Source organism: Stegostoma tigrinum, chromosome 1 (assembly GCF_030684315.1).
Source record: "Stegostoma tigrinum isolate sSteTig4 chromosome 1, sSteTig4.hap1, whole genome shotgun sequence".
Taxonomy (NCBI): Eukaryota; Metazoa; Chordata; class Chondrichthyes; order Orectolobiformes; family Stegostomatidae; genus Stegostoma; species Stegostoma tigrinum.
The window spans coordinates 12439918-12728275 of record NC_081354.1 but is presented as its reverse complement, the minus strand read 5'-3'; the positions used below and the strand labels follow the sequence as shown (position 1 = coordinate 12728275).

The following is a 288358-nucleotide window of genomic DNA, read 5'->3' as shown; positions in this document are numbered from 1 at the left end:
CCACAAGTCCCATCTCTTCAATGAGAGGATGAACACTGAACAACCTTCCCTAAGGAGAACAAAAAGCGAGATTTTCTACTTGCTGAAGTTTACAACTGTTGCTGTTTCATTTTCTCTATCTCTGTCTGGAACTTTCTCTCTCTTTCTGATAAGGGTCTTTCGGTCAATTAAGCCTGGCAGCTGAAGGACCATTTATCTAATGTTAAAAAATTTGAATGGGGGCTGATTAGTGTTCCTGTCCACACAGTAACCAGATCACATGGCCTTATTGCACAGCAGGACTAGCAGCAGGGCACATGTCCCTCTTCATTAGCCCATTTGACCTTGAGTTAAAGGACAGAATTTAAAATATAACCAACTGATAAAACCTCACATCTTTAAAAATGGATAGTGAGACACTGGAGAGGGTACGAAGAAGATTTACAAACATAATACCAAAAATATGTGCATATTCATGTCAGGAAAGGATTGGCAGGCTGGATCTCTTCCATCTTCCAAAGTATACCTTCCAATAGCAGGGCAAATCAAATTGAAAATGCTTAAGAGATCGGATTTGGAGAAGTGCAGAGATTCATGAAGGTTATAGGGACTGGATATGATTAGAAAAGTAGGGAGAGGCGAGACCAATGGAGTAAGTTGAAAATGAGAGTGAAAATTTTAAAATCAAGATGTTGCTAAACCATGAACGAAGATAGGTTAATGAAGACAGTGGTGATGGGTAAATGGGACTTTGTGTTATTTTGTGTAACTGTCTGCTGCTTTGGAGTAAGACTCTCAGAAGCCTCACAGTCTCTTCCTGATGTTTATCAGTCTCCATTTCATTTTCCTGTTCCAATGAGGAGATGATGGACTTGAGCTATAAATGCTGGGCTATTAATACAGCGACCCTGCTAACATTCTGGGGACCTGTGTTCAAATCCTGCCATGGCAGTTAGTAGAGTTTAAATTCAGTTAAAAATGTGGATTTAAGAGTCCATTGATTACCATGAATTGATAGTCTGAAAAACTCTTGTACCCTTTAGGGAAGGATACTACCATCCTGTGAATGAATTTAAAAGAAATCTGCTTCTTCCAATGTGCTAACTTTGGACTGAGCTTTATTGTGACAATAAAGTCTAATTTGTGATTTATCTTCAATAATTCCTTCCATCTCTCTATGTGTACTTGCCAGGGCATGGTGGATGTTGTATTGTAATATCACAGGAGTGAATATGTTCATTCTGATGACATAGCTGTCAAAACAAATGTCACAGTATTAACATTCTAAGAGGAGAAGATGGGAACAGTACTAGAAAGTTGTAACCAGTATTACGTGTAAATAAAGAGTTTGCAGGAACAACTAAGAGTGAGACAATAGTGATTGTTAGATAAGGGCAGAGATGCAACAGAGGAGGTACAGTCTCAGCAGTAGACACAAATGCTCATAATCCAGTCCTCATGGAAGGTGAAATCCATGAGATCAGAACAATCTTGGCTTGAATCCATGGCAAAAATACAGTCCATGAAGACGGGAGGCTGGGGCAGGTGGGGGAAGAGGGGAGAATATTGACTTTCCAATGCCTCCCCCACAAACGCTAACCCAACCGGCCAAAGCTGTACAAACTGTGTGACCTCTGCCCCATCCCACTTGCGAACTTTGACAGGGTGCATGTGCCAAGCTCTTTGTGATACCTGCACAGAGATGCCCACTCCGTGCATGTGTTCTTACTGAAGCCCTCATTTGATAAAATGAGCCCGTTCAGAGTTGGCCAAATACCAACTGTGATAGATTCGGCTTTGAGCAGGACGGGGTGGGTTGGTGGTGTCACTTATTGATTCCACATTGTTTAATAAGAAACCAACAGCAACTGTCATTGACTGACAGCTCAGCCACCAAAAACAAGGGGATAAATCACAACAAAGTCACCAAACTGAAGACAACGCGTCCCGAGCAGACAACTTTACACACATCATTATGCAGACAATACAGAGAATACTGAAACCGGCTTCTCATGATTAATGACATCCAGATAATACAAAGGTTGTACTGCTAACAAATCTTGTACCATTACTCGGAGAACAGCTGTTATTTCTTCTCTGTTGCCACTGTAATAGCAACACAGGCTGCTTAACCCTCTGTGTACTTTCTGCAGTTCTAAATACCTGCAAGCCTGTGTCAGGAGAGGAGTGATACATTCTCCAGTTCTAGAGTCTTGTAACCTGGAATTACATAAACAGGGTATTGTCTGACAATAAAATGTAAGGCTGGATGAACACAGCAGGCCCAGCAGCATCTCAGGAGCACAAAAGCTGACATTTCGGGCCTAGAGCCTTCATCAGAAGAAGTTACCCTCCTCCCTCCGGACCAACCTCAGGGAATCTCTCTCCCATTGCAACTCTCTTGTAATCTCTTCGGCCTTGAAAGCGCTCGACCATGTCCTGAAGCTCCACCTATCTTCTTTTCTCTCCATCTTCGGTCCGCCTCCCCCTCTCTCCCTATTTATTCCAGAACCCTCACCCCATCCCCCTCTCTGATGAAGGGTCTAGGCCCGAAATGTCAGCTTTTGTGCTCCTGAGATGCTGCTGGGCCTACTGTGTTCATCCAGCCTCACATTTTATTATCTTGGATTCTCCAGCATCTGCAGTTCCCATTATCACTATTGTCTGACAATATCATTATTTTATCCTTCTCCCTTTTTGCAAAGTGTCCCTGTATCCAAGGAAAACTCCTTGTTGTAAACACCAGTTCAAGTGATTTGGCAACACAGTAAATGACTCCAAAAGTTTCCAAATTACATTTAGAATCCACCAGTACATTAATACACTTCAGAAAATGAGAGTCAGGTAATGTTGCCTGAGCTGGTCAACGGACAACTCCATCCACACTCTTAATCCCTCTAAGTGAGCAAACTGGGTATGTGTGCTTTCTCCAAGTGGTGGAACTGCATCTGTGCGTCACTGTCTCAGCACTAATTCACAGCATAACTCATGTTCAAATGGTGTTTGGTCACATCGTCTTTTGACTTTTGACAATACAAACCCCAAATCTTACAAACATCAAGGTACTGCCTTACACAGAGATGAGAAATAATGACTTTGTTCAAGCTCCTTCTCTAGATCATGTCATGGCATAACAGCTGGACACTGTATGAATATTTATACGATACCTAATGCACAGAAATATTGGTCATTTTGTCCAGCAGATCCAAGCTTGAGCACTGAGGCCAGTAAACAACTTGACACTAAACCCATGTGCGTTATTAACTGCGTCGCTTCTAAAGGTAACACTGTTGCACTTTGAATCAAAATTGTGATTTTAATCCCAACTTCAGAGGGCTGAGCACTTAAACAAGGCTGTTGCTTAATAGATCAGAATCGATGGGGTGCTGTACTGAAGGGATGCTACACTGAGGGGGATGATGCACAGAGGGGCAGTTACACTGAGGGGGTGCTGCACTGACAGAGTGCAGCAGTGTTTGAGGTGCCATCTTGTCGATGAGATTTTAAAAAGACACTCTTCCTGCCTTCCTGGTGGCTGTAAACTATCCCATGGCCGTATTTCATACACGGTAGTGCACAGATGTTCTCCAAGGATCCAAATCAACATTTGTCCCTCAATCAATATCTGTGCCAGATAATCTCAATATTTGCTTCATTTTTTAAAATCCTGATGGTGTTTCCTTCATTGCAATAGTGACAATGCAATAAAAAATTGTGAAATATCTTGGTCTTGTGCACTATAAATACAAGTTACTCCTGTGCTTTGAGACTGGTTGAATTAAACAGGAGAACTGTTTCTGCTTTCACCTTGTGGATCAAGCACAACAGTGAGGAGGAGGTGCCAGTAAATCCCCAAATCATTGCAATCCTTATAACAACATAGCAAGCCTGACTGCACATTTTCTGCTCCAATCATTCGGGAGTTCTCCAGACTGCCTGAGAAATCACCACTGACAATGCTTGCACCAGTATTAATTTACTCATTTGCTCAGTGGGCAGCAGAATCTAAATGGAAATTCCAAACTTGTTCACCTTACACAAAATGTATATACGAAGGTAATTATGAAACCTATGGGGTGGCACGTGGCTCAGTGGTTAGCACTGCTGCCTCATAGCTCCAGGGACCTTGGTTTCATTCCAGCCTCAGGTGACTGTCCATATAGAGTTTGCACATTCTCCCCATGTGAGTGTGGATTTCTTCCTGGTACTTTGGTTCCCTTCCACTGTCCAAAGGTGTTTAGCGATGCTAAATTGCCCATGGTATCCAAGGATGCATAGGTTAGCGATGGGAAATGCTAGGTTACAGGGATAGGGCGAGGGGTGGCATGGGGGTGGTTGGAACCTTCTTCATAAGGTCAGTGCAGACTCGATGGGCTGAATGGCCTGCTTCTACACTGCAGGGACTCTGTGTGAAGCGGTGTTTCAGGAATCTAGAAAAGTCTGTACTCACTCAGAGCACACATGGAACGGCTCAGTGCACTAAGACTGCAGAAATTCAGTAAAGATCCTCAGACAGCACCTTCCAACCCCACAGCAACTTCTGTCTAGAAGGACAAGGGCAGCAGGTACATAGGAACACCACTACCTGCAAGATCCCCTCCAAGGCACTCACCATCCTAACTTGGAAATACTTCGCCACTCGTTCACTGTTACTTGGTCAAAATCCTGGAATTCCCTCCCCAACAACATTATGGGTGCAGCTACAGTATATGGACTGCAGTGGTTCAGTGGGGAAGCTCACTGCCACCTTCTCAAGGGTAAGTAGGGACTGGCAATAAATGCTGTCTTAGCTGCTGATGCCCATATCCCATGAGTAATAAAAAAGGCATCTGATATCCCATTAAGAAACATTGGCTTTACCAATGGCTAAATGAATGGGTGAAAACTATGGGCTACTAATTGATGACTCTGCAAGCAACTCAATCAATCACACCCCTCCAAGCCCATCATCCCATTGACTCATGGAAAACCCACCCAAGTCTCCAACACAGCATAGTAGCACAAAACCACAGGTCTATGCAAGTAAACATATCACAGTTTTCCGCTATTCTTTGAGGGTGAATTACTGCAAGGGCTCTGGAATTCATCCATGAATAGTTCTACAAATAGTGGAAAACATATGTAAATGGTTTACCAAATTTTTCAAGGAAGTTCAGTCCAAACTTGATGGGCCAAAGGACCCCTTCTCTACTGTATGCTTCTATGATTGTAATGTTTGTGCCAACAGCCAAAGTTACAATGGTCAAGCAGAATAACATCACAGCAAGGCTAATCAGTCACTGAAGCATGTTACACCATCCATCCTTATACACTTCAACAAATCCCCCAGCCCTCATCAGGCAAGAATCTGCCCAGCTCGGTCTTAAAATATTCAGTGATCCATGCACTGCTATCTGAGGGAAGGGAATTCCATAGATTACTGACTAACAAGATTTTTAGCAAAATGTTAATGAATTAAACAGAAATGTATCACTTATCTATTTATTCAAACTTTTCTCTCTGATAGGTGCACCATTTCAGAGGTTTTATAGAGAAAAGATAGAGGATAATGGAATTCTTGGAATCACTATATTATTCACATTAGCAACCGACTGTAAATCTGAGCTCAACTGAGAGCAATGATCAGTCATTTTTCTACTTCTAGGGAATCTGGGCATTGACAGCTGAGCCAGTATATACTTCCAATCTCGAGTCATCCTTCTTGAATCACTGCAGTCCATTTGGTGACCCCCAATACCATTAGGGAGGGAGTTCCAGGATTTTGATACAGCAACAATGAAAAAACAGCGATATATTTTCAAATCAGGATGGTGAATGGCTTGGAGAGGAACTTGTGAGTAGTGGTGCTCCCAAGCATATTCTGCCTTTGTCCTTCTCAATAATAGTGCTCATGGATTTGGAAGATATTGTCTAAAGAGCCTGGGTGAATTTGTGCAGTGCCTCTTTTAAATGGTGATCCTTTAGATGGCATCTCTCCATGGTGAAGCCACTGAATGGTTATAAATGTGGTAGCAATCAAATGGGCTGCTTTGTCCTGGATGGTGACAGGCTTCTTGAGTGTTGCTGGACCTGCACTCATCCAGGCAAGTGGGCAGCATTGCATCACACTCCTGACTTGTGCCTTGTAGATGGTGGACAGGCTTTGAGAAGTCTGGAGGCAAGTTACTCCACATTTGAACCAAGACTATAATGAAATCAGGAGCTGAGTGGCCCTGATGAAACCCCCTCTGAGTATCAGTGAGCAGGTCAATGCTAAAGAAGTGTTGATTGATAGTACTATTGATGACCCTTTCCATCATTTTGCTGACGATCAAGAAATTGGATGGTAATTGGCTGTATTGTATTTGTCCCGCTTTTTGTCTACAGGACAATCCTGAAGAATTTTCCACATTGTCGGAAAGAAGGCAAGGTTGAAGCCGAATCGGAACAGCTGTGCTAGGGGAGCGGTGAGTTCTGGAGCATGTGTCTTCAGTGCTATTGCTGGAACCTTGTCAGAGTTCACAGTCTTTGCAATAGGTGCCACTGATGCCAGCCATTTAATACAGATCCTCAAATAATGATCTCTTATAGATCTTCAACCAGGAATAACCAGGTAAACTTATGAATGAGGGCTCCATACAGAATGCAGTGCAGCTGTACAACCGTAACAATTGTTGAACAATATTTCAGTGGTCTGCCTGAAATAAATAGATTGGTTCCATGGATTGGTGAGATGGGAACAAGAGGATACAGGTATGAAGAATGACAGAAAGAATTTCCAAGAGGCCCTAAAAATGTTCCTTTGCAAAGTGGTTGATTCTAGTGTAATGGGGAGCAAGTCAGAGAATGAGCTACATTTAGGTGTGTTGTGGAATATTATGGAATATGGAGACCAAGTGGGAGAATTGGATTTGACTTGACAGAATATTACAGGAAATGTATGAGCGCGAAGGTAAGATTAAATTGGAAATAGAGAAAAGGAAAGGTATGCATTTACATTGCAGCTTTCACAGCAAATGAACATCTGGATAGCAAATGATATACATTTGAAACATAAACGTTGTAATGTAGGAAACCTAGAAGCCAGTTTGCACACAGGAAGGTCCTGACAACAGCAACATGACAATGACCAGATAATTTGTGTGGGTGATGTTGATCGAGGGATAACTGTTGACCAGGGCACCATGGCTGGATCCAGGGCTCTCCTTCAAAATAGTGCCATGGATCTTACACATTCACCTGTTGGGTGGATGTGTTTAACACATAATCTGATAAAATTGGATGAGGTACAGGGAGTGAGTGGAAGAGCAGGGTTAGATTAGGTTGGAAACCCCATACTATTGGGCATATCATTTGTATGGGGCCAGCAAGTGAACTGGGCAATTCATTGGCACTGACTTGGCAAGTGTACCAGTCAGTCAAAGTAGTTGGTAGGTACCACTGGGAGAAAGGGAAATTTGGAAGGAGATATCCTTCAACTGCTCTGTAACCTCCCAAGAGACCAGATAGAATGGCTCAATGCAGAATCTCAGCTGCCAGACCTTTCCTAGGCTCAATGCTACAGATAATGCTGAGTGTGAGATGCCAAGAAAAAAGGCAAAAGAGAGATTTTTTTAAGAATACTTGAAAAAAATCTCTCACCTTTATCAAAGATAGAAACTGTCAACCCAAGGACACAGGCCCATGAGCTCTGAGTGAAGCCTTCAGGTTTAGATCTGAAAATATTTTAATTTGTGGATGTTATTGAGATTTGCCTCACTTTGGAATGTATTTGATTAACCCCAGGGCACATTTTCACATTTCAACATTGACAATGAATTTGAATTTAAGTCATTTTCTATTCAAAACGGAACGTGTCATTCTGCTAATAAAGCACCGCAGCCCATCCAAAATGATCTTGGGTTACTGATGAAGCTCCAGTTTCCACAGACTTGCTTTACACACCTATCAGAGATTAAATGACCAGCATCTGGTTCTGTTGTTAATATCCTGAAATATTTGCTTTCGCTGTGGCTTGCTGCCCATTGCATTTGCAGGATATTGCATGTAGTGACTCATACCAGGGCTTAGGTTTTCTCCCAGTGAATATTTCATTACTGATTGAGGAGACGAGCTGTCAGACCCCACCGCTGCCACCATCCTTGGAGATGTGGTCGCTGTCAGGTTGTCGTCTGCCAGTCTGAATGTCTAGTCTGGCCCAAGTAAAATGTGTGCTAAATGTTGGATGTTTCCCACAGACTGCTACTGGGGAGATATGCATTCTCAATACGTGTCTTCCAACAAAAGGTAAAGTTGCCACAGTCCCAGAGAACCGCAGGGCTGCCTTTTCATTGGAGAGATGGACATTTGGTGGTGAGTTTTAATTAAAGGTCACCACACTTCAGGCAAGGGGTGAGATTGAGAAGGTGGGATCTTCATGATGACCTCAGACAGTTCAGGTGTAGTAATGGAGGATGGTCTCAGGTTACAGTCTGATATTTATCAGCTGGTAAATTGGGCAGAGCAGTGGCAGGTAGAACTTATTTTGATAAGCTCAAGGTGATACATTTTGGGAGGTCTAAGAAGGGAAGGATTTACACCATGAGTGGTAGGTCTCTATGGAGTACTGAGGAGCAAAGGGACCTTGGTGTATAAGTTCTTCGATCCCCCAAAGCAGAGGTAGGGTGGTGAAGAAAGTTAAGGAAAGCTTGCCTTCATTAGCCAGGACATAGAATATAGGAGGAGGGAAGTCTCATTCCCCAGGATTAGGTCTAGCATTGCCCCCTCTGTAGCAGGACTATATACGTGCTGGCACAAAAACTTTCCTGGGTGCACTTTAAAAATTTCACTCCATTTAATCCTTTCACACTAAGGTGATCCCAGTGACTGTTAGCAGAGTTGAAATCCCCTACAACAATAACCCTGCATCTCTCATACCTCCCTGTGATTTTCCTACATGTTGGCTTCTCCATTTCCCTCTGACTGTTAGGAGGCCCGCTGTATAATTCCAGCAAAGTAACTGCTCCTTGTTTATTTCTAAGCCCTACCCAAAAGGCCTCATTGAAGACCCTTCTACGATGTCTTCCCTCCTTGTTGCCGTGATGCCTCCAATTATTAATAATGCAGACTCCTATCTCACTTACATCGCCCCCCCCCACCCCAATCCTGTCCGAAACTTCTAAACCCTGGAATGTTAAACTGCCAGTCCAGCCCTTCCTTCAACCATGTCTCAGTGATTGCAACCATATCATACTCCCAAGTGCTGATCAATACTCTCTGCTTTAGCAGTCAGGCTCCTTGCACTAAACTAAAGCTTCACTTTCCAAACCTCCCATGAGCCTTATCTTACCGATGTCTTTTCAACCTACTGTATATCCTGGCACTCCTTCTACATCAGTTTGGACCTTACTCCCAATTTTACATCTACTCTGTGCCCTCTGCCAAATCAATTGAAAACCTCCCGAGGGCTTGAGCAAACCTCCCAGCAAGGATATTGGAATCCATTCTGGTTCAGGCATAACCCATCCAGCTGGTACAGAGCCCACCTACCCCGGAAGTTGTCCCAATGATCGAAACATCTAAAGCCCTCCTTCCTACACCATCCCTTTCATCGCACATTCATCTGATCTATCCCTCTACACTCTGTAGTACATGGCATGGGATGTCATCCTGAGACTACAAACCTTAGTAGTCTTGCTGTTTAAAATATGACTGAAGTCCTTAAGCTCTCACTACAGGACCACATTTCTCTTTCTATCCATACCATTGGTACCAGCATGCACTGCAACTGCTGGCTGTTCACCTCCCCCATCTCCAGAAAACCCTGTAGTCACACAGAGACATTTGTGACCCTGGCCCCAGGGAGGCAACATTCCATGCGAGAGTTTTGTTTACAGCTGTAGAACCTCCTGCAGGCCCCTTTACAATCAAGTTCCCTGCCGCTGCAACTTTCCCCCGTCTTTTTCCTCCCCTGATGTGCAGCAGAGGAACCATGATGTTAAAAACTTGGCTGTTCCAAGGGCTGCAATAAACGCCTGTAAAATCTTTCAATATTAAGTTACTCGTGTGCAGTTCATCAATATAGGAAATAACATAAGTACTGCCACACCAGTTACTAATACCCTGCTGAAGGCAGAAGTCCAACACAAAATATAATGGCAGAATACTTACTAGACCAGAGATGGGCTGACTGAGGCTAACTGGGATATTCATATTCAGTGGAAATCACCACTTTGAATGGGTTCCAAATTCTCAACCATCTATTGAAGAAAAGGGGCAGACACCAATTTGGAACAATTTTCAGACTGGAAACATACCTGCAATCTTCAGATTTGGTTTCTCAACAGCATTACTGTGGGAAGTGACACAATCAATATCATAAGTCCCACATCTAAACTTAAAGAAATTACAGACAAATTAGATCAAACATTTTACACAACATCTGGCTGTGAGAGGAACCAAACACCTGTTTGTTTGGAGTAACCACGTAGACTTACAAAGTAAGGCTCACCGCAGAATGCAGTTCAACAGTATAAATCTCACAATTGTTCAATAACATGTTAAACATCTCAGTGGCCTGCCTGAAATGAATTCCTGTACCCCTGACATGAGTTTCACTTTTGACATAGATTAGGCAGTTGTTTTGTTGAACACTCTTGTTGAAGATTTGACCCTGACCTTCCTGTGGTTGATCAATTCAATACAACCTTCAAATATACATTTGTATTACTAGGCAGTGCTTTAACTATCTGAGTTTTTCCACAGATTTCATTTCAAAATGTCCTTTCCTGGCTGGTCCAGCAGACCCAAATCATGCCTCAATTACATACACATTTGCAATTCACGACTACTTCTTACGTGGTGCATATTGCAATGGCCCTTTGATGTGGGTAAAGTTGATTCAACCTTCAACCATCCTCCTGCAAGTTAGAGTGAGCAGATTTCGCTTGTCCTCCTTTTCCTGAGGTCTCCAGAGCTTTCTGCAATTAAGTCACGCCAAAGTTTGAACTCGACAGCACCATATATGGATGTGATCAAATTCAAAAGGTTAAAAGCAGAATCTGCTTTTTCAAAGACAGAATTGAACCTTCTATCTCCATTTATGCTCTGCTTTTTTTTGAATCGGTGTTTTATATTTTAACCCATCCAGATTTTAACCCATTCCTACCTAGTTTCCTGCCTGTTTTACTGATGCGATGAAAGATGTGAGGAAAACAATAGAAACAAGTTGCTGGTCAAAAGGCATAATGGATGGAACTTTTTTTTTAAATTGGCAAAAGGTGATCATTTCAAGACAACAAACAAAACTCATTGGGCAACACGTTGGCTCAAGGGCTAGCACTGCTGCCTCACAGCACCAGAGATCTGGGCTCAATTCCAGCCTCAGGCGATTGTGCACGGTCTGTAGTCTGTGTGGGTTTCCACTGGCTGCTCTGGCTTCCTCCCACAGTCAAAGATGTGCAGTTCAGGTGGATTGGCTGTGCTATTGTGTCCAGGGATGTGTAGGCTAGGTGGTAAATGTAGAGCTACAGGGATAGGGTGGGGTGCTTTTCAGAGTGTTGGAGCAGACTTGATAGGCCAAATGGCCTCTACTTGCACTGTAGGGATCCTATAATTCATTCAAGGTGTAGAATTGTATTAGAAAAGGAAAGGTTGGTATTGAGTTTTGTTGCAGCAAAGTTAGGAATGAGAGGAGGTATTGAGATGGGACCGTATCTGGGTGATTAGGTCAAAATCCAGACGGACTGCAACAGTTCAAGAAAGCAGCTCGCTACCACCTTCTTAAAAACAATTAGGGATGAACAACAAAGACTGGACTGACTGGCGAAGTCCTCATGTTATGAAAGAGTAAAACAAAAAAACAACTGACAGACAGATTGGGAATGTTTGGCAAATCAGTAAATCCGAGCCTTATCTCCCCACTACAGACAATAGTGTAGAAAGAAGCAAATGAGGTATAATAGAATGGATGCAAATCACTGGTGTGGAAAACATGTTCAGGATCGCAGGTAGTGCGAAGGAAGAAATAAATGGACAAGTGTGGCATCTGCTACGGTTGCATGAGGAAGTGACTCAGGAGAAACATCTTATTTTAATTTTTTTTTGTCTTTTGTCAAAATTAATGCAGAGGATGTTGTAATCCCTGAAGAATTCAAACGTGTCTTCTAAACTACCTGAAGGAGGATCTGGGACCACCCAGGGGCTGGTCCTACCCAGCTGATTTCTCCCACTTTTTAGAAATGAACTCACATCGACCTTACATCCTGCCTTGAGTTTTCTTGATCCAGCTCACGAGGCTTTGAAGATGCTTTGAAACTCAAGTACTCTTCAGTTTTTAAATCATCTGACTCTATGTGCGATTCAGGATGACGGGGCCTTCATCTTCCTTTAATATTACAGAAGTAATTTTATGATGTTCCATCCACTCTGTACATTCTAAGGATGAATTGTCACACAGGTCCTTCCTTATTTGCCTTCCATATTTTATCAGAGAAGCCACATCAAGAAAAGTTCAACTGTACTCCAAAGTTACTTGTCCATTGGCTTCATGTAAAAACCCCACATTTGGTTTAACTTCTTTGTTTTTCATTGTTAACCATTTCTTCTATTCCAAAAAGCAACACACTTTTAATTAGTTATCAGCCTGAGACAGGTTAGAGTAGCATTTTCTGCATTGATTGCTCTTTACCTTTAAGGCTGGGGACATTTAGACTTTGTCCAGCAACTTTGCACGATTTTCTGCACACTCTTTTCCAGCAACCCTGGTTAAGACCAAGGCTTGTGTAACTTTATTTAAATTCTCCAACCTTTCAAAGCACTGAAAGGTCAGACTTTGCATCATTTCGGAAGCATCAGAGCGAAACCCAGTGCAAAATGTTGAGCCTTTACATTTCTTCCAATGCACTGAACTCCAAGTACATCTCTGCTGTAACCAGAGGTGTGTACTCAGCTACCTCCTCTCACTATTTATATACCCTCTGACTTTGTGCAACGTAAGCTGATGGTCCTCAATTCAACCTCTAAATGTCTTCTCCATTAAACAGAGATTGTTTCCATCTTCCCCAATGAGCTGTTCTGTGCTGACTTAGATGAAATGAAACTTCTTGCAACCGAGTGTTGGTAAATAACCTCTTCAGCTCTCACTAGCACTTCCTTATCACGGTTGAGACTAAGCCCTGAGTTTAGAGCTAACATCAGCCTCATTATATGTACCATCCAGTGCCTAAACTCATCCTCGTTCCCTCAGCAGCTAAACCTTTGCCTCCCATCCTTAGCCATGCCTCATTACTATTCAGTTGTGTTCTTACCAACTCCAGAGCCACGTCCAGCTATTCCCTGTAAACTATAGTCCAAAATCTTTCAACTTGGATCCTTTCCCCTCAGCAAGATACTACTCACCTACTTTCTTCACCATTCTCCAATGATGTGACCCTTATTCCAAGCTTTCAAATCTCTTCACAACATCAGTGACCTCCTCAAACTGCACGACCCTGTACCATAAATATCGCATTAACAAAGTGCAGATAACAACATGTCCTACATTCTTTTGATCTTCTGTAGCATTGTGCTACTTTAGCTAATCATAATCCAACACTTTTGATACTTTTGATTTCTCCTTAGTTTCATTCCACTATCAAAACTTATTAAGCTTAATTCTTCAATTTAATTTTTATTTCAGCCCTGTGGAATTTTTATTTGTTCTAAGATTCTTTTAGCTTCTAAAATTGAATTAAATTGCAGTCCCCATACGGATACATAGACTTAGGCTGGTTAAAAAATTAAATTTCAAATTCAATGCCAGCAAAACCTTTTAATAAATTTTTAACCTTTTGATAACTTTATCCCCCTACCATCACCATGCTTCCATTTAATAACGTTCACCAGTCTGAGATAAAAAGGTGAACTCTATCATTAATATTGTGGTTGGCACTTGTTGATGCACACAGGTTAAAATTATTTGTTCTGAAAAGCAGCCAGAATTCTCTCTCTCTTGTGCATGCTTCAAGCCCAATCTCTGATTATTCCAATTTAATATTTCTCCTGTCAAGAACATCTGTTAGCTGGAAAATTCTCAACAGCTGCCTTTAGCAAATTTTCATTGTGACAGAGAGAGAGGAAGAGAGACATGTTCTCTTTTGTAAGCAGGTGCAGACTTCAAAGTCAACTCAGTAATTCAAACTTCAGTGACCATCGTTGCAATATCAAGAGTACAGTCCACCCATAGCACAGTTATGCCACATGGTTGAACTATGTTATAGGAAGACTTGGATAATAGGATTCACTCGTGTATTATTTCCCCTGTTGCCACCTGCTATCAGCTTGGTGGCAGGATTTGAGGGTTGGTAATAAAATCATCTGGCTATGTAATGAACCTAATTTCCAGAGCAGCCAAATCCTGGAATAGAGGCAGGGACACTGCCCACTATCCACAGGACCTCCCTTACCTCACACTAGCCTGAGGGAGAAATGAAAGCACACTATTCCTCTTATTGTGCTTCCTCCAGCTGAAGGCTATTTTGTCACAGTATTGAACGCCTGGTAATGTAATATACCATCCATTCTTCCAAATACTTCACATTGCTTTGTTCGTAGGATGTCAAAATATTTCTGTTGTGATTAAACAAAGTAACATTAGAGGATTTGAGTTGTAAGCGCTGCAGTCCTAAATGTATTAACTGTTCACTTTTTCAGGACTGAGAGGTTTTCTGTGCAGGAAGTGAAGATGTTAACCATCTATACCATAACCGTCCATTCGCATAACCCTTTCAGTAATGGCTCAACTTGCATTGAGAAATATGTGTCCTCTTATTAACATAATTAATGCTAATTAGTAATTGTTCACTGATGAACATTTACTTGTCAATTGTTTTCTGATTAACCATATAACTCTCAGTACCATTTCAGCAGCCAATAATCTTTTATTGATGAAATCGAATGTCAATAATCTCATGTATTTTCAGTAATCCAATCATGTCAGGATTCAGTAATTACTTGTTCACTCATTTAATATTCACTAATCAATTTTAATCAACAAAATCTTGTACATTTCAGCAACTGAAAATTTTGTGTTCACGTTTTGTCAATCAATAATCTGTGGTTGACTCACTCCATTCCAATTACTTGAGCTTAACATTTAAGCTTTACAATAATTTACTACAACTGTTGAATAAAACTGAAAGGGAAAATATATTTCAGTAACAGAACGGCCTGGTGCAATCGGTGCTCACCAATAATGGATGCGTTCTATAGGCAGTCTGGAGGTATTCCCACCAGCTTCCCTTGATAAATCCGAAACTGGATTTAGTTGCATGAATCAAGGTCTCTTTTCATCCCATCAATTGAAAAGAAACTTATTTTCTCACTTAACAAAGTGTGAAGCTGGATGAACACAGCAGGCCAAACAGCATCTCAGGAGCACAAAAGCTGACATTTCGGGCCTAGACCCTTCTTCAGGGAGGTTTTCTAACTTCTCCTCTCATTGCCTCAAACATATTTTACCGAGAGAGCATGAAGCAAAGGGTCCCATTCCCTCGGCAGTGCATCTGTGGAACAAAGTTGGTGACTCTCCAGGCATCATCACCCTCCCATGAGGTGATCCCTGGCATTTAATTCACACAGCGTCACAGATTTGATTAGGGGAAACATACCAGGCAGTGAACTGCCAATGTAAACACTGTCCCTTCACCATGCGTAATAACAGTCCCCTTCCATTTCAGGAGACCAGCAAAAGTTCAGAGCTGAACAGGAGTTAAAGGGCATTTGTGCAGGTAATTTAAATCTGGAGGCTTTCAACATGTGTTAGTCACATTGGAGCTACTTCCAAACAGCTGGGCTTTCTGCTCCATAACTGGCAGCAAAGTAGTGTCTAAATATTTGCACTGATTAGCCCTTCAATAGACTTTAGAAAAAGTCCACAAACTCCAATTTATGAGATACTGCTGCAGCAAGCAATGCATTTTCTGAAGCGATGAGCTGGATCTGGATAAAGAGATGTACTGTAACATGAATGATTCTGTTTCTCTCACCACTCAGGATATGTTGATGAGGACCAGTTTGTCGACTGGATGCAGAGGCTGCCTCAAGATACGGTGAGGTAAATTCTACACCTCTTGATTACACCACGGGAAGTTACGGCAGCAAGTAAACACCAAGCTTCTAATTCACCTGTAAGTCCAAATTCCTCCAACTGCACAACATTCAACAGCAATAACCACACGCTAGCCAATTATGTACAGTATGTCAAATCAGAATTCCTTAAAATAATCCTATATCTCTCGGCTGTATCTTATTAGTGTTTCATAGGAGTGACAGTTAAGTTGAGAGCCATACGTTCCATCCAGAAGTCCCAGCTGCGTGTGAATATGCCAGAGCGGATCTCAAGGAAAGTGACATTTTAGTGAGGTTTGTCTAATCAGAGGTGTCATCTTCTGCATGAGGTATGAAATCAAACGTGCATTGTCCCTCTCTGATGGACATAAAAGGTCCCATTGCATCAGTGTATTTGAAGAAGTGACGAGGAGTTATTCCTAATGTTTGCAACTGTATTCAAACCCACAACAAGCCTCACCACAAAACTGACTTTTCTGAGTTGGCTGAAGACTGGTATCTGTGATGCTTGGGGCCTTTGGTGGAGGACAATATGCATCATCCACTTGGCATTTCTGGCTGAAGATTGTTATAAATGTTTCAACCTTATATCTTACACTGATGTATTGGGACCCCCAGTCATTCAGGATAAGGATATTTGGGAAGCCTCCTCCTCCAGTGAGTCATAGAGCTGTACAGCATGGAAACAGACCCTTCAATCCAACTTGTCCATGCTGACCAGACATCCTAAATTAATCCAGTCCCATTTGCCAGCATTTTCCTTTATTCATTAACAGGATGAAGGCATCACTGGCCAGGCAGCATTTATTTCCCATCCCTAACTGCCCAGAGAGCAGTTCAGAATCAACCACATTGCTGTGGGTCTGGAGTTACATGGAGGTGAGGATAGCAGTTTCCTTCCCTAAAGGACATTAGTGAACCAGATGGGTTTTTCCAAGAATTGACAATGGATTCGTGGTCATCATTAGATTCTTAATTCCAGATATTTCTATTAATTTCGAATTTCATCATCTGCTATGGATTCAAACACAGGTCCCCAGAACGTTACCAGTGCCTCTGGATTAACAGTCCAGTGATAACACCGCTCGGCTATCGCCTCCCTCCATTTAGCCCATGTCCCTCTAAACTCTTCCTATTCATATACCCATCCAGATGCCTTTTAAATGTTGTAATTGTATCAGCCTCCAGCACTTCCTCTGGCAGCTTGTTCCATAAACGCACCACCCTCAGTGTGGAAAAGTGGCCACTAGGTCCCTTTTAGATCTTTCCCCTCTCACCTTAAACCTATGCCCTCTTGGACTGCCCCACCCTGGGGAAAAGACTCCGACTCTCCAGGGAAAATAGCTCCAGCTTGTTCAGCTTCTCCCTGTAGCTCAAACCCTCCAACCCTGGCAACATCTTTGTAAATCTTTTCTGAACCCTTTCGAGTTTCGCAAAACCTTCCTATAGCAGGGAGATGTGAATTCCAAACAGTATTCTGATAGTGGCCTCACCAATGTCCTGTACGTGACCTCCCAACTCCGATACTCAATGCCCTGAACAATAAAGGTAAGCATACCAAATGCCTTCTTCACTGCCCTGTCTACCTCCGACTCCACTTTCAAGGAACAATGAACCGGCACTCCAAGGTCTCTTTGTTCAGCAACACTCCCCAGGACCTTTCCATTAAGTGTGTAAGTCCTGCCCTGATTTGCCTTTCCAAAATGAAGCGCCTCACATTTATCTAAATTACAGTCCATCTGCCACTCATCGGCCCATTGGCCCATTTGATCAAGGTCCCGCTATGCTCTGAGGTAACCCTCTTTGCTGTCCACTACACCTCCAATTTTAGTGTCATCTGCAAACTTATTAATCATACTTCCTATGTTCACATCCAAACCGTTTATACAAATGAAACAAGCCAGTGGACCCAGCATCGCTCCTTGTGGCACACCGCTGGTCACAGGCCTCCAGTCTGTAAAGCAACCCTCCACCACCAGCATCTGTCTTCTACCTTTGAGCCAGTTCAATAAACAACTAGTCTTCTTTGTATTCCACGTAACGTAACCTTGCTAACCAGGCTAACAAAGTTGTTTAATTTTCCATCATCATGGCAGGAATGTAGTACAACAGCAGAGCTTAGCTCTGATCTATTGACTGTAAAACATTTGCTGTATTTGCTGTTTGACGTGCAAGTAGTCCTGTGTTGTAACTTCACTAGGTTGACACCCATTAGCTGAATCTCCCACTATCAACAACTTGGGTGATTATTATCGGCCAGAAACTGACCTGGGCCAGCTATTAATTACCGTAGTTACAAAAGTATGCTCAGAGGCTAGGAATTCTGCAGTGAGTAACTCACCTCCTGACTTCGCAAAGCCTTTTTGCTATCTACAAGGCACAATTCAGGAGAGTGACGTACCCATCCACCTTCCTGGATGGATGCAGCTCCAATTACACTCAAGTGACACCACCCAGGATAAAGCTGCCCACTTGATTAGCAACACATTCACAAGCATTCGCTCCTCCAACACCAACACCAAGAGCAACATTGTGTACCATCTATAAAACACACTGGAGAAATTCAACAAAGCTCCTTTGGCTACACCTTCTGAACGCTTGACCATTAACATTGGAAGGACAAGGGAAGCAGATCCATTCAAACACCATGAATAGCAAGTTACCCGCCAAATCACTCGCCATCCTGACTTATAAATCAATTGCATTTCCTTCAATGTTGCTGGTTCAAAATCCTAGAACTCTCTCCCCAGCAGCACTGTGGGTCTACCTACATCGAATCATCTGCAGCGGCTCAAGAAGGAAGCTCACCAGCCTCTTCTGAAAGACGGCTAGGGATGGGCAATAAATGCAAAGGCTACATTCCCTGAATACTTTTAAATTTAAAGACAATTTATTGGATCTACAGTGCATTGGAAGATCATGTGACAGGGAAAAGTGCTCAATAAATGTAAATCCCTTCTTTAGCACACTGTAGGCTTAGAATTGCGCTCAGAAACAAAAATAGAAATTGCTGGAAAATCTCAGCAGGTTAGAATTATGTTGCTTAGTTTGTTATTTATCAAGATCAAGATGGCGGCAGAGTTGTGCTCGTGTGCCAGAGCTTTTCTTTTCTTTTTTTCCTCATTTCTTGTTTTCTTTTTCTTTCTTTACTTTTTTTACTTACTTGATAAACTTACCTCTTGTCCTGAACTCAGATGGCATTGTCAGCGGCAATGAATTCCAGCTCAGACCCAAGTGGGCCCAGTGGAGACCTCATGACTGAGCACAGCACAGCACCCAGTAATGGCTGCTACATTGACAGAGGCAACGTTGGCAAGGTAGGCCCGGCAACAAAAGATGGCACCTGAGTATCATCGACTTCATCGTAGCTTGGGCCTGGTGCTGGCAGCGGCAAAGGGGTGGCAAAAGGGCATCTCAGCAACATCGACAAAGTGGGCCCAGCGGCCAGAGATGGTGCCTCAAGATCGTCATCCGTTGGGTCCGACGCCAATGGCTATTGAAGGGCATCACAGTATCATGGATGAGGTGGGCCGAGCGGAGAGAGCTGCGACTCTGAGGTTGATGGGTCCGGAGCAGGTGATGGTGGAGCAGAGCAGACTTGGTCCAGCGATTAAAGATAGCGCCGGTAGATTGGCCACTTCGCCACTGGTTGTGTTTGGTGTGGACAGCAGTGAGGCAGCGGAGGAAGGATGGAGGCACAAGCATCATTGATGATGATGAGCTGGCTCAGGACTGATGGACTCTCTTCAAGCCATATCTTTCTACTATATGCTGTTATTCTTAAACAACTCAAAATGGCACTGGATTGTGGCAATAGTGGTAAAACTTTTCACTGTATTTTACTGTTTTTCTCACTGTAAAATACACATGACAATACAAAACAAAATTCATTCATTGATTTGCTAGGAAAATGTTGAGAGGGGAATAAAATTTCGTTGCATCTCTCTAGAAAAAAATGTCTGTGTTAGGTGATGAAATGTGAGGCTCCTGAGATGCTGCTGGGCCTGCTGTGTTCATCCAGCCTCACATTTCATTATCTTGGATTCTCCAGCATCTGCAGTTCCAATTATCACTGATACAATTTTAACCTCACTGCGAAGCCTCTTCCAGGGATGCCTAACCTGAAGAAGTTATCCTCCTCCGTCCAGACCAACCTTAGGGAATCTCTCTCCCACTGCAACTCTTTTGTAATCTCTTCAGCCTCCGCCTCCCCCTCTCTCCCTATTTATTCCAGAACCCTCACGCCATCCCCCTCTCTGTTGAAGAGTCTAGGCCCGAAACGTCAGCTTTTGTGCTCCTGAGATGCTGCTGGGCCTGCTGTGTTCATCCAGCCTCACATTTCATTATCTGTGATAGCTTTGTTCAATATACCATTCTGACTCAGTGGTATAAATTCAGACAGACAAAACCATGTATTGCACAGCATTCTTGCTGGATGTGATTTAATTGAAGATCATTTGCTGGATTGTAACTTCAGTGGAGAACCCACTCTGAATTTATTGGGAGTGAGACATTTGGAAATGAAGACTGACAGCAGAACAACACAAAAGGAACAGGAATGAACACCTGTGTGAATAACAATACGGTCTCACCCAAGTGGCATTGTGTTACAAGAATTATCTCACAAGTTCAGACAACTCACAAACCTTGGTTGACATGATTGGCATTATTTTCAGAGTAAAGGACTCCTTGGAACAATACAATGCTCCACAGAGTGTTCATTAAAACGTGTTTTGGAATGCAATGGGTAATGCAGTCCAGTAAATGATGACTAGATGTGTACTACACATCACAGTCACTTCTATTAAAGCTGCCTTCCAGGGCAAGAGAATATTACCACTAAAATCCACTGAAAATGTGATTTCATTATGTGATCCCAGTGTGTCAGATGGGACTCAGTTGGTCGCATTCACATCTCAGAATTCGATGAAAGGGTTCAAATCCCACTAACCCTGACTTGAGCACAGAAATAAAAGCTGATATACCAGTGTAGTACTGAGTGGATACTCCTGACCAGGTCATATGTTTAAATCAGTGCCCAATTTGTTCTCTCAGGTCAGTGTAAATGTCCCTGTAGCTCTATTATAATGATGGTTAAAAGATTTGTCTCCAGTATCACTCCCAATCAACCTCACAAAAACAGACTATCTGAGTCAAAATCCTGGAATTGTGTCCCTAATGACATTGCAGCATTGTACAGCGCATTGTACTGCAGCAGTTCGATACAGGTCACCACCACATTCTCAAAGGGCAGCTAGGGATAGGCAATAAATGCCCACATCCCACATATAAATAAAATAAAAATTGCAGAACATCGGTTTCAGATTCAGAGGCTTGTAGTTTCAAGCCTCACCTCAGAGATTTCAGGTAGTAATTAGGAATGAGGTGATAAATTTAACCTTCAAAATACTGCGATGCTGGAAATTTGAAACAAACATGGAGAATGCTGGAGAAACTCAGCAAGTCTGGAAGCATCTGTGGGGGTGGGAGGAAGAGAGAGAAAGAAAGAGAAAGTTAATGCTTCCAGTCTGATATAAGTCCATAACAGAAGATAATTCAGCTCCTCAAGCCTACTCCATCATTCAATATGATCATAGTTGATACAACACTCCTCACTTCCACTTTCCTGCCCTTTCCCCATTACCCTTGATTATCTGTCACAATGCTGTGACTTTAAAGGGTTATTTTGTTCTGGTTTTTTTTTATGAGTGTTTATAAGGCAGAGACGCCAAGCAGTTTAACGAAGCCACTGGAGTAAACAGCTTGCGAGGCTTTGGGTTTTATTTCTAAAGTTGGAACAATAGAAGCAGCCTGAATGGGTGGGGTCAAACTCCCACAGAACCGGGATCTTTAGTTTAGCTTTCAGCAGTTGCTGTTGGGATCTTGAAGAGGTGGAAAGTGTTTTTTGTCCTTCTCTCAGTTACAGCCAAAAGCTGGGGGCTCTCTGCCTGTCACAGGAGCTACATGTGAGACAATCAGTTTTCTGAACTTGTCTTTTGTCAAGGATGTGTTAATGGATTGTGATAATACTGGAACAGTTACAGCTTAGCAGTAAGATGATCTATTGTTCTGTTAAGCTTTCCTATAGAGTTAAGTCATTCAAATTTTCTCTCTCTTTTGCTGTACTTTAACTATAGCATTTGAATAAATTCATTTCGCTTAACATCAAGTAATTTGACCAACTGAATTGGATTTGGAACACAGCTGCTTACATTTACCTTTAAAATAAGAAAATTTTAGGGTCTAGGCTATCTTCTTAATATAATTTGAGAGGGTCTGGTTTGGTCCGTAACATCTCCCATTGATGAATAAGCAATCTATCTCAGCCTTAAATACTCAAAGGAGTCTGCCTCTACTTCTTTCCGAGGCAAGGGCTTGCCAAAGACTATCAACCATCTGAGAGGTAAAAATCCTCCTCATCTCCGTCTAAATCAGTTCCTCTTTATTCTGACACTATGCCCACTGGTCTTAGACCGTCCCATGAGGGGAAACATCTCTCAGCATTTATCCCATCAAGCTCCTTAAAAATCCCATTTGCTTCAATGAGATCACCTTTAATTCTTCTAATCGCCAGTGAGTAGAGTACTGACCTGTTTAGCCTTTACCCATAAGACAATCCCTCCACACCAGGGATCATCCCCATGAACCTTTTCTGAACTGCCTCCAATGAAATTATGCCTTTTATTAAACGGGGTGGGGGGGGGGGATTAAAACCACTCCAGATGTGGTCTCACCAGCACCTTGTACAGTTGTGTAAGACATTCCTACTCTTATACTCCAACCCACTTGAAATAAAGCCCAACATTCCTTTTGCCTTCCTGACTACCTGCTGCACGTGTGTGCTAGCTTTGCGTGTTTCATCCATGAGTAACCCCAATTCCCATTGCGTTACAGCTTTCTGCAGTTTTTCTCTATTTTTAAGTAGTACTGCTCTCTTGTTCTCCCTTCCAAATTGATACTTCATATTTTCCCACATTATACTCCATTTTCCAACTTTTTGCTAACTCACATAGCCTGTCAATGTCTAGCTGTAAACTGTTTACATCCTAACTTGTAACCTGCTTTTCCACCTATTTTAGTGTTGTCTGCAAATGTGGCTACAGTAAGTGCCCTTCCATCCCCCAAGTCATTCATATTTATACTGTGAAAAGTTGTGGTCCCAACACTGACTTCTGTGGGATCCCATTGGTCGTGGGTTGCCAACCTGAAAAATAACCCCTCAACCCCATTCACAGTTTCCTGCCCATGAGCCAAGTCTGTATCCGCGCCAATCATAGAATCCCTATGGTGTGGAAACAGGCCATTCAGCCCATCAAATCCACACCAGCCTTCTGAAGAGGCATCCCACCCAGATCCACTCCTATAAGACTCCCGTTTCCCATGGCTAGCCCACCTAGCCTGCACATCTTTGGGCTGTAGGAGGAAACCGGAGTACCCGGAGGAAACCTGAACAGACAGGGAGAACGTGCAGACTCCCCGCAGACAGTCACCTGAGGCTGGGATTGAACCCAGGCCCCGGCGCCGTGAGGCAGCAGTTCTAACCGCTGAGCCACTCTCCCACCTCAAACACTGTGGGCTCTGAGCTTATGACTTGACGTTTGTGGAGGTACCTTGTCGAACATATGGCTGTTCTTCAGAAAGTTATTTGTTCAGATTGCTCAGTTGAATTGGCTGAAATGTTTGATAATATTGGATTATATTTTTAATGTGGGTTATGAAATCCTTAAGGATATTCTGTGGTTATGCAAGTTTATGTTTTGTTTTAAGAGGCTGTACATACAAATTTTTTACTTGACCTGCATTCGGGCAGAGTTGGGGCTTTCACACTGCAAAGCGACAAGTGAAATTTGAAATTGGGGGTAAAGTATGAACACATACTTTGTTCATTTCGCAGAATGGTGAACCCCCCGGGGGGCCTTGGTAGTGACACAGGAACAGCTTCTGAGGGTTGCCACTCAGACATCAGCTCAAAATACAGACTGGAAGCTTCTGGCTTCAATAACTTGGGCTTCATTGATATCCAGAGGCCAATCAGCAGGTAACAAAAGGGAACACTTCAGTTTGAGTAATTTTTCTTCCCCCAACCAACAATTTGAATAATCATGCTCCCACATGCATCCAGTTATTAGCCCTTATAACAAAGTGTGCAGCTGGATGAACACAGCAGGCCAAGCAGCATCTTAGGAGGTAGGCCTCCTACCCTCCCTCGACCTCTTCATCTCCAACTGCCGTCGAGACATTAACCGCTTCAACCTCTCCACCCCTCTCACCCACCCCAACCTCTCCCCCGCAGAACGGGCATCCCTCCACTCCCTCCGCTCCAACCCCCACCTCACCATCAAACCCGCAGACAAGGGTGGCGCAGTGGTAGTATGGCGCACTGATCTCTACATCGCCGAGGCCAAACGCCAACTCTCCGACACCTCCTCCTACCGCCCCCTTGATCATGACCCCACACTCGAGCACCAAACCATCATCTCCAACACCATCCATGACCTCATCACCTCAGGGGACCCCCCACCCACAGCCTCTAACCTCATTGTTCCCCAACCCCGCACGGCCCGTTTCTATCTCCTTCCCAAAATCCACAAACCTGCCTGCCCTGGTTGGCCCGTTGTCTCAGCCTGTTCCTGCCCCACCGAACACATCTCCAAATATCTGGACTCCATTTTCTCCCCTTTGGTCCAGGAACTCCCTACCTACATCCGTGACACCACCCACGCCCTCCACCTCCTCCAGGACTTCCAATTCCCTGGCCCCCAACACCTCATTTTCACCATGGACGTCCAGTCCCTATACACCTGCATTCCGCATGCAGATGGTCTCAAGGCCCTCCGCTTCTTCCTGTCCCGCAGGCCCAACCAGTCACCGTCCACCGACACCCTCAACTGCCTAGCCGAACTCGTCCTCACCCTCAACAACCTCTCTTTCGATTCCTCCCACTTCCTACAGACTAAGGGGGTGGCCATGGGCAACCGCATGGGCCCCAGCTATGCCTGCCTCTTTGTAGGTTATGTGGAACAGTCCCTCCTCCGCACCTACACAGGCCCCAAACCCTACCTCTTCCTCCGGTACATTGATGACTGTATCGGCGCCGCCTCTTGCTCCCCAGAGGAGCTCGAACAGTTCATCCACTTCACCAACACCTTCCACCCCAACCTTCAGTTCACCTGGGCCATCTCCAGCACATCCCTCACCTTCCTGGACCTCTCAGTCTCCGTCTCAGGCAACCAGCTTGTAACTGATGTCCATTTCAAGCCCACCGACTCCCACAGCTACCTAGAATACACCTCCTCCCACCCACTCTCCTGCAAAAATTCCATCCCCTGTTCCCAATTCCTCCGACTCCACCGCATCTGCTCCCACGATGAGGCATTCCACTCCCGCACATCCCAGATGTCCAAGTTCTTCAGGGACCGCAACTTTCCCCCCACAGTGGTCGACAACGCCCTTGACCGTGTCTCTCGCATTTCCCGCAACACATCCCTCACACCCCGCCCCCGCTACAACCGCCCAAAGAGGATCCCCCTCGTGCTCACAAACCACCCCATCAACCTCCAGATACAACGCATCTTCCTCCGACACTTCCGCCATCTACAATCCGACCCCACCACCCAAGACATTTTTCCATCCCCACCCTTGTCTGCTTTCCGGAGAGACCACTCTCTCCGTGACTCCCTTGTTCACTCCACACTCCCCTCCAGCCCCACCACACCCGGCACCTTCCCCTGCAACCGCAGGCAATGCTACACTTGCCCCCACACCTCCTCCCTCACCCCCATCACAGGCCCCAAGAAGACTTTCCACATCAAGCAGATGTTCACCTGCACATCTGCCAATGTGGTATACTGTATCCATTGTACCTGGTGTAGCTTCCCCTACATTGGGGAAACCAAGCGGAGGCTTGGGGACTGCTTTGCAGAACACCTCCGCTCGGTTCGCAATAAACAACTGCACCTCTCAGTTGCGAACCATTTCCACTCCCCCTCCCATTCTTTAGATTACATGTCCATCATGGGCCTCCTGCAGTGCCACAATGATGCCACCCGAAGGTTTCAGTAACAGCAACTCATATTCCACCTGGGAACCCTGCAGCCTAATGGTATCAATGTGGACTTCACCAGTTTCAAAATCCCCCCTTCCCCCACCGCATCCCTAAACCAGCCCAGTTCGTCCCCTCCCCCCACTGCATCACACAACCAGCCCAGCTCTTTCCCTCCACCCACTGCGTCCCAAAACCAGCCCAGCCTGTCTCTGCCTCCCTAACCTGTTCTTCCTCTCACCCATCCCTTCCTCCCACCCCAAGCTGCACCTCCATTTCCTACCTACTAACCTCATCACACCTCCTTGACCTGTCCGTCTTCCCTGGACTGACCTATCCCCTCCCTACCTCCCCACCTATACTCTCCTCTCCACCTATCTTCTTTTCTCTCCATCTTCAGTCCGCCTCCCCCTCTCTCCCTATTTATTCCAGAACACTCACCCCATCCCCCTCTCTGATGAAGGGTCTAGGCCCAAAACGTCAGCTTTTGTGCTCCTGAGATGCTGCTTGGCCTGCTCTGTTCATCCAGCTTCACACTTTATTATTTCGGAGCACAAAAGCTGACATTTCAAGCCTAGACCCTTCATTAGAAAAAAATCTAGGCCCGAAACATCAGCTTTTGTGCTCCGAAGATGCTGCTTGGCCTGTTGTGTTCATCCCGCTCTGCACTTTGTTATCTCGGATTCTCCAGCATCTGCAGTTCCCATAATCTCTAGTTATTAGCCCTTTATTGGTCCCTTCACATATTGCTAAATATTTATTTAGAGTCAGGGTCATACAGTACGGAAACAGATCCTTCAATCCAAACAGTCCATGCCAACAATAATCGCAAACCAACCTAGTCCCACCTGCCTGCTCTTGGCCCAGATCCGTCAAACATTTCCTATTCATGTACTTATCCAGATGCTTTTAATTGTTGTCACTGATAAAGCATAGCTTTATCAAGATTTACCCGCCACAAGTTGCTTTCTTTGCTGTCAGCTTGCGATGGTCAGTCCATTTGTCTGATGTTAGCTTGCCAGGGAAATGCCTCCCTGCTGCCGAGTATATCTCCCCATTAGTTTACACTAAGACTTTTGCACAACCTCCTGTTTTCAGCAGCGATGCAAACTGACTGTGGCCTTTTGCTTCTCTCCACTGACCAGCTGCCTTCCCCTCCCTGGCTTTAGTTACACGCTTTCTCAAGCTTGTGATAAACCTGATGCCCAAAAACAACAAAGCGGGTTGAAGGGTGAGGCAGAATCATGGGTCTCTAGGAGTGAAAGCAGAATTCCGCACAACTCCGTTCAAAATGAGGCCGATTTCCCCGTTTTCAGACCTCGGCAATGTTGCAGACGTGGTGGAGAAATGCTGGATCACCAGCGGAAATTTCCACTCTGCAGTCAGCGTTACAGGTTGGTGGGAACACAGACATAAGCAATGTGGTCTTTCAGCTCAGCTTCTGAAAACTCTGTTGACCTAGCGTCAACAGACAAAATCTGATAATCAACATGCCAACAGAAACTGAGAGACACATTGTGTCATTCAGCAGATCAGATGTCACTGACACATCCTGAAGGATTGCACACAGCTTTTGTACAATCTTGGCTTTTGGGACAATTTGAAGCCTTTGAAGCAAAAGCTTCATTATAGGTTTTAAACAGTAATTCAACAGATAAAGGCAAAGTCTGCATTTTCTTTTGACATCCTTATTTTGTTTCAAACATTACTTGCTATGGAGGAAAACTGGAAATTTCTACATTTTCAAGAAAAGCATTGCGACTGCTTTAAACAATCAAAATAGGCGTGGGAGTAGGCCATCTGGCCTTCATGCCTGATCATTCAACATGATCATGGCTGATCATCCGACTTAGTGTCCTGTCCCCACCTTCCATCCCGACTGTTTGAATTATATCAAACTCCACAGTTAAATCAGACAATGTTTTGGCCTCAACCACTTTCTGTGGCAGAGACTTCCACAGGCTCACTGCTCTCTAGGTGAAGAAATTCTTTCCTCATCGCAGTCCTAAAAGGCCTATCCCTTATCCTTTGACTATGACGTGGGACTCCCTGGCCATTGGGAATATCCTTGCTGCATTAACCCTCTCTAGCCCAGTTAGAATTTTATACGTTTCGTGAGATCCGTCCCCTTCATTCATCTGAGTGAAGAAATGGTAGTATTATCCCCTGCCTACCCACCAGCCCCTCATTTCAAACGTTTAATTGGCTATGGGGGTCATTGAAAGGATTCATTCAATGATGCGACATGGGAAATAAGTTTGCAAAACGCTTTTTTCAGAATTTTGTTACCATTTTTATCTTTATGTGGTCTCCTCAGTCTCCACAATTTGGGACTTTGGAAAGGTGAGAATGTCGGTCTCATACTCAAAGATTTTGAGGTGCTGCTCTGTGCATAAGAGAGGAGAGAGGAAGGAATCGGACAGTGCGATGATGGCAAGGGAAGGAGGTAGCGAGGAGATGGGGGAAGGACAGAGAACTGACGGAGATGAGTGCTAAGGAGCAATGCTAATGGATGACAACAGAAAAAGGAGAGAAACAGGTGCAGTGGTGATATCACTGAGCAAAGGTCTCAGGCTAATGCTGAGAACATAGACCTAAATCCCACCAGCTGGTAGAACTTAAATCAAAATAATTGATGTATCCGAAATATAAAGTTGGTTAACATCAAAGCCCATCTGGCTCACTGATCCCCATTTGAAGGAAATCTGCTATCCTTGTAAATCCAGGTCCACAGCAGGTAGCTGAATGTTAACTGCTCCTGAAATGGCCTAACATGTCATTCAGTTTACAGGAGATCAGGGATGGGAAATAAATCACTGAAGCCCACTAAACACGCAGGAGGAAAAGATACACAAGTGAGGGATGATCCCAGGACACCTGAAGTGGGATCTGTCCAAAGGTGAGAGATGCTGGAGGGAGAGGAAAGAATAGCAATTTCCTAGTGAGGCATGGTTGGAAAGGAGATGGGCGGGCTTCGTGACAGGAAGGAGTGAGTGTTCATTATCAAAGGCAGTATAAAAACTGCTAAGGGTAGGCATTTGAGGTGGAAATCAAACGGACGGCTTGGCGGGGAAGGACAGTTGCTTGGGATACAGATTAAATGCTCATTTCTAATGCAAAATTAATCTGAATTTAAGTGAAAGATTTTGTAGGCTTTCAACCTAAGCACAATTCCCTGCTTGAAACTTAGTGACTGAACATGAACAGGTTCCAACTTTTGAAGAGCCAGGGCACTTACAATAAAAAGGGTGTCCATATAGTGAAAGCCCTTGTTACACTTAAACTTCAAGTGCAATTAAATAGCAGGCCTTTGCATTGGTCATGGGGTCCCAAGTTTGGGTAACCCGATTCCCTGAATTCAAACACAAGGCCCAAAGGGAAGAAACATCTCGGGTAGACATCATGTTACCAAGCAGGAATACTGGCCACACAAGGTGTGTAGGCTGAAAAAAAAGTGAGTGTGAAGCCAAAGGAAGAAGGACAAAAATATGAGAGTTGGCAAAGAAACTGGGTAGAAAATTGAGGAAGCCATGTAGCAACTGGGGAGGTGCATTAGTGCCCCTGTGGTGGGAGTCCTAGAAAGACTCATGCCAGACCAATTAGAAATTTGCATATTTAGCATTTATATAACTGGTTTCCATTATAATTTTATTATGAATGTTTACATCATGGTTCATGTGGTTTGTTTTTTTTAGTTTTAGGAATTACCATTTAACTGTAGAAAATGGGAGAATATTTAAAAAGTTGGAACCACGGTGTCTTAAGATGATAACAACTAGGAAGGTAAGATCAGAAAATAGCATGTGGGCTTACTTAGGTGTAATATCTACACTCTTTGCAATAATGGCATTGAAGAGTGATGCTTTTTTAAGGGAGTTTGAGCTAAATTAGTCTAAAATGATTCAATAAACCCTGAAAAGTTGTAAAATTGATTTATTTGGTCAAACCAAAGAAGAAATGGTAAATGAGAGATAATTCATCTGGAGGTCAGTTTTAGGATAGCCTTGAAAATGTTATATCTATGTGAAGACGGGTAGAATTCCCTCAAATTTTCCTTCCAGCTACTTAGGGCTCTGAGCTCCATGCATAGCAGTGACTTCCGGAGCAATGCTGCGATTAGTATGACAATGATGATGATGCCAGACACCATGTGTGGACTTAGGAGCAGCTGCCTACACACAGCCCAAAGCATCGTGTGAACGTTGAAAATGGAGTGAATTTAGGAAGACTCTCTGGTTTCAAATTATCCTGGCATTTGCTGAGACAGGTTTTCGATTGCATTTAAACCTTGCGTCAATTTTACAATCAATACTGTAAAATCAGAAATCCATTGCCTGGACATGTTCGATTGTCACTGAGCCAAGATATTTTCAATCAACTATGACTTAAATAGTATCAAAGAAATTTCAGAAAAGTGATAAGTGAAACAGCCACACGTGGCTAATGATACAATTCAAAATGTAGCAAATTTGACCAGTCACATGGCCACAACTTGTAATATGAATACAAATTACGTATAATTATAATCCAAATTGAACAATTTTAATCAGCAAAATTTAGTAATAAAATTGCAAAGTACATTGATGCAAGTGTTACAGCATTAGAATAATTTTATGATTGATGAAATTTCTTTCTGTGCAAATGTGAGCTTTTAGCAAGACCCTAATACTCAAGCTCTGTCTGGAAAATCCTTCATCACGATTGCTTCAAATAAAGTTCAAAAATGCATCCTTCTTTTACAAGCATTGTGAGGCTCCTAAATTGCCTGAGGGTGTACACAATAATAAGAAACTTTAAAACATTTGATGGCCAAAATTGTTCTTTTTTACAGCTCCTGTCACCAAGCCAATCACAGGCTAAAGTGAGGGGACACAAGAATGTGCAGACAGATATTGATATGCACCCTCCCTAAGCATAGTCTCCTACTGATTTGCAGGTGGATTACAGTGTGGCCATTTGCAAGGCAAGAAGTAACGAGTCAATGCTGTCAAGTTAAGAACATACAAACATGCGAAAGAGGAAAAGAGCAGGCCACTCAACCCTTTCACACCTGCTCTACCATTCGTTAAGATTGTCGCTGATCTGATTTTAATTCAGCTCTACATTTCTGCATATCTCCGATAATCTTTCATTCCTTTAATAATCAATAATCTATCTACCTCTCAAAAATATTTAAGATTCTGCATCCTCTGCCTTTTGAGGAAGAGAATTCTAAAGATTCATAACGATCTGAGTGCAAAACATGTTTCCTACCTCTGTCTTAAATGGACTTCTTATTTTTAAAACCACGACCCCTAGTTCTGTTTTCTTCCACAAGAACCATCCTTTTGACAACAACCTGGTCAAGTTCCTTCAGGATCTTATATGATTCAGTTAAGCCACCTCTGATTCTTCTAACTCATGAGTGTACAGGCATAGGCTATCTAGCCTTTCCTCATAAGGCAATCTGCTCATTCCAGTCATTAATCTACCAAACCTTCACTGAACTGCTTCCAGTGCATGAACATCCTTCTGTAAATACAGTAGTCAGTACTATATACAGGACTCCAGATGTGGCCTCATCAACAATCTGCATAATTGAAGCATAGCCTCCCTTTACTTGCATTCAATTCCCCTCACAATAAAACATTATATTATATTAGCTTTTCTGATTATTTGGTACTCTGCAACAACCATCCATTCCATTGAAGACAAAAATCAAAGCCCTGGTAGCGTTTGCCAATTATTTAATGGCGAAGGCAAAATAAAGCTCCTTTTACAACCTCGAGACATTTCATAATGCTTTACAGCAAGTAAAGTTCTCTTGAAGTAAGAACAGAACACTCTGAAAGTAACTGGTAGGTTAGGCAGCAACTGTGGAAAGTTTCAGATCTGTGATCTCTTGCCAAAAATGGAATGGATCAGCGATTTAACATGTTTTAAGGATGGACATAGTGAAGGGAAGATGGGAGATAACTCAGATCAAAAGTCTGTGATAAGGAAGATTGACTCAGCAGCCAAAGGAAATAAATGATAATGATGGAAAGTGGATGTGGCACCAGTAAAGAGATAAAAGATTGATCTAATTGATTTGTAAATGGCAACAGCAGAATTATTACCACAATGTGCTGTTTGAAATAGTGAGATCAGTAGCAATGATTTGAATATTATTGAAATCAATATTGAGTCCAGAAGGTTGTAAAGTATCTCATCAAAGAATGAGCTTCTGTTGAGCAAGTTTGAAAGATTGCTATTGATGTGGTCTAGGAAATATGACCACAACAACAAATTGATGATGACCTGGCAATCTGACTGGGTGGTGTTCATTGTGGAATAAATATTGACCAAGATTTTAGGGAGAGCATCCCTGCTGTTCCTGGGATCATCACGTGAAGGTAGATAGGCCTTCGAATAACCACCTCAACCAAAATAGAGCAGTTCAGCACTCCCTCAGTAATGTGTTGGAGTTCAGCTTTCAACCACAATCTACTGAGTCACAGGCAGGAAGGCTATCCATTGAATTATACCTAGCACACTGCCAATACTCCAATGCAGTACTGAGAAAGGCACATAATGATGGTAATGCTGTTTACTTTGGATGAGCTACTAAACCAGGGCCCACTTTGTTCTCTTAGGGATAGGAAGGAGCTCCCATGGCAATTATTCAAAGGACAGTATGTCATTATAAAAACAGAAATAACTCGCAAAATTCAGCAGGTCAGGCAGCATCTGTGGCAAAAAAGCAACTTTTGAAGAAGAGCCAGTGGGCCTGAATTGTTAACTCTGCTTTCTTTCCACAGATGCTGCCAGACCTGGTGAGTTTCACCAGCAATTTCTGTTTTTGTTTCACATCTCCAGCATCCACAGCTCTTTGCTTATTTCTGGATCTGTTAATCTCCGGGTAACATGACCAATATATATATTCCTCAACCAGCACTTCCAGCTAGACTATCTGGTTATTATCCCGTTGTTATTTACAGGACTTTGCTGCAAGTAAATCGTTTGATGCATTTCCTGCAACACAATAGTGAACAGATTTCAAAAGTACTGCATTAGCTGTGAAGCCATACCATTGCACAAGGTACTGTGGAAACTCAAGTCTTTCTTTCATGTCCGATAATGCACGTCAATGGAGTTCTCTACCAAAGAGAGTTTAGGGCTGAGTGATGTTTATTTGGCCTTAGCGTAAATAGCCTGGAGAGGGCTATAACATGACTCACTTTGCTTTTCAGTGACAGGTGATGTAAGGCGGAAGATTTGGAGTCCTCATGGATCAACAGTGTAATCAAAGAAAAAGAAAAAATGCAACAATATATTGTGGAACATTGCATCAGTTGAAAGACTTTGTTCAGAATACAAGGCTTGGAAATGACAGTAGAGACTTTTGGAACAAATTACACCAGCATAAAATAACAGTTACACTGTTGAACAAATGATAAAGGAAAAGTTTTAATCAAAGCATTGTTGGTAAAAAGGAGAATTGAATTGAGTGGCATGCTGAGCCCAAAAGCAACTGATTCACCATCCAAGAGATGAGCCAAAATTTGCATTAATGAGAAGGAAAAATAATTGATGTAATGACCAAGCTCAGGTCAAATGGTCAATATCAGAAAGTTTTACAAAAGCAACCAGAAACCACAAAGCCTTCAAATTCTAAATAAGCTGTTGCAGAATTTATACACTATTTCTCTTTTCTTCCATCCCTCTTATTCCCACCTTTTCTTTTCCCCTCTCTCTCCTTCTCTGCATTTCTCCATCCTTTCCCCTCCCCATTCCCTCCTGTGTAACCCTTTCCCCACCTTTTCAATATCTCTCTGCCTCCTTTATTTTCACTGCCTCCTCATCCCTTTTATTGCCCATCCATCTCCCATATCACTCTCAATTCTTCCCATTCCTTCATCCTCCCTCCTTGTTTCTCATTACCCCTCCCATCTCTCTCCGTCTGCCACTTTACTTCACCCTTCATTCTTCACAATCCTTCTTCCCTGCAAGGCTATTACCTGTAGATCATTCTCAATTAATGAACACTCATTTTGATCTCCATATTAAAATGCAATAGAGATGCTAGCTTGACAAACTGCTCTTGTTTGAGAAGTAAATCACACTGAAGGAATAGTTCATTTATGTGCTGGGAGTCTCCTGCAGAAGTGCATCATTTAAAACATTCACATCAATCAAATTTAAGTAGAGCACTAAACTTGTTACAAGTATAACGTGAGTGCCAAAAAAGTCTGCTCGTATTGGAACTTCGCCATACCATCAATTTTTTCCCCTTCTTTTCATTCTTCATTACTTTGTTTTACAGATGATGCACAATATAAATCAATGGAATAAACAGTGAGAGAAGCTTGTAATAATCCTAATTTTAACAAGTGAAAACAATTAGAAATAGGTTCTCAAAAAATTTGTGGTTTCTTAGAGTCAATGTGTGCCACGTTTTTGGCTACTTTTCTAATTGCTCGCATGTTTTGCGGCGGTCAGTAAATTGTCTTCATTACAAACCTTGTTGCCTTGCAGAAGTACACACTGTATTCATGGCTTGAACTAACCTTTGACCTTGGTGGGTCGGTTCAGTTGGGGACTTGTGTTTAGGCTTACTGTTCCCAGTACAGTGCTAAGTTGTTCTGTATTTGATTACCTGAGTCTGTTACCATTTACATTCATAATGCTTGACTGGTCAAGCCTGGATGTTGATTTAAGACAAAATAAATAGGTTTGGGGGAGGTTTGGCAACTTAAGCTGCAATACAGAGTGAGCATGTTAAAGCTTTGCAAATAAAATTCTGTTACACATCTCGAAACCAGTGTCATCTCCACATGACTCTAATTGTACAATCTACAATATGCTCACAATCTACTTCAGTTTTTCTTCTGTCCAGTTTGTGATGTCTGAATTACAATGGGAAAGAATAAATAATACAACTCCCTTTCTCCACCCTTCACCATCTCCTCAATCAGAAATACAACACGCAGAATATTAGTGCTTCCCTCCATTATTAAATATGAGACTGAGAAGCAATTAACTCCAGTAACTGCCAACACCAATTGGCTTTCTTGAGCATTGCGCTTATTTTCAGAGAAAAGTGGTGTTGCCCCAGAATTAGTGATAAGATTACTGCTCTTTTTACTTTGTTATGGACCAGACTAGACCTCTCGAAGTATTATAAGAAAGTAACGCCATCTCTTTCTCATTTTACAGGTAGATGTGAAGGGTCATGTTCCAGATGCAATGCGACTGTTCAAACTAGTCAATGTTAAGCAAAGCACAATTTATTTGAACACTATAGTTAAGATACTAACAAAAGAAATAGGAATTCTAATAACTTAACTATTGGAAAACTTCACCAAATAATAGATACAGTACCCATTACTAACTAACTGTTCCAATATAGTTACATGTCATAAACACACCCCTTGGTAAAAAGGCAAATTCAGACACAGATTCTTACATGCAGTTCTCCAATCCAGAAGGAAATAAAAGAGGAAATTCAGAAGGTGTAGCAGCCAGGAAGCAGTTACTGAAGTTTCCATCTCTTTTGAGACCCCAAGAGCTTCTGATGTTACTGGAAAAACAAACCTAGATCTGTGAGAGCTGGCCACACCCTTTCAAGCTATGTGAAAAAAGACCCAAGGCCTCACAAGTTGTTTACACAAGTCGTCCTCGGTAGTCAGTTATTTACCTCTGCATAACAACCTGTCTTCAAAAAATACACCAGGAATAAATTGTATCAGAGATAATGGGAACTACAGATGCTAGAGAATCTGCTGGGCCGGCTGTGTTCATCCAGCTCCACACTTTGTTAACCAGGAAAAAATAACCTTTTAAAGTGACAGCATCGTCACAAATGACAGGGTTGGCTATGCAGGGAATCAATTCAAAAATTGCAGATTGGGAAAAGTGCAGAAACATAATAAAAAATGAAGGAAATTCATGCACTACAAAAGACATAGACTAGTTTAATAGACATGGCAGATCAACCTGAACGCAGTGCAGTTTGAAGTGACATATTTTCATAGAAGAATAAGGAAGTGCAATTTTTTTCTATTTGCTCATTGAATGTCACTGGCTATCCAGCACTTATTATTGCCCATCCCTAGTTGCTCCTGAGAAAGTGGTGGTGAGCTTCTTTCTTGAACTGCTGCACTCCACCTGCTGTTAGTTGACTTACAATGTGCTTAGAGAGGGCAACATGAGCTGCTTTTAAATGCGGTATTTAATGGGGAGCCCGGGGGGGGTGTAAATGCACAGATCTTTGAAATGCACAAACAAGCTATGGTGGCTCAGTGGTTAGCACCAGGGATCCAGGTATGATTCCAGCTTTGGGTGTCTGTGTGGAATTTACACATTCTCCCTGTGTCTGTGTGGGTTTCCTCTGGGTGCTTTGGTTTCCTCCCACAGTACAAAGATGTGGAGGGTAGGTGGATTGGCCATGCTAAATTGCCCATAGTGTCCAGGGATTCTATTCTAAGTTAAGGAGGCTGTTTAAAGAACACATGTGATTCTCAACTTAATTAATAGAAGAATTGAGAACAAACACAAGAAGGTTGTGTTACACTTCTAAGATACTGGATGACTTCTGCTGGAGGCTTGTGTTCACCTGACTTTGCTATCATGACTCCATCTCTCTTCACTCACTTCCCGCTCCACCCAACCCTCAGCCAAGACCAGCTCTCCTGTCCCTGCTGTGAGACCCCAGATTTAATTGATGCTGCAGGCTCTGGCACTCAGACAGATGGTGTTACTCAAACTGGACACCAGTCCCAATGGTTACTGCTGGGACAACAGACTTGTCAGCTCTGATGAAGGGTCTAGGCCCGAAACGTCAGCTTTTGTGCTCCTGAGATGCTGCTTGGCCTGCTGTGTTCATCCAGCCTCACATTCTATTATCTTGTCAGCCAATCTGAGTGAGTTAGCAGCTCTCAAATGTGGAACCATCCCCTAAGTGAGGGCCAGAACTCCCATCTCAAGCCAATTAACAATCCCGTTATGACAACGGTAATGGACAGAATGTTTCATAGAGTTCATTGAATCCCTACAGTGTGGAAACAGGTCCTTCAGCCCAACAAGTCCATACCAACCCTCAGAACATCCCCAGACCCATCCCCCTATAACTCATCTAATTTACACATGCCTGAAAACTACGGGTAATTTAGCATGGCCAATCCACCTAATATGCACATCTTTGGGCTGTGTGAGGAAACTGGAGCACTCGGAGGAAACCCACGCAGAGTCAAGGAGAGAATGTGTAAACTCCACACAGACAGTCACCCGAGGGTGGAATCGAACACAGGTTCCTGGAGCTGTGAGACAGCAGAGGTAACCTCTGAGCTATGTTCCTGTTGTTTTTCACAGCCTTGCAGGGATAGAAACAATGCTGCCCTAGGGGACTGCAGTTTACGGTAGTTGTCATAAGAACCTGAGACAACATGAATAAAATATAAGATAGACAGCCACTTGTTACAATCTGAGAGCATTATCTGAAAGGATACTGGATGCAACTTTGAAGGAACAATAAGATAAATACTTGAAAAGTAAGAAAATACATACAGGACTCTGAAGAAAATACTAGGGCAGTATAAATGAATTGAATAGCGCGACAGAGAGCCAATCCAGACACAATGGACCAAATAGCTTCCATTTGTGCTATGTCATCCTATAAGACCTGAAACTTTGTAATCCAAAGAATATGAGCAAACATCCAGCAGGAGATTAATAACCACGGAACTAATTTATGAAGGTGCTAATGAAAGTCTGATACTAATGGAATTTATAAATACATTCACACATTCTTCTCTTCAGCAAAAGCCACTTTTGAATGGGTCCTGAAAATTTTAAACAAACTCAAATCACAAAGCCTAGATACCAGAAATACTGCTTACCTTTTACCCACACTAAAAATTCCTGGGACTGGCTCGGACATTGCGTGTGAAAATGCATACCAGTAGGAATCAAACTTCAACTCTATGATTTCAGAACCGATGACAAGGCAGCTTATGACCTTCCTGACTTCATGCAGATGTCTCTAAATACCTACATGACCAGAGTGGATTTTCTACATTACCTCTGCCCTCTTGTCTCAAGAGATGTTCCGTCAGTTTCCTTCAAATGTAAGGTCTCTTCTTTAACATGTATCTTGGGGATGTAATTACTCTTCAGTTGCAAGAGGACCATCCTTTTTTGCCAACTCGAAATAATCTGTTTCAGAGTTTATAGGAAGCAATTTTACAGTTGGATTTGCAGCTACAAACTATTATGTAATAAGTAGATGTTCCAGTGTGCAGGCATTCTCGATTATTCATATTATTTGTGTTCAGTTTCTTTCTTTTGTTGGCCTCTTTGGCTAGTAGCTATTCTAATTGCTCCCAATCCAGCACAACTGATCGCAAGATTTGACCACACCTACTGCCTGCCATAAGCATTTTGGAAATACTTTATAGGCTGATGGCCAAGGTGTTAGGCCTCATTATAAAGACGTGACCATTACATCCTGGGGTGGGATTTGAATCCGGAGATTTTGGCTCAGAGGCCAGGACACTTCCTACTGTACCACAAGACTTCCCCCCATATACTTATATCATAGTATACCTTATAATGTACTCTCTACAGCTCAATTAATATTGAGTATTGAATAGCCCCTATATTTGTTTATATTTCAGAGACTGTTGATAGCATAAACAACAATAATAATTTCAACAACAACAATAACAATGACAAGCTGAATTTGAAATGCAATAACTGGTTCACACTGGGCGTTTAAACATAACAAAATATCGCAAGAGTGCTTCTCATAAGTGTTCTCAAACAAAATTTGGCACCAAGCCCCATATTAGGCAGTTGATCAGAAGCATCGTTAAACAAGTAGGTTTTAAGAAGCGCCACTTAAAGAAGGAAAGCAGAGTACTGAATCCAAAGGGTTTAGTGAAAGATAATTCCCAAGCCTAGGGACCCGGAAGATGAAATCCAAGTTGGCAAAGGCTGGAATGACAAAAATAAGGAATGTCCAAGAGACTAGAATAGAGTCCAGAGTCCTGAGAGTTGCAGGAATGAGAGTAGTAGGAATGAGGGTTGTAGGAATGAGGGTTGTAGGTGACAGGAAAGGAGGAACCCATCGAGGAACCAGTAAACTAGGGTGAAGGTTTTAAAATTAAGGTGTTGTTTGAGTGGGGTGGGGGTGAAAATATAAGCCTGCAGTGGGAACTGGTGGTTGAATGAGACTTGCTACAAGTAAGGGCATCACATTCAAAGCCTCGGATGAGATTTCAATTGTTCCTTTACAAGTTCAGTGAGAGAAGTTAGGAAACCATAGGCCTGTTAGCCTGAGATCAGGAAATTACTAGGTCTGTAATTACAAACATGAATGAGCAGCTTGAAAAGTTTCAACTGAGCAGAAAGGGGAAGAATGGGCTTATAAAGGATGGATCATGTCCGATAAACTTAAGTTTCTTTTAAAGATATGACATAGTCAACAGGTAACTTACAGAAGGCAGTTGATAATATCTCTTGTAGAAACTGTTAGTTCAAGTTGAAGCAAATTGGAAGGAATTGAAGGCAAATTACTGACACGTTCGGAAATTGATTGGACATCAGAGAAACAGAGGGATATTGGTAAAGCACCCTATTTCCTGGGATATTATTAGTCGTGTCCTCATGGACCTTCTCTTGGGATCTTAATAATTCACCACATCTATTAACTGTTTAGATGATGCAATGGAAGGCTATGTTTGCCAATGACATAAAAATAGGCAGCTATGGAATCAGTACAGATGGAAACATAAAATTGCAAATATTAATTTCGGTAGATGAGTCATATCAGACCCACATAGTTAACTCTGTTTCTCTCTCCACTGATTCTGTAAATAGACTTCAGTATAGGTAAAGGTAAGATTCTCCAGTTTCAATTTAGAAGGAGGATGGAACAGAATAAAATTGAGTAACAATAGGGGACCAAAGAGGTACTTAGATCATTTTTTTATTGTTATTCATGGGATATGGACCTCACTGGCTGGGTCGGCATTTCTTGTCCATCCCTAATAGCCCACTGGGAGGTTAAGAGTGAACCACATTGCTGGAATCATATGTAAGCCATGTATAGATTGCCTTCACTAAAGGACATTAATAAACAGATGAGCTTTTCCAACAATTAAAAAGCAGTTGCATAGTTACCATTAGGATATCTTTCTATTGAATTCATTACCTGAAAATATAGGACTTGAAGCCATCTCCCAGAAGGGAAGGTGATGGCCAAGTGGTATTTTCACTGGACTATTAAACCAGAAACGCAGTTATGTTCTGGGTACCAGGGTTCCATCACAGCAGATGGTAGAACTTGCACTCCAGAATAAAAGAAAATCTGTAATTAAGAAACCATTGAATTAACCTTGAATTTAGAACCATGAAGCCATTGTTGATTGTCAGGAAAAGCCCATCTTACTCACTAATGTCCTTCATGGAAGGAAATCTGTTGCCTTCACCTGGCCTGACCTACATGTGACTTAGGAGCGACAGCAAAGTGGTTGAATCTTGACAGCTCTCTCTAAGCTACTCAGTTCAAAGCTGGGCAATAAATACTGGCCAATTCGTGAATTGGAAAGAAAGAACACTTAGCCTGGGTTTGTTGGATAACTAGCCCAGTGACATTAACACTACACCATCACCTCAGCCCTCCTGTTAAGGTATAAAATGTCAAAGGTAAGTTTTTTTTAACTCCAAAGGAGCAATCAGGAGGAGGTAGAATTCATGCTTGAGCTATACAAAGCGCTGGTTAAACCATAGCTGAAGTACTGTGAGCAATTCTGGGAACCACAACGTGGGAGCCATTCACATATTCTGAGAGAGCGCCCTCTAGATTTACCACAATGCAAGGTTTCAGTTGCAATGAGAGATTGTACTAGTCAGGGTAATCTTTCCTGAAATTAAAAAGGTAAAGGGTGACTTATTAAAATTCTCAGAAGCTTGGGAACAGATAGGGTCAATAGTGAGAAATTATTTCTGCTGGCTAGGAAGTCTAGGAGTAGGTGGCCTGAATTAAAACTTCTGGAGTGAACTTAGGAAACGCCAAGTTTAAAAGCAAAAATGGAATGATTCAAGCCTTCAGCAGCAGATGAGCTGAGGTAGGGGGTAGAGTCAGACAATGTTAGAACAGCCAAATCAAGTGATGTTTGTAGTGGTGCAGATATGTGGTCAGAAACTAATCCTGCAGTCAAATAAAGACACTAAACTTCCAAACAGCCTGCTTCGGCCTTAGATAATTGCCAGACAGAGGGATGAAGCTAGTTAAGGATTAGAGTTGATTCAGTTGGGAGAAATTTCTATTTATACAATACAGGATAACAGACAACCAGTCTGGCTTAGAGTCAGTATTACAGTATGGAACGAGACCCTTCGGCCCACCTTGCCTACGCCAGTCATCAAGCACCTACCTACTCTAGTCCCATTTTCTAGCATCCAGCTAAAGCCTTGTTTGTTCTGACAATTTGGAGATGGCAAAGGGATCAAGAGTGATGGTGCTGAAGTACAGTCATTTGCACATTGATAGAACATGACACAGTATTAAATAATTAACAAATTGGTCACAGCAACAGATTCGATAAGACGGAAGCATGTGTTGCCCTTTATGTTGCTATGGTAGCTTTGTGAAATGTGACACTAGCTAGACAAGTAATCTAAAGGTCAGGGGTTTACATCCTGCCATAGATGGTTATGCAAATAAATTAATTAATTTCAGCAATTTGTTGGACAGAATTACAAAGTAATAACTGTTACAGCTATTTATTGTCAACAAAAGAAATAACTTCACAGAGGTATATTCTGACACACAATATGTGCTTGACTCTTAATACCCTCTGAAAATAGGAACTGCAGTGAAGAAAGGACAGGAGATTTATAATCAGCACGGTCTTGCCAGGATCACAAAAACTAGTCATGATCAATTCTTTCCTTTCTAACATTGATAGCTTGCTCAGTATTTACTCACCTTTGCTTTACGTATATGACATCAAATTGCATTCCTTTGTCTACCTTTTTAGCCCAGGTATGAACAGTGTATTACCTTACAGGGTTACTGCCTCCGTTAAGGTAACACATGGAGCAGTGTTGCATGTTGTTTCGTTGTTAATATTGACAGCAGCATCTTCTAGGCCTCAAAGTACAGAAAGACCAGACCTCTGTACTGACAGGACCAGAGTTGGTAATGGAACAGTTCATAGCAGCCAAAAACAAACATGAGCGACAAATGCAACGTGTATAAAATGTAATGCTATTGCATTGTGGTGTAGCACAAGATAATCACCAACGCAAAATACTTGAATATTATGAAAAGCTGTCATATTTAACTTAAGCTATTCGAGAAGCTAAACCTGAACTTCTTCCTTGCTCTGGCCTATCTGCAACACCAGGAATGCTATATTATGGGGGACTTATAAGGCCCTTGCAAACATTGAGATGCCACCAAAAGTACGACCAAAGGAATGGTAATAAATGTGGGTGGCCAAGCCAGTGACACTTACAGGCCAAGAGCAAGTATGCTGCTTCTGTAAGAGACATATTTTCTAATCAGATGGTTGATAGATGGTATTACACACATAACGAGATTTTGGGACCTGAAACTTGGTCTCCCAGTACAGAGGTAGGGATATTATCACTGCACCACAAGAGTTCCTTAATAATGTGCCACACTAACCCTGGCATAAATGAGCTTTTGTTTTAATCAATCTGTTCAGAGATGCTATGACACATCCCCAAAGCAAGTAGGGACTAGAACCCACGTCCCCTGACTCAGAGGAAAGGGCAGTACCACTGTACTACAGAAACCCTGCAGTAAAGGACTGGGCTTTAACATTACTCTAAGAATGCATTGGGAGAGTATGGCAGCCATCAAATATGGCAGAAGGGTAAGGAGTAGGGTCATGTCACCATCTCATCATTATACTGTCTCATCAGGAAGACAGAACTTTGCATACAGCTTCCCTGTCCAGTACAGAAAGGACCCAACCAAGTGGCCAATTCAGGGCCTCACCCCACTGCCACTAACCCCTCACCAGTTGGTTGAGTGCTCAGTTTAGCAGCTGTACAATGGGCTTGGGGTTAGGGCATGTTTTGGCTCATTGGGAGAGCCTTCCTTGCTGGTATGGGTGGCCTGCCCAGGTCCTCCACTTTTCCTCAGTCTGATGGCAATATCCATTCATGGATCTCTCTATTCCAGTATGGACCGACCAGTAACCTCTGCTTCCCCCTGGAGGTAGGGACTCTCTCATTGGCCAGTAGCTCTTGGAGCAAACAGAACCTCAATCTGGGCAGCTGCCCCTGAGAAATCAGCTACTGTTGACCAGGTAACAGGCTGGATCCCACAGATCTCCAAAAGTGGATCATCCTCATTTGGCACTGCCAGAGAATCTCCACATTGATGACTGAGTCAAGCCCATTGTCTGGTAGCTGTGTGCCCAGTAGAGTTGAGTATTGCTATTTGGTATTTATCATATTTGGAAATTTCTCAATACTTTTGTATTTGATTTGTCATTGTGCTCTTTCGGTCTCTTCCCATTTTCAAATTAGTTTAAACCATTAGTGTTTATGGTTCTCAATATATCTCCAAGTATCAGGAGATGCAAATACCTCCTATCCAGTGTGACTCTAAAGATGGGTAGAATGAGGGTAGTGCGCCCCTTAGTGTCAGTCCTGAGGCAGTGCAGCAGTGGAACGAGTAGTTTTGGCCTGCATGCTTGACAAAGTGTGGGGCAGCTGGCAAAGTTCTAACAGGCGACACGCTGTACCAAGAGTTAGAGAAAGAGCTGACAGATGGAAGAACTTGAAGTTCTATAGCACCTTTCACATCATCAGGACATTCCAAAGTTCTTTGCAGCCAATGATGTCATAGAATCACTGAGATCTATCGCACAGGAAAAAGCCCTTCAGCCCATCGAGTTGTGTCAAAAACAAGCCCCTAACTATTCTAACTCCACTTGTTGTCACTGCTGTCGAAGAAGCCAATGCAGTACACAAACTGTGCAGAGCATGATCCTATAAACAGTGAAAAAATAACAATAACATTATTCTATTTGATGAGAGCAAATGAACGGATGGATGCCCTGTTCTTTTGCATATAAAGGTCACCCCTCAGCCTCCGATGCTCTGGGGAAAATAGTCCCAGCCTATTCAGCCTCTCCCTATAGCTCAAACACTCTAAACCTGGCAACATTCTTGTAAATCTTTTATGAATTCTTTCAAGTTTAACAACATCTTTCCTATAGCAGGGGGACCAGAATTGAATGCAGCGCTCCAAAAGTGACCTAATGTCCTGTACAGCCACAACATGATGTCCCAACTCCTGTACTCAATGCACTGAACAATGTCCACCCTGTCTACCTGCAACTCCACTTTCAATGAACTATGAACCTGCGCTCCTAGGTCTCTTTGTTGGACAACACTCCCCAGGGCCCTACCATTAACTGTATAAGTCCTGGCCTGGTTTACCTTACCAAAATACAACACCTCACATTTATCGAAATTAGACTCCCGTTTGTCACCCCATGGATAGTGTGAATAGCCAATGTCGTTTTCCCAGTGTAGAGCAGTCCAAAATTCGGTTTAAGGAGCGAGGCAAAAAATTTAAAAGGGTCCTGAGGAACAACATTTCCATGCTGAGTATTGTGCGTGTATGCAATGAGCTGCCAGAGGACGTGGTGGAGGCTGGCACAATTACAGTTAAAAGGCTTCTGGAAGGGTATACGAATAGAAAGGTTTTAGTTGGATTTGGGCCAAATGCTGGCAAATGGGACTAGACTAATTTAGGATATCTGGTCGGCATGGATGAGTTGGACCAAAGGGTCTGTATAACTCTACAACTCTATGATTCTATGTAGCATCAAAGAATCTTTTACACCTCCCAGAACAAGCAGACTAAGATTCAGTCAAGTGGCCTCTGATACTGCAGCATCACTCAGGACAAAAAAAATTCAGCCCGATCAACAGACAAAATAGAAAACAAATGACCTTCTGTCGCAGAGAAAGGAATGATATCACTAACACTCCATAACACTGTTTTCTGCAAGCTTTAAATCAAGCACAGACCATGTAAGTTGATACAATATGACAAACTTAATGTTATTTATAACATACAAGATAATGGAACATCTTACGAGACAAGAATTTTAATTGTATTTAACTGTACATACATTATGAGGACCATATTTCACATGGTACAGAAAGGAGGATTCACATTTACATCGCACCTGCCACATCCTCAGGACAGTCCAAAGAGCTTCACAGCCAGTTGCTTTGGAACAGCCATCCATATTGCAACGTGGGCAAACCCAGCCACCGATTTGTTCACAGAAAACTCCGACGGTGTCGCATATGAGACAAGTGGCCAATAATTTGTTCTTGTCTGTAGGTTCAATATTGGTCACAATACATGGTACAACTCTCCTGCTCTGAATGTTCGTGCAGATCTTTTACATTCATCAGAACTAACAAGCAGGTTCTCAGTTTAACTTCTCCTCAGAAAAACGAGGTCTTCAGTTATTGGCCCTATCAGAACTTAAGAGGTATAAAAAGCAGCTGAATTTTTCTTCAATGTAATCCAAATGGATTACACGTAAGAACAAAAAGTTCTCTGTCGAATAAATAGTAAGAGCCATTATATCTCTACATGTGGCCATATAATTGGTCATTCTAATGGATTTATGTTACAAAACTATTTTATAAATTATCTGATGCGTTACTGAAGCAACAGCAGCACCTAGTGGCCGAAGGAAATCCACAATTCTGAGCTTGCTAAACGATAGAAAGAATATAACGATAAGTAAAATACTTAGGTCTGGTACAATGTAGAACTTTATATTCATCCATGCTCAAGGAGTAAACGTGCTGAGGAGTAAAGAGGAATGAAACATTGGGCAGGCTCCAGCTATGAGAAGCGGGGTATTAAGCAGAACTTCCTTCTAAGGCTGCACATCCACAAGCTAAATTGTTCACCGTCACAGAATGTAGCAGGTCAGCTGGAGCCCCATTTACTGGCTATTAGATAAATTGCTCTCTGAGTCAGTTCTGTCATGTCAGCCTATCTATCCAAAGTTAGGAGAGGTCTTCCAATGTGATGGATAGTGTCCCTGCCTTTGAAGCTCCATCTAATATAAAGGAGCAGAAGTAAGCCATTCAGTCCATTGAGTTAGCTCCAACTTTCAATGAGACCATGACTGATCTGAAAATCCTCCACTCCACTTTTCTAGCTTTTCCCATAACCCCAATACCCTTAATGATTAAAAATCTCTCTGTCTCAACCTCAAATGTACTTCATTACCCAACATCTACAATGCTCTGTTGTAAAGAATTCCAGAGATTCATTAACCTTTAAGAGAAGAAATTCCTCCCTATTTCCATCTTAAATAGGTGGCTCTTTACTCTAAGATTATTCCCTCCTTACCAATTTTTCTGCATCTACCTTGTCAAGCCTCCTAAGAGTCTAATATGCTTTAACATTCTTCGAAACTGCAATAACTACAGGCCCAACCTACACAATCTGCCCTCATAAGAAAATCTTTCCATGCTAAGACTAACCTAATGAATCTTCTCTGGACAGCCTCCAATTCCAATACATTTTTCCTTAGACAAGTGAAGAAAAACTATTCACAGTATTCTGGGTTTGATCTAACTAGTGCCTTGTATAATTTTAGCAAGACTTCCCTATTTTTATACTCCATTCCCTTTGAAATAAAAGGCAACCACCCATTTGCCTTCCCTATTATCTACCGAACTTGGATACAAACATTTTGTGATTTATGCATAATGACCGCTAAATCCTCTGTGCTACAGCTTTCTGCAGATTTTCTCCACTTAAATAATATTAAGCTCCTCTACTCTTCCTGCTTAAATACTTCTCTTCACAATATCACACATTACATTCCATCAACCAAGATTATGTCCATTCACTTAACCTACCTGTATCCCTCTATATCATCCTCACTATCTGCCAGTCCAGTTTTTTTGTGTCTTAATGCATTATTGCCAAGTTTGCATACTTCCATCATCCAAGTTATTAAGCTATATTGTAATTAATTATGGCCCTAGCACTGAATTCTATGGTACTCCATTAGTTACAGGTTAAAACACTGAAAATGCTATTAGTACCTTCTATTATTCAATTTATCTACTTGGTTCCCCATTAATAGTTCCCCACCCTCATGGTCTGAGAGATCAATGTCTAATTTGGCATCTTTTCCTTTTAAAGAAATTCTTTAAGTTACTGTTTTAAGTTACTTGCCAGTTTGCCATCAAAGTTTATTTTCTCTCTTGTTTTTGCGTTGTTTTTTCATGATGTTGGTGGAACAATAAACATGGCCAGACTATTGGGGAAAACACCCCTGTTCTTCTTTGAATTGAGAAACTGGATCTTTTACATTCACCGATGAGAGGACAGACTGCTTTAACATTTCGTTTGAACAATGACACCTCTTTCAAGCCAGCACTTCCACAGTAAGAGGCAAAAAGAAACAAATAATACCTCCCGAAATGGAAGCAAGTGAAATGAGATGATGCTGGATATGATAACAGGACGCAATGTGGAAAATTGTAAGTGCAATGAGTAACAAGGCTCGTGACCATGACATTTACTTTACTTAGAAAAGTCAACAATAGGAGTTGCTTCAGAGTCAGATGCAAGCTTTCACTTGTGAAAACAAAGTCATTTTCCATTCTTGACCACATTTATTACTTTACATACCACATGCAGTGCTCAACACACATTGTAAAACTTTTGAACTGTCCAAACATGTTTCTAAGGTGTCAGCTTTGTCTCAGCGGTGACTCTGAGTCAGAGGGCCAAGTGAACAAGTGCCACTCTGAAGATTTCAGCTGATAAATGGGCTGACAATTCAGTGCAGAAGGGAGCATGTCTTCTTTTGGGAATGTTGTCAACGTGAGGGCTTGTCTGCTTTTTCTAAACATCCCATGGCACTATTTTGAGGTAAGTAAGTGAACTCTGCCACTGGACTCGCCAACTTTTATCCCTCAACCAGTCTCAGGGCATTCAAGAGTGACGTCAGGCAGAACGTACTGCTCAAAGGCCTGGGAGATCTAAAGCCCGCACCTAGAACAGCCCAAGAATGCTAGACCAGCTGAAAATTTTAAAGCAGGGCTCGAATAGATTTTGCGAAATGGGGCTGTGGAGCAACGGATATGGATTACGAATGGTTATGATCCAATAAAATGATGAAATAGATTGTAGAGAAGGAACATATTTTTTTCTTTATTCATTGACAGGGTAAGGGCATCATTGGCCAGGCCAGCATTTATTGCCCATCTTTAATCACCCAGAGGGCAGGGTTAATAATCAACCACATTACTGTGGGTCTGGAGTAACATGTGGGCCAGAACAGGTAAGGATGGCAGTTTCGTTCCCTAAAGGACATTAGTGAACCAGATGGGTTTTTCCAACAATTGACAATGGATTCATGGTCATCATTAGACTCACAGTTCCAGATATTTATTGAATTCAAATTCAACCATCTGCCATAGCAGGATTCAAACCCAGGTCCCTACAATGTTGTCTATGACTCTGGATTAACAGTCCAACAATAATACTACTCGGCCATCGCCTCACCCCATAGGAACAGAAATAGGCCACTCAGCCCATCAAGCCTGCTCCACAATTCAAAACTACCATGCATGATTGTATACTTCAATCGCTTTTACTCACTCTACCCCCATAACCCTGTCTGCCACTGATAATCAGAAATCTCTCAATCCCAATTTAAAACATACTCAAAAGATTATGCTTCCCCACAGCCCTCTGTGGTAGAGAATTCCAAATGTTCACAAATCTCAGTATGAAAAATATTCCTCATCTTCAGGCCAAAGTGGCATCCTATTAATTTTTAAATTGTTACCACTGACACTTTCCCCAAGAGGGATAAGAAATCTTATCTACATTTACCCTGACTATCCCTCTAGGTATTTTGTAGGTTTCAGTGGGATCACCTCTCATTCTTTAAAACCCTAGAGAATTCAGGCCCAATTTGCTCAATATCTTTTTATAGGACAGTCCTATCATTCTGGAAACAAGTCTAGTGAACCTTCATTCCACCCCTTCTTGATAGTATCGTTCCTGAAACAAGAAGACCAAAACTGCACACAGTATTTCATGCACGGTTTAACCATCCTCCCATATAAAACGTAAGACTTCACCCCCCCTTGTACTCAAATCCATTTGCAATAAAGGCTGTGGCACGGTTATGATTGAAGGCTGCCATTCTTTTCACCTTCCAAATAACTTGCTGGAAAGGGGAGTAAAGGGTTTAACGTAAATCAGACATCGATATAATTGTTGAGGTGTAATTGCCTGAAAGCAAGAGAGAACACTCAGAGACAGAATCTGAGATAGGGATTGGTGTGGAAGCAGCAGTCTGTATTCGAATGGAGCAGTTTATATGGTGTTAATAAAGAGTAGGAATCGCCTTCCTAAGACTACATTCCAGATTAGCACAGCAGGTAAGAACAACCAACCAGGTCAACACTATAAGTGATAGGAACAAAGTAAAGCTTAGAATATAGATAGCCTGGCCCATGGTGTAGAACTTTTCTCCATGGGTCAGCCCATGCCAAACCAAACAGGAGTGATGCTTGAAGATTCAGTTTCTGCACAAATGTTCCTGGGTGCCGTCTTGAAATGTAATCTCGGCGTGCAAATGTCCTGTTGCATTTATCTGCACGCCAACTGGGACTGCACTTTCTCATAGAGTCACAGAGCACGGAAACAGACCCTTCCATCCAAACAGTCTGTGCTGAACATGATCCCAAATTAAACTATTCCCACCTGCCTGCTCAGTATGAAAGATGGCATAGAAATATAAGGTTTTTCTTCTGAGTCAAGGAAATGGGGCGAAGTTTACGATGTATCCAAGACCAGATATGAAGTTGTTAAGGGTAATGAGGTTATGGAGGGCTCTCATTCCATTTACTTACACTAACAAAAGCCATTCTATAAAACCGGCCTTCCACCTCGGCTATTTACTTTAAACGTGCAACCTTTGCTTTCAGAATCTTTCACTGCTTTTTGATAAAAAAGCAAAACTTAAGAATTCTTTCTGAATGGCTACTGGCATTTGCACAGTCCTCCTAATTTCAAAATCCTGGCTTGTAGCCCTCAGCGTTGCATTGCTCAAAGATAAACTTGTTTTTTGTTCCATCTGATGACACATTCAGGAAGAATCCCTTGTTCAACTCTGCACAGTGCCTAATAGTATTCCATGCATACAGAATAGGTTTTAACATGCACAGGAATTCTTGACACATGTTCTCATGGGAAGGGCCAGGCAAGTCCCACAGAGGACATGTGCATTATCCCACACTGGAATGTAAACCCCACAAAAGCACCATTGGTGGGAAGCTGAGTCATGGCTGCACCCTGAAGGTGTGTGTAGGAGGTCAGCAGGTCCGTACAGAGGTACCCCATCACAAAACCAATCAAAAGGAATTTAATTAGCTTACCATGAATGAATCAATGTGCAGTTAATAATGAACAATCTGTGGATGGAGTGTGTGGCTATGACTTAACTGAATGAGTTATCGAGAAAGTGAATGAAATGAGCTGTGATGGCATTCAGTTACTTGCTGAGCCTGGATTTGATAATTTTAAGCAGTTGAACTTTCAAGGTATCTGCAACACTTACTATTAGCTTTCAAAGAGTGTGTTAAACATGCAGTTCTGTTTTTATTTTATTTTGTATTATTTTGAAATTGGTGCTTCCATTCTCTCACACAGTCCTTTGGGATTGGGGTTGACCTATTTCCCCTCCAGTTTAATGGGTTCTGAAATGGCTGACAAGTCCAAGTCCTGGTTTGCAGATGCTGCCATGTGCGGAACTGATTGGCTCAATGAGTTGTTTGGAGGTTTGTGTGCTCAGTCCAGTCCTTCGACTTCACCTCTGCAGTTTGCCAGCAAAGTCTCTCAATGAGTTTGGTGCCTTAGCAGACGAACCCTCTCTGTTCTGGTCAGCCACAATGTTTGACCTCTTCAGGAGTGTTTCAATCGTGCCTCTAAGTCATTTATGTGCTACCTCCTGGGTGTCTATGGCTGTGACTGACTTCCAAGCACAGAGGTTGCTCCAAGAGTCTGGCAGCAAGGAAATACACCACATGACCCAGGCAACAAAAGCTTATTTCAAGAGGTTAGCATCATGGTGCTGGGTGAGTTAACTTGGGACAGGAAATCGTTGCATTTCTTGCTTCCAATTGGAAGAGCAAAAGTCTCTTTAGCAACTGACCATGTGGCATTTACGTTCAATTCCTCTGTTTTTAAATCTACATATGCAGATGTACTTTTTCAACTGTCTAATCGATTTGCCATGACACCTTTAAAGATTTATATATATGGACATCTAGATCTCTCTAGTCATCTACATTTTAACACTGTGCCACTTATAACATCCATAATTAGTCCTCCCAAAGTGCCTCTTTTCGCATTTCTCCACATTAAATACTGTCTGCCATACTCCTGCTCAGTTTATCATTTATGTCTATGTCATCAAGAAACCCTATAGCTGTCCTCATCTCTGCCTACTACTTTGTCAATGCTTCTACCGTCTGCACACTCTGTGCCGTTGCTCCCTATACCTGAGTCCAGGTTATTTGTAAAATGAAAAGGCCAATGGAGTGAAAACCTATCCACAAGGAACACCATTACAAACAACTTCCCAGTCTGAAAAGCATTCAGCAACCCACCATGACCCTTCATTCTGTCTCTGAGCCAATGTTGGATCTACCTATTCCACCAATTTCATTCTGGTAAATTTTCTTGGTGCTCTTCCAAAAGTCTGTATTTGCTGCACCACCTTGATTTGCTTCTCTGTAACCTTGTCAAATTCTTCAGTCAGGTTAGTTGGACTCAGTTTGACTTTTAGTAAGACACGTTGGCTCTTGTCAGTTCCCACTTCCACTTCAAAATGGGAGTCATTGTTAAATGGACAATATCCTGCCCACCAACAGAGCTGGGCTGATTAATCTGTAATGTTCTGTTTTATCCCTCACCCTTTTTTTAAATAGTGGTAGACCATTAGCAAATCTTTGGTCTTCTGACACTACTTCTGGCACTAGTGAAAGATTGTGGCCAATACCTCTGCTAAATCCACTTTTATTTCTTGCAATAATCCAGAAAATAATCCATCTGAGCCAGCTGATTTCCCAACATTCCGTTACGCCATCTTTTTTTGCTAGATTTGCTCTATCCATTTCTTTTCCATCCATAATTCCCTCTCCAAAAATTAATAATGAGTTTTCACCATGTCAGATTTCACATATCCATAGTATATTGTACTAAGCTCTGTAGCTCAGGCCATTGTGTCATCCATCAGTTCTTTGGTACAGCAATCAGAAATTAGTTACCTTGCCTCAGTGATAATGGGAACTGCAGATGTTGGAGAATCCAAGATAACAAAGTGTGGAGCTGGATGAACACAGCAGGCCAAGCAGCATCTCAGGAGCACAAAAGCTGATGTTTCGGGCCTAGACCCTTCATCAGAGAGGTCTCAAAGCTCTCTGATGAAGGGTCTAGGCCCGAAACATCAGCTTTTGTGCTCCTGAGATGCTGCTTGGCCTGCTGTGTTCATCCAGCTCCACACTTCGTTATCTTAGTTACCTCGCCTCACTCTCTACCCAGAGCCCTATACCCTCCTGGGCTTCAATTATTTATCTGCTGAAGACATGCAATGCTCTCTGCTTCAACCATTCACTATGGAAAGCCATTCTATGCTCCAGTGACTCACCGCACAAAGAAATTATTTTTCAACCACACTCCACACTCTCTCAGCGATCATTTTAAGTGAAATATATTCATGCCGCACAAGCCACTAATGCATAAACAAAGGCATGACACAATTCAAAGTAGCTACAGACTATTTAGCAACACCGGCCTAAATATATTGCTGAGCATTATATTGTTGACAGAAGAGTTCTTTTTAATAAGCAGCGGTAAAAAGCACACCCTTAAGGTGCAGAAAAATTGCAGTTCTTTAGCCTGTGACTCAACGACGTAAAATGACAAGTGAGAAACAGTTCCTGATGTAATTTAACACTTTGGTATGCAAACGTCTCCAGTTTTGTTACCTGTCTCATTTGGGGTTAGTTTGGTTTTGTCATCTGATTCTCACTGCCAAGAAAATGAATTCCTCCCATATCTTCAACAAAGCAACAACTTAATATCAAAGAAACCCTATAAGTGTTACTTCAGGGTAATTATTTTGTGCAGAATGGTAAAAATAGTTCATTATGAATGCAGAGATAATGAGGTGTAGAGTTGGATGCTGCTATCTCTCATTATGAATGCAGATTGTCTTTCATCCACCATATGTATTTTGATAAAACTGCAGAGTTCCATTTGACATACAAGAAAGAATTTAACATGGATTTTTCAACATGTCTTTTTATGGGGACGGTAACACAAAATTACTTCAGGTTTCCAACGTGGACTGTCAGAACTACAATCAGAGCCTGTCTGAAAATGGCAGGTTCCCACTGGTTCCAACATTTCCAGTTAGGCTTGGACAGGGGAGAAATCTTTATCCCATTCATATAAGATCAGTAACACTGGAAGGAGAGATGGCTTTGGAATGGAGTTGCAGTGATTAATGGGGATTACTGTTGAACTGTCTAAATACATGTTGCCATAGACCTGCTCTCTCCTTAGAGAGAGTCAACTGCTGGTGGTTTAACATGTGGGTCATCACACCTCAGCTACGTTTGAGAAGGAAAGACCTTCATGGTAACTTTAGCTGGTACAGGAATTGAACCCAAGCTACTGACATCACTCTATACTACAAAGCAGCCATCCAGCCTACTGAGCTAACCAAACACTGTGTTGTCCAACTCCTTTATGGTTGAAGTGGTACAAAATGAAACAGGGCTTAACATGGAGATCAGCTGGCTCTAGAATCTGCACCCCATTACAACAGCTGACCCCGGAAGGCTAATTGGGCAGAGATCATGACTTTTCAGGCTTGAGGTTAAGGTAGAGCCTATTTTATCTGTGATAAGATCAGTAAGAAGATTTATAGTCAATCTGTACCACGGGGGTAGAACTCCAAAGAACTGAAACCACTGGTTTCCTCATCGATTTTGTTTCTGCCTTTACAGCCCAATGTATCAACAAAAGACTTAATCAATGCAACTGTCCCTACTTATATCAAACAGTTGACTGGCAATGTCCAACATGGGCAGCACTGCCACCTCCTTTCTAACTGAGTACCAACAGCAGCGTAATACATTCCCCAAAGTCAAGTCATTATTAATGTCAGCCTTGTGACCCTCCTGCAGATTATTCGACATGCTAGTTATTGACAGTGCATCGCAGACAGTCTGCATGATGTGACGTTGATTTGTGTGAAGTCCTTTGAAGATGCAGTTCTCCCGATAGTGTTAATTGTGAGCTGCTGTTCGAGTATTGACTCTGCTCCAGCGTAATAAGCAACCAGCATCCATATGGTTAAGTGAGGGCTTAACTTTGGCTGGAATCAAATATGAAACAAGTTGAGGAAGAACACTTTGTGTACATTGACAGTGACTGCCTGACAAATAGCACTACCAGGTGATTTTTACCTCAGTAGGTTCTTTCAGTTGAGAAATCTTCTGAAGACTTAATCAATGTAGCAGTCCCTATTTGTATCAAACAAATGACTGGCAACGCCCAACATGGGCAGCACTACCATCCCCTTTCTAACTGGATACTAACGGCAGCATAATACATTCCTCAAAGTCAAGTGGTTATTAATGGCAGCCTTATGGCTTGCCTGCAGATTATCATAGTGTGTGCAGCGTTGACTCTGGCTGCCATCTGCTGTCAGCCATGTCACCATGCTGGTTCCTTGCATTCAGCTAGCCATTTCTTTTGTATTCCTGTTTTAAATTGTCAGGCTGAAAAATGGGTAGTTATTGGAAATCCTAAATGTACACTTCAGATGTCCTTGTCCCGTTAGACTCTGGACCAGGTGAAGGCCCCTGTGCTGGTCAGCTGCTAACAGCCTCGGAGAGATACTGTGATATTTTGTCCTTTTATGTTTATTTCTTGCTTTTCTGACCTATGGTCATACTGTGTAGAGCTATAATGTAACTTTTTTCTCTTCATTTCTCTATTCTGTAACGAAGGGTTATACCGAGGTACCTTTGTACTTAAGGTGACACTGTATGTGGTGACTTATAAACTTTTCACTGTACTCATTTGAGCAATCGTGACAATAAAGCTAATCCAATTCAATTCAATATAGCCGTTAACAGGACTGAGGGTCATTGCTGCTTTCCCTACCACTACGAGCAGGAAATTCGCTTTGAACTGAGAATAAGGACCAACCTCAGGCTATCCAACCAACTGCAGGCCGCTGGGATAACAGCGCAGAATGTTGAAAGCGCATCCTTGATTTTCTTCTTTTTCAGTAGAAGCATATGCAGCAATCAATTAGAGGTTAATTGTTGCCAGTTGGAAAAATTGATTGGTGAAAATCAGATTTTGCTTTAAAATGCTAATTGCCCAGTGAATGGTTCTTACCTAAGATGACAAAGTGTGGGGTTGGATGAACACAGCAGGCAAAGCAGCATCTTAGGAGCACAAAAGCTGACGTTTCGGGCCTAGATCCTTCATCAGAAAAGGGGGATGGGAAGAGGATTCTGAAATCAATAGGGAGAGAGGGGGAGGCAGACCAAAGATGGAGAGAAAAGAAGATAGGTGGAGAGGAGAGTATAGCTGGGGAGGAAGGGAGGGGATAGGTCAGTCCGGGGAGGACGGACAGGTCAAGGGGGTGAGGTCGATGTGAGTTCAGGTCCCATGACGTATAAAGTTTGGGTAGGTGAGACGTTGCTGAACAAGCAGATGGACCACATGAAAGCTGCAAGCTCGCAAACAGGGCAGGAGCAAAACATACAGGCCCCTCTGAACATCCACAATTATCCACTCCCCCCACCACTGACACTCAGTAGCAGTGTGTGCCATCAACAAGATAAACTACAGAAATTCATCAAAGATACTTCTTGAGACAGCACTTTCCATCCCATAGCCACTTCCATCCAGAAGGAGGTTAGGTTTGAGATGATTTTGGGTTTGATTCACTCGTGGGATATGAACATCGCTGGCTGGCTGGCCAGTATTTATTACCTGCGCCTGGTTGCCTCTTGAGAAAGTGGGGGGCTGCCTTCTTGAACTGCTGCAATCCATGAGTTGTAGGTAGACCCCACAATACTATTAGAGTGGGAATTTCAGGATTTTGACCCAGTGACGCTGAATGATTATATATTTCCAAGTCAGGCTGGTGAGGGGCTCAGAGGGGAACTTGCAAATGATGGCAATCTCATGTATCTGTTTCACTTGCCCTTCTGGATGGAAGTGGCTATGGGATGGAAAGTGCTGTCTCAGGAAGTATCTTTGATGAATTTCTGTAGTTTATCTTGTTGATAGCACACACTGCTACTGAGTGTCAGTGGTGGGGGGAGTGGATAATTCTGGATGTTCAGAGGGGCCTGTATGTTTTGCTCCTGCCCTGTTTGCGATTTTGCAGCTTTCATCTGGTCCATCTGCTTGTTCAGCAACGTCTCACCTACCCAAACTTTATACGTCATGGGACCTGACCTCACATCGACCTCACCTGTTACACATTCGGGGCCATTACCTGGATTCAACACCAGACCTTGCCCCCTTAAGTAAATTCTTTCGTGCTTCAAGGAGTCTCTTGTCCAGCATTGGAGTTCCTGACACCATTTCACCCTCTCCCCATCAAGGTCTGGGAAGACCAGGTTTAACCTGGTGCAGACTCTTCTCCCCATTAGCAACTCTGCTGGACATGGCCCTGTAACTGCAAGAGGGTTGGTCCTGTGAGTAAAGTTTGGTGTCCAGGGATGCTGTAGGCTGCCTTCAAAGTTTGGACTACTCTCTCTATCACTGGACGATGGACGAAATGGGGCTGTCCTTGCATGCCATCTTTAGGAAATACTCAAATTCCCCGCTGGTAAATGATGGTGCATCGTCTGTGACTAAAATCCCCGGGAGTCCGTGTACTGCAAAAGATGCTCACAGCTTTTCAATCGTTGTCCCCATATTTAATGAATGAATGTTATGCTTATCCAACCACTTTGAATGGGCATCTGCAAAGACTAAGAACAGAGATTATGAAAGGACCAGCATAGTTGATGTGTAACCAAGCCGAGCGTTTTCCCAGCCACTCCCATCAATAGGGGGATCTGATGGTAATTTTTGTCCTGGTTGACACTTTGGCCACAAAAGCAGTCATGTCAGCATCCAGCCCTGACCACCAGACATACTCTCACCATACCTTCTCATTTTGGAAACCTGCAGATGACCCTGGTTGAGTACAGCCAGTATCTGGCTGCAACCTTCGTTCAGGATAATTACTCTTGCTTCCCATAATAAAATGCCATCCTCTATGTTCCTGTCCAGGTCCAAAACGGTTTAAGTTCTGGTGGTAACAAAAAACCATAAGTTGTTGGAAAAGTTCAGGAGGCCTGGCAGCATCGGTGAAGATAAAGAAATCAGAGTTAATATTTCAGATCCAGTGACCCTTCCTCGGAACCCTTTTGCTGCCCCCCATCACCACTAGCTGTTTTCATTCCACCAGGACCAGATCTTTTTGTGTCTGCAGTCTGATATTGTCAGCTGCGATGGGAAGGGTGTCCAGAAAGTTTAAAACCAGAACAGACTCTTCCAATGGCAGCGCCACCTGGTGATGTACCCGCCAGTGCGAGGTGGCGCAGTGCACTTGCCACTTGGTCACCCGGACGGTGCTCCAATTTGTAATTGTACACACTCGAAATAAGAGCCCACTGCTGAATACAAGCTGAAGCTATGGATAGCATGGCCTTGTCCTCTTTAAGTAGCCTTAGGAGGGGCTTGTGGTCCATTACTATTATAAATTTACGAACGTAAAGTATTGGCGGAACAAATAACGACCATTAAACCTTCCTTCTCTATCTGGGCGTATTTGCATTTGGTTTCAGCCAAAGTTCAGGAAGCATAAACTATTAGGTGTTTCTCTCCACTGGGCCAACTGTGAGCCAACACTACCTGTACAGGGAGGCATTTGTATGTCAGCACCAGGTCTCACTAGGGATCATAGTGCATCAATGCCTTAGACAATGATAGCTTCTCAAAAGGCCACTTCCTTAGCTATGAGACCATTTCCAAGGCTGAACCTTTTTCAATAACAAAGATGTATGGTTGCCAGGATGGAGGCTATGTTACGTATGAAATTTCTGTGATAATTCACCAATCCAAGGAAAGACCTAAGCTCCAGTACAGACGTGGGGGCCGGACACCTTTGATCGCTGTCAATTCATGTTCCAACGGTTGAAATCTAGTCTTGTCAACTCTGCAGCCCAAGTAGATCACTTGGGTAACCTGGAACACACACATTTTCCCTCCTAAGGCAGACACGTGCCTTGGAGAAACATTTGGGCACCATGTGCAAGCTCTCTGAATGCTCTTTATTGGTCTTCCCGGTTATTAATACGTCATCCAGATAAACGGTGAGTGCAGGTAGATCTTGTAAAATGTTTTCCTTTGTCCACTGGAAAATGGCACAGGCTCACTATACCCCAAATGGCAGTCTTGTATATTTGGTACAAACCCCTGTGGATATTAATTTTAGCATACTTCTGGGAATCCTCACCTAATGATAATGCATGACTCATGTCCAGCTTTGGGAATGACAGCTTTCTCCCACTGGTTTTGCGCAGCAGTCCTCTGTGCAGGCAATGGGCATTTATCCATTGGCAAAAACTGATTTACCTTGTGTTTGAAATCCCCACAAAGGCGAGCTGAACCATCAGGTTTCATAATCAATACAACCGGTGCTGCCCATTCCCCAAACTGTGCTGGGTTGATGGCTCCTTCACTTTCCAGCCTCCCGATATCTGCCCCTACATCTGTCTTTAGGATTGGCACTGGGCAGGCCTTGTAGAATCATGGGATTACTTCTTGGTCAACACACAAGGTGTCATTCCATAGAATCCCTACAGTCTGGAAACAGGCCCTTTGGCCCAATAAGTCCACACCAACCCATCCCCCTCTAACCCACCTAAGCTCCACGTTCCTGAACACTAGGAGCAATTTATCATGGCCAATCCACCTAGCCTGCACATCTTTGGACTGTGGGAGGAAACCAGAGTGCCCAGAGGAAACCCACGCAGACACGGGGAGAATGTGCAAACTCCTCACAGACAGTTGCCCGAGGATGGAACTGAACCTGGGTCCCTGGTGTTGTGAGGCAGCAGAGCTGACCACTGAGCCACTGTGCCGCCTTGACACCTTTGATAGTCCCTAGACATTCCTGAAAATCCTCTGAGTATTTAATTAGAACTTCACTCAAGCTGCCATTTTTGAATCAAAAATGTTGAGCCAAACAAGTTGAATCTTTATCAACCAATTTCACTCCATTAAGCCTGGGTCTGAGCCTTTTACTACAATCAGTGGTAACTGAACCAACTGCTTCTCATAGGAGATCAGAATCAATGTTCATAGATTTCCTACAGTGCAGGCACAGGCCATTCGGCCCAACAGAATCACACTGCTCCTCCGAAGACCATCCCACCCAGACGCATTCCCCTAACACTGCATTACCCATATCTAACACACCTAACCTAAATATCCCTCGGCACTACGGGATTTTTAGCATGGCCAATCCACCCACCCTGCACATCTTTGGACTGTGGGAGGGAAACCGGAGCACCCGGAGGAAACCCATTCCGGCATCAGGGAGAATGCACAAACACCATGCAGATAATCACCCGAGGCTGGAATCGAACCCGGGTCCCTGGCGCTGTGAAGCAGCAGTGCTAACCACTGAGCCACCGTGACATTAACGTACCATTAATCTGTAAAGGCTCTTGCTAAGGCCAAGGTCTCACGCAAACTTAAGGGTTGGAGTCTAGAGCAAATTTTGGCAAAAACTGTGTCCATAATCACTCAAACAACTGGGCTGGTAGCAACCTCCATTAGAGCTGGGTGACCATTTAACCAGATATTTATTTGGTTTGGTTCGGATTTGATTGTTACTAAGCAATTGAACTGTTCCAAACCAGCTGTAGTTCAGCTTTCCAGGATGTGCACTCTCCTGGGTACCGGCCTACGAGTTCTATTACTCAGGTCAGGCAGGTCAAGCCTACTCGGACTCTTTTGCTGCTTCAAGTCTGCAAACTGGCAGCAACTACAATGGCTGCTGGCCCAATCCTTGAGAAAATTTTAAACCATTTTCTCAAGGTATGGCTTTGTTTTGGGGTTTTGTTGAGGGCTGACCTAGGGTCCCTTTGTTCAGGGTATGTCCTGAGTGATATTATGCAATTGCCTTCACTCAAATGGTGCTCCACAAGTTCACTCGGCCTGGTGAGAGGGAGTGTCCACTTCCATTGGAATGCCCTGTTACTCATAAGCTCTATCTGCTGCATTTTCTAAATGACAAGACCAGTTGTGGCCTGTTTAAGGACCAATTGGGCTTCAGCTAGTAGGTGCTTTTGTGCAGTCACATCATTAATCCCACATGCCAAACATTCGCTCAGCAGCTCACTTTGAGTTAAACCAAAATCATGTACCTCTGCTAATCTTCTTAACTTCCTCAAAAATCCCGATACAGATTCCCCTGGTTCTCGAATTGCCAAGTAAAACTGACAGCGTCTCAGAATTAGAAGAGACTTGAAGTCATAATATTTCTTAACTAAATCAGTCAATGCTTGAAAGGTTTTAGCAGCTGGCATGTCCAAGAAGGTTAAGCTCCTGATAACTGGAAAAGCTATGGGTCCACATGCAGTCAGGAAAATTACTCTCTGCTTTTTGTCTGGCTCAATGTCATTGACTCAAAAAATTAAAATAATGCATTCTTTTCACACACTGGGCCCAGTCTTCAACAGCAGGGTTGAATGAGTCAAGCTTCCCAAATAACAGCATGATGCCAGAAATGCTTGCCCCAACTCTAGGATGACATTGTGAACAAATTGCTTCAGGAGCATTTTAACTCTCTCGTCACCACAGAAATAACTCCACAAAGGCCAGTATCCCCTCACAAAGTCACACTCCATGAGAGCAAGCTGGCCGACCTAGTTCCAATCACTAAAGCTTCGAGTGTTGTTGGAGCTGTAACCATTCTGGCAAATGGAGAGTATTCTATCACATTTCTGAACTGTGCCAAATAGATGGTGGGCCGAGTGGAGGGAGTCAGGAGGTGAGTTACTTGCTGCAGTATTCCTAGCCTCTGACCTGCTCTTGTCACCAGTCTGTTTATGTGATGAGTCCAGTTGAGTTGCAGCTCAATGGTAAACCCAAGAATGTTGATAGTGGAGGTTTCAGTGATGGTAATAGTGATGAATGTCAAGGGCTGGTGGTTAGAATATCGCTAAGCGGAGGTGTTCATAGCCTGGCATTTGTGTGGCACAACTATCAGTTGTCAATTGTCAGTACAAGGCTGGACATTGTCCAGATCTTTTTGTGCTTGAACCTGGTGAATGGCGAAGGATCAGAGATAACGGGAACTGCAGATGCTGGAGAATCCGAGCCAACAAAGTGTGGACCTGGATGAACACAGCAGGCAAAGCAGCATCTTAGGAGCACAAAAGCTGACGTTTCGGGCCTAGACCCTTCATCAGAAAAGGGGGATGGGGAGACGATTCTGAAATAAATAGGGAGAGAGGGGGAGGCGGACCGAAGATGGATAGAGGAGAAGATAGGTGGAGAGGAGAGTATGGGTGGGGAGGTAGGGAGGGGATGTCAGTCCAGGGAGGATGGACTGGTCAAGGGGGCAGGATGAGGTTAGGAGGTAGGAAATGGAGGTGGGGCTTGAGGTGGGAGCAGGGGATAGGTGAGAGGGAGAACGGGTTAGCGAGGCAGGGACGAGCTGGGCTGGTTTTGGGATACAGTGGGGGAAGGGGAGATTTTGAAGCTGGTGAAATCCACATGAATACCATTGGGCTGCAGGGTTCCCAAGCAGAATATGAGTTGCTGTTTCTGCAACGTATGGGTGGCATCGTTGTGGCACTGCAGGAGGCCCAGGATAGACATGTCGTCTAAGGAATGGGAAGGGGAATTGAAATGGTTTGCGACTGGGAGGTGCAGTTGTTTACTGCGAACCGAGCGGAGGTGTTCTGCAAAGTGGTCCCCAAGCCTCCGCTTGGTTTCCCCAATGTAGAGGTAGCCACACCATGTACAGCAGATGCAGTATACCACATTGGTGGACGTACAGGTGGACATCTGCTTGATGTGGAAAGTCATCTTGTGGCCTGGGATGGAGGTGAGAGAGGAGGCATGGGGGCAAATGTAGCTCTTCCTACGGTTGCAGGGGAAGGTGCCGGGTGTGGTGGGGTTGGAGGTGAATGTGGAGCAGACAAGGGAGTCGCGGAGAGAGTGGTCTCTCCGGAAGGCAGACAAGGGTAGAGTTGGAAAATACGTTTAGTGGTGGGGTCGGATTATAGATGGCGGAAGATGATGTGTTGTATCCGGAGGTTGGTGGGGTAGTATGTGAGGACGAGGGGAATTCTCTTTTGGTGGTTATTGCGGGGGTGGGTTGTGAGGGATGAGCTGCAGGAAATGTGGGAGAAACGGTCAAGGGCATTCTCGACCACTGCAGGGGGGATGTTGAGGTCCCTGAAGAACGAGGACATCTGGGATGTATGGGAGTGGAATACTTCATCCTGGGAGCTGATGTGGCAGATGCGAAGGAATTGGGAATAGAGGATGGAATTTTTGCAGGAAGGTGGGTGGGAGGTGGTGTATTCCAGGTAGCTGTGGGAGTTGGTGGGCTTGCAATGGATATCATGACCCCACCCCCAAGCACCAAACCATCATCTCCCAAACCATTCACAAACTCATCACCTCAGGGGACCTCCCATTCACAGCCTCCAACCTCTTTGTTTCCCAACCCCGCACGGCCTGCTTCTATCTCTTTCCCAAAATCCACAAACCCACCTGCCTTGGTTGACCTATTGTCTCAGTCTGCTCCTGCCCCACCGAACTCATCTCCACCTATCTGGACTTCATTTTCTCCCCCTTGGTCCAGGAACTCCCTATCTACATCACTGACACCACCCACACCCTCCACCTCCTCCAGAACTTCCAATTCCCCAGTCCCCAATACTTCATTTTCACCCTGGGTATCCAGTCCCTATACACCTGCATTCCCCATGCAGATGGCCTAAAGGCCCTCCATTCTTCCTGTCCCGCAGACCTAACCAGTCCCCCTCCACCAACATCCTCATCCACCTAGCCGAACTTGTCCTCACCCTCAACTTCTCTTTTGATTCCTCACAATTCCTACACACAAAAGGGGTGGCCACGGGTAGCCGCATGGGCCCAAGCTATGCCTGCCTCTTTGTAGCTTACATGAAACAGTCCCTCTTTCGCACCTACACTGGTCCTAAACACCACCTCTTACTCCATTACATTGATGACTGTATCGGCGCCACCTCGTTCTTCCAAGAGGAGCTCGAACAGTTCACCCACATCACCACCACCTTCCACCCCAACCTCAAGTTCACCTGGACCATCTCCAACACATCCCTCACCTTCCTGGACCTCTCTGTCTCCATCTCAGGCAACCAGCTGGAAACCGATGTCCATTTCAAGCCTACCAACTCCCACAGCTACCTAGAATACACCTCCTCCCACCCACCCTCCTGCAAAAATTCCATCCCCTATTCCCAATTCCTCCGCCTCCGCCACATCTGCTCCCAGGCTGAGGCATTCCACTCCCATACATCCCAGATGTCCTCGTTCTTCAGGGACTGCAACTTCCCTCCCCCCCGACCCCCGCAGTGGTCAAGAACGGTCTCGACCATGTCTCCCGCATTTCCTGCAACTCATCCCTCACACCCCACTCCCGCAATAACCGCCAAAAGAGAATTCCCCTCATCCTCACATACTACCCCATCAACCTCCGGATACAACGCACCATCCTCTGACACTTCCACCATCTATAATCCGACCCCACCACTAAAGATATTTTTCCAAACCCACCCTTGTCTGCTTACCGGAGAGACCACTCTCTCCGTGACTCCCTTGTCCGCACCACACCCGCCTTCAGCCCCACCACACCCGGCACTTTCCCCTGCAACCGCAGGAAGTGCTACACCTGCCCCCACACCTCCTCCCTCACCACTATCCCAGGCCACAAGATGACTTTCCACATCAAACAGATGTCCACCTGTACATCCACCAATGTGGTATACTGCATCCACTGTACATGGTGTGGCTTCCTCTACATTGGGGAAACCAAGTGGAGGCTTGGGGACCACTTTGCAGAACACCTCCGCTCGGTTCGCAATAAACAACTGCACCTCCCAGTCGCAAACCATTTCCACTCCCCCTCCCATTCTTTAGATGACATGTCCATCCTGGGCCTCCTGCAGTGCCACAATGATGCCACCCGAAGGTTGCAGGAACAGCAACTCATATTCCGCTTGGGAACCCTGCAGCCCAATGGTATCAATGTGGACTTCACCAGCTTCAAAATCTCCCCTTCCCCCACCGCATCCCAAAACCAGCCCAGTTCGTCCCCACCTCCCTAACTGTTCTTCCTCTCACCTATCCCCTCCTTCCACCTCAAGCTGCACCTCCATTTCCTACCTACTAACCTCATCCCGCCTCCTTGACCTGTCTTTCCTCCCTGGACTGACCTATCCCCTCTATACCTCCCCACCCATACTCTGCACTCCACCTATCTTCTCCTCTATCCATCTTCGGTCCGCCTCGCCCTCTCTCCCTATTTATTTCAGAATCGTCTCCCCATCCCCCTTTTCTGATGAACAGTCAAGGCCCGAAACGTCAGCTTTTGTGCACCTAAGATGCTGCTTGGCCTGCTGTGTTCGTCCAGCTCCACACTTTGTTATCTCGAATGGTGAAGGATGGGTAATTAAGTAGTATCCTTAAAATACATCAAATTGCACTCACATGTATATTGTAGCCTCTTCATGTTACATTTTCTCAGTTGATAGCTCATGTTTAATACTTGTTCCCATTGAATTTCTATGACATCTGTACAAAACATTGCTGATACAGGTTATTCCATTCCACTCAAAGCTGCTTTTCATGGCTATTATGAGCCCACACACAAAGGATAAAAGTAAAAAGAATTACAGCTGGACTCTTGATCGAAGTCGCCTGTACTGAGGCTGCTGTTGGATTATCATTAGCCACACTAAGGTCACAGAATACACGTAAAATGCACATTTTTTTTCAATTGGGAAATCATTGATTGAGATGTGGATTTGAAATGGAAGAGTCTTGATCCTCCTCCTCTCTAACATTTTTGAGATTTACAGCACATCCATTTATCATGAATCTACCGTGGCTTTACCTCCATTTTCTTGTACATCTTCCTCCCTTTACCCTCAGAGATAATGGGAACTGCAGATGCTGGAGAATCCAAGACAACAAAGTGTGGAGCTGGATGAACACAGCAGGCCAAGCAGCATCTCAGGAGCACAGATGCTGCTTGGCCTGCTGTGTTCACCCAGCTTCACACTTTGTTATCTTCCTCCCTTCACCCTGTCTGTTCTTGCATCAACATCCTGGAGATTACCATTGATCAGAATCTGAACTGGACCAGCCATATAAATACTATGGCTACAACAGCGGATAAAATCAGAATTATCTAGAAAGAAGCTCACCCCCTGACTCACCAAAGCCTATTCTCATCTATAAACTAGAAGTCAGGATTTACGCCCCACTTGCCTGGATGGGTGCAGCTCCAATAACACACAAGAAGCTTTACACCATCCGGGACAAAGCACAAAACTCTACTTCCTCCACCCTCGATGCTCAGTAGCTGCAGTGTGTACTATCTACAAGATGCACTGCAGAAATTCAGCAAAAATCCTTAGACTGCACCTTCCAAACCCAGGACCACCATCATCCAGAAGGACAAGAGCAGCAGACACATGGGGACACCACCACCAGAATGCTCCCCTCCAAACCCACTCATTATCCTGATTTGAAAATAAATCTCTCTTCCTTCAGTGTCGCTGGCTCAAACAGCCATGGAGATGTATATCACTCCAACAAGTCTGTGCCAATCAGATTTATTAGAGAAATCTAGTCCCATTTGCCAGCATTTGGCCCATTTCCCTGTAACCCCTTCCTATTCATATACCCATCCAGATGCCTTTTAAATGTTGTAATTGTATCAGCCTCCACTACTTCCTCTGGCAGCTCATTCCATACAGACACCACCCTCTGCATTAAAAAAAATCGCCCCTTCAGTCCCTTTTAAATCTTTCCCCTCTCGCTTTAAACCTATGCTCTCTAGTTTTTGACTCCCCCACTCCAGGGAATAGGCATTGTGGATTTACCTTGTCCATGCCCCTCACAATTTTAGGTCTGTAAGGTCACCTCTCAGCCTTCAAAGTTCCAGGGAAAGTAACCCCAGTCTATTCAGCCTCCCCCTATAGCTCAAACTATCAACCCTGGCAACATGCTTGTAAATCTTTTCTGAACCCTTTCAAGTTTCACAAAATCCTTCCTGTAGTAGTGAGAGCAGAATTGAATGCAGTATTCCAATAGTGACCTAACCAATGTCCTCTACAGCTGCAACATGACCTCCCAACTCCTATACTCAATGCGATGACTAATAAAAGCAAGTATACCAAACACCTTCTTCACTATCCTGTCTACCTGCAACTCTACTTTCAAGGAACTATGAACCTGCACTCCAAGGTCTCTTGGTTCAATAACACTCCCCAGGACCTTACCATTAAGTGTATAAGTCCAGCCCTGATTTGTGTTTCCAAAGTGCTGCACCTCGTATTTATTTAAACTGAACTCCATCTGTCACTCCTTGGCTCATTGGCCTATTCAATCAAGATCCTGTTGTGTTCTGAGGTAACCGCTGTCGCTGTCCACTACACCTCCAATTTTGGTGTCATCTGCAAACTTACTAACCATACCTCCCATGTTCACATCCAAATCATTTATACAAATTTCAAAAACCAGGGACCCAGCACCAGCCCCTGTGACACATTGCTGGTCACAGATCTCCAGGCTGAAAAGCAACCCTCCACCACCACCTTTGAGCCAGTTCTGTATCAAAATGGCAAGTTCTCCCTGTATTCCGTGGGATTTAACCTCGCTAACCCAGGCTACCTTGAGGAACCTTGTCGAACGCCTGACGGAAGTCCGTATAGATCATGTCCACCACTTTTCCCTCATCAATCCTCTTTGTTACTTCTTCAAAAAAACTCAATCAAGTCAGTGAGACACAATTTCCCAAGCTCAAGGCCACATTGAGTATCCCCAATCAAACCTTGCCTTTCCAAATACATGTAAATCCTGTCCCTCAGGATTCCCAGCAACAACTTGCCCACCACAGATGTTAGGCTCACCAATCTATAGTTCCCCGGCTTTTCCTTATGGCCTTTCTTAAATAGTGGCACCATGTTAACCAACATCCAATCCTCTGGTACCTCATCTGCAGCTATCGATGATACAAATATGTCATCAAGGGGCCCAGCAATCACTTCCCCAGCTTCCCACAAAGTTGTAGGGTACACCTGATCAGGTCCCCAGGATTTATCCACCTTAATGCGTTTTAAGATGTCCAGCACCTCCTTATTTTTCAAGATGTCGCGATTAATTTTCCCATGTTCTCTATCTTCTATATCCTTCTCCACAGTAAACAGTGAAATGAAACACTCATTCAATATCACCACCATGTCCTGCAGTTCCACAGATACGTAGCTCTGCTGATCTTTAAGGGGACCTATTGTCTCCCTAGCTACCCTTTTGTCCCTAATGTATTTATAAAATCCCTTTGGCTTCTCGTTAACCTTATTGGCCAAGGTTATCTTATGTTCCTTTTTTACCCTCTTGAGTTCCCTCTTAAGTATACTTTTAGAAGATCTGTACACTTCTAAGGATTCACCCGACCTCTGCTGTATATACCTGACCTATGTTTCCTTCTTTTTCTTAACCAAAACGTCAATTTGTCCAGTCATCCAGCATTCCTTACACCTGGTCTTGGAACTCCCTCCATAAAGGCGCTGTGGTTCTATTTACATCAAATAGACCGTAGTAGTTCAAAAAGACAGCCCACAATTATCTTCTCAAGTGCATCTCTGGATTAGCAATAAATGCTGACCCAGCCAGTGTCATTCACAAGCCATTAATGAATATTAAAAACTAAAAAAAGGCATCAATTACATAGATCCCATTATCTGTAGTTCCCTAGCTCCCTCTTCAGACTCCTTCTAAAATATTACCAACTTGGCCAGGTTTTTGATCATCCTTAATTTAAAATATAAAAAAAAACTACAGCAATATGAAATTGAAACAAAAGTTACCCAGATCAGGCAATTTCAAAGAAAATAAGTTGGAAATGCTACTAAAGTGCAAAAGTCAGCAAGATAAGGAACTTGGCCCCAAAAAACTCTATTCCTATCAACGCTCTTAAGATCTGTTGTAGATATTAGTAAAGTGCATATCTCTGTGAGATAAGCAGATTTGAACAGCAAAATCACCACTTCCAGAAAACTTCTCCAAAGTGCAGACGTGTTCTTAAAATCTGTTGTAAATGTTACTAAAATGCATAACTCAGTGAAATAAGCAACTTGAACAGAGAAACAGTTAACAATAACATTTTGGTCAATAACATTTTATCAAATGTTTATTGGCCTGAAAAGTTAACTTTTTGCCTCATTCCACAGATGCTTGCCTGACTTTCTAACACTTTGTTTTTATTTTGATTGTCTCTCAATGTCTGATCTTGGCTGTTTGTTTTTCATGAGACTGAAGAACTTTGAGGTGTTTTTGCATTGATTAGATTAGATTACCTACAGTGTGGAAACAGGCTTTTCGGCCCAACAAGTCCACACCGTCCTTTGCAGCAAGCCACCCAGACCCATCCCCTGAACACCCACACACCCCTGAGCACTACAGGCAATTTAGCATGGCCAATCCACCTAGCCTGCACATCTTTGGACTATGGGAGGAAACCTCCGCAGACACAGGGAGAACGTGCAAACTCTGCACAAGCAGTTGCCCAAGGCTGGAATCGAATCTGGGTCCCTGGCACTGTGATGCTGCAGTGCTAACCACTGAGCCACCGTGCTGCCCACTATTGCAGACACCATGTACATTTTGAAATATCACTGTAATAAAGTATCATGCTGCTTCTGCTTTACTTGTGTTTGCACCAACACTTCCATATTCCACCAGTTTTATTTGGCTAATCCTAGCAAAAACAGGCATGACTGACTGAGATAACCATCCTGTTGTTTGTAAATGGAAGTAGTCAAATGATGGTTTCTGCAGAGCATAAGTGACTGGGCTGTGAGTAATCTCGTTTGAAGTTTGTCCCATTGTTTGATTGTCATTGGGAAGAAAGATTATTTATATGCAGTCTTGGAAACAAATTGTCTTGTAGTTCTCATGGATGTCTACCTTGTGTTTTGCCACTGGCAGGGATCAACAGATACTGGTTTCTGACAATTCCCACCAGTTCATCTAAAATTTTAAGAGGACGTGGTCAGAGTATTTTCCTCCTTTCCTTTGTTGTGGTGATTCTTATTCCAAATCTGTATTTTAAGCATCTGACACTGATGTGTCTCCCATACTGGATAAATCAGTATGACACAGCATGTCTTTTTTGTCTTCCATTCAGCAGAACAGACACAAGGATACCAAATTTCGAAAGGAACACCAATTTATACTGCTTGAGGACAGGATGTGTGCTGGTTGGCAAGTGAACTGATTGCATTCTGTGTGTCACTGGCTTGATGTAAGAACAGCTGTTTAAATCCAAAAGCAGCGTCAAGTCTTTCTAGTCAAGGCATCAGCATGGGGAATGCATGTGGAAACAGTCGCTCCCCCTACTTTTGCTTAATTGCAAAAGATGCAATGTTGGTGCATTATAAAGATATTAGATTGGGAAAAGAGCACTCAAATGTAGAGATTGCAATCCTTCTAAAAATGTACTTTTTCCTGCTATGGGCAGTCCCTGGGTTGCAAATAGGTTCTGTTCTTGAGTCCATTCACAAGTTGATTTGTTGGTAAGTTGAAATGCAATGCAAGACAATATAAAGGAACTGTTCATAACGACAGAAAATGTTCATAGGTTGGATCTTTAAAATTACACTTCTGTATAGAATCGCATTCATACGGTGGATGTTTGTAAATTGGAGACCGCCAGTAACTTTAATCTATAGGTCTTGTAAACAAAAATTGAATATGCATGAGATGTATTTCCAGCACTACTGTTTCTTTTATTACTTACAAAACTTTGTCAGAATATGATGAAGACTTCAGATGTATTATTATTTGGATTCTACAGTAAGCTAAAATATGCTTGAATTTGTATATTTCTATGTTATGACTTAAAATGTCATCACTTGGAGTTTGGATTTTAAAAGAGGCAATGGAATTAGGTTAGATCTGTGAAGGCTTTTGTTTAAATGTCATGGTTATTTGCAAGTTACTAAAACACACTATTTCCAAGAAGGCATATGATTTCAGGATACTTATGGTGTAATGTGTGTAACATTTATACTCCTGAATTTATGACAGATCAGGGTCCATTAGCTTAGCTTTTGAAGTCAGTAGGAAGGACTATTTCTTCTTACTACAGAGATCAAGTTGTCAGTTCGGGCGAACCAGCCACCGAGCAGAAGTGAAGCATCGGGCTTATGAGAATGTAAAGAAGTGTTCTAGCTATCCGAACTGCAAAGAGGTTGTGACTGTCAAAATTGAAAATGATTCATGCAAACAGTGTTTGAAATAAGTGACAAAGCTGTCTTAGCAGTACAATGGGAAGAACTCAAAAAGAAAGATCAATTATGTCTGAAAATAAACTGAGACCAGAGTGATACTTCTCTGGGAAGAAGTCTCTGTAAAAGGGTAATGTTGGGAAATAAATTGAAACAGTGCTTTGGTAATTATATTTAGGTCACTCTAAGCTGTTTTGTATATGGGAGAGTTTTTTAAAAATATTTATAATTAATGTTATTTTGTTGAAGAACATGTGCAGCCATGTGTGAATGTTTCAGTAAGTAACCATCACGTTAACTGCAAAACTTAAACATATAACCTGTCAAGTCAGATATCCTCCTGGATCTGAGTTTTCCAACATTATCATCAGCTGAGTTTACAATATTGAGAGAGTTAAGAAGGGAAACATGTAGCTTCATATTTGAGTTCTAAGAGTGGTCAAGATAGCCTGGAAAAATACTTACACACATTTAAGAACATTTGAGGCAAATATTTCAGGACTTCAGTAAAAACAATGGTAGAAGCAGGAAAAAGTTGGGTATTGCCAAACAAGCTGTCACAGAGCCACAGAATCACACAACATGTAAACAGACCCTTCAAAACATGCCGACCATGTTCCCAAACTAAACTAGTCCCACCTGTCTGCCTTTGGCCCATATCCCTCCACATCCCACCGCCCCCCCCCCAAAACCTTTCCTATTCATGCACTTATCCAAATGCCTTTTAGTCAGCACAACATTGTGGGCTGAAGGGCCTGTTCTGTGCTGTACTGTTCTATGTAAGTGTTCTAACTGTACCTCCATCTACCACTTCCTCTGTCAGTCCATTCCATATGCGAACCACTGTGTAAAAAAACGTTGTCCCTATTAAATCATTCTCCTCTCACCTTAAAATTATGCCCCCTAATTTTGAACACCCCACCTTAGGGGGGAAAAAAAGTTTATTATTCACTTTATCTATGCCCCTCATGATTTTATAAACCTCTATAAAGGTCACACTTCAACAGTCTACGCTCCAATGAAACGGATTCCCAGCCAATCTATCCTCTCCTTATATCTCAAACCTATCACTCCTGGCAAATCTCTTCTGAACCCTCTCCAGATTAATTATATCCTTCCATATCAGGATGCCAGAGCTGGACACGGTAATTCAGAAGAGGGTTCACCAGCATCTTGTACAACCTCAACATAAATGTCCTAACTCCTATACTCAAAGGTCTGAGCAATGAAAACAACATGCTTAACCTCTTAACCACACTGTCTACTTGTGAGGCAAATTTCAAAGAATTATGTATCTGAACCCTAGGGCCCTACCATTAACTGTACAGTCCTGTATTTGTTTGTTTTACAAAATTTATCCACATTTATCCAAATTAAACTCAATCTGCTACTCTTCAGTCTATTGACTCAATTGATCAAGATCTCCTTGTAATCTTCGATGACCATCTTCACTGTACACTATACCTCCAATTGTGGTGTCATCTGTAAACTTACTAACCAAGCCTTCCATATTCTCATCTAAATCATTTATACAAAACAAAAGTGGACCCAGCACCGATCCGTGGAACACCACTGGTTACAAGGTCTCTAGTCGAAAAACAACACTCGACCACCAATTTGTCTCCTGCCATTAAATTAATTTTGTATCCAATTGGCAAAATCATCCCGAATCTTGTGATCAAGTTTACTAAATAGTTTTGTAAAGCCTTTGACAAGGTTCTGCATGATAAAGTCCAAGTAAACAATGTCTACCACTCTGCCCTCATCAATAAGCTGATATACTCAGCAGTCTTCGTAAATATGTTCAGTAAATGACCAACACAGTAATCAAATTGCAAAAAGGCCTGGGTTCAAATCCATCTGAGGGAAGGTAAGTCATAGCATGTCTGAACAGGCTAAATGAATAATAGTTAGATAGACATACCTGACCTGTGTCTTTCTGCAGTGTATTATTCTTTGGTTTTAATAAGCTCAAAAAACTAAATAGTCTTCTCCAGTTCCTTATAACATTATCATTACTATGTATTACTGCTCCCCCACTAATAATTTTAAATAAATGAAATAAGGGGCCGGGGAAATTAGGAAAGAAGATAACTTTATTTCTGGTTGATTAGATGTGATGTTCATCTAATATTTGTTTTAGAAGAGGACAGGAGCGATGCAAAATTGCAAGCTACCATCTGCTTCCCAGTATCCTAAAATAACTCAAATGACAAAGAATTGAGGAAGCGATGCTACAGTTACAAGGAGCCTTGGGCTGCAGCATCACATTGTTTTCAACGGGAAAGATGTTTAGTTTTTGGAGACTGCAGCTCTCAGATTCAAGGCACCAAAGGTGTTAAACAGCAAACAAAAGGTTCTAGAAGTTTAAAGAATTCACTTGAGTAGAGGAGAACAGGGCCAGTCTAATTGAGATGCTGACAATGATGAAGGAATTCAGCAGGACTGATACCGAAACAGACTTTCCTCTAATGGGGTAGTTTTAGATCAACTATCAGAATTATAAACATTAGAAACAAAAACAGTCAAACTGTAAAAACCGGCAACGTGGTTCAGTGCCTGAAGGTGAGTGCAGCTCCAACAGAATCGCTGCAATTCCAGACCCTCGTGTGGTCATGCATCAGAACTTCCAAGACTGATTCAGCCCTTTATAAGCAAGAATCAAACCATACAGCACCAGTGAAAGGTAGAAATATATTTATTGTCAATTAATTTTATTCTGTCAGGACACTGAATTTCACATCGCAAACACTGCATCACATCATAGACAGTCTGCTGTCATTCAGACCTATAAGTGCAGACATTTATGTCATGTTGGGTTTTAATGATCCTCCTGATAAAAAAAAAGTCAAAATGTTGATTTACCGATAAGCATTTAGTCCCACTTTAATAAAGGCTGTAAAACACAGCATAAATCCCCTTGGAGTTAATTGCTTTAATTGTTTTAGAAGAGTCTAACCACAATCTGTCCCAAAAAAGCTACGTAGAAGCTGTACCCATCTATACATCGCGTTAAAAAATCAAAATTATAGACTTTTTTTTCACCTATTTCCAAGTAACATCTTTCTGGTCCGCGTTATGACAGTGTCTCTCTGTCAATGCCTGTTGAGAACATCCAAATACTTGAACTCAAAAAAGTGACACTAGTTTTCAGATGCCTGAAAATGCAGCTGAAACCCTCTCTCAGCAACTGAAGGTCGCCATATCCAGGTTTGCACCTCACATGAGGTGCAGGTTGAACAACTCACGGTCCTCGAACACATGACCAAAGCTGGAAAATTCTCCTCCACACTGGAAAGCAAAAAAGGTGCGATCCCATACACTCTAACCCGTTGTGGTGCACTGGGTCTCCTGTCATGTCAGCACACTGCGGAAACTGAATAAAAATAATTGGACCAAAAAATTATTTTGCTTGAAATTATTAAGCAATTGCAGCACCAGTTAATGTGTAGCATTCCTTCTCAATGCAATTAGAATGAGCACAGCCAGCCTCAATGTAGGTTGTGCAACAGTGCAGTTCCTTTGGACTTTCTACCAGAGAGAATCCATTCCAGATCACAAAGTGAAAATGGTTATTGATAGCACTATGATGTGTTATCAAAACCTTTGTAATAGTACAGTACCTTACTGTATAATACAAGTACCGACTTTCAAAACAAATGGAAAATAGCCCAACATCAAAATATCTTACTTGTTGTTCAGGAATCCCAATCACATTGCATTTTCAAAACAATAGAGAACAGACCTCTGTTGCAAAATTTTACAGCATATATTAATGGACATAATAATAGGAGATAACCATTACGAGAATAGTTTCACAATGCATTAAGAAAATCATTAAAACCAAATTAACATTGAGTTCCAAGACATTCAAGATTTTGTATTAAAGAATGTAAGGAATTTAGCAAACAAAAACATCATCTTGACATCTTCTGCTGCTTTCCTCCTGTCTAGCCGAGTGCTCTGAACCAAGTCGTCACTAGGTGAACAAAGCTGCCTGCAAAACACTCAACATAGTGAGCCTGTTCCCAAACAGCTGGCTTCCTCGCCTATCACAAATTCTATGGTGTTGAGGGGTTTATCAGAAAACCAATGGTTGTGAAGTAGGTTCAACTGAAAAGTCCTTTTCCTTTCTTCACTTTCTTCTTGGTAGTACAGGAGATTTTCTGAGGATTTGATGAGCCAAACCAATCTGGGAGTTTCCTTTTTGTTGACTGACTGCAGCTCTGGAAGTCAAGAGAAATATGTAGTTAGCAGGTAGCCTTAAATGTCAATGGCACGTATGTGATAGGATCCAAGTTGAATTAAAAGTCAAACCTGAATTATGGTCATCAGGATAATCACTTGCACATAGCAACCAAAAATATTTTGGCCCAAGCACAGTTCAGTTCAATCAGATTATTGTTGATATACACCATTGAATGATATAATATCTATTAGGCATTTAATCTAGTTATTAGATTTATTTTAACCATTCCATCCACATGTTCAATCAACCCACAAAAGCTATTCAGGAATGCTAGTTCAAGTCTGGGTTGTTAATGTCCTCACTTTAGCAGATGACAATTAGGAATTGTCAAAATTAGTGAGAGAAGTTACAATAGTATTTGTTATCAGTCAATGAGCTGACTTGTGTGATGGTGACTGGATGTATATCTTGTTACATGCTTCTGTGCACAGGATTGACACTGACAAATTAATATAGCAAAGAATAATGTATTTCAAATTTGCACTGTGATTCACACCACTTATTCACCCTGCTGGAAGGCACTTCTACAGAGTCCCTTAGAATAAACTGGCTGCTCTGTTCAGAGATGATGATACAGGCATTTATATATTAAACATGAGTCTTACTGTAAAAGGTAAGGTTTAAGAATTACACACAAACCCTCACTAATTGAAACAATCACCCTACATTTCCACTCCATGTTTGAGTTTGCAGGTTAAGGCAGCAGTAACAGATATAGCACATTGAGATGTACAGGTTCATGAGCAAAAAAGGAGGGCCTACAAATTCAACAGTGGAGAGTTAGTACCTTAAACATTCTTTGGTACATTTTTATCTTGAAGGTGAGATGATCTAATAAACTCAACAAAGAAGCTCACTACAGCAAGGAAAGGATGTGCCTCATCAGCCAGCACATCAAGAAGGATCACACCCTTTTCAAAGAGATGTCCTCAGGTGAGTGACTCATTCACAGCAGTCTGGGATTTTCTTCTCAGTTTTCAATACACTTTCACTCTTATGCTTTGTTTCGGAGCTGAAAGGATTAACAATAGAGCATCAAGCTTTGGGTCATAGCATTTGCTTTAGTTAGGTGACTGTAACTTATTTGTCCTGACTGGTCAGAGGTATGGTTGGTTCAAGCTAACAATGCCATCATGTGAATAAATTCTATTCAAATTATCTTTTACTTATGAAGGTTAAAGGAGGGTCTGGAAAGGAATTTTTCATGATTTGTCACTCCTAATTGGTCATGGGTATTTATTAAATGGAATTTCTCATCTCTCCCATAAGATTACAGTGATGGCAGGGAAAGATTGAATTGTGTTGCAGAGGCATAAAAACAATGGCACGAGCTTGTTGAACTTTTATGGCGGCTCAGCAGTTGTCACAGTCAAAAGCTTGTGGGGTTCAAGACCAGTTCTATTAGCTGAGCTTTTTAGTTCAGGTCCTACACGGCCAGAAGGGCCAAACATTACAGGAGAGAATAAGTCAGGTTTATTTGTACTCGTCTACTCCTACCAGCTCCATTTTTCAGGAGATCTATAACAACTTCTCCTTCAGTCTCTGCACGCGCACACTGTGATGGCGGGAGGTTCTATCTTTAGCCTTTTTCTACACCACGTCTTTCAGTGAAGTCACGTGGGATCAGCTGCCACACATATGACAATATCCAAGTCCTTGACTAGACCAATGTAAAACAGTGTTGTCTGGCTTGTCATTACACCTTAACAGGCAAGATCCTTCTCCAACTTAGCAGCAAGACGCTGTAACTCCAACCACCACCACTAATTTAACATGCTGGACTGTTCTCCACAAATTTCCCCACCAAATATGTCTGATGTCTCTGACCTTCTAAACAGTGGAGGGTGCATCTTGAAAAGTGCTCCTAAAGAAGTCAATAGTGACTAGCTGTGACTCACCTTGTACGTGGTAAACAGCCACAGTGAACCCAACGGGGGATGATGTGGACATTGAAACTAATAGACAGGTGTTGATAAAGCAGATTTCCACATCCTGGGTGATGTCCAGCTGATTAAATGCTATTGGCCACAATAAAATCTCTAAGCCACATCCTTGTGTGAATAGCAATGCAGCAATTGGCATGGGCCACTTGCAAGCTGTTGGCACATGTAAGAAACTACACTGAAAATTTCAAAGATGCCACACCTTAAATGAAGAGGCTGGGCAGAAGAAAGAAATTTCAGACGTATCATTTGCTTGCTACACTGTTCCCAAACTGTGAGCATCAAGGAGTTTTAAAATTATCCCAATAAAACTTCCTTGGCCACAAACTAAGCAAAAGTAATCCATCTGGAATGGACAGCATTGCTGTGTGTGGCCTTGATGCATTAGAGATTGGATGAACAGCAACTGACCCGCAAGTTAATCTTAAATTTCTCCATGTTTAGGCATTCTGTCCAAAATTTGAAGCCATACATTAGCACTGCAGCATTAATTCAAGACAATTTCCCAATCCTTGCTGCTAAAACAAGCCAAAAATACTGCAATGAAGATTCTGGCGAAATTTATGCAACGAATTTAGAATTAAAAGGAAGAGAGGTTACTTCACAAAGTTGCATTATAGACACTATTAATGGCATTAGACACTCAAGAGGAACGTAAAACAGGCCTTCAGGAGAATATAGGATAATAAAATGTGAGGCTGGATGAACACAGCAGGCCCAGCAGCATCTCAAGAGCACAAAAGCTGACGTTTCGGGCCTAGACCCTTCATCAGAGAGGGGGATGGGGGGAGGGAACTGGAATAAATAGGGAGAGAGGGGGAGGCGGACCGAAGATGGAGAGTAAAGAAGATAGGTGGAGAGAGTATAGGTGGGGAGGTAGGGAGGGGATAGGTCAGTCCAGGGAAGACGGACAGGTCAAGGAGGTGGGATGAGGTTAGTAGTTAGGAGATGGAAGTGCGGCTTGGGGTGGGAGGAAGGGATGGGTGAGAGGAAGAACAGGTTAGGGAGGCAGAGACAGGTTGGACTGGTTTTGGGATGCAGTGGGTGGAGGGGAAGAGCTGGACAGGTTTAGGGATGCGGTGGGGGAAGGGGAGATTTTGAAGCTGGTGAAGTCCACATTGATACCATTGGGCTGCAGGGTTCCCAAGCGGAATATGAGTTGCTGTTCCTACAACCTTCGGGTGGCATCATTGTGGACTGCAGGAGGCCCATGATGGGCATGTCATCTGAAGAATGGGAGGGGGAGTGGAAATGGTTTGCGACTGGGAGGTGCAGTTGTTTATTGCGAACCGAGCGGAGGTGTTCTGCAAAGCGGTCGCCAAGCCTCCGCTTGGTTTCCCCAATGTAGAGGAAGCCACACCGGGTACAGTGGATGCAGTATACCACATTGGCAGATGTGCAGGTGAACCTCTGCTTAATATGGAAAGTCATCTTGGGGCCTGGGATAGGGGTGAGGGAGGTGGTGTGGGGGCAAGTGTAGCATTTCCTGCGGTTGCAGGGGAAGGTGCCGGGTGTGGTGGGGTTGGAGGGCAGTGTGGAGCGAACAAGGGAGTCATGGAGAGAGTGGTCTCTCCGGAAAGCAGACAAGGGTGGGGATGGAAAAATGTCTTGGGTGGTGGGGTCGGATTATAGATGGCGGAAGTGTCGGAGGATGATGCGTTGTATCCGGAGGTTGATGGGGTGGTGTGTGAGAACGAGGGGGATCCTCTTTGGGCAGTTGTGGCAGGGGCGGGGTGTGAGGGATATGTTTCGGGAAATGCGGGAGACACGGTCAAGGGCGTTGTCGACCAATGTGGGGAGATAAAGTTGCGGTCCTTGAAGAACTTGGACATCTGGGATGTGCGGGAGTGGAATGCCTCATCGTGGGAGCAGATGCGGCAGAGGCAGAGGAATTGGGAATAGGGGATAGAATTTTTGCAGGAGGGTGGGTGGGAGGAGGTGTATTCTAGGTAGTTGTGGGACTCGGTGGGCTTGAAATGGACATCAGTTACAAGCGGGTTGCCTGAGAGGTCCAGGAAGGTGAGGGATGTGCTGGAGATGGCCCAGGTGAACTGAAGGTTGGGGTGGAAGGTGTTGAAGTGGATGAACTGTTCGAGCACCTCTGGGGAGCAAGAGGCGGCGCCGATACAGTCAATGTGACGGAGGAAGAGGTGGGGTTTGGGGCCTGTGTAGGTGCGGAGGAGGGACTGTTCCACGTAACCTACAAAGAGGCAGGCATAGCTGGGGCCCATGGCCACCCCCTTAGTCTGTAGGAAGTGGGAGGAATCGAAAGAGAAGTTGTTGAGGGCGAGGACGAGTTCGGCTAGGCGGATGAGGGTGTCAGCGGAGGGGGACTGGTCGGGCCTGCGGGACAGGAAGAAGCGGAGGGCCTTGAGGCCATCTGCATGTGGAATACAGGTATATAGGGACTGGACATCCATGGTGAAAATGAGGTGTTGGGGAATTGGAAGTCCTGGAAGAGGTGGAGGGCGTGGGTGGTGTCACGGACGTAGGTAGGGAGTTCCTGGACCAAAGGGGAGAAAATGGAGTCCAGATAGGTGGAGATGAGTTCGGTGGGGCAGGAACAGGCTGAGACAATGGGTCGACCAGGGCAGGCAGGTTTGTGGATTTTGGGAAGGAGATAGAAACGGGCCTTGCGGGGCTGGGGAACAATGAGGTTGGAGGCTGTGGGTGGGAGGTCCCCTGAGGTGATGAGGTCATGAATGGTGCTGGAGATGATGGTTTGGTGCTCAGGAGTGGGGACATGATCGAGGGGGCGGTAGGAAGTGGTGTCGGAGAGTTGGCGTTTGGCCTCGGCGATGTAGAGATCAGTGCGCCATACTACCACTGCGCCTCCCTTGTCTGCGGGTTTGATGGTGAGGTTGGGGTTGGAGCGGAGGGCCGCCCGTTCTGCAGGGGAGAGGTTGGAGTGGGTGAGAGGGGTGGAGAGGTTGAGGCGGTTAATGTCTCGGCGGCAGTTAGAGATGAAGAGGTCGAGGGAAGGTAGGAGGCCTGGGGAGGTGGTGTCCAGGAGGAGGACTTGTGTTGGAAGTGGGTGATGTGGTATACTGCATCCACTGTACCCAGTGTGGCTTCCTCTACATTGGGGAAACCAAGCGGAGGCTTGGCGACCGCTGTGCGGAACACCTCCGCTCGGTTCGCAATAAACAACTGCACCTCCCAGTCGCAAACCATTTCCACTCCCCCTCCCATTCTTTAGATGACATGCCCATCATGGGCCTCCTGCAGTGCCACAATGATGCCACCCGAAGGTTGCAGGAACAGCAACTCATATTCCGCTTGGGAACCCTGCAGCCCAATGGTATCAATGTGGACTTCACCAGCTTCAAAATCTCCCCTTCCCCAACTGCATCCCTAAACCAGCCCAGTTCGTCCTCTCCCCCCACTGCACCACACAACCAGCCCAGCTCTTCCCCCTCCACCCACTGCATCCCAAAACCAGTCCAACCTGTCTCTGCCTCCCTAACCTGTTCTTCCTCTCACCCATCCCTTCCTCCCACCCCAAGCCGCACCTCCATCTCCTACCTACTAACCTCATCCCACCTCCTTGACCTGTCCGTCTTCCCTGGACTGACCTATCCCCTCCCTACCTCCCCACCTATACTCTCCTCTCCACCTATCTTCTTTTCTCTCCATCTTCGGTCCGCCTCCCCCTCTCTCCCTATTTATTTCAGAACCCTCACCCCATCCCCCTCTCTGATGAAGGGTCTAGGCCCGAAATGTCAGCTTTTGTGCTCCTGAGATGCTGCTGGGCCTGCTGTGTTCATCCAGCCTCACATTTTATTATCTTGGATTCTCCAGCATCTGCAGTTCCCATTATCACTTCAGGAGAATATATTTGCTAATCGTTACGTTAGCGAAGATCTTGTTTGCAACTGAAATAAACTTACAAACTCGACAAACAACATACACAGCAGTACATATCTGGTTGTGGTATTTACTGCCTCAAACTAGATCCTGACCAAAATGAAACTGAGACCACCTTGTGAAAAAAAATGATGATTTCAAACACCTTTACACCAAAAGATGTTGCGCTGCAGCCTGTATCCAATAAGCCGAGAGAGCTGAGATTATGCTAAATATCCAAGTTTCTGATTTGGGAGATATAGATCATTCATCAGCATATTCAAGACCACACAACAATCTCAGTTAACAACCAGAGGATGAACCAACATGGATGCAATAGCCCAAGAGATCATTGGATGCAAGACTCAACCATCAGATTTTATGGCTAGCCTGCAGATTCTCAATTAGAATAAACTTTAGATCCAATTAATGTGAAAACTGCAGACATTGTTGCATATAATGATCCTGGCATGCATGAGGAAGATAAACTGAACCATACACCATTACATAAATTCTATCACTTGACGATGTAACCTGTTGAATGGAAGTTTTACTTAATTTTTCAGGCAGCACCAATACACGGATATAGCAATCAGAGGCATTCCACAAAAATTCCATCAGCTTAAAGCATTTGAGCTCTGGATATAAAATCTGATTCCTGTTTAGTGACAGCAAGTCTCAGATGAATGCTGGCCTGGCTTACAGCTAACAGAGTCTAATTGGGCCAGCATGGGATGATCAACACCACCTAGTCCACCTGGACCTTCTGCAGCAAACTCTGTAGCAGCAGGATGAGAGAAAACATGTTCAGTAACTGCAGCAGTCAAGTTCCTGTGTTCCACCTGAGTCATCCGTAACAGGAGTAGCTTATGCTGTCTATGAGCCATGAACTCACATTTAAAAAGACATTAAATGCCCCAGCAGTAGCAAAAATAAATCACTGTTAGCTCTGTGGGGTTTTGTTTTCCTCTCTCATGATAACTCTTATTCAGCTGCATCCTCCTTCAAAACCACAGAGAATTACTCAAAACAAAACACAGTAGTTGCAATATGGAGAACATGGCCAATGGATGGTGGCCCAGAGAATGGCAGAACACCATTTATTTTTATGGACAATTTTATCTGTGAATTTTGAATCACCCATAGCACCTTTGGACATTTTCAAGTTAGTTGAATCATACAATATTTGGTACGGGAAAAGAAAGATCATCAGAAAAACTCAAACAGTGCTTTCTGCAGCTTTCTCTATCTATATCAAGCAGAAAGAAGACAATCTTCACACACTAATAACTTTTCCCCAGAAAATGCCATCACTTTCTACATATTCATTCAATCGACTAAATCAAGATTAGAATTAAATAATATTATGAATGTACAATAATGAGCAATCATATAAACTGTCTCTTCATACTTTTCAATTTCACAACTGATTCCACGAGCAGAGGTCCCCTGACAAATACTCATGATCATTGCAACGCCATTAAACTCTGAGAACAAATGATGTCATTCATTGCTGATGTGTCTTGACAACAGTACAAAAATCACATGGCACCAAGTTATAGTCCAATAGGTTTATCTGAAAGCTCACATTTTCAAATAAACCTGCTGGACGATAACGTGGAGCAGTGTGATTTTTGACCTCGTCTGCCTCGGTCCAATACCGGCATCTCCACACTTTGATAAAAGTGGGCTCTGCGGTAATAACAGTTAATAGTGGAATTCAACGTAATTTCATACTGAAAATATTACGATACAAATGATCTGATGAGGCTATAAACTGTTTTAAAGGACTCCTCTTAACTGCCAAATCCATTTATACATTGTAACTCAATTTCAGTTGTCAGCCCATACAATTTGTTCCAAATATATAGCAAAATTTAAACAGAAATACTTGCCTGCTACAAAATGCAAAGAATCTGTATGGATGGATGAATTTCATAAGGCTTCAGTTGTTCTGCTATATGCACTAACCTTGGGCTGACTTCTCAGGAGCTGGCCCTTTTGTCAAAGTGACTGACTGTTCTGCGCTTCTTCCAATCACTCAGTGTCACAGCTGATGGCTTTTTCTGGTGACTGAATGTTGATTAATGTTACCAAATCCATTGTCGCTGTCACTCAGCCTGCTCAATGTTTTGAGATTCTTGAAATAGCAAAGTGATGAGCATTGTGTGGAAGATGCAGTGATAAATTATTCTGCAAAATCACTAAACTTGGTTTTCTCCACCCCTTACATGAATTCAATGCAAATATTGACAATAGGCTACATAATTCCCTTACACTAATCTTCAAAAATTCACACTAAATGCTCTGACATTTTGGATTAATTACTAATGAAAATTGAGGGTGCTAATATTCATTTTGTTTTTCCTTCAATCTTTTAATCATTTCTATTCATTAGTAGAAGCAATATTATCTATGGTGTTGCCATTAGTACAAATGAGTGTTCAGAGTAGTGACAGCTAATGCAATGATAGAACATAGAACAGAGAACATTACAGCACAGTACAGGCCCTTCGGCCCTCGATGTTGTGCCGACCTGTCATACCGATCTCAAGCCCATCTAACCTACACTATTCCATGTACGTCCATATGCTTATCCAATGATGACTTAAATGTACCTAAAGTTGGCGAATCTACTACTGTTGCAGGCAAAGCGTTCCATTCCCTTACCACTCTCTGACTAAAGAAACTACCTCTGACATCTGTCCTATATCTTTCACACCTCAATTTAAAGCTATGCCCCCTCGTGCTCGCTGTCACCATTCTGGGAAAAAGGCTCTCCCTATCTAACCCTCTGATTATTTTATATGTTTCAATTAAGTCACCTCTCAACCTTCTTCTCTCTAATGAAAACAGCCTCAAGTTCCTCAGCCTTTCCTCACAAGACCTTCCCTCCATACCAGGCAACATCCTAGTAAATCTCCTTTGCACCCTTTCCAAAGTTTCCACATCCTTCTTATAACGCGGTGACCAGACTGTACACAATACTCCAAGTGTGGCCGCACCAGAGTTTTGTACAGCTTCACCATAACCTCTTGGTTCCGAAACTCGATTCCTCTATTAACAAAAGCTAAAACACTGTATGCCTTCTTAACAGCCCTGTCAACCTGGGTGGCAACTTTTAAGGATCTGTGTACATGGACACCAAAATCTCTCTGCTCATCTACATTACCAAGAATCTTACCATTAGCCCTGTACTTTGCCTTCCGGTTACTCCTACCAAAGTGCATCACCTCACACTTGTCTGCATTAAACTCCATTTGCCACCTCTCAGCCCAGCTCTGCAGCTTATCTATGTCTCTCTGCAACCTACAGCATCCTTCGTCACTATCCACAACTCCACCGACCTTAGTGTCGTCTGCAAATTTACTAACCCATCCTTCTACGCCCTCATCCAGGTCATTTATAAGAATGACAAACAACAGTGGACCCAACACCGACCCTTGCGGTACACCACTAGTAACTGGTCTCCAGGATGAACATTTCCCATCAACTACCACCCTCTGTCTTCTTTCAGCAAGCCAATTTCCGATCCAAACTGTTATATCTCCCACAATTCCATTCCTCCGCATTTTGTACAATAGCCTACTGTGGGGAACCTTATCTAACGCCTTGCTGAAATCCATATACAACACATCGACCGGTTTACTCTCATCTACCTGTTTGGTCATCTTCTCAAAGAACTCAATAAGGTTTGTGAGGCACGACCTTCCCTTCACAAAACCGTGCTGACTATCCCTTATCAATTTATTCTTTTTTAGATGATTATAGATCCTATCCCTTATAACTTTTTCCAACACTTTACCAACAACTGAGGTAAGGCTCACTGGTCTATAATTACCAGGGTTGTCTCTACTCGCCTTCTTGAACAGGAGAACCACATTTGCTATCCTCCAGTCATCTGGCACTATTCCTGTAGACAATGACGAGTTAAAGATCAATGCCAAAGGCTCGGCAATCTCCTCCCTGGCTTCCCAGAGGATCCAAGGATAACTCCCATCCGGCCCAGGGGACTTATCTATCTTCACCCTCTGAAGGATTTCTAATACCTCTTCCTTGTGAGCCTCAATCCCACCTAGTCTATTAGCCTGTATCTCAGTATTCTCCTCAACAACATTGTCGTTTTCTGGAGTGAATACTGTTGAAAAATATTCATTTAGCGCTTCCCCTACCTCATCTGACTCCACACACAATTTACCACTACTATCCTTGATTGGGCCTAATCTTACTTTCGTCATTCTTTTATTTCTTAAATACTTATAGAAAGCCTTAGGGTTTACCCTGATCCTATCCGCCAACAACTTCTCATGTCTCCTCCTGGCTCTTCTGAGCTCTCTCTTTAGGTAAACCCAATATTCCAGACTATTCATGGTACTGATCAGAAACCCAAAAGATCATGAGTTTACATAAATCTGTGACAAGTTGAGAATTTTAAACTCATTAAATTGGAACATTTATGCACTATCACCAAAAAGAATGATCATGAAAACTGGACTGTGGCTCAAAGACCAATTGGGTAAGGAAAGGAACTTCCCCAGCCAAGCTCACATATGACTCCAATCTAAAGTGTTTCACAACTCTTTCTCTCAGGATATCAAACAATTAAATGACAACAGCTTATATTTATATGGTGCCTTTAACATAGTTAAATGTGCAAGCAGCATTACAAAGCAAAGGATCCAAAACACCGAGCTATGCAAGATGTGAAATCACATGACCAAAAGCTTGGTCAAAAGAGGCAGCTTTTAAGAAATGCCTTAAAAAAGGACAAAAGCAAGTATGAGGACAGAATTCCACACTGGGGCCTGGGAACTGAAGGCACAGAAACCAACGGTGGAGGAATAATGACTGGGAATGCACAGTAGGCCAGAATACAGGGGCACAGGTATCTCAGAAGAGTTGTGAGGCTACAGGAATATTAAATGGATATGGTTGCACAAGGCTGTGGAGAGATTTGAAACAAAGGTGAGCATTTTATAATCAAGAGATTGCTTGACCGTAACCAAAATATTTCTATTTTCTAACGGTTATGAAGGTAATTTTATTGTCACTTCCCTTGGGTATTCTGGATTTTAGACACAATTTTACTGTCTGCATTATAATGAAATGTGGTCACACTCGGGGGTAAAAATAATTATAAATGCATGAAGGAACTACACAGGCCTGAATCATTCAGCCCAGGTTAACAGACCATGGTGTCTCACGTAAACAGTCATCAGTTAAACTGGCCACTTTGCCTCACCTCATTCTGTGAATCATCAAACAAATCACCAACAGAGGCATCAATCAATGGCTGGCTCCACGATGCTAAGCTAAGAGAGGATACATTTCTTGGGACATTCTGACTGCTGTCGGTAGCCTGGATAAAAGATGTCACTGTAGGTTTTTCTGCATCTGCATGCTTCCCCTGCAGAGAGCAAAACGCAAATTTTAAGTTGGAGAAGTGGTTTAAATCAGGAGCAAGCGTGCTAGATCATTACTGCGACTTCCACGTACACTGCACCTTTTATAGAGGAAACAAATTCCCAGAGTGTTTCACAGAGGCATGAACATCAATTTAAAAAAATGACAAAACAAAAGAGGTGTGATCAGAGTGGTCAATAAAACTTGTTTAGAAGTGAGCTTTAAGGTGGATTTTAAGAAGAAAAAGAGGTGCACAATCTTCATAGCACAAATTTCAGATTGCAAGTCTTAAGTGGTTGAAGGCACAGTTGCTAATGGTAGAAGAATATCTACCTAAGACTTTCTTTCAATTTTAAAGACTACAACAAAACAAAAAAAAATTATTTCAGATTCTAAAATGTACTTTGTATTTCAAGTTGAATGACCAAAACATGTCTTCCCACAGTTCACAGCAGTGCAATGGAGGTGGTGATGGTCAAGTGGTATCATAGCTAGACTATTAATCCAGGTAATATTGTGGAGATCCAGGTTTGAATCTCACCACAGCAAATGGTGGGATTTGAACTCAATTAAAATCTGGAATTAAGCATATAATGATGACCTTGAAATCATTGTCAATTGTGAGGAAAATAAACAAGTTCACCAAATGTCCTTTCGGAAGGAAATCTGCTGCCTTTATGCAGAAGGGTCCACAAGTTACTCCAGATACAGCAATGTAATTGACTATTAACTGCTGTCTCGGCAATTAGGGATGGGCAATGCTGGCCCAGCCAGTGACACCTACATCCTGTGAATAATTTTTTAAAAAAGAGAAACAGGTTACTTAGTATAAAATATAGTGACAATTGAGGTTTTTAGCAATGACACAGAAATATCTGTCACTTTAACATCACAGTGTATGCTTCAATTATATAAGCAGAGTCTATGATATATCTTAGATGAGAGTCAAGGACAGTCAGGCCAATTTATCAATTACCATTAAAAGTAAATGGTGATCTACAGGCACGAAGCCAGTTGCTCCAGTATACTGTATCACAAATGTTAAGATGCAGATTCCTGTCAATGATTCCTTCATAGCACAGCATACCAATCTTGGCCAGGCTGTCAGAGCAACTTGCTCCATTCCATGAAGACTCAACGTCAAAGAATGGGTCAACTCAAGAGCTGCCCTTAGAAATCTCTGGATGGCTGGTCACACCTAAGTATCAAAGATCACTTGTGACTTGAGGATTGGTGCATACCTGAAGCAACAGGAAATGTAAGTTTGAATGCAGCGAGTAGAAAATATGTGGAACATTGTATAATGCACTAATTTTAATAGAGAGGGAGGGAGGGAGGGAGGGAGGGAGGGAGAGAGAGAGAGAGAGAGAGAGAGAGAGAGAGAGAGAGAGAGAGAGAGAGAGAGAGAGAGAGAGAGAGAGAGAGAGAGAGAGAGAGAGAGAGAGAGAGAGAGAGAGAGAGAGAGAGAGAGAGAGAGCGCGAGATATACTAAACAGAAAGAAAGAACCAATAAAACCAAAAAAAGGATAGAGAAGAGGAGGAGGAGAAGAGGAGGAGGAGGAGGAGGAGGAGGAGGAGGAGGAGGAGGAGGAGGAGGAGAACATAGAACGTTACAGCACAGTACAGGCCCTTCGGCCCTCGATGTTGTGCCGACCTGTCATACCAATCTGAAGCCCATCTAATCTACACAATTCCATCTATGTCCATACGCTTGTCCAATGACGACTTAAAATGTACTTAAAGTTGGCAAATCTACTGCCACTGCAAGCAAAGCGTTCCATACTTTTACTACTCTGAGTGGAGAAAGAGAAAGAGAAAAAGAAAAAGAGAATAGAGATGGGGGAGAGGTTATAACTTGGTGGCATGTGACTTCTGACTTTGTCCACCCAAGTTCAACACCAGCACCTCTACATCAAAATAGCAGTATAGATAGTAGTGAGCAAAAGTCGGAGGCAGGGAATTCCAGAGCATGCAGCATAGGGAGATGAAGAGAAAGTTTCAGTGGGCCAAATAGAGGTAGAATGTACAAGAAGCCAGAATCAGGGGTAAAGAAAGTCTGGGAGGACTGGGGTCAGGAGGATTGTAGTGTTGCATGAAATTAAAAAAAAAGGACAGGCAAGTGGATTTGAACTTTCAACTGGAGAGCTCAAGGGACAGAAAGTTTAAATATTATCTGTGAGGAATGGGATGAATCTTGACCAAAAACAGATAGAGAATATGATACAGACAGCACAATGTGAAATGAGCACAAGCTGCTGAAGGTCAGACAATAGGTGGTCAGTCAAGAGAGTATTAAAATGGTCTGATCATGTTGACAGCACAGATGATGGTTTCAGCAGCAGATGAGCTGAGGCAGGGACAGAGATGGGAGACAGTCCAAAAGGTAGAGATCTTTGTGACAAACGCAATAATCGAGTCCAAAGCTCAACTTGGGTTGAATAGGATGCCTGAGCTGTGAAGAATTCGAATTCATCCTGAGCCAACCTCCAAGAAGTGAGACAGAATCAGTGACAAGGAGGCAGAGACTGGCTTCAGCCCTGCAACTGTTTAACTGAAGGAAGCCAAGTCTTCCAAGATTCATGTTCAACCAACAGCAAAAGGGCAGAGAGAGGAGTCACAGAACCAGGCCTGATACCAACTGATCCAATTGTCCAACTGATTCAATCTGGAGTCCCTGTGAATTTACTCCAAAGCAGCATGTATCATTTAAGTTGATAAAAAGAACATGTATGTGGTTTAGGGAGTTACAATGGCCAGAGCAATTCACTAAAAGGCACAGAAATTCCCCAATCATGTCCACATTGTTTTGGATACAAAATTGGCTTGAAGGTAGGAGACATGGGCTGGTGATGCCGGAATGGAGGCCTACGATCAGCAGTGTGCCACAAGGATTGGAGCCAAGTCCACTGTTCTTTTGTGATTTGTATAAATGTGAATACAGTATGGAAGCAATAGTAAGTTTGCAGATGACACCAAAATTGGTAATGTAGTAGACAGTGAAGGTTATCCCAAAGTACAGCAGGAACTTGATCAGATGGGCTGATGGGCCAAGAAGCTGCAGATGGAATTTAGTTCAAATAAATGTAAGGTATAGGTATACAAATAGAAAGGGTTTAGAGGGGTGAGCTAAATGCCGACACCTGGGACTAGATCAATTTAGGATATCTGGTTGGCGTGGATAAGTTCGACTGTTTTTGTGCTGTACAGTTCTATGACTCTAACTCTCAAAAATCTTCCCTTACCCAATTTAAGCAAAGGCTGATTTCAGTAACAGAAAATATTCATTTTTATTGCAGTGTTCTTATATAAATTATTACACATGACACTTTAAAAAGCATGCTAGTATGTAGTTGCCTTTGAAAAGTTGTAAACGTTAAAGAACTGTATCATAGAATCCCTACAGTGAGAAAATCACAAGAGTGAATCAATTCACATAATGTAACTTCTTGCATAAAACATCATTAGTGGCATCAGTAGAACTGACTCACATCTGTGGGCTGATCATCAAACAAATCATGTGTGCTGGTGTCTGGTTGGTTCCATGATGCCAAAGAAAGAGAGGACACGCTGGATTGTATCTTTTGACTGGTGCTGGTGTGCTTTCCCTGAAGGGAGAGACATGATCATTTGCAGTCGGAACATATTAGTGAATCATAGCGAGATGCTTCATATAAAAGAGGAAATTTTCACTAACAAGGCATTTAAGGTAGTTTATATTCAGTGTCTTTCATACCCTCAGGACACCCCTAAATGTACAATGGCCAATGAATTACTTCCACGTGTAGCTACCGTTGTTATGTAGGCAATGTGGCAACTAACTTATGCATAGTAACGTCACGCAAGCATCAGTGGACACTCAGTTAATCCAATTGTGGCGATAGTCAATGGAGAGCTTCTTTTCTACATTACAAGTCAAAGATTAATTAGAACATTTACGTGAAACTCCAGACCATTGCTGATATACCTTCAATAATGTATAAATGTACTTTTTTTTTTGAAAGTATATACTTCAGAATTTTATTTGTTAGAAGCCAGGTAATACCTCCGGTCAATGAGATATATACAATTTTCTCTAAAATACATTAATTCAGAATATAATTCTGGGTGTTACCTTGCATTTGTGTTAATGTTTATATCTTGGTTATTTTGAGATGAACGCTGGATGTTATTTCTCAAAAACACTTACATCATTATTACTCCTTAAATATCTTTGTTTTTTAGATGCTTGGGTGAAAAAAAAAAATCAACAGAACTTGGCTCAAACCAACAGAGCAAATATGCTTTCCCCCTACTGATTGACTCACTCTGACGCATTGAAGTAATCAATCCACTCATTGCCTCATGAATTTAAGCACACAATGCAGGTCTGTGCAAAACAGAAATCAAGCATTGCTGAGAAAAGGAGTGTACTGTCAAAAGCTTTTTAACCTGCATTGATCAGGACAGAATCACAAGAATGCCAAATCTCAAAGGGAACAACAAATTATATTGCATGGGAATAGCATATTGGCAGGTTTGCAAGTTAAGACCATAGGACATGGGAGTAGAAATTAGGCCATTCAGACCATCAAGTTCTGTTCTGACATTCAATCCTGGCTGATAAATTTCTCAACTCCATTGTCCTGCTTTCTCCCCGAAATCCTTGATCCCCTTGACAATCAGGAACCTATTTATCTCCGTCTTAAATATACTCAATGACCTGGCCTCCACAGCCTTCTATGGCAGTTACTTAAATAGATTCACCACTGTCTGGCGAAATAAATTTCTTCTTATCTCCAATCTAAAAGGTCTTCCCTTTACTCTAAGGCTGTGCCCTCGGGTCCTGGTCTTTCCTACCAATGGAAATATCTTCCCAATATCCAATCTGTCCAGGCCATTCACTATTCTGTAAGTTTCAATTAGATCTCCCCTTATCCTGCTAAACTCCAAGTATAGACCTCGAGTCCTCAAATGTTCCTCATATGTTAAGCCTTTCATTCCTGGGATCGTTCTTGTGAACATCCTCTGAACCTGGTCCAGGGCTGGTACATCCTTTCTCAGATATGGGATCCCAAAACAGCTCTCAATACTCCAAATGTGGCCTGAGCAGAGCCTTAGAGAGTCTCAGAAGTTGCTGCATTTATATTCAAGTCCTCACAAAATAATTGCCAAAGTTGCATTTGACTTCCTAACTACTGGCTCAACCTGCAAGTTTACCTTGAGAATCCTGGGCCAGAATTCCCATGTCTCTCTGTACTTCAGACTTCTGAATTTTCTCCCTATTCAGAAAATAGTCCACGCTTGTATTCTTCTTACCAAAGTGCATGACTTCACACTTTCCCATGTTGTACTCCATCTGCCACTTCTTTGCCCACTCTCCTAACCTGTCCAAATACTTCTGCAGCCTTCCCACCTCCTCAATATTGCCTGTCCCTCTTCCTATAGTTGTATTGTCTGCAAACATAGCGAGAATGCTCTCAATTCTTTGATCTAGATCATTAAGTACAAAATGAAAAGTTCTGGTCCCAACACTAACCCTTGTGGAACACCACTTGTCACTGGCTGCCATCTTGAGAAAGACTGTTTTATCCCCACTCTCTGCTTTCTACTGAACAGTCCATCTTCTACCCAGTCTAGTAACTTGCCTTTCACAACATGGGCCCTTATCTTCCTCAGCAGCCTTCTTTGTAGCACCTTGTCAAAGACTTTCTTGAAGTCCAGGTACAAAACATCCACTGGCTCTCCTTGCTCTAACCTGCTTGTTACTTCCTCACAAGAATTCTAACATATTTGTCAGGTATGACCTCCCCTCGATAAAGCCATGCTGACTTTGCCTTATTTTACCATGCACTTCCAAGTATCCGTAAATCTCATCCTTCACAATGGATTCTAAAAGCTTACCCACGACCGAGGTTTGGCTAGTCAGCCTGTAATTTTCAATCTTTTGCCTTACTCCCTTTTTAAACAGGGGCACCACATTAGCGATTTTCTCAGCCCTCTGGGTCTTCCCTGACTCTAGCGATTCTCGAAAGATCACCACTAACGCCTCTTCTATCTCTTCTAATGTCTACCTCCTTAAAGAACTCTAGGGTGTAGTCCATCTGGTCCTGGTTTATTTATCCACCTTCAAGCCATTCAGTTTTTCTAGCACCTTCTCCTTGGCAGTGGTCACCATATTCAGCTCTGACTCTCGAATTTTTGGAATATTACTTGTGTCTTCCACAATAAAGACTGACACAAAGTAATTATTCAGTTCCTCAGCCATTTCCTTGCTCCCCTCTACTACCTCATTTTCCAGCTGTCCAATGTCCACTTTTGCCTCTCTTTTGCCCTTTACACATCTTATCTTACAGCTCTCCTTTATATTACTGGTTAGCTTACCGTCATATTTAATCTTCTCCCTCCTTTTTTTTGTTGCCCTTTATAAGCTTCCCAATCCTCTGGTTTCCCACTGCCCTTTGCGACATTATATGCTTTCTCTTTTGCTATCCCTGACTTCCCCAGTCAGCCATGGTTGCCTCATTGTGAGGAAAAAGAAGCATAGTACAGGAACAAAAAATTTTTGCTGTGTCTCCTGAATTACTTCTAGAAACTGCTGCCATTGCTGTTCCACTGTCTTTCCTGCCAGGCCTCTCTCCCAGTCAATTCTACACAGCTCCTCCATCATGCCTCTGTAGTTGCCTTTATTCAGCATAATACCATTACCTCAGATTCCATCTTCTCCCTCTCAAATTACGAATAAATTCAATCATATTGCAATCACTGCCTCCTAGGGATTCCTTCACCTTACGCTCCCTTATTAAGTCTGCCATATTGCACAACACTAAATCCAGAAATGCCTGCTCCCTGGCGAGTTCAAACAATTGCTGCTTCCAAAAGCCATCTCGTCTGTATGCCACAAATTCCTTTTCTTGCAATCCACTACCAATCTGATTTTCCCAGTCCACCTGCATATCAAAATCCCCCATGATCACTGTAACTCTGCCTTTCTTGCGCACCTTCTCTCTCTCCGGGTGTATCTTCCGTCCCAGCTCCAGACTACTGTTTAGAGGCCTGCACATAACTCCAACTATGTTTTTTTTTGAAAACCTCTGCGGTTCCGCAACTGTACCCATACAGATTCTACATTTGACCCTAGTTCACTTCTTACTATTGATTTAATTTTATTTCTTACTAATAAGGCAACCCCATCTGCCTACCTACCTATCTTTTCAATAAACTGTATATCCTTGGACATTCTGCTCCCAATCCTGATCCCCTTGCGGTCATGTCTCCCTGATGCCCACTACATTGTATCTGCTAATTTCAATCTGTGCCACAAGCTCACATATCTTATTCCTTATACTTCCTGCATTCACATAAAACACCTTCGGTCCTGTATTAACTGACCCTCTTTTCACTGTCACTCATTTTACCAGTGTGCTTGAAGTTTGATTCCTAACCTGCTCCAAACTTTGTCCTATTTGTGTCTGTGCTGCAAACTTTCCAGAGTTCTCCTTTCCTGTCTTTTTTTTTTCCCCTATTTTTCCAGCAGTTAACCTGTTGCTTTGTTCCCCACTGGCAGAAGTTGTCTCCTTCCGCTTACCTCTCCTACTTTCTAGTTTAAAGTCCTGTTGGCCAGCCTATTTACTCTTTTTGCAACAGCGTTGGTCCCAGCTCAGTTCAGATGGAGACTGTCCCAGTGCTACAGATCCCTCCCTGTTCCGATACTGATGCCAGTGCCTCAAGAAAAGGAACCCCTCTTTCCCACACCACTCTTTTAGCCATTTGTTTATTTCCCTTATTCTCGCGTCCCTATGCCAATTTGCATGTGACTCAGGCAGTAATTTGGAGATTATAAGCTTTGGAGGACCTGCTCTTTAATTTCATTCCCAGCTCCTGATAATCCCTGAACAGGTCCTCTTTCCTAGTCTTGCTTATGTTGTTTGTTCCAGCGAGGACTGTAACAACTGGATCCTCCTCCTCCCTCCCTCCCTCCCTCCCTCTCCAATATCCTTTCAAGCTTCTCCGAGATATGGCACCAGGCAGGTAACACACCATGTGGGATTCTCGATTCTGCTTACAAAGGATACTATCTATTCCCGATTACAGAATCCCCTACAACTACCACATGTCTTTTTGCTCCTCCCTCTTGAATGGCCTCTTGTGCCATGGTGCAGTGGTCAGTTGGCTCATCCTCCCTGCAGCCCTTTTCCTCATCCACATAGGGAGCAAGTACCTCATACCTACTGGATAAGATCAAGAGTCGAGGCTCCCCCTGTTCCTCAATGCAGGATCCCTCTACTCACCTCACCCCCTGCCGTCCCTGGCCACTGGCCAAATGTGAAGCACTTAATCTACTAGGTGTGATTGCCTCCTGAAACACAGGAGGTATGCCAAGTACTCCTCTCCCTCCCGGTTGCGCCAGTGTTTGAAGGTCAGATTCCAGCTCAGCAACTCTGAGCTGAAGTTGCTTGAGCAACTAACGCTCGTTGCAGATGTGGTCATTGCCATGTGCAATGGGATCAGCCAGGTCCCACATCATACAGCTACAATACATCACCTGTCTAGCCATCTTTACTTAGTTAGTTACTTTATTGAGTTAATTAAATTGGCTCTGATCAGTAAAAGGTATCAGCATGGAGAATCTACGAGGGAACAGTTAACCACCAAAGATGGCACAAGTGCAATGTGAGGAAAAGAAACACGAACAGCACAAGTCTGCTGTGTTTGGAGACTGGATAGGAAACACGGTGTTGGGACACAGTCAGAGGAACTGGCAGAGAGCAGGTTCCCACACTTCATATGGTCTGTAACTGCCTACTACTAACACAAGGCACTTCAACTGAAAAAGAAAGCCATTTCCCTCCACTGAAATTTCTCACCGAGAACAAGTACATGAACAAATCTGAAAAAGGGTCACCGAACCTGAAATGTTAATTCTGCTTTTTCCTTTACAGATGCTGCCAGACCTGCTGAGCTCCTCCAGCAACTTCTGTTTTATTTTCTTAAAAGTACTAACCTGGAATGAGAAACTGACCTACAAACCTCTGCATGCTTTAGAATGTGTGTAAGTCAGAGTCAGATTTACAGGGCAAAAAAGTTACAGCAAAATCAAAAATAGGAATTGCTGGTCTGGCAGCATCTGTGGCAAGAAATCAGATTTAATGTTTTGGGTCAAGTAACGCTTCCTCAAAACTAAGTTACAACAAGTGCTTGTTTCTCCTCTCCCTAATTATAGAAAGCTATTCTTGCCTCTTTATTCGTGTATTAAAATCTGAAAATACGAATAACTTTAGTTATTCATGGCTCATAGCAACTTTGAAAAATAAACAAAAAATAGAAGATTGAATGGCAAGGTAAAATGAACTCTGGAATTCTACTGCCACCTACAGGCACATCTTATGAACATTCAAAACACCAACAAACACTCGACACAAGGATCTCAAACAGAAAAGCCTAACAGGGAATCATGTCATGAACAACAAAAGAACCACATTGCATTTCACACTTCTACGAAGCAATCATTTCATATCAGTTGTTTGCCTTATCATTGCGACTGAAGTTGGATGGGTTTCTCTGGTTATTAAGATGTTGATCAATGTCCCTTCTTCTGGCAATTACAGAAGTACATGGCATGTACAATTACCCAAACTGTAGAGACCTAGTATAATTTGTTCATCTGTGTTCATAACACAATGTGACACTCAAAAATCAGAGCTCTATTTGCACTTATATTGGTAAGTTGAGAATCTTCAGCTTATTTAAATTCAATGCATTCTTTGTCTTTAAAACCATAAATCAATGATCACAGCAATATGATAGTTTTCATTCATGTTTGAAAGAGAAGTTAGATTCATAACTTTAATACTCACAGCTGTTTCAATCCATGTTAGTTCTTCCTCTTGAGCACCAAGTGGCAGCAATTTTGTTTCAACGCAAGAACTTTGTAGCTGCTCAATACATTCACCATCGTGCTGCCTCTCAACAGACTGCAAACTGCTGAGGTCTATAAATGCAAGAGGGTTTAGGGCTCATTTGCAAGTAGACAGTGATACAGAAACAACAATGCCAAAACAAAGCTGCACCTCGGCCCAGTCAGTTTTATTTCTCCCTTTCTCAAAATCTTTCTCCGTCCCAGAGGATGGATAGTTATGGATGTGAGTTTGCTCGCTGAGCTGGAAGGTTAGTTTTCAGACGTTTTGTCACCATTCTAGGTAACATCATCAGTGAGCCTCCGACGAAGCGCTGCTGTTATGTCCCGCTTTCTATTTATCTGGTTAGGTTTCCTTGGGTTGGTGATGTCATTTCCTGTTCTTTTTCTGAGAGGATAGTAGATGGGCTCCAAATCAATGTGTTTGTTGATGATGGAGTTCCGGTTGGAATGCCATGCTTCTAGGAATTCTCGTGCATGTCTCTGTTTGGCTTGTCCTAGGATGGATGTGTTGTCCCAATGAAAGTGGTGTCCTTCCTCATCTGTATGTAAGGATACGAGTGATAGTGGGTCATGTCGTTTTGTGGCTAGTTGATGTTCATGTATCCTGGTGGCTAGCTTTCTGCCAGTTTGTCCAATGTAGTGTTTGTCACAGTTCTTGCAAGGTATTTTGTAGATGACGTTCGTTTTATTTGTTGTCTGTGTAGGGTCTTTTAAGTTCACTAGCTGCTGTTTTAGTGTGTTGGTGGGTTTGTGGGCTACCCTGATGCCAAGGGGTCCGAGTAGTCTGGCAGCCATTTCGGAAATGTCTTTGATGGAGGGGAGAATGTTATGGTTTCTGAGCCCGTTTTGTCTGTTTGTTTGGGTTTGTTGCTGAGAAATCGGCGGACTGTGTTCATAGAGTACCCATTCTTTTTGAATACGCTGTATAGGTGATTTTCCTCTGCTCTGCGTAGTTCATTGGTGCTGCAGTGTGTGGTGGCTCGTTGGAATAATGTTCTAATGCAGCTTCGTTTGTGGGGTGTTGGGATGGTTGCTCCTGTAGTTCAGTATTTGGTCCGTATGTGTTGTTTTCCTGGAGACGCTGGTTTGAAGGGTAGCCCACAAACCCACCAACACACTAAAACAGCAGCTAATGAACTTAAAAGACCCTACACAGACAACAAATAAAACGAACATCATCTACAAAATACCTTGCAAGAACTGTGACAAACACTACATTGGACAAACTGGCAGAAAGCTAGCCACCAGGATACATGAACATCAACTAGCCACAAAACGACATGACCCACTATCACTCGTATCCTTACATACAGATGAGGAAGGACACCACTTTCATTGGGACAACACATCCATCCTAGGACAAGCCAAACAGAGACATGCACGAGAATTCCTAGAAGCATGGCATTCCAACCGGAACTCCATCATCAACAAACACATGGGCTCCAAATCAATGTGTTTGTTGATGATGGAGTTCCGGTTGGAATGCCATGCTTCTAGGAATTCTCGTGCATGTCTCTGTTTGGCTTGTCCTAGGATGGATGTGTTGTCCCAATGAAAGTGGTGTCCTTCCTCATCTGTATGTAAGGATACGAGTGATAGTGGGTCATGTCGTTTTGTGGCTAGTTGATGTTCATGTATCCTGGTGGCTAGCTTTCTGCCAGTTTGTCCAATGTAGTGTTTGTCACAGTTCTTGCAAGGTATTTTGTAGATGACGTTCGTTTTATTTGTTGTCTGTGTAGGGTCTTTTAAGTTCACTAGCTGCTGTTTTAGTGTGTTGGTGGGTTTGTGGGCTACCCTGATGCCAAGGGGTCCGAGTAGTCTGGCAGCCATTTCGGAAATGTCTTTGATGGAGGGGAGAATGTTATGGTTTCTGAGCCCGTTTTGTCTGTTTGTTTGGGTTTGTTGCTGAGAAATCGGCGGACTGTGTTCATAGAGTACCCATTCTTTTTGAATACGCTGTATAGGTGATTTTCCTCTGCTCTGCGTAGTTCATTGGTGCTGCAGTGTGTGGTGGCTCGTTGGAATAATGTTCTAATGCAGCTTCGTTTGTGGGGTGTTGGGATGGTTGCTCCTGTAGTTCAGTATTTGGTCCGTATGTGTTGTTTTCCTGGAGACGCTGGTTTGAAGGGTAGCCCACAAACCCACCAACACACTAAAACAGCAGCTAATGAACTTAAAAGACCCTACACAGACAACAAATAAAACGAACATCATCTACAAAATACCTTGCAAGAACTGTGACAAACACTACATTGGACAAACTGGCAGAAAGCTAGCCACCAGGATACATGAACATCAACTAGCCACAAAACGACATGACCCACTATCACTCGTATCCTTACATACAGATGAGGAAGGACACCACTTTCATTGGGACAACACATCCATCCTAGGACAAGCCAAACAGAGACATGCACGAGAATTCCTAGAAGCATGGCATTCCAACCGGAACTCCATCATCAACAAACACATTGATTTGGAGCCCATCTACTATCCTCTCAGAAAAAGAACAGGAAATGACATCACCAACCCAAGGAAACCTAACCAGATAAATAGAAAGCGGGACATAACAGCAGCGCTTCGTTGGAGGCTCACTGATGATGTTACCTAGAATGGTGACGAAACGTCTGAAAACTAACCTTCCAGCTCAGCGAGCAAACTCACATCCAGAACCTCAACCTGAGCTACAAATCTTCTCAAAACTCGATGGATAGTTACCTTGCTCTCAAACTTTGTCAATACCCAATTCCACTAAGATTAACACTACACAAGTTGTTCTTCCTCCCTGTCAGAAAGCACTCAGTCTCCACGCAGCTATGATGTGAGCATCATAATGGAGAAAGGGATTTGGAAGATCATAAACTCCATGCACCCTACACAACAGTGCATGTGCTCTGACCACCAATGACTTCTCCCATATCATTTCATGTCAAGTTTCTCAAATCTAAAAATATCTTTGGATTAAGAGGGTAAAGTTGCCATAATCTACAGGGCTTCTCTGTAGTGACAGACCAGACCAGAGGCTTGCCCTAAAAATCTAGAAAACCAGAGTTTTATTGTTACTAAAGCAGATTGACAATTTGAGTTGAATTTATGAAGAAGAAGTTAAAATATTGTAATAATAAAGCTGAAAGGCTAGATCAACTTAGGGCATTGATATATATGCAACAAATGTCAGTCCTTTCAGGGACACCCAAGAGTGACCTGTTTAAAAGCATACACAAAAAAACCAGAAGTACAGATATATGACCCAAGCAGAATACAACAAACCATCAAAAGAAAAAGGTAGATGGGCATGAACTCAACTGCCAGCTGAAAAGACATCCCTGGCAGAACACAAAAGAATCCTGCAATGGCTTAGATTAGATTCCCTACAGTGTGGAAACAGGTCCTTTGGCCCAAGTCCACACCACCCCTTGGACCATCCCACCCAGGCCGATCCCCCTATAACCCACACACTCCTGAACACTACGGGCAATTTAAGCACAGCCAATCCACCTAAGCCTGCACATCTTTGGACTGTGGGAGGAAACCGGAGCACTCAGAGGAATCCCACGCAGACATGGGGAGAATGTGCAAACTCCACACAAACAGTCACCCAAGGCTGGAATTGAACTCGGGTCCCTGGCACTGTGAAGCTGCAGTGCTAACCACTGAGCCACCATGCCACTCCCCAAAGTTTTTTTTTAAGGGCTGTACTGTGTATTAGTTATGCTGCATTGTGCTTTATGGATAGGCATTGGCTCAAACATTTGTTTTTGTTCACGGCAATGATTTACTTTAAAGAAGTGTGCACTCACTGTAAGTCTGTATGGTGCCTGCAGTTTAGTTGAGATTAAGAGCTCACAGTGGACATCTATAATCTACCAACCTGTGGTACTGAGCACACACTTTCTTTCTTTTTTGTACCTATAATCTTCATTTTCTAATCCTACATTTAGGAGTTTCTCCACAATAACTTAGCCAAATGATCATCCCTCCAATGTGCTTGGATGAATGGGACTTGGACATGGCAAACACTTTCTCATTCCTGACCCTCAGGCTCAAGACCAAAATCAGTGCCTCCAATCCAATACCAAATGATATTACCTAACTCGGCAGGAACCAAGGATTAAAGCTGGTATTTCTTCATTCCCTGTGCCAAAGCACACAAGGCACTCATCCATGGAAGACGACTTCCAATTACTAAAACCTATGTGGCTCTATTCTTATACTTCAGGCTGTATCTATTGATTTATTTAGCTCATTATTTTATTCCAGGTTGGCAAAAGAAACATAACATTTCCTTTTTAAAAATGTGAATAGTTGAACATGACAAAAATCTTTTCACCTGAGGTAACTGGAGGATTTCGAATGACGTCAATGTTTAGCTCCTCAACTGGTTGATGAATTCCAGCTTGACTGGCATTCTTTGCGTAACTAGGTTTCAGTGTATCGGCCAAACACTGACCAACTATGGGCACAACCAAGTTGCTTGAATCTCTAGTTTTACTTGGAAACTAAATATGGATGACAAAAATCACTAGATTATACAGTGTACAAAATGATCAGAACTGTTTCCAGAATTAAGTCCATAAGATGTGATTTTTCAGAAACACAATCACACACACACACACACAAAAGATAACCTGGTGGTACACAGTGTATTATCTGGGTAATAAAATGAATGGAACTATTAGAAATTTTTTTTTTCCCAATTTAGACAGTTCTTACTCGCAAGCCCTTCTTGTAGCCCTTCCAGCCCAAGCATACAGGTTAATGTTTCTTTATTCAGCATTAATTTAACATTACATATTAGCCAGCTTTTAAATTTGTCTAGGCTTGGTGACGTGGCAGACAACTACTGCATGAAATCGATATAAAACGTAGAAAATGCACACAGGAGGAGGAAGCCAACTAGCCCAATCTTTCTGCTTTGGATGCAAGAATCATCCAACAAATCTAACTTTTCAGCTCTTTGTTCACATCCGCTGAAATGACAGCACTTCAAGTGCATAACTAAGTACCTGAAGAGATTTCTGCTGCATGTTACAGACCCCTGCCTGACTCTCGATGTAAAGTTTCTGCTCAGCTGTACTTCTGCAAATTACTTTAAATTGAAGTCCTAGATTATTGACCCCTTGGCTAAGCACAACAGGTATTTTGAAATTACACTATCTAGGCTCCTGAAATTTTATACTTCCCAATTAAATACCACCAGCTTTAGGAATTCCAAAGAATACAATTCCAACATCAAACAGTTCCTCAGAGCAAATACTTCTCATTTCTGACAACACTTGTATTAATTTCTTGTGTACCATCCCTAGTGTAATCGAATGCTCCAAATGGACTAAGCAGTACTTCTGCTTCAGTGAGTTTAAGTAGCATTTCATCTAATTCTAGCATAAATTCCCTGCCACATCTTGGCTAATTAAAGAAAAATCCTTTATGGTTCTTAGTCTGCAATCTTTAAGAATCTGTGGATATGCACTCCAAGATCGCTCTGCTCCTCCATCCTTCTCAGTATTCTTATGTTTATTGTCTATTCTCTCATTTCATTGGTCCTCTTCAAATATACTACCCCATTCATCTCTGGATTGTGTTCTAGAAAGACAATGGAAAAACAAATCAAGAGTTGCAGAATACTGTTGTAAAGGATAGCATTTAAGAACACCGGAATCAATGATTCAACAACAGACTTATTGGTGCCAAGAACATCTCAATTTTCTCTTACTCAGGAGGGGGCTTTAGCAAACTTCAGAAAGATGAGTTATCACAGTAGTAATCATGAATTGCATAGAAGTTCCAAAGCATTTGCGAAGACTTAAATATAAAAGCAGGTTGAGGCTCTATAAGGCTTTGGTCAGGCCAAATTTGGAAGACTGTGCGCTGTTTTGGGCCCCACATCTCAGAAAAGATGTACCGGCCCTGGAGCGGGTTCAGAGGAGGTTCACGAGAATGGTCCCAGGAATGAAAGCCTTAACATATGAAGAACGCTTGAAGACTCTGGGTCTGAGGGGTTGGATCTAATTGAAACTTACAGAATACTGAATGGCGTGGATGTTGGGAAGATGTTTCCATTGGCAGGAGTGACTAGGGCCCAAGAGGTCAGCCTTAGAGTAAAGGGAAGATCTTTAACAACGGAGATAAGGAGAAACCTCATGAGTCTATGGAACTCGCTGCCTCAGAAAGCAGTGGCAGCCAGGTCATTGAGTATATTTAAGATGGAGATAAATAGGTTCTTGAATGTCAAGGGGATCAAGGGTTACGGGGAGAAAGCAAGAGAATGGAGTTGAGAAACTTATCAGCCATGACCAAACGGTGGAGTAGACTTGATGGGCCGAATGCCCTAATTTCTGCTCCTATGTCTCATGGTCTTATGGTCTAATAATTCAATAATTTAAATCAATGAGTAATTATCAAATGTGGTCACGAAGATGAAGCCAAGCAGTGGATCAAACGGATATAATCATTTTTCTATCATCTTGGTTAAGAAGCAGAGTCGGAGAGAGGCAGCTTTAATTCCTGATCATCAGGGAAGGAAGAAGAGGAGATGGGGAAATGGTGAGCTAAAAATTGAATTGAACTAACATTAAGCTGGCTTGCCACTGTTGGCATGTACAGTGAGATGGCCTCTGTTTTTCATATGAAAGTGGGGATCAGAAGCAAGCTGCAATTCAGCTCAATTTTCTTCTTTTCCGAGCCTGCTTTATGGATTGATACCTGGGATGGGTGGAGGTGGTGGTGAGAAAGCATGCTCATCTGGCTCACTTTTCGCCACTTCTGTCATACAGACTCACCCCCAACAAACACATGCACACTCTCCCGCTGTCATGGCCTATCTCGTACAGACACACATACCCCCCAGACATCCTTGAATGCAGTCCTGCAGGGGGTTGCAGTGTGCAGTGGTGGCACCAGTTTGTGAATGGCTGTTTTGTCCCATAAACTGCTCTGACCTCAACTCTGATCCAACCCTGACACCTATTCCTGGCTTACCATCCTAGCAGGCATCATGTCCCTTGCAGCAGTTTAGCCTGGTTCATGCCAAAATCTTCCTCGTCCTAGCATCAAGCTGAATGAAAGCAAAGAAATTTGCACAGCTCACCCTTCAATCAGAAGTCATTTCTCTTCTGCGTTAGCTGCTGAAAAGGTAACTGAACCTAACTCAACCTCACTGACCTATCACAGCAAATATGGAGAAGAAGTGACCTCTGCATGGAGCAGCATTTTCTTGCAAATCTTCCACCAGAACTTAGCTGGCTTTGAGGCAGGGATTGCAGACCAGATTGGACCCCTTCAGTATGCCACAGGCCACCTGTTGGACAAGACTGTTCTACATTCATGAAGTGGTCAAAAAATGCATAGCATGCAACCCATTTGCATTACAAATATTTGTCAATGAGATGGGTAAAGTGAGTGAAGCTTTCATATAATTCCTTACCACTGCTGAACACGTGAATTCCGACACAGGGCCCGAGATAGAGTTCAGTAGGATCAATGGTTGATTTTCCCCATGAGTTGAAACAGAGAACTTGTCCATCTATTGAGAATTAATAAGAGCTGTGAATCTGGCTTTAGGTGAATACAGCATACCTAACTTTTCAGAGCTTATTAGTAATTTAGTTCTGAAACTTATTCATGGATGCACTCAGTGCTCATTATCTATCGGGGGTAGGGGCATGGAGTTCCCATGGTTGTCATTCCTATCCACTCAGACACACCATGAGTAGAACTGGACAACACAAAGGGAATGGGGTCTGGGGCTGACTTCATGTGTACACAAATGCACGGGATATCAAATCAATAGATAACAAGGACTGAGCATAGTTAGTAATGTTAGGTGACAAGATTTTGGATATCAGGACAGTTTTTTTTCTGCCTTAGCCCATTAAATGTTAACCTCTCAATTTCGCTGAAAGGATCAGAAAGCTATTTTATAATGAAAAGTGTGGTGTACCTTTATAGAAACAGAGAAGGTGAAAATAGGCACTAGCCAACATTGGTCTATCTACCTAACCATACAATTTAACTGAAATTAGCTGATCCCTATAAGACAATGCAGTCCTGTAATAAAAAGATAAAAATGTTTGATGTGAATTAAACGTAGTGACACTTGCCTGTTCCTTAAACAGTACTATGACATCATTTCTACCAATAAGAGAGCAGCTGGGGCCTCAGTTTAACAACTTTGTTAATAGAACTGCACCCTAAACAGTGCAGTACTCCCTCAGTAATGTACTGAAGACTAAGCACTTAATGGTCTCTCTCAGGTTAATCCTTTGAAGCTCAGGTTTTGCTGTTCTCCACTTTGTACTTACTCAGACATACATCGTCCACCTACAGGTTAAGTATTGATTGCGCTCTTGGTCAATTTCATTTATTAAACCAAGACATTATCCTTGGCTCGTTTCTTTCTGTCCCTTCACTTAATATAATTATGCTATGGTCACCTGTTTCCAAATCACCCAACACTGTTAGATCATCTCATCACTCAACCAGAATTACTGGGATACCTCAGAAGGCCCCTTGAAATCAAATAAAAGGTTTTATGTCACTCTTTGGCTATTCAATCTAATGTAACTTGAGCGACTGTAACATTTCTATTCAAAGGAGGAGAGAGGTGCAAAGCAAGAAACTACAGACCAGTTAGCTTAACTTTTGGCAGAGAAAAGGCTGCAACTTATTATTAAGCAGTGCTCTTAGAAAACCTCACTACAATTAAGAGGAATCAATGTAGTTTTGTGAAAAGGAATGCCATGATTTGGGTTAATTTATTTGAGCAAGTAATAAGTAATATTGATAAAGGGAACCAGCAGATGTGGTGCACTTGGATTTCCAGAATGCATTTGATAAAATGCAACATCAAAAGGCAACTACAGGAAGTTAAGAACTCATGGTGTTGAAGGTTATAAAATTAGCACGGATAAAGGATTAGTTAAGCAACAGAAGACAGAATATGGATAAATGGGTCACTCTGGGTTGGTAATCTATAATTAATAGAAGAAAGAACTCATCTTATTTTGTTAAATTTGCTGTTAACGCAAGCATTGATAGGAAAACAAGTTACAAAAAAATGCATGAGGATTGAGTAGGCAGAGTTTTGGCAAATAAATGATAATGTGGGGAAAATGTGAACTTGCCACCTTGGCAGGTAGAATAGAACACCAGCACATCATTTGAATAGAGACAAAATCAATAACTCAGATGAAGAGGATGAATCTCCAAGTTAGTACACAGGTGTCGCAAGTAATTAGGAAGGTAAGTGGAATGTTGCTGTTTATTGCAAGGGGAATGGAATACCAAAGCAAAGATGTTTTGTGCGAGTTGATAAGAACATTGGAGTGACAGCATCTTGTGTACTGTGAGCAGTTTTGGTGTGTCTTTTTTTTTTTAGGAACAAAGGAGACATAACTACATTTCACACAATTCACAGGTTAAGTTGACTGATTCCTGGTATTAGTGGGTTATCTTATGGGGAAGGAATGTAAAGGCTGTGCCTAAAGGTTGTTAAGTTTACAAGTTTGAGGGGATCCCACTAAAACGTACAAGAACTGAAATTAGACAATAAGGGGATTTGACACGGTGGCTGCTAAAATGATGTGTCCTCTAGTGAGAATCTAGGATAGGGAACACAATTTAAAAGTGAGTAGTGTCTCATTTAAGATAACTGGAGGATAGCTTGTGTGGTTCCTTTGTTCAAAAAGGACAACAGGGATAGGCCAGGTAATTACACAGACCAGACAATCTTATATGTCAGTGGTAGGGAATTTATTGGGGGAAAAAAAAATGAAAAGACAGGATTAAGCAACACTTGTAAAGGCAGGGATTCGTCAGCACTTAATTGTTTGAGGGAAATCTTCTCTGACTGAATTAAGTGAGTTTTTTGAAAGGGTGACCAAACATGAGGATAGTGCATTTGATATGGTTTACATGGACTTCAGTAAGGCCTTTGGCAAGGACCCATATGGAAAATGGGTTCAAAAGGCAAGAGTCCATGGGATCCAAGGCAAGTTGGCAAACTGGATCCAAAACTGACTTGCAAGTAGGAGACAGGGAGTAATGGTGGAGGGTTGTGTGTGTGTGTTTGGAAGCCAATGGCCAGCAATATACTGCAGGAAATGGGTGCAGGGACTCTTGCTATTTGTTAATGACTTGGTTGGGATTGCAGAAGGTATAATTAGTAATTAGTAAATAGTATTATTAACATAGAAGACATAAAAATCAAAGAGTTGTTGATGGTGAGGACGATGGTCCCAAGTTACTTTCTAACATTAATCAGCTGGCAAATTGGGTGGAGCAAAAACAGGTGGGATTTAATCCTGGAAAGTGGAAGGTGATGCATTTTGGGAGGTCTAATAAGGGGAAGCACATACACAATGCTTGCCTTCATTAACTGGGACACAGAATATAGGAACAGGAAACTCTCGTGGCAACATTATACAGCATTGGTCAGGCCACAGATGGAACGTGTGCAGTTCCAGTTACCACACTATCAAAAGGATGTAATTGCACTGAACAGGGTGCAAAGGAGATTCACCAGGATGCTGCCTGGAATGGAAAATTTCAGTGATGAGAGACTGGATAGGTTGAGTTTGTTTTCGCTTGGGCAGAAGAGGCTTTGGAGGCAATCTGATTGAGGTACACAAAGTAATGACAGGCACAGACAGTAGATTGTGAGAACCTTATTCCTATCACCGATGTGTCCAAGATGACACGGCACAGGCTTAAGGTGAGGAGCAAGTGGTTTAGAGAAGATCTCAGGAAAATGTTGTTCATCCAGAGGTTGGTAGAAATGTAGGATGTGGGACCAAGATGGAGGTGGAGGCAGGTACTCTCGCAACATTTGAGAAGCATCTGGATGAGCAATGAAAGTACCAAGGCTTAGTAGGCAATGAACCAAGTACAGGTAAATGGGATGAGCTTAATTTGGTGTTTGTTGGTCAGCATAGACATGGTGACCCTGTTTCTATGCTATTTGACTCTATCACCTTTAGATGGAGGGGTAAGATTTTCTCTCAGAAGATCATTTATTTGAAGAATTCTCTTCCTCACAGCATGGAAGATGTAGAGTTACTGAATATTTAAGGCAGAAGGACACAGATTCTTCACTGACAAGGGAGTTGCAAGGTGCAGGGGTGGGCAGGAAAGTGAAATTGAGGCCAAAGTCTGATTAGCTATAAATTTATCAAATGGGACAGCAGAGTCCAGAATCACACTTAATCTATAAGCTTGCATGCAAATTGAGTTTTTTTTTTAAAAGTTTGCAGACTTGAGTATTTTGAATTGCTTATGCCAATTCAACACTGAACTGACAATGAATCTATTTCCTCTAGACTGCACAAAGCACAAGGTAAGATGGTCCAAATGCACTTGAGAAGTCTTTGTAAATGAGGTTTTCTGCTATTTCTCAGGGGAAGTTTTTATACAGTGAGTTGAGAAGATTTGTAGCTCAGGTTGAGGTTCTGGATGTGAGTTTGCTCGCTGAGCTGGAAGGTTAGTTTTCAGACGTTTTGTCACCATTCCAGGTGGCATCATCAGTGAGCCTCCAGTGAAGCGCTGGTGTTATGTCCCGCTTTCTATTTATCTGTTTAGGTTTCCTTGGGTTGGTGATGTCATTTCCTGTTCTTTTTCTGAGAGGATAGTAGATGGGCTCCAAATCAATGAGTTTGTTGGTGGCGTTCCAACCAGAACTCCATCAACAAGCACTGATTTGGAGCCCATCTACTATCCTCTCAGAAAAAGAACAGGAAATGACATCATCAATACAGGATATGACATCACCAAACCCAAGGAAAACTAAACCGATAAATAGAAAGCAGCACATAACACCAGCGCTACATCGGAGGCTCACTGATGTTGCCACCTAGAATGGTGACGAAACGTCTGAAAACTAACCTTCCAGCTCAGCGAGCAAACTCACATCCAGAACTGTTTTTATTTACTGGGTGCTTACAAGCTGCCAGCAAAGAGTATATACAAAGGTATTGGCACCGGTTTAAAGTGAATAAAGACAAAAAAAAGTGGAAAGAAGTTAAAAAACCAAGAAAGAAAAGTCATACAACAATTTTCTCTTACTGCCAATCAATAGCATTGGTTCAAAGTGTGGATGGCCAACATTAGACCCCAATAATTTTGTAGAAGTACGTGTCTATATCTTAAAAACTTTCAAATAACAAGGGATAAAATTAATTGAAATAACATTTCACAACATACCTCCAATTCATTGGCTTGACAGAATTCCCTGATGGTATTCAAGAGGGGAGCTAATACACCAGATTTAGCTTCAGATACCCCATCAATTCGTTTCAGATTGTCAGTAGTCGACGGCCTGTGGTCAGAAGAAGGGAAATAAAAATAATAAGACTTGTGCAGTCTCGTGAATGAAGGTGGAAAAGATAAGAACAGTTGCAAGACATCCAGCTCAGGTTAAAGCATTAATTAAGCTTAACGCAGTTATTTTAACTCTTTTGACCACTCAGTTCTGTTGGATTCCCGCAGAACCAGGACCCAGCTTAATTCACTTGTACATAAGTCACAAAGCCAGTTTGCTTTAGCTAAACACACAACTGAAATGAGTCTAGAATCCATACAAGGACAGGTCAGTATCACATCAACCTTTCCAATTAGGACAAAAATGAATTGACATTTAAAATATAAAAGGTTAAAAGTAACAAACTTTGAGAAATTAAACTCCAACAATACCTTAACAGTGGCAAAGTAAGCTTCTTGTATTTGTTAGAAGATTCTACGCTTTAGCCTGTTATAAATCAAACCCAAGCTCCCAACATCTTGTTCTCCTGAATACATCTTACAGATGCAAAAAGGCTGGTTTGTAAATGCACTAATGTAAAACTTGTGCCAAATACAAGACACGGGAGTGAGAAGCTGATGATTCTAATACTCTTTGAAACTTGCAACAATGGATCTGAGCCTGTGCTTCACAGTTCAATCTGGAAGGAGAATAAGTCTCCATTTTGCACAAGGAGCTCCTTCCTGTCCTATCTGATCAGGCTACTGGCACACGAAAAACCTGCCCAATGAGCTCAGTATGCTCTTTAATCAGCTGGGATGTGTAAGATCAAGTTTAGGCAGCAGTCCATAAAGGATGATGGTTGCTATTACACAGCATGCTGTATTGCTGGCAGGAAAGTCGATAAATTGTCCATAATACCAACATGGACACAAAACTGTTTAATAAAGAGTCGGCCTGCCTGTTGGCTGAGCCAATGCAATCACTTAAATCCCTAATTAATTGATTACAAGTGGCCATATGATATTGGAACAGAATTAGGCCATCTGGTCCATCGTGTCTGCTCAGCCATTCACTCCTGCCTAAAAATGCTTCTCAATCCCATTTTCCTGCCTTTTCCCCATAACCTTTGATCCCCTTACTCAAAAACCTATCCATCTCTCTTAAATGTATTCAACGACTTCATACAGCCTTCTGTGGCCAAGTGCCACAGATTTACCACCCTCTAGCTGAAGGAATTCCGCCTCATCTCAGTTCTAACGGGTCAAGCCTTCACTTTGAGATTGTGCCCTCGGGTCTCAGTCTTTTACAAGTGGAAACTTTTCTACGTCCTCTCTATCCAGGCATCTAAGTATTCTAGTGCCTGAACCTCCTCTGGACCCCCTTCAAGGCCAGCACAAACTTCCTTAGATAGGGTAACCAACACTGCTCACAGTATTCCAAATTCCAAAGCCATAGAACAGCCTCAGTTGTTGTGTTCTTGCCTTCTCAACATGAATATTAACATTGTATTTGCCTTCATAACTGCCGACTAACTCTACATGTTAACCGTAAGAGAATTCGGAAATGAACTCCTAAGTCCCCTTGTGCTTCATATTTCTAAAGCCCTTTCCCCCATTTAGAAAACAGTCTGTGCTTTTATTCCTCCCAAAGTGCATAATCTTGCATTTTCCCACATCGTGTTCCATCTGCCACTTCTTTGCCCACTCCTTTCGCCTGTCCAAATCCTCCCTGGTTCCTCAACACTACCTGCTCCTCCACCTATCTTTGCATCATGTACAAACACATGCAACAATGCCTCCGCTTCCGTCATCCAGATCATTAATATATAACATGAATAGTGCAATCCCACATTGTTCCCTGTGGAATTCCATTTGTCACCAACTGGCATCCAAAAAGACTCCTTTATCCCCACATTCTGCCTTCAGCCAATCCTCTAACCATGCCCCAACATCATGGGCTTTTATCTTATTTAGCAGATTCCTGTGCGCTACCTTGTCAAAGGCCTTCTAGAAATCTAAATAGGTCAATGAATAAATTCAAATGAAGGGACATTCTGGCATCAGAAACAAAGTAAGATAAACAGGGTCTTTAAGATTGCTCCTGGGTTTTGTGCATTCCATCAGTAATGACATTGCAAAAATGATGAGGCTATCTCTTGCAAGCAGTCATATGTCACTTCATTTGTGACTGTGATAAGTGATTTGAAACACACCAGTAGCATCAAAGCTTCGTGCAGGGATGCAGCATCTGTGTGTAACTGTGCAGAGCATGATGCAACTATGCTAAATAGTGATGGTGAAGATAGTGCCCCTTCAACATGTCAGGCAGCTGTAAACAAAGACAGCGATGTTAATAGGTGTGGCCATAACACATCCCATTATTACACATGCATTTGTTGGCCTCCCACAATCCCCTCCATCTCATCTCAATTAGGCAGTCCATTTATAAATCCTCATATATATTCACAAATCTCAGTAATGCAAGTTAAACAAGGGTAGGAACGAAAGCAAAGCATTTATAAAAAGACTAACGATTACAGAAAGTAGAGTACAGATGAAGAACTATCCAGCAAACACTTAACTGCATTGAGTGAAATGCAAATAGAAAAGCAGTCAAAAATAAGCCTGCTCGGAACTTAGAAAACACCATGGGACTGTATCTTTCAAAAGAGCAAAGTACCACACACCTGAAATTCAAAAAGGGACCATTTTAATGTCAGCAGTCCAGGCTCCCTGTATCCTCGAACGACTAATTGCCACAAAATGCAGCAAGCATTTCATCAGACACAGAGTGTTAACTGTTGATTTTTCTGTCCCACTTCCCAATAATTTTACTGGTAAGAATGCTCCTCTTGCATCCAGAATCCAGGTTGAAATTGAAAGACAGCGGTTCATTAGGTTTAACAGTATACATCTGTAAACAGGTGGCTAGCCCATGCCTCACAGACAGTTTTTTTTAGGAAAGAGAAGTACTTAGGTATGGGTGCATGGTGTATTTATTGGTGTTTGGAAAGCAATAAATAACATACTTAAAAAAAGTGGGATCCTAAAGGGTATCTAGTCACACGTATACAGGGATGGTTTTGGACAATGAGTGAGGATTAAAATGGATTTGTTGGGCAGATAGGACATAAAACTCTGGTTCAACCTGTTCTGGAGATTTTGCTACATGATATCCTTCACCTCTGACTGCTGCATAGCCATTTTTTTGCCGTATTCTCATAATCAGCAAATTAAAACAGTCAAAGAAAATGAAAGAGACAATAATTCTCAATAATAATTGTTTGTTTTTAAAATAATCTGTGCCCACTTTGACCAGAGACCATTGTGATGGGGTAATAAAATAAGTATTGCTTAAATAGAGTGGTAGAAGTGCTGGGACCTGGACTGGACGAGGAAGAGAAAGGAGAGATGCACATTTATTTTAATCTTGGGTGATCCACTGTGGATCTGAAACTTTTTGCAACTGGTCAGCACTACATGAGTGGGGTATTTTACTAAATCAGCATGGTCTCTTTTCAGGTAGCCAGGGTTATAATTCTAGATAATTTGAAAGCACCCACACAAAAGGCAGTTTGCTGTGTCTCTAAAGTCCAACCAGAGGCCCTTAGAGATATGAGTGAATAGAGTGGTTCATCCTTTGCTGGCTTGCTTCTTTCTTTCTGGAACAGATGCCTTTCTGTGAAAATGCAACCACTATTTTGCAAAGACATGCAGGAAAGCTATTAAGAACGTGAAGTGAAATAGCACTCTTAGAAGTTTGCTCCCAAATTTGGGGAGGACCACAAGCTGATCTCTTTAGATTACGCTGATGTTTCCAGGTAATTCATTCTTTACACTGGTTTTATACCTATAACATTGCAAATTAGCAAGTTTCAGAAAATTCATTTATTAATCCCTCTAGAGGCCATGGAGAGAATAAAACAATATTTAATTTATTTATTTATGGAATGTGGCTTTGCTAGCTAGACCAGCATTTTGTCCATATCCCAAGGTTCCTTTGAGAAGTTGGTAGTGAATTACGTTCCTGAACTGATGCAGTCCATTTGGTGTAGGTACACTGTGGTGCCATTACAGAGTCAGTTCCAGGATTCTGACCCAGTAACACAGAAGGACGGGCAATGCATTTCCAGGTGAGAACAGTGAGTGGCTTAGAAATGAACTTGCAGATGGCAGCACCACCACCTGTCTGCGGCCCTTCTCCCTACAGATGATAGTGGTCATGGGTTTAGAAGGCACAATTGGAGACTTGGTGAATTTCTGCAGCGCATCTTGCAGATGGTAAATACTGCTGCTTTGAGTGTCAATCTCTTGGAGAAGCAGCCAACATAATCAAAAGACTCTTCCCCACCCCCCCCCCCACCCCTGGTTATACTCTGTTCCACTCTTTTCAATTGTGCAGAACACAAAGGTTTGAAAACACATTCCAACAGATTCAAGAACAGCTTCTTCCCTGTTGTAAACAGAACTTTTGAACATATCAACTCTCATATCTTGGAGGTGATCTTTCTTTGCACTTTCTCTGTAGCTGTAACTCTGTATTCTACATTCTGTTGTATTACCCTAGTGTACACAAAACACTACTTTTAACTGTATCTCAGTACATGTGACAAAAATAAATCAAATCAATGGTGGAGCGAGTGAATGTTCTGGATGATGCCAAGCTTCTATACTATTGGTGGAGCTGCAATCATCCGTTCAAGTGGGACACTGATAACTAGGCATTCAACAATGGTCATTGTGTTGTGTTGAATGACAGAAAGTCATGGCTGGATTCTCTCCTATTAGAGGTGGTCTTTGCTGGCCTCTAACGGAGCACAAATACTTCTTGCCACTTGTCAGCCCAAACCTGGCTTTGTCCAGGTCTTGCTACATTGTAAATTAAGGGCAAACATCCCCACTTCTAACTTTACAACGGAGATTAGGCCACTGATGCAGCAACTTACCATGTTTGAACTTAAGACACTAACTACACGGAGGAATTCCTGGCAGAGATGTATTACAGTTGAGATCTCTGACCCTCAACAACCTTAACCATTTTCCCTTGTGCCAGGTATGACTCCAACCACTGGAGAGACTCCTCCCACCAATTCCCATTGATTGTAGTTTTGCTCAGACTCTTCAGTCAGTGTGGCCTTGATGACAAGAAAAGTACTCCCACTTCCTACCTCATCTTGCAAAGGCTTACAGACTCTGCACATTTAAGACTTTTCACTGTAAACACAGAGGAAAAAGTACTTCAATTGCTTGCTTTATGCTCACTTCACAAGCAACATTAATATTTTATATATTAACAGCGATGCCTTTGGGCGGCAGAGATTCCAGTTGGTTGGTACCAGGCAATGTGAATTTTGCTGTATATCACTTTAAAAGTGACAAAAAAGTCATTAGCTGATTGATCAGCTGTAATAAGCAAGCTGTACTCAGTTTTACAGCCTAGAATTAATACACTTAACATACCTTATCTTGGCAAAGTCTAGGAGTACTTTATTTGTCGCCAAAATAGCTGGAGGAACATCCTTCTCATTGGCAATTTTCTGTCTTGCTGCTAACAGTCTGCTATATAACTTGCCCTGTTGACAAAATGACACAAAGGAAGAACAAGTATGATGGAAAGAACATGAACTATACTTGGAATGCTAAAAACCTTTTCATAAGACAAAGGTTATTTTATTAGCAAAAGTGTTTGTTAAAAAAGCACAATCATCAAAGTAAAAACCATGAATAAAAAGGGTGACTGGATGGGGTTGGGTAGTAGGTTCAACTGCTAATTTGCAGAAGTGCAATGAATAAATAAATGGACGGTTCAGACAAAATAAAATATACCAGGATGGATGAGTTATAAACTGATGAAACTAGCAACTGTAAAGCAGTTATCAAAGATGATGCAAACTCAGAGGGCTTAAGAAAGGCCCAGAAATAATGGGGTGGAGGAGATTGGAGAAAGAGGAAAGCAGTGTTCAAAGAAAAAGATTTACAGGAAAAAGAAGAGATATGAGTCAGTAGCAGGATTAAACACGAGGATAGAAATTTTTAATCTGCACCAGTAGGAAACTATGAGCCAATATTTGTCAGTATGAGGCAACAGATCTGTGGGACCCAATGTGAAAAAGGATAAAGGCAGCAGTATTTTGCATTAGTTCCAGTTTGTAGGGGTGAAGGACAAGGCCAGCAGAACAGAATTAGAGTAATCAAGAATACGACATACAACAAATCAGACTATAAGATCAAATAGGCTACATTGTCTAATATGATTATTTATTTAGGCCCTGACAGTTTATTTCTACAACACTTACCATTAACCATTAATGATGCAATTGTTGTTGTGCCATTTTTAAAACCATGTGCTTGCACATTGAGTTTATAACATTGATGAGAAGAAGGGAAATTCCCAAAACATGCAGAGTACAAATGAAAACTTAATTGTATGAAGTCTCATCGTTTGTCTAAAATAAAATTGATGCATCAATTACTGAATTGATGCCGTGATCATGTTGTCATTAATCAATCAAGACAACTTTCACAAATTAAAATGCTACACTTTTCATGCAAAAATATAAACTACTAGACATAATTCCCCAGAAAAATGGAACATTACAGTTTTACAACCATTATCGACAAAAACTCAGGCACTTTATTCAAAATTTAGTGCTCTGTTATTAACTCACGAATATCCAAAGAATACAATATGTAAGCTGTGCAATATATGGGTTCAAAAGCTAGAAATTAACTAGTGCATAGTATAGTTTTATATATGCGCATAAAATCATTACCAGTTTGTTAGTCATATTCCATGCTGATTTCAAAATTCAAAGCTAACATCACAGCTGGAAAGTTAAGAAACACACTTAGATCGTGTAGATGAGTGACTACAGATACTTTGTAGATGTTCGGTAATCCTTGTGACACAATTTCACCTAGTACGTGCTTTCTGATGCTGCTCAAGATTGCAGAATAGTATGATTCCAAAACTTCTTTTGGAGTTGTGGAAGTTTTTATCAAACCTATGCAACTGAAAACTCCAGGAAATATTCCTAAATTATAAAAAGTCAAATTATTATTTTTGTGATGATCATCAACAATCGCCAAAGTCGGGGGAACAACTCAAAAAGAATAAACGGTCAAGCGAATAAAAAATATTTAGCGAATCATTGTTCATTTAACGGCTTTCTACCACATTGGTTAAACAGGAATCATTAGCAAGGGCATTTGAAAACGTCATGGGATCTTTTATGACCATGTAAAAGTCAAACGAAGCCTCAGATTAATGTTTCACTGAAAAGAAGACAGAATGAGTAGGTCTTCGAAATAAACCGAAACGGAGCCAGAAGTGTGCCTTAAATCCCACGTTTAGAATTAACTTTTCAGTCAAATGGGTTAGCCAATCTGATGCAAAATATCAGATAATTCTGCTGAAACTGAACATTTAGCCTTGTACCCAACCGGTTTAAAAGCACATCTGGTCACATCTGTGCCTTCGCAGTAAAAGAACAAGCATCCTGGAAATCATTTAGCTGGTTAATACAGGATAATATTCAAGGTCTCTAATCGGCCTAGAGTTAGTGTTCAGACCAGAGATCATAAGTTAGATAGGTGGTTTAATAAAGGGGACATAAAGATTTGGGAACAGAGCAGGCATAGGGGCTGATGCCAGTGCTCAGGTGGAGGATAAAGACTGATTGGTTGCAATTACTATGTCATTCTCCACAGGAAGCAACAAAAGATAAACGCAAACTTCTCGCATCCTCTAGACAGATCAAAAAGAAGAACGATGTAAGAGACATGCGAATTCTAAAAAAAAATCACAAGAGTAGAAGCAGTAATAAAATATTACTTGAGGTTCATGTGCTGAATTTCAGGCATGTCTCTTCAAAATAAAGGAAGTAAACTTGGGGCCAAGTCAATGACATGTTACATTTTCCCAAATGGAGAAGAACATTTGTTATTCACAACGGAGTCTCAACATCAATGAGTTAATGTATCAAACTCTTGTTGGTGCTCAACTACCGCATTAGGAAAAAGATACTTGGGACCAGACTGGTGTACCAGTAACCAATTCTCTCTCAGTATCATCTGGTAGACTGAGTTCTACCTGAGATGCATGTTCTACATAAAAGAAGAAATAAAAAAAGTTCAAACATGGGAGCCACTGCGTACATAGCACCAATATGCTCTTTTGCAAGCAACTGAATTATTTTTGATAACTATCTAACTGATAACTGCTTGATTCACAAGTCATAGAATCATTACTGCCTAGGAGATAATTCAGCCCATCAAGTCTCTCCCACCTCTCTGTAACTGCCTACTAACCGGTTCTACTTCCCTCTACTCTATCCTGAAGCTCTGCAAATTAATTTCCCTCAAGTGCCGAGGCAAATTCCTTCTGAAAGCATTCATCAACCCTACTTCCATCGCCGTTGCAGATAATGACTTCCAAACCAAAAATATAAGCAAATGCAAAGGTAAATTATTTCAATCTTCTGGTAGCCTGAACATCCATTCAACTCATCTCAAAAGACACTCTATTCCAACCATTAAAACATGACTCAAAGTCTTTTAATCGGCTGCTGAAACCTTCATTGAATCTTTCGATACCAATAGAAACAGCTATTCCAATGGGCAGCATCTCAATTTAAGGCTAATTTTAATTTAATCTAATTTAAGGCTATCCAAAACGCAGATGTCCATGTGTAATTGACACCAAGCCCACTTTTCTTATTACCCCAGAGCTCACTGATTTACTTCGGCTCCTGATGACATGAAATCATTTTAAAATTCCCATTCTTGTTTACAAATCCTGGTCTCTGAAATCTTCTTCAGCCTAACAATCCTCTGAGATATCTATGCTCCTCAACTTCTAGATCTCAAATTTCACATGTTCTACCATTGGAGATTATGCCTTCAGTTGCCCAGGCTGCAAACTCTAGAAATCCCTCCTCAAACCTCTTCTCCACACTGCCTCACTTTGATCCTTTAAAGATACTTCTTAAAATCGAAGTCTTTGACCAAGGTTTTGATTATTTGATCTCATACCTTTTCACATATCTTTCTATCATACTTGACCTTATATTGCTTTTATGAAAAGCCTTAGGACAGTGTTGTTGATGAAGAGGTACTGAGAGGAATTCTGGGAAAGAGAGCACCCTCATCAAGAATATATTGTACAAGTAAATATACAAAAAAAAATGCCTTGGGGGGGGTTTTACCCATTTGCGTATGAAAATATCTTTAATAAAAAAACTTCAGTAGTTCAGAGATGTACAGCAAACATTCGGCTAAACTAAATTACTTACTTCCAGTTCCAGTTGCTTAGGTGATGTGACTTGTTGAGAGGGAATGGATTTTACAGGTGAGCCAGGCGAATGTGGAACAAAGAAACGGCTGAGGAGAAGAATATAAAGATGCCACTATTTCAGCTTTTTTAAAGACTTGTATTTATACATTACCACATGATATTTCATAGCACTTCACCGCTAATAAAGGACTTGTGAAGCACAGACACGATTCTAACAGTGGAAATGTGGCATGTAATTTGAGCACTGCAACAATTTTATAATCATTAGGTAATTATTTTCTTTTAAAATGCTGATTGAGGGATAAATATTCACTAGGACAATAGGGATAACTCTCTTGTACTCCTTCAAATACTGCCATAGCATCTTTCACATCCACACAAGAAAGGCAGCAGCTGTAACAAAGCAGTGATCCCTGCACCAGACTGCCTTGACATTTGTGTGTTTCAGGTCTAGAACAGGACTTGCACACACATCTTTGTGACATGTAAACGAGAAGTCTATCAACTATGAACCGTGTGGGGAGGTTACCACCAACCAGAAACTGAATTGGCCTAATCATACAAGTACTGTGGCTACATGAGAAGATCAGAAGCTAGGATCTTGCAGTGAGCAACCCACCTCCCAACTCCCCAAAGCCTGTCCATCATCTACAAGGTACAGGAGTGTGATGGAATACTCCCGAGATCAGTGCATCTACAAGAACACTCAAGCAGCTTGGCTTCTGACATTTGACATTCTGACACCAAGGCTTCTGACATTTTCCTGGCTACCATCAGTTCTAAGGAAGGGTTACTGGACCTAAAATGTTAACTCTGATTTCTCTTCACAGATGCTACCAGGTCTGCTGAGCTTTTCCAGCAATTTCTGTTTTAGTTTCTGATTTACAGCATCCACAGTTCTTTTGGTTTTTAATTCATATTTGACACCAAAACTGCCCACTTAACATTTTTTTAAAAACTCATTCACAGGACATGAGCATCACTAGCTAGACCAGCATTTATTGTCCATCCCTAATTATTCAGAGGGCAGTTAAAAGTCAACTGTGTTGCTGCGTGTCTGGACTTGCATGTAAGCCAGACCAGGTAAGGACGGCAATTTTCTCGCTAAACGACATCAGTGTACCAGATGGGTTTTCTCCTGACAATTGGCAATGGTTTCAGGGTCATCATTAGACTCTTCATTCCAGGTTGTCATTGAAATCAAATTGAACGATCTGCCGCAACCGGATTTGAACATTAGTTGGGTCTCTGGATGTATAGTCTAACAATAAAACCACAAGGCCATTACACTTCTTGAATAGCACCAGATCCACAAACATTGAAACAAAGTCCATTTGTCAACCATTCAACACTCTCCTCTTGTACAGTGTATAATAAAAATGTTTATTTTCCCTTGAACAATATTCTTGCAAGATGTCCTAATGAGCACAAGGTAAAAAGCTTCGACAAAATGTACTTTTTTAAAGCAATACTATTTCTCTAGGCTTAATTAGGAGTTCAACTCCTGTTGCATTACTTTTAAAGAAGCTACCAATTCTGTAAATGTTGCCAATTTGTGAACTATGGTGGCAAAAGGAGTCCCATCACATGTCCCAGGTCATAATTCAAAGAAACACAAAGAATGCTGGAAAAAGTTGGCAGAAATGACGAGTTATACCAGGCTCGAAATATTAACTCTCCAAAAGGTGCTGCCAGATCAGAGTTTCTCCAGAACTTTGCACTTTTGTTTAGATTTCTAGCATCTGCAATACTTTGCTTTTACTCCTGGTTATGATTCAGTCTTTCCTTGGCAATAAAATTGGCTGTTCATTTTATCCTGCCAACTAAGACAGCAGAGGCCAGATTTTCCAATCACAATTAGACTGAACAACTTGCCATATATCACAGCATTATATACCCCTCAGAGACACAGGCAGTTGTACCTTTTAACTGCAGCTGCTGGAAACAACATTTCATTCTCTTTTCCCTTCTCCCGTCCAAACTTGTCTTGCAGTGACTTCTTCTAAAAGAAAATTGAAAAAAAAAGTACAATTGATCCAATGAAACAAATTTAAAATGTACTACATATATAATTAAAATGCAAAGCAATATGAACAAAATGATAGGAAGAGTTAAGTTGAGGAATGAAATTAATTCTTTTATCTGATTGGACTGACAGAGGTGATCCCTGTGGGAAGTGATCGAACTTTTATCATTGTCTCTAATTCACCATCAGGAAAGCCTTTGACCACCCCACACAACATGTTTCATTCCTCATCCCTATTGAACGCCTGCTTTAAAATTTGTTTGCAGGATGTGGGCATTGTTGGCTGGCCACCATTTAGTGCCTGACCTTCGTAATTCAATATTCAGTGGCTTCCTGTCACAAAACCAGCATTCAGCTATGTAAAACCACTGCACCATCTCTGTTTTATGAAATGAGGAATTCATACAAATAGCTGACTAGCAATAGCAAATAAAGCAAAAGAGCCAGTAAATTTGCTAATGGGAACTAGGGAAATAATCTTTCCATGAGCAGTAACAACAAGTGAAAGAAATGTGACTAGGTGGGTGAAAGACAGCAGAATAGTTTACAATAAATTAGAAGAAAATAATGCAAGCAATGTAGGATGCAGAGAGAGAGTAGGGAGGTACTTGAGAAATAATATATATTTCTTCCATGGTACTGAGCTTATCTTCAGGCATATTGTAGGCTGAAGTAAATCGTTAACTAAATTGCAAAATAATTACTGATTCTAAATATTCTGTGCCTTGTGAAACTTAGTATTACTTGGTTTTGACACTGCATTATTCAACATGCAACGTATTACTGCTGATAATGCAGTGCGCTATTTTATTCTGCTCTCATTTACAACACAATTTAAACTAATTCTATCATATTTCGGTCAGTGGACTTCCCGTAAAACTAACAATATCCCAATCCATTCTATGTTTTAAAAATGTGATTATTTTAATTTTGGTTATATAAAAAAAACACAACTGGATTTTTTCTCTAAGAGACTTCTTTGAAGTTAATAGAGCGCATCATTGCAGTATTTTTGTCATATTGCATCACTTACTTTGTGGATTTTTCAAAAGCCAAACAATATTTCTTAGTCAGGTTATGCTTGCATAAAGCACACAATGAAATGCAAGTATGCCTTTGCTGCCTTATAAAAGATCACTGAGAGGATAAATAACACAAAAACACATTAGATTAAAGTACCATCTGGGTGAAAATTCAACCAAGACTGGATGAAAGTCTCAGCCCCAAGTTAAATTTTTTTGGGAAGTAGCACTAGCACAAGCTGCACATATTCGTAATAAATTTTCATTTGCTCTTAAAAGAGCGATTAGAATAGCAAGTATGAAAAAATTAAAGCAACATTTTGATGCAGTAAGCAATGCTTGAATGTCTACAGCTCTTAACCTAGTCTCTTAATTCAAAATTATATCATGTTTTAATTCAAATCCTACTGTACTGGGTTGATTATGTTGTTCAGTTTAAATTATTGCAACTTGTTTTTTTAAATATTGCAAAAAAAAAATCATGTTTTCATTTTGCATCTGGTTCATCCACACCTAAATTGCCTGTAGTGTTCAGGGGTGTGTGGGTTATAGGGGGATGAGTCTAGGTGGGATGCTGTAAGGGGCAGTGTGGACTTGTCAGGCCGAAGGGCCTGTTTCCACAATGTGGGGAATCTAACTTAGGAGTTTAAGAAAGCTTGATCTTCCAGTTCAATTTAAATACATTTCTGTAACCTAAGTAAAAGCCTTGTACGTCACCTAATTAACTAGGCTTATTTTATTTTATAATTTTGCATGATTAATACAATGGGAAAGGGTCATGTCTCCCGGGTAATACTTGTGGAATGTACAGACGACTTTTTAAAAAATTTTTAAATACTTGGCACCTTTGTTAATTGTTCTGTGGCTATGGACACATGGTAATGCCTGCACAGTCATGGGTGACAAAGAACTGATGTATCACCATCTTTGAGATGTAACTTTTTTTAAAACAAAACATTGCACACATATTTGGCTTCATATACTATTACTTATAAATAAATTTAACAGTTTCTTATGTTTGCAACCATCTAGTCCACCCAACAGTTGTAATCATTTCAGAGGTACAAATTTTTGAGAATGAAATTATGAAAAGGAAATAATTTCTAAGGGATGAGATCAGTTCTCAAAGTCTTACGAGACCACTGCTGGAGATAACAAATTCAATCAACTCAAAAACACTTTTGTTTTAAATATTTGAATGTGGTCATCTTTTTTTGGCTGGAATATACTTGCAACACTGTGTTCATTAACTGACACAATGCCCTACAGTCAGTTACTGTCTGTCAATTATTCCCAATACCACTGAGGAAGGTCATAGATTCAAGTGACAGCAACTAATAATCTCACAAATAACCAATATCAACTGAAATATAAACTTCACAGGGCTGAAAGAATGAAAGAGGTTACTGAACAAAAATCTGTACTACAGATGTGATAATATACAAAGCAAAAAGCCTATAAACAATGTTCACTTAAGAAATACTAAGACTAAATCTCATTATGCCAATCTCTGTGATGGGAGATCAAAGGCAATTCTCAGTGATTACTATCCAAGAAGCAAATTAAACAAGAAATAAAGACCTGAAGCTTCAAACGACTGGCCGACGGAGAAGACTGTTGAGAGGGTACAGAAGGCAAGGCTGGAGATTGAACCTGACTGCAAGGAAATAAAGCACAAGTGAAATCATCAAGCAGTTTTAAAATGATGTCGGTATTGGAGAAGCAAGTAGCAAATGAAAATGGATACATTATACATACACTTTGGGTGGAATAGGTAGGCACAGTTCTTTAGTGGCCTGAAGTAGTAGAGTGCGGCAGGATTCATTAGCTGCCTTATCCAGCCAAGTTCTTCCCTGTACAAATATAAATTATAATGGCATAATTTAAAAGAAAGAGAGTACAGATTTTGGCTATTGCTTAAGTGGGAACCAATGCATTTGTGCACATTCTGTTTAATACACTGTACTGAAATCCTCCGGCAAATTTACATGCAATGATTTTACATATTCCATAATAAACAGTTCTTCTATAAACCAAAGAATATGTCCTTTAGGGGAGTGCTTCAGGTTTCGTGATTTCATTTGGAATATATTTCCAAAACCTTTGCTCTAGTGTTTTGTAATTAAAAGTGTATTGAACCTACTGAGTTTTGAGGGTCAATTTACTTGTGTATTTTTTTGTCAGGCAGCCTCAACAGTCAAAAAACATGTTGAGAAACCTCAAGCAGGGCTGACAATCAACAGACAATTTGCACAGACAACAGCGCAAGATCCTTCCTGGTAGCACCTATGAATTACATTAGCATTTTTATTTTCTAGGGGCCTATCACATTGATAGCCTTTAGTGAATGCTATTCGAAGTGTCAATGGTAGCATCAAGTGTTCCAATGTAAAGCAGCACAGGCCAGATGTAGAATATACTAGAGAATGTCAATATATTAAAAAGGTGGTGGTTTTGGGTATCCTGAGTTGCATTAAGGTAGACAAGTGCCCAGGGCCTGATGGGATCTATCCCAAGTTTCTGTGACAGGCAAGAGAAGAAATAGCTGAGGCATTAGCAGATACCTTCACATCTTCCTTGACCACAGACAAGATTCCAGAGGATTGGAGATTAACCAATATTGTTCCCTTGTTTAAGGAAGGAAGAGAGGATAATCCAGGAAATTATACACCAGTGAGTCTGACATCTGTGGTGGGGAAGCTCTTGGAGAAGCTACTGAGGAACAGGATATATCCACATTTGGAAGCAAATGGACTAGTTAGAGACAGACAACATTTGTTTACTGCATACCTGAAATTATAGTGCCTACATTTCAAAAATATTTTATTGGGTGACACTCTGGGATTTCTCACAATCATGTAAGTTGATGTAAATGCAGGCCTTCCTTTCTGCACTTGGCGAGATTGGTTACTGAAACTTGAAAATTAAAAATTAAATAAATTTAGGAGCTTACTTTTGATACAATTGAGAAGCTGTTGAGTGCAGAAGGGAAATAATAGACATGTAAAAAATAGCAAACAGCTATTGGTTACAGATAACTCAACTCGCATGTTTCAATTTGGAGAAATATGGAGCAGTTCTCTTAAGAAAAAAGTGTAGTTCCCAAACAATGTCACATGAAACAAATGATGAGAAAATAATTTCAAAACTGTTTTTGTAACTTTATTTTCAAAAAAAAAGGGGACATTTTGATTGGGATTGAAAACTGAAACATCAATTCCATTTGCCAGGAAACTGATTACAAACATTGGTTCATCTCCCTAGGATGAATATATAGTTAATTGATTTGGCTTTAGCACATGGTGTCAAATCTACATCTTCCACCAAATCTAGGTTTGTGAATTTTACATGACTTCCATTTGGAAAGCATTGTATTTCTCTTTTGCACATCCAACTGAACACAGAAAATTGGACACTGAGTGTATTCGAATAATTTGTAACAATCCTGAGGATCCCAGTAAGAGCACAAAATAAAGCAAGCTAACCTTCACAGTCAGAGTATTTACAGTAGCAAATTTGTTGAAGCTGGATTTTTCTTGCAGGAAGCCCTCAATAATAAGCTGCTGACCCAAGGCCTTCCACCAGTTTTCAGGATGGTTCTTTCCACTGCCAAACAGATGGTGATTACGATGCCTTTCTGGCAAACGCTGAGAGTGCTGTGAACACAAGGAAAATATGTTCTTCACTCATCAAGCCAAACGCTCAATATCCAATTACTCCTTCATACACGGTGTATTAGTTATACTACCATCAGAATCCTTGGCTTTCTACGTAGAGACCATAAATCACTAGTTAGGCCTCAGCTGGAGAAATGTCCCGAATTCTGGACATCACAACTCAAAAGCTCAAAGGAAATAAACTTGCAAGCCCACATGGACACAGTAGTGGAAGTCATCTTGGCAAAGAGGGATGTAGTAGTTTAACCGGAGGGTCAATACATCTCAGATGAGGAGAGGAGGTTGAGAAGGAGAGTTCTTCATGGTAACGTCAGCCAGTTCGGCATGGGGGAAAAGCGTGTGGGGAGAAAGATAGGCAGATTGGGGAGGAATAGAGGTACAACAAACCCTACGTGTCCTTGTATACCAGTCACTGAAAGTAAACATGCAGGTGCAGCAGGTGGTGAAGGCAAACAGTATGCTGGCCTTCATAGCATAAGGATTTGCGTACTGGTGCAGGGATGTCTTGCCTGATTTGTTCAAGACCTTGGTAAGACCACATGGAGTACTGTATGCAGTTTTGGGTCTCCTCATCTGAGGAGGAACATTCTTGCTACGTACGTTTACCGACTGATTCCTGGGATGGGAGCCTGACATATGAAGACAGATAGGAGTACATTCACCAGAGTTGAAAAACAAAAATGAGGTGGCTGGGCGGGGGGGGGGTGGATTTCTTAGAAGTCTATAAAATTCTAACAAGACCACAGAGGGCAAAGGATGTTCCCGATGAAAAATCTTCATCTGGAGAGTGGTGAAGCTGTGGAATTCTCTGCCAGACAAAGCAGTTGAGGCTAAAGCATAGTATATTTCCAAGAAGGAGATAAACATTGTTCTAAGGACTAAAGGAATCAAAAGGATATAGGATGAAATGAGAACAGGATATTGATTTCAATAATCAGCCACAATCATGCTGAATGGCAGAGCAGTCCAGAAGGGACAAACGGTCTATACGTGCTCCTATAAATGGCAGTATGTTACAATGCTCATTGGGTAGCTATGCAGAAATGACGGGCTAAACGGCCTCATTTCACGCCATAAAAGTTGTGATTTTATGGCACATGCAGATGCTCGGTAACATTAATAACATACATAATCCATAAAAAGAAATTCTAGCGCCTGTGACAAATGAAGCGATTTGTAACTGCAGCAATTTCTTAAAATTCCACAATAACATAACATGCCACACACATCTTAAAAATCTCTAATCTGCATGCATCTATCGGTTAGATTTCCTCACACTAAAATTTCTATGTTGGTATTTATCATAGATTCTACGTAAACTTTCCATGCTGAAATTACACTATCCTGACAATGCAGGCACTGCATCAGAGCAGCTTGACAAGCCTATATAGATAGTTTCTATGGTAAATCCCATTATAAAGGCAGCATAAAAATACTTAGCGGAACAATCAAAAAAATGGAAATACATTCGTAGTACAAGGTCCAGCTATTATATCAACAATAACCTCATTTCATCTGATTGATACAAACTCTCAAAATAGAGGTAAGAAGGTAAATTCGCCATAGTTCTCCTCTCTCTGTCAGACAAAGACAACTGGTGGCAGTTTAAGTTGTGTTCTGTGGTGTAAACAAGCTGTCCAGCTAACTGAACTAACCTATCCTCAACAGCAGTTCAATTCCCATATGGCTGAGGTTGGCATGAAGGACTCTCATCCTTAACCTCTCCCCTAGCCTGAGGTTTGGTGACCCTCAAAATTAAATCACAATCATCTCTCCCTCTAATGAGAGCACAGCCCTGTGATCTCTGGGACTACTGTGACTTTACCTCACCTTACTATCAAAGTACCACGATTAAGAACATCAAGACATATAAATGAGACTTAGTGCCAGATCTAAAGCACTACAGTCACATGGTGGGAAACAGGGTTAACTGAAGTCAAATATTAAAATTCACCCTCGCATTTGACACAAAAGGATCTTTTCTATTTTTGAATTTTAACAGCATTAGAGACTTACAGATCCTCGCAAGAACAGAACAGGAACGCCAAAGCCAAACTTTTCTCCTAAAACACGGACTGCAGACAACAGTTGGTACACTTCTTGTCCAAATTCTTGCATTTCATTTTCTGCATCATCTGCAGAAGTGCAGCCATCAACTCTAGAACAGAAAACAAAGAAAAACTCTTACAGTAAACCAAAACAAAAAAAACCAACATTGCAATATTGCCTTTGTTTTAGAGGAATTGTTTGATGTAAAATTTCCCTTATATTTTTCATTACCTCCACTAATAGACAAGAAATTTATATCTATACAGTACTCATTATGCCCTTGAGATGAGCGGAATGCTCTAAAATAATTAATCACTTTTGAAGTAAAGTCACAGTTATGGTGACAACTGCAAGGGTTGATCTGTCTGCAGTAAGCAGGTTCACACAAGTAGTAAGTAAGACGACTAATTATTAATTTGATTTTGTTGGTTTAAGTTGGGGAATAAACACTATGAAGATATTGTGAGCACTTCTTCCTCTTTGGATAGTACCACAGAGTCATTTGCATAAACTGAACAACTATTACTAACATACAGGTACAGGCATCTGGAATTAGACTGCTGCCTAAGATTCTGGTAATTACATATTCTATGGTCAGGTTTTCTGTTTTTACAGCATTGATGGCATAAGTCTCTAAGATAAGAGATCCTTCATAGAATCCCTACTGTGTAGAAACAGGCCATTCGGCTCGACAAGTCCACACCAACCTTCCAAAGAGTATCCCACACAGACCCACCCCCTCATACCTCTTCCCGCAATTCCCATGGCTTACACACCTAACTTGCACATCCTTAAACATCAACTTGCACATCTTTGGACTGTGGGAGGAAACCAAATCGTCCGGCAGAAACCCATACAAAACACAGGGAGAGTGTGTAAACTCTATACAGACAGACAGTCACCAGAAGGTAGAATCGAACCCAGGTGCCTGGTGCTGAGACGGCAGTGTTAACCACTGCGCCACCGTGCCACCCTACCAAACCCACAGCTTCCACCTTGAAGAACAAAGGCAGGAGATACATGGGAACGCCACCAGGTTCACCAAGCCACTCAATCCTGCATGGAAATATATCACCATTCCTTCACTATCACTGGTCAAAATCCTAGAACTCCCTTCCGTGGGGAATTGTGGGTCACTGTACATGGACTGCAGCTGTTCAAGGCGGCAGTTCACCACTACCTTCTCAAGAGCAACTAGGGATAGGGAACAAATGCTAGCCAGCCAGCAACGCCCAAATTCCACAAAATGAATTGAAAAAAAAACAAACTGTCATAATGGATTATAAATAGATTTATTTGGGTGGTAAATTGCACATTGTACTGTATATTATATATTCCAGCTTAGTTCTTCTCTTGAAGCCAAGTTAAAATGTTTCAAAACATTGTGAAAATTCTACATTTAATGCAGCTGATCCCAAGAGTCACATAACCCATCACTGAATATCTTCTGATTAACTGTACAGTTATAAAGAAGAGAACTAACAAAACCCAGAACAAGGGTTTCTTTTAATGCGTGCAGAATTTCATAAGCCATTTTCCTGCCTTAGTATGGGAATATAGAGCATGAGTACAATGGGAAATATATTTTTGATCTCCAGGGAGCCTGACAGCTTACAAATCACACTGATTCTCAAAATGACATCTCAAATCATTAATCTAACTTCATCTGTGATCCCAGGCGGAGTTACTTACCTTAATCTACAATTGTCACAACATCTGTCAGTGCCAATGATCCCAAGGGTGGCCTTTCTGAGCTGTTCATCTTCAAAATGGGACAAGATAATGCTGTTGGAACAGAAAAATTGCAGTCACTGACACAGCGTCAGGTGAACATATTTTGGTTGAAGATTTGTACCCAAGCATTCAGATGTCAAACATTTTATTGCATCAGGGCTAAAAAAAAATGGAGTCAGGAAAGAGAAGAAATTGGCATTTTTTCTGTGGGAGAGAGAAAAGAAATAAAGTTTGCATTGATACATTTAATTCCTCAGCGTATCATAAGATACTTCTAAAGTGAGGTCCCATGACGTAGCAAATAATTCGTAGACAGCATGGCAACAGAAATCACAATAACTTGCATTGAAAAGTGTTTCAAGGTACTTAAAGAAGTATAATCAACCAATAAAGTAACTCGTACCAAATGAAAGATGGGGATATTAAGCAGGGCAACTGAAAGCTAGACCAAAGACATAGGTTTTAAGCAGCAATCTTAAAAAAGGAAAAAAAGTGATGTGGAGAGATTTAGAGACAATAACCCACAGGTCTTGATGGCTGAAGATTCAGTTGTCAACAGTGGGGCAAAGTATGTGGGGCTGCACTGGCAGCCAGAGTTAGAGAAACACACATTTCCTAGAACGTAAAAGGGCTGAGGGAAGTCACAGAGACAGGGAGTGGCAAGGTGTTGAGGGGTTTGAATGCAAAATGAGAACTTTAAAATAGAGGGGTTTGTAAACTGCAAACCAAAGTCATACAACGGGTACAGGGTTGATGAAAAGAGGAGCTTTGTGCAGGTTAGGTTACAGACAGCAGCATTATTAATCAACTTGAATTTTTGATTATGGGTGGGGGACCAGAGAAAGGTGAAAGACAGGAGAGCATGAGAATGTTCTGACATCAGAAACAAAGAAAGATAAGCAGGGTCTCAAAGTTTGGTCTTGAGTTTTGTGCTTTCGATCAGTAATGGCACTGCAAAAATGATGAGCAACCCCTTGTAAGCAGTGCATATTTCACTTCTTTGGAGACTGTGATAAATGATTTGAACCATGCCATTTAAAGCAGTTAAATCTAGCATTAGACAAGTTAAAACTAGAGGTAACAGAAGCAGGAACGATAAGCAGTAGATAAGCTGAGGCAGAAGCAGAGTTGATGTTATTAGGTCGTAAATGGGCAGTCTTTGTACTGGAAGAGATATTAAGATACACAAGTCAAACAGGACACTAAGATTGCAAGGGTCTAGGTTCAGCTGGACCCTGAACACAGAATAGAATGGGACTTTTTTTTTTAAACAAAAGGTCCAGAGTTTGTGGCATGAGCTGAAAACAACAGCTTTGGTCTTCAAATGTTTAACTGGTGGAAATTTCAGCTTATCATAGAATCCCTACAGTGTGGAAATAGGCCCTTTGGCCCACCAAGTCCACACCGACCCTCAGAGCATCCCACCCAGACCCATCCCCCATAACCCACCTAATATACACATTCCTGAACACTACGGACAATTTAACATGGCCAATCCACCTAGCTTGTGCATCTTTGGACTGTGGGAGGAAACCCATGCAGACAGTCACCCGAAGATGGAATTGAACCTGGGTCCCTGGCGCTGTGAGGCAGCAGTGCTAACCACTGAGCCATTGTGCCACCCTAAAACATTGCAGGAAATACCTACTGCCGTGACTCGGATTTGAAGCGTGGCTGCTGTGGCCACAGAGTCCTAACCACTATACAATCACGGCACCACACAGAATAGCCCCATCCAGCACTGGAAATTTTGAAATGGTCTAACAAAAAAGGTAGCAGGGATCAGCAGTGTCATTAGTAAAGGAGAACTGGGCATTGCCAGGATACAGGTAGAAGCTTACGTACATCGTTGGACGGTTTCCACTTTGTTGGGAAATGAGGCGATCTCAAGCTTATTGAGCTGGGTGGAACAGTGAAACCAGGTGAAGTTGAAAACAATATACAGATGCTGAAGGAGAAAGGTACACATGACTTTGGCGAAAGCTGCAGGGAGTTTGGGGAGGAGAAGGAGGAATATTATGCTATTGTGACAATCACAAACTACATTGTTTCCAGCTTTTTCCTTTCTGGGGCTATTTCAGCATTGTATCAAGAGCAGAAATTAAGGTTGGAGAGTTTCAAACATAGAGTTGACGGGAAGATAGGCATGAACAAATGGGCAAAACAAAACAAGATAGACAACTCATCAGTTGAGACTGCTGCACAAAGAATAAATATTGACTGTTAAATGGACAGAATTCCCTGCTTTCCTTCTAAACATTCCACGTAGTCTTTTAAGCATGTAATGTAGGAAGACTGGGCATCAATTCAATCCTTGTTCAAAGTTAGGAATGTCAAATAATAAAGCCCTCCCTCATTACTACACTGATGTGACAGCTTTGCTTTTGTGCTCAAGCTCTTGTGAAACTTGACCCAATGACATTCTGACTCAGAGATGAGAGCGCTACTAACTAAGCCAAACTGGCACAAGCTGATAGCATGGAGAGTGGAAAGAACAATGAGTAACTGGAACTAAATACATACTTTCTTCTGCACTTCGAAGATGTGAGGTATTTCTTTATTTTTTCCATCATCCTAATTTTATAGGCACGGAACTTTGGGTTTTTAATCTCACTGAGCAGCCGCCTGAGGAAGAGACAATGATTGCATCAATTAGAGCACACACGCTTGCTGCTTTCTCAACAGAGACGCAAGATTTTGTCCAAATTCTTAAGTTAATTCATGCCCTTCAAATTAATTTAATTCTCTCTTGGGTATATATATCATTCCCTGGGAGATTAAACCCACCATGTCACTAAGGTTTTAGAGCAGATTTGTAGCTCGGGGTTGTGGATGTTGTGGTTGGTTGGCTCACCGAGCTGGTTCGTTGTTCCGCGGACATTGCGTTAGCCAGCTGGGTAACATCATCAGTGCAGGCTCCAACGGAGCGCTGTTGGGTTTTCCCGCTTGTTATTTAAAAACTCTGGTGTCCGTAGAGCTGGGTTACCTCACTTCCAGTTTTCCTTCGCAATGGAGTGTATATGGGGTCTGGCTCTGTGTTTATTGATGGTTTTCTCAGTGGAGAATCAGGGTTCTAGGAATTCCTGTGCTTGTCTCTGCTTTGCCTGTCCAAGGATCCTATTGTTGTCCCAATCCAACTGATGATTTTCCTTATCCACATGGATGGAGATCAACAAGCACTGGTCATGTCTTTTTGCTGCCAACTGATGTTCGTGTACCTTTGTGGTTAATGTCCTTCCTGTTTGTCCAGTGTAATGTTTGTCGCAATCTTTGCACAGAATCTTGTATATGACATTGGTCCTGTCCATAATGGGCAGTACGTCTTTGGGTAAGGAAAAAGGCTCCTACAACAGCAGTAAGACTCTTACAACCACTGGGCATCGGTGTAGCACACAAACCCACATGAACCCTGTACCAACTGCTAACCCGAACCAAAGACCCACTACCCACTACGGACAGGACCAATGTCATATGCAAGATTCTCTGCAAAGATTGCAACAAATATTACATTGGACAAACAGGAAGGAAATTAACCACAAGAATCCACGAATATCAACTGGTAACAAAAAGACTCGATCAATACTCACTCATCTCCATTCACATGGATAACGAAATATAATTTATTAATAGATGACAGGTTAGACAGAGGATCTTGATCGGCACAGGCTTGGAGGGCCGAAGGGCCTGTTCCTGTGCTGTAGGTTTCTTTGTTTCTTTGAAAGCCACCAGTTTGATTGGGACAACACCGGGATGGCACGGTGGCTCAGTGGTGAGCACTACAGCCTCACAGCACCAGGGACCCAGGTTCGATCCTAGCCTCAGGTGACTGTCTGTCAAGAGTTTGCATACTCTCCCAGTGTCTGCATGTGTGTGTGTGTGTGTGTGTGTGTGTGTGTGTGTGTGTGTGTGTGTGTGTGTGTGTGTGTGTGTGTGTGTGTGTGTGTGTGTGTGTGTGTGTGTGTGTGTCTGAGTGGGATGTTTCAAGGGGCGGTGTGGACTTGTTGGGCCGAAGGGCCTGTTTCCACACTGTAGGGAATCTAATCAAATCAGGATCCTGGAACAGTGCAGCAGAGACAAGGGAATTCCTAGAAGTCTGGTTTCTACGAAGAAAGCCATCAATAAACACAGAGAGCTAGACCCCCCGCATGCAGTTTTCCTTCACAGTCAAGTGTAAGTGTGGTAACCAAGCTCAACGGACACCGGAGTTAAAATAACAGGCGAGAAAACACAATGGCGCTTCATCGGAGGCTGTACTGATGTTACCCAGCAGGGTAATGATATGCCTGCGGAACAACGAAACAGCTCGGCAAGCCAACCAACCAGTCACTGTGCTCGCAATATTACACTAACACAACTAACAGTTAGTTCAATTGTATATACACACACGCACACGCTTTCCATAGGAATAAAACGTGGTTTCTATTCTCTTATAGTCAGTACTTCACACAAACTCAAAATTACCAAGCAATATAGTTCCCATACGTGCACATTAGTTCTGTATCAAATGAATATATTAACTTTAATATTTACAAACCTATATGTGCCATAATACAATACTATATAGACCAGAAAGCCCCAAGCTTATTATCTTTGTTAAGTTTCCTGATCTTAGTCACTGCAACAATGGAGCTATATAAATTTAGTTAGGGACACACAGTCACCTAAGAATCCTAGTTCACGGTATACAATTATCTCTGCTAAGAAGTATGTGTGGATATGCACCAAGCCGTGCTTTCACTCTGCTGTGGTGACCTCAAAATGCCAAAATAACCTCACAGCACTCCCTATCTCGGTTCACTGATGAGGGCGAGCCAGTTTGAGTGGTACCTGAAGGCTGCTGATGCCTATAGAGGTGTAGGCAGAACAGTCAACAATTTCAGAAATCATGTGTGAGCAATCCTCCAATAAAGTATCAAAATATGCACAGAACTGAAGATTTAATTTGAAAGAATTTCTTCAAAAGTGTTACTGTACTGAAATGAATGCCAGCAAATCTTCTACAGGTGAGAATCATGTAACTTCAGAGGTAATGCCTTGAACTAAACCATGCATCACAAAATCACATTAAACAGCTTTAAACTGATATTATTGAGGCTAGAATTAAAAATAAATTGATACAGCAACACATCTAGAAGGCGAAGGCTACGAGTTCATTAGAATTCCATACTGTAACTAAATCTCACCAGTTTTGAGTGAGAAAGTTAAAATCAAGTGCTGAAACTAGAAACTGTTTAAATTTGTTGACAAATGTTGAAGACTTGCATTTGAAAAGTGAGAAAAATCCAAAGTACTTTATGACATGGACAATTGCCTCATGAAACAGAAATGTAGCTGAACTAAAGGTGCTTCGATCTACCATATACAGTGAAGATCCCAATCTGTTAATAAGCAAACACTGTCTACTTATCCAGATGAATATGGACTGACAGTAGACTTTGTACCTGTTTAACATCATGTCGGCAGGAGACCACAAGACATGACAAGCACTGGGCAAACCATCTCGCCCAGCCCTCCCAATTTCTTGATAGTAGGATTCCATTTCTTTAGGGGCTCCATAATGAATGACTTTACGAATATCAGGCTTGTTAATCCCCATGCCAAAAGCAACAGTAGCTACCACACACTGGCGGAAAAAGATGTTTGGTTGAAAATGTGAACCATTTAAATTAGAACTACACATGACCTATATAAATAATTGTACGGATTAGCCAGAACAGAAAACTACAACATCTAATAATAATGGGCCATAGGCTATCAAGGGAAATCGTGAAGCTAATGGCATGCAGCACAATTTATTTTCAAATATGTCACTGCTTCACTGTCCCAGGATCCTGGTGTTGTCCCAATCAAACTGATAGTTTTCCTTATACACACGGAGGGAGAGTGAGTGAGCGAGTACTGGTCGTGTCTTTTTAGTACCAGTTGATATTCGTGGACTCGTGGTTAATTTCCTTCCTATTTGTCCAATGTAATACTTGTAACATTTCAAATGCTCCACAAACATCAAGGGAGGGGTAGGTGAATGATTTTATACAGAAACTGAAAAGTTACTGTCTGAGATGAGTGTCTGGTTCATGATTGAAATGCATTGGATGGAATAAAAGATTTTTGGATTGTGAATATTAGCTGAACTCACTACAGAGAAGGAGGTCTTATACATTTCAATTTCAGAACCTTTTTAATGAGATGATGAAGTTATTTAAACAGTCAACCTCTCTGGTTTTGAAAATCAACTCTCACGCATCTCACTGCTTCAAGATTAATTGTTGTTGGGAAAAATTAGAAGTGTTAACTTCTTTGTTTGTCTCCTATCCTTCTTTCCCACGTCTTTACTTTGGTTTTGTAATGGATCTGCCACGGAATTCCCTCACTAATTTACATTCTCTGAGTCTGCATTCTGCTTGCACTCTAATCTTTTAATCCAAAGGATTATCTGGCCCTGTTAACTCGGATCCCAGATGCCCAAGTCCCCTCAGTTTGATGTTAGCAGCTTTCAAATTCAGCAACTTGGATGCATTAGTTTCAGAAACCTAAAAACGCATGTGTGAGAATGAAAATGAGAGAGTGAGAGAGCGAGAGAGAAAGCGAGCACAAGAGCGAAGTATATGATGTGGCCTGAGGGATACGAGGGTTAGCTAGTCTGCCTGCTTACCAGAAATTACAAAAGGCAAGGAAATTTTAACTCCCTGTGTACAGTTAGATTGCAAATCATGCCACTGTAAGTGAGCATCAGATCACAATCTGCCACAATTCTTGACCAACGAAAATAGTGAGCAACAGGGAGCATCAGCGTTCATCACTTTGGTGGCATTGCATGCCCCTATCTTAGCTAACTTGATTCAGATATGGGAGATGAAATTCAGCCTGGTAATTCTGTTTCGCACTCCGACTTATTGGGGTTTACAGCACTTTCTGTTTTTATTTCAGAGCTCCAACACTTGCACTGGTTTTACATTTGTAACAGACCAAAGAAATTCACTGTCATACTCTCCAGGCTTTGGGACAGAAAACAGTACTCCCTGAAAAAGTTATGCAGCAGCTATGAAAGTGCAGTCTTTTATTCAAACAGTAACAGTGAAGAAAGTGCTTTCAGGGCAAAAGAATAGCCAATCGTTTCAGCCCACCAGAGTTATAGACTCTCAGGGTGTACCCTATAATCCACTGGCTGATCTTCAATAAGATGCAGAGGGTGAATTCAAAATGATTTGTTGTTTCAATTGCTGTTGACGGGAACATAGACAATTAGATTAAGCTCTTGTACATGATTGCTATCTACCGCTGGAAATATTTGTGTAGTTACTGGATGGGTTTGTGTTCAGAAATTATTGTGACAACCCCCACATATATGAAGAATGGTTATTTGGTAAAAGTAGAAGGCAGCCACTAGTGATATGAGAAATGTAGCTTAAGTTGTGAGAGCAATCAAGAGAATAAAAGGAAAAAGAAATGGGAGAAAAATAAGTTAGTGTCTATTTAACTACTTTCCTTCAGTTCATTTTATTCAGCAATGGTGAATTAGAACACTTGATGCCTTACAATAGGTTGTAATAGCGAGGAAACAACATCTTGGCTCCTTGACATTTTCTTTCATCTCAGAAAAAGAGTTTAAAATTTTTTGATAACTGTTAGCCTTCAAGATATAGACAGCAGCTAGGTAACGTTTTCATTTTGGGAACTCGTGAAGTAAGAGGCTAAGAGAAAGGCTCTTCTTACCCTACACACTATTTAGTGGAAGAGCTTCTCCTGTTCTGCACCAATGCACCTTAACCTAATCCTCAGCATTTTCTGCACTACAGTATTACTTTCAGCAATCAGGTCATTTTTAAACATTGCCTACAAGCAAGTACAGACAAAATAACCAATATCAATGGCCTGAAAATAGTAACTGGTATACAGCTTTACACTTTAACAATAAGGTGATGTGGCACTGACCACGATAAGTTAAACAAAAAGAAAGTGATTAAACTGTTTCAGACCTGAATTTCATCCCTCATAAACTTGTGATGGACGTCTCTCCTGGCTTTGATACCCATGCCTGCATGGTACGTACCGCAAACAATATTCATCTGCGACAACTCTGTAGCCACTTGTTCTGTAACTTTCCTGGATGGGCAGTAAACTATGGTGGGCCCTTCAAACTCAAAAGTGAACCTATCATTCAAGGCAAAAACACACATGTTCACAAAGTCAAAAGCCATATTGCATTTGTTGAATACAGCGCGTAAATTTTAAGCAAATCTTATCAATTTAATTCAATACATACGTGTCCCTTTTAATTAAAAATGGCATTAAATCTTGCTGAATGTCTGTAGATTTAGAGCAAACTTCTAAATAGAGGTTTGGCCGGTCAAACGTAGTACAGACAATCCGAGGATTCTTCAGCCTCAGACTCTCTATGATGTCACATCTGATTGAAGGGCTAGCAGTGGCAGTCAAAGCAACAACTGGAGTCTAATAAAAATAATTAAATCATATTAACCAAGTAAAACCATCTCATTTGAACAGCAACAGGTACTTTCATTCTCCGAATGTGGGTGACAGTACAGATTTAATTCTAATGGCCCTAACTGCATTGGAGGAAACTACACAATGTGGGCCTCGAATTACAGGGCAGGAAAGGCCACTAGGGAATTAGTTGTATTTTGGTCATTTTCTTTTCTGCTGCCAGCCTACGGTTTTATAACTTATCCTAGTGAGGTTCAAATTTAAATCACTTAACTGCTGATACAGTAGTAAAACCAAGGACCAAGGACCAAGTTTATTCAGGTCCAACTGCAAAGTAAAAACCCAAATCATAGAGTAACGTTCTTTGTATAAATGAAATGAAGTAGCCATCCCTCCGTATTCGAGAGAGTTACGTTCCCAAGAACCCCCAAAAATGAAAAAAATTGCAAGCGTGGAGCTCATTTAAACGTAGATTAAAAACAAGTTAGTTAACGATCACAGATGTTGATTTTTGTTTCAACTTATTTTTTGGTGTGTATAGGCAAATTTACAATTTGTGATTTCGTGTACACAGAGGATTTACTGTAATTGTGCTTTAAGGTTAAAAATAGCAAAAATAATTCAACGTAAAATTTTTTCAATGCATCCCAAACATCCAATCTGCTCTTCCTGAGTCTGACAGTTCATCGTGCAAACAATGAACCTGAAATGCAAAAAACTGTAATAATTAAACACATTTTAAGATTATACACTAACATATAGTGAGATTGAGATTTTCCTGAGCACCAATATTTCATTCTGCAAAGAACAACAGATATAAAATCTTTGTAGCAACATGAAATGGACTGGCAGTGAACAGCAGCTGAATTTTGCAGTCTTCCTGATCTCCTTTCCAATGAAAGTCATAGAACAACCATTCAAAATCTTTTTGGAGACTTACTTTTTGAGTGTCTCACTTTCACTTGGTATGAGATTAGAATTCGGCTGACACATTTAAAGTTGAAATGAAAATGTAAAAAAAAAACACTGGAATATGCTGTCAATTTACTAAAATCTCATTTTATGCTGTAAGTACAGACCAATCTGATTCCCACTGAGTACTAATCATTGGAGACTGGAATGCAAAATCTCAATACATAGTTACATTCTTTGGTCCCAAAAGGATAAGTAGAAGTTAAATGGGAAGCAACACAAACTGAATTTGTACAATTGTCTCATTAGACATTTCCAAATCTACCACGCCAATCTATCATTGCAGCTCATACATGAACAGCTGCGTCAAATTACCTCATATCGAGCCGATACTCTGCATTACCATTTGTTAATACTTTGTCAAGGAAAAATACTTTGATACATTCTTTGCAAAGCATTTCATCAGTTCACCTGTGGGAGGAAATTTTTCAAGGTTCCAAGTTTTCTGTATGAATTTCTAAAATCATGCCCCCACTCAGAGATACAGTGAGCTTCATCCACAGCAACAAGAGTTATACCTAGCAGTAAAAATCAAAGACAAATAAATCAAAGAGAAATAAACAACTGCAGGCAAAATTTAATTGTTAACTTTCAGAAGTGGATAACAAATTAGTTACTGTTCTCATATCTATGCTTTTGTGTGAGGGAAAGGCCAAGTACGCAAATGCTGGAGATCCAAAGTAAAAACAAAATGCTGAAGAAACTCAGCAGGACAGCAACCTCAGTGGCAAGATAAACAGAGTTAACGTTTCGAGTTCAACTGAAGAACAGCTATGGTTTATTGAAAAAATGATCTTGCTCCACAGATTCTGCCAGACCTACAAAGCCTTTCCAGCCCTTTCTGCTTTAAAGTACACGCTTTCCCCGGTTGATAAGATACAGGACTGCTCCCCAGCTATTTCCATTTGAAGTACCCAACAGAAAGTTGACAAAATTGTATTGGGATGGAAGGAAAACATTTGGGGTGTTTGGAGGAAGAACTCAGAAGGACAACCAATTGTAATCCTCTTTCAAAGAGACGGTGTACAGAGTGGGGTAAGTGGCTTCCTTCTGTGCTATCTGATCCTATGATCTCGACACAACATCTTTACTTGGGTACAGCATGCAATTTTTCCATCTGACAATGGATGGGTGGGTGGTTCCAACAACCTACACACACAGGTTAAAAACCTTACATCTCCATTCACTTCCTACTGCTATGTTCCTTTCCATTAATTTTCCACGACATTTTTTGTTCATCTTTATGGAAGTTTCCTAAATAAATTTACCAGAAATCAATATTCCCTCTAGGATGTGGAGCAGTGCATGTACAGCCACTCCAAGATTTGGAGCACAGCACCAGCATCAGCGCATCAACTGCAGCACTGACTTCCAGTTCCAGGAGTTGCTGCTTTGCATGGATCTCAGAGGCTTAAGCAGACAAAGAAAAATTAGAGGGAACACTGGCCACAATACAATTACTCACTCCTGATACTGGCCGCATAGTGGTGATGCATGTTTATTTAAAAATGCATCCAAGAAATGTATCAGCACATTCTACTTTTTTTTCACTGCAATGAAAACCCTACAATCCAACTATCTCTCTGCTTCCTGCACTGCCATTTGTTTTTCTATTTAATTATGAAAAACAACATACAGGTTGTTCTGCTAAACATGTGTTTCTTTAATGCAAATAGGTTGTAATGCGATCGATGAATAGTGGACACTGTTTGGAAAATGCAAACTTTCTGCTGTGCAGTGTAGTGATTTTCCTATAATGCGACTTTCTACAACACAAGGTCACACAAGAACGCAACTAATGCATTTATAGGAGAAATGCCTATACTCACAAAACACGCAAAAATAAGAAGATCCACAATATGAACTATATTATATCTGAACAACGTAACCCAGCAATTCTTTATTTTTGTGCTATATGACATTTTATTCTGAGCTACACCTAAAAGCGCTGTTCACGACAGGCCCATTAGAAAATTCAGCAGCTTAGTGCATCCTAAATGTACACCACAATTTAATGTTGTTAACCTTGTGACCTTTACCCTGTCGCAATAATAGTGTTAAATATTTGCCAACACAGATGCCCAAAATCAAAATTTTGGCATTGAAACATGTTTCAAATAGAGGTAGGTATCAGTTGCTTCTGATGACAGTAATTAACATTATAAATGGAGAAACAACGTATTGTTAAAAGGATTTAATTGAAGTGGCTGAAGTGCAGTACACGTGAACTAAAACAATCATCGGTTCTCCTAAAATTGAAACCTTTCAGTTGAAGTTGTGTACATTGAAAACACACGGAAGGAATTCATTTGTACCCACCAACACTGTCATCAAGTTTCTTGAGTAACGAAACAGATGCTGAACAGAATTCAGGAGTCATGTAAACAACTTTGAAATGACCCCTAAAAGATTAAAACAGAATACAAAGTCATTTTAAAACAATTTTTCCTCCAAACATGCAAAGCTCAAAATACAATTCCTTTTCACATGATTGATTACATGATCTATTCTTTGGTTTATTAGCACATCCACCGAAGTACAGCAAAAAGCTTTGTTTACAAGCAGTACAGTCAGAGCATAGTAAGCAAGGCTGTACAAATCAAAATGACTTATACAGTGATAATGGGACCTGCGGATGCTGGAGAATCCAAGATAACAAAGTGTGGAGCTGGATGAACACAGCAGGCCCAGCAGCATCTCAGGAGCACAAAACCTGACGTTTCGGGCCTAGACCCTTCATCAGGGAGGGGGATGGAGAGAGGGAACTGGAATAAATAGGGAGAGAGAGGGGAGGAGGACCGAAGATGGAGAGAAAAGAAGATAGGTAGAGAGGAGAGTATAGGTGAGGAGGTAGGGAGGGGATAGGTAGTCCAGGGAAGATGGACAGGTCAAGGAGGCGGGATGAGGTGGTAGGTAGGAAGTGGAGGTGCGGCTTGGGGTGGGAGGAGGGGATGGGTGAGAGGAACAGGTTAGGGAAGCAGAGACAGGCTGGGCTGGTTTTGTGATGCAGTGGGGGGAGGAGGGGAAGAAGGGAAGAACTGGGCTGGTTTTGGGATGCAGTGGGGGCAGGGCAGATTTTGAAGCTGGTGAAGTCCACATTGATGCTGTTGGGCTGCAGGGTTCCTAAGCGGAATATGAGTTGCTGTTCCTGCAATCTTCGATGGGCATCACCGTGGCACTGCAGGAGGCCCATGATGGACATGTCGTCTGAGAAATGGGAGGGGGAGTTGAAATGGTTCTCGACTGGGAGGTGCAGTTGTTTGTTGCGAACTGAGCGGAGGTGTTCTGCAAAGCGGTCCCCAAGCCTCCGCTTGGTTTCCCCAATGTAGAGGTAGCCACACCGGGTACAGTGGATACAATATACCACATTGGCAGATGTGCAAGTGAACATCTGCTTGATGTGGAAGGTCATCTTGGGGCCTGGGTTGGGGGTGAGAGAGGTGGTGTGGGGGCAAGTGTAGCACTTCCTGCGGTTGCAGGGGAAGGTGCCGGGTGTGGTGAGGTTGGAGGGGCGTGTGGAGCGTGGAGCGGACAAGGGAGTCACGGAGAGTGGTTGCTCCGGAAAGCAGACAAGGGTGGGGATGGAAAAATGGCTTGGCTGGTGGGGTCGGATTGTAGATGGCGGAAGTGTCAGAGGATGATACGTTGTATCTGGAGGTTGGTGGGGTGGTATGTGAGGACGAGGGGGATCCTCTGGGGGCGGTTGTGGGGCGTGAGGGATGTGTTGCGGGAAATGCGGTCGAGAGCGTTCTCGACCACTGCGGGAGGAAAGTTGCAGTCCTTGAAGAACGTCGACACCTGGGATGTGCCAGAGTGGAATGCCTCATCCTGGGAGCAGATGCGGCAGAGGCAGAGGAATGGGGAATAGGGGATGGAATTTTAACTCCCCCTCCCATTCCTCAGACGACATGTCCATCATGGGCCTCCTGCAGTGCCACAATGATGCCACACGAAGGTTGCAGGAACAACTCATATTCCGCTCGGGAACCCTGCAGCCCAATGGTATCAATGTGGACTTCACAAGCTTCAAAATCTCCGATTCCCCCACTGCATCCCAAAACCAGCCCAGGTCGTTCCCCCGACCCCACTGCATCCCAAAACCAGCCCAACCTGTCCTCCTTCTCACCCATCCCTTCCTCCTACCTCAAGCCGCACCTCCATTTCCTACCTACCACCTCATCCCACCTCCTTGACCTGTCCGTCTTCCCTGGACTGACCTATCCCCTCCCTACCTCCTCACCTATACTCTCCTCTCCACCTATCTTCTTTTCTCTCCATCTTCGGTCTGCCTCCCCCCTCTCCCTATTTATTCCAGTTCCCTCTCCGATGAAGGGTCTAGGCCTGAAACGTCAGCTTTTGTGCTCCGGAGATGCTGCGTGGCCTGCTGTGTTCATCCAGCTCCACACTTTGTTCACTTAGACAGAGGTACAGGTTAAACTGCATAGGGCGCGTGCTAGGGCAGATCACATTAGCAAGATCAATCATTACTTGAGGCTAGAGAGTCCACTCGTCAGTCTAACAACAGCCAGCAATAACCTGCTGAATGCGCTCGAGTGTGTGTTCGGGCTTCTGCGTCTTCTGCCTGAGGTTGTAAAAGATCCTTATTGGGGTGCAATGGATCATTGATGATGTTGGCAGCCTTTCTGCGGCAGTGAGGCATATAAATGGAGTCCATGAATGGAATGTCGGCTCCCGCGATGATCTGGGCTGTGCACACCACGTTCTGTAGTTTATGGTCCTGGGCACAGCAGTTGGTGTACGGGCCATTACGCACCTGGACAGTATGCTTCCTGTAGAAGTTGGTGAGGGTCCTTATGGGCATGCCAAATTTTTTGAACTGCCTGAGGGAGAAGGGACATTGTTGTGCCTTCTGGGCCGTTGCATCTATGTAGGCAATCCAGGACAGGTTGTTGGTTATCATCACTCCTGGAACTTGATGCTCTCCACCTTTTCAAGCCAAGTTCCATCAAGCTTATTTCAATCAACCTACAAAACATTTCTGTAATTTCTACTGGTATTTCATAATTTGGTAATGGAGAAGGATTTTTTTAAGCTTATGATGTGCTTTCCCACCTTAAAGCATTTTTGATGATTTGGCACATTTGAATGCAAGAGTTATTGATGTGTTACAAGTGCATGGTGCTTCCTTGGGGTTTGGTTCTTCATTCATTCCAGTTTCTTTTATCATAATTACAATGTAGTATTTACATAGTGCTAAAACTGAGTATCTCAGCATTTTTTCTACATTCATTTTCTTTCAAAAGAAGCAGTACAGAAACAAGAAGAATTTTGTGTTATGATGTCTATGAATTATGATAAATGCTACAAAAAAAAGAGTGACAGTAGAAGATTCAATAGTTGCATTCAAAATTCAGAAAGGTAAGGTTTCAGGCAATAGATAAAGAGCAGGGAGTGGGGAAAATCTGGAGAGCTCTTTCAACGAGCCAGCAACTGCACAGTGGCGCAAACGGCTTCCCTCTTGTGCTGCAAATTCTCACAATTCTACGTAATGGAATAGGCTAATCTTTCTTGAAAACATTGCACAACACAGTTCTGTTCACACTAATCTTGGGAGTACTGGAACTATTTTAAGTTTGTGAAATAATGGAACTAACAGGCAAGAAACACACACATCATCTGTGCCGGAAAACACATAACTGGAAGAGATTTTATCTTTCTGTTTTAAAGAATAGACACCCCTTATGGGTACCACACACGTACATATACAAATGTACTAGGAACTGTCGGAGTACTTTCAAATTAGGAAATCCGAACATCTTGCTCATTAGAATTAGTGCGACAAGTGCTGGCGCCTTTCTTTGAAGAAAGGAACATTATTGAATATTACACAAATCAAGTTACAAGAAACTGACACAGAACTAACTTTAAAACAATGAGCAACATACACAAAACTGAAGATCTTGCTTAAAAACGGAAAATATAATACTGCAACATAGCACGTCAAATAGAAAAGGTCCACAAAATTTACATTCTGCATCAACTCACCATACCTTTCATATTGACTTATTTACACAAATATTGTTTTAACATCAGAAACTTACACAAACTGGAGAGCATTTTTCAAGCATTTTAGTATCTTGGGAAGTTATATGTCAACTTAAGAATAGAAGATCGGTCTTGACAATGATTTTAAGTTTCTTATAAATGTAGAATAGTCATACACAACATATTTTTTGCTTAAATGTAAAAGGTTAAAGAATTTTTTTGTAGCAAGTCTTTGTTGCAATCTCCACAGAAAATCTAAGGATTAAAGAGAAACTAGCTGGTCTTGTTTTCTCTTCAGTTTAACTTCACAAGGAGCACAGTAGAATTCACTGGCAGCATACTTACTTTGTCAGTTCATGGGAAAGATTTTTTGACTGCGAAGAGCCAAGGAAACAAGCTGCTACATTGGACATGCTACAAAAGAACATCAGATACGGGGATAGTGAGCCATTTTGTTGCACTAATACAAATTATTAATTATCTACATCACATGCAGAAGCAATGACTGTATATGACAAGTGCTGACAACTGGTGCATTTATTATAGCATAGTGTGGCCTCCAAGGCAAGCTGCATGTAAACAATATGACACACTTGTCAAGTGAGAAGCTTCAGCAGCAGTTCAAAGAAGGTTCATTCTACTCATTCCTAGGGTGAAGTGCCTATTTTAGGAAGAAAGATTGAATAGATTTGGCTTATATTCATTTGAGTTTAGAAGAACGCAAGGTGATCTTAATTAAAAAAAAAACTTAAGGGTACTGGACAGGATGAATAGCAGATAATATATCCTCTTGTGGGGAGACTAAAACTGAGGCACATAACTTAATGAGATACGAGCTTTTGTTTCTGTCTACCAGAAGGTCTTAAAAGCACAGAATTCTCTTCTCCAGAAAGTAGTGGAGGCTGGATTCTTAAATTCCTCCCTCCCCCCCCCCCCCCCGCCCCCCCCAACCAAGGTCGAGGTTTGATAGACGAGGGAATCAAGAGCTGTGGAGTGCAGACAAGAAATTGGAACTGAGACCACACTTACACAAACCATAACCTTACTGAATAGTGGGGTAGACTCAGGCAATCAAGTATGACCATGTGACATGAGAGCTAAAGTAAGCCATTCGATCCATCGAGTCTGGATCACCACTCAATGAGATGATCTGATAATTCTCAACTCCACTTTCCTGACTTTTCTCCACAACCCTGGATTCCCTCACAGATTAAAAACTTGTCCATCTCGGCCTTGAATATTCTCAACAGCTCAGCCTCACAGCTTTTTGTGGTAAGGAATTCTACAGCTTCACAACCATCTCCAAGATGGAATTCCACCTCATCTCTCATAAAAAGGAAAATAATGCAGATGTTGAAAATTTTAAACAAAAAAAAAGCTTGAGAAACTCAGCAGGTCTGGCAGCATCTGTAAAGAGACAAGGAGTGTTAATATTTTGAGTCCAGTGTGACTTTTTCAGAACCCTGATATGACTCTGGAGCATTTCAGTTCCCAAAATTGTTAAATCTGTCCCACTAAACAACAAATCAATATAAAATGAAAACAAGTATTATTGATAACAATGGGGCATTAACAAAAAATACACTTTAAACATTTTCAAAATATTTGCTGCTACTTCTATTTGAATTTGAATTAAGCCGTATTGTTTCAATAGGATAAACGAAGTGAGAATTTTATGGTAATCACTTGGAACAGCTTAACATCTAAACTGCTGACTTTCCGACAGGATTGTGATCTGCAGCTAGCAGTGTGGCACAGCAGGAGCAGACTGGGCCCAAAACCCAGGAGGTCAATGGATCAAAACCATTCTCTGCTATTTGATACGTGCAAATTTTGTGTTCGGTAGTAGCCTGTATCTTGCACTTTTGAGGCAGCACGGTGGCTCCGTGGTTAACATTGCTGCCTCACAGCGCCAGGGAGCCGGGTTCAATTCCACCCTAGGGTAACTGTCTATGTGGAGTTTGCACATTCTCCCTGTGTCTGCGTGGGTTTCCTCCAAGTGCTCTGGCTTCCTCTCAGTCCAAAGATGTGCAAGGTAGGTCGATTGGCCATGGTAAATTGCCCATAGTGCCCAGGAAGGTGTAGATTAGGTGAGGTAGGCATGGGAAATTAGGGGAATGTGTCTGGGCTGGGGCGGTATGGACTTGTTGGGCTGAATGTCTGTTTCCACACTGTAGGGATTCTATGGATCTTCTATGATTTGTCTGCTATATTACTGTCAACATCATTACTTCTGAAGGACCAAACAGAAGGATATCCTCATTAAAATTTTGTAAATGTAAACTGCTACTTTGAACATTGTAATGCACAATGGTTTATGCATTCAAAAGGAGTAAATTCCCTCATTATTCTAGATGCAGTTTCTCTATTCAGTCCTGAATCCTGCATCTTTCAGGGTGCACTCCAAAAGATCCATCTAACTGCAATTCCCTCTTCTTATTCATTATCACACAGTTCTTTGGTGACATGACCTGCAAGCACAAGACAGTTGTGTGCTGACACACAGAGCCCTACCACTGTACCACCTGTCTTGAACCCATGACTACATCCTGACATGTCTGACGAGTAAGCTTCCTCCAGAACAGTAACACCATATCAACTGAAGGAAATCTTTTTCACTACCACCCACCTCCCAAAGTTTTGCCCTCAATGAAGGACTATATGCTGTCCCCATTCATTAAGTCCACCACATTGAGTAAAACTTTATTCTACTTGTAAAAATCCCATATTTCATCCATCGCTGACAGTACTGTTGTGGTAGATTACTTTACAAGATAATCTCAGAAGCCTCAAAGTACAGGTCAATGATCGCTTACTAAGTCAACGTTGGGAGAAGTCTACTGCAGAAAAATTCCGAGATAGCACTCCAACACAATGAGGATTCAGGACCAACAAGTTAAACAACAATCATGGTCTCTCAGAAGTTGGAGTGATACCACTGAACCAAACAATTATTGATGCATGTTCAAAAACAAAGTTGCTGCAAAAGCTCAGCAGGCCTGGCAACATCTGTGGAGGAGAAAACAGAGTTAAATGTTTCGGGTCCAGTGACCCTTGCTCAGAACTGGTGGTGGCTGGGAAAACGTCAGCTTATATGCAGAAAATAGGGAGGTGGGTGGGATAGGGTGTAAATGATAGGATAGGGCCCAAAGAGAGAGAAAGACAGTTGGACTACAAAGGAGTTGCTAACAATCAGGGTGAGAGGGTGTGCAGTTGTTAACTGGGACTGTTAGTGGCTAACCACAGGGGCTGTGGTAACAACACCCGGTGTGAGAGGTGGTGGGCTGGGACATGGGACAGTTTAGGCCCTAAAATTATTGAACTCAATATTGTGTCCAGAGGGCAGTAGGGTCCCCAAGCAGAAAATGAGATGTTGTTCCTCCAGCTTGCTTTGGGCTTCACTGGAACACTGTAGCAATTCTCCCTCCCTAAAATCTAAGGGCCCAAACATACCTTCCAAGGGAAGCAACACTTCACCTGCACAACCAAGAACCTCGTCTACAGCATTCGCTGCTCACAACGTGGTCTCCTCTACATTGGGGAAGCGAAGTGTAGACTTGGCGACCACTTCACAGAACATCTATGTACTACTTGCAAAAAAGACCCTGAACTACCCGTTGCCTGCCACTTCAATGCACCACCTTACTCCCTGGCCAACATCTGTGTCACCGGTTTGCTACAGTGTTCCAGTGAAGCCCAACGCAAGCTGGAGGAACAACATCTCATTTTCTGCTTGGGGACCCGACAGCCCTCCAGACTCCATGTTGAGTTCAATAATTTTAGGGCCTAAACTCTCCCACGTCCCAGTTCCCCCACCCCACACACCAGGCCTTGTTATCATATAACTTGTTGTTAGTCACTAACAGTCCCCATTAACAACTACTCACCCTCCCAGCCTGATCGTTAGCAACTCCTTTGTCTGTCCAACTGTCTTTCTCTCTCTCCGGGTTCTATCCGATCGTTTACTCCCCACCCCACTCGCCTCCCTATTTTCTGCATATAAACTGATGTTTTCCCAGCCACCATCAGTTCTGAAGAAGGGTCACTGGACCCGAAACGTTAACTCTGTTTTCTCCGCCAGATGTTGCCAGACCTGCTGAGCCTTTCCAGCAACTTTGTTTTTGTTCCTGATTTACAGCATCCGCAGTTCTTTTGCTTCTCATTCATACATGTTTCTGTTTTGAAGTAATGGATTTGAAACAAATTCTATGAAATAAGTGACCAAATGTGTTCCGTCAAAAAGCACACGACTTGCTGAATTACCAAACATGCTTTGCAAAATCAAGAGTTGAGTCAGTCTGCTTTTAGACAAATCACTGTTTAGACTGCATCTGGAGCACTACATTCAGCTTTTGTCCCAGCAAACAATGCAGTGATTTTGGGAGGGCTTCAAGCAAGCTAGGAGGATGAAAGGAAAATTTTCAGAGTACTTTTTCCTCTCCTTTTTGATACTGGACTTCCAGAAGACTGGAATTCTTCTTCTTCTGGAGTACTACATTGAAAAGCTTTGGAAGTATCTTGCAAAGATGATCTAGCCATCTGGAGCATGGGCCATGTGTGATAGGCCAACCGATGTTGGCCTGTTTATTCTCTTCATACTTTGCAATGTCCTTGGTTTGAGGCCCAATCTGTTACTGGGACAGCTGTAGCAGCACCACAATAGGTGGCAGCAACATGGATTTGGAGGGAGGAGAAGCTGGTCTAAGTTCCTAACAACTACAGTCCTGTTAGGAAGACATGGCTGCAGGCAGCAACAAACTTGGTTGCTGTCTTATGTAGCCAAATAACCAAATTAATTAGTTCAGAAGAGGTCATTGGTACTTTTGGCATTTCCCCTGCAAGGTATCATTTGGCAGAGAAGAAAGGAAAAAGAGATAGAAATAAGGGAAAATACTTAAATAAGCTTACTTCAGTTGCAATACTTGGTCCTCCATCAATGAGATAAGAGGTGAAATTACTATTGTAATCCCTCCTGTGTAAATAGCAGGGAACTGGTAGCATAAACTCTTACCATAACCTGTCCAGTAAAAGAAAGAAACAATTTATCAAATTTTGCCACGCAAGATAAACTGATAGTGATCTGTACTGTGCAGAGACATTGTGAGGAGTTCTGTCTTTGCCTTTAATTGTTAATTATGGCGAAGAGAGTTCTACAATGAGGAGGATGTCCGGCATGTTCCCCAATTCCCTATATTCATGAATTGTGAATGTCAGGAGCGACTTGGGGTCATTCAGCTGCTTGGGGGAGGGGTGTGCGTGTTGTATGCGCATGTGTGATAGAGACAGAGTGCGAGAGCGAGGGGAAAGATGGAGTAAAATTACAAATGAACTAATTTCTATTCTTGCCCAATGTCCACCCATTTTCACTTTCTAGCCATAATAACTGACAAACAACAATATGAATCTGAAAGGAAAGCTTCCACTGCTTAGAGTAGTGGCATTGAGGTCACATTCAAACTTTTCACCACCAACTCTGCTGAAAGCAGATAACTTTCTGAGCTAAACATTGTTGAGCGAATTATGCCATCTTATACCAAAATTAAAATAGAAAAATCAACATTTGAGATGTCAGTATTAGGTGTCAAGTCAGAGAGATGGAAGGAGGAAGTAATTTCAAAAGAGTTCTAACTCCATCTTAATTGTCACAGCTCCCTGTCATAAGATAGCATCTCTGAATGATTTTGCCCCTGTAATAACTCAAAAGATGTCATTTGGCAAACCTTTCCTGTTGTGAGCTAAAGCTAATGTCTGCAATATATAACTTCAATTTGTGTACTAAAATAATTGAAACTTGCACATTGTACTTTGACAGTCCCTCTGCCATATAGTCAATACACAGCAGGTCAGAGGCTGAGTGTTGTACAGCGCATCGTTCAGCACCTGACTATGGTCAGCCTCTCCATCACTTATGAGACACGGCTCAGCTGAGTGAGTGAATACAATCCACTTCTCTGGATGGATGCAGCTATGACAAAGAAGTTTGATACTTCCAGGATCAAGCAGTCAGCTTAACTGACACCCTATTCAAAGGCTTAAGGATCTACTCCTTCCATCGATGGCACATCACGGTTGCACTCAGCAATATCGACAGGATTCATTGCAAAGATCACCAAGGCTTCGCCTGCAACGCCTCTTAAGATTTATGACCTTCACAGTCTGGAAGAACAATGGAAGCAGATACACGGAAGTACCATGACTACTAGGTTCACCCCTTTATAACATATCATCATAAATCAACGATCCTTAATGATGGCCCAGTCAAAATTCTGAAATACCCTGCCAATGAGCAATTTGGAAGATATTTCACAATTAGATATGGTCTATTATCTTCCTAGGGGAGAAATCGATAGATAATAAATAATGGCCTGATCTGTGACGCCAGTGTTTGAAGGGATAACTTAAGATATGTTCTATGCGCTACACTTTAACATAAGGTTCCAAAACTCACCAGTTGCCATAACAACAAGATTATCTCTTCTCTCCTGAAGTACTGAATAGATAACCTTCCATTGAACCCTGTAATTTAAAAACAGAAGTCAAATCAATTGGTGTTGCAAAATGTCATTCAGAACCTTATGGTTGATGGGAGAGTCATCTTTTCAAATACTACAACAGGTTACATTTATCAAACTTCTTTAATATACGACACACTTTACACAGGCACGATCAAAAGAAAACAAATTTATGTTAAGCCAAAGGAAGAAATAAAGATGACCAGAAGCTCAAAGTAATAAATACTAATAAAAGGCTAGAAGGTGGAGAGGAAAAAAGTGAAACAGAGGGATCTAGGGAAATGATATCAATGACCAAAGCCTAAGCAGCTCCAAGTACATTATCAATAGAAAGCAAATAATTTTTTGGGGGTGGGCAGGGGATGTCTAAGAAAAGATGGCAGATGTACAATAAGCCAATATCAGAGAAACAGGCAGTTTGTGAAAGTTGTAGAACTAAAAGAAGAGGGACAGTCATGAAGTGTTTTAAACTAGAGGTTGAAAATTTTAACCTTTGGGAGGTTTGAGAAACTGGGGCCAAAATGTAGATCAGCAAGGACAGGTTTTATGGGTGAACAATATATCAAGCAGAAGAGCTTTGTGTGACCCGAAATGTAGGTACAGTGGAGAAGCCAGCCAGGACAGAATTGGTAGGGCAGGGGGTTTCAGCAGAAGATCTATGTAAAATCGTAGGTGATGCTACTGTAGTAAATGAGGATAAACTTTTAATGATGGAGAAGACAGCCGATACAGAATCACGCATCCCAAAACCAGCCCAGCTCGTCCCCTCCCCTCACGGCATCACAAAACGAGCCCAGCTCATCCCCGCCTCCCTAACTTGTTCTTCCTCTCCCTTATCGCCTCCTCCCACCTCAAGTTGCACCTCCATTTCCCACCAACCAATCTCATCCCGCCTCCTTGACCTGTCCGTCCTCCCCAGACTGACCTATCCCCTCCCCACCTACCTTCTCCTCTGTCTTCGGTCCGCCTCCCACTCTCTCCCTATTTATTCCAGTTCCCTCTCCCCATCCCCCTCTCCGATGAATGGTCTAGGCCCGAAACGTCAGCTTTTGTGCTCCTGAGATGCTGCTTGGCCTGCTGTGTTCATCCAGCTCCACACTTTATCTTGACAGTGGTACATAGCTTTTGGCAGGAGGTGAAAGCAATGGAATCAGTCTTCTTAAAGTTTAACTGAAGTAAAGTGGCTTACTCAGGACTGGATTTCAGGCAAACAGTTTCAGAAAGGAATATCACTGGGCAAGTCAAAAAGGTGGGAGTGAAGAGGCAAAACTATGTATAGTAAGTTTGCAACAATACCCTGCTGTTTGACCTGGACAACAAACTTAACTGGGCTAACTATATAAATGCTGTGGTACAACATGGAAGAGTTTAGGAATTCCATAAAAAGTAACTCACCTTCCAAAGACCCAAAGCCTTTCAACTGTTTATATATACACACAGGAGCGTGTGGAAAGACTCTCCACTTGCTTGATTGAGTGCAGCCCCAAAACTCAAGAAGCCTGAATCCATCCAGGCAAAGAAACCCATTTGACTGGCACCCTGTGTACCACAGATGCAGAATGGCAGCAGTATCATCCATAAAATGCGTTGCAGTAACTCACCAAAATGCCTTTGACTTAACCTTCCCCAAGTTGCAAGCTCAACAGCCTACAAGGACAACAGCAATAGATGCACGGAAGCACCATCACCTGCAAGCTTCCCTGCAAACCACACATTACCCTGACTTGGAACTATAATCAATGGTCCTTCACTGTCACTAGATCTGTACCCTGTAACTTCTTTTCTAATAGCCCTGTGGGTGGATCCACCCCACGGTGAACCGCAGAAGTTCATCATCTTCTCAATATGATTAAAAATGGACAACAAACATTGGCCTAGCCAGCAACATCTGATCCCCCGCTCTAAAAATTAAATACACTAACTATTTCTGCAAATAAGGCAGTGAAGAGAAAACACGAAGGCGACGAAGACAAGGTTTAACAGATTCTTGATGAACTTTAGAAATACCACGTTGGAACAGAAAATTAAGTTATTACTATGGATTTTCTGGCTTCTGGTTATGATCAGATAACTAAGTGAAAGCGAGGATAATTCCAGTCAGCTGAAAATTTGAGTAATGGCACTGAATGGGACTGATGTGGTCAACTATTCAAAGCCGACAGAAAAGGAGAAAGTAGAGAACGGGTAATTCACCAAATAACATTGATTGACTGCAACAAAGACTGTTTCAAGTGCTAAAGCAGGATGAAAACCTAAATGCAGTGATAATGAAAGCATCCTTGATAGACTTCTAAAGAGATTCTGAAAGGAATGAGTGAGTCAGAAAGAATCTGGAACAAGTTAGCATAAAATGCACATCCTTACAAGCTGGAATAAAAAAAAGATTTGACTTGAAGCATTTCTTTGACTCGGCGTGTCATTGGTACTATAACAAGAAGCAAAAACGTGGAGTGGGGACCACTAGTCAAAAGGTCTGAAAGTCAGGTTGGAGATTGGACATAAGCCTAGAATGATCTCAGATGCTTCCTTTGTCAAGTATGATGGTAACAGAGTTAAAATGGCTGAGAACAGTATCTTGAGAAAGACAACTATTTAAAATACCAGCTGACATGAGCACCAAGGAAGCAAGTAGCGCAGTCAGCAATTTAGGGGGCACAGGGTGATAGGCAAGGTGGTAGGATTCCTGCTTAAAATGAGCTTAGGATAGTGAAAGAGGCAGGTGATAAACTAGAAAATGCATCAGTTTAGAACATGGCTTTGGGGAGGGAAATAGCACAACAGCTGAATGGACGCTAATCGCCCAAATCCTAATGCAAAAGAATCTATGACCTCCTTTTACTTGTAGCAAGGATGGAGAATTGAAAGGGAAAGCTTTGAAGTGACAGTCGATAACGACCAAAAGCAACTAGGCAACACTGACAGAGGAGAAAACTGAAAGACCAAAGTATGTATATTTTATGCTATTAATTCAAAAGTAATGACACAAATGCTTTGTAAAAACAAAACATACGGTTTAAAATTAGAATGTCCAAAATATGTCTTCAGGCACTTGATCTGTTTTGTATTTGGTTCAGGTATTGAAGCATCTAGTTCAAAAACAATGATAGAGATAGGCTTAAAAGAGCAACAGACCTCGAAATATTTTAATTACCAGTACAGTGCAAATTTATGACAAAATGCATATAATGAAAATTACTCAACCAGATTCATTCTAATGATGAGCAGAAAAATGGATACTGTCATGCTAAACTGACAATATAAGAGCATATCACATGTTGGATAATTTCTATTACAAAAACAGCTTTAGAAATTATGCAAATTCAACCACTTATTTCCAAACATCTTTCAAAGCCAAATTTACCCCATTTGTCCTCCTCTTCCTTGATGTTTTCATCTTCTTCATCCTCCACCCCACAAAATTCCTCCAATCCATCAACTTTGCCAGGTAAATTTTTGAGAAATGCTTTAGTCTCCAATTCAGAGCTGCTGTCCAAATTTTGCAGTGCCTGAAAGAGCAAATGAGGGGGAAAATAAACAAAAAAAAAAGCAAATTTCATTCATTTAAAGGCTTCTTTTTACATAGAGACATGTACCCGTTGATATTCTCACTTCAAATATCACGATCAAAATAACTAACTGGTATTGAGCAGCACTTGCTGAACAATCCTGAGTGTATTAGCAGCCACACAAATGATCAATTTAAGGTAATCAGCTGAGTTCAAAACAAGACTCATTTACACTTAATAGTAGCAACATACATACATACATAAACATGGATCCGTTCTCTAAAAGCAAGAGGATTATGTTCAAGTCTTGTCTTTTCCGAATCAGCAAGGAGCTTGGACAATGCTTCAGCAATGGGCAGCATGCCAACCCATCAGCACCCAATTCTCCTACAAATTGAACTTCGGCATCCTCACATTTCCCCTCAGGAATGCAAGCTTTTGTTAAATCTCTTTTCAACAATAACTTAAGACAGCTCATTGCTACTTTGATCATCTCAAATATGTAGTTTTTTTTAAAAATGGGGTGTCTGATCTGTTAGCTTATATTGAACGTCATGGTGTAGGAGGCAAGTAATAAGAATCAAGACATCTATAAAGGCCTTATCTTTCTAATTTTATAGATTTTAGACCATGGACTGAAATGGAAAAAAGGCCTATTTTAAAAACCATGAACTGTGGAAGGGATGGTTGCACTTTTCAGAAGCAAGCTACCAGCACTATTTGTAAGGGATTTTTGTTCAACCAGCTGAGGAAGATTAGTTGCAGACAATTAGCGCCAGTCTACAGGATTCGGGCAGCAACTCGTAGCTGACTGGTTTGTGGAGTGGTGACTGGTTGTTAATAATTAAGGCCCCGCTTCCTGCAGCAACTGTGTGAATGGCTATCAGGTAGCTTCTGAGTGTGAACAAGAGAGCCAGAAGCCTTTGGCGGAGGAGGTGGTATCCTTTTCTCTGTAGTTTTAAAAAAACCTAAAAGCATGAAGCCAATTTGCTTTTCTTCACCAGTTGCTGTAAACTGTGGCTTTTAACTAACAAAATCAGTTGGAGGCCTCCTGCAAGCAAGTAGAAAACATTTTGGGTAGAGGAAGGTGGATGAATTGCAAATCCTGACAAGTAAAAGGATCATCCCTGTGGACAGACGCCATTGAACTGCCTTCAAAGTTTTCCCTCTGGTCATAACACCAACTTGCTTCATTTACATTTGTCTCTATGTAGGAGTTTGTAAGGGATTGATGTTTTAAATTAGTAGAGTTAAATATCAATAATTCTTACTCATTTACCTATAGCTAGAACCTAGTTAGTGTTAACAAGTGGCAATTCTTATTAAAACCGATCTATCCATTTTATTAACTTGGGTCTAAAAATAAGAAAATTAGGAATTGTCTTTACTTTGATAGAAGTATTACCATTTGTGATGCCTCCAGAAATAAGATGGCCTGATTTCTAGCACACTACCTCAGCAGGGGTTGACACATTCAAAATATGGCTAATCTGAAAATATTTGTATTATGAATTTTTAAGAAGGTTCATATATATTTAGTTTTTGAAAGATATCAAAGCAAGAACAGCACTTGGATTTACAGAAAAACAACACATTATGGAAGATCCAAAGCTTTAGAAAGAACACAAATGTTTCACATATAATAAATTGCTTTCAAGGGGATTACCATTGCTTTTCAGATGAAAAGGGCAACTGCTAGTCTTACGTTGATTAATGAATAATTCACAAGGACAAAAGAATTCCTGTTTTCTTCATCTGTACTCTTCACCTTCTGCCATTTTATACTGTTGTTATTGCCATTTTAATGCATCTTAATATCACACCCTCAAAATTGTTACCCTACAGTTTGTGAACCTCTCTAAAAATTTCCTTGCTGATTTGTTCTGCTAGATTTTTCCCACGAGTTGATGGCCACAGAACACTAGTGTAATGGCAACTCTAATGTTTCTTAGTTCTAACGAAATAGATTGTGCCCTTAACCTTTTGAGGATATCCACTCTCTCCAATATTGCAATATACTCTGATCAATATAGCTACTCTTCCAATTTCTTTTATTCCTTACCTTTCCTGAACACCTATCCAGGGATATTTAGTACTCAACCCAGCTGTTTGTTAAGCCAGCTCTCTGCTACCACCATGAGGTCAGACTCTCATGAGGGTTTTTTGCACCTGCACCTCACAAACCTCATCTACCCTGATCTGTACTTTACATGTTCAAAAAATTGAATTAGATTTTGCTGTATTTCTCCTTCATCTAAACCCATTTAATACTGAACTATTTCAGTCACTGTGCAATTACTTTCTCCAAATCCTTTATGCATTTTGTCTATTCTTCCAAATACTACATCCTGGTTCCCATTCCCTCCAAATCAGTATAAACTTTCTTTGATAGTATTAGCAAACTGCTCTATGAAAACATTGGTACTTGTCTGGCTGAGGTGCACCTGGTCTGAGTACAGATTCTCCGTCCAAAGATATGCTCTGGCATGAATACAATACGCTAATGGCCATCCTTCTGTTCTGTAAGTTTCCTGAAAGTCCTATTCACAAACTTCTTCACCTTGCCCATGAAGAAAAGGAACTACCTACTCTGCAAGAAGACTTCAGTCAGTATCCTTTCTTCAGAAGCAACTGCCAAATGGTTTTCCAGTGATCCATCTGTGCCAGTGGAACGGGTGAAACCGGCTAATTCAAAGTTTCCACATTCTGGTGGGAATCCCTCATCATATCCAAGAGTACGGTACATGGGAAAATTTGGCTGCCAGTCTAGCTGTAATCCCGCTGCAAAGACACCCAAGGGAAAAATCACTTCCACACTGCAGCTCTGTTTTTATGTATAACTTTTACTGGGCTGCCATCTAGTGGAAATCTGTAAATGAGCTGTCAGGAATTCAGCTCTGAATTGTGATGCTTTTACTCAAAACACCCATTCTCCAGTGCACAGAAAATACTGAGGGATCTTCAACTGTAGCTAGTAATTAGTGTGTTACACATGTTGTAAACCATTGATACATTACTGTTGTTCAATAGTCAGGAAACAAAAACACTTTACGACACTTTTGATGCTGAAAAACTAGATGTCTAGAAGAAACATTAAAGCTGTTCCAGGTTTGTGGATTCGTTTAAACATGGCAGACAAGACAGTATCTTAAGTTTGTTTGCTGAGGCTATACTAGCACAGAAGCACTATTAATGTAATGCTGCAAACTGTTATGATCCCAGCTTATGGTATACTGAACAACTCAGATTCACAAGTGAAACCTCGCTGGCAAGATCATACATTTAACTTTTCCAGTTGGTTACTGTAGTGCCTAGTCACTAAATAAATTCACATTGTTCCGAGAACATTGTCAGCCCAAATAACAAAACTCATACGCAAAATAGAAAGTTTTGAGAAGACAACAAATAAAACGAACATCATCTACAAAATACCTTGCAAGAACTGTGACAAACACTACATTGGACAAACTGGCAGAAAGCTAGCCACCAGGATACATGAACATCAACTAGCCACAAAACGACATGACCCACTATCACTCGTATCCTTACGTACAGATGAGGAAGGACACCACTTTCATTGGGACAACACATCCATCCTAGGACAAGCCAAGCAGAGACACGCACGAGAATTCCTAGAAGCATGGCATTCCAACCGGAACTCCATCAACAAACACATTGATTTGGAGCCCATCTACCATCCCCTGAGAAAAAGAACAGGAAATGACATCACCAACCCAAGGAAACCTAACCAGATAAACAGAAAGCGGGACATAACACCAGCACTTCGTCGGAGGCTCACTGATGACGTTACCTAGAATGGTGACGAAACATCTGAAAACTAACCTTCCAGCTCAGCGAGCAAACTCACATCCAGCAAAATAGAAAGTTTCAATCAGTACGTCTTTCCCCCTGCCCCCAAACCCATTCTAAACACCACTGAGTACTTTGCATATTAGTATCCCTACAGTGTGGAAACAGGCCCTTCAGCCCAACAAGTCCACAGCGATCCTCAGAACATCCCACCAAGACCCATCTCCCTGTAATCCACCTAATCTACACCTCTCTGAACGGTATGGGCAATTTTGCATGGCCAATCCACGTGTCTGTGTCTGTGTCACAAACAGAAAAACAAATGTGTGTGTGTTTATGATAAGATCTTGCGAAACTAAGCTTCAACATTTTTCCCAGCAATATCCTTTACAAACATACAAGTCCACTGAAGCATGATTCCAACCTAAACTTCTTATTTAGCTGACTTTTTTCAAATTCAGATGGTCTAAGCCATTTTTCAGTTCAGACAACTCGAAAATTTCTACACCAACTCTCACAGCTTGGAGACTGCACAAACTAAACCATTCCAGTCTGGAAATTTCTACACTACCAACAGATTGTCATTCCGCTGGATTGAAACTACTCTTCTGAACTGAAGCCTAACGTTACTAGAGGCCCCAGTTTATTTTCTCAGTAGGTCATAAACATTAACAACTCAGGCACCTTGCTGGACACTTAAGTCACATATCTTATTGGAAATAGTGCCTTCGATTCACTGCCCTCTTGTTGACCTCTCAAAAAAAAACAAAGTAACTTTCAAAAAAACTGAAACCATGCACTTATTTTTACCTCTACTTTAAAATAACAGTGGTAATTATATTATAAACCTTTATCACAGAACAGGAAGTACATAAGACTGTTCACAAATTGTAAAAGCTTAAAAGCAGGAGCATAGAGATAGGAAGAACTGCCGATGCTGGAGTCAGAAATAAACAGTGTAAGCTGGAGGAACACAGCTAGCCAGGCAGCGTCAGAGGAGCAGTGAAGCTAATGTTTCGGGTCAGGACCCTTCTTCAGGAAAACTTCTTCATTTTCTGAAGGGCCCTGACCCAAAACGTCAGTTTTCCAGCTCCTCTAATGCTGCTTGGCCTGCTGTGTTCTTCCAGCTCCACACTGCTAAGTAGGAGCATAGTTAGCTTTGTGCTCTTCACATTCTCTGCACAGTTAGTTCTTTTGAGCAGGTAAATAACTGGAGTTGCATTTGAAGGAGGCTTCAAGAACATGCATTAAAATGTTTGCTTCATTCACAAACATTCAGGCACTCCACAAATAATGCCAAAATCCGGAAACTCCCTTCCCCCTCAGAACTACAGTTGCACCTACGTCACATATACTGCAGCAATTCACAACAGCAGCTTCTCAAGGGCAATTCAGGATGGGCAACAAAACTGCTAATCTCCGCAGCAGCTCCCACATCTCATGAACGATTTAAAAGAACTCAGGTGAAGGGACAAATAGCCCGTCTTGCAGCACACTTCCAGAACTTTCTCATGTGTTATTATAACTCAGCTGATCACGCATGTTTCCTCGTATTTTATTGAGGGCAGGATACATTTTCCAGATGTAGCCGTAAAGGTGTGTGTGCGCGCGCGCGCGCGCGCGTGAACAGAACTTGGAACCTGCTCAACAGACACAGGTTTCTGGCATCAGCCTGGTTTGAAAGAAGCCTCGTGATCAAACTCCCACCCCCCACCCACTTAATAGGATGCATTATTGTCTGTTTCCACGAGAGCTCCAACGAGAAAAGAACTGAATTTAGTCAAATAAGTCGAGAAAGTTTAGCAGACAGGTAGCTCTTGATGTTTCAACTACCTGAACTACTCTTAAAAATTTAATTCCTTCGTGGGAAGTGTTGCTACTATGTGCAGGTTTACTTGTCATTCCTAATCTCACAGCACATGGCAGCATTGATTTGTCCTCTAGATCTGCAGGCGCACCCACAGTGCAGTTAGGAAGGGAGCTCCAGGAATCATGGTTGGAGTCCCAGTATACCAACTTCACCTAAACCATGTTAGAACAAGAGACTGCACTTGTGTTGGTCTGTCAAGATTTATATTGCTGTTCCTGCCTTCATTCCATACTTCAACATATCAAAATTGACAGATTGTGTCAGGCTCTTACCTCGAGCATTTCATTCTCCAGCTCCTCATCACTTTCAATCACATAAGAGAGATCAGCTTCTTCATCACTATTCGGTGGCTGCAGAATTACAAAATGTGAAATGAAAATAATGTAATGCGTTAACTTCCTCTATCAATATCTTTGCTTGCATCACCACACTAGAATCAGAGCTGACCAGCTATATAAAAACTGTGGCTGTAAGAACAGAGCTGAAGTTCGTACTATTCTGCAACAAGTCGCCAGTACTCAAAGCATTTTCATCAGTCAAGGCCCAAATCAGAAATGGGATGAAATGCTCACAACACACTTTGGCAGAGTCATAAAGCATCCAAGAAATTTGACAGTGCCCAAGACAAGGCAGCTTCTTGACTTAGACAAAGTAACAGAGAAATAGGTCATTCCCTTATCCACACAATTCTCTGCGAGCCTACATCATTTATGTCATGTTTTTAATCTAGATTTCTTCTAAACGTAATGATGTTATTTGCCTCAAACACGCCCTAGGGTATAAAGTTCCACATTCTAACCATGTTCCTGATAAAGAAATTTCTTCTCAATTCCTTATTTAATGTAATCTGGGGTTAACTTAACATTTATTGCCCCTAATTCCATCCTTCACACAAGTGAAAACATCTTCGATATTTATCCTACCAAACACTTCCTTAGTTTCAAAGGCCTTCTCACTTTGCCCTCAGTCTTCTCCCTTCTTGAGAAAACAGCCCCAAACTGCTCACTATTTTCTGATAGCTATAACCTCTAAGTCATGATACATTTTTTGTAAATCATTTTTTTCAGTTTCTCCAGTGCCTTAATTTCCACATTATATATTCAGACCAGAACTAAGCACAGTACTCCATGTGTATCCCAACCAAGATTTTCTAAAGAGACCAAACATTTGGGTGCCCCTACCACTTCCAATACTGTGGTTGCAACATGTACAATGTGTGAAAAGCAGCAGATCTCCGAGCTCACTTCTCCCTGGAACCTCTACCACAAGGAATAGCAAGTGACACTACTGTGGAAGCACAATAACCTCAAGTCATGAAAAAACTTTGACCTGGACATATAATCAGCATTCCCACATTAATCACTTGGTCAACATCCCGAAATTTCATCTTAAACACCATCATAGAAACACTGAAAGTAAAACGATCAACATTTCAAGACAGGAGGTCCTCCATCACAATCATTACAGGAAAACAAGGAATCGGGGATAAATACAGCCTTGACAACATCTTCATAACTCAAGAGCCAATAAATAATTCCTAAAGTATCAGCTGTTTAAAAATAATGCCAGACATGGAAGGTGAAAAATTTTTATGCACAGGCAAACTTCCTTCAACAAATTTCTAAATAAAGCAGCATGAATCCCAAATGAAATTTGGGAAACTGTTGAGGGATTTCACTCATCATCTGACCTGATATTAACTATTGAAATATGGCTCAGTTGTTACATACGTAGTAGCAATTGTTAGGAAGGCATAACTGGCGACTCATTCTTTAATGTATGTTCCTTGAAAATTTAGCATAATCTTTAACACTGTCAGAACAGTGCTCATCGTAAATCAGAATGAAAAGCAAAAAAAATTGAAAATAAAGCAAAAACCACAGTTGGAAACAACAATAAGTCACTCTATTCCTATGGAGATGAAAGGCAAGTTAATGTTTTGATTTAGGTTTTTCATAGATGCTTAAAAATCACCATAGTCCCAGAAGAACATAGGGCTGCTATCTCATTAGAGAGGGACTGGTGGTGGTTTTACCCAAGGGTCACCATGCCTCAGGAAAAGAGCCAGGTTGAGAATGTGGGGCCTTCAATGGTAACTTCAGCTGGTGCAAGAACTGAACTCAGGCCACTGGCATCACACTGCATCACAAACCAGCCATCCAGCTGGTCACACAGCCTCCAACTACACAGCAGACGAGTCACCTACTTACAGGTGACTGCCAAGTCAAGAAGCCCGAGCTTGCATTTGATGGCCATAAAACACGCATGTTACATTCTACATGAACACTACTTGCCTGAGCCAACACAATCAATTATAAACTGGTTATTGTTATTGGTTATTATACTGCTGAAAATTACACATTTTGTCAAAGCTTTTTTGTTGGGCATTCATCAGGACATGTCGCAAGAATACTAACAATTATACCTCATGGGAGTATAAATGTTGGTTTTCCCCTTGAATTGGTAAGTCTTACAAAATGTCCTGAAGAGTTAAGGCAAAGAGGTTTGACAATTTTTTTCCCCAGCAATATTCAAGTTCTGTTCTGGCAAACATCTGTTTACATTCCTGAAAATTTTATTGTAATATGATATTTTACCTTGATTGGCATAGAGGAAATAGTAGTTTCCACTGCATCCTCTGCTTCTGCCTGCTGCTCCAACATCTGAAGCTCATATTCAGTTATGGCTAAAGACATCAGGTAATCCGGATGCTTATTCTGGTTGCATTCTTCAGAAATATCACTCTCATTTTGATCAATCCCTTGGGATTCAGAGCGTGGTTCACAAACCTTCCTGCCAATCTGGGGATCCAATGGTGAATTAGTCAAGTGATCTTCTTGCTTTACATGTTGGTTGCTCCCACTTGTATTTTGATTACCTTCTAAATCATTTTCAAAATGGTCGTTCACAGCTCGACTATTTGTAGATAATTCAGATTTTGCTTCTTTCTCTTGTTCTGCACCAACCCCTGGCGTCAGTTCAAGTAAAATGTTCCGTAAAGCAGAAACATTTTCAGAGATGACGTTAAAGATATCCAAAGCTCTGGTTAAAGAAAAGCAAGTATTAAATGTATGGCAGACTAAAGAACTCTGTATTCTAAATCATTTCCACACCAGTATGACTGACTGAATTACGGCATGAGAAAAATGCCCTGTTCCTTCCAAAGAATTATGTACAGTTTTCACTAAAGTGGACTGTCTCCAGTCCATTTATCTAATTATCTGTAATAATATTTGTCATGTCTTATCTGGGGCTTGTGCACAAAAATCAAAGCTGAAATTCCAATTCAGTACTCATGTGCCATGTTTCAGATGAAACATTAAACTGAGGCCCCTTCTGACACCTCAGGTGGAGATAAAAGATCCTATGCAGTATTTTGGTCACAATTTGCCCCTTAAATCAACATCACAGAAATAGATTAAGATCCCATTGCTGTTGGCGGTACCTTTGTGCGCCAAACTGGATGTTACATTCTTACATTACAGCTATCCTTCAAAAGTAGTTCATTGGCTGTGTAGTACTTCAGGACATTCAGGACCTAAAGCTCACCATTTGAATTCAAGTTGGCCTCTTGTTTCCACAGAAGTTACAAATAGATAACCCAGTAAATGCAGAGTAATACTGAGATTACTGTTAGTGGAGTAACTGTAGAGACGAATGGTACAGCTTCCAGAAATCTGTGGTTTTAAGTGGAAGAATAGTGAGGGTCAACTGGGATGTTGAAATTTTGATGGAGTCATGTATACAGTGGTGGACAGATGTAGCAGAGGTCAAAGGGTAGTGTAGGAGCCTTTTGGGGAAGGATTTGTTTTATTCACTTGTGGGATGTGGGCATCACTGGCTGGACCATTAATTACCCATTCCAAGTTGCTCTTGAAAGGTGTGGAGAGCTGTCTTCGAGCCACTGCAGTCCATGCGCTGCAGGCAGACCCACAATGCCATTAGGGTGTGGAGTGATGGGTTTTTTCACTATTATTTTACAGCTTCAGTGGAGGTACTGATGGGGATTTAGTGCACACTGCTTAGGATACTATCATTGACCAAATGCAAGGAAAAAACATGTGCATGTCATTTAGCCCTGTTGTCGATCCCAACACTGTCTGACCAGTCTCCACTTAACAAATGTCACTGCGATCTCGGATAAGGAAGAATGAAAGACTCCAATCATAATACGATGCAAAATTATAGCACAGAGTGATGCAGTAAAGGTCAAAGGAAAAACACATGATCCAGATGCAGCTGCAGGCCACGTAGCGAATACTGCAAGTCTCAATTAAAGCCAAAGTTAACTTTCAGGAACAGCCATTAAATCATTGACAGACAACAGAAGCTGAAGCTCAATCCAAAATACTGTTTAAAGCAGGGACTTGTGTTTGTTTAGATGTAAAGAAAATGACACCATGATTAGCAGATTATCATAAATTGCATCCCATTAAGTGCTCATCACTAACCTCTGTACACCACTAACGTGGGAATCAGGAACAATATCAGCTAGTTTCTGCATATCACAGGCAAGAGAGATCAGATTAGCCCTTAAATAAAAGGAAGGCTGCAATTTTTGATCTGAAACACAGAAAATCATCATCAGTTGGCAGATAGCACACCCACATGCGAAGTTAAATTTTTGCCTGTCAACATTTGCTGCAATTATCTAATATCTTTATCCTTGGGGATAAGCGGGAAAACTCAACTCCTGCCCGATCATTCAAACAGCATTGTGGGGCAAAGTGCCCATTTCAGGTGCTACAATATATGCAGGGTTTAGTATATGATCTGAATTATAAGCTGTTGATTTGGGAATGCCTACACTAAACAGAGGGTGGTCTTGCTACTGAGCAAACAACCATTATGATGCTCTGATAACCCATTAAAGATGGAGGAACACAGTTACTACTAGAAAACTTAAAGCCAATGAGCAGATAGGACATGAAGACAAACTGTCCAATCAACTTAATGTATTTGGGGCTTGGCTTGCACATGATATTTTCAATTTTCTTCTTTTCCATTTCCAACTGCCACCTACACTAGACACTATCCTGGCTTTTCCAAACAGCTCTCTGAAACTACCTATTAAAAAAGGCGTGGTCAACATTCATCATTTTCTACTTCTCCAGAAGAAATTCAAGACCTCCATTCAGTGATTCCTCATGAGAATTTTGCAGTGGGTAGTAGTCTTGTAAACCCAAGTCCCAAGTACACTGTTTGTGCGCACCTAGCTAATGATCCACATAATAAAATGTGAGGCTGGATGAACACAGCAGGCCAAGCAGCATCTCAGGAGCACAAAAGCTGACGTTTCAGGTCTAGAACCTTCATCAGAGAGGGGGATGGGGTGAGGGTTCTGGAATAAATAGGGAGAGAGAGAGGGGGAGGCGGACATTCCACTCCCACACATCCCAGATGTCCAAGTTCTTCAAGGACCGCAACTTCCCCCCACAGTGATCGAGAACGCCCTTGACCGCGTCTCCCACATTTCCCGCAACACATCCCTCACACCCCGCCCCCGCCACAACCGCCCAAAGACGATCCCCCTCGTTCTCACACACCACCCCACCAACCTCCGGATACAATGCATCATCCTCCGACACTTCCGCCATCTACAATCCGACCCCACCACCCAAGACATTTTTCCATCCCCACCCCTGTCTGCTTTCCGGAGAGACCACTCTCTCCGTGACTCCCTTGTTCGCTCCACACTGCCCTCCAACCCCACCACACCCAGCACCTTCCCCTGCAACCGCAGGAAATGCTACACTTGCCCCCACACCACCTCCCTCACCCCTATCCCAGGTCCCAAGATGATATTCCACATTAAGCAGAGGTTCACCTGCACATCTGCCAATGTGGTATACTGCATCCACTGTATCCAGTGTGGCTCCCTCTACATTGGGGAAACCAAGTGGAGGCTTGGGGACCGCTTTGCAGAACACCCCCGCTCAGTTCGCAACAAACAACTGCACCTCCCAGTCGCCAACCATTTCCACTCCCCCTCCCATTCTTTAGATGACATGTCCATCATGGGCCTCCTGCAGTGCCACAATGATGCCACCTGAAGGTTGCAGGAACAGCAAGTCATATTCCGCTTGGGAACCCTGCAGCCTAATGGTATCAATGTGGACTTCACCAGCTTCAAAATCTCCCCTTCCCCCACCGCATCCCTAAACCAGCCCAGTTCGTCCCCTCCCCCCACTGCATCCCAAAACCAGTCCAACCTGTCTCTGCCTCCCTAACCTGTTTTTCCTCTCACCCATCCCTTCCTCCCACCCCAAGCCGCACCCCCATCTCCTACCTACTAACCTCATCACACCTCCTTGACCTGTCCGTCTTCCCTGGACTGACCTATCCCCTCCCTACCTAAACTCTCTCCACCTATCTTCTTTTCTCTCCATCTTCGGTCTGCCTCCCCCTCTCTCCCTATTTATTCCAGTTCCCTCTCCCCATCCCCCTCTCTGATGAAGGGTCTAGGCCCGAAACGTCAGCTTTTGTGCTCCTGAGATGCTGCTTGGCCTGCTGTGTTCATCCAGCCTCACATTTTATTATCTTGGATTCTCTAGCATCTGCAGTTCCCATTATCTCTAATGATCCACATAAACAGCACCAACAGATGAGTGGTGGAAGGAGAGCTGCCACATAGGCAGCACTAAAGGAATGAAGTTCAGATTGCTACCCACTGAAAGTAATAACCACTCTACACTACTCTCTCACATTGTCAACCAGAAAAGTAGCAACATCTAGAGGAAGGGAACAGGTTGTCAGGTCTTTTAAAATGAACTGTGGCACAAAACATAATTACAGATCCATTGTGAATATTCTTAATTTGATTACAGCAACACTTGTTTATACATCATTTTATGTTTTGAAAAGGGTCACTGGACTCAAAACGTTAACCCTGTTTTCTCTGCACAGGTGCCATTAAACCGGAGTTCCTCCAATACTTTCTATATTTGTTTGTTTCATAAATACTGTAAATGAATTGGTATGTGGCAGCTTGGTGGCACAGATTGTCAAAGCACAAGACTGCTTTGCAAAGGTTGTACAATCTACCAATCTAGTATAGTGATAAACCCAAGAGGTAATTATTGCAATGGCCAAAAGATGGTCTTGAATTTTGCAGGTTTTCACCACAACCAAAAAAAGAGTTTTTTTTTTAAAAAAGAAATTCCATGTAAATTAAAGACATTTAGAGCCTTTGAGTAATCTAAAATCCAAAAATGTTATTTTTTGACGAATGTAATAACAATCTTACAAATTGAAAAGGCCAGGTGAGAAAAGAGCACCATGCTCTTCAAATCCCACTGAAGTGTGCAACTGCAGCTGCTAGCAACGATAGTTCACAAGAGAGCCAAATTACACAGTGGGAAAAAAAACAGTGCCAGCTCGAAGAAATTCCTTCCCAATGTTATAATGGAACTGAGCGAGCTTAAAGTGATTCCCGTTACCAAGTTACACATCGTTTGGGGAACTTATCCAAACTAAGCACAACGTACCATCGTTACTAAGAACCAGTTTTCCTCTGTTCACATCCAGAGTCTTTAACTTTTCATAAATTAGAAAACCAGCCTGGAGAAAGAGAAAATGCAAGTCATTGCAATCTTCAGTCAATTTCAAAACACTGTCGCAGCAGCTTTTCTGAAAACAAATACAGTACTAAATTACTTTCCTTACAAGATGATGTGCTATTTTGAGCAACATATCAAAAGAAATTAAAAATACACCACTGGAAGTAATGCACACAAGCCCAAAATAACAATACATTATGCAATAAGAATTTTATTTTAGCGAAATATACAAATCCATTAATCCCTGGCAGAGATAAGGCTCGCTACAGGCCTCCAAAATATTATCTGGAGTAAGTCATAAGTTTGATTGAATATTCTGAATTTCCAAATTATATCTGAACAATGGCACTGTGTTAGGAGTACACTATATCATGGCCAAGTTGGCACTTATTTAATTGGGAACCAACCTTCCAGTCTGTTACTCTGAAGCCAGCTGTTTGAAGGTATGAGACAGCAGCCAATTCTACGCTCTCAGTTCTCAATTTTCTTTCCCTCACTCTGGTGACGGCCATGGCTTCGATCTGGCCCACAACTGTCATTGAAATCTCAACACATGTGGCCGCAGCTACGCTGCTTTTAAAAATAAAAATGCATTGCTTCCCTTCATTTATTTTCCAATGCTCCCCAATACCAGTCCTGACAAGTAAGCCATCAGGTAAACCAATGTCTATGGTTCAATTCATATCATATTGTCAAGGTGTGCAGGAACACCAGTTGGCCAATTCAGACTCCAATCTCACCATAAAGGAAGCGCCCAACTTCTCCACAATGCTTCCCCCTCAAAGCAAAGATCAAGGGCTTGTTGGTTGAGGGCAAAATAAATATTCTGGAAATGCCCCCCCCACCGAAAAATAAAGTTGGTGAGGCTGGTGATCAATGGAAAATTTTGCTAATAGGACGGATAGATTTTTGTTAGGCAATGGCATTAAGTACGCTAGAACCAAGAAGGAATTAGGATACAGATCATCCACAATTTAACTGAACGGCTACAGGGACTAAATACCTTGGTACTGTTCCAGCAGCACAACATCATCATTAAGCTTCATTATATCTCTGTCCTTATTTATAAATACATGAAAGACAAATTAACAACCAATTATTGGTAGAAGTTATATTGAGTTACAAAGTACTTATTTCAAAGCACTTTTTAAAATGAATAAAAACTTGATTAATAGTATTACAGGCCTAGGGTATTTATAACTGAAACATACATACGTAGGCATCAGTAGCTGCATAACGCTGTTGCTCAACGCTTAGTGGAAATGTATCCCAGTCACTGCAACGGACAGATGCATCCTTCCAAAGCTGTTTCCCACAGAGGTGCTGCACCAATCCATTCAAACTCCACTTCTCTGCACATTTCAGCTATGTTGTACCACAGCAGAACAAGTTTCAGTATCAGAACAAATCTCTCAAACAGACTTTGTAACATAACATCTAATTCAGGTCAGCCTTAAGGAAGAAGATATGAACCAACTTTAATAATGTGGCACAAGTTGAGAGGAAATGTATGCCATTGGGCATAAAAAAAAAACCAATTTTTACATAAGAGCAAAAATGCTGAAAAAGTGCAAGTCAGACGGCATTTTTACATAACACTGCCAATAAATGACTTTGTCAAAGCTTTTTAATCTTGCACGCAAGACAAAAAGCTTCTGTAGAAATGTGTAGTTTTTGAGCCATACTCCAGCTCTATACAACTGAATAATTACTCTTAAGCGAGAAGTTACGGCAACAGTGCCAATTGCCTCTCTGTAAATTAAAAACTGATATTGAAAGGAAAATGAGGTATTGAATTATATCCTGGAGCTATTAGGTTACTAGATCTTGTTGGCATTAAAAATTCAATTACAATGTTCGTGAAGACAGGATTTTTACAAGCTTTTAAAAGAAGCAGTCCTTTGATGTTTGTTACAAATAGTCTCAATACTAAACCTGAAGTATTACAACAAACTATTGGAGAGAAATACTAATTGGCTCAGATGGTCATAAAGATCCACAACAATCCAGTACTGTCATTAACTAGCTTTAGAAACGTAAAAAAGTGTGTAAGTTAGAGTCTTGTGTTTCCTGAAGAGCAGGGTTAATGGAAATAATTTAACAACATATTTACTGTCACTGCAACAGAAAAATTCAAGCAAATTTGTTCAACATGCTCAACTCCTTATGAAGCCATGCTGACTATCCTTGATTAATCCTTGCCTCTCCAAGTAGACGTTAATTCTGTACGTCAGCATTTTCCCAATAGTCTCCCTACCCAAATATTAGGATCATTGGCCTGGAGTGTTCTAGTTTATCTGTCACCTTTCTTAAATAATTCTACCAAATTATCTGTCCAAACTATCTGTAACACCCATTCTGTGGCCAGAGAAGATATGAAAATTCATGTCAGAGCCTCTGCAATCTCCTCCCTTACCCCGCCACTGCAACTTGTGATACGTCTTATCTGGGCCTGTGGATTTATCCACTTTCAAGCATTTAAAAATACTAAAACATCCTGTCTCTCAATGCGGATTCATTCAAATATATAAAACACACTACCACCAATTATTATCCTTCTCTACATTGACTATGGATGCGAAGTACTCTTTTGAAATCGCAGCCACATCTTCTGTCAACACGACATACTAGCTTGGTTCCTAAGAGACCAGACTCTTTCCCCTTATATACTTACTAAACCCCTTTAGGCTTTCCTTACGTTATGTGCCAGTGTTATCGTCATGCCCCCACTTCACACTCCTAATTCTTTTTTAAGCAATCCCCAACACTTGTTATTCTCCTCTAGGAGATTTGTTCTTTTGAGCATTTGACAACTACCATAACCTTCCTTTTTTTTTTAAAAAGGAAAGCCTGATCCATGCTGGACCATCGCTCAATATCCAGAAATCTCTGGATTTGTTGATCTTACCTTTCATGCACTGAAACAGGTTTGCCTGAATTCATGCTATTACTCTTTCGAAAGTCTCCCATTCTTCTGGTGTGGCTTTTTCTTCAAATAACTACTTCTGATCCACTTTGACCAGATTCTCCTTTATCTTATTCAAAAAAAAAAATCAGCCATTCCCACAATTTTGAACCTTTATTTCTGGTCTACCTTTGTCTTCATCAATAATTACCTTAAATCTTACTGAATTATGTTGACTAGCATTGAAATCCTCCCCCACAACTTCTGGCTTTGTCTGAAGTCTGGCTTTGTTCCATAAGTTAAGTCCAGCACTAACCCTCTTATCAGTCTTTCTATATGCTGGCTTAAAAAGCTCTCCTGGACACAGGTGAAAACTTCCTCCACCTCTAAGCTTTTCACATTTGTCTCAGTTAAACACTGGGGAAGTCGAAATCCACTGCTATCATAATCCTATTATTTTTACACTGCTGAGATTTGCTGACATATCTTTCTTCTTATCACTCCCTTATGTTTGAGGTCTACAGTACATCCTTAAAGTGATTGCTTTAGTATGATCAAGTTCTACTAAGGATGGAGGTCTTGTGACAGCGGCAGCATCCCTGCCTTGGAGTCCAATTCAAGTTCTAACAAAAGTTCATTCACTGTTGCCGGTCAAAATACTACAACACCCTTCCCTAAATGCACGGTAGGTAGCCTTGCTCCCCTGGGAGTTCCAGCTGTTCAAGAAGCCAATTCATCACCACCTTCTCCAGGCTAATTAAGGATATGCAACAAATGCTGTGACACCAGCATTTGGTAGCCGGTGACACCACGTCCCATGTGTGAAAAAAAGACAACAGCATGCAAGTAAGCATGCACGTTGTTACAACAACTAGGAATCCAAGCAATGTGTACACACCACAGAACTAAGGAAGTGCTACATTGCAGGTAACAGTTCAAATGAAACTGTCAACTGTACGTAAAATTGGTTTCATTGAGGTGGGTTGGCTCGCTGAGCTGGTTTCTTGTTCCGCAGATGTTTCATTACCCTGCTTGGTGACATCCTTAGAGCAGCCTCTGAAGAAGCATCTGTGTGTTTTCCTGCCTGGTTTTAAACTCTGGGGTCCATTGCGATAGATTGCCTCACTTCTAAGTTTCCTCTGGATTGGAATGTATATGGGGTCAAGTTCAATGGTGTTTATTAATAGCATGCTTTGTGGAGTGCCATACTTCCAGGAATTCTCGTGCTGGTCTCTGCCTAGCCTGTCCCAGGATCTTGGCGTTGTCCCAGTCAAAGTTGTGGTTCTCCTTGTCCATGTGGATTCAGATGAGGGGAGTATAGGTCGTGTCTTTTTCTAACCAGTCGGTGTTCACTTACTCTTTGGTTAGTTTCCTTCCTGTTTGTCTCTTCTAGTGTTTCTCGCAGTCTCTGCAGGGGATCTTGAGGATGACATTGGTCCTGTCCAGGGCAGGGAGTGGGTCTTTAGTTCAGATGAGCACTTGTCATAGGGTTGATGTGGGCTTGTGTGCTACTCTGATGCCCAACGGTCATAGAAGTCTTGTGTTGAGTTCCGACTTGTTCCTAATGTAGGGTAGTGTGACGTGTGTATCGGGGCTTGTAGAATCTGTCTGATGCTGTTCTTGTAGGCATCTCGTGACCCAGTTCTTTGGATATCCATGATCCTTGAACACTTGGAAGAGGTATTCCTCCTCCTCTTGGTGTAGATCTACGTTGCTGCAGTGTGTTGTTGCCCTTTTAAATAGTGTTTGCACACAGCTTTGTTTGTGTGCGCTGGGATGGTTACTATTGAAGTTCAATACCTGGTCTGTGTGTGGGTCTTTACGGCGTACTTTAGTTTCTAGTTCCCCATTTGTTTTGTGCTCCACCATGACATCCAGGAGTGGGAGTTGTTTGTTCTTCTCCTCCTCTCTGGTGAATTTAATTCCGGTGAGGGTGTGGTTTTGAGAGTTTGTGTGTCTCATCTAATTTGGTCCATTTAATGACGACAAAGGTGTCGCCTACGTAGCATATCCATAGTTTAGGTTGGATTTGCGGAAGAGCAGTCCTTTCCAGTCTTTGCGTGACTGCTTCTGCTATGAGTCCGGAGATAGGCAATCCCATGGGTGTCCCCTTGATTTGCTCGTAGGTTTGGCCGTTGAAGGTGAAGTGGATGGTCAGGCATAGGTCCAGTAGTTTAAGCATATTATCGTTGGAGGTGATTTCACTGGGGTCATGTTCTTGTTCAAGTAGTGTTGTCATTGTTTCCATTGCTAGTGGTATGTCTATTGATGTGACTAGGGCAGTGACATCAAACGATATCATGGGCTCTTCGTCCTCTATCTTTTTGTCTTTGATAGAGTTGAGGAACTCTTGGGCTGAGTGGATAGAGTGGGGTGATTTGTTGATTGGGTGCTTGAGTCTTCTTTGCAGTTCTCTGGCTAATCTGTGCGATGGAGTGCCTGGTAGGGACACTATGAGTCTGAGGGGGAATTCTGGCTTGTGCACTTTAGGGAGGCCATGGAATCAGGGTGTGTTGGTTCCTCTGGGTTTCATTCTTAAGAAGTCTGTTTTGTTGATCTGTCCTATTTGTTTAAGTCTTTGTAACACATATGGGATTCTGTTGCCTAGTTGTGGTGTTGGGTCAGTTTGTACTGGTCAGTATGTGTTCCTGGAAGAACGGCACTCCACAAAGCATGCTATTAATAACTACATTGAACTCGACCCCATATACGTTCCACCACAGACGAAATCTGGAAGTGAGACAGTCCATCGCAATGGACTCCAGAGTTTAAAAACCAGGCGGGAAAACACACCAACGCTTCGTCAGAGGCTGCACTGAGGATGTTACCAAGCAGGGTAACGAAATGTCTGTGAGCACGAAACCAGCTTGGCAAGCCAACCAACCTCAACACCCACAACCCAAGCTACAGATCAACTCCAAAATCTTAAAAATTGGTTTCCTTGTCCATCTGCCTATATAAAATAGTCACTAGACTTCAAGACTATTGCACTGGCTTTAATATACTTCTGGATGTCATGAAGACATGCGAGGCATGAGATATGACATTTTTTGTGAATAATTATTTATTGTTGCGCCATCTTTGTAACTAAGAGGAAGCATTTATTTTCCACTAAAAGGAAACATTTCAGCTGACTTCACCACAGCAATAAATCTGGCAGGAATTGAAATCAGTGAATTTAAAGGAAATGAAGCTTTAGAACAGTGTTAATTTAGAAGAATCATCACTTCATAAAGGGATATGAGCACTGGAATAAAGCAAACTTTTTTCTCCAGCACATTATGAACGGACAGTCTCAATAAACCAGCAAAAATTGATTACCTCAAGTACCACAAAGTTTACTACATTATTCTATCCAATTATAATAGTTTTAGAATTTATTTACCTCAAATGTAGATATACTTGTTGTTCAATTAAATGGCCACACAAAATATCAATTGATTCAATATCGAATCAATTTCTCCTCAAATACTGCAATTTACCACAATGTCGGAGTAGTCAGTTGAGGGTGCAAGTGAGAAGGTTCTCTCCTGCTAAGTTTTATTTAAGGCAAAGTTGCATCCTTATTCAAGAGATCTGTGCTATAAATAAAGTATAACAGTGATGGGTATACCCCCTGCATGACATTTCTGGTACTTAGTCCCATAGGTGGTGCCCATTAATGAAAATTGACCTGGACTTAAATGGGTCACATTAGAATGTACATGAAGTGCCTTTTTTTGATCTGGAGCTGTTACTGTTACAAGTACTGAGCTGGGCGAACACAGCAGGCCAGGCAGCATCAGAGGAGCAGGAAAGTGGACGTTGCAGGTCTGGAGCCTTCTTCAGAAATGGGGGAGGAGAAGGGGACTGGGGCTCCCCGTCTCTCTATTTATTTCAGTCCCCCTCCCCTCCCCCATTTCTGAAGAGGGGTCCAGACCCAAAACGGCAGCGTTCCCGCTCCTCTGATGCTGCCTGGCCTGCTGTGTTCATCCAGCTCTACACCTCGTTATCTCAGACTTCAGCATCAGCAGTTCCACCATCTCAATGTTACAAGTGCCACTGGTTTCTACTGTAAAATCTGAATTCTTAAAATACATTCTTTAAACAACTTCTGCCTGGCTCACAATTCATTTAGTGAATCAACTCTGCACTCAATCTCCCAAATCTTGAGTCAGTGTCATGTTAGCCCACAGTAAGATGCATAAAATGAATAATATTTTACCTTTTGATTAGCTATGTCGGTTAATTCCACAAAACCTCTGAGTTTAATGTCACAGTCTCTCATTAGCTTCCAATGGTCTCCAGCAATTCCAACACCAACTTTTTTAATTGCTTCATCTTCTAGCAATCTTTTCAGACCACTTGGAAATCCTAAAACCAAATTCACGTCATCAATACAGACTCAACTCATTTGGTAAATGACAAAGAACTGCCTAGAATCCACAAGGATTTTAAGGGCTCTGATTCAATATCTTTCAAGAATAAAATCTTTTTTGGAAGTTCTATTCTGCAGACAGAGTCAACAAGAGAAATGAGCAAGAACTATCACCACTGATGTCAGTGTTCCTATTATTACCAAGAACGAGACCTCATAACCAATTGTGTATTGCTTTATCCATCTCCTAAAGAAAAAGGCCCAATGTATTTCACTAACGTGAGGTTAGCTGCAGGTGACATCACTGCTACATGTCGGAGAAGAGTAAAACCTTGCACTCTCTCAGTGAGATCTAACAGATTATTTTCCCACCCTGTCTCGAGGTAAACACATTATTCTCTCACCGTGTTTAAACTTGGGAAGCAATGCAACACATTAGTGAAATTAGCAGCCAAGGAGAGAGAAAAAGAGTTAGCATTTCAAATGAAGGACTTTTCATCTGAACTAGGAAAGGGAAAAATACGATACAATGTTACGTTTATGCAACCAAAAGGCTGCCACACCTTCCCAGTTGCATTCATGACAGGGAGGGGGGGGAAATATGAAGGAATAAAAATACATCATACTCTAACCTGACATGGAAGAGATATGGAACAAGTAGCACTTTTTCTCAGATGCACACAGCTGAATAAGTGCAACTTTTCCAACCTTGCCTTTTATATATGCTGGAGGCCACTCTATGTCAAATCCAACAGCTGATTCCTTTGCAACAGAAGACCTAAAATAAACAAATGTGCAATTTAAAAAAGGCTGACATTTATATTCTGTTATTATTAAACATTCAAAATATTAAAAATCTAGAAAGTGAGAAACTCATCCATCGGACCTAATCTTTGAAAATATAAAACTGTTAGAACGTATAACCAACATTCATATATAGGTATTTCCTTTTTTAATCACCGATTCTAGCAGTGCACTAAATTACAATTATTAACATTCAGGGCTGCTTCTTATTGATACAAGAAATAGTTTTTTTTTGGTGATGGGACATTCGGACATACACACACTAGTTATTTACCCCTCTTCTGGTCACATACACACACACAACTAAGAGGACCAAAATGAAACTTAATCCCAGACCAGCACGAGTGTGACACTAGCCAACACCTGAATCAATAATTAGGGTCTTCACATGATGGCTGCACCGAATATATTGTTTTAATCTCAATGAGGACATGTCACTTTTTGACTGATATCATTAGGTCATGAGATCGCGTCGCTCCTGGTTAGCCAAAGCTTAGACCATCTCCTTGTTGTTAAGTACCAATCGTTGTGTTTCATTCAAACTAATATGCAAGAAACATAGGATTATTCAGCTTAGTGAAAAGAAAATTGATCACTTTCAGAAATCTTACCTTAAATCTTCTGATAGGAAAGAACAGTCATTTGCTTCGTAACTGCATACAATGGACCCAGGAAACTCCAAGAAGGGAAGTTTGTCCTCCAGAGCATTTTTCTTTATACAAGAAACCTTGAACACAAGAAAAGGATTTATTTTCCCTTTCTGTCTTTGAATGGACACCTACTTGTCATGCCCTCCAACAAAGCCATAGCCAGCAGTGTGAAGATATCCCCTCACACAGCAAGCTTTTTACTACAGTTCCCTATTGAGCTGCTGTAACTGGCTTGTAAATTGCCAAAAGGAGAGACTCCAAGTTGTGTTCACACTGCAAGTTCAGTTAACTCTCGCCCATTTTCTTCACTCAAGCAGCACCTCATATAATGAGCCTGGGGAAATGCCTGGGGCAGAAGGTGTCCGCTTCTTCCATTAGAAGAGGAGAAATTCATGGTTGTGAAGGAATTTGGCCCAGTATAGACGCCAAACTTTATAGTGCAGTAGCTAGGTAATTAGCTAAAAACAGTGTGCGGTTGCATAAATAGTTCTCTTCCAGTTGCACTAAATTTCTGGCCTTGTGTACTAGAACATGATTCTTTGCAAGTCACTCAATGGTGATTTAAATCCATACAGTTCAGAAGAAAAAGTTAATTAAATGTGGGAGAGAATGTAAGTGAACATAGCAGGAGATGGAAAGACAGATGACTAAAGCAGACACAATCAGGGAAAATGTGGTCAAGGTTTACAATAGTAGGATGATGGAATAGGAACAGGATAAGATAATAAAAATGAACTAGAAAGAAACATTAATCATTTTTGCTTGATTCAGCAATGATTTCAAAAATGAAATTGTATTGGCACAATTGTGTACACTTGCACGACTATCAGAATAGCACTGGGAAAACAAGACTGACCAGTCATTCTACAGACCCAAAATGGAGTTAATGGCTTCAGCAGTCTCCTCTACCATAACGCAACAAGTCATTAGAATCATAGAATCTCTAGTGTGGAAGCCCATCGAGTTCACATCGCCCCTCCAAACACCATCCCACCCAGACCCACCGTCCTACCCTACCCCTGCATTTCCCATGGCTAATCCACCTAGCCTGCTCATCCCTGGACACTACGGGGAACTTAGCATGGCCAATCCACCTAAACTGCACATCTATTAATGTCTGCCCAAATTAAATTCAAAGTGGATAGGTCTTATCTTTCAAACACTGCAGTCGTGCAAAAACAAAAGGGGAAGAAAAGTTGCCAATTATTCCTGAACACCTTTTGTTGATTTGCAGCTTCTTTAATTTCTTCTGAAGCCATCCATTCTGGTAAGTTACGCTCCTGATCAGTCATCTTCTCACCACTTAATGCATCTTTTTCAAGATTTCCTGATGAGACACAAAAAAAAATTTGTTTTCTATCGATAACGTTCTGATAAAACAGCAGATCCTAGAAGTAAAAAAAAAACTTAGCGAAAGAATCTGGCAAACACATGCAAGTTAAAAATCTCATATTGTGATCAGTTTCTACATTTCAGTAAGCACAAAAGAACTGATGTCAGATTTTAAGAATATTAAATTTCATGTGCTAATGGAGTTGCCATTACAAATTTGGCCACATATTTCCCACAATCTCAAACAGATTTCTTAATTATGTCCCAAAGACAAGTCAATATTCATTTGTACCTATTCCAACCTTCAAAAGATAGTAATTTATGACACCTACCAGTGTTCAAGGCCTAGACATTTAAATGGGTTACTGATGTTGCTCATTGTTAAAGACTTAAATGACAATTTCACCATCTGGGAGATTTGGTAGAATTATGGCGGATGGTTCGGTCACTGACAAGGTCAACCTTCCCCAAGGAGTCTCTGTTGCAAACAGGACCAGAATAATTGAGCTGTGAGCAAGTTGCTGCCTCAGGATTCTCCTACATTTTCCAATTCTGGCTGAGCTTCTTCCAGGAGTCAAAGTTGATAGCAAAACACCTCAGAGGTCTTTCATGTGTCTTTATAGCACTCCTTTGAATATCATGACAGGGCACCCCAGACCCAAGCTCACTACAGATCTGCTTTGAGTGGCAAACACTCCAGCTTAAATGACCAGCCCAACACGATATGACCACCGCAGTGCGATGTATCTGCTTGGCATGCCAATTCAGTTGAGCACCTCAATGTCTTGTACTTTCTCCTACCAACTGACTTTCAAAAGCTCCCAAAAAGCTAGCTCAAAATGAAAGTGGTTGAACTTCATGACACAGGTACACAGTCCAAGTATTGTGTGCGCACAGCAGAGTAGGCAGTACCACTGATCTACAGACTTTTTGTTTGTTAGACTCAGGCCTCTTCATTCCCAGACTGATGCTCAATCTTGGCCAAAGGCTACACCTGCTCTGGCAATTCTTGCATATATCCCATCAACATAGAAAAGTCAAAAGAATGCACGGCAAGATGTGAGTGGTTGACGAGTTCCGGTCACTGACTGAAATTTCAGGTTCAGGAAAGAATCAGGTTATTACAATCAACAGGATGAAAACTAGAGTAATGCAAGGCCAAAAGTTATTGCATGCATTAGAAAACAAGTCCAAGCTGCATTGCGTGTTGTCAGCAAACTGGAAATTATGAAGTCGTTGGAGACTGATCTTTGCCTGAAGTACACTACAGACAAATAAACTCTAAGGTGAAAGATCATGAATATTCACCAAATAACTTTAAAACTTAAACCTTTATAAACACAGCCATGCGTAAACACAGGCAAAAAAATGCTATGGTGAGGAAAAAACTAAAGCAGCTTAGTGGTTGTTCTTGTGATGATTCTTATGCTGATCAGAACACTGTTTCTTGGTCTTGATTGTGCAGGTGCTTTCACTGGTTTGCAGGAGGAAGGGGACTGGTTTACAGCTCGAGAAGCCTCTGACTTATTAATTAATAAGTCGCAGCTTACAACAACACCTGAAGGAAAAATAAACCATCTTTCTTCCTGCTTATTAGTATTCTCCATTTGTACACCCTCAGCTCCAGCTCATATGAAAACTACACGTCAACTACAAAAATAGAACAAAGAACTGCTGATGCTGGAAATCTGAAACAAATATAGAAATTGCTTGAGAAACTCAGCTGATCTGGCAGCAAACATGGAGAGAAAGCCAAGTTAACATTTCAAGTCCAGTGACCCTTCTTCAGGACAAATTCTGAAGAAGGGTCACTGGATGAAAGATGTTGCCAAACATGCTGAGTGTGTCCATCCAGTTCTGTTTTTGTTACACATTAGCTACTGCTTGACAAGGTGTATAAAAAGCATTAACAATGAACATCATATTATGTGCTTTAGAAAAGTGCTGCAATCCCTCATTTTTAAAACAGGTCCTCTAATCCAATATTATAAAATACAGAAAAACTTTTCAAAAAACACGTTATTTACACCACAGTGATGAATTTCAACGGGCAGCCAAATTTTTCCCATTACCTACCACAGGACCCAATGACTAACACGAGCAGGCCTTGCTCAGGTCCATAAGTGCAGTGCAGAGATCCATGTTCACCCATACAAGCAGAAAGGAAGTCCCTAATCTTATTCTTCTCCATTGCCAGCAAAATATTTACCATAATTCTTCCGGCTCAGTTAAGGTAACATCTTAACCAGGATCTACTGTCAGACCATCAGTGCAGTATCATTAAAGGCTGAGAAACCACTGGTATGACATTTAGAAAGCTACAGAAATGCCAAATACAGAACATGAATCTCCACTGCATGTTGGTTGAGAATAATGAACATGGGTAGGGAGAAACCTAGTAATGCACATGCATTTACCAAACCAAAGGAACACAGCAATTGCTTGACAAGAAAAAAATGCAATCCATCCAGCTTGCTTTCTATGATTCTGTTAACCAAATTAGAAAACAATAGGGATGCTGTCATAAAATCTAGGCAAATAATATCTATTGATTAGCCCAGAACAGTCCTAGACATGAGACAAGGAAAACCGTGTCATGGTCAGCTTCAACAGCCATAAGTCTAAAGTTCCCTTTCATCCCAAATATACTACATCCACCATATGTTGCATCTCCAATTACTCAAATGCACTGTGTTGGATACCAAAGTACTAATTTATGAAAGAAACCAAATTTGCATTTTTAAAAAATTATGCTAATACATCTACCATCTCCCTGGGGATCCATAAACGATTACACCGTATATATCTCGTACTGATTAAAGTAAGTGGAGGTTTTGTGGCAATTAAGAACTTCTGTTGCATGAAATCAGCTCCAGAAGTTGGGCCTGACTGTGCCTTTGGCTTCGATGCATTTCATAAATTAAAATGCCTCTTTATTCAGTCAATAAAACTTTTCATTCCCCTATTTAATTGATCAGCTGCACTACATTCTACAGAGTGATTACAGTCATTCCTTCCAAGTCACACATACAGCGAACAAAAAGTAGGATGGGTTTTTGGGAAAAGGGATGATGGAGAAACATTAATTCTGAACACTAGTTTCAATAAAATTACTTTTCTTCCCAACCCCCAACAAAACCTTCAGTTTTCAGGGGATTTAGATGCAATTATTTATCAGGAAGTAGTGTAAATACCTATTCCCCGATTGCTATTTTGCAAATCCCTAAAAATAGTTTGTTAAGAACTGGCTCAAACTTCAAAAAAAAAATGCTGCAATGCATATCCATACAATTAAGAAAGTGGTAATTAAAATCTTTGCCAGATGATAGCAAGTCCCACTCCAGATAGTAACAAGCAGAAATCAAGGCTGACATTATAGCTCTCCCCTCTTAGAGGTAACATTTTCTGATGAAGCAGTAACCAAACGTCAACAGATCAACTTCAAAGATTTCAAGGCACAATTTAAAGAGCAGGGGAATTTATCCTTGTGGCCTGGCCAACAGTAGTGCTATAGAGTTATTAACTTTCACTGGAGGATAAAAGACAGGAAACCAGCGTAACACGTCCGAAAAATGGCACTCCTGAGAGTGCAGCACACTCACAGTATAGCAATGCAATGAAATGACAGCCCGATTAATCTGCTGAATGAAGACTCAGAAGTGAGATTAGAACCCCACTGGTGAGATAAGAGTGTTAGCATCGATCTAAAAGACAACAGATTTGCTGATCATAGCATTCCTGGAATACAAAAGTTGTTGTTGTTATGTCCAGGAGACTTGGCCAACAGTTTTTCAGTGCCCAATTTTACCACTGCCTGCTAGAGCCAGCAAGAAAGAAAAAGTTGCACTTAATATATTGCCTTTCACACCTTCTGGACACCCTAAGATGCTTTACAGCCAGAGCATTATGTTCAAAGCAAGGTGACAAAATAGAAAATAGCATCCAATTTGCACACAGCAAAGTTCTGCATGTAACAGGGGTATCATTGCAAATTGGGATTAGTGACTTTAGTGGGGCAATAAAATGAAAGGACATGCAAGGCCTGAAATAAACATCTTTTCAGAACAGCAGCATTTTTAATAGTTTGGTGTTCCAGCAGTACTGGATTATGTGTAGAATTTGATTCCATGATTGTGTGACGAGAGTACAACCCAACTTATTGTCAGTGTATGGAGACTTGGGGATTTTAGTCACAAAAGAAACAGGATCAGGAATAGCTCATTCATCCCATCTGCGTTGTTCTATTACCTAGTTTGATCAGGGGTGATTACAGCCTTCACAATACTTTCTTGCCAGCGCCTTAATTCCCTTGTCAATCAATAAAATTTCCAACTCAAGCTTGAACATAAGTAAAAACCGAAAGAACTGCAGATGCTGTAAATAAAGGGACAAAAACAGAAATTGCTGGAAAGGTTCAACTGGTCTGTCAGCATCTGCGGAGAGAAATTCTGCAAAAAAAAACAAATTAAGGTTAACGTTTCAAGTCGTGACCCTTCTTGCTACGGGAACGTTAGTTCTGAGGAAAGGTCACTCAACCTAAAATGGTAACCTTGGATGTAAGTAATGGTACTACCTCTGCTACTCTGTTGTGGAGAATGACAACCCACGAGGAAAAGAAAGTCTGCATCTATTAAATGGGACACTCCTTATTTTTTAAGCTGTGTCCCTTCCTTAAAAAGGCTAGATAAGCACTGATATGCCACAGCATAAAAAGTTACAGGCCACAAGTTGGAAAACTGCATCAGAATTAGATAGAGACAACACTGTGGGGAGGTGGAGGAACACAGGCCTAGCAGCAGAGGAGAAGAAAAGTTGATGTTTCGGGTTGGGACCCATTTCTGAAGAAAGGTCCCAACCCGAAACGTCAGCTTTCCTGCTTGTGTTCCTCCAGCCCCATGCTGTTATCTCAGACTCCTGCATCGGTAGTTCTTGTTATCTCAGGACAGACAGATACTTGATGCAATAGACAGTCGGCCAAAGAGCTTTTATCCGTGCTGCAAAAGCTACATCGCTCCCACTTCATCATAAAAATCAGCTGAATGAAACACCTCCCTGAGGTACTCATAAAGCAAGTACCCCTCTCCTAAACTGAAACGTACACACGTCTTCGAGGTGCAGTCTCACCAACGCTCTGCACAGTTGTCAGAGATAATGGGAACTGCAGATGCTGGAGAATCCAAGATAACAAAGTGTGAAGCTGGATGAACACAGCAGGCCAAGCAGCATCTCAGGAGCACAAAAGCTGACGTTTCGGTCCTAGACCCTTCATCAGAGAGCAGGTTTTCACCCTCCCTTGCGACAAAGGTCAAACGTGCAGTTTAAAAATCAATGTAGACGTTGCCCTGCAGAAGGAGTCCAACAGAGAGTGAATATAACTCTGGGATAATAAAATGTGAGGCTGGATGAACACAGCAGGCCAAGCAGCATCTCAGGAGCACAAAAGCTGACGTTTCGGGCCTAGACCCTTCATCTCTGAAACGTCAGCTTTTGTGCTCCTGAGATGCTGCTTGGCCTGCTGTGTTCATCCAGCCTCACATTTTATTATCTTGGAATTCTCCAGCATCTGCAGTTCCCATTATCTCCGAATATAACTCCGGGCCGGCTGAGGCCAGCAAACCAGAAGCAAGCACAGAATCCATTCCGTACACTAAAACGACACCACACAATTACCGGACTCAAAGAGACGCGGAGGGCCTCCCCACACCCTGAGGAGCGCTTACTCCGTCCCTCAGAAGCTCCCACCGTAGATTCCCGTCACTCCCTCATCCACCATGTTCCCGCGCTCCACGTGATCAGAACCCGAATCGAACACACACCACTCGATTGGTGAGGATTCGTCCTCCCTCGCCGTTCGAGCAAGGAAGGGTGGCAACAAATATTGCGGGCGGTATCGCCGGCACCATCCGCCTTTCGACCGTCTGCACTAAACGTGGAAAAAAAATAAAAGCAGAGCGTTTGTTTTTGCGGCTGAATGTCAACCCGGTATTTGGGTCAGACACTCGGCGGCTGATTAATCGAGTCCATATTTTACGTTGCCGCTCACCGACAAGCCCCACCCATTTACCTCGATCTCCTCCCCGCCCACCACTGGGGGGACGGCCCCATTTTGTCCCAATAGCCCCGCCCATTTTTCTTTCTGCCCTTCCCCCAAAGTCTCCGCCCCCTCACACACCCCGCCCTTCCCCCCCGTATCTCCGCCTCCTCCCTTCCACGGGCACTCTAAACCCCGCCTCCATCAGACACCACCGGTGGCGACTGCGGCGCGGTTGGTCGTCATGGTGATGTGGGCGCGCCCTTGCCGTCACCTCGCCCAACCTCCGCATGAGTCTGCGCTCTCGAGTCTCGCGACCGTTGGCAGGCGGTTGGCTTCAGGCAGGTGGGAGGGGGTCGTCTCTCATGGCGACGACCAGCGAGCGGGACCGGGCCATAGAAGGAACGGACACCGAAATTCACTTGTTACCGGCTCTCCCCGCCGTCACTGTACCTCCCGAAGAAGTGGTAGTGGTGGCGGAGGAAGAAGGGGATGTTGAGGAGCCCCAACTGGCCAAGGGGAGGGATCCGAGCCTGGCTGTCGGCCCCCCACCTTCTCTACTCGAGACCCAGGAGCTGGCCTCCAAGCGGGTGGATATCCAGAACAAGCGCTTCTATCTGGACGTGAAGCAGAACGCCAAGGGACGCTTCCTGAAGATCGCCGAGGTGGTGGGCTCGGCAGGCCGCAAGAGCCGTCTGACCGTCTCCATGCCGGTGGCGGCCGAGATGCGCGACTACCTGGGAGACTTCATCGAGCACTACGCCCAGCTCGGGCTGACCGGCGGCGGAGCAGGAGGAGGTGGTGGCGGCTTGAGGCGGCGGCGGAGGCAACAGCAGGAGGAAGACGAGGAGGTGGCGGCTGCGGTGGTACAACAGCAGGCGGCGGTGGCCCAGCCCGAGGCCCAGGCCCAGCCGCAGCGGGTGCTGAAGAGCGAGTCCCTGGTACGGGAGAACCGCAAGTACTACCTGGACCTGAAGGAGAACCAGCGCGGCCGCTTCCTGCGCATCCGTCAGACCGTGAGCCGAGGATCCCCCGGCTGGGGCTACTCGGCCCAAGGCCAGACCATCGCCCTCCCGGCCCAAGGCCTCATTGAGTTTCGGGACGCCCTGGCTCGGCTGATCGAGGATTATGGAGTTGCCCCAACGGTGGCGGCGGCAGCAGTTGGAGGGGGAGGCCTGCTAGACGAGGCTGGGGCTCCGGGGTCGCTCGAACTGCCCGAGGGGATCTCGGTGCCGGTTGATAACAAGCGGTTCTTCTTTGACCCGGGCTCCAACCGGTACGGGGTGTTTCTGCGGCTGAGCGAGGTGAAGCCCTCTTACCGCCACTCCATCACCGTGCCGTACAAAGCCTGGGCTCGCTTCGGCGACAACTTTCTCCGGTACGCCGAGGAGATGAGGGCGATCCAGGAGAGGCGTAGGGACAGGAGGGCCGAGCTAAGTCGAGAGGTCGTCACTGCCGCCGCCGCAGACGGTGCCCAAGAAGAGGAGGAGGAAGATTGACATCGCTTTCTGACCTATGGAGGCAGAAGGTGCTGGAAAGAGCTCAGCAGGTCTGACAGCATCTGCGCATCGAGAAGCGGTGTTACCGCTTCGATCCAGTTTTTGTCTGTTTTGGAACTCAGTTCCTTTTTAACACAATGCAAAACCACCACGCCCCCCGACTCAGTCATCTCCCATTTTTCTCTATTCCCTGTCCCATCCCCACTCCAGTTCTCCACTGTCTCTCACCCAATGCCCATTAGCGATTCCTGTACTCCCCAATTTTCAGTTGGTGTCTCGCAGCCTTTCAGGCTCTGAAACTGATTAGTCAGGTGGTTCATGACCAGTACTGACATGACTAGGCAAAGGGCCTCCTTTGCTGTAAAACACATTCACTTGGCACTATGTAGTCCCACCCCATCTCCCAAGTTCCCAATTAGTGTCTTGAGGCTTTCCAGCTGCTTGGTTGACATCTCAAAGACCCCAACTCCAATTCTCAGCCAGCATATTCCCTAGCAAATTCTGCCCTCCACCCCGGCCCCCATCGTTTCTCATAAGCTGGATGTACAGGATATAGTTGCATAGCAGTAAGGGTTTGCTCTGCCATTCAAATATTAATCATCAACTGTCTCCACTCCAATTTGTCACCTGCTTACCATATTCTTGATGCCCTTCAAAATACAAAATCTGTCTCAGCCTTAAATATATCCAGTAATGGAGCATGCACAATCCCATCTGGGTAGAAAATTCCAAAGATTCACAACCTTCTGACTGAAAATAGTCTCATCTTAATTCTAAATTACAGGCTCATGACAAGGAGCCAATGTCCCCCATGATCTAGAATTTGCTGTAAGATATAGTGTCAGTGTCTATCCTGCACATTAACTATCTTGTATGTTTCAATCTTTTAAACTCCAGAGAATACAGATTCATTTTCTCAGCCTAAAATTATTGACCAACCCAACCTGTCCTTTGGCAAAATCTGATGTACCTTCACTGTCTGACACCCATATCCTTCTCCCCATCACCTCAAATCATCATTTTTAACCCCCATAGATCATTATTGTCTACCCTTCTGGATCTTCAACTTGCCTCCTTTTATAAATCATCTACCTCACTATACCCGGATCACCTTCTCATTTTCACCACCCCACTGATCATTTTCTCTAACCCTCCCCAAATTACTGTTTTGTCATCTTGTTGCCATCATAGACCAGCACCATTTTCCAAACTCCCAATGTCACCATTACCTTCCCATCTCCCTAAATTATTATTGTTTGGCCGCATTGCCTATTGCTTACCAACTAAACCCACAAACCATGCCAAATGATTGCATGTACAATGTAGAAAAATTATCTGGCTCCCTTTCATCCCACTGGTTCATCCCATGGAAAAACAAATTGGAGATGGATTTACATGCTTGTTTCAGCTTAAAATGTGCTGGAACTTGCTGTACTTCATATTATACTTTAAAACAAAACTCTCCAACCAAGCTTTCAGAATTTTTTAAATTATACAAACAAGAAGCACTTTTAATATGACATGCAGTTGCTTTATCTTTTTGAGTACTAACAGGAATAGACTGGAATCTCACCTGTTTATGGCAAAAGATATGGGCACCTATTCTCAATGAACAGTCACAGCTTACCTGCTGTGAGTAAAGTTGATCAACTTAGTTCATTTGAATAACAGTAATGAGCTGCTATCTTTGAAAAAAAATCCAGCTTTTTAAAAAGCTTTTAAACTATTGAAGCCTTTCTAATTGCCGCTTGTGGCAATTTAAAATTCAAGTCTTCTAAAAATTCAAATCAGCACAAAGTGTGATATACATTTGCATGTACTATATATGTGATATTTAGTTCACCAAAAATTGATCAGTACTTTCTAGACTATTCAGTCCTGAATCTACAGTATGTATCACATCCAGAGAATATCTATTCTCTTCCCCATTAGAAAAGAAAATGGGGTTCTGAGGTAGGCAATAACATGCTCGATAGTTTAGCTTGTCTGATGCACTTTAATCCAGTTATATCCAACATGACGAAGTGCATTATAAATATGTTGTTCCATACTTCTATTGAATAACCATGAGAAATAAGTTGCAGACCAGTGTGCCATAGGATTATCTCCAAACAAGAAAGAACTGTCCAATCTGAATTGTAAGAATGTGTAAAATTAATCCTTTTTATCAAACGTAGTTTGAGGGGACAGAAAAAAATCATAGTTACAGGATCTGTTAGGTAAAATAACTGTGACAAATGTTTAATAGCCTATAATTTTTTTTGCACTTTTGAAGAATCAAATTTGGATGCTGCTGTACTCTCCCTGTATAAACTGGGGACAACCATTCTATAAAGTTTTGTTATGCACAAAGGCAGACCAGTGCAGTGCCTGTTACTTATCTAAACAAAATGGCAAACTTGCAATCATTTCACTTGGCTGCTAAACATAATCTTTAGCTATAAATATCAGCAATTATTACGACATGGGTAGAATAGCTGTACCGCTGTTACTTTTATAATGATGTAAACAGTGGATATGCTTGCAGTACTGGGTTCAAGGCAGTAAATCCTTTGCTTCATCAGAAAAGTATAGAACTTTTGATAATATTAATGGCATTACTGGGGATTTTTCAGATTTGTGGATGTACCTGTGTAATGACTATGGTACTCCCACACAGGTTATTCTGTAGTATTATGACAGCTTTTTGCACTGTGACCTATTATCAACAGCACATGATGTAATTTTATAACATCGGTTGAAGTTATCTATTTTGTGTATTTGCCAAGCTGCATTACTGTGTACTATAAAACTAAATGCACTGCAAGGCATTAGCAACAGTTTCAATAACATGCAGAAAAGACCTGGAGATATTTAGAAAATAATTACCTCTAACTAGCAGAGCCGACAGATCACCTGCAACTTAGCCCTCATTTTGCTGTTGAAGTCCTTCATCCCTTGCGTTTTAAACTTTGCATGAGACAATCATGAAGCTGTCCAAGCATTTCACCATGACTATTGTAAATGTGTAAATTCAATGTCATTTTGTTATAGCTTAGTTATACCCTGCCTGTTATATTTTCTCTCTCTACTACAAAGAAAGTTTGTATTTTGCAAGTAATATTTTCCTTTAGCTCCTGATAAAGTTGCAAATAAACTGATGTTAGGAAGTTATACATTTATTTATTGATGCAAGTTGCAGGGAGGATAAAGGAGAGAAGTGTTTCAAAAGGCAGATTCATAAAACTGTGTAATCAGTTTACATTTTGGAAAAAACCTGCCTGCCTTCTAAAAGGGCATGTGTAGTATGTTTCAGTACTCATGCGTATCTATTTATGTCAAGCTTGAGATCGGTCTCTTCTAATTTTGTGATGTAATGGTTTATAATCCACAGTAATGCTGCAGTACAGCTCTCCTTGAAATTAAAAGGTGCTACTCTTAACCTGTTTGCATCATGGAGAATGTATTGCACATGGGCACTGTGCAGGTGATGCTTACTTGTGCCTTCAGTCATGTGCAAATTTGTGATACACTCAAAATCAGAGCAGATAAGCTATCAAAATTAGAAAGGATAAAGTTTTTTTTAGTGCGCTAGGTTTGTAGAAATACAGCCCACATGAAATTTCCATACACTGAAAGTTATTGTGAAGGATTGCAGTACAATCATAAATGAGGACTAGAAATGTGTATAAATTAAGCATTTCACGTATTCTATGGTATAGAATTTGCTAAACGTCATTAGCAATAGATCTTATGAAGGTAAGTTCTTTCTTTACAAATCTGTTATCACTGAACTGACTCCTAATTTAGTTAAGTAAATTAGCTGTAGAACAGTGGTCCTAATCCTGTGGTTGTGGCGGTACAACCCAATTATCAGTCTATTCACCTGTACTACCAACTGTATAAAGATGCTCTATTTATGACTATTCAGTAGATAAGATTATATACTTCGTTACTTTTCTTCCACAACTGTTTGTCTTTCTGTTTACTAAGATATTGTACAAGTAGGCTTCCAAGCATCACCAATCTTGAAGCTAAAACGTTGTAACCATTAAAACCTATAGTAACTACATTTATTTACTTTGATTTTTTGCAATTTTTACCTTACTGTTCTGTTTCAGCTTTAGGGTTGTAAATGACTTTAATGACATTCTCAATTTAGTAAATTAGCTACCTTCGTGGGGAAAGGTTTTATGGTTCCAGGTATTTTACTCCTCCTCAGTTGGACTAAAACACTGAATGATATCGATCAGGCCAATTCATTCATCTGCGTTCAAGAATCTCGGTAGTAACTAAGTCACATAGGAGATTGGAACACATTCAGTCCTCTGACCTGGGTCTGAAGGTATCTCAGATGAGTGAAAATGGAAAGTCTTGCATCTTTAAAGATTTGACATTAAATTTACGTCATTTTGACTCTGCATTGACCACAAATTGTCAATTTCCCTTTGTATGGAAGGTAGAGAAATGTATGATTTTGTAATATTTCTGCAGTCAGTTAAGGGACACTGTTAATTTAAAAGAAATGTTGAAGCAGAGCTCTGCATCAAATCTGTACATTAGCCGAGACAACAGTAGTTGATGCTGATGCTAGGTGACAGAATTGTAAGGATTTATAGTCCCATTCTTCATATAAATACACTTGATTTGCAGACTCACTTTTCTGTCCCAAAATATATTACGGGTAGAACCTGGTAATGGTCCAGCTTGGTATCACTAGTTTTGATCGCACCACATACAACACTTCGAAAATTAACTCCATTTGTGTAGCATTTATTGCTATTGGCTTTCCAAATTTTCTGCAATGTTGTATCTTTTTTTATTTTTGAAATTTATTAAATCTGTGTTCTTAATTGATACCATGCTGACATCATTCCAGATGGTGGCATGTTGATGTTTTGCAGTGCGCATTTAAGTTATCATTTGGGTCAAATGCCTATTGTATATTGACAAATTACTATGGCTGTGAATGTTGAATACAATTATCTACTGTACGGACTGCTTGTATCCTTATCCTGTTGACTTTATTTTTAGAACAGATACACAGTTGAGATGTTTGCATGTTTTTGACTCTGAAGTATTAAGTTTAGTGCACTTGGCAGATGTTAAATGATTTTTGAGAATTCTCTAGACAACTTAAGCAGAAGTTGCAAACAGTGTGTGTGTGGTCAATCAACTGTTGAAAAAAGTGCAATAGGATTTGTAGGTATTCTACAACGTAAACAGTCAAGTTTTGCTTTTGCTTTTTGTGCTGGTTTATCTTTGTCTTGCATGATGTTAATCTATTTGCTCAATTTACTAAATTGTAGCTAATTATACCCAACTTGGGATGTATATGTTTTGAGGACAAAATAAGTTAATCTCCATGCATGCTTCTATGTAATATGTGGACATATTAGATCAAAATTACATAATCAAAACTCGAGCACCATTTAAGAATGAGAAGGTAGTTCAGTAGTAAAGGTACCTGCCATCTTCAAAAAGGAGGTTTGGAACATAGGGCAAATATTTAAATAGCTCAAAAGTTGATCTTGTATAAATATAGTGTATGAACAAGACCACTGAGGACTCTACTAATTCTGTAAGTGCTCCATCTTTGTTTAGACTTTGAAAATCTTTGACAATATCAGTAGTATGCATTTAAAGATGATATAAACAGTGGTAAATGAAAGCTGGTCATAAAAGATTGAATCTTCAGGCAGATGTCAGTAGAATTGAAGTTGTATGAATACATATTTCAGCATAGTCAAATTCTATGGAGCATGATGATTCCTGTGCTGTTGATATAATGGTGAAAGCAGGTGTTTGGGATTAACGTTAAAGTAGTTCAAAATGGAGATTCCATCCTAGACTTAATCAAAATTTGAATCCTGGAGACATTTTGCTTCATCTTGCTGGATTTTTTTTTGTTGCATCTTAAAGTTGGGCCAGACGTGTTTGAGTCGAATTACTGAGAAAAGTAGAAGCAAAATGCTGTTGATGCTGAGGACTCTACAATAATACAGTGCTGCAGAAACTCAACAGTTTCTACAAACTGTGGAGAGAATTAGTTAATGTTTAGAGTTCTATATGGGCTCTTCAAAACTGTTGTCTCGAAGAGTGGTGCATGTAATGCTGTTCATGTGGAGGGAAGGAAAACGAGCAAGTGGAATGGATGGTGAAGATGCTCCAGTGCAAAAGGCAAAGGAAGTACTAATGATAGTATGATGCAAAGATGCTGGCGTTGAGCTAGGGTGGACAAGGTCAGAAGTCGCACAGCACCAGGTTATAGTCAACAGGTTTATTTGAAAACAAGCTTTCAGAGTTGTACTCCTTCAGATGTTAGAGACAGGGGTAGTATCAGACACAAACATTTCTATGTAAAAGATCAAAGGGTCACACCACCGATGAGGAAATACTAAAGAAACACAAGATGCTGTTAAATCTTTAATCAGTTGGAAGGTTTTAAACAAAAGCAGGTTTTTAGAAGAAGCAGCGCACAATTTATAGACTGTCAGTCAATGTAGCCTCTTATAAATTCCTGCTTCAGAAATAAAGCCAGACTGACTCCAAACCAAAACACACACAGATCCTAAACAAGGTCTCACATCTAACATGCATTGTCTGACTTAAAATGTCACCTGTTCTTGAAACTGATAAAACCTTTAGTTTTCACAGGACTGTGACTACAAAGGAATTTGGTGATTTATACATACATATTAATCCATTAAAACCTTTGATCTTTTACTTGGCAATTTCTGTGTTTGATCCTCCCTCCCTCCCTCCCTGTGATGACACTAAGATGAGTGGCAGAGAAAAGTGTACAGACGAATGTGAAACTTTGCAGAGGAACATAGATACATTGAGTGAGTGGGCAAAGGTCTGGCAGATGGAATACAATGTAACTAAATGTGAAGTCATACGTTTTGGTAAGAGTAATAATGAAAAGGATTATTACTTGAATGGTAAAAAGTTGCAGCATGCTGCTATGCAGAGGGACAGTTATCCTTGTGCAGGAATCGCAGAAGGTTGGTCTGCAGGTCCAACAATAATTAGGATGGCAAATGGAATTTTGTCCTTCATTGCTAAAGGGATTGAGTTTAAAAGCAGAGACGTTATGTTGCAGCCGTACAAGGTGCTAGTGAGGCCATACCTGGAGTGCTTCGTGCAGTTTTGGTCTCCTTACTTGAGAAGGGATATACTAGCACTGGAGGGGGTGCAGAGGAGGTTCACTAGGTTGATTCCGGAGTTGAGGGGGTTGGCTTATGAGGGGAGACTGAGTAGATTGGGATTATATTCATTGGAATTCAGAAGATTAAGGGGGTATCTTATAGAAACATTTAAAATTATGAAGGGAATAGATAAGATAGAAATAGAGAGGATGTTCCCACTGGCAGATGAAGCTAGGACAAGAGGGCATAGCCTCAAGATTAGAGGGAGAAGATTTAGGACTGAATTGAGAAGGAACTTCTGCACTCAGAGGGTTGTTAATCTATGGAATTCCTTGCCCAGTGAAGTAGTTGATGCTACTTCAGTGAACGTTTTTAAAGCTAAGATTTTTTTGAACAATAAAGGAATTAAGGGATACGGTGAGAATGTGGGAAAGTGGACCTGAATCCACACAAAGATCAGTCATGTTGTTATTGAAAGGCAGAGTGGGCTCGAAGGGTCAAACGGCCTACTCCTGCTCCCAGTTCTTATGTTCTCGCTAACACCTGAAGAAGGAGTAAGACTCCAAAAGTATGTTTTCAAATACACCTGTAGGACTACAACCTGGTGTTGTGTGAATTCTGACCTAATGATTGGCTCCTCACCTGTATTTCATCTGCTATGTTAAGAGCAGAAAGTAGGTCCTCCGTACCCAGAGCAAGCCATGTGAACAAGACAGTGTGGCATGGGTACGAATCTAAATTAGAGAACATGGCCTGAAGTTGAATTTCAATACTGAGTGCCCTATCAACCCTATAATCTATTTGTTTACACACACACACACACACACACACACACACACACACAGAGTTTTCTCTTCGTAGAGTTGAAGTACTTTCTGCTGTTAACACCTATTCTGCACCTACATCCCTCTATCCCTAAATTAACACACACTGCCTTTTGCTGTCTCACCATCTGCTCCACTTAGTCCTCTACCTGTTTGCCAGCAGCGTAAAACTGTCACTTTAAAAAATCCAGCAAAGCATTTTGCCTAATTGCAAGTATTTAAAGAATACTAATTAATCAAGGATCATATTAACTGACTGTGGAATGCAAACAAATTATTGCATGTACATCCCCATTTTGATAATTCATACTACTGCAGATTGTGTAAACATGAAATAGAAACAAAAAACTGAAAATATTCAGGTTAGACCGCATTTATTAAGAGAAAAATAGGGTTCAGATTGTGACTTGTCATCTGAACTGATAATGGAACTCCATCAGTATTTAACCCATTTACTGTAAGATTAGCTGTCCCACACATTCGTGTTGTAGTACCCAGTAAGCCAAGCGTTTTAATACAAATTGTAGGTTTTGACTTGATATGCCAGGTTTGTTAAGTTAAATTTTGGCCTAAAAATGCTACTTTTTCTTTGTAAGTTCTTTTGACAATTTCCTAAAATGGCCCCTGGTATATGGTGTTTTAGCTAGTCTGGAGGTTTAGAAGCTACACAGTTTCACAAGATTATTTTCATCCCTGTTAATTGTGTGGACAATTTGTCATTCAGTTCATGAATGAGAATGTAGGTGGTATAGCTGAATGTGCACACTTAAATGTCTTGTTTAACCTTTTTAACAGCTTAATTTTCTTCCTTCTAATTATTTTTAATCAACCAATTCAAACATGTTATGCCAAAGTTTTGGGGCACGTAGGACTTGAATGTGGACCTTTCGGCTCTGAGGTAGAGACGTTACCAGTGCATCATGAGCCCAAAGAGTTGATCAACTGAACATTGATGCAGCCAAGTGACCTTGTCTCTTTTTTTTTAAACTTTATTGTCTTCTAAACAGGCTGAATCAATGTACAATCTTGTATATTTTAGAGTGAAGTTGGAGATGTACCTGATGATCACCACTTTGAAGGCATTCGAAAAAAAAAAACCCATTGTTTGTAATGCAAAAATGTGGTATGACATAAATATAAATTAGTTTCTTTCCCTAGGTTATCAGTAAGTGTCCCTTTACCGCAATCAGTTAGAGCCTTAAAAATTTTTGTTTCATCTTTCAGGTGTTGCCTGAACATTTTAGGGTTGGAGAGGAAGCTGCAGAAAGAAAATAAGTTGTTGCTTCCTGTAAGTCCTTATGTGAAATAACAGGACAATGATACTGCAGTTTGAGTTTATTATAATTTGATTCCAGTGAAAAGCATGGAGGGAGGCTGTAAAAATCACTTGTTAGTGGAAATTGCTAATGAGTTTGGAAATTTGTGGAAAATGGTCAGTGACTGACCATTGTTCATAGACCCTAATAGTTCTAGTACTTCCCTTCTCTTCAAAAATTGAAAATTTTGTTTTACCACTTTAAATTATATCCAAATCTACCATGCTATGAAATGCTGAGTCTTCACATATTTGATTCAGTATTTGTGTATCCAGTGAATAGAAATGGACCTTTGCTTTAAATTTGTTATTTGTTTGAATATGAAACCTCACAACATAGTTGCAGGAAGTTATTGCAAAAATTTCAATATTTAAAACATATATTTGTGTGCTCCCATTAAATTGCTGCTAACATATAATTAAATACTGTAATCTGTGAGGATCAGTTAATAGATAGATCTTAGACTTCACAATAATATGATCAGCTATAAGCCATTAACATTTATATCAGGAAATCCGTATACTTTTCAACGTATAGAATGATGCCGCAAGAATTCACTTTTTAAAAGCAAAATGAAGGTTGTTATCTATAAAAGTACAGAATGAAGTAAATATGATTGCATTAACACTACAGTTTATAACGTACAAGATAACAAAGTGTACAGCTGGATGTACACAGCAGGCCAAGCAGCATCTCAGGAGCACAAAAGCTGACGTTTTGGGCCTAGACCCTTCATCAGAGAGCTCTGTGATGAAGGGTCTAGGCCCGAAACGTCAGCTTTTCTGCTCCTGAGATGTTGCTTGGCCTGCTGTGTTCATCCAGCTCTACACTTTGTTATCTTGGATTCTCCAGCATCTGCAGTTCCCATTATCACAGTTTGTAATGTGCACTCTGGTTTACTTGCATCCCCAAGAATTTTCGTATGAATCACCTCATCTGTAAAATAATTCACTTGTGTGGGTGCCAAATAGGTCGCAGTCGTCTGGAAAATTCTCCTCGGAGCCAACAATTTTCAGATGTAAAAATTTTTAATTTACCATCTCTTGATGATGGATCCCTTGCTCTGGGTACTTCTCAATGCTTCCAAGCTAATTCAGTTACTTAAATTCTTTTGTCTGCTGTGGGTCCTTCCACTAGCTTCAATCTATAAGATTCTGACAAGATTCAAACACATCAACAATCCCCTTGGTCAGTGAATAAATTTGGTTTTTCTCTGCTTACAGGTGCAGATCTACTGTAATGTTATTTACTTTGTTCATCTACACTGAGCTCTGAACCTCATCTGGTCCAAATTACAGCTAAAACCATTTTACAGCAAATTACTCAAATTGAAATCAGGAAACTTTTCTAAGCTTCACCCTGTTCCATGATGACACAGCCTGTTGTGGTCAGTTTTCAAACACATTTAATCCAATTGCTCATTTACAAATCTTTCTTTGATTTTATGAAATAAATGTGCTTTTCAATCTTTTCACATCTGCTGAATGTTCTTAAACTAATTTAACACCAATTCCCAAAACAAACTTTATTCTCGACTTCTGTTGCTCTTGCAAGTTTTGTAACCATCACATCTCCAACTCTTTAACATGTCAACCTTATACATGTCCTTTTTCTGTTCTGACTTTATTAAGCACGTATGGGTCACCTTCTGAACTGACATCTTTTCGGGGTGCTAGCGATATGACAAATCCAGTACAGGGATCCCTGGTTTACATAGAGTATCCCATACAGGTTTAATTCTAAAGATACGACCTACAAACATTTGCTGTACTTATTAACACTTTATATTGCCTTCCCTTCTGTTATAATATGCATGCAGTTGACTTGTGAATGGACTCGAGAACAGAACTTGTATGCAACCTGAGGACTGTCTGTATTCTAGCTATAAACCTTTTATATACAGTGCAGTGCAAACTTGCTTCAGTCACACATCCTATTTTTTTTGGCAGTTAAATTTTCATTTCTAAAACTACAAGCTATATCTAAATCTAAAAGGTCTGTTCTAAATCACAACAACTTAGATATTTAACATTCAAATGTGCTAGTCTCTTGGTAGATATTTAATCGAGCACGTGGCAAGTGTTGACCCGAGAGCGCTGAGTATTCTAATTTTCATGAGCGGCGCAGAATTACCACATCTGTATGTATGCTGAGGCCCCTTTTGTCTTCTCATCGTGCCTGCCTTCTCAAAACTGTTAGTTACGTTTTAGAGTTTTCTGGTTAATCTGTGTTCCGAATAAACTGCAATCAATTCGGGTTCAATCTGAAAACGTTGACAGTTTAAAAAAAGTTGTAGAGATTGATAATTTCTGGTTTTTCAGAAAATGTAAGCAGAATTTAGTTTCAATTGGCTTTTGAAATGTGGTTATACTATTTCCAGTTTGTCAAGGATCCAGTGTTTACCTGCTTGGCTTTGTATTTATCTGCTGTTACAGTTTCATTAGCTAGGTATTTTGTTTTCTAGATGGTAAGGATATAAAAACATGTGGGAATGGTGTGGGAAATTGACATTGATGTTGAAGATCGGCCCTGATCTTGTAGAATCGTAGAGCACATATGCTGAGTGGCATCCTGCTCCTATTTCATGTATCCCTTCTATCCTGACTTGCTTGGCTGGACTGACTAACATCAATCGCAATTTTTTATGGTAAATATTATTTATGTAGATTTTCGTTTTTGTAACTGAACATTTTCCCTTTAGTGTTAAGAATTATTGTCTTGTGACATTTTTCTGCTAAGTCACATTCATGTGTATATACACACATTTATATGACAGTCTGGAATCAGATACAGTTCAACACTAAAGATAGCAGATTCCTTTTCCTGAAGGGTGTCAGTGTACCAGATGAGCTTTAAACATTTGATCAATGATAGCTTCATAGTTAGCATTACTAAAACTAGCTCTCAATTCCAAGATAATTAATTTAATTTAAATTCTAACAGCTGCCATGATAGGATTTTTTTTGTCGCCAGCGGATAGCCTAAACCTCTGAATTACTGATCCAATGAAGTTTCCAATATGTTATGGCCCATAAATAAATTTGACTTTTGTGTGACAATGATCTGGAAAGCTGTCTAAATTTAGCTTCAGTGCAATAAAGAATGCCAATGATTAAGAATTAATGTTGAATTTCCAGAAAAATATTTTGTGCCACTTACAACGATTACTTGCGTTATTCTTTAACCAACATAATAATTGAGTAGAACAAGATTTACTTTTGTGAGTTTTATTCTGAAGGAGATAACCACAGTTTCAGTATAGAATATTCAGTTAACCAGAATTTTCTAAACGACAAAATTTTATTTTCAATTTAAATTTGGTTCAAAGTATTGTTTTCTATCTCCCCATTTCTGTTATCTCCTTTCTTTGCAATTGGCTACAGCTATTTTTGAGTTTGCTGATCTCAAACTAAAATCTCACTCAAGTTAATGAAGTCTCTCAGATTCTGCCATAAGTAATATACTGTGTAAGAATAGAATTAACAGAAAGGTGTCTTTAAAAAAAACCAACAGAATATTTGAATACAAAAAACAGAGCACATCAGCACAAGAACGGGCCCCTCGGCCCATGATATTGTGCTGAACACGATACCAAATAAATCTAATCCCTTCTGTCTGCACTTCTTCCATGTGCCTCCACTCCTTGCGTGTTCATCTGACGATCTGAAAGTTCTTTAAATGTCCTTATCGAATCTGCCAGTACCACCATCCCAGCAGTGTGTTTCTGACTCCTACCAGTGTTTTTTTAAAAAAAAGATTGAGTTCAAAGGAGACATGAGGGGCAAGTAGTGTGTGTTTTTTTTAAAAAACACACACTACTTGTCCCTCAGGTCTCCTTTGAACTCTTTCTCTCAACTCCCTAACCTTAAACGCATGCCCGTCTAGTATTAGACCTTTCAACGCTGGGGTGAAAAGATTCTGTCAACCCTATCTATGCATCTCATAATCTTATAGATTTCTATCAAGTCTCCTCTCAGCCGCCACCACTCAAGAGAAAACCAGCTGAGTTTTTCTAGGAGGTAGCAAGAACTACAGATGCTGGAGTCTGAGGTAACACAGCGTTGAGCTGGAGGAACACAAATCAGGCAGCATCAGAGAAGCAGGAAAGTCCCGAAACATCAACTTTCCTGCTGCTCGGCCTGTTGTGTTCTTCCAGCACCACAGTGTTTTATCTGAGTTTTTCTAGCTTCTCCTTATGGCTCAAACCCTCTAATCCTGGCAGCATCCCAGTAAACCCCTCTGCACCTTCTCCAAAGCCTCCACATCCTTCCTGTAATGTGACGACCAGAATTGAATACAATACTCTACATGTGGTCTAACCAAAGTCTTTTACAGCTGCAACTTGACATCCTGACTCTTGTAGTCAATTCCCTGACCAGTAAAGACAAGCATGCCATACGTCTTTTCTGAAGAAGGGTCTAGACCCGAAACATCAACTTTCCTGCTCCTCTGATACGGCTTGGCCTGCTGTGTTCATCCAGCTCTTCACCGCCTTTACCACCCTATCTACTTGTGTGGCTACTTTCAGGAAGTTATGCACTTAAATCAGAAGACCCTTCTGTACGTCCGTGCAGTTCAAAATCCTGCCATTAATTGTGTACTTGATCTTCCAAAATGCAACACGTCGCATCTATCCAGGTCAAACTCCATCTGCCATTTCTCTGTCCAAATCTGCGACTGATCTGTATTCCACTGTATCCTTTGACAACCTTCTACGCTATCCACAATTCTTCCAATCTTTGTACTGTCTGCAAACCTACAAATCCACCTATATATATTTTCATCCAAGTCATTTGTACAAATCACAAACAATAGAGGTCCCAGTATAGATCCCTGCAAAACATCACTAGTCACTGATCTCTAGCCTGATAAACACCCTTCCATCACTACCCTCTGTCTCCTTTGAGCAAGCCAATTCTGAATCCACGTGGCCACGTCACTGGATCCCATGCATCTTAATCTTCTGGATGAGCCAACCATGAGGGACCTTGTTGAAAGCCTCACTAAAATCCATGCAAACATCCACTGCTGTACGATCACCTTCGTCACCACTTCAAAATTCAATCAAGTTAGTAAGGTATGACCTGCCCTGCACACAGTCATACTGATTGTCTCTAATTAGGAATAATGTATCAATTTTGAATAGTTATAATTACAAAAAAAACTTTACAAATATGTTTTTCTCTTGTCATGAAGTCAAATCTTTTGACTAGGTTAAAGTCATTTGTTTAAGCTTAAATGCTAAAGGAAGCTATTCTTGAGTCCATTATTTACAACCTAGTCTTTAAAATTTGTACTATCAGATTTTACAAGACTTTCAATAAGTCTTGGAGATCAAAATTTTTCAAATCTACCTGGAAATTATCTTGACCTCCTGGTTTTCAATTTATTGCGAAAATAGTCTGATCAGGTACTAGCCTATCATGATGCATTGCCAATGTGTAATGAATTTTTAATCAATTTGCATTTTTCACTTATATGGTCACAACGTTGTCATTTCTCATGTAACTAAAAAGTGAACAAATAGGTATTTTCCTTTGTTTATACTGCCACAGAAAGTTGTTGAGGTCAAAACGTTGAATGTTTTTAGAGGTTCTTGCATTTGAAAGAATCTAAAGGATGAGGAGAATGGGAATAAGTTACTGAGGAGACGATAGGATATGACTTTTCACTGAGGTATGTATTTAAGATCATTGGGGTAAAGGGGATGAATATTTGATATCTATAATCAAGTCGATCTAGTAGTTTTTGTGTCATGTAATGTAATTTTCTTTTGTGGAAGACTTTTATGCTTTGTTAATGGTATATTGGCAGGCTCTTGTGAATATGCTCAGGTACTGACCTCCAATAATCAAACAGAAAAACAAAACTCATGGTCAGCCAAACCCAGGTTTCACTCTGGGACCTGGCTTATCCAGTATTTCCATCAGCTGGGATCATGCCAATACAACAAAGTAAAGCAGTATTGAAAATTTACAGTTTAGAAATCACTTCCTAATTATTGTTTTATTACTTTCTGTAATTGTTTTTGGGTGACAATCAATGGCATTTTGTTTTGGAATGTCATTTAATGAACTAGTTGCAAATTTGGTTTGTTTGGGAAAAAGGGACAAAAGGAATTTCATAATTTCCTTGCATGCAGTTTAGTTTCCCCAATGACAGTAAGTATTGGTGGATATTTGACAGACAACAGCATTTGTAGCAACAGTGCCCCACCTCCCACAAGTCACTGTGCAAGCAGCTGCTTACAGCCTGCACACTTGCAGGTTGTGACAGTGAATTTAATTGAATTCCTGATTATTCCCCATGCCCAGCTCCAATCACCACCAACAAACTCTTCTGACAAAACACTATGGATAATTTTAGTTATTCTGGTTTTGCTAAAACAGTTGAATTCTATGGATCAAAATAATGGTGTTTTGTAATTCTATTGTAACTACATTTCATTAATCATTTTTGTTAATTTTTACTGCTTCTTCCATCATAAGATTTTTTTTACCATTGTAAATATTTTCTACCTAGAGCGCTCATTAATAGTTATACTAATATAATAAGAAATTCAGATATTTATTTTTGCAATTTGCAGATGGACAGAACCAACCCATTGCTTTCCTCAAAGTGACCTAGTTAATTAATTTTGGCGTACAAGTATGTTTTGTTTGTCCATTTCGAATTTTCATATTTGAGCATTCAGTAAATTCTGATATTGATAGTCCAGTCCACCCTACCATTGAGAAATCTTTCAGTAATGCTCGACTGAATCCATCCAAATCCATTGTGTACATGCTCCTTAAAACAAAATTCTTTTGTCACACGCGCCTTTTTAAAAGTCCAGTGACATTTGCATTCAAATATGAAAACCGAACAGTGAGTATGGAAGTGTGGGTATATTTTGATTTTGCTAAATCATACTTTTTTTTTAAAGAAAGATATCAGTTAGCGAAAATCAGTAAAAATAATGTAGTGGTCAGATTTACCAGAGCAATTTTGTCTTAAAGATTTGAGGGTGGTATTAATTGATGTTTTACCAGGTGTTATCAAAAGGTGTTTGTAATATTATCATTCCTCATTAACAAACACTGGTAAAGTTTGTACATGATCTGAACTGCCTTGAATTAAATAGACATTTGATACAGAGCGTGATTATTTTGTCAAAGCTTTCCATCCTGTACTCCTCAAAATAGTTCACAATAATACCAATTGAAAGGAAAATTAACACTTCTAGCATACAAGGGAAGTGATAGTTGGCAAGAGGTAGAGACATTGCCATGGAGAATGCATGTGTTGACTGATGGTTAAGTGCAAAGTTTTTCAAATTTTAAACAAGGGATGTTGACTCTTAACTGTAGTCAAGACATTGCCTTGAGAAATGTGCCAGAGAATGGTTATTATCTATTTTGTTGAATTGAATCGGGCGCATTGCAGACTAAATAACATGTACACAGCGAAGTAAGGCCCTAGTTTAAAATTTCAAGTCTACCAGTTAACTGTCAATCATCATCCGATTGCCGCCTTCTCCACGGAAATGTCTCTACAAATTACTGTACGCTTGTCAACCAATTGGCACGCTTCTCTCATTTAATATATATTTTGTTTTCATTTCAATTTGGCATTTCTTGTGAATTTCCCTGATGTCTACAAGGCTGAAAGTTTCAGCAAAATACCTTTCTCCAACAACGTCTTGTAGACTTTACAATATGACTGTCGCGGTGTTTGTATCGTGAACAGGAGAATCCTGTATCTTAATTTGAAGGTATCAACATAAACAAACCTGTGTAACAAATGAGCAGTCAGTCCATAGTCGTCATGGTACAGAATGCTGTTTCTGGGGTAGTTCCAGCAACAGCATGATCAGAAAACAAGCTATTTTCTTGGCTCTAATTAGTATGAAAGTTGGTTATTAAATAACTTTTTATGGCACTTATAAAAATATTTTCTTACAAGCTCAGTTGGTAAACTGATGTGTTAATAGAATACAGTGGTTTAATTACAGTTGAAACTTATGGACTGAGTGTGCTAAGGCTATACCATTCTCTTTTAATTCAGTTGTTCCTAATTAGTGATTTGTACAAAACGAGTGGTTGAATCAGAATCCAAAATTGCTACCTATAAGCAAATAGTCATATTTACAGTATGCTTAGAGCTTGCATGTAGAGATACAAAAGCCTTTGAAGTGATTTTGACATGGCTCGTTTGCAGTAAGTTTACTGTTTAAACTGTTGCACTATTATACAGCTTCAGTATCTCTTGGTGCCTAACTGTTTGACCAAATCCTGCAACTTTGCACTTTGAGTAGTTTTACCCTTCAAAGTTTGCACTAATTTTTATTTGCCTGGCTAAGTAAAATAATCTACCTTTGTAGTAGTCCATTCAAAGATATGTTAGTTTTTTAAAGTTTAGTATCTGATATTTATTTGCAACCTTTATGTTTTTATGAAGTAAACATGACATTTAAGTTCTGGAAAGTATTGCCCAATATGCGATTTTTGTTAGGTTCTTCAGTTTTCGTAATGACTGGAAACTTGCTTAACAATTGTATTAATGCGTAAATCCATAAGAATTACTTTCTTGATCAGTTATGTCATTCTGTTTAAATATTACATCAAAGCATTGGACAAAATCCTAGTTGAACCTAAAATGTTTTAAAATTGTGATGGTATCCTGTTACCTGAGGCTTTTATTATGATGTCAAATTACAGCAGTCCTATGACCAGTGACAGATTAATTGTAAACTAATGATACGTCACCTAGTTTTGTGTTGCTGACATTGTTCTCCTCTGACTCTTGGAAGTTTTAAGGGGTAAAATTTATGGTAGTAACTGGAAAGTTTTTCAACATACCTAAACATTACAAAAATTGTTTTACCGCAATTACCCTTTGCAGCCATTCATAGTAATCATGCTCCTATACTTAAAATACTAAAACTTTGGAATATGCAAACTAAAAGTTACTTCAAAATGAAATATTTTGCCTCGTTATTTAATAGTTTAAAAAAGTGAGACATTTATTCAGCTTTTGAATCACCAAATAGACCACCTTGAGAGGCAAGTTGTTGAATTCATTTTCATAATGCAGATATATATGAATCAATTGTAAATGGGAGTAATCTTTCATACTGAGTCATTTAGCAAATTTCTTGCTTATTGTTTGACCAAATTTTATTTTCTAAAACCTGCTCCCCTAGTTACTCCTTTTTGTGTAATTGCATTTAATGCAGTGAAGTAGCATCACTTGTTTCTAAGTATTCATGTCAAATCTTATGTACTTGCACTATTGGTATATTGATGTACACTTTGTACACTTGAGAAAGCGCTCACTGGTCACTAAACAAGTTAATATTTCCACATGAATATCTTCCCAGTATAGTGATGACAACATGAGTTAGGCACGAAAAGAACCAAGCACTTTATATCTTCAACATTTCAAAACCTTGCTTTAGAAGACGCTTAAGATTAGCTTAAATGTTTATCTATTCAAAAATAAAAGTTTATTTCTCAGGTAAATGTTCACTTTTTAAAATTTCTGTTTGAAAGAACATGTTAGTTATGGAAAGATAATTACACAAGTTTTGAATCATTGGTTAATAAGATGAGCTGTATGTTCTCCTTGACCTTTATTTAACTATCTTGTTATTCCTGATTAATATCGTGCAATTTGTAGCTTATGAAGTGAAACTGTCGGTAATGTCTTAATTTGTTTATGTATATGCCTTGTTCTGTTCATGTTGGAATCTTTTTTATGTGGGACTTCTGAGCAATACAAAGGTAACTTGGTAGCACCATAACATTTGATTTGTACTTAAATTGCAGCAATCTTTTACAGTTCTGTACAGCTGAATACACAAGTATATAAATACAGAAAGCTTGTTTTTGACAATTTATTGTTGGATTTCAGATTTCTTAAATTGTTTGATTCATGTTTAGAAAAATGCTGTGTTGAGGCATACAAATTGTCTTTTTATTTGTAGTGCGATAGCATGATATGTCAGCAATGGTTAGTTTAAGGTTTTATGCTGAATGTTTGCCTTTATGGCTTGTGAGGCTGGTTTAAATCAAGATGTGAGATGTGCAAGTAGCTGATTCTTCCCATAAAAATACTGGTCATGTTGATAAAACCAATGCTGTGCAACTTCAAGCCTTGACTATTGTATGTGTTTTTTTTTGCTGTACAATGTCATCATTCAGCAGCAAGCCCTTGTTAAGGAAGAGATCATTTTTCGAGGAGAAACAAATGCTGTAATTTCTATTTGAAATGGTATTCAGCTAATGGTTATGGAACATTAAATGTCTTAGTCCCATAAACGTACAAATGTACAAGTTGGTCCTAGTTTTAAGTGTAATGGTGTTTGGTTGGGCCTTCATAATAGTGTTGTAAAACAACGGCTTCCTGTGGGAAATGGGTACTTTCCACTCCTGAGCTGTGAAAGTTCCCACAGCCATTTCTGCTTATGTAGATCTTAACTGTGCATACATGCTAATAAGTCGAAGGAATTTTTTTTTAAATGCTGCTGTATTTGTATGATTAAATGTTCATTAATTAAATCACATACCTCTTTGAAAAGATCTTTACCATATGGTCATTTGTAACGGTCACTGACAATCCATGAAACAAAATTATTTTTATTGAACTTTAAAATATTTTTGTATGGAAAATGATCTCTTCCCTTAAGTCTTCAAATTCAAAAGTGGTGTTGCTATGAAACATGTATTTACATATACAGAAGATTGCTTTACTGTATTTGTAATTTGTGAGGTCTAGTGCAGCCAGTATGTTTGTAATGCATTTGATACTGTATTTAAAAAAAATAAAAGGTAGTCTTATGGAACTAATAATCATTTATGTTTGATTCCTTTGGCTGATTCCATGAAACTTCTTTTTGCTAGGAATAAGAGGTCAATTGAAAATTATTTTGATATCGTTCATATAGCTTTCAACTGGAACTTCTGAGATTGGATTACTTTTTATAAAAACATTTGTCACCAATTTGTTTATTAAGTCTCACCATTTTCTTTATGCATGCATGGAGTTTTATGAAGTTTATTGCTGATTGTACTTTACAATATTGCATATTGTACTTTGGCCTTTATTTGATAACCTGACAATTCATATAAGGCAAATGGTGGCTGAATAATGTAGTTCAGAGTTATTTCATATTTTTACATTAAAATTCAGGAATTTATAAATGTAATAAATTGTAATCATTGAGGTGAAAGATGCTGAAAGAAGGTACTGATTCTTGTTTCAAGTGCAATAAAATCAGCGATTGCATAATTATAGAGAGGGTTTTCCTCCCTGTTCTCTAAATGTCTTAGTCCCAACCTCCATATAGGTCAACCTCGTCGTGCCACATTGTAATTTCATTCCAATCTTTCTATGGCCTCTTAGGTTTGAATGTCTGTTTGATTTATTTGTGATAGGTTCTCAAGGTCGCTAGTAATTGGGTTGAGAGCACAGAGGTTTATTCCACACAGGATAATCCTATGGAGGGTGGTTTTCCACTAAACTATTCTCAACAATTTAGTAGATGAGGATTACAAGTAAAAGCTGTCTAATTTTATCCTTCCCAATCTGAGGTTGTAATTGTGGTAGCCCCTTCTTCACACTAAATCAACCAGTTAGCTCTGCATTTTATACAGGGAGGCAATGGCCTAATTATATTTTCACTGTACTGTACTGTTCTAGGGACCTAGGTTCAAATCCTGCCATAGCAGATCTTGGAATTTGAATACAACAAAAATCTGGAATTGTGAATCCAATGATGATCATGAATCTATTGTTTGTCAGAAAAACCCATCTGCTTCACTGGTGTCCTTTCGTGAAAGAAACTGCTATCCTTATCTGGTCTTGTCTGCATGTGGTTGACTCTTGACTCTTAACTCTCTGGGCAATTAGGGATGCTGGTCTAGTCAGAAATGCCCTCATCCTAGGAAAGGTTTTTTTTTAAATATTCCTTCATTTAACCAGGGTCTCCAGTCTGCAGGCATTGGAGAAGGGTACCTAAACCAAGTGTAGGAATATAGGTATAATTAGGAAATAAGATTACTAATTAAGTACTAATTCAGCTATATTTAAAATATTACACTTCGGGAGTAAATATTCTTTTGAAACCGCATACCTAAAAGATAAAGACAACACAGCAGGCCAGGCAGCATCCAAGGAGCAGAAAAGTTGATGTTTCAGGTTGGGACCCTTCTTCACAAATGAGGAAGGGGAAGAAAGCTGAGAAATAGAAGAGGGTTAGGGCTGGGGATGATAGGTGGGATGGTGATAGGTGAGTGCAGGTAGGGAGTCATGGAGATTGGTCAGTGGATGGGTGGGTCAGATAGGTGAGAGAGAAGATGGTCAAGGAGGTGGGGTGAGATGGAGGCTTGGACGTGGGGTGAGGCTGGGGGGCGGGTGCGGTGGGGGGGGGATTTTAAAACTGGTGAATTCCACATTTATACCATTAGGCCCTAGGCTCCCGAGATGGAATTTGAGCTGTTGCTCCTCCAGCTTACAGGTGATGTCATTGTGACACTAGAGGTTGTCCAGATGGACATGTCATCCAGTGAGTGGGAGGAGGAGTTAACATGGCTGGTGACCGGAAGGTGTTGTCATTTGTTGTGTATGGAGCACAGATGCTCTGTGAAATGGTCTCCAAGTCTATGTTTGGTCTCTATGTGGAGGAGTCCACATCAGGAACAGGATACAGTAGACCAAGATAATGGATGTCTAGGTGAACCCCTGTCTGATTCTGCAAGGTTTGTTTTGTGCCATGAATGGAGGTGATGGGCGAGATCTAGCACTTCCTGCCATTGCAGGGAAAGGTGTGTGGAGCAGATGGGCGAGTCACGGAGAGAGCAGACCCTATGAAAGGCCGATACGGGTCGGATCAGATTGTAGGTGGCAGAAGTGATGGAAAATGATACGTTGGATGTGGAGATTGGTGGGGTGATATGCAAGGACAGGAGATTCTGCCTTTTTTAGCACATGGGGATGCGTGGGTAGAAGTACAGGAAATGCAAGAGATGTGTTTGAGGGCATTCTCAATCCCCAGACGGGGGAGGTTGCGTTCTTTGAAATGGGAGGACATCTGGGATGTGCGGGAGTGGAACTTGTCTTGAGAGCAGACTGGGCAGAGGCAGAGGAATTGGGATTAGTTGGTCACATTCTGTGGGTGGGTGAGAAGAAGCCCCGGTAGCTGTGGAAGTTGGGCTTGAAATAGATGTCAGTTTTGAGGCAGTCACTATAGATGGAGGCGGAGGGGTCTAGGAAGGTATCGGAGATGGTCCAGGTGAATTTGAGGGTGGGGTGAAATGTGTTCATAAAATTGAACTGTTCAAGCTTCTGGTAGGAGCATGAGGCAGTGCTGATCGTCATAAATATCAGAGGAAAAGGTGGGATATAGTGCCAGGATAACAAGAGAAAAGGGTCTGTTCCACATATCCTATGTGGGTATCTATGTTCACCGCCTTAGTCTGTAGGGAGTGGGAGGTGTTAAAGGAGAAGTTGTTAAGGGTAAGGAAGAGCTCTGTTAAGAGGATGAAGGTGTCGGTGGAGGGGGACTGGTTGGGCCTACAGGAGAGGAAGGAGCAGAGGGCTTTTAGGCCAAGCACATCGGGGATACAAGTGTACAGGGATTGGATGTCCATAATGAAGATGATGTGTTGGAGACCAGGGAATTGGATGTCTTGGAGGAGGTGAAGAGCTGGGTGGTGTCTCTGATGTAGGTGGGAAGTTCTTGGACCTGGGGTTTGGGGGGGGAGCTGTGGTGGTGTGGTGGGGACGCAGAGTCAAGGTAAGTGGGAATGAGTTCAGTGGGGCAGGAGCAGGCAGAGACAATGGGTCGGCTGGGGCAGTCAGGTTTGTGGATTTTGGGAAGGAGATAGAAACGAGTGGTGTGGGGTTGGGGAATGATGAGGTTGGAGGCTGTGAGTGGGAAGGCATGTGATTTGACGTGATGTGACGAGGTTATGATTGGTTTGCAAGATGATGGTTTTGTGGTCAAAGGAGCAATTGGAGGTGGTGTCAGAGTTACCATTGGGCACCTCAGCTATGTAAAGGTCAATGTGCCATACCACTACTGTGTGCACCCCGCCCCCCCCCCACTTCACTCTGGGCATCCAATCCCTGTACACTTGTGTCCCCTACACTCTCTCTCGTATTTGAAAGGGCATATCTTATGGATTTAAGATAACGTTTCATTTTGAATTTTTGGATGTACTATAATTTTATGTAACATTGAACTTTTGGATTCAAAATTTGGTGTTAGATTTTGGTTTCCATCTTTATTGTATTATACTTGATCATTTGAGTATACTGTATTAAGTTTTACTACTATATTAAAGTGTCTTGTGTAGATTTCTGACCCCCTCTCTGTATACTTGTATTTTTGAAGATGGTAGCCCAGACCCTGTAGGATATTTATTGCCTAGCCAATGCTAATTTGAAAAAGCAAACTATTGGGAATAAGCTAACAAACTGCTTTTTCCCTTGAAGCATTGTCACTGCAGCTCGTCTTTCTTTGAGGTCTGAGTGGGTTCAACCTGCGAGACATTATTGGAAATATGCTCCAAATCTGGTTTGGCCTTGACAAAGTTGGCAGCATCTGTGAAGGAAAAATCAGTTAACGTTTCTGGTCTAGTGACCTTTCCTCAGAACTGATGGTGGCTGGGAAAATATCAATTTTATATGCAGAAAAGTTGGGAAGGGAATGAGGTAGGGTGGCATGGTGGCTCAGTGGTTAGCACTGCAGCCTCACAGTGCCAAGGACCCGGGTTTGATTCCAGCCTCGGGTAACTGTCTGTGTGGAGTTTGCACTTTCTCCCTGTGTCTGCATGGGTTTCCTCCGGGTGCTCCGGTTTCCTCTCACAGTCCAAAGACGTGCAGGCTAGGTGGATCGGCCATGCTAAATTGCCCGTAGTGTTCAGGGGTGTGTGGGTTATAGGGAGATGTGTCTGGGTGGGATGTTTCAAGGGGCAGTGTGGACTTGCTGGGCCAAAGGGCCTGTTTCCACACAGTAGGGAATCTAATCTAATCTAAAGGATAGGATGGAGCCCAAAGACAGAAGAGCAGTTGGACAAACAAAGGATTTGATAATGAGCTGGCTGGGAGGGTGAATAGTTGTTAATGGGGACTGATGGGGACTGTTAGTGACTATCAACAGAGGTGGTGTGTAATGGCAGCCTATGTGGTAACCAGGCCTGGTGTGTGAGGTAGGGGGCTGGGTACGTGGGAGAGTTTATGCCCTAAAATTATTGAACTCCAATATTGAGTATGGAGGGCTGCAGGGTCCCCACGCGGAAGATGGGGTGTTGTTTTTCCAGCTTGCTTTGAGCTTTGCTGGAACATGAACACAGGAGAGAGACAGATGTTGGTCAGGGAGCAGGGTGGTGCAATAAAGTGGCAGGCAACGGGTAGTTCAGTTCAGTTCAGTTTCGAGGTGAAATTAGGGAAGCCCAGTTCTGAAGCATCATTGGACTTGAAACATTATCTTGCTTTTCTTTCTACAAACACTGAAATTTCTCCTTTTTCATTAGGGAAACTGGGCTTCTTCTCTTTAAAAGAAGATTTAATGGAGGTGGACTCTTGAAAGAGCTAGAAATATTTCCACCAACTGGAAAGTTAGTAACCAGAGAACGCAGGTTGTCACTGTCTAGATAGCATAGCCTGAAAGGCCCATGGAAGCAGGTTCAATGATTTTCAAAGAGAATTGAATACTAACTTGAAGGAGGGGGTAAGTAATTTGTAAGAATGGGTTGGTGGGGGAAGATGTGGAAGCAAAAGAATTGGATAATTCCTTTTCATAGAGCTAGGACGAGCTTAATAAACTGTGGTGATATTCCATGTTGCAATTGTTTTTAATCAACCTTCTAGCAAAATGTTTTAACGCAATTCATTTGGAATTAGGATTTGAACCCAGTCAGAGGGACTGTCACTGTGCTCAATGAGTTTCTATGTTTTGCCATTCTATTTGAGGGAAGAGATCTTGAAATCTTAATTGTACACCATACGGGGTCTAACAATGTGAAATGACAAATACCAGTCGTCATGGTGATATTTTCTTAGCAAATTGGTTGGTTATTTCAGTATTTGTTATATATATATGCCACATGGAAAGCTTATACTACCCAGTTACACCTCCTCTTACCCACTCCATGGTTGCCCAAGTCCCAAAATTCATGCCAGCAGCGTTGATCTATATTAACACGCCCAATTTCAACTCTGATAACCAGCCTTAATAATGAGCAAAGGGCATTGACATAGTTTCTTCTGTTTATTTCCTCCCTGTAAGAAAGCCATTCGCTCCTACGTTGTGCAAAGGGAGATGAAAGGTTTTTGCCCAAACAAAAGATGAGTGACAGAGCTAGATCAGGTCCAGGGCCAGGGCCATGGCCTAAGTAGTGATGTTTGCATTACTAGAAAGAAATTTAGCTGCCAGAAAAATAAGCTAACTAGAAGATTCAAATTGAGGTAGGAATAAAACTTTTTTTAAAACTGTTTAAGAGTTTGGATGCTTACCAGCGAGAGATCAATTGAGGGCACTCACTTTTCTATGTCAGTATCTCTTGTATGCAAGGGCAGATTAACGGAGGGAGAAAATGAGTGTGCTAACACGGATAAGGAACCGCTACCAAAGAATCTGAAGTGATTCAGACATCTGGAGCAAGTGGGACTTAAGCAGATCTTCCAGCTCAGAGGTAGGAACACTACCACTGCAACACGAGTCCTCACTCTTATTTGTATTTATTTATTATATTATATATTAATTTATTTATTTATTTTATATATTTATTTATTACTGGAGATTCACGTATATACCAGATGTACAAACGTTTGAGTTGTTTCCAACTGTGCTACAAATAACATAATTCCCAAAGGAAGTATTTGGGATTGGAAAATCGTCTTTCGATTGTTTGCAAATACTCAACGCGATCGAATCAAAATGCGCTATGACTTTATTTGCGCACGGGGATATTCCGGCAGCGGGAAACAAGCATATGTTCCTGAACGTTCACTCTTTCAATGAGGCGAACACTCGGACAGAAACAGTTTCGCTGCTATTAAATTGAATGAACCCACGCATCGATGAAGTGTACAATCCCTTGATAGTTTGTGGTTGATGTGATGATGCACAATCCGCAGAATCCCTGGCTTCCAAGGTAAGAGTAGACCTCGAATCATTTCACTGTGTCGGTTTGGAGTGCTGTATCAGTCGCTTTCTGGCTGCATGTTGATTGTCTTGCTGAGATGTTGTACAGCAGTACGAGGTTGTGGAAATCGGAAAGGTGTTTGTAGTTGACAGAACTGAAAGTTGCCTTAAAGTTCACCTGTTGATACCTTTTGTAGTTTGATGAAAACACGAAGGAGACTCTCAATTTACAGCCCAATTAATATTACTGTTCCTATCCACAATAATCTTCGAGTCTCTATGTTAACCTAATCCCTTTCTCACAGTTGTAATGACGGGACCTTTTCATTCTACACTGTTGAGATTTTTACTGTTTTTTGTTTTGACCGTTGATGTATCTTCCTCTTTTATTTGGGTTCGGTAGCTTTATGCATCACTTGTGCGACGTAGGGGATGTTAATTGTATTTTTGCACAAGGGTTTACCTGTTCTGTTTGTGGTATAATGCGAAATTCAACACAGTTACTCTACTAACCTTAAATATTTGTAGCAGCTTTTAAAAATAAATATATAGATGAAACAACAAATTATCATTTTTCTCAACTTGTTTACAATGTAGGCTTCTTGAAGCAGCTTGATTCCACGCCTCGAGTTGTTTCATCTCTGGGCTTCATCAGAAAGACTTCTGGGCAAGAGTTTCTGTAAACTACCCTCAACGAGGATTGATGCGGCGAAGTAGGTTCATTTTGTACCAAGCACAGACCTTACAATGCAATTATCATAATCATGACCAGAAAGGTTTGTTTTCATTTATATCCATTTATGTGATTGCATGTTGCTCAGAGATGACAGCAACTGCTTTCGTGCATCTTTTGTGCTGGGGTCCAATTGTACACGCATGGATGGTGTAAGAAACCTGCGTGTTGCTGTTTGTTTGGGTGAGCAAGAAGGAGAGCAGACTGATTAAGTGAGATTGATTGAAATTGCTGGCCCATACCCCTTTTTCCGTAGTGGAAAGTCTAGACCAGGTGATGGGCGTTGTTTTTAAGGCTATTCAAACTAAGGAAGATGCAAAGTACCCATTCGCACAGATTTAATCCGATCAAGGCAAAATTATTCCTTCGTTCTTTGTTCAGGTAGAATTGAAATGTTTTATAATAAAATTTAAAATCTTTGGTTGTAATATTCTGATATGACAATGATCACATTTTTGGCTTTTTTTTACTTCTGAGACACCCCAGAATGTCCTAAATCTCTCATTTACGGGTCACGCATTTAACTCGCATGAAGTGGAAGTTCTTCTCTCAGAAGGTGATGAATGTTTGGAACCGGGTACCACGGAGGGCTGTGGAGTTATTAAATATTCAAGGCTAGGATAAATAAATAGATTTTTTTATCAGTGGGGGATTTAAAATTATGGGGGAAAGGCAAGAAAGTGGAGTTATTAGATCAATCCATGGGTTAATTGAATGGCAAAGCAGACTTGATGGGCTGAATGGCCTACTTTCCAATGTCTTATGGTCTAAACTCCTTTGCAGCCAATATGTAACTTTTTTAAGCAATTGCTGTTCCGTAAACCTGTTGGAGTGTAGATGAACGAGGTAATCTTATTGAAATGTGTAAGAATCTAATGGAGCTTGCCGGCATAAATGTTGTGATAATGCTTCTCAGGAAGATCTAAAAGTAGAAGCTATCCATTCAAGTGAGGGGCCTCCCATTTAAGATAGAGATGAGGAGTTTCTTTGTCATAGAATCATACAGCACAGAAACAGACCCTTTGGTTCAACCAGTCCACACCAACCATGTTCCCAAACTAAACTAGTCCCACCTACCTGTGCTTAACCCATATCCCTCCAAACCCTTCCTATTCATAAACTTATCCAAATGTCTTTTAAACATTGTACCCGTGTTTGCATCCACCACTACTTCACAGAGTCATTTGGAATTCTCTATTCATTGGATCATAAAGGCTGTATTAAATAATTTTCTTTTTTGACAAGGGAGTGAAGAGTTATGTGGGCCAGAGAGGAAAATGGAGTTAAGGCAGCAAGCAGGTTAGCTACAATCCTGTTGAATGGTAGGGCATACTAGATGGACTTGAATGGCCAATGCCTCCCATTTCTTATGCTCCTTCATCGGTTTGTAAATTTGACAAAACAAAACTGCAATTTCTGATGCTTTGAAGCAAGATACAAAGTTTCAAACGATTCCTAACAGAACGATAAATATTTTAAGCGGGAAGATGTTATAAAGGCGTTGAGTTATAGGACACAAATGGACCCTTCACTCCAACTCACCCATGCTGACCAGATATCCTAAATTAATCTAGTGCCATTTGCCAGCAGTTGACCCTTTTCCCTTCTAAACCCTTCCTGTTCTTGTACAGATCCAGATGCCTTTTAAATGTTGTAATTGTACCCGCCTGCAACACTTCCTCCGGCAGCTCATTCCATCCACCCTCTGTGTGAAAATGATGCCCCTTAGGTCCCTTTCAAATCTTCCCCCCCCCCCCCACCTTAAACATATCCCCTCTAGTTTTGGACCCCCCAGCCCCAACCCTGGAGAAAAAGACCTTGGCTATTTACCCTACCTATGCCCCTCATGATTGTATAAACTTCTACAAGGTTATCCCAGCTGCCGACACTCCAGGGGAAATAGCCCCAGCTTATTCAGCCTCTTGTAGCTCAAACTTTCCAACCCCAGCAAATGTTTGTAAATCATTTCTGCACCCTCAAGTTTAACAATGCCTTTCCTATGGCAGGGAGACCAGAATGCATTTAAGGTTGGGAACTATTCTTTACAAAAGTATGACAAGTATGATCTCCCTTTATTGAGAGTGCTCCTGGATCAGTTGTCTGTTTCAGCTTCAGAATAATGTTAGCCTTCAGATCAAGAGACAGACTGTTCCTTTGCACAAACAAAATAGATTCATACAAAACAGATTGTTCTCTTATAATAGCTTTTGCATCTTTTGTATTTAAATATAGAAGTTTTCCCAAATTACAGATAATCCCTGAATTCTGACAGTAGATGGTCATTAATGGGTGAAAGCAGCAGTTTAAACCATTTATTTAACTGCAAAGTGAAGAATGAGGTCATTCAGTGCATTTAGCTGCTCTCCAGTCATTGCAATTCACCAACTCTTTCTCCATAGTCCCACAAATCGTTCCTCTTTTTAAGATTAAATTCAATACCCACTTGAAAGTTCCTGTTAAATTCTTCTCCACATACAGTGCATTCCTGGCCACAATAGCTTGTTGAAAAAGCATTTTCTTATTGCCCCAGTTATCTTTATCAATATTTTAAATCTCTGTCCCTGGCGTACTCATCTTCTTACCAGTGAAGACAGTTTCTCCAGAGATTCTCTCCATCACTTGTTAAATTTATAGCAAGATTGCAGGACAGCCCTATAATCCAAGATCATGTAAAAAAAATCTGATCTGTTCAATTTGTCAAAGATTAAAGCCTTTATGACGGCAGTATTACACTTTAGAAGTAATTCATTGGCTGTAAAGTGCTTTGAGACGTCTAATGGTCATGTAAAATGCTATATGAATTCAGGTTATTCTTTTCTCTTCACTAAAATTCCCTGTGTACTCTGAACTTGATTGAGAGACTGACTGAACTATCCAAAATGCTGCTAAGAGAAAATTGGGTAGTCTGTTTAGCTGTTGCTTTTGCACAGAGGATTGAGAATTCCATATCTTTCCCTAAGCCCACCCCTTTTACACCATCCTTTGGTGTCACATGTCACTGCAAGGAGGTCAAAAAGACTGAGAATTCATCTCTCGTGAAGTGGGAGGTGGTAACAAAAAAAGGGCGACTTGGTTGGAAAATGTGAACCACCGGTTTAAGAAGCTGTTTCATATTGTTATTATTCAACGATTATACTTTCACTGTCCAGATGCTGCCATTGGTCCAATCGAGAAATGGCATGTGTGAATCTCAGTACCTGTGCAATGCCAGGTATGCAGCCCGTATGTCCAAAATACTGGCTGATGTTTCTTTGGTTGTTTATAATGAGCAGAGTACAAACCATATTCAACCACCCCACACTTGCAAGGCCCAAAATTAAATGTTGACTGTTAGGTGTAATTCCATCATTGTGTGTACCTGCTGAATCATCCAAATGTGGTTCAGTTATGCATCCTAGAAGCAACATTCATTCTGTTAGGGACCAGACCAGACCACCTCAAAATAATTTAAGAAGGTAGTCTAGACCCTAACTACTAGTTATTTTAAAGATAAATGGGAAGTGCTGTGTTCTAAATGCAATGTGACTGGTCAAACTGTTCAATGTTAAGCAAATTTAATTGAACATTATGGTTAAAATGCAACCAAAGAAAGAGGAATTTAGAATACCTTAACTCTACTGGAAAATTTAACTGAACAATAGATAACAGTACCTATTACTAATTAACCATTCCAGTATAGTAACATCCCATAACCACATCCCTTAGCAAAAAGGCAAATTCAGAAAAACAGATTTTTCTTACAGGTAACCTAGCAGCAGAGAGAAGCCCCAGGTTCTAGCTATAACCAAGAGAGGGAAAAGATAGCTTGTACTTCTTCCAGACCATAACACCAACTGCTTAAAGTTAAACCTAAAAACCACAAAAAAATCTAGACTGCCTGGTCTGTGAAAGCTGGCCACACCCGGCCAGGCTGCTTCCATTGCTGCAACTTTTAAAAACATCCCAAAGTGTCTCAAGCTGTTTCATGTAGTGGTTTTGATAGACTGTTCAATGCTTCAAAAAAAACCAGGACAAAATAACCTCTTAAAGCCATAGTGTCCTCTCAATTCATACACAGACCCATTCTCTGAAAATCGAAAGAAATATATTCATACCCCATGTCTCTTTTCGGTTATTGGGAAGTCAATAATTAATCTAAATAGTTGTGATCATTTGAAATTTGGCATTCTTGCATTTGGAACGATGAGTGCAAGACGAAAAGCTTTCGCACTGTCTCTCTTCAGTAATATTCAAGTTCATTTCCACTTTTACCTGGCAAAAGAATTGCCTAACACTATAACAACAACTTCCCTTGCATCATAGATGTTCATGACCCAACTGTACATAAATATATACAAGATGGGCCAAAGAACCTGACTATACTCTGTATAATTCTAGGACCCCTGATTTACCCTGTATAATATGCACACAATTTAGTCCCTTCCTCATTTTTATAAGCCTCCACCAAATTAACCCAGATTCTATGTTCCTCTAAAGTATAAAGAGCCAAGTCAACTTCAGGAGCTATTGATTACAAACCAGGTTTAGGTCAGAGCCCAGAAGGCTTGAGAGAATAAATTAGACGATTGAACATCCGATATTTTGTTTGAAGAAAATAATCCCAGGAAAATAGAGGTGGGCTTTCCAATTTGGCCATTGGTTGGATAGTAATAGGGGAATTATACTTAGCATCATGCTGGATCACAGGTCACAAGGAGACCATTCTGTTTTAATAAAATCATCTAGAAGACTGCTATCCCAATTTCAGCATTCAGTTGTTTAATTGATTTTTTTTCCCCTCTTTTTAAATACACTGTAAAGATGTGGACCTCACTGACAAGCCTGGTATGGAGCTGCCCTGAGAATGTAGTATAGGCTATCTTTTTCTTTCACTTTTGTAGTCCATGTGGTGAAGAAGCAATTTTGTTTGGACTGGAGTTCCACAATTTTGAGCCTGCAATGATGGCAAAAAATGGTATGTGACTTGAAAATGGTTTTTTTTTTTGAAGTGATGGTTTTCCTATGTACCTCCATACTGCTTTTCTTTTAAAGTGATGGAGGTTGTAATTTGTTAGGTGTTTACGCAAAATCAGTTCCTGGATTGCAGAGCTTGATTTCATCTATGCACTTTTTTTTGGAAGTAATTGTTTATATTCCTAAAATTTACTCAACCTGTTTCTCTTAACCAATAATATACAAAGTAAAGATCAAATGGAACTGAACTATAGCCTTGCTCTTTCATAACATACAGACAACTGCTGGTAGTTTAACCTGAGGGTCACCACATCTCAGGCAGGGTGAGGGGGTTAGCCCCCTATGGTAACCTCAACTGGTGCAGGAATTGCACCCACGCTGTTGGTGTCACTCTGGTTTACCAGCCTTCCAGCCAACTGCGCTAACCAACTGCCCAAAAAGTCTGTTTTTATAATCCATTTGTGTGTTGTTGGTGCTGCTGGCTGGCCAGCTTTTATTGCCCATCCCTATTTGCCCTTGAGAAGTTGGTGGGCTGCTGTCTTGAACCGCTGCAGCTCATTTGGTGTACATAGATCCCCGATGCTGTTAGAGACGGAATTCCAGGGTTGAACCCATATGTCTGTTGCCCTTGTCCTTCCAGATGGAAATGGTCTGGGGTTTGGAAAGTACTTCAGATTTGGAAGGTGCTGTTGAAGGAGCCTTAAAAGACAATATATAATATCACAATAAATCCTTTCAATTTGCTCACCAATTGGTGAATAGAAATCATTTGACCAAAATTATTTTATTTTTAAATATTAATTAATCTCAAGTTGTGAGGTAATGTAAAATTAACGAAAAGTAACAGCAGATGCTGGAGAATTTAAGATAACAATGTGTTGCGCTGAATGAACACAGCAGGTCAGGCAGCAGCAGAGGAGCAGGAAAGTTGACATTTCGGCCATGAGTCTCCTTCAGAAAGTTCAGAAATGTCAAACTTTCCTGCTGCTCTGCTGCCTGGCCTGCGGTGTTCCTCCAGCTCCACACTGTGTTATCACTTACTGAAGTCAGTATGCTCACTTTACAAATAAATTCATTCCAATGTGGCAAATATCGCTTGGTGTACATGAATTAACAGTAAAGCAGAATAATATTCTAATCGGTCTGCATAATGGTATGACCAATAATGGTTGTCCAATTTGTTACAGTTCCAGGCAGGATACCCCAAATCCTGAAGGGGAAGGATGAACCAGCGCCACTTTATTCAGCTGGCTCCATGGTTGGTTAAAACAGGTTAATTTACAAAGAGCCTTTCTCTCACCTCAAATGAACTTTGTTTTTAAAAGGAGGTGAATTAATCAGGCTTTCTTGAGTTAACAAAAGAGTGAATCGATCAGTTGCTGAACACGAGAGGGGGAGAAAAAATGCAACACATACACACAGCTCCAGAATAGGAATTGAGCCACCAAGAAAAGTCTTAAAAACATACAGATCGGTCACTGGATCATTCTTATGAGTACATAGTAGAATATTGATAGTTGAGTGTTGAATGCAAACCCCTGATATATTTACAAGTTGCCTGATATTCTTTTGACCTTGTGCTTTTATGCAGTGGCTGGCTGGTGGCACTTGAGCCAGGAAAAAGTTTTCTCTGTCTCTTTACCTGCAATGTACGGGTGTTTAAATGTTTTTTCTCAAAGCAGTGACCTTCACAGCACATTAGTCCACGCACCAGCATGTCAGGCTGCTAACACACAGATGAGGGTTGAGACTCGCCTTTGTTTTCAAGTTTACTCTTTGTATTCCTCTAGAAAGGTGAAAGATAGACCTATTGAAGAAGATGGCCTCCGGCTGTGGGGAGGGGGAGGTTGGGCTGAAAACCTCTCATTATCTCTTCCTGGTTAGTTTTTTTATTTGAAAAGTTTGAATCTATTGGAAGTTTCCCTGATACTTTATTAGTGTGACATTCCATGTGTCCACAAACTATTCTCTTCCAGACAGTTGCTGAATTTACATCTACTGTTATTTATTCTTCATATCAACCCTCTGTTTTAAAAAAATATTGGCATTAAAGTTTCAATGTTTCCTAAGTACTTCAGGGTTCTGCTCCACTGTCATGACAATAAAATGAACATAACTGATCTGTCATACAAAGGTACTTGGCTGTCCTTAAACTAATTTTACAGCTGAAACTAAATATTCAATTCTGTAAGACTTCATCAGCAAACTGTCATACAGCCATTCCCGAAAAAGTGAATTAGCACCTTTATATCAAATTGATGTACTATTTATGCCTTCTGACAGAAGGGAAGAAGTAAGAGATAGGGCCAGACAGTTTTAATGAGATATGATGAGAATATTAGATTTAAGCCAGGTCTGAGAGCTACGTGTAGGCGCAATTAGGAGTAGAAGCAGATGAGCAGGCTCAAGGGGCCAATTGGTCTATTCCTGTTCCTCTTATGGTCTTATTGAGTGTGTGGGACTATGATCACTTTATCTGTTTATTTTCATAACAGATCCCCAGCAGTTTAGATTGATGTCACATACCTCAAATCTAAAATCTTAAGTTTAACACTGAGCACACTGCATCAAACATAGACCATTTGGTTTCAAGTTCTAACCAGTGATATCCAAATTTAAAATACATTTCGTTTTTTTTCTGCATTGTATCAAGAACAAAACCTTCAAATCTTTAGACTTTGAAAGGCTTCTGGCCTGAGATCTATCCAACTTGGGATTAATTCAAACTGCTCCAAACATCCCAATTGCACTATCAAACATGAAGAAAAAGATTCATTGTAAGTATGTGAACCTGGTATTCAGTTTAAAAATCCCCATGTGTTTGTTAGGGTATTCTAGAAATGTAATTCTGGCTGGTAACCATGTTCCAGGGTTCGTTCCTTTGAAGTTTGTCATATATTACCCTTCCTACAAGTTACATTATTGGTCTTTTCAAATTTTTGAAATGGAATGAGGTTCACCCCCAAGAAGGAATTAATCTGTTTAGCCCAGACAAAAAGAAATCTGTAAGGTTCCATATAATGCAACAGATCTACAACTTCCCACAACATTAAAATGAAATGGACACATTCAATCCTACCCTTATATTACGATATTTCCTCTCACTCAATCTCCACCACACCCATTCGATTTAACGTTTTTGCTTTAAAACAGACTTTTCAAACTGCTAACTAGTAACAGTCTCTTACAGTCCCAAGACGGATGAAAAAGGGCCCTTCAAATTTTCATTGATTAAACTTCACAGTTTTCATGAATGTTGGACCTCCTCCCAGAGGGAGCCTCCTAGAAATTCCATTCACATCAAGTAAAGCAATTGTTTTCAAACAACCAAAATATGCATTTTATCATGAATTATTCTTAAACCAATTTGGTGCACATTGAACACTCGACAGTTTGACAACATGCAGGACAAAATCACAGGTAGTTAATTAATCTTTGCTGGTTCTAACAAGCACACAGGACAGGCAGTCACAAAAAAACGTGCACACTGACACACTTATATACAGTTATTGTTTCCAGTTTTGAATCTTTTCAGTAGTATTCTAGGAAACTGTGGTCCTTCTAACTTCATTCTCAAGGACCATTCTGTGATTCCTATCGAAGTTTTGTTTTCCACAGGCCATATTAGGAATGGGGTTACAGAAGGGCCTTCTGTCTGCTGTTCTGTGTCAGTTACTGATCCGTCTCCCAATTGTCCCCTACCAGAAATAACTGAACCCATCAGAATTTCAATTTGAAAAGGTAATTCTCTGCAATGTACTTTGTTACTAACCCATTCCCAGTCTGTTCTGCCATTTTTTTGTTAATCTCCATACCTCTGGCTGGTCTTGCCATTCTGTGAACCCTCTTTGTTGGATCTAAAGTTTCTAACCCACATAGCAACGTCATACAACTTGAATAGCATTTCACTTAACACGGTGTAACAAAGTGTGGAGCTGGATGAACACAGCAGGCCGAGCAGCATCTTCAGAGCACAAAAGCTGACGTTTCAGGCCTAGACCCTTCTTCAGAGAGCATCTGCATCTACAGTTCCCATTATCTCTGCTCACTTAACACGGTATCTCTTTATCATACTAATGAGCAATACTCATAATGACACTTTTTATTTATACGCAAAGGCATCAGCATTTATTGCCCATCCCTAACTGTCCAGAGGGCAGTTAGAAGTGAGCCATATTTCTGTTGGTTAGGAGTCATGTGTCGGCTAGACCAAGTAGTTTCCTTCCATAAAGGGAATGAGTGAACCAAATAGATTTTTCTGGCAGTGGTTTCATAGAACATAGAACATAGAACATAGAACAGTACAGCACAGAACAGGCCCTTCAGCCCACAATGTTGTGCCGACCATTGATCCTCATGTATGCACCCTCAAATTTCTGTGACCATATACATGTCCAGCAGTCTCTTAAATGACCCCAATGACCTTGCTTCCACAACTGCTGCTGGCAACGCATTCCATGCTCCCACAACTCTCTGCGTAAAGAACCTGCCTCTGACATCCCCTCTATACTTTCCTCCAAACAGCTTAAAACTATGACCCCTCGTGCTAGCCATTTCTGCCCTGGGAAATAGTCTCTGGCTATCAACTCTATCTATGCCTCTCATTATCTTGTATACCTCAATTAGGTCCCCTCTCCTCCTCCTTTTCTCCAATGAAAAGAGACCGAGCTCAGTCAACCTCTCTTCATAAGATAAGCCCTCCAGTCCAGGCAGCATCCTGGTAAACCTCCTCTGAACCCTCTCCAAAGCATCCACATCTTTCCTATAATAGGGCGCCCAGAACTGGATGCAGTATTCCAAGTGCGGTCTAACCAAAGTTTTATAGAGCTGCAACAAGATCTCACGACTCTTAAACTCAATCCCCCTGTTAATGAAAGCCAAAACACCATATGCTTTCTTAACAACCCTGTCCACTTGGGTGGCCATTTTAAGCGATCTATGTATCTGCACACCAAGATCCCTCTGTTCCTCCACGCTGCCAAGAATCCTATCCTTAATCCTGTACTCAGCTTTCAAATTCGACCTTCCAAAATGCATCACCTCGCATTTATCCAGGTTGAACTCCATCTGCCACCTCTCAGCCCATCTCTGCATCCTGTCAATGTCCCGCTGCAGCCTACAACAGCCCTCTACACTGTCAACGACACCTCCAACCTTTGTGTCGTCTGCAAACTTGCTGACCCATCCTTCAATCCCCTCGTCCAAGTCATTAATAAAAATTACAAACAGTAGAGGCCCAAGGACAGAGCCCTGTGGAACTCCACTCACCACTGACTTCCAGGCAGAATATTTTCCTTCTACTACCACTCGCTGTCTTCTGTTGGCCAGCCATAAGTCATTAATTCCAGATTTGCATTGAATTCAAATTCCACCATCTGCCATGGCAGGATTTGAACCTGCGTTCCTGTAATATTGTCTGGGCCTCTGGATTAGTACGTCTAGCAATAATACCAGTAGGCCATCACCTCCTGTAGAGTTGCTTAGAGATCCTACAACCAGAGCCCGTCTCAGGTGGTCAAGCTGCCAGCAGTTTTCCTCTCATGTCTTCTGGATGCAGCTGGGAGTTCTTTTTTAACAAGGTCTTTTCTCTGTACCCCTAATCTTCCTGTGACCGATAAAAGTAAATGCCTGGCTTTGGCCTATTTCGCTGGTTTTCAATTACATCGCTATCCTGTTCAAAGCAATGCCAGATGTATTTTCCCTGAGCCCCTTTCCTCAAGGCCATGGTTGAATCAATACAAGCGGTCATTGCAGATATTACCTCTAATATGTCTCAATGATGAAATGTAATCGTAGAAAAAAATGTTGTTCGTAGTTCCAACACAGTTTCAGACTTGTAGAAAAAAATCAGTGATTTGACCAATACCTTCCCACCCTGCCTTCCTGTTCTCATGCCCATAATACAGTTCTTTGGTCAGGATACTAGGGTAAGGGTGATGTCCCTTCTTCCCATCTGTTCCATCACATTGAGACAAATCCAGCACGCTGGACTTTACCATGACCAGTTTACATGCACTAATAGGAAAGAAATAAAAGCACATGATTCAAGGTGTTTAATACAATGTAAAATAAAATAATTTAATGGTTTTGTGTGCGTGTGAACTGGCTTCCATGATAGACCCACTAAATGTGGCAGCACAGTGGGGATGGAGTTACACTGCGAAACTTGACTCTTGGCCTCAGGCAGTCTTATGACACTAGGTCAAGCACAAGTAGGGAAGCCTCCTTCTGATTACACATTGCGCCCTGCTTTAGCTGATGAATCAGTACTCCTCATGCTGAACACCAATTAGAAGAAGCAGTGAATGTAGGAAGATCACAGATTGAACTTCTCCACCCAGATTACAATGTCCATCACCAAGAATAGCTAACTTGTGCCAGTACTAACATTTCTACCTGATTGGCCTACAGCAAGTATACTCCATATGTTGTCTATTTATTTCTTCTACCAACATGCATCAAGTTATACTTCTCCTTGTTGAAATTCACCCGTCACCCCTCCAGCCTCTGCTCCAATTTGTCAGTGTCTTTAAGAATAAGATCACACTATATACGCTTTAGAACTATAAGACATAGAAGTAGGATTTTAGGCCATTTGGCCCATCAAGTCTGCTCTATCATTCAATCATGTCTAGGTTTTCTCAACCCCAGTCTTCTGCTGTGTCCCAGTAACCCTTGATATCCAAATCTCATTAGGAACCTATCTATCTCTGTCTTAAATAGACTCAATGTCTTAGCGTCCAAAGGCTTTCTGTGGCAGTGAGTTCTGCAGATTCACCACCCTCTGGCTGAAGAAATTCCTCTTCATCTCAGTACCAAAGGGTCATCCATTTCATCCCTTCACTGAGGCTGTGCCCTTGGGTCCCAGGCTCTCCTGCTAGTGGTAACATCTTCTCCATGTTCACTATGCTCACAGTTTACAATGTTCCCAAGTATTGTATCATCCACAAACTTTGAAATTGTTCCTTGCAACCAAGGCACAACTCAGTAAAATTTCAGGAAAAGCAAGGTTCCCCTTGCTGACTCCCAGAGAACTCCACTACAAACCTTTATTCAATGCCAAAAAATATTTATAGACCAATACTTCGTTACCTGTAACTCTGTCACTTCTGTATCCGTATTGTACTATCCTTTTTATTCCATGAGCTATAATTTTCCTCAAATCTGTTCTGTGACACCACATCAAATAGCGTCTGAAAGTCCATGGACACCACGTCAACAACAACTCATCAATCCTTTCTGTTGCCTCTTCAAGAAAATCTCTGGCAAGTTAGTTAAACATAATTTCTCCTCCAAAACTCCATGCTGGCTCTTCCTAATTAACCCACCTTTTTCCATATGCTGACTAATTCTAGACCAGATAATTGTTTCTGGAATAAAGCTTCCTCACCACTGGAGTTACACTGAGTGGCCTGTAATTTTGGGGTTTATTCCTACACTCTCTTTGTTGAACCAGGGCATAATGTTTACAATTCTCCAGTCTTCTGGCGCCTCCCCCGAGTCTAAGGAAGGATTGTGACCGGTGCCCCTACTATTTCCATTCTTTCCTTCAATCTCCTTGGTTGCATCTCATCTGTTTTTTAAACATCAACAGTCTATCCAACACTTCCTCTTTATCAATATTGAAAATTCTGTTGACAGAGTTTCTTTCTCTGTCACCATAACCTGAACAGCAACTACTTCCTTGGTAAAGACTGATTTAAAGGATTTAATACATGAATTTTTTAGTCCATTTTCCAACCCGCCCCAGGGCAAGTTCCAATCTGGTCCACCACCCCACCATTAATATCAACAGAGAAATCCTCTCAACTGTGGAATGTGTCTGTTACCTAAGGAGCCACCTCTCATTTAAGGTGGCATCAAGGAAATCCAACAATGCATTAAACTGTAAGCAACGCCTTCGGATACCTAAGGTTGAGAGTCTTTGATAACCTCTAGTGACGTTGATACCAAGATTGCTCTGTGTAAGCCCTTTCTACTCTTCCATATGTCTCCAAACCTTGGACTGCATGTAGATGCCACCTCAAGGTCCTGGAGAAGTACCATCAACATTGTTTGAGATGATTCTCCCTAGCAACTGGAAGGACATTCATACTAATATCAGCAGCTAATAACATCAGCTTTGAGCTCCTGATCATCCGAAACCAACTCCGCAGTTGTAAAGCCCCACATCCTAAACTAATTAAAAATTCTTTCTGTATGCCATCAGTTTCTCCCATGTCTGCCCTTTCTGTCTTGGCCTAAGTTCCCTTCGACGTTCGTGATGTAATATTTTTCTTCCACAACTGGACACATTTTTAAGATGTTTGTGTTCTAACTACCAAAGCACATCATCTTCGCCCAGCTTGTGGAAAGCAGTAGAATGAGAGGAAGAGCAAGGAAGCCTTTCAAAGACTCTTTAAAGGCTTCCCTCAAGAAATGCAACAAATGTCAATACCTGGGAGACCCTCCCTCCGAATAAACTGATGTGGAGGAACCTCTGATACAAAGGAACTCCATTCTTTGAGAACATCTATCAGCAAGAGGAAGTACAGAAAAGAAACGTGAGAAAGAAATGCCAGTGATCTCCAGCCCAAGGACCAATTCCACCTCCTAGAAACATCTGCCAAATGTGGTTGGCAATGTGGCTCTAGGATCAGACACATCAAAACTCCACAGGATCCATGATCAGTGACCTGGATTTTTGCAATGTGGACAATCATACTCATTAGTGAATGATGCTAATTTTCATTTAATATCTTGGTCATACTCCATGATTAAATCCCCTTTTTCATTCCTGTTTATCCCTTTACAATTCTTTGATTATTTATTTTGGCTGCCAGTCTTTTCTCTCAATTCCTGTTTGCTTCTCAAACATGCCTTATCATTGCTCCTCTGAACCTTCTGTATTCCACAGTTTACAGTTGCATTTTCTACCTGACACCTGTCTCATTTTTTTTATTTTTTGCTTCTTTATTTTCAATCTCCTTTCATTATCCATGGAGCTGGAGTATGCCGGCAAAACAGGAACTCAAATTTGCATCTGTATCAGTGACATGAGCATGAAACTGACTTCAGAGCTGGTGTCATTGCATACCTGAACAATTTCACACTCAGTCCTCTTTTTGTCTTCAGCATTCTAATTCCTCAAACAAATCACCATTCCAAAATGTTTAAAGAACAACACATTCTATCTCACAGTTGTAGCCAGTTTCCTTCTGCCTTTGCATCCCTTAAAACCTCAGCATAAATTAGCACAGGATCAAGGGAACATCCATCCAGAAGGAAGGGCCTGGTTAACCTCACTACACTGACTAGCAGGCCACTGAATATCACCAGAATTTTTGTTTAAAGCCTGTTCCAGTTTTGATTAAGCTATGTGAAGAATTCTGTGAAAGCCATCTTGAATTTGTGGTTCAACAGTTTAATTCCATGTCACAGTGCCCCACATTCTCCATTTGTCTTGCTGTCGTAATGCTTCAGATTTAACTCTGCACCACTTTACATTTTACTGGCAGGTCTCCTGTAGTACCGGTCCTGGTGCCTCACAGTATAATCAACAAGGTATGATGGGGAAATGCTTATAATGTGCTTGATGTATGTTTACAATATAGATGTTCTGAACAATCAGTCACTGGGAAAGTGTGACAAATATGTATATCTTATTAATGTATTGAGGGAACTCTGTATTCCTCCATTTCCACTCTTCTGCATCCCTCATACCTTTTTTCGTACCATTTTGCAGCCAGGTTATAAGCCCTTTCAGTCCTAAGCTCTGCCATTCTCTCCATCTATCTCTCTAGTCCTCTTTTCCCTAAGAGGCTGTTAAAACCAATCTGTTTTTCTGTAATAACTTCGTAGTCCTCCAATGAAATACCTTAGGACCTTTTCCTCCATTACAAGGTTGTGAAGATGAAGGCAAGCTGTTGTCATACTGTAAATCCTCTGAATTAAAGTCTGAATTCATTGTCACATTGTTTCTGTCTCTGCCTCTCTCTCTCCCCCTCTCTCTCTCTCTCTCTCTCTCTCCTTTCTTTACTGACAGTGAGGCTGTGGTGATGATACCATATGTTATTCTCGCCAATTATCCCTGACTTTCACCCCCTTTTTACTGCCTTTCTTTCACCTATCTCCTTGCCTCCTCCTGGTTAATCCCTTCATGTGCAATTTCCATCCTTTATCTAATTATCCAGCTTGTCTCCAAAGCCCTTAATTTAAAACTCTGTAGTTTCTACAGAGTCCTGTAGAGGGAGCAATGCCTTGAAAATAGTAGCAATCATGTCAGAATCTCACCCTGCCACGGGCAGCAGGATGGTGATGAGCTGATGGGGTTGGTTGAGGCCAGAGACATGAAGCCCAATGTCGAACAAGGTTTCTTTGCAGTACCATTGCTGGGAGCTGGAAATCAAAGTATCTAGAGAGAGCAAGAAGGAAGCTGTGACTGGTTCACGGTGAACTAAAGAAAGGTGTAGAGAAGACAGGGAGCAAATTCCCTACACACCCATTCATGGAAATAATCTTCACCATGACCCTCCCCAAAAAGAGATCCCAGATTTAACTCTCTCCCCTTTCACTGGCTGCTTCCTCTCTGTGCTATTCCTGCTTAGCCATGCTGCTTATCGTATATATAGTTGTTCTGTGTTTGATTATCAATGTTGGCTAATCTATGCTCATTGTTTGATTGATTTAAGCCTGGGTGTTGACTCAGATAGGAAGACAGAAGCTGCTAGCTGAAACATAAATAAAGTTCTTGCACACATGGAAACCAGTACTGTCTCTACATGTGTCTGAGATGTCAAATATACAACAGCCAGCTCTGTTGGAAATTCTGCACCCTATATTCCCCACTCTGGAACAATTCCTTCTAACGAATTTAGTCACCAACATCTTTCTCAAATTCAGACTAAGTCTATATCCCTATACTTCAGCCTCTTACTGTCTTCACCCTACCCCACCAAATCCCTGTGAGCCCTATCCTAAGATTTCAAGTCCCCAGCCTTTGGGGTCTGAAGCCTTCCAGTCTACAGTCAGTTTCATTTGCCTTAGCCACAAAGGTTCACTGGCTCAGACTTTGATCACCCTATGCAAGTCCCACAGCCTAGCATCTTTCTCCATTTCTTACTTGCTGACTCTCTCTCCCATGCATGTGTTATTGGTGCTGTCCCGCTGTCGTGCAGTCTCTCTCTCTCTCTCTCTCTCTCTCTCTCTCTCTCTCTCTCTCTCTCTCTCTCTCCTCTCTCTCACTCCCCACACCTCTCTCTCGTGTTCACCCCCCTCCACCACCCCCCAACTCCTAGTTTCCAAACTCTGGAATCCTAACTCCCGTTAGGATGATAGAAACAATGATTGGGGTAATCAGAAGTAAAATGCCATTAATTTCCTCCACCCACCTATCGGCACAGCTCTCCTGTACTGTCCCATTCCCTCAATCAAAAGCAGGAGTTGGCCAGTTGGCCCAGTGGTGGCACTGATCAGGGGTCATGTGGTGCAACCATGAAGATGTGAGAGGTGCAGTCTGGCACAGCAGCAATGGGGGTAGAAGCAGATACAGTGACTAGCAGCAACCTGGTCAATGGACAATGCAGGATGCCAAGGTTCCCAAAACTGCCATCCATAGGAAGCTCATAAAATATGTCCTTCATGGCAGAGGGCCACACATGGTAGGGAGTGGGGTCATTTTAAAGTAAATCACTGCACGAGAACTGGGCAGGGGATTGATTCAGCCACTAGTTTAGTACCCTGCTCTGCTGGAAGTCCAATGTGGCCTGAAATCAGGAGGTTTTACAGTATGCGTCTATTGCCTAGCTGTTTCACATCCTGCTGAATTGAGTTAGAATTGTAACAGTATTCTTGATTTTCCAAACTTTATCAATGACCGTGACTCTGATGAGCTCCCCTGCCACCGGCACAGGATTCCTGTTAACTCATGGCCTCCTACCAGGAGAACCGTCAAGCTACAACCGTGGGTGGGGACAAAGGACCCTCACTCAACTCCCACTGAATCCAGACCTGCTTATGGATCACAGCCCACTATTTTAGCACCATGGCTGTGATAGCCTACTTGCTGGGGCAGTGTCGCCTTCTCCTGAAAACAACAAAATGAAAAGGATACAAGAAGAATGACCACAAGAGAGAATACAACATTGAAATGTCTCCATGGGAGCAGTCACTTCATTCGGGGAAATGAACATGAAATGGACATGCGTAGAATTTCGAACGTGACAATTGACTGACAACTGCAATGCCACAAATAGTGAAACAACAGCCCAACCAAACTTCCCTTCAAGATGGTACAATACAAATTTTTCAGTGAGAAATCAGAGGCTTAGCAAGACAATCCAATTTGATATCATTATATCATGGTATGCTTGCAGAATCAAGGTGATGCCTTCCTCCACTTTCCCAGCATCCAGCTTCAATCCACAGGCAAAGCTGCATTAATGTGCTTCCTCTCTATCTCTCCATGCTGCTGTGCTGATCCTCACTATATGGCCACTGTTTCCAGTCACAAATTGAAGACAATGGGCACAAGATCATTCAAGGGGAGATGAAGCTAGTGTTTCGATTATGGTCCAGACCCAGTCTGCATGGTTTTATTGGCCCAGCACCATGGGTTAATGTCCAGAGACGTTTAAGACACACAAAGCATATGCTTACATCTGTTTCCATAGTTAGTTTTTCCTGGAATAGGTCGCTAGTCAGAAAGCAGAGGCTAAAGCTTGACACCACAGTGCCTCAAGCATGGTTGGCCATGAGACACACTCCCACTCTTATCATCAGCCCACTGTGTCATTTTGGAAGGATTTGCAGGTTGGCAATGAATCTGGCTGCCTGCATTATGAACATACCATCAATGACTAACAAGCCATTGACTGAGACTTGAGCCCCATGCCTCTGGCTCAGAGACAAGGATGCCACCAGCTCCAGCACAAAACAATCCCTGGTAACAAACCACCCAGGTTTCCAACTGAATACCATTATTCCCCCAAATAGTATTGCCCAACTTCAACTTACTGCCCCGTTACTACTCCTCCTGCACCTCAAGTATCCACTGCCTCAGAACTCCATTGCTTTCCTCTCCAACTACCCATGAGTGTCCAATGTCAGTGAGATGTGGCCTGTGTATCAACAACACACCAGTGACCGAGAAATCCCACCAGCAATGCCCTTCCAGATGCAAAGGGAGGACCATCAAAAAAAAATTTGTGCCCCCCTTGAAGTGAGCTTTGAAAGCAATCAGGCAAAACCTCCTGCAAAATCCACCACCACGGACAGAGATGAGACAGAATTTCTTCACCCAGAGAGTGGGGAGCCTGTGGAATTCTCTGCTATAGAAACCGGCTGAGGCCAAAACATTGAAGTTTTCAAGGAGTTAGTTATAGTTCTTGGGTCTAAAGGGGGTCAAAGGGTACAGGGGGAAGGTGGGAACAGGGGACTGAGTTGGATGATCAGCAATGATCATATTGAATGATGGAGCAGGCATGAAGGGCTGAATGGCCTACTCTTGTTCTTACTTCCAATGGACAGTATCCAGGTGGCTGAAAAACAACCCACATCCCCACTAGGTCCTGTTTTGCAACTCTCAAATGGCAGTGTTAAAGGGGAGGACAAATGAAATACTACAGAGACACTCTGAAACTCTCCTGGAAGAACAGCATCTTTGCCATTAATGACTGTGTGTGTGTGTGTGTGTGTGTGTGTGTGTGTGTGTGTGGGGGGGGGGGGAGGAGTGTGAGTGTGTGTGTGTGGTTGAGGAGAATGTGTGTGTGTGGTGGTTGGGGGAGTGTGTGTGTGTGTGTGTGTGTGGTGGTTGGGGGAGTGTGTGTGTGTGTGTGTGTGTGTGTTTTGGGGGTTGGGGGAGTGTGTGTGTGTGTGTGTGTGTGTGTTGCAGCAGAGAAGAAAGAGAAAGCAGCAAATCCGGTGATCTAGATCCCACTGTCACATGAAGTATTTTGCTCTTGATACCTGATAGTCAATAGATTGTGAATTGTCCATTTCAGTCACTTGAAGAGTTGTGGGAGAAACATGCAGCCCCGAGTAGATACCATCCTTGAATCAAGGGTCACCTGACATCTCTCTCACCGAGTTAAACTCTCAGACTCTCAACTGCTTACTGCTCCAGTCACCTGAGCCCCTCTCTCACGCTACCCTGAATCAGTCACCATTTCCCAATCAGCCCCTTTGCTACTGTGAACAGTCGCACAGCGTATGTGCTCACTCTCTCTTTAGACAGTGAGATTTTACTCTAGTAAGGGTCAGACTTTGAATAGCACATATTCATGCATCCTGAAATTGACCTGCTGTCTGAAACTGACTGGTTTACACAACCTTCATCAATCAAGAAGAACTGAAGTCTGATAGGCTCTGTACTTATTTAATAAAGATGCTGTCAGTCCCCTTTTTGGTTCATTATTCTGTCATCTGCACACAGGTTTTTAATGGTGTAATTTATGGCATAAATATGTTGCAAAAAGTGTTTCAACATTCTTATAAAATTAATGCAACTCCAGCTGGAAACAGGTCTACAGGACGCTCCTCACTCCCCACCTGGCAACTTAGACTTTTGGATTTGATGCCAGCAGTACCCTGCTTTCTCTCAAGTGGTAAAAATGGTTGACCCTCATGTTTTCTGACCCTCTGAAACATTCCCAGCCAATTGGGACTCTGCCGTAACATTCTCAGGACGTGCCAGTCACTGGCCAATGCCAACTTATGGACCATTCCATAATAAAAATGCCTTTGGTTCGTATTTGACTACTTTATGGCTCTTTGTAATAATAACATCAGTTTCTCAAATGGCTGCCTTGGGGTTCGAACTCTCAGTCCACTGGAACGTTAAATAGTCCAGTCACATAACAACTGCATTATTTTCTCTTCCCAGGTTCTCATAACACAAGAAAGTGACCACAACACCACCATAACTTAAGTCTCCCATTTCCTTCTATGACTGTGCTGCTCCCCTGTTCTGGTGTCCTGACACCTTTGGTCATTTTCTAGTATTTGTGCTACATTTGACTATCCACTCTTTTTGGTCCCTTGAGCCTGTTTCACCATTCATTAAGATCAGGGCTGAGTGTGGTCTAAGCTCCGCTTTCCTGCTTGCTCTCCATCGCCTTGACTCCCGGGTCTATTAAAAATCTAAGTTGTCATAAGTTTAAAGGCCAATCCTCCTCTATCTTATGAGCAAGAGAATTATTTACTTTAACAACCCTCTGAGAGAAAACAATTCTCCACATTTCTGTCTTTAAAGTGGAGACATTTTATCTTAAAATCTATCTCCTAGTTTTGTCTTTCACAGAAGAGGAAGTAGTTTCCAGGTGTCGAGTTCCCTCAAGATCTTGTAGATACCATTAAGATTGCCTCTTGTACTTCTAAACTTCAAATGTATAGCCAGCTAACCCATTCAACCACTCTTGATCAGAAATGCCCATTGTTCCAAGAAAGGGTCATGTTACCCTACTATGAACTTCTTCTAAGCAATTATATCTTTATTTAAAATCATGGAATCCCTACAAGTGCAGGAAGCAGGCTGTTTGGCCCGTCGAGTCCAAACTAACCCTCCAAAGAGCATCCCTCCCAGATCAACCCCTCTACCCTATCCCTGTGACCCTGCATATCCTCATGGCTGACCCAACTGGCCTGCACATCCCTGGACACTGTGGGGCAATTTACCATGGTCAATCCACTTAACCCACACATCTTTGGAGTGTGGGAGGAAACCCACGCAGACAAGTGAGAACGTGCAAACTCCACACAGTCACCCAAGGATGGAAGTAAACCTGGGTCCCTGGTGCTGTGAGGCAGCACTGCTAACCCACTGAGCCACAGTGCTGTTCTTAAAGTACACAGTAGACCCAAACTGTACACATTTACTCAATGCAACCAGAACTGCTGCCATCAAAAAGTCTAGGATTGTGAAAATGGCAGAGGCTGAAACAGAAACCCAAATACTCCAGATGGAATGAAAATGTATGCTGTTGGAAATGTTAGAAAGGTACATTTTACACTGGACCATCTCCAACACATCCCTCCCCTTCCTGGACCTCCCTGTCTCCATGTCAGGCAACCACCTAGAAAGCGATATCCATTTCAAGCCCACCGACTCCCACAGCTACCTCAAATATACCTCCTCCCACCCACCCTCCTGCAAAAATTCCATCCCCTATTCCCAATTCCTTCGCCTCCGCCGCATCTGCCTCCAGAATGAGGCATTCCACCCCCGTGCATCCCAGATGTCCTCATTCTTCAAGGACCTCAACTTCCCCCCTACAGTGGTTGGGAACGCCCTCAACTGTGTCTCCCGCATTCACCATAACTCATCCCTCACACACCGTCCCGTAATAACTGCCAAAAGAGAATCCCCCTTGTCCTCACATACCACCTCACCAACCTCCGGATACATCGCATCATCCTCTGATACTTCCACCATCTGCAATCCGACCCCACCACCAAAGACATTGTTCCATCCCACCCTTGTCTGCCTTCCAGAAAGACCACTCTCTCAGGGACTCCCTTGTCCACTCCACACCCCGCCTCCAACCCCACCACACCCGGCACCTTCCCCTGCAACCGCAGGAAGTGCTACATTTGCCCCCACACCTCCTCCCTCACCCCCATCCCAGGCCCCAAGATGACTTTCCACATCAAGCAGATGTTCACCTGCACATCTGCCAATGTGGTATACTGCATCCGCTGTACCTATTGTGGCTTCCTCTACATCGGGGAAACCAAGCGGAGGCTTGGGAACTGCTTTGCAGAACACCTCCGCTCGGTTCGCAATAAACAACTGCGCCTCCCAGTCGCGAACCATTTCAATTCCCCTTCCCATTCCTTAGATGACATGTCTATCCTGGGCCTCCTGCAGTGCCACAACGATGCCACCCGAAGGTTGCAGGAACAGCAACTCATATTCCGCTAGAGAACCCTGCAGCCCAGTGGTATCAATGTGGACTTCACATGCTTCAAAATCTCCCCTCCCCCCACCGCATTCCAAAACCAGCCCAGCTCGTCCCCACCTCCCTAACCTGTTCTTCCTCTCACTTATCCCCTCTTCCCACCTCAAGCCGCACCTCCATTTCCTACCTACTGACCTCATCCCGCCCCCTTGACCTGTCCATCCTCCCTGGACTGATCTATCCCCTCCCTACCTCCCCACCTATACTCACCTTGACAGGCTCCATCCCCACCCCTTTAACTTGTCTATCTCCTCTCCACCTATCTTCTCCTCTATCCATCTTTGGTCCACCTCTCCCTCTCTCCCTATTTATTTCAGAGCCCTCTCCCCAACCCCCTTTTCTGATGAGGGTCTAGGCCCGAAAAGTCAGCTTTTGTGCTCCTGAGATGCTGCTTGGCCTGCTGTGTTCATCCAGCTCCACACTTTGTTATCTTGGATTCTCCAGCATCTGCAGTTCCCACTATCTCTGAAAGTATTTATCAACTTGTTATCTAGGTACGATCTCAAGAATTGACAGGCTTGCCAATGAAATGCAACCACTGGCTTCTCACTGATGATTAAATCGTGATTTCAATTTGGTTTTCTAAAAATTTAACGTATTCTCGGCAAAATCATTGCTATTTTTAATGACTTTAAAAATTTCCATTAATGATTAAAGTAATGCTTAAAAACAAAAATACATACCTTGGGAAAAGTGTTTTGTTTTTACATCGTGATGGGACCAGGTTTTTGTTTTGGTAAAGTGGTTGTTAGTCTGTAAGATATAAAGGTTGAGAACCAGTGACTGAAGATGTACACGGTTCTGGTCTCACTGCTGATTTCAAATAAAGATTTCAGGCACCAGGTGGCATTGTGCACACTAGAAAGCATTTTCCTTTTTCATCAGTTTGAAACCGAAGAGCAAACCTGCAAGTAAATGTTACTAGAACAGCAGACAAGCATTGGACACTCCTGTTTTAGTGTGGTGTGTCTCATTTATTGGCTGCTGGTCACATACAGTTAACTGAGAATCCAGATGTGGTTCATTGCAATTCCGATGAAAAATGAGTAGTCTGCATTGTTGTTAGACTTGCAATAAAATGGATTGTGTGGGCACTTTGTGAGTGCTTTCCTTCCTTTGTTAATGATGTCATTAACTGTCATTAAGTAAATACACTCACACACACAAAATACATTTATTTGTGTAGTGTGAGTGTGCAAAGACTTTCTCACTAGAATAAGTGCATGTGACTACAGCAGAATATGTTTTAACCTAACCCATCTTGAATAAATCGACTGAAGCCTGGAGTAATGATAGCATCAATCTGTATTTATGTAGCACCTTTTAAGAACAGCAAACCTACATGTTTCACAAGAGCGTAATCAGAGTGGGATTGATGCTAAGCCAAAGACACAGAAACTACAACAATTGGTTTGAAGCCTGGCTAAGAGTGAGATTTTATGAAGATCTTTGTGGTGAGATGATGAAGTTTATGAAGGGAATTCTGGAGCCAAGATAGCTGAAGGCGTGGTCATTAATATTAAGGTGAATGACTGGGTAGTGCAGAAGAGGTGGGACAAATGCAGAGGTTAGACTTAAATCATTATGTCATTGTTATAATGTCTTCAGCATATTTAAGGCATCTGCTGTAGTTAAATCTTATCCCTTAATATCCAGTAATTGTTTTAATTGTTGCTCTGCAATTTGTAAAGGTATAATCACTAGGGAACCACACTCCAATATGTACAGGTTAGGTACATTGGCCATGCTAAATTGCCCCATAGTGTTCAGGGCTGTGCAGGCTTGTGGGTTAACTATAGTAGATACAAGGTCACAGAGATAGGGTAGGGGGGAGTGTGTATGATTGGGATGTTGTTCAGAGGATCGGCGTGGACTCAGTGGGCCAGATGACCTGCTTTCACACTGAAGGGATTCTATGATTCTATAAGGTACTGTCTCACTAGACAGAGATGACAGGTGGTGAATTTAACCCTGAGGGTTACCATGACTCAGGTGAGGAGCGTGGTTGAGAAGGTGGGGCCTTCATGATAACCTCAGAGTAACAGGATCTGATCATTAACACTTCCTTATCTTCCTACATTGTGCATCACCTTGGGAGGCTGCATGGTAGATATAAGGATCAGCTTTTACAGCAGAAACGTCTAAGTGTTTCACATACTGGGGACAATGTGAAATGAACAGGTTTGATGAACGCTGACTGAACATTAGCCAAGGAAGGGGTTCAGGGATTAAAGTCAAGCTTCTCAGAAAACCCTTCCCTTTGGTGCAACCCAGCTAAAAAAAATCTACTCAGCAAGTGGCAGGTATCTAACAGAAGGAATTCTACATTGTCACTGGCTGGCTGTATATGGGCTTGTAGATAATGGTTAGTGTCTTCTTCCACTGCCATTAAATCTTACATTTGGGAACTGTGTAAGGACGTGTGCAGAAATGAAATCCTTTACTAGCAGCTGATGAACTGATACAATCATAGGATCTGACAGCTCAGAAGGAGACCATTTTGTCTGACAAGGTCGTGTTGGCTATTTGGAACTACTTTGGTCTCACTCCCTTTCGCCTAATTGCGCTACAATTGTTCATGTCCTTTTTAAAAGTACATATCCAATTCCCTTTTGGATCTGTTCAGTCTGCTCCTGTTACCCTCACTGAAGTACTTTGAGTAATATCTATTCTCAATGTAAAAATACCATCTTTCTCATCTCTCCTCTAGTTCTTTTACCAATTATTACCTTAGGTCAGTGAACTGTAGTCATGGAATCATCTGCCAGGGGAAATAGTTTCTCTGCATTTGGAGCCATAGATTTACACAGTACAGAAACAGAACCTTCGGTCCAATTTGGCAAGTCTGACCTAGTCCCATTTGCCAGCATTTGGTTCATATTCCTCTAAACCCTTCCTATTCTTATACCCATCCATATGCCTTTTAAATGTAATTATACCAGCTGCCACCACTTCCTCTGGCAGCTTATTCCTTACATGCACCACCCTCTGCGTGAAATAGTTACCTCCTCAGGTCCTTTTTAAATCTTTCCCTTCTCACCATGAACCTATTCCCCCTAGTTTTGGACTCCCACCACCCAGGAAAAAGACCTCCTCAAATCCAGTTAATTTTGAACCCCTCCCCTTAACTTCTCAGGGCAAGGAGAAATTATCCTGCTTCCTTTTGTGTCTGCACACAGCAGAGATCATTTGGCCCTGGTCATGTTGGCTTTCAATCCCCCAATTACAAATGGATAACATTGGTGCTGGAGGGAATGAGGCAGGATGAGAGGAAGACCGGGTAAGATCCACAATATTTTATAACCCGAATTCGATTTGGTTTTGTGCTGAGGTACGGTCAGGAGGGTGGGAGGGCAGAAAAAGCCACAAGCTTTGAGTGTTTGGATAACATATTCTGTCATTTTCAGACTCCATTGCTTCAGATATTCCACCCCTTGCATCTTTATAGCAATTGCAAGCCTATAGCTTTGCAACAGCATGGTAAAAACCACAGGAGCTTCTGTAATAGCCATAGAGTCATTCAGTCGTACAGTACAGAAACAGACCCTTCAGTCCAACTTGTCCATGCTGACCAAATTTCTAAATAAATCTAGTCCCATTTCCCAGCATTTGGTTGTTATCCTTCTAAACCCTTCCCTTCACATACCTATTCCGCTGCCTTTTAAATGTTGTAATTGTACCAGCTTCCACCACCTCCTCTGGCAGCTCATTCCTTACACGCACTACCCTCTGTGTAAAAAAGTCACCCCTTAGGTCTCTTTTAAATCTTTCCCCTCTCACCTTAAACCCATGTCACCTAGTTTTTGATTCCATTACCCTCGGGAAAAGACCTCAACTGTTCACCCTATCCATGCCCCTTTATAATTTTATAAGACCTCTATAAGATAACCCCTGTCGAGCAGTTTCTCGATAAATAGAGTACCATCTCTTTAAAAGAAAATTGGTGATTTTTTTTTACAATCATGTTTTGCTTCCACATTTGAGGCGTTCCTGTGAATGTAAGTCTGTTGCCTGTTGTGTTTTGAATGTGACAAGTGTTTTGAGCCAAGATACAGATGTGGAAAGTGCTGATTTGTTGACAGAAGCTGAGTGTGTTCCGGTATCAGCCCCTTTTAAGGAAAGGTGTGGTTTTGATGCTCCGTTCGGGCTAACAGTTAGTGAAACCACTGACAGTTCTTCAGCTGTTAAAGGGACAGACCCACTGGTATTTGCGCAGTCAAGGAATCTGTACAGTTTAGATTTGTACAGTATATGGTCAGTGGGTAATCTACTTATGTATTAGACAGGCATTGTAAAATATGGGGAAATCAGTAAAGAAAACAGCTAAATGGTGTACAATTTTTGGTGAGTGTTAACCTAGCATGAGTAGATGTAATTCTTTAATGTAAATTTTGAAATGTTCACATTTAAAATGTTCTTCTTTAGATTGAATGGCTACGCAGCTAATGTGAAGAATACAAAGAAAGCAGTTGAAGAAATACCTGGATAAAAAGAATTATAAATGAAGTGCAGAGACTGAGGGAGGAGAAAAAAAAGTGAAGAGGACTGTGAGTAACACAAACAAAGGGAGACTAAGACAGAAGGAGATGGGAAATGAGAGAAAATTAAAATTTACCATTAATTTGTAAGAGAAATGTGATTTGTTGGTAAATGATATCAAACCACTGCAGATGCTGGAACCCAGAAATAAAATCAAAGTGCACACTTTCTAGGAAGTTGTATTGGACTCAAAACATAAACTCTGTCTTCCTTTCCATAGGTGCCATTAGATGTTTCCCAGTTCTGTTTTTTATATTAAAAATGTTGTTGGTTTTGGTTGTAATTGCCTTTTGAGAACTGATATTAAAAACAGAGGCTGAGGTGGTGACTTGACAGCAGTCCTTGAAATAATGAAGAGGTTTGGTGGGGTAGACTATGAAGATGTTTCCATGTGTTTAGGCTAAAACCGGAGGTCATAAATACAAGATAGTAACTAATAAATTCGATAAGAAATTCAAGCAAAACCCTCTTTATCCAGAGAATGGCCTGAACAGGGAACTAATTCTCATAAGAAGGTGAGAGGTACAGATATATTTGTGGCGTAACTAGATAAACACATAATGGAGAAAGAGAAAAGAAAATTCTGTAGAATTCTTAACACAGAGTGCTGTCCAGGCTGGGTCATTCAGCGTATTCAAGATTGAGATTGAGGTTGGTAGATTTTTAATGAGTAAGGAAATCAAGGGCTACGGGCAAAAGCTAGGAAAGTAGAGTTGAGAATTATTAGAACAGCCATTATTTCAGAGTATGGCAGAGTGGACTCAATGGGGCTGAATGGTCTACTTCTGCTCCTATCTCTTATGATCTTATTAAATAGAACAGTATGTCAATAGTGTAAGATGAAGTTGTGTAGGAGGAGCAGGACCATCACATAATCCAGCTCAGTTTGGTCTTTTTCTGTCTGGGTGCTTTAAGTTCCATGCATTGAATCTCAGAATAGTCCATGAGAAAAAAATCATTCTGTTTTAATACTCAGGTTTAAATTAATGCATTCATTCAGAAGCTGTCACCATAGTTAGGGTGATACAGTTCTTCCTGGAGTTGGAGTCTATGTGAAATATTTTTTGTTTTATCTTCAGTTTCGATATATTGTTTGTAATTTTTCTCCAAGAATATGGACAGGGATTTGCAAATTGGATTACAAAAGTGGGTTCAAACATGTTTCCTGCAATTTTTCCTTGGATGTCGGGGTTACTTGTTTGGGTCAAATATCAGCACAAGGGGATGAAACACTCACCTGTGCTGCAGCTCGGATTGAGAACCAATTATTTAAAATGTTTCAAGCAGTTTTTGTGAGAGTCTTTTCCCTTCCAGCCTCAGTTCACCATTGACCCACAATGTCCGAATCTACCTCCTGCCTGAAACCTGAGGATTTACCTCATCAGAGGCTGTCTCACCCCCTCCTCTTTCCAAATATGCTTCTCAGTCAGGCATTGCATAATTTCCACAAGCCCATCAAAAGCTCAGACCATCCACGGATCCAAAGGGATTTTCTACAAACTTCCTTCCACATTCCCTGAGAGTAAATGTGTGCTTTTCCCCAGTTCAAACTCCTCAGAATCTCCCACCAAACAGAGATACCTCTATTGAGCATCATTTGGGAACATTTAAAAAAAAATCTTTCATGGGAAGTGGGTATCACTGGAAGTGGCATGCTGGGCCAGTTCAGGGTTCAATTAAGAACCACATCAGTGTGGGTTTGGAGTCATATGTGGGCTAGACCAGATAAAGAATGGTAGATTTCCTTTCCTGAAAGGCTTTACTGAGCTGCATGTTCTTTTTTAACAGCAATTGGCAGTGGTCACTGTTGTAGAGACTTGCTCTTATTCCAGATTTTTTCTTTTTGATTTATTAGTTAAATTTAAAGTTTACCAGTGACTAGAGTGGGGTTTGAACCTGTGTTCTTCAGAGCAATAGATTGGGCCTTTGGATTGCAAGACCAGCTACATTACAACTACATCACCATATCTCACAAGGATACAAGGATACTGTAGGAAATAAATTAATGGACTGTGGAGATGATGGAAAACAGGAAAGCTGGACACACACAAATTGTTTTGCATGGTACTTTTTGAAATCAGATTTTTTGAGGTGTGTCTTTTCATTAACACAAGATCACGTCATCAGAAATTATTACAATAAGTAGAATTTTAAAGGCATTGGTGGCATATTATAGTAATCAATAATTGCACACATGGTCACATTCTGCATTCCAATTAAAAAAAAGTCAGTTTTATCCAGACATACTGCAGTGATCCGGCTTTGAAACAGTTAAGGAAGTGCACCTGAATATATTAGAAGCTGCCTGAGTTGATGCTTTGTGCTTATGTGAAAGTTATAATTCTCTCAGCTTTGCTCTTGTCAGAATTCTGCTGGTAATAACAAAAGTACAATGGGGTTTATTTTTACCCACATTTAAACTGCTCTGTGCCCTGGTGACTTTCTTCCGATTCTCCACAATAGGTATTTATTCCAGCTGAGTGTTTCATTTATGGTAGCCAATGAGCCTGCAGCAGTGTAATTGGGTAGCAACAGCAATGTGTAACTCTCTGATTGACTGACTGGCTCTCGTTCAGGCAACGTTTTGTTCCATTTTTAATTGTTCCTTCCTTAAAAATTAATACCTTCTCTGCCTTTGCATTTCCAGATTTTTTTGTGCAATTCAATTAAATTCAATTTAGATTTTTAATCTGCCAACATTCAATGGATTGTTAGTCTAGACCTTCTAGTAAGAAGGGAAGATTTCTGACTGAAGGGATACATCTTGTCATCTAATCCCAAAAAACATGATTCTACAACTGCAATTTAACCTCTTAAAACCTAGATATGGCAGTTTAGGTGGATGCATTTCTTTTCTTATTGTGTTCAGATTCCTGACAATGGAAGACCAGCTATATGGTGTTTCTCTGCACTCCCACACATTATGTAGCAGGGTTGTCAATCCTCTAGGTAGTCAATTATATCATTCCTCCTCCTGGGAATGGTCAGGAATAAAAGTCATTGCAGTTTCTCTGGTGGTTACAGGTCTGCATTTCTGCTTTGTACTGTACGGAGCTTCATTTTCATCTTCTGGAACCCACTTCATGGTGGCTTTGCGAATTGACAATCCATCATCTCCAGTACAGTTGTGAGTCTTCATGTAAATAAGTTATTTTGAAGAATAGAAGTTGAAGAATAGAAAAACTCAGCAAAATCAGTGTGCAGAAAAAAATGAGAGCCAATATTACGGGATATATTTGACATTTTTAGCACCATTCTCTGAAGAACAATCATATCAACTCAAAACCTTTTTCAGAGATAGTACGAACTGCCGATGCTGGAGAATCTGAGATAACAAGGTGTAGAGCTAAACGAAAAGAAAAGAAGGGTCCAGACCCGAAACATCAGCCTTCCTCCTGCTCTGATGCTGCTTGGCCTGTTGTGTTCTTCCAGCTCTGCACCTTGCTATCTACATAGTACCGTTTGCTTTTGTCAATCTGTTGGTTTCTATTCACACTTTTTGTTTTGCATTTGGTTTGTGATAGGTTGCCGTGGTAATGGAGCTTTACAGTCATCCTGTAATTCTTTGTGGCAATCTGGTGATTGCAGGTGCTGGCTGTGACTTCAGTTGGTATTCATATGTGGGAATTCCTCTCTGTTATGTTCCACCGGGCTCCACAAAGTCTCACATGTTGCAGCTAAGTTGCCGGTCATTCAATCAGCTTGTAGTTGTTCAACTAGCTATTCAGAGACAATTGGGTCAGGGTAATTTAATGATTACAGTAGTGGCCCTGTAAATCTGAAAGGCCTAGACTAACAATTCACTGAATGTAAACTCAAATCTCTTTACAGATTGAAAATTGAATGCAGTTTTTAAAAAAATTGGAAATAAAATGCAAGTATTTTTACTCATTCACGGGATGAGGGCGTTGCTGGCTAGGCAGCATTTATTGCCCATCCCTAATTGCCCAGAGGGCAGTTAAGAGTCAACTACATTGCTATGGGCCTGGAGTCATATGTAGGCCAGACCAGGTAAGGATGGACCAAGCGGACAAGCGGAGGCTTGGGGACCGCTTTGCAGAACACCTCCGCTCGGTTCGCAATAAACAACTGCACCTCCCAGTCGCAAACCATTTTAACTCCCCCTCCCATTCTTTAGACGACATGTCCATCATGGGCCTCCTGCAGTGCCACAATGATGCCACCCGAAGGTTGCAGGAACAGCAACTCATATTCCGCTTGGGAACCCTGCAGCCCAATGGTATCAATGTGGATTTCACCAGCTTCAAAATCTCCCCTTCCCCCACCGCATCCCTAAACCTGTCCAGTTCGTCCCCCCCCCCCACTGCACCACACAACCAGCCCAGCTCTTCCCCTCCACCCACTGCATCCCAAAACCAGTCCAACCTGTCTCTGCCTCCCTAACCTGTTCTTCCTCTCACCCATCCCTTCCTCCCACCCCAAGCCGCACCTCCATCTCCTACCTACTATCCTCATCCCACCTCCTTGGCCTGTCCATCTTCCCTGGACTGACCTATCCCCTCCCTACCTTCCCACCTATACTCTCCTCTACACCTATCTTCTTTTCTCTCCATCTTCGGTCCGCCTCCCCTTCTCTCCCTATTTATTCCAGAACCCTCACCCCATCCCCCTCTCTGATGAAGGGTCTAGGCCTGAAACGTCAGCTTTTGTGCTCCTGAGATGCTGCTGGGCCTGCTGTGTACATCCAGCCTCACATTTTATTATCCAGGTAAGGATGGAAGTTTCCTTTGCTAAAGGAACCTAATGGGTTTTTCCAACAATTGGAAATGGATTCATGGCCACCCTTAGGCTCCTAATTCCAGATTCTCATTGAATTCAAATTCTACAATTGGCTTGTGGCTAGATTCAATCCAGACATTAGCTGGGTCTCTGGATTAACAGTCCGTTGATAATACCACTAGGCCATCGCCTCCCCCTAAGGTAGCAGTTAAGAATGACGTGTAGCTATCAGATAGTCATTCAAACCCAGTTTCACTCTGGAGAGATATCTATCTCTCACCCTTAACTATATGTGACTCCAGTGATATTCGCCAAGAGGAATCCTTCCTTAAATGTCATCTAACATTTTGCTGAGACTTTTGTATTCTTGCCTCATTGCCCTGCCATTGCTACACACCTGAACTACCTTTTCCAATTGTCTAGAGCCTGGACTGTAAGTTATTTTAAGAACATCAATCCTTTTCAAATTTTGGATTCACAAAGATAAAAGCCTAACCCCTAGAGATTTTTTTTACTCCATCATGAAATGTGGGCATCACTGTGTTGGCCAGCATGTATTGTCCGCCTCTAGGAACCTTTGAGAAGGTGTTGCTGAGCTACCATCATGAACCGCTGTAGTCTATGTGTTGCAGGTATACCTACAATGCCGTTAGGGGAGGAATTCCTAGATTTTGATCTCCGGTGACAGTGATAGAACGGCAATATAGTTCAAGTCAGGATGGTGAGTGGCTTGGAGGGGAAATTGCAGATGATGGTGTTCCCATGTATCAGCTGTCCTTGTCCTTCTAGATGGAAGTAGTCATGGGTTTGGAAGGTGCTACTTTATGATCTTTGGCAAATTTGTGTCATGCATCTTGCAGATAGTACACACTGCTGCTACTGAACATCGGTAGTGGAAGGAGTGGATGCGGCTCCAAACAAGCGGGCTGCTTTGTCCTGGATGGCGTCAAGCTTCTTGAGTGTTGTTCAAGCTGCACTCATCCAGGGAAGTAGGGCATATTCCAACACACTCCTGACTTATGCCTTGTAGATGGTGGACTGGCTTTGGTGAGTCAGGAGGTGAGTTACTCACCATAGTATTCCAAGCCTCTGACATGCTGTTGTTGCCAAGATATTTATGTGGCAGGTCTATCTGAGTTTCTGATCAGTGTAATTTTCAGAATGTTGATAGTGGGGGATTCACCATTGAATGCCAAGGGACAGTTGTTAAGTTGTTTCTTTTGGAAATGGTCACTGCCTGGCAATGTGTGGTGCAAATGTATTGTCAGCCCAAGTCTGGATATTTCCAGGCCTTGTAGCGTTTGAAATCGGACTGCTTCATTAACTGAGGACTCGCAAATGGTGCTGGACATTGTGCAGTCATCAGCAAGCATCCCCAGGGAAGGTTACTGATGAAGCAGCTGAAGGTGGTTGGGCCTAGGACACTACCCTGAGGAATTCCTGCAGAGCTGTCCAGGAACTGAGGTGACTGACTTGCAACAACGACGACCATCTTCCTACATGTCAGGCATGACTCCAACCAGTGGAGAGTTTGCCCCCAATATCCATTGATACCAGTTTTGTTCTGGCTCCTTTGTACTATATTTGGTCAAATTCAGCCTTGATGTTAAGTGCTGTCATTCTCACCTCACGTGTACAATTCAGTTTTTTTTAATCCATGTTTGAACCAAGGCTGTAATGAGGTCAGGAGCTGAGTGGCCCTGGCAGAACCCAAACTGGGCGTCACTGAGCAGGTTATTGCTGAGCAGATGCTGCTTGATAGCACTGTTGATGACACCTTCATCACTTTACTGATGATCGAGAGTAGGCTGATGGGGCAGTAATTGACCGGGTTGGATTTTTCTTGCTTTTTGTGAACAGAAGAAACCTGGGCAACTTTCCGTATTGTCAGGTAGATGCCCATATTGTAAGCGTTTGCGAAAAAAAAGAGGATCTATTCATGTCTCTAATACATACAGCAGCATTACCATTGCTCAGTACTCTGCCATCTACCTCCTAGAGTTTCCTACTGACCAGAAGCTAACTGGATCACCCAACATAGACACTTGCTACAAGAGCGGGTTAGAGCCTGGGAGTTTTGTGTCAGATAACTCACCGCCTGACTCCATATTGCCTGTCATTCATCTACAAGCCACATGTCACTAGTGCGATGGAATAATCTCAATTTGCCTGGATGAATGCAGCTCCAACAACACGTGAGAAGGTCAACACAATCCAGGACAAAATAGTCCTCTAGATCTTGACCTTCACCATTCCTCCCTATGTCACTGATTCACAGAGACAGCAGTGTGTGTATTGATTCGATTCACTGTAAAATCTTGGTAAGGCTCCTTTAAAGGCATCTTGCAAATTGAAAACATCTACCACCCAGAAGAACAAGGGGAATATGTGTGTGCAAACACCATGAACCTGCAAGTTCCTCTCCAAGCTCATCATCATCATCCTGACTTGGAACAATCACCCCCGTTCCTCTACTGTCACTGGGTCAGAAACCCGGAACTCCCTTCCTCATAGTGTGCTGGTGCAGCAGTTCAAGCTCGTTACTACCTACAAAAATGCATTTAGGGATAAACAATAAATGCTAGCCTTGTCGGTGATACCCATGTCATGAGACTTCGAGCAGCCAGTAGTGACGGTGATGGACAACTGAGCAGTTCTCCACCAGCAGGTGGCGATGGTGTGGGATGGCAGCTGAACCAATCAAACAGACTTGCTCAATAAGCGAGCTCTTTGGGGCAGAGAGACTTACTTGGAAAGGAGAATAAATGGTCAAAGGAATTCTTCAGCCCAATGTAACCACAAAGTTAGTCCATGAACTTATTGTGAAGGGTTTCCCTTCCTGTATGTAATAACGTGATGCCAGTGGAATAACGAATCTCTGCTTCATGATCTTTGGGCCTTCTGTAAGTTCAAATCTCATGTTATACTACCCATGAAAGAAGAGAAAAGAAAATTTTGATGTGCCCCATGGCTGGATATCATTTTGGTCATTGCACTTTCTCCTGAGTGCTGAGGTATCATGAGTGCGGCCCAAATCTTGACGCAATTCTCTAAACGTGCCAAAACTCAAATATCGAGGCCCCAGAATTCCAGGATGTCTGTTTCAACAGTGTAATAATCCCTCCAGTATCATGGGAGTGAGGGTGATATGTCTTGGGGAGTACAGGTAATGATTCCATGCCCCCTGGAAAACTGGAGCAGTGTATTATGATAATGGTGTAGAACTCAATGGAATGAACACAAGGCATGGAGTCACTCTTTATTTATGATAAAGGGGCAAAGTTGACCACCATTGCACATTTTCACACACCCCTATCTTAATGGAATCAATTGACATTTCACCCACCAACATTGAGCCATTATCTGTGTGTAAGCTGTGCCTGGCCAGTACACCGCTACAGTGCAGTGAAAGTGCTATACTGTTACAGGAATGGGATTATTTATTGGATGTTAGTTTAAGAGTTGCTTTAGAAAATTTTAATCCTAAATTTGAAGTTAATAGAGTGGATTCAAAATATTAATAAAGGTTATCAGTTAGTTTACTGAATTCATTTTTGGCAGTCATTGCTTTGGTAACTCACTTAAACACTCTGAAAGTAACTGGCTTTTCACAAATTCCCAATCACAGCTGTTGACAGCCTAATATCTCTACAGCACACTCCTCTAATAGAATTTTGTTTGTAAATAGAACTCACTGCATTTAGAGAAGGTACCTGGATCAAGTTTTTTGCATGAGTTGGGATTCTAAACAGTTTCTTTAGGTATTTGGAAAAGAAAATCACAGAAGGACAGGCACACTCCCCACCTTTTCCTCCACTTAAATTAAAATTTACATTACATATACGGATTAGATAGGCATCAGAACCTAAGCCAGTTTTTGGGCAATTGTATTATTGTAGTAACACAATGTGGAGCTGGAGGAATGCAGCAGGCCAGACAGCATCAGAGGAGCAAGGACAGCTGATGTTTTGGTCAGGACCCTTCTTCAGAAATGAGGGAGGGGAAGGGAGCTCTGAAATAAATGGGGGTGGGTCAGGCTGGGGAATGTACGTGGGATGGTGATAGGTGAGTGCAAGAGGTAGTGGTGGGGATTGGTTCGTGAGGTAGGAGGAATGGATAGGTGGGAGAGAAGATGGACAGGTTGAGTCAGGTCACGGAGGTAGGGATGAGAGAGAGGGTTGGTCATGGGATGAGGCTGGGAGTGGAGAGAGTTTGAAGTTAGTAAAGTCCACATTGAGACCCATTGGGTGGTAGGCTCCCAAGGCAGAATGTGAGGTGCTGCTCCTCCCAGAACTGTGAGGAAAGGCCACTGGACCCAAAACATTAACTCTGATTCCTCTCCAAGGATACTGCCAGACCTGCTGAGCTTTTCCATCAATTTCGGTTTTTGTTTCTGATCTACAGCATCTGCATTTCTTCAAGTTTTTATTTAGAAAATAAAGGAGTTCATTCAGATGTGCAAATAATTTCTTCCTATTAAGGGATGCAAGTCTTTAGATTAGGGGTACCTAACACTACTAACAAAGGTGGTTTTAGTTTTGTGGCACTTCCAAGCTGTGAGAGTTTGTGCATGCAAATTGTTAGAACTGAAAAGAGATTTGGCCCATCATAATTGAAATGTATCATGCAGCAGGCTCAGAAGGAAATTGTAAAACTGTCTCAGCAGTCCAAGGGCACATTTGGAAAAAGTCAATTGAGTACGAAATTAATGAGTTGATAGAGAAGTGACATTTTTCTGGGAATGAATATATGCAAAGTGTATTATTGGAAAAGGCATTGAAACTTTATTTTGCTATTTAACTTCTTTCAAAACTATATAGTGTGGTTTAGTTTTTATTCTTTTGAGTAATAAAGATTTGTTTGAAGATCATTTGCAGCCTTGTGTGAAAATGCTTCAATGACCAGGAACAATATGCAAAAATAACAAAGTGTGGAGCTGGATGAACACAGCAGGCCAAGCAGCATCTCAGGAGCACAAAAGCTGACGTTTCGGGCCTAGACCCTTCATCAGAGTCTAGGCCTGAAACGTCAGCTTTTGTGCTCCTGAGATGCTGCTTGGCCTGCTGTGTTCATCCAGCTGCACACTTTGTTATCTTGGATTCTCCAGCATCTGCAGTTCCCATTATCACCATATGCAAAAATTACATTTATGATCTATCAAGACAGATTTCAGTCTGCGATCATGACACTTCCAGTGTGCACAAATGCTTGATACTGCACGTCTAACTGACAATCTTAAATTTGTTTTCAAAGTAATTCTGAGCACAATTGGAATTATTTAGCAATTTCTTTTTCTGTAGAACTCAGCTCGTATACAACCCAACAACTATCTATTAATCAGTTGAATATCAGATCTAAGGAACATTCTAGTAATTCTCAATTACAAGTCCACTAACAATACCAATATAATATTGATGCCATTGCTGCTGTAATGTAGACAAATTCTGCTAGGAAAAAGTTAGAAATTTGCCTTGATTGTGTTATAACCCTCTTCATTCTTTCTAAGTTCTCCTTCAATAACTAACTTCTCAGATTAATTTTTAAATAAGTTATAAGAAAAAACTGGGATTCTGTATGAGGTTCATGACACGGCCAGTGATTCCCCCTCAGTGGGGAATTAACCTCAGGCAATCAGCATGGAAACACAAAGGACTGATGCTGGAAGCTGGAGTCAGTAAACCTGGAGCTGGAAAAGTAGAGCAGGTCAGGCAGTGTCTGAGGAGCAGGGAAGTCACCGTTTCAGGCCAAAACATTGACTTTCCTGCTCCTCGGATGCTGCTGCCTAACCTGCTCTGCTTTTCCAGCTCCGCATTTAAGGAATCAGCATGGATCAGACTGTCTACTGATCTGTCACCAACCCTCTCCTCAGATCCATACTGCAGAAAGCCAACCAAAGCTAAGAGAGAGTTTAACTGGCTGACCTCATGACAGATACAGAACTATCAGGAATAACAGTTACATTGAGGAGGGGGAAAAAAGACAAGGGCTGGAGCTGTAAATCCGAACCCCACAGCCCTGTTTGAGCTTCAGCAGTGAGGCCCAAGAAAGGATTGCACCCAGAGGGGAGCTGCATGGTGAGTGCCCCCTTGGTAGGGAATCACAGGGACACTGTTTGAAGTAAAGAACAGTAACAGATTAGAGCAGTAAAGGTCAAACTGGAAGACCGTTTTCAATGAGGAGCTGTATCGTGAGTGTCTGATTGGTGGGGTATCACAGGGTACTCCCCAGAAGAAGGAACCCACTTCAGTAACTCTATCAAAGCTTTCAGCTCTTCCCTCACCAAACTGTCATAGAGCTCCTCCAAGGGATTTAGCACATCCAGAAGGTGGAACTGCTAGCCTGAGATTCAAATACTCTGAGTCCAACCATGTGGCTTACCATCTTTCTCTCTTTCCATCTTTAACCTAATATCCACCTACTAACCTTTTGTCTGTCAGTTTATGTGCCAGCTTGGAGCAAAAGGGGGATTTTATGGTAATAGCCCGGGTTGTTAGTTAGTGGTTTTAAGAGTTTGCATCATTCCCATTACTAGGATTTTTTAAAGTACTTTTTGCCGGCAACAACATTATTCCTGTTTTACGTAAAACAAACAATATCAGAAGTCTTCATATGAATTATAGCTCAGACGACAGTAAATTGAGGGACAAGTCAATGGAAGGAGTTATTGCGATAACTTCATAAAACTTTCATCAAGCATTACAGACCCATGGTTCTCTAATTTATGTTTGTTCATGTGCTTCATTCAGCATCCATGACAATGGTTTCCAACATAATTTCCTCCGTTGAACTCTTCCTTTATTTAGTGCATCATAAAAACCATGAGGAATGGAACCAAACAGCAAGAATATCAACCCAAGTTTAAATAGTTTGAAACAGTTCACAATCCCCAGGAAAAAGAGTGCTGACAAAGGTAAGTGGTGAGAAGGATATTTGTGCCAAAAAGTGAAACTTAAATAACTGTTTTTGTTTGCTCTCAGAGTACTCTGTTTAGTCACCGTCCCTGGCTGGTGTGATAACTGAATGGATTGCTGGGCCCCCTTCGAAGGTCAAGACCTGTTCACATACCATGAGTGAGGTGCAGCCTGGGTAGGGCTAAAGACTCATTTCTTGCAGAACATTAGAGAACCACTTTGGTTCTTTGACCTCTATCCATGATGCCATCCCACAAACAACCGCGAATTCTGTTTTACCAATTGACTAGAAGAATAGATTTTGGCCCTTTCCAAGTCAAGAAATCCAACATTCACATTGGGAAATAATAGGGAATTAGAAAAAAAATTCTTCACCCCCTTTGGGATGGTGTGTAAATTAAAGGTGGTGGTGTTCCCATGCATTTGCTGCACAGCTTAAAATCATAGTATCCTTGAGGGTGTTTGGCCTGTTGAACCTACGCTGACCCTCTGAAGAGCATCCCACCCAGACCCAGTCCACACGCCCAATCACAGTAACACCTACATTTATCAAAAATAACCTACTTAGCTGACACAATTTAGCATGGCCAACCCACCTAACCTGCACAGGTTTGGACTGTGGGAGGAAACCGAGACGAACCCGCACAGACACGAGGAGAATGCACAAACTCCACACAGACAGTCACCGGAGGGTGGAATCAAACCCAGATCCCTGGTGCTGGAAGGCAGAGGTGCTAGCCACTGAGCCACCGTTTTTTCGGTCCTTCTAGATGGTGGAGGTAAGGAAGTGCAGGAAGCTTCAGCAGGTTGAGATGTGGCATCTTGTAGATTGTACACACTGAAGCTAAGGCAGACTTCTGATAGACGGAGTGAATGGTTGCAATGGTGGATGGGACCCCAATCACTAAGTGAAAGGGTCACTCCCCTCGCTGTTGCTGCATCGACTCTGTTTGTCCCATTTGGATTAACACCAATTACTTTTTGCTTCCCAAGCTTACTTAGAAATTTGTCATACGGATTGGCGCGAGTACAGCTTCTTACAGTCAACTTTAGATGGGTCCAAACTTGACAGCAGTTACAGTTTGAACTCCCTGTGGAGGCTTGGGGACATGAAGCTCATACATAATGTGAAACTCGAGCGGCGATTTGCAGAGAAACGGTAAGTATGGAGTGATAATCACGGTTCAAAACTCATTCATGTTCTGGGAAAAACTATTGCATGCTTCTGGAGAGCTATGTGTACAAATTGGGATCAAATCTGAGGTTACAATGGATTTCCCTCTGAAGATACACTCGCAATTGAGGGTGGGGCAAGGGTGAGCTATATGGATGGATACTGCTTCAGCTCATCTGTTTTGCATCTGTTTGTATCTTTTGTCAGATTGCCAGTGTCCAGTATGATGTGATTAAGCTCAGCCTAATCCATATCCACTGGCCACAAGCATGAGAAGTGCTAGGAAGGTTTTCCTAGGGTTTAGAAAATGAAAACGTAACGTACCCTGAGTAAGAGTCTAAATGTTTGATGGCCAATTTCCTTTGGCCAGTCCCCAGGCCCCAGAGGGTCCATCTTAGCAGTGGAAGATGTGATCCCCCAGTGTCTCTGCCTCACTGGCTTACAGCCCTTTGGTGTTCCACATTTGGTGGACATCTGCCCAAAGTATTACATTGACCCCAGGCTCTGGGACTCTGGATAGAGTCAGGAGCTGGGAAGATTGCCAGGAGAAAGTCCTGGGTTAGGAAAGGGGATTCTATTTCTGGCCTTCGTCCATTGATACCCTTTTGATAAGGTTGGGAGGGTCCCAGAAGGCATTAAGAAATAGGAACAGGAGGATGCCATTTGGCCCTTGACCCTTCTCCATCTCTCACTCAAATCAGAATTGATCTGTAGCTTGAACTCTTCTTTTCTACCTGTGCCCCCATAACCTTTGACTCCCATGTCAATAAGGCCACTAGTCTTTCAGTTTGCCCAGTTCCACCCCAGATTATGCCCTTAGTGACCTAGTGTCCTACCACCTTTCTCCAGAAGGCTGGACCATCCAAGTTTTCAACTCCATGAGGGCCCTGCCACTTTAACTCTACCACACCCTGGGAATCAAGGCCAACCCTTTTGATTTTTTGTAATGGAGTCCACCTCCACTTGACGGTGGGGCAGCAGCTAATCCGTCTGCATTTTATTAAGTGACAAAAGGCTACAGCCAATCAGGAGTGAAGTCACAGATGGAAGGCAATAATGGTAGTAATTGCCTTTGCAATTCGATTTGGATTATTCTCACCAATAGGGAAGGCTTGTTGGAAATGACCTCTGTGTACAAGGTGACTGTGGTGTGACGGGTGATGGTTTGGACTTATTGCCTGGGAGAGTGAGGGAGCCAAAGGAAATTGGGAGTGAGGGTCCACATTGGGATTGCGCATCTGGTTCAAGGCATTGACCAGATAGAGACAAGTCTTCTTCTGAGTTAGTAATTCAACTGTAGCCTTATTGCATCTTGTTGTTTGTGCAGAAATGGTGGAGCGTGCAGTTTATAAAACTATAGCGCATTGAAGCAGGATTCAAATAGTTTCTTGAAGGCCTGAAAGTGGTTCCGGGGGAAAGGTATTGGGTTAAAATTAACTGATAGAGCACTTAACAAATCAGGAACCAAGAAATAATGATCCCAACTCTGCTTGGAAGACATACTGAGACATGACATCACATGACCTCCGACCTCCAACTGTCCCACCCTCTGACTCCTGCCATTGATTGTCCAATGTGTCAATCACCTCAGAGCTCCACGCTTTCATTGACTTTGCAATGGGTTTTTAGTTTTAACTTTTGAAAATCACCCTACTTTCCTGTCTAATGCATCCACTGTTCTCAGAAGAAGAAAATTCCAAACACGAACAACTCTCTGAGTGAAGAAATTCCCCCTCATCTACATTTTAAGTAGGTGTCCCCATTATTTTAAAATTGTGCCCACTCATTCCAGGCTCCCTCACGAGAGGAATCATCTTCTCAGCTTCTACTCTATCAAGACTCCTCAGAATCTTATTTGTTTCAATAAAGTCACCATTCATTCTTCAAACTTCCATTGAGTATAGGTCCAACCTTTCCACATGAGAAAAAAAGCTTTCATCCCAGGAATCAGCCAAGTGAACCTTAGATCAGAGAGTTATACAGTCATACAGCATAGAAACAGACCCTTCGGCCCACTGTTTCTATGCCAACTAACAAACACCAAGCTACACCATTCTTGGCCCATAGCCTACAATGCTCAGGCATTTTGAGTGCTCATCCAGATGCTTCTTAAATGTTGCGAGAGTATCTTTCTCCACCACCCCTCAGGCAGTGTGCTTCATATTTCTGCCACCCTGTGGGTGAAAGTTTTTTTCTCAGATCACCTCTAAACCACTTATGCCTCGTCTTCAGATTGTGCCCTCTGGTCCTAGGCAAGTCTGCCCTGAGGTAAAGATTCTCACAATCTATCCTGTCTGTACCTCTCCTAATTTTGTATACCTCTTTCAGAGCCCTCAGCCTCCTCTACCTTAAGGGTAACAAACCCAGTCTATCCCGTCTCTCCTCATAACTGAGTTTTTTCATCCCAGGCTATATCCCGATGAATCTTCTCTGCACTCTCTGCAGTGTAATCTTGTCTTTCTCATACTGTAGCAACCAGAACTGTACACAGTATTCCATCAATGTTTCATAAACCTTATATGTTCTGTGCCCTGACTAATGAAGACAAGCACCCTGTATGGGGAAATGGCCTTGTGATAGAAGATTGGCCATGATCTAGTAGCATAGCAGAGATGGATTGATGGGCCAAATGGCCTGCTCATGCACCTATTTCCTATGCCCCTGTGTGATGCTGACATAGTTAAACACTCTGCAAACACTCACCGACTTACTGCACATATGAAATTAAGCTATTGGTTAAAGGGCAGTCATTGCCTTTTGAAATGGACCTCAGCAATTTTTCAGAAGATGGCAGTAGAAGAGAATGGGGTTTAAAATCCATTTGACTTCACCTCTTAATCCTGAGGTGATTGCATTGTATTTCAAACAGCTTTTGAAAAGTAATTTTTTTTTTAAACACCCAGGGCTAAAATGCGTGAAACCGGTAGACGTGGGAAAGAGCTTGAAGAACACACATTGTTTTTGGTGACGTCCCACAGTGCAGCTTTGAAACTGTATCAGGAAGGACTGAACATTAACTGTTCTGCCATGAGAGCCCTGGGAAATCCAGCTTGCGGTGTTTATCTTCATCGGCATATTGATGTCCTTCTGAAGTACCATCAGCAAAACAATCTGCTCACAGAAACAATTGTGTTTTTCAAGGTGAGTGACGGATTTTAAGCAGATTCTTAGTAGTGTATGATTCTATTCCACTGTAATATTAGGATTCATATTATTTAGAAACTAAGAAATTGCTCTTTTTCTAAAACACAACCTTCCATATTTCTGCTGTCACTTACTCTCTGTGACCATCCATCAGCACAGCTCTCCATTTGAGCTGTGCACCTTTTCAGCACATTGTAGTGATTTTCGTTGACAGCCTCCTGTACTGCTCATCTCATTAGAACAGCTGACTTTTAAAATCAGTACAAGGCAACTTCTTTCAGCTTGCTTCTGTTTTAGCAAGCTGAGCAAGTTTGAGGATTGTTCACATCAACTGGTGCTTACTGGAGCTCTGCTCACGCAAGCCATCTACTTTAACAAAAACCGAAAGAACTGCAGAAGCTGCAAATCAGGAACAAAAACAGAGCTTGCTGGAAAAGCTCAGCAGGTCTGGCAGCGTCTGTGAAGAGAAAAACAGAGTTAACATTTTGGGTCTGGTGTCCCTTCCTCAGAACCTGTTCCAGCAACTTTTGTTTTGTGAATGTATCTACTTAGTCTGATTAGTGACATTAATAAAGTGTCCCTAATTTGGGTGCTTGTAAATACATTATAGCAATAAATCCACCAAACAATGCAGGAGAAATGTCTTTACTGAGGAGGTAGACTGGGTGTGACCCTTTGATCTTTTACTTACAAATCCTGTGTCTGATGCCACCTCTCACTAACACGTGAAGAAGGAGCCACTCTTCAAAAGCTTGTGTTTTCAAATAAACCCGTTGGACTATCACCTGGTGTCCTGTGATTGCTGGCCTTTACTCAGGAGTGGTGGGAATATGGAACTTGCCTTCATGTGGAGTGGTCAAGATAGATATCACAGATACCTGCTAGGGTTAGGTCAACACATGAGGAGAGAGAAAACAACAGGCCAAGCAGCGTCAGAGGAGCAGGAGAGCTGACATTTCAGGTCTGGGGATCTCTGAAGAAGGGTCCAGACCTGAAACATCAGCTTTCCTGCTCCTCTGATGCTGCCTGGCCTGCTGTGTTCATCCAGCTTCATACCATGTCATCTCAGATTCTGCAGCATCAGCAGTTCCTACTATCTCTGTGACAATCCTATCTAGTGGCACTTGGCCCATTTTTCTCTAAACATTTCCTATTCATGTACCTGTCCAAATATCTTCCAAATGTTGTAACTGTACCTGCATTGACCACTTCCTCTGGTGGCTCATTTCACATATGAACCGATTTGTCCTTCTATTTGTTGGCTTTACCATCATGTTAACTTTCTGGTATTTGTGTGTAAGATCAGCCTAACCCCCTGGACAATAATATTGGTTAATTTCTCACCCTTTTAAACCCAAAAATTCTGGCTTTATTTCTCTTCTTACAAATGCGAATCACATTTCACCATACTATATTCCATCTGCCAACCTTTTAAATATAATTCACACATACAGACACTTAAGGAGAAGATATGGGATGTTGCAAACACTGTTACACTCAGCACGTTCCTATTGTAATGTTATAATCCCCATTAAGAAAACTGCTCTCCCTCAGGGACAAAACCTCACTGGGTCTGGAAGTGTGGACTGGTCAGGGAATGGGGATTTTAATGTGTCACTGAGTTAGTTTGTAAATCTCTGCCACAAATGGACATTTTTCTATACTATATTCCATCTGCCAAAGCTTGCCCACTGAGACAACCTGTCCTTTTCTATTTCCTGCCTATTTGGTCGCCCCTCCCAATAGCTTTCTGTCCAACCCTGTGCGGTCTTATCACTTAAACTGGCGACATTGCATAGAAATATAGAAAATAGGAGCAAGGTGTAGGTCATTCAACCCCCTGAGCCCGCTCTGCCATTCAGTATGATCAAGGCTGATCATTGACCTCAATTCCTTCATCCCACCCTCCTGCCATATCCCTGATCCCTTTGGACAAAGCGGTGAAATCTAGATCATGCGTGAGTGAGATGATGAGATTGTGCATGAGAGAGAGAGGTTCGTGAGATTGTGCATAAGAGAGACTGGTCTCTCCCTGATGCTGAGTTGCTCCTGTATCACACCCTGTATTGGAACCAGATGCTGCATGTGGAAGCAGGGCATGGCACGGGCGATTAGGATAACTGTTCATGTGGGTGTTAAGAACCGGGAATCTCCCCCTCATGCTGACACCTCTCGAGGGGAGAATTATTTTTACTGTTGTGTATATGTCAAATATAGAAATTGGTGAGCTGTTTTACACCAACTAACTTTTGAAAATGTCCTCCTGGTTTCGAAGGTGCTATTAGGAAAAGTGAGGACAATTCCACCGTGCGTGAGAAAGGGGAAGGCTGAAGTGGACCCTACAGCAAAGTTTGACTGTCATATGTCCCAAATTCCACCCAACCTCAGGGACTCAATTGAGATGCAGATCGTCAACTCAGCGGTGAGTTCTGGCTTTTAAACCCAATCCACTCTGCAGTGAATAACTTACCTACCTCTCACGCATCTCAAACACATTAAAATATAGAGTATGGCACCAGATTCAAAAATAATGAGTGTCCCACTACAGATGTGACACCAAATGGTTCCAAAAGTATATCTAATAGGCTAGCATTTCAAACCCCCCGTAGAGGTTTTTATAAGGCATTGATATTGTCACTTGTATGTTCACAGCCTCAGTGATAGCCTCAACCAAAAGCTTCAACCAGGTGAAGCAGAGATGACTGACCCATCACAAATCCATACTGATTCTCTTTATTTAGCCACCCTGGGTAAGGGTGAATTTAACCGAGTTTTTTTGGCAGGCTCTTCACCGTAAAGCCTAGCAAGCTTTCTCACAGTATCTTACCAAACTAGCCTCATTAACTATGCACTCTTTCCAGATAGCATCCTTCACATTCAATTCTAGCCCCATCATAACACATGAGTTCTGGGAACAACTCACCACTCAGCTCTGTCATGGACTGGGAGAGCTTCCTCCTCCCTGGAGCCCCCAGAAGACTGCTCTTGTTCCCTAGTTCTTCAGCATCCAGTCCATCAGGCTCCAACACGCCAGGATGATGAGGCACACTCTATTGTGGGCTATCCTGGAGGGCACCCACCAGACCAGTCCAAGCAGTGAAACCACAGTTTCAGCAGTACCATTGTCTGTTCCACACCTACCCTGGTCACAGCATGGGCACCAACTCAGTGAAGACGCCATGCCGACTGAGTGACCAACTTATTGCATCAAAAAGGGAAGTGTTTGCAGCACCTTCCCATCCCAGGCCGGAATCAACCATGAAACATATCATTGGAATCAGTGTAGTTCACTGCTATAATTTTATGATATATGATGTAATGATATACGTGCTGCATATACCTCTTCTTCCCACCCACGTGACTCTCCCTGACCATAACCCGTTTTGATAGTGATCCCAATTAATCCTGAACCTCTGACCTGCTTCGACACGCAGTCTCTAGACATGACTGACCAGATCCCTGTAGATCCCTTACTGACAATATGAAATTCCCCTGACAGAACTGACCACTGACATGCCCCCAGGACTGTAGTTGGACAGATGCCCTGCCCATGCCCAGCCTGAGCAAGCTACTGACCATGGCCAAGCCCCTTGACCGTTCTTGGACTGCACCCATGACTGATGGTCCCTGAAAGCCAGTGACCATCCCACCTACCAAACTGAGGACTTGCCCCCACCCACCTTCCAACATGGTCATGTTATTGAATAAATGCTCAGTCCACTTGCCGCTCTGGAAGCTGGCACATGCTGTAGGTGTCAGTTTGATGTCTCGCTGTTCCACCCGAAAAGACAAACCCCATAGAGACTCCAAATAACCAGCATAACAGGTCCCCTGTATCTGCGCAAAAGAATACATCAATATGGGAGTACGATCAGAACCAAAAGTTAACAGCAAGGCAAGGCAAGCCAGGGATACTGCGAGCATGCAAGTAGACACTAGGTGAATAAGTGCCAAGAAAGCAAATGAGTAGCCCTGGGAGACAATGATCTAAGGGCCTATCCCTGTAAAGTGTCCTTGCTGCAGCCTTTCAATGTTATTTGTCAGCCTACCTTACAAACACAGTCTGTACTTCCTAAGCAACCTGTACATATTCTGCTCCCAGTCTTTAATGACGTATTCCAATATCTTACAACACAAATGTTGTTGCACTGACAGCTACTCCCTTAAGTAATAGTGACATGTGAAATCTTCTCAGTCGCTGGCACAATGGGGGAATTCTGTTGTTGAAACACTGGATTCAGTAACCTTCCTGTTATTTTATGCATTTTATTTTAGGTGTACTTGTATGAGTTTGATGCGTTCTGTAAGACGATGGAATATCCGAGGCAATGCCTGCCCTATGCCCTTGTTACAGTGAGGTTCACAGGCCACAAGGTGAAGACTGCTGTGGCACCTTTGTGGTTTGGTTCTGCAACCACAACCCCTTCACTGCATGGTAAGAGAATGCATCAGGTCCAAAGCCCGTTGCCTTAGCTGCACTGGCATAATTCTGCTCTGCCAGTGGCTCTGCCCCTGACCCTGCACAAGTGTCTGCGATCAGGTGGTAAATGGTTTTTGGCACCTTTGCCACATGGTCACTCATAGAATGAAGAGGTGGAATTGGCACTGGTTTGACCACCAGTGGCACCTAATATGCTTTTTTTGTTGTTGTGGGATACAGCGTAGATTTGCCAGAAATGATAGCAAGAGCTAAGGGTTTAAATGAACGGGTTGCACCGACCTGTCTCCAAACCCTGAGCATTTAGATGGATGAAGGAGATATAATGAGATGTTAAAGGAATGTAGCAGTGTTACATTCAGAAGAAACCATTTCCTCTGGTGGAGGAGCTCAAAGCAAGGAGGTGCAACCTTGAAACTAGAGTTGGATCACCCAAGAGTGAAATCAGGAGGCACTTTATCACAAAAATAGCAGTGGCTATTTGCAATTTTCTCCTCCAGACGGCTGTGGTTTGCAGGAAGAATTGGAACTTTCAATACTAAAAACAAAAGCTGTTTTTCTTTGGCCATTCAACAGATAAACAGAATCAGAGGAATGGGAGTAGACTGTCCAACCTGTTGAGCTTGCCCCACCATTCAGTACAGTCATGCCCTTTACTTTATAACCCTGTATGACATTAGTAAACAGAAATCTATTCATCTCAGGGCAGCACGGTGGCTCAGTGGTTAGCACTGCAGCCTCAGAGCGCCAGGGACCCGGGTTCAATTCCAGCCTTGGGCGACTGTGTGTGTGGAGTTTGCACGTTCTCTCCATGTCTGTGTGGGTTTCCTCTGGGTGCTCCGGTTTCCTCCCACAGTCCAAAGTTGTGCAGGTTAGGTGAATCGGCCATTCTAAATTGCCCGTAGTGTTCAGGGGTATGTGGGTTATAGAGGGATGGGTCTGGGTGGGAAGCTTCAAGCAGCGGTGTGGACTCGTTGGGCCGAAGGACCTGTTTCCACACTGTAGGGAATCTAATCTACCTTAAACAGACTCAAATAATGTTTACAAACCTCTGGATTACAGAATGGAGTTGATCCCAACGCACAATCTGATTGAACGCTGGGATAGACTAGAGGGGCAGAATGGCCTCTCCCTGTCGCTGTGACCCGATTTGCCCTCTTTTAGTAGCAGGGCTTAGTGCGCCTGAAGTAGCCAGAGGCTTGCAGGGTATCCAGGTGAGAACCCTACCTTACACATCTAAGTGGAGCATACTTGTGCTGCATTCTTTGGCAGGTCAGTGGTGAAGTTAACATGGGGGCACAACATGAGAGGTAACTTGCAGGCTGATAAATTGTCACCCTTTAATATTTCTCCCCACCCCCTCCTGCCCTAAAGTCATTGAACCCAGGCCTTTGGGTATGGAACACTGTATGGTAGCTGACCCAAAATCTTATTCTTATTGTAAGGCAGCGAGACAATGGGTTGACCTGCTATTCTGGCCAGCTGCTGTATCTTAAAGAAATTTTACTTCTTTCCTATTTTCAAATGGAATCCCCACACATACGCACATTAAACTGACATAAATTATAAAACAGGAAGTTGTTCACTTCTCTGAAGCAGTGGTTCTGAAGCCAACTGTAGTACCTTTATCTCCATTCAGCACCCTGCGATCAGAGCCAGGATTAATTCAGCACCCTGCGATCAGAGCCAGGATTAATATTAACATAACAAGAAAAGGATCTTCTAGAACATCTCAATATCTGCAGTTTTATTGGGTTTTATTTTGTACAGGAGTCCCAGGGATACAGAAATTTCTCTGGCTGTGTCATCGGGCTGTGATTCTGGCCCTTACACCATGCAGAGTTCTAAGATTTGGTACTGAGTTCACTGAGGTGGATGGGGTAAATTGAGTGGGCCGTTGTCACCTCGTTTAGGGTATCTTTCTTGCCCCACATAGCAAAAGGCCTGATGACAGCACGTGGGCTTGTTTTTTTGAAATATATATATATATATATTCGTTCATTGGATGTGGGTGCCACCAGCTATACCAGCATTTATTTCCCTTCTCTAATTGGTGTGTTTTTAGGGAGGGGTTTGAGGTTTCTTCCACACCTTTGCCCTCTACCCACCATCCCAGGCCATCCAAGAAACTCTGCAGAAAACCCCAGTTGAAGGCCAGGATTCAGATATCCATCCTGTTTCCTCGCCGTTTCTCTACACTCGCTGCGGGGCTGCAGTGAGAATGATCCCAAAGGCCAAAGAAATTTGGGACCTTGTTGGAAATAGTAATCGTAGTAATTATTGTTGTTGAATAAGACAATGGGATCTGAATTAATACCAATATTACTTCTTCCATTTTCCCAACTGTAAAATTCCTAACAGAGATGCCCAAACTGAAGAGCTGCACAGTTGCCCAAAGACTTGGTAGAGGAAAGAACGCCAGAGTTGTGTACCAGCATTTTGGTCAAAAGGAAGCTGCATCTGGTCCCCCCATCCCATCCTCTCCTGGTAATGGTGTTGGCAAAGTGGTAACGAGAATGACTAACCAAGACCCAAGGCTGCAGAAGAGGCACATCTGTGCCGAGGATAAGAGGGAACGCCCAGTCCCGAAGGAAGTCTCACCACCCATCGAACTCGATGTCCTAATGAAAACCCTCTGCTTCCTCAAAGCACGTTCCTCCATTCTTGCCCAGCAGCGGAGCGAGAGTGCAGCTTGGTCTCAAGTTGGGGGTGGAACTGTACAGGAGCAAGTGCAGGGTCAGGAGCTGCAGGACATAGCGGCGAAGCGTGAGAAGAGTATGCCGTTTGGATGGTCAGCACCAGTTATCATGGTAGCTGGCAGTGGCTCCCAGTGCGCCCCAGATGTTTCTAAAGCTGCTCAGCACCACGAGCAAAGCAAAGCAAAGCCAGGTAGGGGGCTCACTTCGCTAACCGGGTTAGGCCTGAAAGTGGACTCGGGTATACAAATACGTGACCTTCCAGACAAGGCAAACGTGACAGAACCCTTTTTTGAAGACATCAAGTTGTACGAAAGTGAGGTGAAGAAAAAGTTGCAAAAGTATTCAGCATTCTTGGTGCTATGCGACAAAGAGAGACTGTCAAAGATTCAATCACTGAAGAAGTTGAGCAGCACAGACAGAAAAGCCTTCTACTGCAGGCTTAAAAAGTACGACAAATACTATGAAAGATACCAGATTGAACTCGGTCTTAACAAACCCTGCAGTGCCATTGTGCCCAAAACTCCTGATGGGAAGTATCCGTATGACTTGTTTTATTTTGCAGGACAAACTGCCCAGCCCTGCTCATGTGCTTTGACACTTGGGGGCAGTTCACCCAGCCACAGCTCTAAACTGGCCTTTAGCCCGACCACTTGCTGTCTGCCAGAGCCCAGGGAAAACCAGCAAACTGCAACCACATTATCTGATTCGAAGGGGACGAGTGATAAATCGAACTCCACTGCAGCAGTAAACAATCAGTTCCTTGATGACAGGAGTTCTGACAGTGGGGTCTTGCACACAAGAGTCACTAATACTGAAATATCTGTCAAGGCTGAGGAAATTATTCCTGAATCCAGCAAGACAGCAGGGGATCTGCAGCAAGAGCTGCAGAACTCTCTCGGAAATAAAGGGACGAGTGTGAGCGAAGATGTATTGGTAATCACTGAGTCTCAGACGCGTATAGCTTCTCCTTCTGTGATGCCCGATGAATCCACACACAATCAGCTCGACCTCCTCAACACTGTTGATCACTCTTCCAATCAAAGTGTGTTAAATGTGGAGATTACACACAGTTATGAAGTGCCTGCAATAATGGGGATCTTTGAAGCAAGCAGAAAAGTGGGGTTGAATGAAGAAGTGGTGGTGACTGAGGAAATGCAGAGCTCCTGGGAGAATGATGAGATCAGAGAAGCTGAGGATAGATTGTTTTCAAGCTTTCAATTGGGAGAAGTACAAGTGTCTACCACTTCAAGTAAAGACAAAAATGCAACATGTGATGACCTGCCGAACGTAGAGCCTTTGCTTGATTTCTTAGCAGCACGGATTGAATGGGAAAATTTGTTTGAACAGTCAAACGAGAATGAGCTGACAGTAAGTCCAGATTCAACCAGAACTGCTAAGAGATCTGGTCACCATCTCCCACCTCCAGCTCAAACTCAACCTGGTCACCTGACACTTCATTGTTCATGGTTTGCAGATGGTGATGATGAGAGGTCCCAACAGATTTCAGCATCATTAGGTGAAAACCTTTCAACCTCAGGCAGGCGAGCAGTTGTTCCTAATCTGCAGATAACACTAAACAATGATTTTAATCCAGTATATGATCGGCATCTTTCATTGATAGAGCCATTTGTGACACCTGGCACCAGTTTAGAATACTGTGGTGAAAATGACACAGAGTCCAAAAACCGGACTGAAACCAAAACTGAGACATGTTTAACAGCAGTTGGGAAAGACTCAGAAGGCATTTTGATTGGAGAAACTATTAAACCTGCAAGTATAGCAGAAAGTCTAAGATTTAAGGATTCATTGCAGACAGGATATAAAGAACTGAACCTGGTTTTCACAAATGCAGAAGGTGATGCAAATGGATTGATATTTAAAAATGATATGCATCATACATTAGATGAAGCAGCACCCCTGCCTGGTGTCAACTGTGAGCAGGAATGTTTATTCTCTATACTGCCATGGGATAAAGAACCTCCAGGCAGTGAACAAAGTGGCAATTCTCAGAGTCCAAAGAGTCACCACTGCAAAGCCACAGCAAAGTATGTTGATCATTTGGCAAACTCCCACTCTAACAAGAAGGTCAACGTGTCTGACCACGCAGAGAGATTAGCAGAAGTGAAGTCTCTAGCTGAAACCCATTATACAGGGAGCATTCACCAAGGTAACATCATGAGTCACACTAAATCAGCAGGTGACTATCCCAATACTTTGTGTGATGACTCCTGTGAAGAAACTCTGTTGGAAGAAAAGAGTGTGAAAAAATTAGCATTGGAACCACAAGACAAGGATGTGGGAGAACTGAAACATAGCTCAAAGAAAATCAGTTGCGTAAAAGAGAATTCTCAAGTTGCCTCAAACTGCAATGTTTCATCAGATCTTCAGCATATACATGGTGAACCTGACATTAAAAAAGTAAACAGACAAGACAATAGAAATGATAGGGGAGGAACAGATAATAGAAGGACCGTCCATGAACTAGTTCAAAAGCTTAGAAGTAAGCAACACAAAGGTAATAAACAGAACAGCTTAGTTCAGCTTACTGGGGAAATCAAAGGCATTTTAGATCCTAATGATAATTTTCGGAAACAGAGATTGCCAAACAATAAGACCCTGGCTCTGACTCACACAGGAACATCCGCAAAATATGCTCCACGTGTGGAAATGTGTTTAAAAGAAGGCAACAAGGAGAAAGTCCAAAGGAACGACAACTGTACCATTAATGTTACCCCTCTGTATGAAAGACATATTGGTGCTTTTATCAATTGCGAAAAGCACATTGCTCAAGTGGCAAGTGTTCTGGCGAGGGAAGCCTCCTTAACCAAAAGCAGCCGCTGGTCCAAGTTACTTACCAAAGCAGTGACAAATCTAAACAAAGCCTCTGAGAGAGTTAGAAAGTCTTCGGAAATTGTGAAAAGCATTGGTGTGGGGGAGAGCCAACATTCACTGCCAAGGTCCTACCAGAGTAATTGCGATGATTTTTTGAAAAGCAGTGAAGTAGATGGTCAAGGATATTGCAAAAAACACTGGCATCGATCTGTTAGAGAAAAATGCCCCAAAAGTGGCGAACTCAACAAGCAAAAGCAAGCAAAGAGATTATCCAGCCTGCACAACCGTCGTCAATGGCTCTATAAAAATGGGCCGAGTGCAAGTTTCAAAAAATGGACAAATACACCTGAGCAAATCCCGTGCTTTCAGAAAGCCAACAGTTCAGCTGAGGTGGGACTGGCCACCGTACTAAACACAGCAGGTACGTCAACAAATTCAGCAGGGTTTCAAAACACCATGAAGGAAATCCATCCTCACTGTCTCATCATGCAAACAGATTGTGCACAAATCCCAGGTTCAAACTTGAATCATTCCCAAGAACTTAAGCCTTGCAAAGTGAATCTTTCCAGTAAACTATTTGAACAGACTACACTGCCTATTGTTGACAGTCAAGCGAAGTCCGCTTCAGCTAAGCCACCAGTTGAACATCACTTGGTGAGTGCAGAAAAAATGACACTTCCCGCAGAACCGAAATCAACAGAATCTCTGTGCAACTCCAGATTTGAGAAATCCCAATTGGACTTGCCTATCAACCGTCAAAAAGATAAATTCTTTGTTGGGAGAGAAACCAAGATGGAAACTATAATGGAACTTCCTGTAGACTCGCTGATAGTGAATTCTCACCCAAAGTCTCAAATGGTGGAATTCCTAAACAACTCCCAAATAGTGAAAATTCCTCTTGCTTCCCAAACTGTGGAGACCTTGGAAGAAAGTCAGCAAATGAAATCCTCAGTGGAACTGCAAGGAGCAGAGACTCAGTTTGAAAATTGCCAGCTGCAAACTCAATGTGCTTTCAAAGCGATGAAATTATCGATCAACGAACAAATGACCGACTGCAAACGTGACGGATCGGAATTGACATTTCCTGGCAGATCTCAAAGTTTCGACCATCCAGCTCCTTTCAGGATAGCTAAATGGCCTACAAAGGCTGATGTAGTTTACCCCCATGAGATGGAACTGCAGAGCAACTCCTCTGAGAGAGCGACATTAATTGTCACAAAACCGGAAGGTCCTTTTCAAAATGTCGAGACAAATTGTCCCATTAAATCTTTCTCTGCAGAATCTCGAACTGAGTTGTACCAAAGCATGGATAATGCTGTTGCTTTGCAAACAGCAGTGACTGGACTTGAGCATCAGATAACTAAGTCACGTGTTGATTTCCAAGTCAATGTTGCAAAGCATAAATTTCAACTTGATTTCAATGCAGCATCTCAGACTGAAGACCAAGTCACAAGCAGTGAAAGTGAAGGAACAAACCTGGAACATCCTGCTGTATGGGGGGGTGCTAAATCTTCTGTGCCTTGCAATATCATGCAGCCCACTGCTGATTCCCACGTGGTGAATGGCTGCGTGGAATCTCAAGCATTAGCTTTCCAGGATGGTCTCAACATGGTAAAATTCCCAGGAGGGGATTCGGGAATTGAATCTAAAGATGAGGATTCTCCTGAAGCAGAGAGGGAGAAAGGAGAAATAGGTTCAGATAATGAATCTGCATTGAAAGAAAGCAGTCGAGTTGTAGTTAATCAGAAGGCAGGCAGTGTCAAAGTTCAAGCTGCTGCAATGGAAAGGATAGGCAGTAAGAACCCTCTGCCACAAAACGTGAGAGAAGCTCAGATATCTGGAAGTCTTGTGGCTAAGATATCTGAGATTTTACACCAAGCTGATAGCACACCTCTGCTGGACAAGCTAGAAAAGTTGAAACTGAACTGCGAGAAAATGCTTCCCTGCTTTGTTTCAAGTTTTGAACTCTCCCAGGGCGAGTCCTTTGCAGACACCTTTGTTTGTGGGGACTGGTTTTTGCGTAATAGCGAGTGGAATACTGTCAAGGCTGTACAACTAAAGCCAAGTGCCCTGGATTCCTATGTGGAGCTCCAAATGATGATGGAAACAGTGCAGTTCTTAGAAAACAAGATCAGTTTTCTGAGAGGTCTTCCAACGTTTCGAAACTTGCTGTGGTACGATGAGACTTTATACAGTGACTTACTGGCCGAGAGAGTGGGCTACCAGCAGCAGTCTACCTTGTATCCTTCCTTCCAAGCAAGAATCCAGAATAATTGTTTTGAAGCACTAAGAGATTATCAGGCTCAGATTCTGAAATCCTGCCAAACTGAAATTAAAGGGCAAAATGCTTATTATGTCTACCTCAAAAACAGACGAGAATTAGAAGAATGCTCGTCAGTAATGCAGAACATCTCTGACTGCTGTTACTTCTGTCTTTCTGTCCCATTAATATCCAGTATAAACTATGGGGATAATCTGGAGAGTTTGGAAGTCCTGCGCAAAAATGTCTGGACACTGATAGACAAATATACCAGCCTACCAGAAGGCCAGCGGGACGAGGCTAAGTTGGTCCATTTGTGGATCATTATCGACTTTGTAAATGCAAAATCTCGCACCATCCACAGCTGGCCGCCTGTTAACGAAGAACTCTGGTGGTTTGGACTAGAACACTTGCAGTTCAATGCTGCCAAGATGCTTGTTTGGGAGAAGAGAGTAAAATGTGAAGAATTAAACAGTGGCTTGACCCAAGTGGGAGAGGGCCACATTCGGAAAAATAAGTTAAAGGAGCTAATCGGGGAGTTGAACAGAGAAGCACTGTGCTTGTTGTACAACATATACAACAGCTTGGCCTCAGAGAGCATATGTGTCAGCAGCAATGAGCAGACAGATCCATTGTACAGTTGCAACATGCTGCTGGGGACTGACCAGGCCATGGCACTCCAAGCAGCAGAGGGTACCCTTACAGGGCACCAAGTACCCAGACTTGGCAGCTGTCACAGAAATTACTTCTATCCCCTTCTGGACCAAAACAATTCTGTCGGGAAAATTCTTGAGAGGTCGCAGGCTGCCCAGATGGAGGAACTGGAGCAGCTTCTGGTCACATGTGAACATCAACTGGAGTCATTGAGAAGACTTTTCCAAGTACTGCAGGACGTTGAAGTAGAGAAGGTCCTGCTGACAGAAGCGAGTTTTTTAGCTGGGCTTATTTCTCATGATACCAGCGCCGTTCTTCTGAAGCCACAAGCGGTGGAGGTCTACATTGAGCTGATCATGATGTATGAGACAGTTCACTATCTGAGAAACCTGATGGCACGTCAGCTAAACCAAGCAACATACAGAGGGATGCTGTGGTTTGACCCAGCCTTACTCCCTGAACTGCTTCACAATCAACAAGACACCTCCATCTTCTCCTTGTTCCGTGAGAAATACTTGCATGACCCAGGTGAAGCACTCAAACATGCGATTTCTACACTACAACAAGAACTGGATTTAATCTATGAGTATAGGCAAAGTACCAACTATACCTATGCAGTTCAACTACTGTCAAGGGAGCTGTCTGAAATAATTGCTGTTAAACAGTACATGCAGCAGCATGATATTGGTGTGAAAACATATGTGAATGCTGTACCTTATGCAGCATCGATTAACTATGGCTATACTGAATCAGACTTGATGTACAACCACGGGCAACTGGTGCTGGTTCTAGAGAAACTAATCAAGGAGCCCGAGAAAGATCTGGGGAAGATGGCACATGTAATGGAAGTGATGAAGAGCATTATGGACATGAGGCAGGTGACGGCTCAGGGCAGCAGCTCCACCCTTCACATTCTCACCCACCAGATGCGGCAAAACAGCAAGAAAAGGAGACTGCTGGGTGACTCCAAGATGCTTCAGGATTCATTAAAGATTGAGAACAGCGCGGATGGTGCAGCACAGGCTCAGTGGAATGTGCATGCAGACTTCATTACAGGTTACAAGAGGCACCGTGCCTCATTGGCTAACATAAGAAAACGACGGGTCTGTGACTCTCCATTGTTTGAAAATGGAGGAGACTGTGAAGCTGATAATCCTCCCGCCAATAAGCGAAAAATGGTAAGATCAAAATCTTGTGACATTAGCTCAAGTGGAAACTAAGTGGATAATAACAACAGTGAAATATAAATGTGAGGCAATGCATTTTGGTAAAACAAACAAGGGCAGCATTTATGCAACTAAAAGTAGGGCCATGCGTCGTGTTGGAGAACAGAGAGACCTGGGTACATAATTCTTTGAAGTTTGCATCACTTGTAGACAGGGTGGTTAAGAAGGCATTTAGCACACTTCCCTTCATGGCTAATACCTTCGAGTTTAACAGTTGGGACATCATGTTTGAGGTTGTCCAGGACGTTGGTACGGTACTCTTCTGGACTACTGCATCCAGTTCTGATCACCCTGCTATGAGAAGGATATTATTAAGCTGGAGAGGTTTCAGAAAAGATTTACCAATATGTTGCTGGGAATGGAGGGTTTTAGTTATAAGGAGAGGCTGGACAGGCTGGGAGTTTTCTCACTGGAGCATAGGGTGGGCTTACAGAGATTTATAAAATCATGAGAGACATGATAAGGTGAATGGCAAGTGTTGTTTTGCTAGGGTGAGGGATTTTAAGACATGAGAGGCAACTTTGTTAGAGTGGTTCATGTGTGGAACAAACTTTCGGAGAAAGTGGTGCACATGGGTACAGCTACAACGTTTAGAAGACATTTAGATAATTACATGAATAAGAAATGTTTGAGGGACATGGACCAACTACAGGCAGATGGGACTAGTTTAGTTTGGAATTATGGTCAGCATGGACTGGTTGGACCGAAGGGTCTGTTTCCATGCTGTATGACTGTATGATTCAAGCCAACTTATGGCACTTTCATGCAATTGCGTACCGTGTATATACCAACAAACTGTATAATATTATGACTAGTGAGGCAACTAATGAGGCAAAAAAAATCAGTTTAAAGATAAAGAAACTGCTGTTCCTACAATGCTAAATAAGTGTCAGACAGACCGTTGAAATATCAATAACCGAGGTTTCAAATATTTCATACCTCTTAATATTGTCACAATAAATAGTAAAACATTGACAGAAGAGAGCAGGAAAAGAACTAAAGATGTCAATCAAACAAAGTCAACATTTGTCATAGAGTCACAGAGCTGAACAGCATGGAAACAGACCCTTTGGCCCAACTTGCTTATGCCAACCAGGTATCCTAAATTAATCTAACCCCATTTGCCAGCATTTGGCTCATATTCCTCTGAACTCTTCCTATTCGTATGCCCATCCTGATGCCTTTTAAATATGTGCCTCCACCACTTCCTCTGGCAGCTCATTCCATACATGCACTACTCTCTGCATGAAACAGTTGCCTCTTAGGTCGCTTTAAAATTGAATCCTTGCTGACTTTTTGCACTGGTTGGGCTCTTGTTACTGCATTGCATGATGCATCCCCTCCCCTATGCTATCCCAGTAACCCTGCATTTCCCGTGGCTAATCCACCTAGCCTCCACATCCCTGGGCACCATGGAACAAGTTAGCACAGTCAATCTGCCCAGACTGCGGGAGGAAACTGGAGCACCCGGAGAAAACCCGCACAGACGTAGGGAGAACGTGCAAACTGAGGGTGGAACTGAAGCCGGATCCCTGGCGCTGTGAGGTACTAGTGCTAACCACTGAGCCACTGGCTGCCCTGAGTTAAGTTCCTTTAAACAAAGACAGAAAATTTCCTAATTTAAACGACTGGTTTCAGTAACAAATGTCCAGCCCCAGGTCAACATTTGAGAATAGGTTGGACATGTGACTGAAACCAAGGGGAATAAAGGGATTATGGGAACAAGGTGAGCACATGGGATCAAAACTTCCTTGTTTGACTCGAGTTCAATTAAATGATCGAGACGATGTGCTAATAAATCAGTTGTGTTTATTTCAGTCTTTTGGAACATTCTTTCCTGGTATAAAAGTTAATAGAAGAGCAACTCCTGGAGGTTAAATACTGTGTGGTAGATATTTTCTAATTAACATGTTCAGAGACGTTGTTACACACCCCTGGAGCAGGTAGGAATTGAACTTGGCCCTCTTGGCTCACAGACAGGGGCACTACCAATTCACCAGAAAAGGCCCTTAAACATTCTTTTCTGATCGCAGATAATCATTCTGTTTGGATATGTTACCACATACATTCAGGGCAGGTGGGACACTACTAAAACACCACAAAAGCCCCTTAAACATTATTTTCTGATCTTATATAATCATTCTGTTCGAATATGTTATGACTTTCAGGGCAGGTGGATCCTGAACCCAGGTTTCCTGGCAGAGTGTACATCATACTCATGCCTTCCAGTGTCAACAAGAGATGATCCCATAAGTAAAACTGTGTTTGTTTGTGGGAGGCTTTAACAGTGCTTTGGATGTAGGAAAGTACTGGAAACCTGTCTGAAGCTTCATCTTTTGGCCAGGAAGGGGTTATAGTTCAGGGACTAAGTGGTTAGCTGTTTCAAGGAACCGAAGCAGGATAAATAACAATCTATGAAAAGATGAAAAATAAAGCGTGCTAGAAGACAGAAAATGTTTCTTTCTACCTCACCTTCCGTCAAAGCTAGAGCAAAATATGTCCTGCAGTTTTGAAAATCAGCATGGGGTAACAGTGGCCTTTGGCTAACCTGATTAAGCTCGATGAACTCTATGATCTGTTCCTGCTATCATAATCTATTACTTTTATTTGTTGTCTTGTGTTGCTCAGTAAATTATATATTTTTAAATTTGCGGATTGCAGGCAATGACCTGAAGAGCTCTGCATACTGAGCATCGTCTCACAAACAAGAAGCTTCTGTGTGTGCTTCCTGATCTGCAATTAAGCTGGAATGACAAATACTATTTGCATCATGAACAGCAAGGCAAACGTTTTCACAGTGAATAAATACGTGAGCAAATGAACGTGACCTTGGTAAAATAGATTGATATTTGAAATAGGATTACATATTTTACTAGATCTTCACGGTGACTAGGTGATTACAAGCAGGTTTGCCCAAATTATAGTTACTTGTGTAGAGGGGCACTGTATAAATTAGTTAATTCTTTTGAGTAAGTGCAAAGATTACAGCACATAAAAATGCATAATGAAACATTTGTGTCAGATCAAGATAAATATCTGATCAATGGAATCACGACTATAATGAATGCTGAAGCACAGCAAACATGAATTTTCCATTGGTTTTATTGCAAGTATATTTACAATGTGCTCATGTGGCTTGAATTTATTTTAACGGGAAAGTATTTTCTTCTGTCTTGTTGAAAAACATGCGCAATCTTGGAATTGGTACCTATCTATGTACTTGATGCAAGGTAACAGAAAATAACCTCAACTTCTTGAGTTCAAAGAAACATATTGTCTGTGACATTTCATTTTGCTGATGTACTTTGATATTTCAATTTCACAATTTCTTTTGCCATGTTTGTTGGAGTTAATTCTGTAATGCTTTTCGTTAAAAAATTGGAACAAATGTTTAATCATAAAAAATGTTATTGTATCAGGATTTTAAGTGGTACTTTGAAGAAACATGACACTGGAATTGGCAAATATTCCGAGGGTATGCCTTCAGCAGGCAACCATTCCTTATAAGAGAGAGGGAAACCTAAATTCTAATGTGGCATTTTTTCAGACATTTGCCAAGTACACCAAAACCTTCTGATACAATTAAAAGTCTGCCATTCCCAATTTATTTTCTTCCTACTTGTTAAAGGCCAAAAGTAGATGTCATGTCACATAAGAAAAAAAAGTGTATACTAGTCATGGGAAAAGTCTAATTTTTTTATATACTTGCCATTGGCTGTTTGCATTTTCCAAGTGTTCATTATTTCTGAGATAAACATATAGATGTTGCAACATTGCATAGCTATTTCATTCAGTCTTCACTGTTAAAGATTTGAGAAGTGCATACTAGTGTGATGTGTGCTGCTGATGGGAAATGAGAGTTAGTGTATATTTTTTATACCTTACTAAGTTTTTGCGTTGATGGAAATACACATTTGACTTGGTGCCTGTGTGTGATATGGTGCTTTATTAAACAATCTCATTTTGAACAGCAAAGAAAAATTATTCCGTGACTTTAATTCATTGGGCCTTGGTTGAGAAAGACTATGATAAGCCCATAAATCACGTGCCTGTACAGCATGGACAGAAATAATTTATACAAATGAATCACAGAAAATTACAACATTGAGCAATATTTTACTATTCTTGGAATATCTACTTTAAGTCTTTGTTCAGCGTTAAAACACACTAAAGTGTAGTCATCTAATCCTGCAGTATTAAAGAGAAGCTCATTCTTTTTGAGATGTGGGCATTGCTTTCTCAGCCAGCATTCATTGCCTATCCATATTTGCCCTGGAGGAAATTCTGATGAACCACCTTCCTCAACCATTGCAGATCACATAGTGTAGGTACACCTATGGTGCTGTTAAAGACGGATTCAAGGACTTGGATTTCATGACAGAGAAGGAACAGTCGATATAGTATCAAGTCAGGATGTTGTGTGACTGGGGGATGGGGGTGAATCTTACAGGTGGTAGTGTTTCTGTGCACGTGCTGCCCTTGTTCTTATGGGTGATAGAGGTTGCAGGTTTGGAAGGTGCTGTTGAAGGAGCATCTGTGAATTGCTTTTATGCATCCTGTAAATGGTTTACACTGCTGCCACTGTGCATTGGTGGTGGAGAGAGTAAATGCTTAAGATGTTGGATGGTGTGCCAATCAAGTGCGTTAGCTGAAGGAGAAATAACGTGCATTTATAAGCACATTTTCACAACCTCAGGATACTGCAAAGTGTTGCGTAGCCAGTGAAGTATTTTTCAAGTGTTATCATTATTTCACTGTAGGAAAAACAGCAACCAATTTATACCCAATAATGCCTACTAACAGTAATATGAAAATAACTAGAAAATCTATTTCAGTGATGTTGGTTGACATATGAACATTATCCAGGACTTTGAGAAAAGTCCACTGCCCTTCTTCCAAATGTCAACCTGGAAAGGCAGATGGCGCCTAACTTTAATATCTCAACAGGAAAATGACACCTCTGACACTGCAGTACTCCTTCAGTACTGTACTGAGATGTTAGCCTAGATTGTTTACCCATGTCTCTGGTCTGGGATCCAAATCTGTAACCTATGCTGCAGTGAGACTGAACCATGACTAAAACCACAAAAGCTGACGTTTCGGGCCTAGACCCTTCATCTAGGCTCGAAACATCAGCTTTTGTGCTCCTGAGATGCTGCTGGGCCTGCTGTGTTCATCCAGCCTCACATTTTATTATCTTGGATTCTCCAGCATCTGCAGTTCCCATTATCTCTCATGACTAAAACCTGTCTGTATTCCTAGAATCTCGGAAACTGCTTCCAAGAATTCCATGCCAATCAAGTGGGTTTCTTTACTCTGTCTGCAATGAAGCATCATCCATCCCTCAGGTGTCAAAATGTCATATTTTAGGCCTTGTTGAAGAAAAGTGCAGCAGTCACCATGGGAAATGTGGCCATTAACAACCTTTACATTGAAAAAATATGGAATACTTCTGAAAATGTCCCATAAAACTGCACATGGTCATTTGTCCTTGACTGGACACCTGGTGATAATACGGCATTGAATCCACTTCCGCAAATTGTGTCCATTTTTTGTTTGCTAAGGATAATGGGGGTATGGAACTAAGTTAGGGATATGGAAAGGAGTTGCAGATTGATGCAATGTAATTGAACAGGAGAACTCTCTTTAACTGCATTTCATCTTAATTTAATCAATCCTGTGTGAACGGAACTCAAGCTGAAAACCAAGATCTTTCCCACTTCTTCCCTGGCCTTTTTGAAATTGGATTCTAAAAGTTATGATTGACATTAGTACTGTACGTAAAATTCTGTTTTTAATCCTTCGTCTGCATTAGCATTTATGCATTTGTTCGTGTTGTCAATCCTGCTGCATTTCTTTTACAAAGTTTCCATGGAACCCTGTTGCCTTTGGATACTCCAGTGGCAGCTCCTGATTTAAAGCAGGAAGGGGGAATAACATGAGGTACAACTGCAGTTCATGTTTCTGGCATCATTTTTGGCTTCGTCTTAAAAGCTGGGTTCACAAACCTAGGCCCAAAGCACTTCTGAAGCAACCTGTCATCACCACTGCGTTTCACACTGTATGTTTACATTGAGTTACACAGTCATCTTGTAACGACTACACAGACAGCCCTGCTAGTGGCTGTGTGTTGAAACCTTACTTCTTCATAGACCTGAACAAACAATCTAGGTTGACAACTCAGTGCAGCACTGGAGGAGTGATGCACAGTCAGTGGTGCTGTTTTTGGGCTGGGATATAAATTGAATCTGCCTTTGCCCACTCATAAAGCCATAGTCATAGAGAATAACAGCACGGAAATAGACTCTTTGGTCTAACTCATTCATGCCCTCCTCTTCTGGATGCTTTTCAAGATATCGCGAACAATCCTTTCAAAATAACATTATCTAGTGATTATTTCATTGGTGTTTTTGGGATCTTTGATGTGCATATTTAGGCTGCTGCATTTTCTACATCTTAAAACAAAACACTTGACCAGTTATAAACCATTCTCGTATACAAATTTTTATTACAACGTTGTGATATAAATTCAGACCTTCCTTTTATGTATATTTTTTATTAATGTACAGAAAAATGAAGAAAATGGTCCATATTTCTGACAAGATTTGAGGACTTTCTGTGCTTGAAGTTCTTTATAACAGGCCTATTTGTGACCCTCACACTGCAAACTGGGCTTCCTATTCAATATATTACAATTCAATACAACACAATATCCTTTTATTGTCATCGTAGGAGTACAGTGAAAAGCTTTTACAATGTCTGCCTTTGAATGGTGACATCTTAGATACATGTACCTAGGTGCAATTCTTGGATACAACAGAAGAATGAAAGCAGTTGCATTACTGAAGGAGTTGAAAAATAAGTTAAAAATAGGACATCATTAAAGAGTTGACATTACAGTTATGTAGGAAATTTCAAATAGACATTACAGTGTGACAGCTCAGCATGTGATCTTACCTGCACCAGACCCCAGTTCAACAGTCCTCCCCACTCCACAACAAGCCCCAGATGTGTCCATACCAGCACGCAACTGATCCAAGGAAAGTGCCAGGGCTGCCTCCACCACGCCGTGACTTGCTCTGTGTGTGACTCTCGGGGCCTGCTTCCCCACGCTGCCCTGAGGCTTGCAGCCCACATGCTATACCAGGGCTTGCTGCTTGCACTGTTCCAGGGCTCACAGCCCACACGCTGTATCAGGGCTCATTGCCTACACTGTTCCAGGGCTCACAGCCCACACGCTGTACCAGGGCTCATTGCCCACACTGTTCTGGGGCTCACAGCCCGCACACTGTTACCAGGGCTCACTGCTCATGCTGTTCCAGGGTTCGCAGCCCACACGCTGCTGCAGGGCTCATTGCCCATGCTGTTCTGGGGCTCACAGCCCGCACACTGTTACCAGGGCTCACTGCTCATGCTGTTCCGGGGTTCGCAGCCCACACGCTGCTCCAGGGCTCATTGCCCAAGCAGTTGTGGGGCTCACAGCCCGCACACTGTTACCAGGGCTCACTGCTCATGCTGTTCTGGGATTTGCAGCCCACATGCTGCTCCAGGGCTCACAGTATTCATGCAGGGCGAAGGCTGGAACAGAATTAAAAAATAATTTTCAATAGCATTTTTAATTTACCACCTCAGCTCTTAACGCTGAAATATATATTCAATTAAGAAGCTATTGTCATCTTAAGTTCTATGAATAGAACACTGATGGAATAGTGACGTGCAGAGTCAGCTGTAAAAACTACCAAGTACAAATATGCTGTGTCATTGTTTACAAGATTCACCAATTGTTATATCATGATTCTTCTATAATCTAGCTAAAAGAAATCCTGCACATCATTAGCTTCATGTTTGTGTAGTATTTTTTCAATACTGATTTGATATATATCATGCATGGGAATTGATCTTCCATTGCATTAGACAAAGAGAGTCGAATCATTGGTGTATGTGGGAGAATGACTAAAATCTCTTGTTAGGGGCTGTGTGACTGTACTTGAGCTGATAGAGAAAGCCAGCACGTTGAATTTTTTGAAGAGCTCGATAAGAGGTTGTCTTTGGTTATGGGTTCATGGAATGCAATCAAAAAAGTTCCATGGAAGAGGTCATCAGGAGAAACAAAATTGAGTCAACCTTTTGATACTGGTAAGGAATTGATTAGTATTTAGAAGACAGACTGTAGAGATAATGAGCATGTATTTCATGGGCAGGATGTGTCTGATAGAGTCTCCTAGGGATTTGCACTGGGGCCTCAGCTTGTAAACAAATTTATAAATGGCACTGATGAAAGAACAGGGAGCCAAAGATCCAAGCTTGCTGACAAAATTGCTGGTGTAGTAAGTAATATAAATGAGAATCCGATCTGACTCCACTTTTAGAGAATCTAACTTTCTGCATGCATCCAAACGTGTCTTCCTTTGGATCTGAAAATGTCAGAATGATATCTAATACAAATAAAGCTGAATTCTAATGTAATGGACGTAAATAAATTCTCATAAAGGTTATTTAAAGGTAAAATGTAACAATTATCTAATCACATAATTGAACAAATCTAGCAGGTAAGTGGTGGATGGAACATTAGCAGGGCAAAGTTGAATTGAAATTTTATTAAAATTCCAACCATAATATGGTTCTTACATTACAGGCACTAAGGTATAATCATTAATTTTATCAATCGAAATAAACACGTTTTAATGCCACAGTGTATTTTATTTCCCCAAAAGTTTTAAATGTATTGGAAAATAATATATATTTGCCTCATTATAGAGCTCTTGACTATTCTTGGGTCTTTGACTAACAGTGAACCACCTATTTAGACACCTTATTTGCATATTGCTACATTAGAATGCATGATGACTTTAGCAAATAACAACTGCTACATTTGCAGCAGCAAAAAAACACATTAAGAGGGCTAAAAGGGTTCATAGAATCCCTACAGTGTGGAAACAGGCCCTTCATCCCAACAAGTCCACACCAAACCTCAGACCATCCCACCCAGACCCATCCCCCTATAACCTACCTAATCTACACACCCCTGACCACTATGGGCAATTTAGCATGGCCAATCCACCTAACCTGCACATCTTTGGACTCTGGGAGGAAACTGGAGCACCCAGAGGAAACCCATGCAGACACGGGGAGAACATGCAAACTCCACACAGTCACCCGAGGGCTAGAATCAAAGCCAGGTTCCTGGTGCTGTGAGGCAGCTGTGCTAACCACTGTGCCACCATGCCACCCCATGAAATATTACGAACTACCTTTAGCAAACAGGGTTAAGGAAAACCCAAAGCCTTTTATTCATACATAAGGAGCAAGAGGGTAAGTAGAGAAAGGGTTGGCCCACTCAAGGACAAAGGAGGTAAGTTATGTGAGGAGTCAGAGAAAATGGGTGAGATTACTAATGAGTACTTTGCGTCGGTATTCACAGAGGAGAGGGACATGATGGACGTTGAGGTTAGGGATAGATGTTTGACTACTCTGGGTCAAGTCAGCATAAGGAAGGGGGAAGTGTTGAGTATTCCAAAAGGCATTAGGGTGGACACGTCCCCAGGTCCGGATGGGATCTATCCCAGGTTCCTGAGGGAAGCGAGAGAAGAAATAGCTGGGTCCTTAATAGATATCTTTGCGGCATCCTTGAGCACTGGTGAGGACCTGGAGGACTGGAGAATTGCTAATGTTGTCCCCTTGATTAAGAAGGGTAGCAAGGATAATCTAGGTAATTATAGACCGGTGAGCCTGACATCAGTGGTGGGAAAGCTGCTGGAGAAGATACTGAGGGATAGGATCTATTTACATTTGGGAAAAAATGGGCTTATCAGTGATAGGCAGCATGGTTTTGTGCAGGGAAGGTCATGACTTACCAACTTGATATAATTCTTTGAGCGAGTGACCAAGTTGATAGATGAGGGAAGGGCTGTAGATGTCATATACATGGACTTCAGTAAGATGTTTGATAAGGTTCCCCATGGCACTCTGATGGAGAAAGTGAAGTCACATGGGGTCCATTTTGTACAGCTAGATGGATTGAGAGCTGGCTGGGCAACAGGAGACAGGGAGTTGTAGTGGAAGGAAGTTTCTCACAATGGAGAACTGTGACCAATGGTGTTCCACATGGATCCATGTTGGGACCACTGTTGTTTGTGATATATATAAATGATCTGGAGGAAGGTATAGATGATCTGATTAGCAAGTTTGCAGATGACAGTAAGATTGGTGGAGTAGCAGATAGTGTAGGGGACTGTCGGAGAATGCAGTGAAATATAAATAGTTTGGAGAGTTGGGCGGAGAAATGGCAGATGGAGTTCAATCCAGGCAAATGCGAGGTGATGCACTTTGGAAGATCCAATTCAAGAGCAAAGTATACTGTAAATGGAAAAGCCCTGGGGAAAATTGACGCACAGAGAGATCTGGGTGTTCAAGTCCATTGTACCCTGAAGGTGGCAACGCAGGTGGATAGAGTGGTCAAGAAGGCATATGGCATGCCTTCATTCATCGGACGGGGTATTGAGTACAAGAGTTGGCAGGTCATGTTACAGTTGTATAGGACTTTGGTTCAACCACATTTGGAATACTGCATACAGTTCTGGTTGCCACATTACCAAAAGGATGTGGATGCTTTGGAGAGGGCGCAGAGGAGGTTCACCAGGATGTTGCCTGGTATGGAGGGTGCTAGCTATGAAGACATGTTGAGTAGATTAGCATTATTTACATTAAAGACAGAGGTTGAGGAGGGACCTGATTCAGATCTACAAAATCATGAGAGGGACAGACAGGGGGATAGCAAGAAGCTTTTTCCCAGAGTGAAAGACTCAATTACTAGGGGTCATGATTTCAAGGTGAGAGGGGAAAAGTTTAAGGGAGATATGTGTGAAAAGTTCTTTACACAGAGGGTGGTGAGTGCCTGGAATGTGTTGCCAACAGAGGTGGTAGAGGCGGGCACGACAGTGTCATTTAAGATGTATCTAGACAGATACATGAATGGGCAGGGAGCAGAGGGATACAGATCCTTGGAAAATAGGCAACAGGTTTAGATAGAGGTTCTGGATCGGTGTAGGCTTGAAGGGCCAAAGGGCCTGTTCCTGTGCTGTAATTATCTTTGTTATTTGTATTAAAACAGAGTTAAAACACATTAGTAATTGGAAATGCCATTGCAGTGTGTGTTGGTATGAAAACCTCAATTGATTCATTCCATATAGTAGGATAACAAAGGTGAATGAAACTTGACTGCAGGAGTCTGATATTTTCCCCAAGTGTGTTTTGTGTTGTGGGAAGAGCAAGACTACATAAGTATTGGAAAAAAGTGAAAAAGGCAATTCAAAAGCAACTTTTTAGTCCCGGAAGGCCGTGAGAATGTGGCACTTGTTACTACAAGGAGTGGTTGCAGAAAATAGTCTAGGTGCATTTAAGGAGAAGAATGATAAAACATATGAGACAGAAGGGAATGGAAGGTTATGCTGATAGAATCAGATGAAGGAAGAACCTCAACTACAGTACAGTTGAACTCTTTCTATGCTAATTTTTATTCCATGTCATACTATGTAGTTCAAACAACGCGAACACAGATTGCCTAAATAATCTACTTCATTGCTGTTTGTGGGATTTTTTGTGCAAATAGACTTCTATGTTTCATCACAAAAGTGACAGCACTTGAAAAATTTGTTATTTTACAGTTAAATACTTTAGAGCCACAAAAAGGTGCTACAAAACTGCATATTTATTCTATTTTTGACTTTTTTGTTTCCAAGTCATCCAAAAATCTGATGTAGCGGTTACTTAATATAGATTCCTCATGAGACATTTTGATAAAGTAAACAGGAGAGAAACCTTTCTACTGGCAGCAAACTCATTAACCTCGGGATTCAGATTTTAGATAATTGGCAGAAAAACTAGAGATTTATTTTTTTAATTCAGCAAGTTGTTACAATCAGGAATACACTACCTGATTGGACATTGAAAACAAGTTAAACTATCAAAAATGAATTTGATAGAGAACAATTCTACATAGAAAGAAGACATTCAGCCTATCTTGCCTGTGCTGGTTTTCAAATGAATGGTCTAATTGGTCCTACTCCCCTGCTTTAATCAAAAAAATATTATTTTCAATTATTTTTTCCAATTCCATTTGAAAGTTATTATTGGAACTGCTTCTACAAACCTTTCATGCTGTGTATTCCAGATCTTTAACAACTCACTGCAAATTTGATCATTTCTTTGAGTGTCATTTGATAATTGCAGGGTCATACAGTCATACAGCATGGAAACAAACCCTTCAGTCCAACTATTCTATGCTGACCATAATCCTAAACTAAACTAGTCCCACCTGCATGCACTTGGCCCATATCCTGTCAAACATTTCTTATTCACGGGCATAGGAGATATGATTAGTAAGTTTGCAGATGACACCAAAATTGGAGGTGTAGTGGACAGCAAAAAAGTTTACCTCAGATACAACGGGATCTTGATCAGATGGGCCAATAAACCAGGCAGTGGCAGATGGAGCTTAATTTGGGTCACTGCGAGGTGCTGCATTTTGCAAAGGCAAATCAAGGCAGGACTTACACACTTAATGGTAAGGCCCTAGGGAGTGTTGCTGAACAAAGAGACCTTGAAAGTGGAGTCCCAGGTAGATAGGATAGTGAAGAAGGCATTTGGTATGCTTGCCTTTGTTGGTCAGTTCATTAACTTTAGGAGTTGGGACGTCATCTTGTGGCTGTACAGGACATTGGTCAAGGCACTATTGGAATACTGTGTGCAGTTCTGGTCTCCCTACTATGGGAAGGATGTTGTGAAACTTGAAAGGGTTCAGATAAGATTTACAAGGAAGATTTCAGGGTTGGAGGGTTTGAGCTTTCGGGACAGGCTGAAAAGGCTGGGGCTAGTTTCCACACACAAACCCCACTCTGTATAAAATAAATTGCCCCTCATATGACTTCTTAAAATCATCTCACCTTAAAAATATGTCCCCCGGTCTTGAAATTCCCCACCCAAAGGAATAGGGACCTACCATTTGCCTTCTGTATACCCCCCATGACTTTATAAACCTCTGTAAGGTCGCCCCTCAGCCTCCAATGCTCCCCTGAAAAAAAACCCAGCCTATCCAGCCTCTCCTTATAACTCAAACATTCCATTCCTGGCAACATCCTGGTAAATCTTTTCTGAACTCTTTACAGCTTAATAATATCCTTCCTCTAACAGGGTGACCAGAACTGGACACGGTGCCTTAATCCTATTACAATCTGTCATTGGCAACTTACTTACCCAATCTAAATAACTCCAAGATTTTGAAAACCTCCAGTAGTGAATACTTTTCTGAGAAAGGAGATTTAGGTGGTTGTTTTTCGCTGGTACAGACTTTTTCTGTGCTGCAGACCTCTATGACTATTACTAAGATGCTACCCACATCAAAAATGGGTAACAAGTACAGTAGTCTTTCCAGGCTTCCTTCAACTCAGGATGGTGCCAAAGAACTGGAGGATTTTGGATGTCACATCCTCCTTCAAAAAAAGGGCCCAAAACTGAGCCCAGCAACTACAAGCTGGTCAGTTTAACTTTGGGAGTGGGGAAATTTCTAGAAGCAATAATTTGAGACAAAATTGCTGCTCTCAGGAGCAAACATGGGTTGATGAAGAGAAGCCAACACAGAAGGAATATAATGTTTAACAACCTTGCTGAAGCTGTTTGAAGAGTTAACAGAAGGTTGATGAGTGTAATGCTGTGGATGTGGCATTCATGGATCTCCAACAGCCACCACAGCATAAGAGTTTTATAGTTGTAACTCATGGAATAAAACGGACGGTAGAAAACAGATAAAAGCTGCTTGTGTGACAGTACATAGAGAACAGTGTTTATTGGATGTTTTTCAGACTGCAGGATGGTTTTCAATAGACTTCCTCAAGAATAAATGTTGGGTCCCTTGCTTTTCCTGATATACGTTAATATCATAGACTTGGTGTACATCACAGTTTCAAAATTTGCAAATGATGCTAACATTGTGAATACTACATTGTGAACTGTGAGGCTTTTAGCACAGAACTATAGGCAGACAAGTAGCAGATGAAGTTCAATGTGGAGAAATGAGAGGCAACTCATTTGTGGAAAGACATGGAGAAACAATAGAAATTTAAGGGTACACTTCCAAAGTGAGTGCAGGAACAGAAGTACCTGTTTGTACATCTGTGTAAGTTATTGAAAGTGGCAGGATAGGTTCAGAATGAATTTAACGAAGCACAGCGGGTATACAGTACAGGAGCAAGGACTGTATAGAGTACTTGTCTAAATTCAGCTTCAGCTGGTCTATTGGGTCCCACACTTAGGAAAGTTGTGAAGACATTAGAGAGGATGCAGAAAATGTTCACAACATTCCAGGGATGAGGAGCGTCAGTTATCAACATAAATTGGCGAAGTTGTGAATGTTTTGCTTGGAGATTGATAGGCTGGGGTGCAATTTGTTTGAGGCATTCAAAATCATGAGGGTCTGAACAGAATAGAGGAAAACTGTTCCTACTTGTGGGTGAGTCAAAAACACAAAGACACAGATTACACAAAGTGTCTTCACCACTTCACCAACACCTTCCACCCCAACCTCAACTTCACCTGGGCCATCTCCAACACATCCCTCACCTTCCTGGACCTCTCAGTCTCCATCTCAGGTAACCAGCTAGAAACTGATGTCCATTTCAAGCCCACTGACTCCCTAGAATACACCTCCTCCCACCCACCCTCCTGCAAAAATTCCATCCCCTATTCCCAATTCCTCCGCCTCTGTCGGATCTGATCCCAGGATGAGGCATTCCACTCCCGCATATCCCAGATGTCCACGTTCTTCAACGACTGCAACTTTCCCCCCCGCAGTGGTCGAGAATGCCCTTGACCGCGTCTCCCGCATTTCCCACAATACATCCCTCACACCCCGCCCCCGCCACAACCGCCCCCAGAGGATCCCCCTCATTCTCACATACCACCCCACCAATCTCCGGATACAACGCATCATCCTCCGACCCTTCCTCCATCTACAATCTGACCCCACCACCCAAGCTATTTTTCCATCCCCACCCTTGTCTGCCTTCCGGAGAGACCACTCTCTCCGTGACTCCCTTGTTTACTCCACACTGCCCTCCAACCCCACCACACCCAGCACCTTTCCCTGCAACCACAGGAAGTGCTACACTTACCCCCACACCTCCTCCCTCACCCCTATCCCAGGCCCCAAGATGACCTTCCATATTAAGCAGAGGTTCACCTGCACATCTGCCAATGTGGCATATTGTCAGACGACATGTCCATCATGGGCCTCTTGCAGTGCCACAATGATGCCGCCTGAAGATTGCAAGAACAGCAACTCATATTCCGCTTGGGAACCCTGCAGCCCAATGGTATCAATGTGGCCTTCACAAGCTTCAAAATCTCCCCTTCCCCCACTGCATCCCAAAACCAGCCCAGTTCTTCCCCTCCCCCCACTGCATCACAAAACCAGCCCAGCTCGTCCCCTCCCCCCACTGCATCCCAAAACCAGCCCAGCCTGTCTCCGCTTCCCTAAACTGTTCTTCCTCTCACCCATCCCTTCGTCCTACCTCAAGCCGCACCTCCATTTCCTACCTACCACCTCATCCCGCCTCCTTGACCTGTCCATCTTCCCTGGACTGACCTATCCCCTCCCTACCTCCTCACCTATACTCTCCTCTCTACCTATCTTGTTTTCTCTCCATCTTCGGTCCGCCTCCCCCTCTCTCCTGATTTATTCCAGTTCCCTCTCCCCATCCCCCTCTCTGATGACGGGACTAGGCCCGAAATGTCAGCTTTTGTGCTCCTGAGATGCTGCTTGGCCTGCTGTATTCATCCAGCTCCACACTTTGTTATCTTGGATTCTCCAGCATTTCCAGTTCCCATTATCCATGTAGCATGTGCCTATTTTCTCCTGCAGTGCCTGAAAGTGAGGAAGAGGCAGGTTCAAACAAGCCATTCAGAATGGAAATAGGCTGTTATATGAAAATGAAGAAGATTCAGGAATAGGTAGTGAAGATGAAGAAGATTGTTTATTTAATGACCTGGTGCTGACATGATAGGCCAAATGGCTTCCTTCTGCACAGTCATTATCCTGCTTCTTTGTGTAGATTTCTCTAAGGAGGACAATTCTAGTTTATCTATCCTTTCAGATATGCAAAATCTGACGACAGAATTATTAGAGTGCAAAGCAAGGCCATTCACATGGTGCTGAAAAGTGTGTTGGTGGATCAAGGGATATCACGTGGTGCTGAATGGCATAGTGGGTAAGCATAGGGGTATCACAGGCTACAGGAGGATGTTATGGGTGACCAGAGGCATATCGCAGGGTACAGGAGGATGTGTAGATGTGCAAAGGGGTGTCACAGTGTACAAAAGGGTACGATGGGTGTGCAAAGGGGTGTCACAGCGTACACAAGGACATGATAGGTGTGCAAAGGGATGTCACAGGGTACAGGAGGATGTGACGGGTGAGATTGTCAAGGAGATCAAGGGTTATGGGGAGAATGGGTTGAGAAACTTATCAGCCATGATGGAATGATGGAGCAAACTCGATAGGCTAAATGGCATAACTTCTACTCCAATGTCGTATAGTCTAAAAGGGGTGTCACAGGGTACAGATGGACATAGTGAATGGAGCAAAGGGTGTCAACAGTCTAAGGGTACAAGATAAGCCTTTTAGAACTGAGATTAAATGGCTTTACTACCACACAAAGCAGTTGAGGCCAAAACATCAACTGTTTTCACAGAGGAGTTAGATGCAATTGACAGGGATAAAGGGACCAAAGAGTATGGGGAGAAAGCGTGAACAGAGCATTCAGTTAGACATTCAGCTATCAGAGATAATGGGAACTGCAGATGCTGGAGAATCCAAGATAACAAAGTGTGGAGCTGGATGAACACAGCAGGCCAAGCAGCATCTTAGGAGCACAAAAGCTGACGTTTCGGGCCTAGACCCTTCATCAGAAAAGGGGGAGGGGGAGAGGGTTCTGAAATAAATAGGGAGAGAGGGGGAGGTGGATCAAAGATGGATAGAGGAGAAGATAGGTGGAGAGGAGACAGACAAGTTGAAGGGGCGGGGATGGACCATTTACAGGTGAGTGCAGGTGGGGAGGTAGGGAGGGGATAGGCCAGCCCAGGAGGATTGATAGGTCAAGGGGGCGGATGATGGAGGTGCGGCTTGAGGTGGGAGGAGGGGATAGGTGAGAGGAAGAACAGGTTAGGGAGGTGGGGATGAGCTGGACTGGTTTTGGGATACAGTAGGGGGAGGAGAGATTTTGAAACTTGTGCTATCCACATTGATACCATTGGGCTGCAGGGTTCCCAAGCGGAATATGAGTTGCTGTTCCTGCAACCTTTGGGTGGCATCATTGTGGCACTGCAGGAGGCCCAGGATGGACATGTTGTCTAAGGAATGGGAGGTGGAGTTGAAATGGTTCGCGACTGGGAGGTGCAGTTGTTTATTGCGAACCGAGCGTAGGTGTTCTGCAAAGCGGTCCCCAAACCTCTGCTTGGTTTCCCCGATGTAGAGGAAGCCATAACGGGTACAGTGGATGCAGTATACCACATTAGCAGATATGTAAGTGAACATCTGCTTGATGTGGAAAGCCATCTTGGGGCCTGGGATGTGGTTGAGGGAGAAGGTGTGGGGGCAGGTGTAGCACTTTCTGCCTTTGCAGCGAATGTGCTGGGTGTGGAGGGGTGGGAGGGGAGTGTGGAAGGGCCAAGGGAGTCAAAGAGAGAGTGGTCCCTCTGGAAAGCAGACAAGGGTGGGGATGGAAAAATGTCTTTGGAGGTGGGGTCAGATTGCAGATGGTGGAAGTGTTGGAGGATGATGTGTTGGATCAGGAGGCTGGTGGGGTGGTATGCGAGGATGAAGGGGATTTTATTTTGGCGTTATTGCGGGGGCAGGGTGTGAGGGATGAGCTGCAGGAAATGTGGGAGACACGTTCGAGGGTGTTCTCAACCATTGTGGGGGATAAGTTGTGGTCCTTCAAGAACAAGGACATCTGAGATGTACGGGAGGGGAATGCCTCATCCTGGGACCAGATGCAGCAGAGGCGAAGGAATTGGGAATAGGGGATGGAATTTTTGCAGGAAAGTGGGTGGGAGGAGGTGTATTCTAGGTAGCTGTGGGAGTCGGTGGGCTTGAAATGGGTATCAGTTTCTCGGTAGTTGCTGGAGATGGAGACAGACAGGTCCAGGAAGGCGAGGGATGTGTTGGAGATGGTCCAGGGGAACTTGAGGTTGGGATGGAAGGTGCTGGTGAAGTGGATGAACTGTTTCAGTTCCTCATGGGAGCACGAGGCGGCCCAGTACAGTCATCAATGCAATGGAGGAAGAGGTGGGGTTTGGGGCCAGTGTAGGTGCAGAAGAGGGATTGTTCCACATAACCTCCAAAGAGGCAGGCACAGCTTGTGCCCATATGGGTACCCATGGCCACTGCTTTTGCCTGTAGGAAGTGGGAGGGATCAACAGAGAAGTTGTTGAGGGTGAAGCGGATGAGGGTTTCGGTGGAGAGGGACTGGCTGAGCCTGTGGGACAGGAAGAAGCGGAGGGCCTTTAGGCCATCTGCATGGGGAATGCAGGTGTATAAGGACTGGGCGTCCATGGTGAAAATGAGGTGTTGGGGAACAGAGAATTGGAAGTTCTGGTGGAGGTGGAGGGCGTGGGTGGTGTCACGGACGTAGGTAGGGAGTTCCTGGGCCAAGGAGCAGAAAATGGAGTCCACTTAAGTGGAGGTGAGTTTGGTGCGGCAGGTACAGGCGGAGACAATAGGTCGACCAGGGCAGGCGGGTTTGTGGAATTTGCGAAGGAGACGGAAGCGAGCGGTGTGGGGTTGGGGTACAATGAGTTGGAGGCTATGTATAGGAGGTCACCTGAGGTGATGAGGTTGTGGATGGTTTGGGAGATGACGATTTGGTGCTCAGGGGTGGGGTCATGATCCAGGGAGCGGTAGGAGGAGGTGTCAGAGAGCTGGCATCTGGCCTCAACTTGTCTATCTCCTCTCCACCTATTTTCTCCTTTATCCATCTTCGATCCACCTCCCCACTCCCTATTTATTTCAGAACCCTCTCCCCCTCCCCCTTTTCTGATGAAGTGTCTACGCCCGAAATGTCAGCCTTTGTGCTCCTAGGATGCTGTGTTCATCCAGCCCCACACTTTGTTATCTTAGACATCCAGCTATGCCTACAATGAATGGCTGACTCCGTGTTTCCGTACATCACGTGGCATCGAAGGGGAAATCGTGCTTGACTAATCTTCTGGAATTTTTTGAGGATGTATCTATGAAGATGGACAAGGGAGAACCAGTGGATGTAGTGTACCTGGACTTTCAGAAAGCCTTTGATAAAATCCCACATAGGAGATTGGTGAACAAAATTAGGGCACATGGTATTGGGGGCAAAATACTGAGTTGGATTGAAAATTGGATGGCTGACAGGAAGCAAAGAGTAGTGATAAACGGGTCCCTTTTGGAATGGCAGGCAGTGACCAGTGGGGTACCACAAGGTTCGGTACTGGGACCGCAGCTGTTTACGACATATATTAATGATATAGACGAAGGCATTAAAAGTAATATTAGCAAATTTGCTGATGACACAAAACTGGGTGGCAATGTGAAATGTGAGGAGGATGTTATTAGAATACAGGGTGACTTGGACAGACTAGGTGAGTGGACGGATGCATGGCAGATGCAGTTTAATGTGGATAAATGTGTGGTTATCCACTTTGGTGGCAAGAACAGGAAGGCAGATTACTATCTCAATGGAGTCAAGTTAGGTAAAGGGGAAGCACAACGAGATCTGGGTGTTCTTGTACATCAGTCAGCGAAAGCAAGCATGCAGGTACAGCAGGCAGTGAAGAAAGCTAATGGCATGCTGGCCTTCATAACAAGAGGAATTGAGTATAGGAGCAAAGAGGTCCTTCTGCAGCTGTACAGGGCCCTGGTGAGACCGCACCTGGAGTATTGTGTGCAGTTTTGGTCTCCAAGTTTAAGGATATTCTTGCTATTGAGGGAGTGCAGTGTAGGTTCACGAGGTCAATTCCCAGAATGGCGGGACTATTGTATGTTGCAAGATTGGAGCGACTGGGCTTGTACACACTTGAGTTTAGAAGGATGAGGGGGGATCTGATTGAGACATATAAGGTTATTAAGGGATTGGACACTGTGGAGGCAGGAAGCATGTTTCCGCTGATGGGTGAGTCCAGAACGAGAGGACACAGTTTAAAAATAAGGGGTAGGCCATTTAGAACTGAGTTGAGGAAAAACTTCTTCACTCAGAGCGTGGTGGATATATGGAATGCTGTGCCCA

General features: G+C 42.0%; 3 protein-coding genes across 11 annotated transcripts; 2 read left to right on the top strand and 1 right to left on the bottom strand.

Moving 5' to 3' along the window:
- Nucleotides 1–73475: 73475 nt before the first annotated feature.
- On the bottom strand, nucleotides 73476–184413 carry wrn (WRN RecQ like helicase). Of its 7 annotated transcripts, none has more exons than XM_048560679.2 (37): nucleotides 183468–184413; nucleotides 182701–182807; nucleotides 176770–176879; nucleotides 175514–175629; nucleotides 174731–174876; nucleotides 173946–174094; nucleotides 168052–168201; nucleotides 166765–166837; nucleotides 163729–163840; nucleotides 161875–162319; nucleotides 159550–159627; nucleotides 153453–153597; nucleotides 153102–153177; nucleotides 150028–150095; nucleotides 148488–148596; nucleotides 143925–143993; nucleotides 139893–139975; nucleotides 137985–138091; nucleotides 136420–136607; nucleotides 136133–136307; nucleotides 133598–133779; nucleotides 130680–130781; nucleotides 128115–128207; nucleotides 126390–126531; nucleotides 124182–124352; nucleotides 122455–122549; nucleotides 122278–122353; nucleotides 119571–119650; nucleotides 117647–117734; nucleotides 113814–113926; nucleotides 108315–108429; nucleotides 103543–103641; nucleotides 100450–100618; nucleotides 96058–96191; nucleotides 89713–89829; nucleotides 86064–86228; nucleotides 73476–75009 (listed from the first exon to the last, which is right to left on the bottom strand). In XM_048560679.2, the coding sequence occupies exons 3-37, from the start codon at nucleotides 176842–176844 to the stop codon at nucleotides 74893–74895; spliced, it is 4422 nt and encodes a 1473-aa protein (XP_048416636.1). In that variant the 5' UTR covers nucleotides 176845–176879; nucleotides 182701–182807; nucleotides 183468–184413; the 3' UTR covers nucleotides 73476–74892. The 7 variants fall into 7 exon arrangements, with proteins under 7 accessions (XP_048416636.1, XP_048416465.1, XP_048416808.1 ...); XM_048560508.2 differs by lacking the exons at nucleotides 182701–182807; nucleotides 183468–184413 and adding exons at nucleotides 181133–181258; nucleotides 182555–182688; XM_048560851.2 differs by lacking the exon at nucleotides 182701–182807.
- LOC125466517 (transcriptional activator protein Pur-beta-like) lies at nucleotides 183234–184430 on the top strand. Its single transcript, XM_059652745.1, has one exon. It carries the CDS (start codon nucleotides 183281–183283, stop codon nucleotides 184412–184414), a length of 1134 nt encoding a protein of 377 aa, XP_059508728.1. The 5' UTR covers nucleotides 183234–183280; the 3' UTR covers nucleotides 184415–184430.
- A 26326-nt stretch (nucleotides 184431–210756) lies between these two features.
- Nucleotides 210757–271978, top strand: LOC125461035 (uncharacterized). 3 transcript variants are annotated; one of them, XM_048549553.2, is made up of 11 exons: nucleotides 210757–210825; nucleotides 211413–211528; nucleotides 225999–226044; nucleotides 237861–237982; nucleotides 249518–249624; nucleotides 250619–250784; nucleotides 253703–253940; nucleotides 256219–256365; nucleotides 258219–258378; nucleotides 260743–268004; nucleotides 270714–271978. In XM_048549553.2, the coding sequence occupies exons 5-11, from the start codon at nucleotides 249540–249542 to the stop codon at nucleotides 270723–270725; spliced, it is 8070 nt and encodes a 2689-aa protein (XP_048405510.1). In that variant the 5' UTR covers nucleotides 210757–210825; nucleotides 211413–211528; nucleotides 225999–226044; nucleotides 237861–237982; nucleotides 249518–249539; the 3' UTR covers nucleotides 270726–271978. The 3 variants fall into 3 exon arrangements, with proteins under 3 accessions (XP_048405510.1, XP_048405428.1, XP_048405340.1); XM_048549471.2 differs by lacking the exon at nucleotides 225999–226044; XM_048549383.1 differs by lacking the exons at nucleotides 210757–210825; nucleotides 211413–211528; nucleotides 225999–226044 and adding an exon at nucleotides 237603–237779.
- Nucleotides 271979–288358: the final 16380 nt, after the last annotated feature.

Coding starts and splice junctions, on each gene's coding strand:
- LOC125466517 (XM_059652745.1), top strand. CDS start 183,281: ATGGCGACGACCAGCGAGCGGGACCGGGCCATAGAAGGAACGGACACC.
- LOC125461035 (XM_048549471.2), top strand. CDS start 249,540: ATGGAACCAAACAGCAAGAATATCAACCCAAGTTTAAATAGTTTGAAA. Junction 249,625..250,618: donor GAAAAAGAGTGCTGACAAAG/GTAAGTGGTGAG, acceptor TTGCTTCCCAAG/CTTACTTAGAAATTTGTCAT. Junction 253,941..256,218: donor AAACAATTGTGTTTTTCAAG/GTGAGTGACGGA, acceptor CTGGTTTCGAAG/GTGCTATTAGGAAAAGTGAG.
- wrn (XM_048560679.2), bottom strand. CDS start 176,844: ATGACTGATCAGGAGCGTAACTTACCAGAATGGATGGCTTCAGAAGAA. Junction 174,095..174,730: donor CCATATCTCTTCCATGTCAG/GTTAGAGTATGA, acceptor ATTTGGTTTTAG/GATTTCCAAGTGGTCTGAAA. Junction 75,010..86,063: donor TTGATGATTCACAGAATGAG/GTGAGGCAAAGT, acceptor CTTGACTTCCAG/AGCTGCAGTCAGTCAACAAA.